General features: G+C 42.2%; 18 protein-coding genes across 24 annotated transcripts; 10 read left to right on the top strand and 8 right to left on the bottom strand.

Annotated features, from left to right (window-relative positions):
• Window positions 1-3690: 3690 nt before the first annotated feature.
• Window positions 3691-47470, bottom strand: LOC6612173. The gene is made up of 4 exons (XM_032722929.1): window positions 46245-47470; window positions 38857-38902; window positions 22592-22622; window positions 3691-9324 (listed from the first exon to the last, which is right to left on the bottom strand). Exon 4 carries the CDS (start codon window positions 8691-8693, stop codon window positions 6009-6011), a length of 2685 nt encoding a protein of 894 aa, XP_032578820.1. The 5' UTR covers window positions 8694-9324; window positions 22592-22622; window positions 38857-38902; window positions 46245-47470; the 3' UTR covers window positions 3691-6008.
• On the top strand, window positions 17330-18590 carry LOC6612172 (SUN domain-containing protein 1). Of its 2 annotated transcripts, XM_032722943.1 has the most exons (5): window positions 17330-17528; window positions 17587-17703; window positions 17776-18159; window positions 18213-18379; window positions 18435-18590. In XM_032722943.1, the coding sequence occupies exons 1-5, from the start codon at window positions 17376-17378 to the stop codon at window positions 18457-18459; spliced, it is 846 nt and encodes a 281-aa protein (XP_032578834.1). In that variant the 5' UTR covers window positions 17330-17375; the 3' UTR covers window positions 18460-18590. The 2 variants fall into 2 exon arrangements, with proteins under 2 accessions (XP_032578834.1, XP_032578830.1); XM_032722939.1 differs by having other exon boundaries at window positions 17587-18159.
• Window positions 37951-38303, top strand: LOC6612171 (accessory gland peptide Acp33A). The gene has a single exon (XM_002036652.2). It carries the CDS (start codon window positions 37973-37975, stop codon window positions 38114-38116), a length of 144 nt encoding a protein of 47 aa, XP_002036688.1. The 5' UTR covers window positions 37951-37972; the 3' UTR covers window positions 38117-38303.
• LOC6612169 lies at window positions 42559-43992 on the top strand. The gene is made up of 2 exons (XM_002036650.2): window positions 42559-42765; window positions 42825-43992. The coding sequence occupies exon 2, from the start codon at window positions 42850-42852 to the stop codon at window positions 43882-43884; it is 1035 nt and encodes a 344-aa protein (XP_002036686.1). The 5' UTR covers window positions 42559-42765; window positions 42825-42849; the 3' UTR covers window positions 43885-43992.
• Window positions 47471-79897: 32427 nt separating the features above from the next.
• LOC116800214 lies at window positions 79898-80085 on the bottom strand. The gene has a single exon (XM_032714033.1). The coding sequence runs from the start codon at window positions 80083-80085 to the stop codon at window positions 79918-79920; it is 168 nt and encodes a 55-aa protein (XP_032569924.1). The 3' UTR covers window positions 79898-79917.
• Window positions 80086-82905: 2820 nt separating this feature from the next.
• On the bottom strand, window positions 82906-84761 carry LOC6612168. Its single transcript, XM_032727547.1, has 5 exons — window positions 84735-84761; window positions 84463-84680; window positions 83792-84407; window positions 83202-83729; window positions 82906-83143 (listed from the first exon to the last, which is right to left on the bottom strand). The coding sequence occupies exons 1-5, from the start codon at window positions 84759-84761 to the stop codon at window positions 82925-82927; spliced, it is 1608 nt and encodes a 535-aa protein (XP_032583438.1). The 3' UTR covers window positions 82906-82924.
• Window positions 84762-85640: 879 nt separating this feature from the next.
• LOC6612167 lies at window positions 85641-87055 on the top strand. The gene is made up of 2 exons (XM_032719228.1): window positions 85641-86123; window positions 86385-87055. The coding sequence occupies exons 1-2, from the start codon at window positions 85703-85705 to the stop codon at window positions 87011-87013; spliced, it is 1050 nt and encodes a 349-aa protein (XP_032575119.1). The 5' UTR covers window positions 85641-85702; the 3' UTR covers window positions 87014-87055.
• A 1422-nt stretch (window positions 87056-88477) lies between these two features.
• LOC6612166 (sialidase) lies at window positions 88478-93260 on the top strand. The gene is made up of 3 exons (XM_002036647.2): window positions 88478-88564; window positions 90897-91996; window positions 92065-93260. The coding sequence occupies exons 2-3, from the start codon at window positions 90898-90900 to the stop codon at window positions 93012-93014; spliced, it is 2049 nt and encodes a 682-aa protein (XP_002036683.2). The 5' UTR covers window positions 88478-88564; window position 90897; the 3' UTR covers window positions 93015-93260.
• A 258-nt stretch (window positions 93261-93518) lies between these two features.
• Window positions 93519-94766, top strand: LOC6612165 (velvet complex subunit B). Its single transcript, XM_032719234.1, has 2 exons — window positions 93519-93624; window positions 93880-94766. Exon 2 carries the CDS (start codon window positions 93881-93883, stop codon window positions 94526-94528), a length of 648 nt encoding a protein of 215 aa, XP_032575125.1. The 5' UTR covers window positions 93519-93624; window position 93880; the 3' UTR covers window positions 94529-94766.
• Window positions 94767-95944: 1178 nt separating this feature from the next.
• LOC6612163 lies at window positions 95945-96926 on the top strand. The gene is made up of 2 exons (XM_002036644.2): window positions 95945-96150; window positions 96210-96926. The coding sequence occupies exons 1-2, from the start codon at window positions 96009-96011 to the stop codon at window positions 96818-96820; spliced, it is 753 nt and encodes a 250-aa protein (XP_002036680.1). The 5' UTR covers window positions 95945-96008; the 3' UTR covers window positions 96821-96926.
• LOC6612162 lies at window positions 96850-97442 on the bottom strand. The gene has a single exon (XM_002036643.2). It carries the CDS (start codon window positions 97338-97340, stop codon window positions 96945-96947), a length of 396 nt encoding a protein of 131 aa, XP_002036679.1. The 5' UTR covers window positions 97341-97442; the 3' UTR covers window positions 96850-96944.
• A 40-nt stretch (window positions 97443-97482) lies between these two features.
• On the bottom strand, window positions 97483-99892 carry LOC6612161. Of its 2 annotated transcripts, none has more exons than XM_032727247.1 (4): window positions 98344-99892; window positions 98183-98287; window positions 98029-98125; window positions 97483-97952 (listed from the first exon to the last, which is right to left on the bottom strand). In XM_032727247.1, the coding sequence occupies exons 1-4, from the start codon at window positions 99778-99780 to the stop codon at window positions 97543-97545; spliced, it is 2049 nt and encodes a 682-aa protein (XP_032583138.1). In that variant the 5' UTR covers window positions 99781-99892; the 3' UTR covers window positions 97483-97542. The 2 variants fall into 2 exon arrangements, with proteins under 2 accessions (XP_032583138.1, XP_032583134.1); XM_032727243.1 differs by having other exon boundaries at window positions 97817-97978; window positions 98344-99862.
• Window positions 99893-100049: 157 nt separating this feature from the next.
• Window positions 100050-109018, top strand: LOC6612160 (disks large homolog 5). Its single transcript, XM_032727233.1, has 10 exons — window positions 100050-100781; window positions 101552-101644; window positions 101697-105758; window positions 105832-106197; window positions 106543-106797; window positions 106866-107085; window positions 107144-107382; window positions 107442-107671; window positions 107723-107939; window positions 108004-109018. The coding sequence occupies exons 2-10, from the start codon at window positions 101590-101592 to the stop codon at window positions 108105-108107; spliced, it is 5748 nt and encodes a 1915-aa protein (XP_032583124.1). The 5' UTR covers window positions 100050-100781; window positions 101552-101589; the 3' UTR covers window positions 108108-109018.
• On the bottom strand, window positions 108755-115792 carry LOC6621256 (protein spaetzle 4). The gene is made up of 3 exons (XM_032727239.1): window positions 115380-115792; window positions 110030-111318; window positions 108755-109970 (listed from the first exon to the last, which is right to left on the bottom strand). Exons 1-3 carry the CDS (start codon window positions 115428-115430, stop codon window positions 109517-109519), a joined length of 1794 nt encoding a protein of 597 aa, XP_032583130.1. The 5' UTR covers window positions 115431-115792; the 3' UTR covers window positions 108755-109516.
• A 4770-nt stretch (window positions 115793-120562) lies between these two features.
• Window positions 120563-122668, top strand: LOC6612158 (conserved oligomeric Golgi complex subunit 8). The gene is made up of 5 exons (XM_002036639.2): window positions 120563-120699; window positions 120770-121242; window positions 121301-121514; window positions 121579-121760; window positions 121819-122668. The coding sequence occupies exons 1-5, from the start codon at window positions 120627-120629 to the stop codon at window positions 122587-122589; spliced, it is 1713 nt and encodes a 570-aa protein (XP_002036675.1). The 5' UTR covers window positions 120563-120626; the 3' UTR covers window positions 122590-122668.
• A 9985-nt stretch (window positions 122669-132653) lies between these two features.
• Window positions 132654-133340, bottom strand: LOC6612157 (protein spalt-accessory). Its single transcript, XM_002036638.2, has 2 exons — window positions 133257-133340; window positions 132654-133200 (listed from the first exon to the last, which is right to left on the bottom strand). Exons 1-2 carry the CDS (start codon window positions 133266-133268, stop codon window positions 132784-132786), a joined length of 429 nt encoding a protein of 142 aa, XP_002036674.1. The 5' UTR covers window positions 133269-133340; the 3' UTR covers window positions 132654-132783.
• A 413-nt stretch (window positions 133341-133753) lies between these two features.
• On the bottom strand, window positions 133754-134792 carry LOC116803573 (basic salivary proline-rich protein 4). Of its 4 annotated transcripts, none has more exons than XM_032727425.1 (2): window positions 134744-134792; window positions 133754-134310 (listed from the first exon to the last, which is right to left on the bottom strand). In XM_032727425.1, exon 2 carries the CDS (start codon window positions 134276-134278, stop codon window positions 133766-133768), a length of 513 nt encoding a protein of 170 aa, XP_032583316.1. In that variant the 5' UTR covers window positions 134279-134310; window positions 134744-134792; the 3' UTR covers window positions 133754-133765. The 4 variants fall into 4 exon arrangements, with proteins under 4 accessions (XP_032583316.1, XP_032583315.1, XP_032583313.1 ...); XM_032727424.1 differs by lacking the exon at window positions 134744-134792 and adding an exon at window positions 134656-134721; XM_032727422.1 differs by lacking the exon at window positions 134744-134792 and adding an exon at window positions 134545-134699 and having other exon boundaries at window positions 133754-134326.
• Window positions 134793-173995: 39203 nt separating this feature from the next.
• LOC6612153 (homeotic protein spalt-major) lies at window positions 173996-185149 on the top strand. 2 transcript variants are annotated; one of them, XM_002036634.2, is made up of 4 exons: window positions 173996-174574; window positions 179323-183152; window positions 183275-183355; window positions 183569-185149. In XM_002036634.2, the coding sequence occupies exons 1-4, from the start codon at window positions 174424-174426 to the stop codon at window positions 183596-183598; spliced, it is 4092 nt and encodes a 1363-aa protein (XP_002036670.2). In that variant the 5' UTR covers window positions 173996-174423; the 3' UTR covers window positions 183599-185149. The 2 variants fall into 2 exon arrangements, with proteins under 2 accessions (XP_002036670.2, XP_032577397.1); XM_032721506.1 differs by having other exon boundaries at window positions 183275-183351; window positions 183569-183661.
• The last annotated feature ends 60640 nt before the right edge of the window (window positions 185150-245789 follow it).

The raw sequence follows: 245789 nt of genomic DNA, 5'->3' as shown, positions 1-245789 counted from the left end.
CCGGTGATACTTTACTATTTACTTACCTTACTACATCTAAAATATGCATATGCAGTTTTATTTTAAATATTGTTTTAATATCGGGTATTTTACCTAAGGTACTTAGCATTCGTATCCATTTAATCAATCCTCTTAGCTATCCCATCCTATTTACTTCTCGAGTTCACAGTCCAAAGTGTGACCATTAAATATTTTGGCAAATATCCTGGTGTAATCACCAGCAGAATGGCCAAGGAGCAGCATATGAAGAGGAGGAGGAGCTGAGTTGTAGCAACAGCTGGCCAAATTATTCTAATTGCCAGTCAATGGACGTTGCCTGGCAAAACAAATTTAAAATTCCATCAATTTGGCAAAATAGTGAGATGGCCGAGAGATCCGAATCAAATTATCCTAAAGACGTTGACATTGCTCTTTGTGTGCCGGATCTGGCAAATAGAAAGTTTCGCAAGAAGTCCTTTGTTCGTTTCATCTGTTGCAGTCTCGCAAAATTGATTTGTCAAGCAGCCACATTAAAAATTGACAACTAGACAAATACCGAAAGAAGCCGGCCATGGAAATACGTGGAAGGTTTCCCAAGATGAATGGCCATCCCACATCATCTTTTGGGCCAGCTGGCAGGACAAAGTCAGTTTGTAGTCAATATTTTATGAGTTTGAATTAATTTGGAGACGTATTCGCAGCTGCTCGATTTCTATTCCAGCACGTTTCGGTCCTGTCCATTGTTAGTCAGTGGAGTTTTTCAGTTTGACAGTTATTTTGAGAGACCACTTGCCCGGGGACACTCAAAGTTTTTCAATATTTTCCGTTGGCACGACAATATTAGTGATGCAAATTAATGTGCATGCATGCGTGAATGTGAATATTTAATTCCGATTCTGCGAGGAGCCTACATATGACAAAAGAATGTAAATGGACATATTTAAGGTACAGCTCGAAGCGAGCCAGATAAATGAACCAAGTTTGCATAGGGTCATTTTATGCCTGGGATTGAAATTGGCTAAGTTTTCTGAATCTAAGGCAACGTGCCTTAAAATACTGGAAAACTTATGGCAAAAGTTTTGGGAACTGCTTGTCTTAATTCAGAGTCTTAATATTATATAAGGCAGACATCAATATTTAATTGGCATATTAAGCCAGCTCCACACCTAATCTCTTTCAACCTAATGACCAACAAAGTTCTCCATGAATCACCTGCCATTTTGAAATGGTTTACTTATGCATGACTCTGATTGCCTCTCTTGTGGCTGGAAACCACACTCTCAAGGATACTTACATACATAGATCGACTGCCCAAATCGTTTATTTTATGCACAAGCACTTCCGAACCACATCGCAAATTTTATAACAAACATTAATTTTGGTTAATAACTTTATAAGACAAACTAGCCAACTTGTTTAGATATCAAACTACCGCTCACAGCCGGATGTTCCGCCCTAATGCCACAAACTTTGAGTCAACATTTTTCACACAATGTTTGTGGGCCGAGGGGTCGAGTTGGGGGCATAAAATAGAATTGGAATAACCATACGATAAGCCCAATTTGTGCGCAGCTTTAGTAGGGCATTAGCCATACATAAAGCAAAGATAGACGCCTCCATATTCGTGCGTTGATGTGCGTCACTTCCGCTTGTAATTGTAGCTACAATGTCACAATCACTAGACCATATAAACGCAGGCAAGTCGTCGAAAGGACGATGGTGAAATGGGCGGATGGTGGGCGCAACGGCCATCTCTCGCACACATAAACAACCAGGATACCCACAAGCACACACACTTGCGTGCTGAGGGCTGGCTTTGTGTGCGCTTTTAAGTGGCTCTGTGTCTTGCCCATTCGGCCGCCATTCCACAAAAGTGAAACTTAGATCGTGCACTGTGGGCTGGAAAATATCTTTGTAGTGAATAGTAGTAACAATAATCTCTAAGTTTCATACTTTTCCATATTTACATCAATTAAATGCGAATGGTCCCAAAATGACGTTATGAAAAATAAGTAATAATGGGCCTTTTAATAATAGGGCAAATAAATAATGATTTCATTTAAACAAAGTTATTACCCAATTGGCAATTTCACAACTTACTCTGCCCCACCGTACATGAGACCTCAACAACGCGGTCCTTTCTCGTACTTGCCACATTGTAAGTAGCCGCACCGAAGGCACATGCCCACCCACATTCGCATCCCAAAGATACTCGGCATCCGGGAGAAGACATGGATGTGGGTTCTGGTGCTTACGGATACTGTGCATCGCCTTGGTAATATTTACAAGTCACTTGTTTTTATGCCTACATTAATTATGCGCGCCTCTGACTTTGGTTTTTTGGTCGGAGTCGGATGCTAGTCTTCTTTGATTTTGATTTTGATGCCGTTGCCATTGCCGCAATTCCAGCTTGGCTTTGGTTTTCCGGGCTCTCTGGCGCTGTCAACTATGAGGCTGATGCTTGAGAGGAAGCCCCAAGTTCTTCGCAACCCCGACCACTTCTGTGGCCATATTTTTGCTGGCTTTAGACGCCTTTCGGGTGTGCTGGCTTAGGGCTTTTGCCAATAAATTTCGACACTCGTGTGGAGCGGCTGCCGTTGGTGTGGAGCTGGTTTAAACCCTGCTCTTAATTGCTCCACACTGGAAATTGTCTTTCGCTCAGGGGCAGTCAGCTACAGCCATCTACAGCTGCTCATAAATGTCAGGTCGAGGTAACAACTGGGTGGCTGCATTAAGTGACCCAGTTGTGCTTCCCTTTTGGCGCTCGCAGCCTGCGTTCTCCGTTTGCGCCTTTTAATGACATTATTGCGCACTGAAACGTATAATGCGTCAGTGCCCGGGTCCGGGTTTTATCCTCCGTCCGGGCTTTCAGACCGGGCCCTGTGTGCTGCTGGCTTTGCTTTGAGTTGGGCTATGACCTTGCACGCGCCTTGACGTGCTTACTTTTGGGCAGACACTGCGTATGCGTGATGTGCGCATCTTGAGGCCTGCACATAACCTTGTGCTGCAATAGGTTTTGTTGCTGTGGAAATTTTGCGGCAGCAGGGCCGTCGTTACATATGCCAAAAGCGATTGCAAGTCTTTGGGATGTTGCGACTTACGATAATAATATTTCCCCTCACTGAATTTAATAATCTATGAATATTTAACATTGTTTAACTTTATTTATGCCTTCAGCATTTTTAATTAGGACATAATTCATTTTCTGTCACTATGGCTTTGAATATGTAAGCACTTTGTGTCGAAGCCAATGAGAAAATCCATCTTCCTCTTTTAAATATTAATATTTGATATGCTTCCATTTTCGACTTTGTCAAAAATTCAATCGATTTTTTTCCAATTACATAATCTTGCCAAATTATTTCAATTCTGCATTTAAAGGCTTAAAATAGCTTTTAATCAACAAAAAGCTATTTGTGTGCATTTTCCATCCGGTACATCATTCTTCTCTGATTTAATTTCTTTCCTATATTCCAACACATCTAGCTAAGCATTCCCTCCATTTTCAAATGGACGTTTTTGCGTTGCCTACTTAGCGGCGCATTTGCATTTCCCTCTCCATTCTTCGTTAGTCCCCGGCATTATCCTGGTGGAAAAAAGGGGAAAAGGATCCATCTCCATCTATTTAATATTCAATCGCTGAAATTGTTTGCGTCCCCTTTGTTGGCACTGCGGCACTCGTCCATTTGGCTTAAATAAAAAGCGACATAATTTAGTTTTTATTAAATTCTTCAGTTTAATGCGTTTTATTCGGTTTAATTTCTCTCTTATCCTTTTATACACTTTGCTTCTCTTATTATCTTTATGCATTTCGATTTTAATTTACCTTAGAGAATTTATTTATAACTAGATTGTGTGTCTTCCCAATGTTCTTCTGAATTTATCTCTCTGTTACCTTTTATGGCCCTTTTATTAGGTTTATGCGTGTATGCTTTGCCTAACCATTAACTTATGCTAAACATTCTCTTTATATTGTAGTGTATGCCATATAATATTTAAAATTATTCTGCCAGCTGGCAATTCCTTTGTTTAATATATGTACCTTGAGTGTGTCTGTGTTTGGGTTGAGTTTTAAACAGTTTGCTAGGCTAAAATGTGTTTTTGTTGTATTTTCGGTTTTTTAATTTAGATTCTGCTTCTATATTCCTTTTGGTGCATTTGCCAACTAACTCACTTGGTGAAAATAAAATTTAGTCATTCGCTACATACACAAATCATTCCGAGTACGAGTGTGTTTGCCTTGTTCTTACGTCTAATGATTTATTTATGCAATTTACAATATTCCATATTGTGCTTAAATGATTGCTTCTGCCCTCACTCCCTCATATGCATTTAGCTATTGCTAATTGTTTTTGTTTTTTTTTTTTTTTTGTCTCTTCAAAATACTTTTGCAAGCATTTCCGCTTTTCTCCATTTTTCTTCAATTTATGTTACAGTGGAAAAGTCTTGAACACTTTACATAACTTTTACGTTAAAAGGGAAAGCTAGGGCTCTGCTTAAACGATTTCTATGGCTACATTTACATACAAGTCTCAAACAGGGTTATCCTAAATTTAGTTAGTTCTGACAATGTTAGCCGATCTAATTTACGATATCTACTTTAACGATACCCGGAAACACTCGTGTTCATGTCTGTTTGATCCAATACAACAAACTTAAGGCGGGAAAATCAAATTCTTAAGTGAGTGGGGGGTGTAGGGTGAAGGACGAAGGACGAAGGTTTGTTTCAGACTCGAAGAAAGTTCTATGGAAAATAAATGCGATAAATTATTTAAATGCAACTCTGAAGCGGATGTGGCCCGAATTAAAATTTCATAAACTAGAGCACACTACACGGGGTAAGCCCTTGATGCCACTCGCGATTTTCGGCCGGAAATCTAGACTTAGTCCTTTCCCTTGAAAGGCTCAACAGTTCAACAGCCGGGTACTCGAGCTGGAGTCCTTTGTGCCACGGAGAGCAGGTGTCGCCATGGCGAAAACACATGCCACTTGGCTCTGAAGTGAGCCACCGACTCGGAACCTCGTGAAGTGGATGCACAGAAAGGGGTGGATGGGACTTCCTCGTCGATTGTCAACTAACAACGCCTGCGAGAATACAACAACTCAATCGGCACACATAGCCCACATAGGAATCCCCCCACATGTCTAGTAGTCTTGTAGGCCCGGGATTTCTTTGCGTCCCCTCGCTTTTTCTTTCCTCGCTTTCTTGCCATTGTGCTGCGGGGAAGCTGCTGAAAACTTTATATTAAATGAAAAAGTTTTTCAATTACATCAGCGGAAATAAAACGCTGCCAGCTTGCCACTCGAAGCACGCAGCAAACAGAAACAAACAACGACAAGAGGCTTTTGTTTAGCGGCGTCTTTGTTTTTCGGCTTTATTAGGTTAGGTCCGCCTATTGTTCTGCCAAATACTCTGAACGCAAAGAGTCCTGCGGAAAAGTCATGATATTTTGGGAGTCCTGACACGACTTCATGCAACTGTAACTAAAATAACAAATTGAAATGGTTTGAATATCAAAATATGACCTCTTAAATTGATTGATTATCCATAACACTTCATGATTTAAACTCAACTTTCAATCGGAAGCAATTTACAAAAAATATATTGTTCAGGTAAAACTTCCCACACCTGACGTGAACTTTTCCTTCATTCCCATTAACTAACTGAAACTTGATCCTTTTACACTGGGCATTTGAACATCGGCTTGCTGGAGAGTTCCGGTTCCTGCTCTCCCTCTATTATTTGGTTTTCTGGCCCTTCTACTTTTCGGACTCGCATTCGGAGCTCTCTCTTTCAGCCAATTATTAGGTTAAACTTGGGTCTGCCTTTGTTTGTTTTGCTTCCTTTTTTTTGGGGCGAGCCAGCAAACAGAAAAGGGAAAATGTAAGTGATGTAAAAAATCAGCGGGACGGAAACAAGTGAAGGGTGAACTTAGGCTATGAGTGGTTTTGGTGATCAGCCTGGCCATTTACAGAGCCACTGAATCGTCTAAGGCCGCTTCATCCCTGGCAGTTGGCTGCTGGCCGGGTCAAATGTCGCTGGTTTCCTGGCCATCGCCCACGTATCCCTCGTCGGGACTGTCGGCCAAGGGGCCATTAAGCTGTTTGAGTTTCGCGGTGTCCGAACTCTCCTCCTCACCGGCAGGTGGCGCTGCAGACCCGGCGGCTTCCTCGAGGCGCGGCGAACTCGCCTCGCTTTCATCCAGCTCCGGAATGGTGGATGTGGCCGTGGATTGTGTGCTTACTGCTGATGTGGGCGGTGGTGGTGTTGCCACCACTGCGGCTGGTGGTGGAGTTGCAACCGCTGGCAGGCTGGTGGGTGACTGGGCGAATCGGTAGCCGGGCAAACAGCTGGGCCACTGCTGAAACGGCGCCGGCATCACCGCCAAATCGCTTTTGTAGCCCTCTGGCGGCGAGGGGAACTGATGCTGCTGCTGCAGCTGCAACTGTTGCTGCTGCTGAAGTTGCTGCTGTTGCTGCTGCTGCTGCTGAGGATAACCCTCCGCTGTGAAGCGCACATTGGGCAGCTGGTACTTCTCGTAGCTCACCGTCGGACCCCTCTGGATGAACTCGGCCTCGAGGCTGTAGCGCAGTGTAGGATTGCCACACACACCGACATTTCCGCCTGCTGCCGCAGCCGCCTGAAATTGCTGCTGTTTGTGCAACCTGTTGTGTGGCAACGTGCGATAGAAGTTGTTGGCAGGCTGCACCTGTTGCTGCTGCTGCTGTTGCTGCGGTGGCTGCTGCACCATATGGGCACTGCTGTAGTCGTATGCGAAGGATCCATCTTGGCCCAGGAAGCACACCGGATTCAGGTGGACATCAACTTGATGGGGAGCCGGCTTCAGTTGCATGCCGCGCGGCAAGGTGGTCATCGCCTGGGCAAAGCGTCCCATTAGCGGATGTCCCGGATGTGGGTGCTGGTGTCCCTGATGCGGATGTGGAGCGGCCGCCAGCTGATAGCAGCCCTCGTACTGACCGCAGTCGCTCTGCGTCTCGTACTCCCCGGCTCCGTCCAGACTCACCGCCGTCTTGAGCTTATGCTTGACACTCTCCGCATCGTTGACCAAGTCCGGATTCTTCTCCTGGTAATTTCGCAGCGAGGCGGGAGGAGAGCAGTAAGCTGCCGCCAAGCCGTGGCCATTGCTCAGGAGCAACGGCGGTGATCCTGGTCCAGTGCCCATCAGATTGACATTCAGCTGCAGCTGCTGCTGGGCGGAATTCGGAGTGGCGTAGAGCAGTAGGTTCTGCTTCATCTGATTGCCCAGAATAATGCCCCCGCCAGCTGCTCCATTCGCCGCCTTGGTGGGTGTCAAGGTATCGCCCAGTAGGAGTCCTGCGTTTCCGTTTAGACTATCCCCGCCATCATTCAGTATCGAGGCGCACTTCATCATGCCCATGCCCGTATCCTGGGTGCTCCCCGTCGAGGAGTCAGTGCCACCGGCAATACTCGTCACCTGATCGCACTTTTTGCGCTGCTTGACCGGCTCCGAAGTCTTCTTACACTTGACCACAATGGTGCAGAGGAGTACCACGAAGATAATGCCGCCACCGGCACTGCTGGCCACAATATAGTTCATGTAGTCCCTGGGGAAGGAGACCTCATTCACCACCGGCGGCTCCTTGATTATGACTCTCAGGGTGTAGTTACTGAAGGTGGTGCCAGCTATGTTCTGGCCCACGCAGGAGAAGGTACCATTGTCCTCGGCACCAACGTTGTAGATGAAGATCTCGCTGCGTTTCTCCTCGGCGCCACTTACTCCGATCGTCTCGTCGATATAGTAGTACATGTGCAGGTTGTCCATCAGGCTGTCGTTGCTCATCACCTGGCCATTGAACAGCCAAAGGACCTTCGGCTCCGGGATGGCCCTGACCAGGCAGGTGATGGACATGTTCCTGCCTTCGCTCACCTCCGTATAACTCGACTGGGGACTGACCTCCGGCAGACAGGCCAGCTGCTCCCGCTGCAGGCTCTTGATCACCTGACCCTTCAGCCTCGCCGGTTCCATGCACTTGGGTTCCTCGGCCAGCGGGGTGTTGTAGTTGACCAGCCAGAAATGGATGTCCAGGAGGCGGCAGTCGCAGTTCCACCGATTGCTGTGCAGGCTAATGCCGTGCAGAGACTTCGGCAGGATGTGGGTGCCCTGGATGAACCCAATCCGATTGCCGTCCAGTCGCAGCCACTCCAGGTTGTCCATACCCACGAAGGCCTCGTTCTCGATCCGCTCCACCTGGCAGTTGGACAGCTCCAGTGTCGTGAGGAAGGACAGGTGCCGGAAGGCGGATGTCTTCAGCTCCCTGATAGGATTTCCACTTAACGAAAGACGCATCAGTGAGCTGTAGTCCTGAAACGTCTCGCTGGGCACATTCTGCAGCGCATTCTCGCTGAGATCCAGCTCGACCAGATTCGTCAGCCCCCTGAAGGCCTTCTCGTGTATCCGGATCAACTGATTCCGGGATAGATAAATCTTCTGCAGGTTGAGCAGATCCATACGTAGGAACCGCTCCGATTGCAGCACCTGCAGCGCATTGCCACTAAAGTTGAGGACCTGGGTGCCCGGATCCATGCCCTCCGGTAGATTGGAGAGCTGCTGGCCGCCGCACTCCACCGTCTGCTTGCCCCCCTTCCATTTGCACACACACACCTCCGGCGGACAGGCGGCAGTGATGCCCAGAAGTGCAAGGAGCGGTATCCAGATTGGCAGACCACTCATTGTCTCAAGTGCCTCCGGCTGGGCTTAGTCCTTTGTTCAGAGATCCTTCTATGTTTCGTACTTGCGTTTTCTTCGCTCTGCCTGTGCAGCACTTGGGTAAACAATTTTCGCCAGCTGGCTCACGTTGGCATGTCAAATTATGCAGCCGGGCTTTTTCCGCGGGTAAATATTATTAGCCGATCGGACGCTGTCACGTCTACTCGAGCAGTGTCGGGCCATAAAAGCAGCGCTTCTCCTTCCACTTTAATCGCTATCGGAGTGCGGCCCATCATTGTCCTGTCGCTGGCGCTTTTGTCATGGCTGCTACTTCCGCTTCCACTCGGCTCAGCCTCTACTCCTTCAGCGTCCTTTGTATTAATTTCATAAAAATGCCAGGCTCTTGATTCGCGCTTGACAGCGCTCAGAAGTAGGCAATGGGCTCGGGGGCTATTGTCGCCTTTTGCGGCTTTCCGACTTTCTCCGCACGCCTTTCCCCACCTCTGTTTTTTCTCCTCCAACCTCTCTTTTATCTCCCGGCTACGTTGTTTCACTGGCGGCAGAGAAAGGCTGATGTCCTTAATGAAATTATAATGTAATGCATTTGCCGCGTCTCCTTGTCGAACTTGTTTTGTGTCTCGTTTAACGCCGCTTGCTGCAAGAAAATTAAACAAAAAAATCAAAAAGAAATATTAGTCAATGGGCCTGAGAAAAGATATTATTATAATTAAGGCAATCATATTTTACCTAAATTAGATTTAATAATATAAATACATGGCTACGTTATTTATGAGTGTAAAAATATATTCCAGAGCTCATTTAGCAAAAAGCAATTTCCCTGTTTCGATTGCCCATTTATTATATTTATGTCAAAGTAAAAATAATTAAAATGCTGCGACTTGTCGATTTTCAAATTGCGAAATGCGATTAAAACTAACAAAAATGTAGCTTTCAAACATTTAACTCTAATCCCGAAACATTTCATGTATTCTGTGATTACAGACAAACTAATTTTTCCCTCGTGCGATTAACGCACAAAATAAATTGAAAATAATTTGGCTCATTATCTGCGTGACATAGAGCCATAAATAAAGCGCAGTCGAGGTAAATTATACCCGATAATAAGCTCACTGGCCATTTTTGTGTCTGCGCTGGCTGATTTATTTTTTAATAGTTTTCGCAGCAGGTCGCGTTTCAACGAGGCTTCTCAATTATTCAAGTGTTTGTTTTCTTGCATAATGAATAGGATCGGATCCGATTGGCTCGGAAGTGAATCGAGTGCCTCAACAAGCTTATTATGGCCAGAATTGATATTGCAGTTATGTAAATATATATCCCAGCCGGATAAAATGAAATGCAAATCCCCACTCGCACTCGCAGCATTGACACAGCGAAAGTACGAATTGTTCGACTTTAATTGGATGGAAATGGATTGGTCGTTTTGTTGATATAATCCAAATAATTTGCTGCCCCCATTAAGACGCATCATTGTGTTTTTCCACCTTGTTCCCGCACTTATTTGCTTATTATTCATATTTTTATGAGGTCAGTTCATTAAATTCACCCTGGGGGCATGGCAAGCTGACATTAATATTTGTCAAAATTAATCTAAGTGAAAAACAAAGAGCAGACCAAAGTAGAGCAGGAAACGAGAGCCATAAACAATTGAAAATGTCGGGCATAAATCATGCAACATATTGCACGATGGCTGCTGCCTTAGTTAAATAACAGATAAATTACAGGAAAATTAACTTAAATGCAGGTTTATTGTGCGCACCGAGAAATTGCGTTTACGTGGAAAATAACATAAAAACAAAGACCCAGATTTCGACCATCTTTCTGGGAAACCCAAGATGAGCCGGTTCGGTCACAAAGGCAAATCCCGAAAAGATTCCAGTTTCATTAGCCGCCCCACCGACCCACTCCAAGTGCCCAACTACAGATAGACTCGAATTTCAGTTGACTAAGAACGAACCGTCTGGCGCCAATGCAAATGCGTAATGGATACTCGGATTCCAGCAAATTGACTTGATTTGGCAGGCACCTGAAGTCTGTTCTTCGACCGACAGGACGACAGGACATTATTAATAACCGAACATTAATCATGGCCAGCGACTTTCTATGGCCTAATGTTGGCCCAGCTGCTTTTAGCTCTCACTCAAATGTGCGGTACTTAGTGCGAAACTGAAGCCGAGATTGTAATGATACACCTGAAAGGTGAGGTTACTCAAGGACCTGACTTCCACCCAATGGCAGTCTGTTAATTGGAAAACCGTATTCTGACCGATAGTAAACAAAGGCATTTTCCTGGCCGCACACTGAACACTGCGGGAAAAATTTGTAAAATTTATTATTTGGATTTCAACCGAGTCGACTGTAAATATTTGTATTGGTATTTGCCTAATTGACCAATTGAATAGTGCTTTCCAGCTGTTTTTGGTTAGTTTAAGCCGAATCGAAATTTTAATTAAATTTTCGGAAATGTCCCTCTCGCCAAATTGCGCACGGAGATAAATGGAAAATGTTCTTTCTCATTTGGTTGGCTTGTCAGCAAACATTTTTTGACATTTTCATTTGTCAGTTATGAAGCAGACACACAGACAAGAGATAGAAAATCCTGGCTCGCAACTGTATGTGTGTGTGGAGTGTGCACATTTGTTATATCCTTATCACAAAATGATTTGACAGTCGAGACCAAGAGGCAGTTGAACCTCTGTGAAGCACTTCCAACTGTCCTGGCCCGAAACTTTTTCTATCTTGTGGGATTTAATAAGATGACAAGAACGTAGCAGACTTGTAAAATTTGAGGGATTTGTTCAACTCCTGCCTGCTGCGGCTACTGCCGGAATAATTCGGGCTAGATAAATATTTATTTTATTTTCCACATGTCCCATGTTAACGCAGACCCAGACATTGACACGCCAGTTAAACTGCTGTCACTGGGAATAATTTCAATTTCATTCCGTTAGCTCGTTCGCAGGAAATCAATAGGCCTTTACAACAAATTGACCTTTCACTCAGGAGCAAATGAAAATTTCATAAGAAATTGATTGCGCAATCGGGTTGCTGTGGAATCTCTTTGAAATGTTGATAATTCTGATAATACTCGTTATCGGTGCCAATAATTTGTGTGGGAAATACGGCTTTGCCGAAGCTTACAAGATACTTTCTGTGCCTGTACAACAGGGCGTATGCGTTAAAATTAAACGTATAAGCTGAAAAGTTTAAACTGTAATCACATTTATTAGTTACTGATACATTTTTCCAATTACATTAATTAAATAATAACAGCTACTTAAACATAAATTCACTCTCCAAATTGTACATCATCTAGTTGATTTTATAAGGAAAAATCCAATTTGAACGTAAATTACATTCAATCATACCAGCTAAATATTTACCACTGAAACCGCACAGCTTTATGGCCCAGCCCACCTAATAAGCCTAAACCTAATTAAAAACTTATCAACAGCTGCGGCAAAATGGCAATTTTCCAAGCATTTGTGTTTGTTGCCGTTGGCAACCTTAAGCCAGACACCACCAAACGACTTCGGTTGACTTTTCTGGAACCCCCAGAAATTTCATAAGAGTTTTTGAGAACACTAATTTAACATAGACTCCTTGAATACTTAAAATTCCACAGGCCACTTAAAGCCGCACCTTGAATTAGACGAGCAACCGTGGCGGAACTTCAAAGGCGCGCTGCGAAACATGTCATAACATGTGGAAATTAAAATTTACATCACAACTTAAGCGACGTCCTGGCACAGGACCTCGTCCCGTCGAGATCCGTTTTTTCCCCGTGTTTTTTCGCCGCTCCTTTTTGGCAGGCATAGCACTTAATTTGGCACATTGCCGTGCATATTCTGGCACCGAGACGACGACAACAATCCGCCCAGGTGCAGCCACAGTGGCGACAACGGCATTTTGTTGTACAATACATACATTTTTTACAACCTGCCAAAGGAGACAGAACGAAGGCAAAAAAGTGTGATGCCATATATGGCTATGGAAAATCTTCTAATATATGTATAAATATATCGCATACTTTGCATATACAAGCGGACTTGCTTGAAAAGTTAATTACCATAAGAGCATTCATGAAAGTATTTAAATAGTTTAAGAAAAACTGCATCCCTTTAGCTTAAGGTTAAAATAAATAATTTAATATTTCAAGAATTACTTGAATTACTTGTATTACATTTTTGCCTTTCACTCAATATTCTTATACATTGCAATATTATATGCATTTAGCTATAAAAAGGCTATGTTGCCAGTACTCTCGGGACATCAGCTACAAAAATCGCAGCAATGGTCATAAAACTTATACCTTTGCTGCGAATTACGAGCCCGCAACTAGCCGCAGCAACAACACCGCAGTTGGGTGAAGTGGGCGCACGGGGCGTGGCATCAAATAAAATTACGCATGCAATGGCAAAATAAAATATGCATCAAAAATAAGCTGCAGCTGAATCCGCGAGGTGCAAAAAAGGTCGTAGCTTACGGCAAAACATATTTATATATAAAAGTAAATAGAAGAGCCAGGACTTTTGGGTTCGTTAAGCTCTGCGGGCTGCAATATGGGTGTGTGGCGGCGAGATAAAGAGTCCATGGACAGAGTTGGTAATTCCGCAGCATAAATTTAATAATTTATATATGCCATAGCGATCTTAGAAACAATCTCACTGCTTGTGTGCAATTAATTCCTGCATTTTTGCGAGGGCATCCCGGATTCGACACGGTATTAAGTATGCGCCCTGTGTTGCCGCTGTTTTATGTTAATTTCCACTTTACGCTTGCCGACACAAACACAAATAAAAATATGAATATGAATGTAATCCAAACAAGCGTTGTGAAAATTTTTACTTAAAAGATTTTTTCATTTTTATTTTCTCTTTACTGTAGATTTTTTTTTTTGAGGACTGAACAGCAGCTGGTGCTGCCCTAAAAGCTTTAAGAGCCTCGCGCCTTCCGCACGGCGGGTATAAAAAAAATCAACTAATTTTCATTTTATGCTGCAGCAGAAACAATTTTAATTCAAGTGCGCCGCCAGACGCACGAACACAGCGCCACTAACAGCCTCTAAAATTTTAATAGCTCACACATTATAAACGCAAATAAACGCCTCCGCCGGCATTCCTTTGAGCACTTTCGTCCTTTCGTCCTGCTGCCACTTCGCATTCCGATGTACATTTGCCTAGCAGCAGCTTAGGTTGTTTGTGGCATGTGCACTTAGGGATGGCAGCACAATTGAAAGGGTGGGGGCGGGGGATGGGAGACCTAGAAGGAAGGAAAGTTTTCCGACTTTCCCAGCGTCCAGCGCTCACTTTGGGGGACTTGCGTCCCGCCTGCAACTTAAAGGCACTAAAGTTGCACAGAATTAAGCATACTTCCAGGCACTCAGCGGCATATTATGTTTATCATTATGTTTATACTATGGCTGTATATATGGGACCTAATGTTGCCGCTTTCTTGGCCAACGCCAGCTGTTGCCCGGAAAAGTTCATCTCGGCCCTAAGGTGAGTGGCAAGCTGAAATCAAAGCACTGCACGAAACTTTTTAATTGCTTTTAAAGTTTCGCAAATATAGCAAAGCATTTTGGCTATCGAAAACAAACACCAGTGGGGACATTTTTTACTGTGAATAAAATATTAACAAAATATAATAAGAACAAAGCCCGCTTCATGGCAATTTGTGCAGTTTGTCTACCTTTCGTTAGCAGTTTATTAACTTTTACGTACCCTTACATATATGCAGCTTAATTGCTTTTTAATATACGAATAACTTTACTCGAAAACAACAGCTGGTAAGAGAAATTTTGCAGCACAACAAGGAATAAATTTGCTTAATTTTATATTTATAATGTTTGTATGCCATTGATAAAAACAATCAATACGAAAAACGAGTAATATTGGTGCAAGTTTTACGACTTAAAACGTGCATAAGCTTTCCATTTCTTTTGTATTTTAAAAGGGCGATTTTGAACCATTGCTAATCTTATCGTAAATACATATGCTATATATTTTTATTCGACCTTTCATCTCACCCATTCAAATGCCGCAAAATGCTCTTCTTTTTGTCTCATCTTTTATTGCCCGTGCGTAATGTTTAATTATACTCTTGCTGATGACGTCCTGATAGCTTTTCTGTTTTTCCGCATCCCCCGGATTTTTTTTTTTGTCGCATAAACATAACGCAGTTTATATTTTATTTATTTTTCCCTTTTCTGGTGCCTCTTTGCTCCTCATTTTCGGGCGGGAATGCCGCCTAAAAACCAATCATAAAAAACCCAGCCGTACGAAACGGTTTTATGACATTTTCCTGCCAGCGAAGCCCCACCAAAGCCACGCCCCAATGCCCCTCAGCCATCCACACATGCGACTGGGTAATTTGCCATAAAAATTTGGAGCACAGTCTCGTATTTGTGCAATTTCACAGAAATTGTCAATTTGCACTCCCCCCAAAGTCCACAAAAGTCTAAGCCAGAATGATGATGACGAGGAATGTCAGCGGCTGATGGGCTAAAAGGCAGAATGTGGCTTATCCGAGGGAAGGGTTTTGAGCTATATTTTTTTTTTGTGGGTTATAGCTGAAGACATGAAAGGAGCACGCAAATACGCGTTGATATTTTTATGTGTCTGCCTTGTGCATTGGAAAATCGACTGTTAACATTTAACGCTGCAAATTTAACCACATTTATGTATTCCTTTCAGTTCCGTCGGTTTTATTTGATTCTCATTTAATTTCGCACACCCAACGGGATGGCCCTTAAAAATTGGCATAACAATTACGCCGGAAATAGGCAATGACAGTGGAGTTTCTACCGTTACGGGGTGGCCTGGAAATGCTGGACTCTAAAGGGACTCCCTTCTCGGAATGCGACTATTTGCTATCTGCAGAGCACTAACAATGGTCTGCCTCAATGGCACGTAATTGCAGTGCACACAGTCGCAGCAGGCACAGTGGGACGAAATCGTTAAATTAGGGCTAGAAATAATGATTAACCAGCTAGAAACCAAAGAAACGGTTTGATTAACAGGTAATATAAAGTAAACACCTATTTTTCTGGATCCTGAATATCAAGTTTCTCTTTCATCCACTTTATCTTTGTGTTGTTATTACGTGTAGTTACGGATATAATTATATTCAGAATATGTCCGAACTGTTGTGCCAATTTTAAGTTACGTAGCAGTCCCACTGTAACCCCAACTATTGTACGGCACTGCAACATATCCTTGCAACTAACGCTTCCGCTTCCGTGCGTCAAGGAGACGGCTGCCGCCAACCCCCTGCTCCATCATCACCACCATTGCGTTTTCTCCTCGACTTGCCACCGATGTTGTTGCAGTCTTCTGCAGGATGCCTCTTCAGACCGCCTTTGTTGTCGCTTGCCGTGTGAATGAGTGCAATTAGCAGAGCCACTTGCTCTCGACGATGCCGTTTTTGTTTGTGTCCGGCTCTGTTGCTGATCTGTCGAGCGACTTGCATTAAAAATTAATTGTCCCCTGTCTCCTGTCTGTGTGTGCACTGTACAGTGTTCAATGTAGATGTCAATGTTTCGGGTCGTGATTGCGCAGCACAAATGTCGATTATGCGAGAAAATTGTTGAGCACTAAGCGGACACGGCGCCCGGAAAGTTATTGAAACATTTGTGAACGCCATTAGATGTTTGCGATTCTGTTTGTGCTCGAACATGACATAAATACATAAATATATGGAAATGAAATGCGTAAAAATATTCCACTTAAGTCCACTGTTTGCCTTTAAGAAGGATTAGCGGACCTTGTCGGTATTTCCTGCATTATGATTTCTTGGGACTGAACAATTTTTGATTAAAATTACATTCATTGCGGCCTTTGAAGTGTTGGGATTCGCCAACGCACGTCTGTAACCTAAATTTCTCGTCCGGTTTGGGTCAATATTTTGCCAGCTTAGGCAACGCACGTGAGCCGGACCAAAAAGGACTCTTGGATGGAAAATCCCCTGACCAAAATGTGGGGATGATCACGTTCACATTGCCGCCACGTCCTTCTCAGCGGGATTTCGTACCTTTTTGTGGACTCTGGACTCTGGACTCTTTGGGCCAGCATAATTTGCCAGCACTGGCCACGTTAAGGAGGTCCGGTTTGCGTCCTGATGGATTGTTTGACTAATTAATTTTGCTAGAGAATTTTACAAAATTGCATTGGGCCCGGACCGGAAGTTATTAAATTTTTAATGGATGCTTAAAGGCCCGAAGGCGCTTTATGTGTTTTTATTTCCCCTCGGTCGGGGCAACCAGCTGTTTAGCATTTAAAGTGATTTTCATTTGGATTTTTCCTTAATGCTATTACGTTTTGTTCGCTTTTCCCCTTCGCTATTCCTTTCGCTTCCTTTGCTCTCGGCTCTCAATTATTTAGCCATTGACAATTAGAGACTTTCGCAGATGCTGCCCCACCTAATGCGATTTCGCCTCATTATTCTCAACAATTGTTCATTTTCCAGCGATTTTCTCAGGGAATTATATTTGATTCATCGCATTCCTACGACCCAATTATCGAACACTTCTTTTTGTGGTCGAGTGTCGTCGTGAATAGGTTTAAAATAAAGCAGTAATTATATAAGATATTCTTTGCTAGAAATTGTGACATTTACAAACATCTAGTAGACTTTTCTTGACTTTTCGTAGAAACCTGTTTAGAGTGCATTAACAACTCAGCATCCAAAATGGATGGCTGTCGACGAGCTAGAAAGCGAGTCTATGTATCATATTTGCTCTCATTTGTTCTGCTCGCATGCTTTTTCTACTACCTCATGGTCCACAACAGTAGGAATAATTTGGGCATAATGAGACTTCGTGAGGATGTCGATGATATATCGGTAAGACTGTTGTTTAATCTCTTCTAGCAGACAACCCAGCCCAAAAAGTTTCCCCCAGCACATCCTGCGTCAGCAGCAGATAGACAGCAAAGTAGATCAGGGCTCGTGCAAGTTCAATTGCCTTGGAGGAGACCCGAAGGGATTAGGATCTTCTGGAAGATGCAGCAACCGGGATGTAAGTGCCTATGTGGACACTCTGTTCAAGCGCAAGATTGGACATTTGATGGACGACGTTTACAATCTAAAGAAGCAGGTGATGAGTTCCGGTTGCTCCTCCAAAACTGCTCAATCGACTCCGAAACACGAATCCGCGGCGCTGGCCAAGCCTCGCATAAACTACGCTTCCGAGGATCTGGGTGCCAGGATCATTAATGTGAAGGCAAAATCTCTTGATGGCACCAATATTATCAGAAGTGTTCTGGGTCTGGATTTTAGCAGTAATCCGCCGGTGAATATGATTCGAGCTGGGCTTTCTCCGGGCTCATGCTTCGGATTTAATGGAAGCCGGGCCACTGTGACTCTTCATCTGGCCAGGACCATCATCGTGGAGGCCATAACTTTGACCCACGTGGCCCGCGAAATGACGCCCGATTTGTGCGTGAAGAGTGCGCCCAAAAACTTCGATGTATATGTATGCACTCAGTTGTAATGGATCGCTACGTCTTCTATGTCTCTTTTTTGCAGGGATTGCGAATTGATAATTCTAAGAGGGAGCTGATGGGACAGTGGAGCTACGATAACGCGGCCAACAAGCGCACTCAGAGCTACAGTGTGCGCAGCGACTACTATTTTCGAAATCTGGATTTTTCGTTCAATTCAAACCACGGTGCGAATACCACCTGTATTTATCGGTAAGTGTTTCTCAAACCTCGTTACTTTTAATAGTTTTAAACAGCTTTTTTTCAGCGTTGAAGTATATGGAAGACTGTAATATATCAAATTTTTTTTAAATATTTATATTTTTTCGAGCGAGTCATTTTGCACAAATTTTTATATACTATTACGTAAACATTGAAAGTTATACCATAAAGTAGTCCATAATAAAGTACACGGAAAAGTTAACCTTGCTATTTTTAGCGTTCAGTTTGCAAAATGATTCCCTGCTAAACGGTGCAACTAATTTAAATTTCCCAGCACGAAGAGCTTTGGAAATTTCTCCGATCCCCAATGACTTGTCGCATCGCTTTGATCTTCCGCGAATGCTGTGTTTTCATTTAATTTCGCTCGACCTGAATGCTGAGGAGTAAACATGGCATAAAAAAAGCCGCCAGGGTCGAGTTGAGTACGCCAAATAAAAAAAGAAGAGGATGCAAAGTAACATGGGATCTGAGCGGCGGTACCAGAGCCAGCCGTTTGATCTGCTCCGCCGTGTCACATTGTCAGTGCCCCGAGACTAATTAGCGATTGTTGGAGGTACCATGCGTGAGGACCACGCCCCCTAGCGCCCCTTTGCACATGCGTTTATGTAATTAGGCGACAATATGCTCAGATGTCATCCGAGATTTACACGGCGTTCGATGGGGAATTTTGGCAGCCATTCCAGCCCAGGGAACAATCTGCCCAGAATTGTTTCGTTTGATTTCGTACGTTTCGTTTGATTTGATTTAATGCGATTCCATTTGTGACTTTCTCGGAATTCGTTTTCGTAATTTGCAATTGTGTGTGTTCCTTGCGAAGGACATGAGGACAAAAGTCTGATTGTCTAAATGTGAATGTCGGTGGATGAGTGTTAGATGTGCCTGATTTTGTTTGCGCAAAAATATATATACGTTGTTTCTCTATCTAAAGAGTAATGTGGAATTTATAATTCATTTGGATAAAGAATTTATATTCGATTCAAAAATAGAATTCTTCTGCACGAGAAAAATAAAGCCATCAAAAATCGCAATTATTTTATCTTTAAACTATAACAAGTTAAAACCACCAAACTACTTTATCATATTCTTATATATCCCTTTTTTTTAGTTAAGCTAGTGTATTAAGTGTTCGTTTTCCCAAGCTTAGTTTTCGCCATTTTCTTCTCTTCGGTGGCGCAATTGTGACTTGTTTACACGGCAGCCAGTGTTTCGTTTCATTCTGCGGTCTGCGCTCTAATTGCGCTCTGCAATATATCAGTGCCCCTACCACCGTGCCACGCCCACCTGACACTCATCTGCAAGCATCCACCCATACATACATATACGTATGTATGTACGTTCATGTATGTAGATAGCTCTTCACTTTGCGTTTTGCGCTTTTTGCGCTCTTTCTTAGCCAGCTGCTGCCGTTTTGCTATTTGCTTACGCGTTAAAGCTGACAGGTAAAATGGATTTGTTACGGCAATAGAACAGGTAGCTGGAGGGCCAGAGGAGCGGAAGATGGGGATTTCACGAGAGCTGGCTAGAAAATGCATGACAAGTGAGACGGAAACCCACGGGCTGGTGGCGGTGCAGCCGGAAAATATCCCTAAATATATGTCTGAATATTTTGGGAAGAGCTTTACTTGGAGGATATGCCTTGATTTGCAAGCTTTGCTGGAAATTCTACTGGAATGCGATATTTTGCTCAGTTTAAGTAACGCACTTATATTACAAAAAAGATCATTGGTAGAAAGTTTAAGTTTAATACGTTAAAATGGGTTCATTTTATAATAATAACTTGCATTTTCCAAATTCTCTGATCTTTTATTTGCTGAATGGTTGATAATGGAAATCTAATTAGATTTTAAAGCTTGTCATAAAAATATTTATGAAAGATGACAAAACTAATACCAATTATAATCATGATAGTAATACATTATCCGAAGTCTTTAATGAAATCATATTAATTGGTGTTATATGTAAGCAGCTGTATATTAATCATGTATTTTCCTTATCTGCTGTTGTTGTTTCCCTTTCAAGTAACTCTTCTTGTTAACCGAACTATGTTAGAAAGGACTTTTTGGCCAAATCGAAAAATACATTTGAATAATGAGAGCGTTGAGAGCTGCTGCAGATTGGCTGAGTGCTCTGTTGCATTGTTACGAGCAGGAAAGCCGGCAAACTGGTGTCCTGGCAGTTGGCAGGCAGCAGCTGCTCCTGTCTGACGTCCTGTCCCCTGACAGCCTTCCACTGTCTGCTCCTGTTGGCCACTGACATTTTGGGATTTCGGGCTCAAAATTTGAGTTGCCAGTCGCTTATGTATGCATCCTGGGTTGGCCAACAACCAGAGCAATAATAATTGAAAGCACACTGGCTGTCGGAGTCGAAAAGTTTTGAGTTTGTGCTAATTATGCCGCCAGGAGTTGGGCATTTGCAATGCTTGGAGCATTGAGCATGGAGCTTGGAGCTTGGAGCTTGGAGTTCGGAGTTCGCAGTTCTGAATACGGACTGGCAGCTAATTTTTGCCAGCTGTCAACGCTCTCCATATAAATCCCTCAAAGTCAGCAGCACTGCACCCACGTGACACATCAATTCGCATTCTTGTCTGTCGGTGGCACACGCACATGTTTGAATACACTCATATCCATCATATTGCAATCGTCGGTTGTGTCGCCGCATGCAACGTCGCTTATCGCTCAGCTCTGTAATGATGGCAGCAGACCCCGAAAAGACCCCGAAGAATCCCCAAAGTCCCCCCCATTTTTATCCCCTACCCATTCCCAGCTATCAATCCATCTCCTCGAACTGCTGTTGTACATTTTTCATAACGCAATTCATGTTATTCATGTGCCAGAGACAAGTCTTCGTGCCCTTTTGATATCAGACTTTCTAGTAAATGCACAGTGGTTAGGGATTGGCATTTGCGTGACAGCCGAATTGATTACTTTTCTGAAAAGGCGGCTTAACCCGTTTTTACTTGTATTTATACTTTATACATCTTGAGATTATAAAATATTCTAGGAACTAGCTTTTTAATTTTGACTTTTGAAACCCGATTTTTTACATTTTTGTTCTTTATATTTACTTTATGAGTAAACATAAATATTGTGGATCAAATGTCAAAGCAGTTTTATGGGCGATAAAAAATAGATGAAGATTTCAAAAATTCTTTACAAACAAAATTTTAATAAAAGCTCGAATTCATACCTACAAATTTAGTTTCTTGACGACAGCTTGAGGAAATATCTTTAAGTTTTAAAGGGCTTTCCCTTCACAATAGAGCAATAGTTAAGTAATCAGTTTAATATCTTTTCCCATTTCCACTTAATGTTTCGACATTTCGGATATTTATGTGGGCAGACTATTACATGCGCACGCCCACTGTGCGATGTCATAAAAATTGTCTCATTAATCATCACACGACATGCCCCAATGCTCCACGCCCTCCGCCCACCGCCCCCTGCCACCGAGTAAGCCCCATTTCTTGTGTTCTCGTTCGTGATGTTCCCCAACTCAAGGGGCTATTTTGGTGCTGTTTGCAGGAAGCACGGACTTAGTGTGAAAATCCAGCGAGCAATTAAATTGGCTCCCCCATTTTAATTTCCATTTCCACTCCCAGATACACGGATTCCGAACCAGAATCTGAATCCGAATCAGATGCAGCCCCTCGAACAAGTGCAGGCAGCATAAATCAAAGGAGTCGGCCCTTCGTGCCAAATGGAAGTGGTATTTTTTACTGTCGTGGCATTTTAAATTGTCTGCGCCATATTTAAAATAGCAACTAATTAATTTATTTTTTCACGCTGCTGCTGGGAAGTGCGCATTAATAAACAATTAAGTCGCTTTAATTGCAGTTAGCCCGGTGGATTATAAATTTCCAAGTGAAAATCCCCCAGCCCACGGAGCATCCATAATGAGAACCGTAGCTCCCGACCAAATTCGTTTATTATTGATCAGTTTGGGTCATAAGCTGCTTAACTTTGTCGGGCGCCAAGCCACCATCCATGGAGCTCATTTTTAATGGAGTCAAGTACGCTGCGAGGCATTTGGCCATTTCCTAGAAAATTCACTGCTCACTCTGCTAAGCCGAAAATCTACCCGACACTCACTGTAGCTCACATGAATCTCATAATTTAATTAGCAAGGGATTGCGTCCTAAGTTTGAGTATCTTAGCATATTTAAACAGAGTGCATATCAATATTAAAGTCACTTCATTTACATACCTTTCAAGTGGGTTCCTAACAGATGTCCAGCCTGAAAGTAGAAAACAAAAAGTTCCTTTTAATAAAATAATTAATTCAGGGAAACGTCTTCTTCAATCCACTCGCACTGACAAGCAGTTTTTTCCTTTTAGTATAAATGCCAGCTCCGGCGGAAAAACAACATTCGCTGGCATCTTGGCCAAGTTAATATGATGTGACACGTTAAGCAGGCTTGAATGATGTGTATCAAGGACGAAGAGAAAAACTACCAACTGTGTCAGCAGAAAGAAGAAACAACACCAACACAGCAGCCCAGTGCAATGTCTGGTTGGGAAAAATAAAGGGAAAAAAGGACAAGGACGAGCGGAAAACCAAATGGGAATGACGATAGACATTGAACACAAAAAGGGAAAATGGAGCGAAGACATTAGCCTGGAATGACAGCAACAAGATGCGAGATAGACACTCGGCTTGTATCAGGTTTGTGTCCTGTCCTGCGAAGGATGCTCCAAACCCCCTTCTGCCCCATGGCTGCTGCGAAAACGAAGGCAACTTGCAACCGAAAGGCGTCGAAAGTGCGTGCAACAAATTGAAGCCAACTCGGTGAACAACAAATTCCAATTGACAGACAGCTCTGCAAATGCTCTGAATGGAAATTCGGTAGAGCAGAAAATCGTTGATTTTTAAAACAGCTGTGAAAAATTCATTCCAGCAAAAGAAGACAAAAAAATGCATGATAAATACATCTATACAATTGATACATATCTATTAAACAGAATTATGACTACATCTACAATACAATATTTTAATAGATGAGATAAATATAAATATAAAAATATAAATTCTTTATTTTTTCAGTCACTTCTTTCATATTTATTTTCCTTTAAATTTTTTCAATTCAAAAAAACAATGTTTATTGGCGGAAATGTAAAGTTTTTCAGTTCTTGCTCACCAAATTTTCATCCCAGTTCAACATTTCACGCAATGCCGTTTTCTTGAGCAATCTGTAGCATGTTGCCCGTTTGAGTCTTCTATTGAAAATCGCTTTTCTGGCCCAAGGACAGTTGGCTTGGCCCAGATCCCAACACTCGCATTCAGAGCCACGCACACACAGGACTTATTCATCACTCACTCACTTAGGCAGCGTGGCGCCCAAGGATCGATGCCGAAGGAAGCTGGTGGAGGAGGATGCCGGCCGGGAGGAGGGCATTCGAAGACGTTGCTCCATCGTCGAGTTCCAATTCCTCTGGCCAGGAAAATACAACGCCGCCAGCTGGCATAGGGCTTTTATTTCCCATTTCTAGACGAGTCCTAAGTGCAGATAGGGAAATGCCTTTCGTGGCTCTGCTTTAGTTTAAATATTTATGTAAGCGCGGCATTTTATGAGAAATATTTCGAAATTGCTCTGCATGGCCGTACTCGAGTATTTTGCTTTTATTATTATTGCAATAGGCCCGAAATTGTGGAAAAACGAATTTATGCCAAGTATTTTTCTTTGTTACAAATGCACTTTGGCAATGATATTTGTGCTTGCCCCATAGCCTGAACATTTTTTATTTAGGGGATTTTTGAAATTTATGAAGCTTATTCGGATTACTGTGTTGCAAGACAAGCTTTTAAAGTTATGAACCTTGTATCTATCAAAGTATTTTATATCTTTAAGCACAAAATTCTGTAAAGCTTCTTTTAGGCCATTCGGAAGTTGAAAAAAACAGCTTTATTGATATCTCCAACCACTTGCTACGCCTTTCCGTTGCAAACAACATTCCACATACAAATTCAAATCTATTTATATCAATTTACTCACTTCACTGCCGACCTGACAGACAATATCCAGCAGAGACCCAGGGCTCAGATCTCGTGGTTGAGCAATTTTTCAACAGATAAAATCAAGTCCAAACAAATCAAATCAAATGCAGACAACAGCAAAAAAATGTAACACACAAAACACCGAGAAACACACACACACACACGTGCGGCGGTGGCAACTACAGAACAGTGGTAAAGAACAATAACAGGCAGCAACAAAAGTAAATTAATAGAAAACAATAACAATTCCCTTTATTATTATTACTGCAGTGAGTCGAGGGCAGATATCGAAGTGAGGTGAAGTTCCCTTGGAGAGAGATTCGAATTTGTTTCGCCAGCGTTTGTTGTTTGCCGTTAGCTGTTTGTTTGTTGTTTGTTTTTCGGTAAATGCCCAAGTTTCTGGGCTTCTGAAGTGTCTGTGTTTGTGTTTGCGCATGTGATTTACTCAACGGTATGTAAGTAAAATACAAATCATGTTCAACGCTCGGCCTTGCCCCGAAAAGTGAGCCACACTCTTTTGACACTGGCATACGGGGCGGATGCGTGACGGGGGAACAGCTGAGGTTTGTCCTGGCAAATGGTTGAGTTGTCCCACTCTCTCCGTCAATTTTTCTCTTTTATAAACCCAACAATAGAGACCAAGAAATCAGGCTGAGTGAAAAAGGAAATGGTGCAGGCCAATGCAAACTTTAAATACCCTACCTAAGCTTTATCCATGGGATATTTTCCATTTATTGTTAGTCTCGGGCTATAAAAACTTTAGAAATATGCACCAAAATTTTAGGAATATTTAAATTAAATTTTGTTGCACACAAAAAGTTCTGAGCTATCTTTAACTTTTGGGAACTGACACGCATTTAAAAAGTTTAATGATGATTAAAGGAAAAATTTATATGCATGTATATACTTTGGATACGTATTTCTGCTTTCGGGAGTGGCAAAGTTTTTTAGAAAAACTTATCACACTCGCAGCAAGAGTACAAACTGGGGAAAGAAAATATCACAACAAGCAAAGTGGGATAAAAGTCTCTCAAGGAAAACTTTTGCCAGGTGTTTGTTAGTTAGTATGTGTGTGTGTGTGCGCCAAAAAGTGTGCATGTGTTTCTGTGGCATTACGTGCATTGCATGTCGAATGTGTGTAACAAAGTCTAAAAAACATCAAGCACAAACACAAAGCAGTGGTAACTTTATCTAAAGTACAACATTCCCCAACCTCCGCTCAGACATTTCGTGTTGTTTTGCTGCCTGATTGGTGAGCTCCCTTCGACGGGTCGGTTGTTTTTGGCCAGATTTCACCTGCTTTTAAGCCGAAAACGAAACCCTTGTTGCTGCCACGCATGCTATTTTTTTATTTGTCGACTTTTTATTTATTTTTGCTTGGTCGGGGATCATGTCGTGCTTTGGCCACCTTGCAAATGGCTCGCCAATGATTTTTAATGCGATTTCCGAAGCAAAAGAAAGCATCAGACCTGCACTTACACCCAGGACACGAGCCCATTTGGGCGGCTTTGGCAACCTTTTTTAAGTGGCTGGCCAGTGAATGTGGTATGGGCACGGTTTCGGTGTTGGTTTCCGTTTCCTGTTCCGTTGCCGAGATTATGTACGTATGGGTGCGTGCAAGTGACTTTATTTAATGCCATTAACGCAAATTGAAAGTTTTACGCTTTCGCAACGGCCTTTGCATGCGCAATTGAGTTTTTCGGGTCCCTGCGTCTAAATGCCCCCATCATGACGTTTCATCGCATGGCAATGGCACTCCAAATTCACAATTTTCGGGCACGACCCGCCAGAAAATCCTTTTGCCCATTGAATGTCTTGTGTAATTCACTGCGCCTCTCATTATCCACATACGCATACTCGTTAGTGAAATCCCATCACGAGCCGTGCGTCATGGAAAAATGGAAAAAGTAGCCGGAGTCATTCATGGATTCTATGGCCACTCCATGGCTTAAAACCAAGGACAAGATCTGGCTTTATTGCCAACACTTTGTCGTGTCTGTGGAGAACCCATTACAACTACTTAGAGCATGTAAATAAAGCAGAAATAAGCCAAGGCGAGTGACGAACTGGCGACCAGCATAAGAACAAGCCCGAAGCAAGGTGTATTAACCAGCCACCCAAGCGGCCACCCACACATCCGCCCACTCACGCCTTCTTGCACCATCCTGCAGAGCATTAACATAATCGTTATGGTTATGCGCGACGTGTGCATAATGGCAGCGTGGGAGGATGATAAGCCGGCACCCAGAGATAGAGACAGAAATAAAGAAAAAGAAAGAGATAGCGGGTGATATGGCGGAGGAGAAAGAGATAGAGGCACGAAAAACGGCAGGGACACGAGGATAAACTATGTTAAGTGCGCTGACATTGTGATATATAGTTGGTTTCGCTACTCTCAAGTGGAGAGGAGACATAACTGCATCCTGTGTACAAGGTCTTTGATGAAATCATTATCTAATTTAAGCTTAACTGACATTCTTATTCGAGCATCTTTTCAGTTACACTTACTTAATATTTACTAGATGGCGAGGCACCATTATTAGAAAAATATCTCAATGCATTTTTATAAGAACAAGTATTTTACTTTCGGTATGCTTGTTTTGAAAATAGCATACACTTTTCGTTTTTCCATTTTGGCTAGTTACCTGCGTTGAGGGCATGCTGGGTTGATTTAAAGTTGCCAGCGAGCGTTTTGGGGCGTAGTTGCCAGGTGTGCATATCAAGTAGCCGCCACGTCTGCCGTGGGACAAATCCATGTGGCATACTTTTCGGGCACAGGCCATTAGCAAACAAGCAAAGTGCGAAGCACAAGAAGAACGAAAACAAGCACAGACACACGTATGAATATAATAAATTTCCCACACACACACCAACACGGAAGAATGAGAGCGGATAAGGAGGCGGAGAAAAAGGTACAGACGGGAAAAGAAACATGCTCTATAAGATATTTCAAATTCCACACGCATAACTTTTGAAATAAAAATTAAAATTCCAATTGCAAGCCCTAAAAATAAAACAGGCGTTTCCTCCTTCGCGTTTTTTTCAAGTAAAATAAACATGTATTTCAAGACATAGAAAATAGGTTTGTATATCAAATTTAAAAATATTTTTAGTTGATTATTAATTTTAATATAAATGTAGCCAATCAAGTAAGATGTTAATATGTAACTAAAGTATTTAAAAGTTGGTTTGTCTACTTAGATTGACTTGGCATACATACATAAGTACTTCTGAGTTTCTCAGAACTGAGAATTTTTAAAAATATGGCCCAAGAGGCATTTCTATGGGTTTTGGCCTAGAAGAGCTGACATTGTGTTTATATAAGGTGCTTTTTTAGTATAACATATTTTACTATATTATAGCACAATTTCTCCATAAAACATTTATGTAGAGTTTTTGTGGCCTTTTGATATTTTGATCAAAAAAGAAGGCCCACCATTTCTTTCAGGTCAGTACTTCCTTTTTCGCCAAGTGGCCGCCACATCTTGTAATTGGCATTCCGCACACTGACCGAAATGAAAATGCTACGTGGTTTCATTTCACGTTACGACTGTCGGAGAAGTCCGCACAACGCTCCATTGACCGCCGATGGAAAAGCGGGAAAGCGAACCCAAAAGCGAAGCCTATTTACCGTGGTTTTGGGGACGCCCCGGCTCGTTTTAATTTTCTACGTTGTGGGCATACAGAGAGAATGGCGAAGTTTTTGGCGATTCTTAAAGTCAATCACATTATGCTGGGACATCAGCCATCAAACAGCCGACAAAGGCACTCGAAACCCTTCCAGATGATGGCAAATATTTGTCTGGCCTGCATCCCCGAGCGAAAATCGATCGGCATGTCGGGCACCTTGTATACCCCCAACACCCATTTGCCCATCAAACTGTTTTACTTCCGTTTTATGTGCATATTCAATATACGCAAAAAAATTTCATTTAAATTTGGTTTTCCTTGGCAAGCCTGGCATTGACAGTCGGCAAATTTCGTTGTCAGCCTGACGCGTCTTTCGATAGCTTGTGCTTTTATTATATATATATATTTGGTTTCCGATGGGTATCCAAATGTTTGTTTTAGTTTTTTTCATCCACTCCAATTCACTTCACGATTGGCAATCCTTTTCGTTCTCTGCTTTAAATGCTTCCTGGAAAATATCCTCTGTGCTGGATTTCTTTCATGATTTATATCTTGCGTAATCCTTGCTCTGCGCTCTTTGGGTTTCCCTGCAACCGCAACCTTTCATCCACCCAATTTATAAGCACCCAAAATACTTGTAAATTTCAGCCGGATTGCCGGCATAAATATACACACACATAAATATATATGCGCTGCCACTCAGTTCTTAGCCATCAAATTTATGGCCACTCGTCACACTAACTCATAAAACGGGGGCATTTTAAAAAGGGGGGCGTGGTACAAGACTGCAAACACGAGACAACACTTTGCATGTGAACGGGCTTTATGCTGGATCATGGCCATTGGAGTGGGCGGTGGATGATGGTCCGCCGATGAGATTTATGTGCGCTAAGGCTTAGACCGAGTTCCGGCCTGTATTTTGTGGTAAACAGCGCGTCCTGCCGCCAAAACCTGCCACCAACTCTGCCACCAAGAGCGCAAAGAGAGAGGGAGCTGCAAAGCCGGCAGAGGACTTGTCGCTATTTAGTCTACTAAAAACGCAATAATATATCATCTACAGTTTATCATTGCTATGACGCCAGACTGAAATTATTATCCAGCGAATTTATTGCCTTACAATAAACGCAAAGTGCACGGCGGTATGTCTGTGCGTGGGCGAGGCTTTCTCCGAGTGTTTGTATGTGTGTGTAGCCTGGCATTTCTCCAGCGACATGAAATTGTGGAAAAACAACATTTAGAAAGTGAACTTTTATGACGAGGCTTCAAAGCCAGTGAAAATGTAACTAAAGAGAGAACTCAAAATCTGGAGGCAACTGTTAGTATACCCTTCATAAAGAAATGAGTTTGAGTTTGCAAAAAGCAGTAACATATTAAGAAAAGTAATGCCAAAGTTCCTTTCTTAGTCTGATTAAGTTAAATCTGTGAAATATCTAAAAACCACAAAACTTTTCTAGGCCTACCGAGTATGCGAGAGTATCGCAACATAAAGTCTTTTGCAATGAAATAGCTGGCTTGCTAGTTTGCCCTTCGTTTCTATTCTTTTTTTTTTGACTGGCTGCACATGGCCCCATGGATACATATACATATTTCTGCCCAAGCTTACAAATTCGTGGCAATCTCGAGAGCTGTCACACTGAAACTCCATCGCGCATATTTTTTACTATTAGCCAAAAGCAAGAGAAAAAATTTGTCAGTCAGGCCAGAGCCGAACTCAAATTGCTCGTGCTGTCAACTTTTTTGCGTAACCATTTTCTTTCTATGCTCGTTCCATACATATTTTTGTATTTATTCCATTTTTGTGCAGCGAGACAAATAGCACAAGTTTGCTAAATTGTTGGCCCCATTCCTCAGCTTGTATCCGTATTCTCCATTTTATATTTTCACCCTTTCTGCCTACATTTTTACGACAAACAGCACCCACAGCGTGTTCACTCGTCAGATACTCGCTCTAAACTACATAGTTCTGTTTTGGCAACTGTTTGCCCAAATTGCCACACATTTTGTGCATAAATGACAAATGCCTTTGATGGCATAAAATATGACTTTGGAAATTGTTTTGTAGCAAATAAAATGGGCGTTGCCATCGCTATGATAGGGTTTGTTTGTCAACTGAGTCGCAGGATATTCCATGAATCAAAGTCGTGGAATTGGGAGATTAGGTGTAAATAGTTTCGACTGAGGGTTCACTAATAGCAAGTGATTTTTTGTGGCTATGGTATAAAATAATCCGAGTGCTTCATATTGCAGATATTTGATAGGACCTAGATTTATATCAAATGTGTTTTATTTTGTATCTATCTATCGGATAAAACGAATAGAAACCCCATTTAAGCCTGTCAATGACCTTTTCTGAACCTTCTGTGCTATTAATTAATTGCCTTTTTGCCAAAAAGTTTAAACCAACTTAACTAATGTTGCCCTGCTCACAAAAGTTTCATTCACATGGCTCAAAGTGAAATTAATTCAGCTTGAGCTTAAAGTTTTTCACGAGGCCAACGACCTTCCGAACATATTGAAGACATTTCGTGGAATTAGAAAGACATATTTAAATACCTTAATTAATTAAGCTATAAGAAGTCATTGTTAATATTTTATAATTTTCTTGGAATTATTTCGGGTTTTGTTCGATTTTTAAAAATTGTCGTTGCCTTCCTGTGCTCTCAATAATTAATTAGTTTTCCATATCAATGCCAGTCACCACTTGACAACTTTGATTCGTTTCCTTGATTTCCGAGCTCTAATTCATACCATGCCTCATATGCGGCTCCAATTAGCTGACGATTGACTTGTCAAAACATCAATTATAACTGACACTCGTCGAATGTTTCACGCTGCCTTGGCAGCTCCGCCATTTCCACGTCGCCCGCGAGGCTTTTCCGGGGAAAAACCCATTTGCATTTACAAGTGGGGCAATAAGTCGAAATGTGAGTTTCTTGTTCGCGGTTCTCCCTTTGCATATCGAATGCGCGCATTAACATGGCAAATAAATGGAAGCATTAAATATTTAATTGGCATAATGCTAATCACTCGATGGCTGCCAAAATTCATTAGCGCTTCGCAAATATGTATATCCACCGATCACATCTGTCAGCACTCAGCCAAACCTCAAAGCCAGCCATCAAAGTCTGAAAATCAACCCATTTCGAGGTCTTTGGGGTGCAGAAAGCAAGGAAAAAAAAAACTAAAAACCCTCACCACAATCCGGCACGTGTTTTGCGAGCCCCTCAACCCACCGGCCCCCCTCCCTTCCTCCAACGGATCCCCCAAGAAGAGCCCCAAAACGCTATGGAACCCCAAACCATTCACCATTTCCTGCTGCCAGCTGATGCTGCCTGTGCTGGTGGCAAGCAAACATTACACAATTTTGATTGTATTTCCGTTTCGTATGCGCAGAAAGGCAGCAAACAGGCAGCGGCAGCAACAAAACCCGGTGACAGCAACAGGAAGTTTCGCTTATTTCCGTTTGTTTACCTTTGCGCTGTGCCTTGATTAAATGTCAGGTAACCCCCGGGTCGGAATTGGGTGGGTTGGGTAGAGGTGGGTTTTTTGGCTCCCTGGCTTTTGCGGTGGTGCAAACACAGCTTGCCAGCTGTGCTACCAACACACTTTTCAGCCATTTTCACCAGGCTTTCCCTTGGAATTTTCGTGCATACTTCAGCATAATCTTATTAACAAGGCAAGTATTCTAATGATGCCTGGGCACTAAATGTCTTTCGTGGCAATAAGAGAGCAAGCCGCAATATTTGTTAGGTTCAAAAGAGTGGGGTTGGCATCTGCGGATTAGTTGGATTACAGTTGGCTAAGTGGGAATTCCGACAAGACTCTTGATAATTCTGAGTAAACTTAAACTGCCATAAATATTCGCTTGTTTCTCCTTCCCCATTTCCACAACGTACTAATGTGCCTTAATCCGTATAATAACAATTGTGGATACGCTGAATTATTGGTATTATGCGAAGCTATTTAATTTGTGGACAGGTGACTTTCTGGTCCACGCTGCTCGACACCTGGCATTCTCAATGATGGCCTAAAGTGTCGCGCAGACCTTAAATTGCAGGGCGCACATTGCGAACCGACTGCAGCTAATTAATTGGCCGCAATTTGCGCGGACTTGCGCGGTAAAAGTTGGTCGGGAAAATGGAAATTCGCCCGCTTTGTAGGTCAACAACAATGATGTTTCGGCTCTGCCTCAGTTGCTGTTGCTGATGGTTTCGGTTGTCTGCCAATTGTTGTTGCCGGCTCATGCTTTGGCATAATTTATGTTGGCCGAAAAATGTTGGTGCACTTTTCCCGTATTTATTTATATTCTTATGTTTTAGCGTGTGTTTGCTGTTGCTGCTGTTTTTATTTGGCGGCATTAAAACCTGCCGCGAAAATGTTTTATTTACCGAAAAATGTATTAGCATGTCTGCCCGGGACATTTACATAATTGCTCAGCAAACCCGGGCATAGATACAGATACACACACGTGTGTGTGTGTGTGTATTGAAAGTGTGTGATATTTTGGGCTATGTCTGTGCACTTTTGGAATTAAGCCAAATTGAAAAATACCCAAAAACGTCGATAAAACGTTGTTTTACATGGACGCGCCAGGACTAAATTAAAATAAATTCTGCGACAGCTTAGTTGGTAATAAAAACTAAAATGCAAAATAGGAAATTAAAATTTGAAAAGAATATTTTCTTTTTCTGCTTACTTCAATTGGTGGATTCTTTAGCGATTGGAAGCAGTTGAATATTCCGATTGGGCAATGATGATGCTCACCACATCCGCCAGTGCAGCATTAAATTCCCGATAAAATCTATTAAATATTTAACTTATCGCCGCTCTAAATCAATAGCCAAATATATTAGCCCCATTATATACACTCTCAGACAATACATAGACAGGCACACGCACACCACTGCACATAAAAACCCATTCAAGCGTTTCATAATGATATGAGAAAAAAGAAAAAAGACATGCGAAAAATAGCAAACCCAACACATTGCCTCAACTCATTTTCGCATAAAAGGACGCCAATGTGTCGGGCCTGGCAAAAGGCCAAAAATGAACTAACACATTCAAAGGCTAACACACACACACAAGCACACAGATGCTGGGCTAACCCATACAAGGACACTCGCTTAGCTCCTCTATATAAAGCCATTGCTACATGGCAAACAATAAATGTACGCTGCCAGGACAAGAGACCAACTAAATTATCAGTAATATTGGAGCACCAGGATAACGCTCCGCATGGATGTCTGTGTGTGTGCGTGTGTGTTTCTGTGTGTATGTGCGAAGGGGGCGTTGCCGGAGGAAGGTCCTTCGGTAGGAGTGGCAAATAAACACATCAGGCAAAATGCTTTTTACTTAAATTAACAGAGCCCGGAGCAGCTTCCTTCGCTTTTCGACACCCAACTAACGTTTAGTCGTTAACTTTCAGTGTGTGAGTGCAGAGCACTTGGAACAACTATAAATGTTCCAGCGGAAAACTTCTTAAAAGGGTTATACATCTGCTAATAATAATATACCAACATTCCTTATATATTAAAAAGTATATTATTTTAGAGTATGTATACAAGCTTACTTAGTTTATAGATATTTATATATATATATATATCGTTTACTAAAGCCTATTTTATTATAGTGTACCTGATTGCATATTATTGGCGACAGCTCACGAAGACACATTGAAAATGTCAGGCAGAAAATCCATGAAACTACATCGAAAATGGATATTTGAGAAAGAAAAAACCCTTTTTGGCACTTGAAAACCGAGACGCTAGCACGCATATGATTTGCCAACGAGGCACATCAATAATTGAGTTTGCACCATTTTTCTAATGGCATATAAGATTCCATGTTCGCTCATAGAATTACGTAATGGTATCATAATACCCAACTCGCTGGGGTGCAGGAACAGCTGCTCATCAGCTCCTCCTCCAGCTCCAGCTCCACCTCCTCCTCCAGCTTCATCTCCACCTCCTCAGTCCAATTCCCTCATTTCCAGAGCTTTGGCAGCTCTTTCCTGATATGGCATACTTAAGCAATCGAGGCAAATGTTTTATCGTCACTTTGGCACACACACTCACACTACTGAAATAGGGATATATACATATATATATGTATGTATGTATTCGGTGCGTATATGTCTGTGTGCGGAATACAAAATGGCGCCAGTTTCCTTTGCCGTTGGGCTCTCTGCATCGTTTGGTTCGCCTCAATCTCAATCGTCAGAAAATTCTATCAACGCAGGGGCCCGAAGGCCAAAAAAGGCAGGGTGGCAAGGAATCCGGACTGAAAGGCGAAAAGACAAGCACAAACTGAACTTAAGCGCCGATTTTCGAAAGAAAATGTTTAATAACACGGCTTCACATCACTTTACTTGCTTCCTTCAGCCGAACCCTTGGCATCGAGTATACGACAAGTTGTACCATTGTAAATTTAATAAAGCCAGTGTTAAGTAGTTAGGCTGGAAAGCAAGAAGCCAGCAATTATTTGGTTACGCAATTACCACAGCCAGGCAACCGGCAGGTTCAATAGGCTTAAATAATTTGCCCAAATCCCCTTGGCGCAAAAACAAACAAATAAATTCAATGCAAAAGAGGCGAACAACTTTCCGGTCTCGAAAAACACAAACACAAATAGTGAAAGTTTACAGGGCATGATACTGGGGGGCTTTTTGGGACAAGTGGGCGTGCCTTGGCAACAGTGGAAAGTCAAAGCGACAAATGCCCGTTTCCCGAATTGCCGCACAATTTATTATTATTGTTCTATACAAACAGCAAATGCGCGAAAATAGAGCTGGCTCAAGAGTAGAAGTAATAACTAAACATTAACCAATTTTTCTTTATGTTACAACAATGGCATAGTTTTTGCCCTTCTTTAACTGAAAGTCAAAACATTATTTGCTTTGCGCGATTTCAAAGGCAACAATATCGAAATAGCTCAACCTCCACAAAAATGTTGCCGAAGTGGAGTTTCTCTGTAGTTTCCATTTCGCCCTAGTTTCTGTGATTTTCATTTGGAAACAACATCAAGCATTTGCTTTTTTATTTGATGCATTTTTTACGGCTTGCTTTGAATTTGAAATTGAAAGGGAAAGCAGAACAATTACAAGTTTGCAAATATTCCCAGTGCGCTGAACTCAATTCAAAACGAAAAATTTATAGAAAAATAGAATATAAAAATATAAATAGAATAGAATATAAAAAAGCAAAAGAGTGGAGATATTTCAAATATTTATTTGACTCACATCCTGTATTTCGATAAACAATTTTAACTTATTTATTGCCAGCCATTCATCAGCACAATGAATTACTTCGCTCGGAGGCATGTAGATTTCGCCTGCTGAGCTGCAACTCAATCATACACGGTTTAAAGAATTTATATTTATGACCATATGCAATCAACGGAACCAATGTGTCCGCCAATTGTCCATCAAAACGAGTGAACACCCATGCATTTCGCATTAAATCAATTCGCGTTGACTCGCTGGCCACAAAAAGTTGCACAAAGCTTCGCCCATCAATCAAACATAAGACACCAACAAAACCAGGACGAAATGACAAAACGATAAGCCGCGCCACACAGATATGTATGTATATGTATGCACATATACGAGCTGCACATGGGTTTATACATTTAATTAAAATGTGGAACACAGACACAATATTCGTCAAAGTGATTGGCCCCAAAGCGGCTTAGTGAACTTAAGTAAATTAAATGTTATGTTTTTTCGGGTAGGCGGAGTCAAGGGCTGATGGGGTATAGAGTTGGGGAAACCTCAATGAAAATTGTCCTTAAAACGGATTTCGGCGACGACAATGCGAATCGCAATAAATACTCCACCAAGTGGTGGGTGTGTCTGGGCTCAGAGGGTTGGTTGGTGCACAGAGCTCTGGGAAATTTGCATATTTTAAATTACTAGTGGGGCCGCTCGGCGACGATTGCTTTTGGGGTTGACAATGGCGCGCTGCCACGACAACTCCAATTTATTTGTAATTTGTTCGAAATTTATAAACGCCGCTCCCACCACACCCATATCCTGGCCCCAGAGAGTCTCTATTTCACACACGCACACCCTGCCACACATAATTGCACTCATAAAATGGCAAATACCCGGCTCCGCACGCTTCGATATTTATGCCGGAAAGTGATACCCATTGCCAAAGTGGATGTTATGGAATAATCGAATTTTATAAACGTATAAGTAAGGAATTGTGCTCATCTGCATGCAATATTTTATTATCGCTTTGAAATAGTGTTGTTTCCTTGGAATTCCCATTCAAGGAATTGGAATTTTCTACCTATTATCCCATTGGTATTATCGAATTATCTACTAGTTGGCATGACCAGGTCGACCACCTCTTTTCCAAGAAGTCCAATCCCACATGCAGACATATCTTAATGCTCGCAGACTTGGGGTAGCTGGGAAGCAAACAAACAAATTATGTGCTCATTTGAATACACATTCTAATGCGAATCACGTTGACAAAAATTCATTGAAGCGTGCAGGATACAGGATACGCACACAACCGCACCGGACTGGAAGGATACCTTGACTTTCGAACTCTGGTCTATCCAATCAGGCCTGCTGTCCGGGTCCTGGCGCAGATAAAGATAACGTGGGAGTGGCAAATGGTCCCCACCTCGGACGCTGACAAGGACATATTTATAAAGCGCTCATTTCGAGCAAAGCACATATGTACATGGCTGGAGTGGCATTCCAATATCCAGTTAATCTATCAGGACATGGTGCACTGTGTAGAAAATTAAATGTGCTAGCTGGAGTCTCAGACACTAAGAAAAAATGGATGGCACATTTAAGATTCTTCACTGATATTCAAATTGCTTACATGGAATCCCCTTACCACATAGTATTGCTTGAAAAATATCATAAAAAGCAAATTAACTGCTATGCAAAATATTTTTCTGCCAGTGCGTTTGTATGCCAATGTCCTTGTTGTCCTTGTGCCATGTAAATGCAAACTAAATATGTACAAACGCCACAGCCAGACACTAAGTCGATTGCTTCAAGGACTTTCTCGCGCTTAGCGTGGAAAGCCAGGGAAATTTGCAGAAAGGGGAGCAGAAAGATGGTGAAAGGAGGCGGAGTGGGAGTGGGAGTGGCTTGGATTCCTGGCGGCTTTGTCATTCACACCCAGTTGGATGTCTGCCTCCATCGGTCTATTCCGCATTGTCACTGCTAACAGCTCCTCCACATCTCGCTTTGGTGCCCCCTCGAGTGTAAATGAGTGGCTCCATTCTCTGCACCACCGCTCCACCATCCCCAAAACACCACCCACCTGGCTGGTACATGTGCCGAGAAGGCTTTTTAATAAGCAATTTATTTTTAGCTTAACAACGCTCATGTAATGAAAAACGCGAAGCCTCAGCGGCTTACAATTCACTTGCAATGATTTCTCCGCCCAGTTCGCGCCCACTTTTCCATCCTCTTTTTTCCGCGCTGAGCGTGTTTGCCAACGATAATTAATTTTTTTGGCCTACACCAAGCGCGAAGCTAAGACCATGAGTTCGTACCGCATTAAAAAGAAATTAAAATGTTGCCATACTCCTCCGCATTTTCCACCTCGCCAGTCTCAAGTACATCTAATGAGATAACTCGGAGACAACTGGCGAAAATTGAGTGTATGGTGTATAATAATGGACTGCGAGGAAAACTGGTTGAGTATTTGTTGAGTATTGAATTAAAATATTTAAAGGTCTCTTTAACAATCTCTTTAAGGAATTTTATAAAACTTAAGATCAATATCTAACAGTCTCGTTTGAATTATTATTTCAAATGGTACCCTATTCGTTAAAATTTCTAGCTGTTTCAAATCTGCAAAACGAACTGCATTATAAAACGTTACGTAAATGCTTGACATAATTAATGCATTTAAATGGAAATTATTTCTATTTAACAATATAGTTATTGTAAAAAGTGGATTCTCTCCATGTTTGTCATTCCACAAGATGCTACCTTCCAAGCAAGTTCCATTTTTGTTCACTATAATCCTGTTTCTGGCTGGACTGGGTCAGCACACAGCTGAAAGATTACTCCCAGACTGCGTTCTTTATCCAAGATGCCTGATCACAAAGGACCCGTGTTGCATGTAAAGCATGTATAAAAATCAACGAAGGATCTGGTATCTGGAACTGGAACTGTAGTTCCAAATATCAGCACTTCTCAAGGCTTTAACAAAAACTGCAATCTGTTTTTATATATACAAATATCCACAAATATGTGGCCTTAACATGGCAACATTTCAAGTCTTCCAATAAATCATTTTCGTTTTTATTGTGAGTGCCGTTTGTCTGTGTTACTTTTACAATACCAGTACCAGCGATTTTTCTGGCCATTTGTATGTCGTTCAGTTAATAAAGGCCCAGCCTCGAAAAGAAAAAGTAGCAAATTCAACAAGCAGGCAAAAACTCTCGGTTTTACTTTTGGCCCGCAAGCGTATAAATATTGTTTTTAAAACCCAATGAAATATTGCATGCGTTTTTGATGAATCGCCCATATGTACACATAGCATTTATAAATAAATAAATATAATCATAAATAAATATTGGACCAGCACATGACAGCTCGGTGCAAAAACGCACAAAGAAAAATGAATATTACACCAAATTGAAAACTTACTTCAAAGTCACAGCGTCGCTTTTGATTTACATATTTTATTTAATTCGACATAAAAAATGCAGTAAAAAATACAATTTTATGTAATGAATCAAAATTAGTGCATTGTAATTTTAGTATTTATAGGTCAAACAGGCTGTGGTAAATATACCTATTCAAGCCTTAAAGTGTCTCAAAAATAATATTTTAAAGCTGTCTGGAATTTTGTGGAACCCACCTTTTTATCGTTTTAATCATCCGCGGCTTAGTGCTGCAAAAGCAACCTGAAAAAAGAACGCAAAAGGGTTTCATATTAGAAATGTATAAAACTTTTCGTTCCACTTTGTTTTGTTGCTCCCGTTTTCTTAATATAAAATGGCTTTGGGTGAAAAATTTGGCAAGTGAAACGGGCAAGGAGAATATGTAAATATGTGTTGGATACTGGATGCTGGATGCCTTTGGAGCCTACGGAGCAGCATGCTCGGAATTTAAATTTGTAGCTAAGCCTCGAAAAATGCGAGCCGCTTCATTTTGCGAAAGCAACTGGACCCTTTTGTGGGTGTGTGCGATGTATCTTTGGTGACAAAGGACAATGCCATCAGGCTGTTGGGGGGCGACAATAAAATTAAATATTCTATTTAATGGCGCCGTAGTATGCCAGACGCGTCGCTCAACTTTTCTTGATGCATTCCTGCAGGAACAGAGGCTTGGGCCGGGACTTTTGACCTCATCGGCAAGTTCATAACTACAACTTGAACTTCTTGCAGCTAACCCTTTGCTTGCTGCAAATAACAAATAACAAACTCGCACTGCAATCCAATAAAAAAAAGCAGTAAACTTTCATTTTAATTCCGTTTCCTCTCCGCTCGAATTGCAGCCATTTTATTCGAATTCTGATTGTCCGTTTATTAGCCCGAGGCCCCTCTTGAGTAAGCAAAAAGAAAGCCACGTCCATGTCCTCGCCAGGGGCATGCAAATAAAACAGATTTTATTGGCGGTCCTTGGGTCCCTTTTCTTTATACCAATTTTCGCCCAGCACTTTGCCTTTTTTTCTGACCCAACAAGAGCGATGGAAGGGTTTTTGTTTTGCAATTTCGTGTGCCATATAAATTAAACAGATAATATAAATTAGATGGTATCGGGGCGGCTTGTGTGATCAGATACCGAAAACATATTTTTAAGGCTAGGCTCAGCCAAAATCGATGACACAAATAATGCCTCAATTAAGCTGCCACCGAAGTTGTTGAGCCGGCGATGAAAAACATAATGAAAAGCAAGCATAATATTTTCATCTCCTTTAGGTCGAGCCCCACAATTCCGCACTCCACAATCACTTTCAATAGATATTTAATACTCGGCAGCATTTTTTGTTTGCCCATCCATGCCCATCCCCATCGAACCTTCCCCCGCAGACCACGAGGGGTAACCACAGCAAACAGAGTCTAAACTTTTTATTCCGCGCTCCTTGCGCCGACAGACGTAATGAGTGGGCGGATGTTGGGGGTCAAAGGTCGGTACGTAGCGGGGGCGTAGGCAGACTCGGCATTTGTTTGAGAAATATTTTCGTGTATATTTTTCAGCTTTTCTGAACATTGCTGATGGTTATTTGTAGTACCCATGAGGTGATTTCTTCGGGTATGCGCATTTAAAGGTTTTAAACCGGCAACACTACTGTATATGCCACAATAAATGAAAGTACACTGTATACCCATTGAAATGTATTCAAACCGCTGTAATGAGCTAAAAATAAAGCGCATTATACCTTTTGTTAAACTAATAATATTTCTTTAAAAAAAAAATACTTCAATGCATATTATTTTGGTCAAAAACAAATATTTTAAATAACTCACAATAGGTATAAAGTAGTCGGTAATTTAGTGCCATCATCCCTTGACTCGGGGCAAAAGTTTTAAAGGCGTCACAACCTTAGAGAGCATTACAACTCACTTGTTCCGGCTGGCGAGGGAGGTTTCCAGAAATGGGTCTTAGCCCGGGTTCGGGGGTTGCCTGGTTCCTGTTCGAGTTGGCCAGGGTTGCCAGGTCCTTGCACACCCACTCACCCCCACTGACGGCGTATAATTGCGCCGCGTCTGAGGAAAATGAAAATATTTGAAGCTGCGAGCTTCTCAAGTGTAAAAAATTTAATTTCGAAATGTAGGTTTAACGAACGGAAATTGCTTTCGCCCTCCGCGGGAAAATGGAGTAAGCCCTTGCCGTTATTATTGTTGCCTGATTTTCCCTCAACTTTTCGCCATCCTTTTGTTCCTGTCGCTTTTCGGCTGTGGAAAAAGCAAAGTAAATGCAAAGCCAGAAACAAAGTCGATGGAAAGCATCGAGTCCCAGGCGAAAGCGTATCTCATTTGTGTTTTCGTTTGCAATTTGTTTGGCTAACTTTCTGATTGAGCTCGTGGCTCATTGCGGCGCATAACAGGCGCCGAATGGAATTATTTAATGCTTTACATTTGGCCCAAACAGCCGCCCCCCGGCAGCTCAACTTGGCCCCATTTCCCCGATGGCAGACTGCCGGGTAATTGCAATTGATTTGTCGAGCACTTTGCACGCCAATTTGTTTCTGGTCACGGTCAGTTTGGCTGGGAAATGTGGTCAAGGTTGTGGGGGGCCTGCAAATTGAGAATGTTATAATAATAATAAGTGGGCAAAACTTGAAGGCTCTCTTTGATCTTGCGATGTGAAAAACCAAATTAGCACCTTGCCAAAATGCTTTGACCCACATTGGAGCAGAGGGGAGCAATCAATTTCCCATCTCAAGGGTGCCAATCAGTTGAAGCATTTAACGGCCGATGATTTGCTGAGGAGAATTAATAACTTATGGCTATTGTTATGAAAAAAAAGACATTTTATAATCACTTAAAGAAATATGTTAGAAGAAAATTTTCAGCCAAGTGGATAGGTAGCGGCTTTACCTTTCGTACAATTTAACCATTTAATCCCTTCCATTTGAACTCTCAGCAAACCATGCGAGGTGAAAGTGCATTTCTGCAAAGTGTCATAAGGTGGAGGCCAGCTAACCTGGCTTCTACCAACAAGTTTCGACTGAAAAGGCTTACTGAAACCGGTGCCTGCAAGTGTGAAACAAAAAACAACTCTCATGGAAAATCCGCAAACACACGATGGCAAACTTTTTTTTAAAACCCTTACCCAAACTTTCGGCAAATATGTTGCCAAACCTTTTTTGGTCAGTGCTCTCAGGGTTCGATCAACTTCCAGGGCACTCTATAGGAAACATTAATAACATTATCCGCTCCCAACGCCCAAAACAAATGCAAAACAAACTAATCAAACTTTTTGCAGGATAGCCGAAACGACACAAAATGCGCCAAACAAATTACTTTATTTTCTAATTCAGCTAGAAAGCATTTTCCATACTTTGTTTCCGAGCAAAATCTACGAGCGAGTGGGGGAAAAATCGAAAATCAATTTCTGTTAATGTGCTGGGCCAAGAGTTTTTTGCCCAGAGACCTTGTCACCCATATATCCACCCAGCGAACCACACACCCAACCCATGAAAACCCAGCATGCGTTGGCCAGAGCATATTTTTGCATAAAGTTTATGCAAACATTTTTACTCGAAACCCGCATAAATTACGGATGCCGTCTCGGTGCCCTAATAAACCCTATCTGCTGGATGTCTGGGACTTAGTAAGTGGCCCGGCTGCTCCTGCTCCTGCTCATGGTTCCAATGGTTTCAATGGTTCCACTGATTCTGCTCCTGCTTATTTTGCATGTCATTTGCGTCTGAGCACTCTGCGGCCCAGATTTTGGCCCAGATCTGGAGTAGCTCTGCGGGTGCAGAATGGACCCAACCGGTTCTGTGCGCTTCTATTCGGTGTGCGGCAGATAAATCTTCAATATTTATAGCAGTAAACTTACCACAAAAATATGTATTTTCTTTCGGTTTAAAATTTGTAAAAAGCAGGCTGAGATCACAGTTGCTTCTGCGTTTACGTTTCTCCATTAGTTTATCAGTATAGAAAACAGCACACACTTTCTAGGCTCAAGTAAATAAGTATTTCCAAATTTTTTACTTTTTAAAAACAGCTGTTGCAAGGAAAAGAAAACACTTGGATAGCATAATTTACACAGGACCTAGTGAACTAAATGCATTCATAAGCACTTGCCCGCGAGAGTATGTACCCTTATTTGTCAACTTCTATCAGAAATTTGTTTCATTTCTTCAATCTATAGGGAGACACATTCAGGCAACCTCAAAATGCCGCCCGTTTCAAAACGCCGTTTACCGAAAAAATCCAATACAGATGTGAAAATAACGAGCACGCTTTCGAAAATTATAATGGAAGGAACTCAACAGTTGTTGAACTCGGAAAATAATCAAAATATTCAAGTTATTGAAAAACCTAGACTAGTGCGGTATTCAAATTCATCGCTTTACAGTGCGTTAGCCGAGGGACATAATAATAATACCAACGCACATGGCACGATAGAGCTTAATTCTGAAATTAGTGATATGTCCATGGCATCAGTGTCGGTGAGAAATAAGCCGTTTGTTAACTATCTCCAGGATTTCTCCATAACTAATGGTTCCGTACCCCGAGAAAGTGTTCAGCAGGCCATCGTTCGATGGAATGAACTTACAGCTGAGCAACAAGAAGAATATAATCCTGAAAACTACGTTCTGAAATTATGCGATCAAGTGCATAATCGTGACGAAATTTTAAACGCAGTTACCCTGCATCCGGTTTATGCAACTACAAAAAAAATGCAGAATGCATTTAATGAATCCAGTACGTCCATGAACTCTGCGAAGAAGATTTCCTCCCAAAGGATACGTAAGACAATTAAGCGTTTAACACGAAAACCACGAGCTGTGGTGAATCCCAGAAAATCAACCAAAAAGGCAGAGGGACGTCTAATTTATAGTGGTTCGGCTTACAACAACTTTCTGCGCAAAACCCGTCTAGCCAATCCCGGTCTGATGATTGTGGAAAAGGCCTCCTTATGGCGTAAAATGACTCCTGCCGAAAGGGATCTCTATCGAAGTGTAAGCAAACCAAGACGACAGAAAACCAAAGCATGCAAGCGCGAAAATAAGCGAAAAACCTCACGGTCCACCCAGATTCCAGAAAGTGATTTAAATTTTTCGAACAAGGATTTCAATTTTCAGCATAATTGCCAACTAGAAGTTTGGAATGAAAGTCAAAATTCTCTAGAGGATGCTAACCGCTCCTGGTTCAAATTCGGATACATTGCGAAAGCATTAGGAAAAGTCAAGAGTATATTTAATTAACTATTTCTTTTACAAATATTGTACAAAACATTTGCAATAACTATCACGGTAAGCGAGAAGGAAATTCGAAAGTTATTATTTCTACGAGATAATATAAGTGTTTACAAAACCGAAGATCTTAAAATCGCTTGAATTGATTTTAAAGGTCTTCTACAGCTTAGTTTTTTTCATTTTTTCTAAATGTATTTCTTAAGTCAGTCGGAGGGGGTTGAAGTTTTAATTCCCTATGCGGAATTATTCATCTGTTTGTGCAATTTGTGTGCTACTTGTAGCTCTGCCATCGCCATCTCCTCTCAACCCTGCACAATCATCGCGATTTGTGGTGGACTGGACACCGAGATGAGTCGTTGGGGCCTTTGTCTACACTCGACTTTCCTGCATTGGTTCCTGCTCCTGGGCTAATCAATTTCTCGCCATTGTTTACTCGGTTCAGAGTGCGTTCAGAGTCGTTCCAGCCCCCTGAACTCTCATAGCTGCTTCCGTTTCCGGCTTTGTTTTCGTTCCGTTTCGTTCGAAGGGCCCGGGGCAAGCTTTCCACATTTGGTGTTTATTTTATTGTACATTTGCTGCCGGCAACTCCGCTGAGCCGTGAACTGTTCGGCGTGTCATCATTCGCCTTGGCTTCAGTTGCTGAACATCATCATCATCATTATCATCAGACCCGGAATCACGAACATTATCATCACCGCCATATCCATGTATGAGATGTAAATTTCCACGGCGGCCCTAGACACAAGGACGTTTGGGTCGGAGTTGGACGGTGTTGATGTCTGTGCCTGTTGTTATGTTCTGGCTGCTGTTATTGTTGTCTTTCGGTTGCTTTTTAACGTGCGCCCTTCGTGTTATTTACTTAACAATTTACTGAATAATTTACACTCCCTCCCCGCCCAGCGGATGGTGAAAGCCATCGTGTTGGGCATATTGGGCCAGGAAATCAGCGTGCTGTGGAGTTTATAGATGTACGAAAACTTAGGCGCACAAATTAGTTAAGAATTTTTAAAATATTTTTACAGATTTACTACAAAATTTAATATAAAAACATTTTAAAGAATACCATTTTCCCTCAAACGCACAGCTTAATTTCATTTTACTGTTAGTCAAAAGTGCAATAGCTGGGTAGCATTTAGTCTAGCTGAAGCCGAGAAATTTTCCATAAGTTGCCTGTATTTTTTCGTTGCCGCTTCGCTTCCTGTTTGCTCCTTGCTGGCCACCCCCACCGCGCATCCCCCTCCGCTTTCCACTGATGGGCGTTGAATTATGAACCTGACTTTCCTTTTGGGTGTTTCGGTGGGGGGCTCAGTGGAAAGTAAAACTTTCACCTGTGCTGTGTGCCGTGAGCCTGTGTGTGTGTGTGTGGCTTGCTGTGGTTAATAGTTGTCCACAGAATCACACACACAGTGAAGTAACATTCGCTTGTGTTTACTTAGTCGAGTCTTTGACTGACATTTAATGCGGTTAGCATACGTGTGTGCGTGTTCGCTTCACTGTGTTGATAATGTGCATAATAAGCCCTAATTAATGTTAAATAATGAATTTTCTCATTTGCACGCCGTCAGCGTTGAAAAGGCAAGGCACTGCCTTCGGCATTTCCTCGATTCCATTTCATTTCGAGGCAAACACACGTCTTTCAGTGGGCTTCGAAATACGTGCAGTTTAACCCCCCGATTGCCCCAAAAAAGGTTCCAATTTCGAGCTGATGGGGAGGTGGTTACAAATGGGGGCATGGCGAGGTCCTTTGTTGTGGTTCGTGCACCTTTCCCTTTTTGAAATTTACCAAAGCCACAGCACAAACATTTTAAATATCAGCAAGTTTTTCTTCAGGGCACTTTGTGTGTTTGGCAATTAAATGACCTTATCAAAGGGGCTTTATCTGGTTCGCAAGCCATTTGACAGCCGTAATTTACACGAGCTTAATTGAATGTTGTACAAATTAATGACAAGAGCCGAAGGATAACAACCCAAAAGGGTTGTATCTGCAAACAAATACTGGCCATTTAATTACTTTCAGCTCCTGTCCAAAGTTGTAGGAACTCTTTTATAAGTCCAAACTCCTCGTGAACTTCATTGCCAATCCCCCAATGAAGCCAATCCTCACAATGCCCAACTTCACGTGGCCAACTCTTTTAAATCGAGCACTTTTATTTATTTACAAGCATTTAACCGAATTATACAAGCAACTTTGCGCATAACAAATATCGAATTTGGCTCCTTCGAACCCAAAATCGTAATGCGGGATAGGATGAGAAGGAGTTCGAGCATATAAAAAGTTCTAACTGTCAGAACTTTGACAGCAATATTGTTGAGTTTTATGTACAACAAGCGGAATAACTAAAACAGTGCAGAAATTAGAAACAACATACCGAAAATGTCCGAAAAACTTTGCCCTCGTCGAATCCTGCAACTTTTTCGACTTGATTCTTATTAAGGATGTTGCTTTTGTTGTTTAGCCGATGATGATGATGGTGGTGGTGCTGTTGTTGTCGCTGGAGAAAATCAATGTCGGCATATTTTATCCTTTTTTCATAGCCAGGCACAAATATACATGAAACATATATATACAAATAAAATACACCACTACACTGACACAGCAAGGGAGTAGGAAATCTAACCGAGAAGCCAGAAAAACAGTTGCCAAACTCAGCGTTTTTTTTTAAATAAATATATATGGCAGTTGATTAGACGCCTGATGCTGTGGATTTTTATTATTACTTTGTTTGATTTTTTGCCCAACTTGGTTTTTCCTTGTTCGGTTTTTATGGACCTTGATTTGATTGCATTTTGTTTGTGGAAAATATATGTATTTTTTGCTGTTTGCGCTGGCACTTTCGCTGACAGCCCTTGGGGCAATTATTTTTTAGACCCGAAATCGCTTACAACGTTTCAATATTTTGTTTGATTTTGTAGAGAATACATGTTGCTGCGAGTGCTCCTCAAGTTTATTGTTTGTTTTATTTTATCTCAGCCCCCCTCTGTTATTTTTCTTTTTTGTCACTTTTCGAGGTGGGTGGCATGCGCTGAGTGGCATGTCAATCAAAAATCAATCAAAATGTTCGCGTTTTCGCGCTCGTTAGCGTTTACACATGTTGTTGTCGCTGGTTTCTCAAATTGCGGCAAATGGATTTCAGGTTGTTTTCCGAATTTCCCGTCTCGCGTTACCCGGCGCACTCGGAAAATTCTTATGGCGACACGTACTGCTGCCCCCTCCCAACTCTTGCCTCTTTCCACTTGCCACTGTACACAGACACACACACACGCGCACAGAAACAGGAAAACCCAGGCACCAAGGAGTTAACTGCGGGTTAGTTAAGTTAACTACGGATTAGTTGACCGCCTGGTTAGGCCCTTTGGCTCTTGGCAGCTTTAATTCCGGCGGAGTGCTCCACGGGCGGGGTTACGGATCCGTCCGGTTCGGAGCGGAAAGAACGGAGCGGAACGGACTCGAACGGATCGACTGCGGCGTGTCTGTCGCTCACGGCGTACGCTTTTCAACTGCTGCGCCCGCAACGCTCGACGGATTTCCAGGCAGGCAGACGCCTCCGCCAAGTGGAAACCAGGCGGAGTTCGGCCTTCTCTCTCGGCAGCGTCCTCGTGCCTCGTTCTTCACTCGGCAAACAAACTGTTATACACGCTCTCTCCCGAGAGAGAGAGAGAGATTGTGTAGAAGAGAAAGAGCCGCAAGGGAAAGTCGCCCACCACTTTCACCGGTCTCTCAGCTACCTTATTTATATTTTCAATGTGATTTATACGCATATTAAAATCCAAATCAACGGGACTTGTCAATTGCATACTATTACCAATTATAAGACAATTAAAAAAAAAATAAATACTAAATACAACACGATAAAAATTCACCTACAATTGTGAATTCATATAAAAAAGATAAAACATATAAAATGGAAATATTCGTATTATACGGATGCCACCAGGATACAGTAGTTATAAAGAGATTGAAGAAAATACAATGATAAAATATATTTTAATAAAATTAAAAATAATATTTTAACCGATTAGAATACACTTTTTGCGAACAAATGTTTGTTAATTTTTTGATTATTTTATTTTATTAATTTCAATTAACTTTTTAAATTTTATTTTACGCCCATCATACATTTTTAAGTAATAAAACTTTATTATTGTTATTGTTTGTGATATTATTGCCCGCTTTCCTGGTGAACAATATCCCGTGCTATTTTATTTCTGGCTCTTCTCAGTATAAGAGCACCAACACAAGCTGTTCCCAGATAATTTCCCCCTATGGGAGGCTCTCCTAGTATCACAGTTGGTATAACAGAGCACTCGTTGAGGGAGTCGGCGCCACTCTGGAAATGCAAAGCCCACAGCCAGAAAAGCCAGCCTCAACACTAGCAGCTGACTGACCGAGCGGGTGGAAAAACTTCACCACGGACTCAGGCGTGAAAACTCCCAAGCTGAAGTCCTCAGCCGGCGGGATATGTGGCCGGAATCGGAGGCTTCAGTTGCCAGTGCATTTCCCCACCGCCCACTCACAGCCCCGCCCAAATACCCGTGACACCGAGCGAAGCGGGTCCCTGCGGAGGTGCCGAAAATCCATTTTGGCCAGAACCGAAGCCAAGAAGAAGTCTTGGTGGAAAAAAGAGGAGTGGGCGGTTGGCGAAAGCCAGCAGCGAAAAATATCGATTCGCTTCGATTGTTGTTGCCTGGCTGCCCGAATTGTATATTGCTTTATAAGCAGCTTCTGTCTTCGACAAAATATATATATATTTATATATATATATATATGTATGAAAAAGGAAAAAACAGAAGAAAATCAGCAGACCCTGCCCTGCGGTTGCTTATTTGGCTGCTTTAGTTTCGATGCCATCAAGCGAAGTCCTCTTCGCGATTTCAAAACTGGAAAAAAAAAGAAGAAAAACCAGAGATGGGAATTTTTCGTTTTACGCTGTTTTTCTTGTTTGATGCCTCTCCTTCTATCGAAATGAGTAAATAACCAATGAAGCAGATAGAAATGTTTATTGTTATTCTTCGGGGCTTTTTCTGCTTTGCGTGCTCCTCCTTGGTCATTCAAATCAATTCAGTAGGCAGCTTGTAGCTGAGTTTGTATCTCCGATTTCATCTGCATTTTTATTTAAATTTACATTGGCCCGGCATCAAGGATAAGATTGTCCTCTTGCCGAGTAAACGAGCCATTGCACATTATGAATGTTGGCTTACAATCTTTGTGCTCCTTCGCGAAAATGCTCCTTTGTCGGGAAGTACAATAATTAAGGCTGCGTTAAGTATACGCACCTTGGGCGCGGGGTGGTGCGGCTTGTTCGCCGTGTTCTCGGCTCCACTCGCGCATAGTTTGTGTCGCGTTAAAACTATTTAAGTTTTTAATGCCCTAACAGCGATGATCTTGTGCCTGGCATATAAATTACTCAGTCGCCCCCTGTGGCCCCCGCCGTCTTTGCATTAACAGGGCTTCAAAGGCCTCCGCCAAGCCGCCACCCACCATCGCCATCCACCCATCAGCCAGCTGAACGTCCTTGCCATCGAGCGTGGAAAGCGCGGAAGCAGCGAAGCTCCAAGATGTTGAGCACTTTGCCAAAGTTTTTACTTGGCTCGTTGGCAATTTTTACTTTGTTGCTTTATAGGGATTTATGTTTAATCGGCCAAAGGTTACTTCGACTCACACGCACACACACATTTGCTCGTTGGCAGGAGGACATGTTAAAAGCTCCTTTGTTTTACAGATAGAACGAAGGACGAAAGGATAGGGGTAGTGAAATGCGTTACTTGCACTGTCAACGCCCAGAGTGGCAGAAAGTTAGCCTTACATGAATCACCTCAATAAATCGAAGGATATTTTTTTAAGATTCATTTAAAAAAATCGTTTAAAAATCATTTAAAAACGGGGTAATCAAAACTTATTTATTTAAAATTATTTAAAATTTAAAAACAAGTTGTTCCCCGATATGTAAAAAAATCATCTTTCTCTATTTTTTCTCTATTTTTGTAAGCCATCTAACTTAAATGTACAGCTTTAAACAGCTTTAATTAAATGTTTCAAAGCTCTTTTGCCGGCAGCTTTTTAACAATATTATTCCATTAAATACCCGGCAAAGAGCAAATAAATAATCAAACTGCGAACTGAATTGCATTCACCCCTCGCTGTTGGCCGTTCATTAACCCGCTCTTAGCCGTTTATATACTTGGATAAACTGTTACAATTGTCCCCAGCTCAGGTTCGGTCAATAAACGAACTTTCCTTGGCTTAATTGAAGAAGTGGCAGCAGCTGCATGCAAAGCAATCTCTTCTAGAGTTTGCACTCCAACAAATGGATATAGTCGTTTGAGAAGTCATTTCCGATTAGCTTTACTTAGTTTGTAAGCACTACAGTAACCTGATACTTTTCATCGGCTAAACAAGTCCATTATTGAATATATGATTCTAGACTTAAATCTCAAAAACTATATTAGTGGACATAAAAACCCGTTAATAGAAGCCTCAAAGTTTGTCCATACAATTTTGAGGCAGTCCTAGGAGTTTTCTACAGTACTCACTCGGCGAAGGACGAACATTGATTGGTGTGCGAGACGTAGTTCTTTGATTTGTGTCTAGACCGATGAGCGCGTGCCTCAATGTTGGTGGAAAACGGAGGACTCGTGGAATCAAGAAGCCAACTTGGCTTACGAAAATTCATAGCCTGAGCGCGAAAGTTTATTAGATGCCCTTTGCTCTCTGCCTTTGTCTTTGCTTTTGTTGCCGTTGCCTTTGAAACGTAGACAGAATTTTAATTTCCGCCTAGAGCGTGTCGCACGTGGCCGCACTGTCAAGGAAGTTGACAAAGCCGACAGCTCCTTTGAGTTTCGGCCAAGTACCGGCGACCTTTGTGGGCGTTGTTGCCCATCAAGTTGGACGGCTGTCTGTAATTATGACCGCCTCTAATTAGGACTCCAAATAGTTGAACTTAAAGCCAATGAAAAGTGTTGGCACACCTTAAAATAGAGCGAGATAAATTGAAAAAATTATTTAAAAAAAAATGAACAGACAGGGAAACGGATATGGGAAATAGTTGGCGATTGTTTTCGACGCATTCGAGCGTTCGATGCACTCCAAATATTTGTTCAAATATTTGCCAACACGCTCCAGCTTTTCTGTTTCACTTCTGTTCGCCTTGTTAATGCTATTGTTGTACAACTTTTGTGCAAAATATTTTCCTGGAAATCTACATTTTTGCCCACTACTTTTTTTTTTGCATTTCGAATAGGGGGCCGTACTCGAACACATATACAGCTGAAACAGGCTGAGTACTGAGACAGACACACATTTATGAGAATGGCTATTGGCATCGATCCATGGCCCAAAGCCTCGTGATGCAGTTGGCTCGTTTTGTGCCTTTCCCAGTCGGTATTTGCAGCTTTTGTTTCGATTTCCCGGCACCAGTGGGCCAATTTCTATTACCGAAACTTTCTATGTACCCTACAGGCATATAAAAATGCTATCAATCGGTGGCCATATCAATTTCCCAGTTGAAGGGTTAGCACCTCCGTTGGGCAGGTGTTAAGGTTTACTTGGAATATTGCAACATAGGGTTTCCATATCTCTAACCATAACTCATCCCTTGGTAATCTCCAATCTTCACTTCATTCTATAAAAGGGAACTGAATATTACAGTCTTATCAGAAAATTAAAACAATAACTATACATTTTTTAAAGTATTTCAAGATTATTCTGTAATTTAAATATTTGTTAGATGGTTTATAATAACTATTAATATTTGGTAATTTATCAAACATTTTGTGTTAAAATGATATTGCGAATAGGTGCAGTTATCCGATTATATAGGTTTTTCAACAACATTAACATGAATTTCAATGACATCCCTTTTCGATTAGAGCATTCCGTAGTCGTTCGCTTCGGCTTATCGAAGATTTGCTCAAATTAATACTTAAAATGCGCTGCGTTGTCAGGCTGGGATTTGTCTGGCTGCTCTGCCTGCCAAATGGGAAAAATGTTCGCTCCGCCGGTTCTGTTTTGGCACGGATTGCATAACAAATGCACGAGTCCTGTATGGTAATGGAAATGTCAATGCAGCCCCCTGTTTTTGGGCCAAGTTTCTGGATGCGGGGGCTAGGTGGTGCTGCTATAACTCAATTTAATGTGAAAATTCGGGCAATTAAAGAGGCAGTCGCACTGCAAAGGCAATTGCAATTTGCCCACTTTTGAGCACCGTGCAGGTCATAAAGTGAATCATTTAGAAGAAGCCTCGAGATGAGCATGCATTTGGGACTTCAGCCAGCCAGACTTGAGCTAGTGCAGCAACTCGAAACGGAAGCTGAAGAGCGCAATTAGCAGTCCTCCAGCCGAAAAGAATAAATGTCGGGCTAAATAGCTTAGTTAAATGCAGGGAGCTCGAGCTAATTGCGGCCCATTGAGACTTTGAGTTGGTTAAAAACTTACAGCACCTGAAGTGGCCGAGCAACCTCAACGACTCACTGATGCGGATCCAAGTATTAGGCACACACACTCGTGCGGAGATATAATCTGAAGATGTTCACAAGTGTGCCACAACTGCCAAAAAGACAGCAAGGTTAATTGCCTTGCACTCTACAATGGTTTCTTGTATTTTGTATCTTGCATCTGCATAGGCACTTCAGTGTATGCAAAACAAATTGCATTTGTGCTGGTTGCCAAGAAAATTGAAAAATTCAGCAGTCATACAAAAACTGTAGTCCTGGGCATTCCCAACCAATACATACATACTAGGACCTCTTCCCTAAGGACTCACATAAATGTGTATGTGATAGGGGGAATCCCACTCCTGTGCATTCCCCCCTTTAGTTGCGTAATTTCAGTTGTCTTGGAAAACAATTTGTCACTAATTCGAAATTTATTTGCATCGTCTATGAGGGGAATCAAAACCCTTTGACAGAAAATATAATATTCGAAATATTTCGCTTACAAACAATTAAAACAAAACTACTGCTCGCATATGTGGGGGAAATATAAACAGAATTTAAATTACATTTTGTAGTGCTATTGCGAACTGCACTTTACGGCTTTGAGTAAGCTGAACTAATGTGTGATTATTAAGTTGAACTAAGCATGCATAAAAATTGTACTTTATGCTCCGGCAATTTCGCATTTCGGGTATATAAAATAACTGATGATAATAATCAATAATATACATAAAATAATAATATGTAAAATGCAATGTCAAATGTATGTTGCACTTATTAAAGTGCCAGTTATTTTGTTTGAAACCTCCTTTTCTTTTTTTTTAAGTAGTTATAGTGTAATAGGCGAATTAGATTTTTTAGAGCACGGAAATTAAATGTTGCCTATTTACAATTTATTATAGAAAATGGCCATTCACAGCGTATGTGATATAGTGGATAGGTGTACTTAAGTGTGCAGCTACTTTATGCCTTTTTGCACTGCTCCGCATCTCGAGGCTCTTAATCGATTCTTAAGGATCCCCGGAATTGTTTCGCTCGGCTACGTGTGCGCCATCGAAATGGATTGCATTGTTCTTTAAGCACCTACCATGCATTCCACATGCTGCACCATAATTCACACTTAACACTTGCATTTTTTCGCCGGGTCGAGGGTTGAGTTGTTAAGGGCCGGGGCCATTCTTTGGGGCAACTATTTCGCACTTTGCGGAAAAGTTTTTATGCCACTTTTATCTGGCAACACGTAAATATTCGTTAAAAGTTGAAATTTAATTTTATACCCCCGACGCATCTTGCAGATGCAGCAGCATCAGCAGCTTTCGCAGCAAGTGCAACTATTTTGCGCTGTTTCGTCAAGTGCGACGGAGGGAAAATCAGCCAAATAAATTTTACTTGCACCTTTGGCGGGCGTGGCGCGTCTGTTCTGGCTGCTTGTTAGCATTAAATTTATGTCTGCGCATAAATAAAGCTTTTCTAAACAGTTTGTGCTCTGCACAACGCTCAACCCTCAACGCTCCACGTGAACTCCGGAATACTTTCCGGGATTCTTTTCTCGGACTCGGATTAGTTCGTCCGGGCGGCGCATCTTTATTCGGTCTGCGGACACGCAATTGAATACCAGATTACGTCGTTTAGATAATTTCATTGAGATAAATCCCAAGCAGCTGTAATGGCATTTAATATTTATTATTATTATTATTATTAATTCGCATGCGCGGTCTCCTTTCGCCTTTGTTTGACTAGGAAGTTGCGTCGTCATCGGTTCAATGACTTCATCTCTGGCCTCTATTTGCGGCCAAATAGCCTTTATTATTGATGCGAATTCGCATAAGCAGAAATTTCATTAAGTTGGCAATTCGCTGGGCCAGCCAGCTTTGTATAATAATCCAGAGAAATCGATAATTTCGCATTTTTCCGCTGTGGAAGTGGGTGGAAAACCAACTTTTCCAATGTGCACACATATCGGTTTAATTTGACATTAAGTTCCCTTGGAGCAGGGCACTGCCACAGCTTGAGGATAATGATTGATTGAAAATTCATACCAATGCAGGACATGATGCTACAGCAACCTTAATATTGGTTTATAAACAAAATATTAAATGCTCTTCCTTAATAATTCTCTTTATGACTGCCAGGAAAAATCAAACGTAGCAAGACTTTATTTATAAATTATTTCTATACATCTGACAACTGGTTAATTTTTCACAATTTTCATAATTTAGAACACCATTTCAGTTAATTAGCAGTGACCTTGTGTTTATAAAATTAAGAAATTGTCATAAGGAGTCGTTCATGAACAATACCACAATACCATTCAATTTCCATTAAAATTTCCATTCCCATTACCATTTTCATATCCATTAGTAAATTTCATTTTTACTGCCATTTCAGATGTCAGAGAATCAGCAACATCAGTTTTCCTTTCGGCCAGGCTAATTAATATTGGAAAACAAGAAGAACGCGTTGTTTGCCAACTGTGTTGGCTGTCAAAACTTGCGCAATTTATATTAAATTACGATCGAGTGAAATTCAATTAGAAAACATTCCATAAAATCGGCTGCCCACAATTTCCTTTCATTCCCGCACTTTTCCTTTCCTTTCCCTTTCTTTTATATTCTTTTCGTTTTTATATTTATTTTATTGCTGAAAACTGAATGAATGGGCTGTCGGGGGAGCCATGTACTGAATTATTCTGAGCTGTTCGAGGTGCAAGGTAGTCGGTGCTCAATGAGCAACAACAGGAGCAACAATCCAGCAACAAAGAAGTGCAAAAATATTTTTATAATTTACAGTCGACAGCCAGGACACAAACAACAATGAGGGCGAATGTTTCGAAGAAGCTAGTAGCTGGAAGCTGTATGCCCCACGAAAAGCGGCCAGAATAAATAGTTGTGCAGGTGGTGTTAATTGAAAAACTTTCGCAACACTAATTAAAAGTTTCTAAACAAAATGCCACGGCAATGTCGAGCTCCGGGGATTATGTGAGGCTAAGGGACCCCCAATCTCCTTCCATGGATCCATTGGATCAGTTACCAATGCCAACCATCAATTGGCTACGAAATGCTCACAGTTTGCTTCTTTATCGGGGCGAATTGTGAATTGTCGGGTGTGACAGGCCAAATTGATTGTGGATTGCTCAGAGTGGGTTTGGGATAATTAAAAGAGCTGAGCAATACATAATTGATTAGGTGAGAGCAATTGACAAAGTGCAATTTTCCCCAGTCCCGCTAAGTAGGCTACAAATATTTTTTAATTACCACTCTGCAGAGATGGGGAAAATGGAGCGGGCATGATTAATATTGTATGCCACTGACTTAAGATGGGGATTAACAAGTTCTGTTTAATGTGTGAAACCTGAAAAGCCTTGATTTAAACTCCTTCCCTTTGATAAATATAAAATACAAATGACATGTATTTGTGAAATGCAATAAGAAACAATCCATAAAATACACCGCCCAAAAGTGCGATTTGGGATTATTATTAAAACATGGTAAGAGGTTTAAGTCACATTAATGCAAATAGTTGCTCTCATAACAATAAGTAATACAACAAATAATAGCTAACATACAGAATTTACATATGCAGACAAACGATACATTTCCTTTTACCCAATAAATATTTATAAATACTCAACACATTTCTTATTCTCACAGTTAAGTCCAACATTGAATAAATCAGCTTTTAAACTTTTTTTATAAGCCAGAAACCTCAAGAGGTTGTCGACAATGAGTTTAATTTCCTCAACTTCTTGCAGCATTCGCCTCAGTTCCTGCTCGGTTGCCCAAAAATCCATCTGGATGGGATTGCGTTGGTCACTTTCTGGCTGAGTTGTCATATTTTTTGGCCGAACCCGGCGGTCGTCAGTTGGGTAAGAGAAGGCACAAAATAATGTCAGTGAAAGCGCAAAATTGGAGTGAAAAAATGCTGAAAATATTTTATATCAAGTGACGGCATTGTCCGAAACGAGCCACGTTTCAAATTTAAAAAACCTTAAACGACTTGAAACAAGTGGCTTTGCTGCCATGCTGACAGGCGCTGTGTCACGCCGGAAGTCCGGGGCAATAATAGAAAACACACCCAATTTACGTGAAAAATAATTCACTGGGCGCAGCACGAGCTGCGGCATCCACAAAAGGACCTACAACCAGGAGCAGGTGGCTCCGCTTTCAGCCCGCTTCCTGCGAGTCCTGCGCGAATGTTACCTTTTGGCCTCGATGTCTCGCTGGTTTGTCAACTTTTGTTTTGGCGCGTGCAAGTCACAAAAAAAAAAGTGAGCGAAAAAAGCCAGGATATTTTTTTTATTTTTCATGTAGAAAGAAGTTGCAAAGGGATGTGGTTACGGGGAAACGTAAAACTTGACAAGAGCTTGACTGGCTAAAATCTTTTCCACAGTTTTTGTTATGCGAAAATCTGATATATATCGACGGAGCTATTCTCAAATTCTTGGCTGTGGGATAAATTCTTGTCTTATATTTTTGTAGAATATTTAAATTAGTAAAGCTTCTAAGATGGTCGAAAACAGGATATACACTGGTCGATATCCAATCCCAGCTCCAACTGTAATTTACTCTGGCCCAGTGCTTCAAAACCTGGCCACCTCAAACCGAGGTAAACAAACGGGAAAACGTGCCCCATGCGGAGTGGGAAAAAGAATTTCCATGACCGGCTCGAACTTGAGATGATAATCAAGGTTAGCCGGCCGTTTGGCCGGAAATGACTTAGTGTTTGCTGGGAAATTAAGCGACAGGAAAGAGCACCAGGCGGCGGAAGAAGGTGTAATGAATTTAATTGAAAAGTTCGTATATGAACGTCATGTTTGGGAAATGTCCTGCCATTCTGCGAGAGCTACTAAAGTGAATTATGGAAAATTGCGGGCACGCTCCACAAATCGACGTAGTGGGCCACAAATCGCTTTAAATGGACCGCTGGGAGAGATTTTTGGTTTTTGCGCCGGAAATGGCAAAACAAATAATACAGTTCAATAATAATTGCTAATACGGCTTGTCGGCCTAAACAAACATAACGTTTTAGCTGTTCCGTAATTAATTAGCCAGCAGAGCGATGACAGTTACATGTGCCGATCAAATAGCGAAAGAGTCATGGCCCTTTGGGCTGGTGTAGATACAGATACAGATAGAGATATGGCTGGTGTGTTAGATAAATGTCCTACTAGATAGTTCCCACGAGTGCCGTTTAGCATGTGCGATAAATGGGGACACTCGCCCGTTGACTGGGGCAAAATACATTTGTGTTAATAATAGACTTTGGCAGTGTCATTTTTCATACACCAAGGGAACCGAGTGCGGGGACAATTGCCGGGAAGGTAAACAAATTGCGGCACCAGGATAGCTGAAAAATTGCTACAAGCTAGCAGTTGGCTCTCCCTTGGATATGTATACGTATGTCTATGGTAAATTATGGTTAGATAAATTATGCTATGCGATTTATCGGCATCACAGCACTTGCCTCAATATTTATGCCGGCTAATCTAAGAAGTTGGAAAAATCATAACTCAGACGGCGGTGCTCCAGAGCCCACTTGTATATGGAAAATTGTGTGAATGCAGCCGGTTCGTATAGTCGTACAAAATACTCCTATACTGTAAGGGTAATTGAAACTCATCATCTTAAGTTGGCAGCATTGGAGAGGCACTGACTGCTCTGAAAAGAAGCCAGCTCACCGGGCCAAACATAAATTTAGCCATAAAAGAGCATTTAAGATAAGCTTGCAGTTATGGTCGTTAAAATTCAAAATGCAATTTAAGAGGAGCCAGAAAAAAGCAAAAAAGTAATAAAAGCTGAGTGGGAGGCGAAACAGCACGACATCCTGGGAATGTTGAAGCACTGCATAAAGCCAACTTGCAACGGATGCGGCAAGTAAAAAACGCGAGCCATTTACCTAATACGCTAAATATCCAAAATCACATTGGACCTGGGCACCGAGGATTCAGCTGCGGTTCGCTTATGGCGCAGACAACATTTTATGTCCTTTTTTTTTCTATTTGTTCGCACAACCTACAGAATCCTCGACTGCAGAAACTCGACTGCAAACACACATTGCCAAGCTTTATGCTGCCAGCGATAGCAGTTTAGTGTCGTTGATGTTAATTTTTGTAGCCAGCCAGGTGGGGATTGGCAGCTGCAAAATGCATCCCCTTCCTCCCCATCCGCATCGGCATCTCCAACTCTGGAAAGAGGAACCTCATCATCGAGAAGCATTGCATATCGGCGACTGCCTCGATTTCTGCTGACTTTCGCTCGGCATTACGCTCGATTGAGTGCACAATTTCATTAACCGTATGTGCCTCAAAAGGGGTCAGGTCTTGGTTCTGGTCCTGGTCCTGGTCCTGGTCCTGGTCCCCGGGAGATCGAGCTAGTGGTTGTAGAGCGGGGGTAAATGTAGTTACCAGAGTGCCAACAGCTGTGAGACGCGAATTGTCACCCGAGGACCTTCGGATGGTGCATTTTCCGGACTAGCATTCGCTCAAAAATAGGACTAAGAAATTTGCATGCTGTGGCGATAATGTCTATAGATATATAATAGTTTTCCAGCTATTTGGACGATTTAAGTAAGTCATCGAACATGGTATGATGAAAGTGCGCTGTTTTAACTATAGCTCATAAAGTCTAAGCATATTGACACAAGTCTTGTCTTTGCTGAACTTACATTGTCTTTTTTAGCAAATTATTTATTACATTTATGTAATACGGTCTTTCTAAATTGAAAGATTACTCATTATTTTTTTAGCAAATTCACTTAATTGTAGGAAATAAAACTTCAGCATATTATAGAAACCAGCTTTGGCAGCTTCAAGAGCAGGATTCATAAATTTTGTGACCAATTTCACAGAAGAAATGCAAATGCATAATGAAGCATGCCAAAGATTGATGTATTTTTTTGCGGGTTTTGCGGTGTGGTGCGGTTGCAGTACGGAATCGATTTGTAATTAGTTTGCTGGTCCGGGTTCGATGACCCGCCGACCTGTCACTCAGTCAGACGTACAAAAACTTCTGTCGCCGCCCGAGTTGATTTCCCACAAAAGTATGCCACACACACTGTGAATGCCTTTGAAGTGCTTCCCTGAATGAGTGTGAATGCGAGTGTGAATGTGGGTCTCGGTGCGAATGCGAATGCGATGTGAATCTGAGTGCTTTATTCATGATGGCAATGCCTTTGCTGTTTTGTGGCTTTTGGCATGCCACAGAAGTTATGCACTAACCGAGGCCCGGCACTTTGCAAATTTATGCTCTGTCTGGGCCAGTTCTTCTTTAAATGTATTTTTTGGCAGGCCAAAGTTGCCGGCAATTGAAAAGTTCACCAAGCCCTGGCCAATAACTTTTTAAATGCCTCCTTGGCTGGCTTGGCCAAAAGCTCGTGTGCCGAAAGTCTTCGGAGTACATGTGTCCAAAATAAATAATCCTGGTCCGGCTCAGTCGTCTCTGTCGCAGAATCTTCTGCCTCTGCTGCATCCGAGTGTCTGTGAATCAACACCATTTGTCGTCTGTCAAGTGACAATTGAATGCAATGACTTTTGCCAAATTGATTCTCGACAACGGAACGGAACGCAGCGGAGAGTGGCGGAGAGGAGCAACAATAAAGGCGACAATGAATTCGACTATCGAATGCAAGACACTTCTCCGTCTGCAGTTGCCAAAGATCCTTCAGATGCGAGTATTTATGTGTGTCGTCGTCGAGATGGTCGCATCTGTGTGAATGGGTTTCGTTTCATTTCATCTCAGTGGCTTTCGTTTCGTTCGCTTAGGCTTGAGTTTTTCGCCCAAAATAAATGGCATATTAAGTATACGCTCAGTGGCACCTGCGACTGGGTGCCAAACAAACACCGAATGCGCATCAGGGCCACGCTTCATAATATATGTATATAGATGCAAAATAGATAACCATATAAAAAAGAAATGGATGGCCACTTTAAAAATAGAAGCAACACAAGGTAGACAACGGAAATGTATTGAGAAATGTAACGTAATTTAATTTGTAGAGCTTTAATTTCCGTTTCCCCTTAAACATCAACTACTTTTCGGTTCAATCATAAACTTGAAACTTTTCAAAATGCAAACTTAAAGATCCTTTCAGCCAGCAGCACTCGGGAAGTTGCAATTGTCTGGCTTCGGGCGGCTCTTGAGAGTTAGTGTACCATAACCATTTCATTAGGGGCATATCATGCGGCCATTGAAGGTTGGACCGTACCTCGGTAAACAACCTCAAGATTTTGAATCCACACCGGCAGCTGAAATGGCAATCTGCAGCCCTAAGATGCCCAGAGTTGCGACCTTCAAGCAGCCACTTGGCAGTTGCCAACTCGTCATTACCGGTTGCATAAATATTTACAAGGCACATAAAACACACACACTCACACACCTGCACAGCCACACGCGGTAGGTAGTAGCTACTAAAGTAATGTTAGTGACGGCTGCAGGGGAGGGCGAAGGGAGTGTGGCAAGGACTTGGGCTCATAAATTGAGAAGCTGCAAGGCATTTAGGTCCAAACACAAATACGAGTGCAAACATGGCTTGACATCGACACTGACTGGATGACGCCTCCCACTCGAGGGAATTTTCCCCCAACGTCCCTTTGAGATTTCCCGTCATTCGCCGGAGATTTCCCCCAGCATCATGGCATCATGTTTAATCGCGTTAATTGCGAGCTCCTTGTTACCTTGGCCAACTAGGAAATTCAACTCTGTTTAATTGCCGCGCTGGCTGAGTGGAAAACTTCTTGCAGCTAACTGTCTGTTCTCGCCGGCGTCTTAAATCCTAATTGGAGGCTTAAATCCCATTGACTTTTTGACTTTATCGCGGTTTTTAATTGCACATGTGTTGCCCTCAAAAAGTCACTGGTTATTAATTAATTTGCGGTTTCGGGAAACGTGCAAGTGCACAGACTTAAGGTTTTACTTGTGTCAATTACTTAAGTCGCAATTATTCTGTTTTGCTTTATTCCACTTGGCCTTCAGCTTTCACTGAAAATTAAAATTAATAAATAATTCAGAAAGCAATCAATATTAATAACTATATAGTTTCCAAATCGATATGGCTATGTTCGTATGTTTCTATGGATTTAATCTGTGACTAGCCAATTTGGAATAATATCATTAAATCAAAGGAATTTTGAAATTGCTCCCACTATCTAAATAGCGGGTAAATAACAGTCGAGGAACTCGTCTCGCTCTTGCTTTAAACTTTAGTTGAAGTTTTAAGTTTGGACTCAAGTGGCCTCGACATTAACCAGAGTTGACAGGTTGCAGCTTTTGTGTGGTTTCCATCCCCAGCCCCTCATTAACATCTCCTGGCCCGGGGCATAAGCTAGTCCGCTCCCCAATCCTCATCCCCAACAACTCAAGCACTCCTCCTCAAACCAGGTCCACTTATTGTTAATCCTCAGCGGCCTAATGTACAAATGCTGGAAAATTGAGCCGACAGCCACGGCTGGCTGGGAAAAGTGAAAATAAAGCAGGGCATACAAAACACAGAGAACACGACAGGGAAAAGAACGCAACTTTTGAGTGATGCTTGCTGCACGATAAGCACCACACCAGCTAACCAGATTCAAAATCCGCTTCGGTGGTGCTGTCCTGGAAAAGGCTTCTTCACAAGAGACACTGTGCTGCAAAGCAGGGGATTTTAAACACAAAATTATATTTTTTCATTTTCTTAAGGTAAATATTGGCATTCAATATAAAATTAATAGTGGTTATCTTCAAATAAAGCATAAATAATATGTAAAAAAGGTAATTTATATTTCTCTTCCAATTACTTTATTTATTAACCTATTGAACCAAACAAAAACAGATTTGACCATGCTGTTTAGTGTTATTAGAGCACGTAAATGAGGTTTAGTCTTTTGGGTGAGATGCTGCTCGAGTGGGTGGTTGGCTATAAAAAGGCGGAGTTGGCGGGGTCAGCAGAGCTTTTAGCTCGGCTTTCGCCTTTGTCACTAGTCCAGGACAAGAGGGGCACAAAAGTTTGTTTGTTCATTTGATGGTAATTATTGTAAATGGCGGCAGCGACGCAGGTGGAAGTGGGACTCCGTCGGCTCTTTGATAAAAATGAGCCCGAGCTTGTGGCCCAGTGGGGGCACTGGAATTGATGGGGAATGGAGCGGGTACCAAGGGGAAAACATTGACGGCAAAATCGCTTTGGGCGCTGATTGAGCAACCAAATAAATGCGCCAAACTTTGACAATGGCTGATGCTGTTGATAATAGCATAAGGATGATGGCCCGGCCGGTACTCCTTCTTCCCACAGGCCGCTCACGATGGTAATGATGATGACGACTCCCGACTCCCGCTTGGTGTTTATGGCATTCCAGCGGCATCCTCGGCTGAATTGAGCTGAACTGAGGTGTCCTGTGGATGGATGCCCAGCAGCCAAAATGTGAAAAGTTGTCGCGCTACCAACTAGTTAATGGCATTTGTGTGTTGCCGGATTCCCAGCGGAGTCGGCAGCGGTTTGTTGTCCCTCTCTGGCACATCAGCTGTCTCACTCGCTGATCTAGCAGGTGTGAGTGGAGAACATTTAATATTGAAGTCGATACCAATTGCATAGGGAACCTTTATAAAAAAATGGTTGAATACAATAATATATTATTTTTCACATAGAAAAAAATTAAAACAAAAAAAAACTGGCTTGCTAAGTAAATGCTAAATATAATATATGACATAAATTTATTAATCTTAGTAAATATAATTGAAACGAAATAATTAAAAATAATGTTGCACATTACTATAAGCTACTTTTATACCTCTTAATTGCTCAAAGTTATGTAAGCTTTAATCTTTGAACATCAATTTGCATGGAAGAAACTCCCTTTTGATTAAGCAACACCATCCTTAAAACTTATTCAATGGCCTTAAGCAAGTTGTCCTGTTTAATTAGATTAGTTCACGTAAATTGAAAATACCAGGACAATGTCCTCGGTATGTGAAAGCAAACGTAATAAAAGGGCATAACTTAATAAGGAGGTAAATTAATAAATTAACCACACAAAACACACCCCGCCCATCCTCGTCGTTCTGGAATGGCCATTGATTGGTCCCAAGCCATCGATGAACTGAACCGGGAAAAAAGGAAATATTTTTCTAATTTTGTGAACATGCCGGCAGCCAAACACAAACAGACAACAAGCTAGTTGGCGATGGGGGAAATTGGTGGCTGCTACATATGCATAGTAAAAAGCTGGAAAATCATGTTAACATTTCACATTATGGCCATGCTGAAGATGAACGGAAAGCTCATTCAATTTTCGTTGCAAAATAAGAGAATAAAGAAATCTTCCATTGGACATTATAATTTTATAAGAAAAATGCAATGAATGTTGCTGGCCGTAAAGAAGATGGCAGAATATTGAGAGCCTTCGAGGCTGCAAAAAGGTGGGGGTGGAAAAAAAAATTGAAAATGGATACAGGAGCCAGGGAAAACTGCCGACGGAGCGAAATGGAAAATGGCTGAAAACTGGGCTGATTGAGTGCGCTGCTATATTGGCATATATGTAGGTGGTCTTGGTGTCAGTTTTATGGTTTTATACTTTCATTTCCGCTCATAAATACCATATACGACTTCTCAAAAATTTTTACCTAAATGCAAAGCGAACTTCAAGGTGAAATGAAAGTTTCGCCGACTGTGAAAGCGGTCATTGCATTGCAGTTGCCCAGCTTAGTTCGCCAAAAAGTCAGACACATCATTCTGGCTTAGCCCCAAATGGACCACCAAAGTCATGTCTTTTTTAGGGGTTTCTTGTCCCCAGCATTCATTGTCTGCATTTATTTTCCGAATCGTTTGGTTTTGTTAGCTCTTCGTTTCTTTTAGAAAATTCCCTTTTTTTGGGATTGACCCAAGTGCAAGGTGTTGACTGGATTTCGACATGCTCGATAATTTTAAGCCCCTGGAAACTAAAACACTCTACAAGTTTTTTTTTTTCTAAATACCCATTTGTAGGGTGAACGACATTCCGCAGCATCAATTTCTGATTATCGCAATGAAATGCACTTCAGTTGGTTTAATTTATTCGTTTGATTGGTCAATATCAGCCAACTGATTGGATCTCCCTTGATTAACCCCTGGAAAAAAAGGATGTGCAACTTATTTTTCATGAATGAGTGAAAATGTAAATTATTGGGAATTGATTGCGCGCAGATAAAACAGCCTAAATTGTTGACTAATTAGATGTCGCGCAATAAAAATTGTTAGTTTACTACTAGTTTGACATATTTGCACAAATTAATATTAACCAGAGAACCATTATTTGCCAATGCGTTTTTGTAATAACACAAATAACAGTAAACATATACCGGCTAGTGACTTAAATTAGACGTTTAACGGATTGTTGCATTTTATGACACGCAAAAAATGAACAGAAAATAATTAGTTGCAAAATGCACATAAATTGAATGCAAAATTTTAGAGTCAACAAAAAAACTAGCTGAAATCAAGTAGAATAATAAGTGAAATTATTGCAGCTATGGATAATTAAAAAATTATCTATGTTAATCCGTGTGAATTAAATAATACAAATTGCTTTAAATATGATTAAATTTTCTGCCACCTTTTTTTCAGCAAACTGCAGTCCACCGGTATGGGTATGGACATTCAACTCAGCGGCCAAGTGGAAAAGGGCAAGTTTTTAATCTGATAAACATGGACAACATCCAAATACGAAATTAAATTAAAAGTTTTCTTCTTCGGGCACAAACAAAAATCGAATCAGGTCCGTTAAAGCGAAGGGGATTTCGAATCTGGGTAGCAAATAAATGTATTAAATCAATACAAGTTGCCCAAATAGAGAGGAGCTCGGGATAAAGACTTTGTTGAACTCCCCGAATCAAAAGTGATAAATCTAAACCGGACGTGTGCGTGTACACTTATAGAAATTGAAAATGGAAGTGAAAAAAGAAAATGAAAGTGGAAAGGAGCGTGGGGCAGCCGATTGCATTTTCCCTATATTGGCGTGCGATTGCTCCTTTGAGCTGCCGAGACTATAAATTTTATTTTCGCTGAGGGCCTGCCAGTTTCAATGACACTTTAATTTAAATTCGCTCAAACGCAATTGCTAGCCAACGCACCCAGTGACAATCAAAGGGAGCCATCCCGAACTCCACATCCACATCCTTGAATCGAATGGTTCCATTGAGCAAGTTGTCAAATTGTTTGAATTTATTTATTGACTTGCTGGGGCGGCGGCATTTGCATCCCAGTCGACAGACTTTTGACTCAGTGGCTCGAATGAAGCCCCTTGCACTGCCATCGGCGGCGGATGTGTAAGTTGCCTGGCACTGACTTCCTTATCCTTCCACATTTCGCCATCCTTTTTCTGGAGTCTCGTGTAATGAAAGGAGAAGGAACACAACTCATCCTGCGGGGCAGGCAAACTCGACATTGTCTGGAGGGCACAGTGGTGACGGAGTTGGGACTTAAGCTAAGCTAAAACAGTTTTCAGTGTATTTGGAAATATTTTACTTCTACCTCTAAACTGTTTAATTATTCAAACGTGATGTCTGTTTCCAGCAGATTCCGTTGAATAAAAGCTTTAAAATTATTTCTAAGTCTATTCATATGAGTAATTGTTACAATTAAGAAACAAATTTACAACAAATTAAAGTACAATGTTCAATGGCCTACAATCGTAAAGTAACAAAGGAAGCTGAGATCTATTCTTAGACTTTCCTATCCGCTGATCACTGATTTCATTATCCTTCCGCATGCCCCACAATCAAATCATTTTATAGCACACTTTCGAGGGCATTGACGAGAAAATATCTCAAACTGATTTTCCACTGTGAGCAATTGAATGGGAAGCGGAAAAGCGCACACAGATACATATACAGATACAAAAAGGGTCACAGGATGCGGTGTCCTGGCCTCATGTGTAGCTATGTGCGTGGTCATGTGTGCGCCTGTGTGTGTGTGGAAGAACCTTTTAACTTTATCGCATGCAGCGAATTTGACCCACACATACGGAGAATAAGTTAAGTAAGACTTGCCGCTGGCATTTGTGTGTGTGTCACGCACGTCTCACTTGGCCACAGCCCTTTGTTGGTGTGAGTTTCAGTTGACTATTTAATAAATCCCAGTTTTGTGGTCAGCATACCAAATTAATGCGATTTACTTGGCCACAACGCACACACACGCACCGTCAGCGCGGCAAAAGTGTTACCAATATAGAACAAAAAAGAGAAAGAAAGAAAGAACGGAGAATTCATTTAATTTATTCTAAAGATTAGCTATTCATTTCACTGTTTTGCTACCACAATTCCCCATCTCCGGCGAAAGAGAATTGTTACACCCTCCGGAGTCCGGACGCGGTGGCCAGTATGGAATTTAAATTTGTCCGGTCCAGTTAGCAGGTGTGAGAGTGTCTTCGAGTGTGGCTGCGAATAAAACTTGAAAACTTCTTCCTGGCACGTGTTTGACTTATGCGCAGGACAAGTACCAAAGTTTAAACTTTGCCCAGCTGAACAAAGCCGGGCAACCGAAATTTCAATTTCGAATAAAGAGTATCCTAGACAAATTTAGATGCAATTTAAAAGAAATTTGTTAAACTATGTTTATATATATATATTTTTCGCAAGATTCAATGAATTGTTAGTTTTTTTTTTATGATGGTGTATATTACAACATTTTTCCAACCAATCTTTGGTGAAAACAAATTTTGTACAAATAGTGTTTAAATTTGAGCAAACTCATCATTTTGAATGCCTACAGGGTAGCACAGCAGTCTCGAATTCAAAATCACAATGGTTGAATGGAAAAAAGTTTGCGAGTACAATGCCAGCACCGGACACTAATGCCCGGCAGGAGCCCAAGATCAGGTCGGGTCAGGTCAGGGTGGTCAGGATGGTCAGGATGGCCTGGTAGGTCGGGAAGCTGCCGACAGTTGGCCAAAATCGTGGCCCATATGCCACCCGCTCCTGTTGGCAGGGACTCTCTGCGGACACTGGAAGCACTCCGAAATTATGCTAATTTCTTTGAATTCTTTACACATTTATATTATTTATTGTTTTCCTTTTTCTGGTGGGGTACTTCTATTCTATTCCCGGTGAGTTGAAAAGAAGTATTCAAAAGTATTTAGAGTCCTGACAGTTTTTTGTTTGTTTGCTTACGTGTTGTAGGGTGGGTGGATAGGATTTGAGAAGTTTTTGTGACTTTCATTTATACTCTGCAAAGGGGCAAAGAATGGCATGTTGATAAAAGCATTGCTAAGTTGAATTTATATGAAAAAAGGATGTGAATTTAGTGTAAATAACTCCTTTTTATCTCGAAGCCAAGTTAATTAATCCACCAGTGTGTCCTGTCCATCACTCATCAAATGATCATATTTCAACCAACTGTAGAAATCCCGTCTCATCAAGTAGCTGAAGCATTTCGCAATCAGGCTGCGGCTTGAAGCACTCAACTAAGCCATCCAAGGGCAGGATTTGGACCTGTCCAAGAACCGGAGACAAGGCCAACGGCAACAGCAAAACAAATCAATTAAAACAATACTGGCCCACACACACACACAGCCAATGAGCGAAGGCACGGGGCTTAGGCCAAAGTCCACTTCAGTCAAACTATTACATAATTAAATCACAGCGAAGCACGCACGCACACAGCCTCACCCACCGATTGTCAACACACACACACTCATAATAAATGGAGGATTATGTTAATCAAGCGGAAAAGCAGACACGCAAGCGTAGAGAAAACGGCCAAATAAATGAATGAATAAATGAAAGATTTTATTAATGGTTTATTTCTTTTGCCTCGCGCTGTCCTTCAAAGACACATAAAAAAAAGTTCAAAAAAGTCTAAAAAATAAGTATGCGAAGCCAAATGGAAAAGAACAAAAAGTTATAAGCATTTAGCTTTGTTTTCGTTTGCTTAAATAATTCATTAAATTAAGTGTGCCGAACAATCAATCAAGCCGCCTTTAGTTTTGTCAGCCAGCACAACGATAATGAAATCCACAGATTCCTTTTGACTTTGCCCTCATTATGAGGAAAACTTTTTCCTCGGAATCCCGTTTCTTCAAGCTAAATTTAAGCATATTTTTTAAGTCGGCAATAAATTTATTCTCAGTTATTCTCCCTCTGGCTGCCTTTGCGCCTGGGAAATTCTTTTCCAGTTCAAACATTGGCGAATAAACGATTTGCTGCAGGCAATTGCGGCAGGAAACTATTGCAACTTGAAAAGCATCTTTACTTTAAATACTAACCAGATTTATATAATGGGCTATACTTTCATTAAAAATATATATATTTTTTAATCGTAATATTTTATAGCCTTTATTATAAAAACTAAATTAAAAATGCGCATATAAATATTCATTTAGTTTGATTATAAAAGAGCACACTGTCGCAAAACACTGGCTTTGGTTTGATAAGCAAACTTTGTAAAAAAATATATAAAATATTATTTTTCTAGGTGTAGATCCTCGCATAGAACGAAAGCAGACCTCGGGCAGACTTAAATGCTCCTGCAGCTGAGCGCTTCGAGTGGCACAATAATGCGCATAAAAACTAGCATCTTTTTCGAGATATTTCGTGGACTAGTCCTCCCGCAGGAGCGCGCTGCCACGCCCCCCTCCCACCAATTGAGCGCCCACTAACTCATATGGCTGTCGCGTGGTTGTCGAGTCCGCCAGATCGTCTCATAAGCAGTTGCAAGTTATTGGCGCTAGATTTCCCCTGACATCGCATCCTGCGGAAAATTCAAGGCGAGTGCCGACGGCGGCAACATAGTTTAGTCCTTTTCCGTCACACATACACTGGTATACAAGGATACTAAGACACTCATCCACCGACGAGGGAGGGGAATGGCAACAAATATGCGAAACAAATGTTTGCCTTGTGCTTGCATTTTCAGCAACATATTTTTATAAAAATAATATGTAGCCAACAATTTTTGGGGCCGGCACGCCTTTGCACTCGCTTTACTTTCGTTAAGCATTGAGTTTAGTTTTAGTTTATAAACGTTAACAAATAGTTGCCCTTGGTCCATGCTCGGTGATTTTTGTAGCAAACTTATTTACTGCGAAAATAGTTGCACTCGTTATAAAGTTAGTTGCTCGAGTGCCAAATAAAATGCCATACCTTGCACTGCTTTCTCTTTTCCGGCATTTCTGGGGCTTGTTTGTTGGCCATTCCTTTCTTTTTGCTTTTCACTCTTACAATATTTTTGTGCATTCTGAGCTCTGTTAAATATTTTGCGACTTTGTGGCCAGTGCTGACTTTGAGTGGCAAAGAAGCTTGTGAGTAAACATATTTGCCAGAGCTTTGTTAAGCCTTGTTGTATGAAGCGACAGTAAATGGTTTTGGTATGAAAGTACACCTATGCCCCCCATTTTCAAAAAATAAGTGAAGCTATAAGCAGCATTCCCTGATATTCAGTTGAGCCGACATTAAGTTGAGCTCTGAACGCATTGTACTGACAAATATTAATTCCCAATGACACCATCTGAACTCGGCTCGTTTAAGACAATTTTCGCGCTCGCACGCAGTCGAGATGTCTTGTTATCTGTTCGCTTTTAAAACACGACTGTCGTGTATTTATATATTGGCCTGCAGGCTTTCAATTATTTAAGGTCTTTATAATCGAATAATTAAAAATGAAAAATTAACGCATGAAAAATGCATCCTCAACTCAAATTTACAGGGCGCGGATGGCCGAAAGGGGGTTTAATGCCAGCAGAAACTTTCCATATCTCCTTTATTTGCCTGGGCCATGCTATTTTTCGCCCACTTTTAATTCTTTTTTTTTTACTTTTTTGAACTTCTGCCGGCCAAACACTTTGAACTCACACATGGACAAACAAGCACGCGTACGCGCACGCACACATGCACATGCAATTCACGGGGAAAAATAATTGGAAGATATTTCGCATACTTTATGGTCGAAGGAAGGAGGAGAAGGAGTTCCGGGTGGTCAGTAAGGATGCCGGACCCAAACACATTTAATGAAAACTGGCTGAGTAATTAAATACATGATGACAACCGCGGGCATGCATCCGCACTTATATTTATAGTTTACTACTCTACGAAAAGGAAATAATACACTTTGAAGTAGTCGAATAATTCTTAAATAAATATGTTTTTAATTAAGCAAGCAACCTTTTAAATTAATATATACACATGAATTGTTGTTTTAATTTGTACACACTCATTAATAATTTAAATAGCAGAGTAGATTTTTTATCTTTTGTACCCATTGCTGTGATATAACTGTTACTCATAAATGTTTTGTTTAAAATGTTTTGTTTATACTGCTTTACTATATTTTCTTGCCAATGATTATCTAAAAGACAAAACAATTAAGAATAAAATAACTGACTAACGGGTATCTGATAGTCGACGAACTCGTCTGCGGCGTTCCCTCGTCTTTTTATTTAAAACCCGAACGAAATATGCGTATTATTTATGGCGAGCATTGGCCAGCGACAAGGAAAGGAGATATCCGGAAGCCAGATACCGATCCCAGGCCATGTTTCGAGCCGACTTGACCCGCCCAGTCGTCGTTTTCGCGCCCTTTCATGTCACATTATTGGTGGCCCATTGACAGAATATATTAAATTAAAGTCCGTTTGCCACCCTAATGCGTTAAAGAGCCGGGCTTAATGAGGACCCAGTGGAAGGACTCACTCCCACCCGAATGTCCAACTATTTACGGGTTACTTGTACTCCGGCGGAAAATTATTTGCCGAACTGAGGGACAGAGAAATGTAAAATGCGTTAAGCTCGCCAAGTATTAGTGTCCGGCACAAAAGCGTAACAAAAATTCCAAACAAAACTTAATTACTTTGTAGAAGGCAAAAAAGAAATGAGGAAGATGAGGAACAGAACAAATTGGCCAAATTTGCTTGACTTGCTAGCAAGTTTACATTCGTATTTGCCGCTCTTTGTTTATATTAACTGAGCACGGGTGACATTTTTTCGTGCTTTTCATTTGCCGGGTTTTTCCCTTTACTTCTCAGTTTCTTTAATGAGGGTTTAAGTATTATTTGCCCAAGGGTTGCCTTTGGCCTTTGTTTATACAGCCAGCTCCACCCCCCTTTTTTCCTATAGCCGAATACCTTGTCGCCGTAATTTGAGAAGGAAATGCGCGGCGACCAAAGTAAAAAAAAGGTTCGCGTGTAATAATTTTTAATTTTAATTTTTAGTTCGCCGCGGCCAGAAAAGTTTGGCTGGCCCCTTTACTTTTTGAGCCACTTAAGCGGACTTCGGGTCAAATGAAATGAAGAAGGTTGACCCCCAAATAAATGTGGCAACACAAAAAGTGCCTGTACTTGGCGGATTCGAGATAACCAAATGAGATGTCGCTGGCCGAGTAAATAACCGGCGAAACTTATGACAAAGGCTAAGTCCGAGTCTGATGTCATTTGCCAGATTACTTCTGGCAGTTGTGGGGCAATTTCAATACAAATTTACTTAATTGTTGGAGAAATGCTTGGCGGAAATGGCAACAGGAAATGTGCTGTTCTTTATACCACAGTAGAAAATGAAGTTCATTCCATTTGCAAGCAAATACGAATTTTTAAGAATTATAGCATCGCTTAATCGTTTGCTATTGTGGAATTAAAGCGAAGAAAGTATCTTAAACAAGACACAAGATCAATAAAACGATAATCAAACAGAGTTTGCAAGCCTCTTTGGTTTCCGCTCACTCGCTTCGTTTTCCCGCCTTTTTGTTCAAGTAAATAAACGCTCCTCCCCACAGGATGTTGACCAACAAAGGCTTCAATCAGTCGGCGCATTGAAAGCTACTTTGTTTCTCGCAGGACCTTCCTGTTTCGTTGCCGTTGCTGTAATTTGATTGACTGTTTTCGGTATAAATCACTCTCCGGCTATTGGCTCGGCATGGTCAATCGATTATTTCAACAATCTTGGCGAAAACATTTTCGCTCTCGACTCTGACACTCACTCCATGCAATTATCATTATGATGAGATGCGGAATAATTTGCCAACAAGTGCACGAAAGGACCAAGGATGGTTTGACATTGCCATTCGACGCTGGACCGGCAGAGGAGGAGGAAGTGAGGGCACGAGGAGCAGCGCTTTCGACGAGACATATAAAAGTAAATTCCATTTTTATTAATTGTCCGCCTTCTTGTTTGTCCTCGGATCGGAGTCCGTCGAGTTTTCATCTTTAAGCCAACACCCTTTCCACCTTTTTCTCCTCAATGGCACTCGACTCACGAGGCTGGTGTGGCCGCCGAGGGGGCGTGGCAGGGGCGGATTCGGTCAATGGAATGCCATTTCGAGTGGCATCCATTGAAACACTATAAAGTGTTGACGGCGGTCCTGCGGATTGCGAGGGTTGCTGTGGGCATCCAGTGCATCTGGTCTAGGGTCTTTCAATAATTATAATTTGTGTGCTTTAATGAGACGTGGAGTGGGGTTTTAAAAGGGATCAGCTGCCGCTCGTGTACATAAAAATAATTTTAAATCAGCTGCATATTTACCCAAAGCCTTATTTGATTTTAATTGATTTTTTCGCCAGCGATATTTGCTTTTAATTTGCCCGCCGAAGTCGCAGCTCCTCTGCAGACACGTATTTGCCCATAATTCGACTGTTTGATCTGTCGAAAAAATGTACGCGTACATTTCCACACTCTCACACACACACTCATTGCTGCGTATTTTAATTTTATTTGCTTTTTAAATGAAGCGTCATTGGCCCAAAGCGAACGCAATTGATTGTGTCTCCGCCGCGGGCGATTGACAATCAGCTGGTTGGGGCTGCCTGCAATCCGTCCACAGCGCCCACCCACCCACCCACTTAACCACCACCCGCTCCAATCAGATACCCTGCACAAAAATTAACCTCAATGCAAGTTATGCATGCGCCAGTAGCGAATAAATAAGAGCCAGCTTAAAAGAAATCCGGAGTGAAAACTTTATTTTTCCCAAGGCGAACACTGAATACTCTTTGTAAGTGTAAGTCCATTAGTTATACATACTAAAATGCAATCAATGCATATAAATGTATTAATTTCTCCTTAAGATTAGAATTAAGTAATAATAGATAATAATAAACACAATTCTTATTGTAAAATTCTTTTGTAAAATTAATATACACATTGTTTACAGCATATCTTGTAAATGATTTTATTTATGATTAAATCTATTTAATTATTACAATTTTTGGCAATGTAAGAGTACCAAATATAGAATTATACCAATACAACCCTTACTACATAGTCAATATGGCCACTAAAAGTATGGTTCAAGAAAAATAAGGGAACATTTTATTTACTTTGTTTCTTTGCGCGCCTGAAGCTACTTAAGTTCTTGCCTTTCCCCTGATTTCCCAGTCTCGTTGTTCTGGTTGTTGTATATCGTAAAATATTTGCGTTATTATGCTAGTAATTTTTCCTCTTTTTTGTTGTCTTACCCTAGCCCCTTCGTCTTGGCCAGGTTTTGTTATTGTTGGCTAGTTGGCGGTTGGGTTTGTGACGTTGTCGCAGCAGTTCGGTAGCTCATTTTTATTTCGCCAGCCCCGGGCAGGGATGACAAAATCAGGACTTGCATGTGAGTACCGGAGCCACGACGTACTACTTGTATTCTCGGCTGCTGCCTGAGCTTTTCCAGTATTTTCCAGCTCGTCATAAAATGCCAAGCATTTTTGCAGAAACACACAAAGAGTAGAGTAGCAGGAACAAGAGATGCTGCTATTAAAACTAAATCAAGCAAGCGTAGCTACTACCATCAGCAGTGGTTTCCGGTTTCCCAGAAATTTTCAACTTGTAGTTCAACTTTGTTTAAGCAAAAAGGTAGAAACAGAAAACACAATTATTTTGGCATGGCCAGAGCCAATTTCCAAAAGCGGGCCGGAATGCGCCCCTAAGCTCGTCAATCGGGTGAAGAACTATGTCAGGACACGGACCGGCATTTTAATGACCTTCAACTTTGACAACAAGGCATAAATGGCCAACAATTGGGGCGTTAACGGAAATTGGCTTAAAAAGCTATAAAATGTACCCAGTAGCTTGGATGGGAAGGAAGCGCATTTATTGGTAAATAAAGTTCCGCTCAAGGTATAAAAGTTAATAATAAATTGAAACAATGAGGCAAATTTTGTTGATCCACGCTAGAACAGGGCAAAATCTCAAGCTACAAAAGTCGCCTTTTATGGCTGGCAATAAAATTGGTAATTGGTTAAAGGGCATATGAAATAAGCTACCTAAAAAGGGAGTGGATTTAATTAAAGTCCAGAATGCAAGCTCTTGATTAGCAGTCCTTTTCATAGCTTTCTAAAGTAGATTGCAGCAAATACTTCTTTGTTATTTTGACAAATTAAAAATAACGGATTATCCAATCTAAATAGACATGTTTGATACATTTTCTTTATTTTTAATGTATTTCTTACTTAAGTATTTCCCTATTCCTTACGGCGGGATATGTCCCGGGAATATAAATTTATACGTATTACCAAAATATCAGACATAATTAAATATTAATAAGGCTTGCCAATTAAGAGGCCACGGTAAATTTTCAAGTGCGAAATTTTCACATCTATTCATGTCAGCAAATTATCGCATCAAATGAGAAAGGTAAAAATTCAACAGAAATTGGCCAAGGACATTGAATGGTGTGGCAGAGGCTAAGTGGCAGAGGGCATTTGCCCCTAATAGATGGCAATCTTGGGCGTGTGTATCGTGATTGTTTTGCTCCTCGTCTCGCTGATGAAGACGCAGTGCGCATGTGACATAATTGAGGGCGACACGGCCGCCTCGTATGAACGAACAGGTGAAGCAGGATACACCTGTCCGTCCGTCGGGCACGCATCCTCCGTCCAATAGAAGATTATAATGTACGCGTTGCTTAATTTGAATGGTGCGTGCTGGGCCGCCTTTGAAATGCTGTCAGAGACGCTAAATGAAATTAAAGACTGCTGCCCCCGCGACGTGCTTTCTCCTCCCACTTTCACCTCCTGCCTCACAGATAACAGGGCACTCATGTTTTAAAAATTAAGCGAAAATAACGAAATTAGCATAAATAAGCGCCGCTAATAGGATTTCCTTTGTAATTATCAAATTGCCAGGCTGGCACACAAGCTACGAAATAAAAAAAAACTGGAACAAGCAGTAAATAAAAATGTGAAATAAATTAAAGAATCAACCCGGCTTTAAGCATTCCTTTGTGGCATGGCATAAAAAAGTAAGTCCGCACATTTACACACATGTTGGCACCTGTTTTTTTGTTTGTTGATTTCTGTTTTGACGCCTGCTATTGTTCTGTGGGTAATTTATTGGCTTGCTCGCCAAAATCGATTTCGCATTATTCGCGTATATCAATGCACTGGCTAATTTGCTTAAAAGCATAATTAACACGGCTCACACAGACACACACACACAGACAATTTTATGGGTGCACGTGAGTCGTACAAAATCGACAAACACGCGAGGTGCAAAAGACACGCCAAAAACATGATGCGAAATACAAAACAAAAATAAAAATAAAAATAAAAAACGGCTGTAAATCAGCGCACCGAGCAGACAATGCCAATAACAAAGGCCTGCAGCACACGTCGTATACGTAATGAATATTTGCGGCTTTCGCGGCACTTTTTAGCGCTGATAAAAAACTATCACTTGCATTGAGGTTATCCAAGAGTATGAATAAACAAAAGTGGCATATATATTACCATTTTAAATTCATTTAGTTTTTTATCCTAAAAATCACAACTTTCAATTCATTAAAAGATAAATAACTGGTCTGGGATAAAAATTAGCAGGAAATATGCATTTATTTAAATATAGTTAAGTAAAAGGAGGGTTTTCAGAATCAGTCCTTACTATATTGGGGTTAAAATCTAAAGGATAAGACCATTAAGGAAAGCCAATTAAAAAACTTGTGAATTTTGATGAATCTTAGCTTAGTAACAATATGTATTTAAGTACCTCTCACATTAATTGGCATTAATTCAAAAACTTAAATCTTGTCATTTTCGCTGTTCATTTTGCAGCTTTTCTGGGTCATAAATTCATCGGTGGCTTCTTAACAAAACTTCTCAAATTTCAAACACCGGATATTACTTTCAATAGCTTTCTTTTTGACTTGTTGGCTCCCTTTTTCATGGCCAATTAAAAGTGATTAGTTTCGTATTGCGCGCCGTTTATAATATTCATACTGCTCAATGCGAGTTTTGTGTTTTCAAATGGTTGAAAGTAGGGAAACCTTTTTGAATTCCGTGGTAATTAATTAGTCGGCCCTTTCAAATTGCCCAGCGGGCGCAGGCATTTGTTTTTCACGGAACTGGAAAAGCTTTTTGGGCAATGCACGTAAGCGTTTACCTATAACTTTATGACTTTACGAGCGGAAAGCGGGAAAATGGCGGGAAAAGGCGGGAGTCGGCGGGAAATGGCGGGCGGGCCTGGTGTTGGCTGTAAACAAAGTTTTTGTTGGGGCCAAAAACTTTTCTAATTATAATCTACATAACTTAAATTTGCAAATGAGACGCGAGGGCAAAGGCACAAAAGTTTAACGCTGCAAGGGCAGCATGTGAAATTAAATTATGTCGGTGTCTACGCCATGTGTGTTTGTGCAAAACAGAAACCAGCTGTTTGTTTGAAAGAAATGTAAATACGCAGACCTACATTTAAATTCGAGAGTCAGAAGCAAAGGACCCAAATTGAAAACATTCACAGTTCAAATGGAATTCTGTAGGCATTTTATTGATTGCTTCATTTAAATAAACATATCCGTGCTGAGAAAAGTGTGCGAAGTACCCAGCATCCTTGGCTACGAAAAGTGCCTACCAACTTGCTGCCTTTATCTTGAAAAATCATCTAATCTTAGCTAGACTTCATATTTTTTGCACCGCTAAGCTGCCTGCCATCTAAATGTGTATTGCTTTTGTGCGCTGTTCTGAGCTACGAAATCTCATATAATTCTTTATTCAAATACTCAATGTTATATAAATAATAAAAAAGTTATGCAAAATAAATACTTTTAGTTTACAAAAATTCAATAAAATATCGTTTAGTTTACTTAAATTGCTACAAGAAATTTAAAGGTAAGCTATTTTAACTAAATGAACTCAATCTATCTTAAAACCTAAAAAAGTGATGTTTAGACTCACCAACAACCTATAGTTCTCATTTAATATGAATATTCCTTGTATCTTATGATTACGTTACCATTTGCCAAAGCTTTGTGGATTTTTTGTAAAGAAATTGGTTTTTAAAACACAATTACCGAGCCGCACGAACTGTGTGTGGTGGCAAGCTCTTGGCTTTCTTTTTCTTCAAACACCCTTGGGCATATTTTAGAGGCTCATGTGACAAATTGCGGCAGCACGTGTATCGCATGCTCATTTCGGGAATATGCCAGGTCCTTTTCTTGCTGATACGAGTATCTTTAAGTTGTGCACACGCTGACAAATCCAATTCATTCTTGCCGCCTTACGTGGCGTATATGTAATGGGCCAGCAACTAAAGGTAATGTGATGGGTGCTACCTGCCATAGTCTGCCACTCTGATTCCATGTTTATGCATGTACACTCCTCAAATTGGCTACCACTTCAGTCATTTCCAGCTGCCTCGTTATTTTTTGCATTTCCATTTTAGTTTTTCATTTTCCGATTTCACTCGGCGGTCCATCAAGTGGAAGGCAATCGAAAATGTGCGCTTCGCAACAAAATGCTCAATGTTCAGCAAGAAATGGCAAGACTTCACTTGGCCGGAATGATATTTTTGCATCGCTGCCGTGGCATGGGCATCTGCATCGGCATCGGCAACGGCATCGGCATGGACATCATCCAGCATCCAACAACTGGCAACAATTACGCGCGCCTTAATTGCCCCACATATACACGGGCACATACACATACACATGGACACACTCGTTAACAGAAGGATTCTGGAAAAGCGGCAACAATAACAACAAACAGGGGCGGATTGGGCTGGGCATCGGACCTGAAATCAAAATCATTGGTGTGAAAATAAACTAATTGAAGAAAAATTTCATTTGCAACACCGACTGAAACAAGAACAGCGACAGCAGCAACCGTTACAGCACCACTCGAGGTACCGCATCTTGTTGCATTTGACCCGGGGTCAAGTTGCAGCCAGGCCACGGCACACACACACACACACACAAACTTACATGCGGGGCCACATTCTCGCGCCAGAACAGGAGACACCGGAGAAGCGGGACGGGCGCGGAGACGGATGCGGATACGGATACGGGGACAGGAGCAGGGACACCAGGGAGGACGAACCGACGTGTGCTTATTTATCAGATGAACCAATCCCCTGCAGCCGTACACTGGCCACAGCTATTATGTGGCAAGCGAATTTCGCTGGAACATTTCAATTCCCTTTGAGCGGAGCTTGGTCTTCTTCTCATTGGAATATTTACACAAATTCAGTTAATTCAATTAAAGTCATGTCTGCGTTATATTTCTATATAACTCACATATTTGGCCAAATTAAACATAATTTTAATTGGTTCACACAGTAAATGTACTTACAGAAGCATTAACTAACATAATAATTAAATCTTTCGAATCTTTGTATGATCAATTTTCAAAATATGTTTACTAATTTAATTAACTGTATTTTTAACATTTCTCCTTCGAAATCCTACTTCTCCACTGTGCGGACTGAAAAGTCCTTAATGCCTGGCTCACTTCGGCGGACTGTCCATGTCGGGGCAATATTTTCAGGGAGTTGCCAGCCGCCCGGCTAACTATCGAAATGAATGCATGAAAAAGTACGAAACGGTAATGTGCAGTTGCCATGCAGCAGTGGGGCAACAGGAGCAGCAGCAGCAGCAGCGGCAGCAGCAGTACAGCAGCAGCAGATGTTGCTGATGGAGCCGCCCTGAGTTGTATGCTACACTTTTTGCACAGCCTGTGCGTGTGAGTGGGCGTGGCACATATCCTTGAATGTTTATTTGCCGCTAGCCACTAGCTGCTGGCGGCTTACGCGTTTCCAATGCTGTTGCAAATGCCAATGTTGCCGCTGTTGCCGATGTTGCTGTTGCTGCCACACAGTTGCCAGCAGCAACAGTTGCGCGTAGATGGATGGACAGGCGACTGGCTGACCGTAGATATTGCCGCTTGTTTGCGCGCGCAAAAAGGCAACAAAAGCGGCAAAGAGAAAAAAAATCATATATATGAAACACAGTCGACTCTTACCGTATGCGCTTTCAAATTTTTCCCCTAATTGGCAGCCAGCCGATTGTTTTTCAAGTGCGAATTCATCGCTTGTATTACGTTGATTATTGAAACGAATCAATGGTCTATATTGGCTTCATTTTTAATGAGTGCATTCGAGGACCTGGCCGCAATCATTGCAATCATTGAAAACCAACGTTACGTAGACTATGGTCCTTTGAACTTGCTAAAGCGCAACATATAAAAATGAAACGAATAAAAATATAGTTATCTTATATTTTATTTAACCAGAGCGGGGCACAAATTCCTACCTTTTTTCTTAATTATTCCAAATAATTTGGCTACTTTACATTTAGCTTTTAGCCAATACTTAGCATACTTTCATTAAAAACTGGTTTCTTAGTACTGAAATACCACTTCTTTCTAGCCAGATGGCTTTTAAATTAAATATGCTTCTAGACTTTAGCAGGCAGCTTTGCCATTTTTTGTAGCCTAGTCACAAATCAAATCTTTGATTCCCACGCTCGATAAGCAGGAGGAGCCAGTCCCTGGGCTGAACTAATTTCTCCAACGCTGCGGTCTGAGTTATGGGGCTTAAATTGGGCAGCCCCCAAAAGCCCGGGACCACAAAATTTGCATCTCTCCCTGGATCCGCCGTCGCCTCCGCCCATCTAGTCTATATCTTTTCGCTTCTGGAAGTGTGGAGGCATCTACATAAATGTGGCTTTTCATTAAAATCTAAAAGCATAAATCTAAAAAGTGAAACCAACAATGCCAGAGCAGACACACAGGCGGACATCTGCGGTGTGGAGCAGCCCAGCTGCCTGCCTCGATTTCACAGGATCTGTGGACTGACTGTTTTATGCCTTTGTTCCTTCCTGTCTGTGTGTGTGTGTGTGGGTTTGGGGTTGCGTGGCGAAAACTAATTGAATTTTGAAATTCAAGTCGAAATTAAAAAATTACAAACAGCCGGCCGCATTCAGCAATCGCCAGCCGAAATAAACTGTAAAACGGAAATGTATTCGGCAGGTGGAAATTGAAACTGATTGAATTGTAAAGTGAAGCATAAAATGCTCTTGGCTCCGTTGTTTTTGCTTACAGCTGCTGGCACACCACCCAACCGCCCACAAAGCCAAGGATTTTCCACAGTTGTTTTTATTTTTGTATAATTTATGGTTTTCGATTTTAATTTGCGCACTTAGCCGCTTATTTTATGGGAGTTTTCTTGTTTCTTTTTTTTTTTTGCATATTTCGACGCGCCTTCTGTGTTTTGTCACAGCAAAACGAGGGAATGATTTAGAGCGAGAGTTGATTTAGGAATTTAACAGGTGTGTCTCGATTTTCTTTTACATTCGCTACCTTTTGCTTAGTTTAATTTTTAGCTTAGTTAGTTATTATCTTACATTTAGGCAAACTCATACAAGTCTAAAGCCGAAACATTTATGAGTTAAAGCCTTGATTCAAAAACAAGATATGATTTAGTGCTGTAAAACATAAGATCATACAGTCAAGCATCATTTAGTTTATTATTTATATACTTGCTAAATGTATATCATCTGCCCTCGGTATACGACCCAAGACATATGCATTATGATTAGCGAGCGTAATTGAAGTTTAACTGCGCGTGTAATAAAAGCGATTTTTGGCCATTTGCAACGCATTAAAACCATAAATAATACCAGCCGAAAGTGTGAAAATAAAGACACGCGATATGTTGTATTCCCTCGAAGGGCCTCGCCCATTTCTCCCAGCAAATCCGAAATCATTTCTCAAAACACGAAGAAATACGGCACAATTTTTGATGAGTTGAGGATTTGGGGCACGCGAAATGGGCGCGAGAAAATGTACGAAATGCGATACAGTGGCATAGCATTAAGGACGTGCTGGCATTACCAAACCTAGACCGACTTATATGGGCTTGCACCGATGTGTCGGGAAATGTGGCTGTGCTGTAGACCGCAAACAAACGACGGCGACTTATTCATTGCGCTTGCCATTAAGGTGGCTCTCGTTGCCATTTGGCCATGCCCACTGGCCCGCCCACTCCCATGGCCACCGCCCTTTTCTCACCAGGGTGATATATAACACGCTCATAATTGGTCATAAATCTGACAAACGTAATTTGTCATCACTCAAGCAGCTAGCGAAGCGGGAACAGCGTCACCCCCAATCTTTCCCAGCATAGAAATGTGAAAAACTGAGCCAACTACCACGTACCTGGTGTTTCATGTAAGTACTTAGAAAATAAAACTTGCCATACATTTTGTAATAGAAAATTCAAAAAACTTAATGGCTGTACAGTGATATATCAAAAATTAATTTAAATCATTAATCTTTTTCTCTTTATTTATAGATTAAACATGCCGAATTTAAATAGCATTCAAGTGCTAAAGCTATTGGCCCCAAGATTAGATCACTTTTTGAAACCAAAACTTCTTTTAATATTTATTATTGTTCGGTATTGATTGCACCCACATGAAAAACCATATATACTTCAAGTTTTCAGGTATCGAAGTCGCCATGGTTTCTCCGGCTTATTCCCACTTCCTTCATGGCTTCAGCTCAGTTGTGGGGCGACTTGGTCATGCGACAAGTATACTGAAGTGGCAAAATGAAAAAGGGAGCTTGACACAAAATGTCAGCTGGATATTTTTTATTACACAATCACAACATACACACACACACACACATCCCTCGCATTCTAGCACCTTCGAATATGCCCAGAAGCAGACTATGCTTTTGTTTTAGTTTCCGCTCGACACCCACACATACACCCACACACACCCACACACACACACACAGACAAACAATATTTTTTGGGCACTCCACACATAAGCCACAAAGTAGTTACTTTTTATGATCCTCGCCCGCACACATACATACTCATAATCGGGCTTGGGCCCAAACTCTGATTGTTTTCCCCCAAAACGTCTCCGAAGCTCGTAAATATTTTACCAGCTTGGCCCGCTTCCGACTCTGGGAACTAATTTCAGCTCTTATGGATGACATACGACGCACTTTTCGGTGCTCCTTGGGTGCGAGAGCGATTCAACATCTACATTTCGTTATAAATGACTTTCAAAGGGCCTAAACGTTGTAAATGGTCTAAGTGCGTGTTTCTGGCCAAGGCATCGTCATCAGCATTGAGTTTAAACGGACGGCGGCAATCAATAGGCCATGATAATTTATGGCGATTATGCTGGCCAAAAGCGGAGAAAGTTGTCCAAGAATATGACTTAATATTAAACTTTGATTTTGATAAAATATTTGCAATACTTATTGGGAAAATTAAGTTCATTTATTTTTATGTCTTCATGAAAGAAATATCCATTTAGAGGTAAATATTTATGGGTGATAAAGTTAAGTATAATAATTAAATGCGAAAAGTATAGTAACTCACATTTGGGTACAAAAGGCTGTGCTTAACCCAACTAATCCGTTTATAAAAGCTAAGTGGTAGTATTTTTGTTTTATAACCAATCAATTGACACCGATTAGTACCATTATCAACTAATCATTGTTTTTTGATTTATGAAGAGTGGCGAAGGAAAGTATCCAATCGTAGTGAGTCATCCACTGGAGTGTTAAATAGAAAACAGTCAACACCAAGAGATAGAAGAATAAGGATATACGAAACTCATAGCCACTCAAGGAAACGTGAAGCAGACAAGTGGACAGGACTAAAAATATGAAATGAATGGTTGTTTCCGTGGAAGATGTTACAATTATCTGAAGTGGGAAATTCGTGACAGTTTCCACAACGACAATGAATTAACAATCTACTCACGCTGCATTTGTTGTTGTAGCATCCCTGGTAGAAAAGTAGTGGAAATGCCAGGAAGATCGCATAAGTGACCAAGCTCATCACAACTCCAAAGGTGGCATCCCACATCTTCCTCTGCTGCAGGCACCTCACAACAATAGATTCACTTAACATCTCACCCAATCCAAAGTATATCAGTGCCGTCACATCAGGCATGACATCAAACTGCATACTTATGTACTGATATATAATATTCTCTATCTCTCGACTTAGCAAGTTAATGAACACCGAGCTGACGATCAATCCCAGCAGTGCAAAAATCCATATATTATCGGGTCTCCTCAAGGAATGAGTGGAGATGAAGGTCAGGATGCTGAGAGTCCAACAGGTCAGGCACACAATTAACCAGCTAACAGCTTTGAAGCCATGTGGCAGGCATATGATTGGCAGGATAAGCAAACCCAGGCAGCTTGTGCACTTGTTCCAGCCAATCAGAGCGCGATCATTGGATATAACCGGGATAAAGGTGGCCAATACAAAGTAGGATGGTATCTGTAGATAGAAATGATTACCTTTTCATGGTCATGTATCATTGAATACATATATATATTCACCATTGCAATTCTATATATCACGTTTGAATCAGCCATGTTCCTATACCCATTTATCAATTTCAGCCATATTTCGCGCCTGGAAAAAGCCCTTTGCTTCTGGTATTTGCCCAGAATCTCATCACCGCTATCCATTTCCAAATAGTTTTCCTGAGTTTGCTTACTTTTCACCTTACTTCGTTGAAAGTTAGCATACGACACAACAAAGATCACCAGTAAAACCATCAAAAAAGTGTACAAAATCACAGTTACCCGAAACTTTATCGAGTGTAAGTCCGCAACTATAAGGTGCACATTGTATGATTTCTTGATTACGACATACAAGTAGACCATTCCAGTCAAAATAAAGGACATGCAGGACCAAAAAGTAACTCCGTCAACTCGATATCCCTGCATACAAATAACCATAACTCCTATCAAAATATAGCGCAGTATGTCTCCCATCATTTTTGCAAACTGCAAAGGACTCAGGCATATGGACTCAGGTTCATGAGGATTACATATTTCCCAGAAACTGTTGTAATAGGACACGAAAAATGTGGGCCCAAACAATAGAAAACTAGATCCAAACATGGTCATGGGTGCAAACTCAATAAGCGTCGCTAAATTTGGCACAAAACTGAAAGTGGCTCAAACTAAATTAGGAAGGGAACGCGATTATCTATTTTACCCACAAGTATTTAGTCAGCATGAAGGTCAGGCTTAAGTGCACCAGCAATAAGAAAGCACTTATCAGTCCATAAATTGATATCGTTGGTAGCTTAAATACGCAGAAGAATATATCTAAGTAGTTGATAAGGTAAACCAACGAGCCACAACTCAGTGTACTCCTGGCAAGACCACAAGTCTGATTGGCATTTCTGAAAGATTCCTTTGGCAGGGAACAGCGATTCTGAAGTGAAATCCCATTGAATAATGATCAAGTTTCCACCCATTAGATACTTGCCACGGTTGAGAGGTCGACAAACGCCATAACTGCTATAACTACCTAATAGTTGAAGTAGTATTTTTTGAACACGCTGCATTAGCTTGCTTTGTTAGTGCAACATGTAAAATACTTTTTAATTTCTTCTAATAAAATGAATTTGTAGTTCAATGTATTATAAATTGTGCTAAACATTTCCAGCATAATGATGGATTCCAATGGCCTCTGGTCTTCAAGGTGCAGATGCAAATGCATTGCCTTCGAAATGGGTCAACATAAGGTTCATGAGCGATCGTCGTCATCGTCGTCAACGTGACGAGCCCCAAGTACGCCACATATCTCTGTATCTTTGTATCTTTTGTGATCGCCCAGTCCGCAACAAGATTTGACTAAAAATTCCAATTCCTGCCGTAATGGAACTTGATGCGACACATTTGGCAAATTGCCGTTGCCTCAGCAGCATGCATCAACATCGGCCGAGAACATGATATTTTGCTTTTTGGGCTCCAAAGGAAAATCCGAGAACTTTGCGAGCTCGTCTCAATTAGCGACAATTGAATTATTACACGACGACACTCATTCAATTTTCAGTGATAGGGGCTCATCCCCACGGGCAAGTGTTGTCACAATTCTGATACACGAATGCGACGTGAGCATGGATTCGACTGGATATAGGAAATATAGGAACACCCTTCTATACTACATTGACTTACGAATAATGATATATATATACTAATATATCATATATACTAATATATCAGAACACGGCTAAACATCTAAAACCAAACGAAGAAAGTGTTAAATTGTTACATATAATTTGAGTTGACATGCTTACTAGTGAAATAAATATACCCCTGCTGCTGAGTGTAGCGCATCGTTCACGCATTTGCCACTTTCCTCGGCTAAACGGTTCGCAGTTAAGCCGCCTGCCTCCAGTTCATCCGCAAAACTCGATCAGTTGAGATCATTGCAAAACTATCGCAGCCAAGATGAAATCCTGGTACCTGGCACTCAGCCTGCTGCTCCTCGCCGCATCCACATTTCAGCCCACCGACGCCCGCGGCGGAAGGGGGCGTGGCGGCGGCTCATTTGGCGGACTGTTCGGCGGTTGGCGCAAGTACAAGAAGCCCTCGTCGTCGGGCGGTGGGCGGCGGGTGGTGAGCGGTTCGCCAGTTCACACGGCCATGACGGTGCCGAAACCACCACCGCCGCCGCCGGCACCACCAAAGATGCCCATGATGCCGCCCAAGCAGCAGATCCCCAGCTATCCGCGCCAGCAGATGCCACCTGGCTATGGCTTCGGATCGTATCCGGGCCAAGGCAGCGGAACGTACTATGCCAATGCCCAGGCCCTGCCAGCGGGAGCGGTGTACTATGCCCAACCACCCGTCGGAATGAATCGAGGAATCGGTGAGTACCTTGCTAAGACCATTAAGCATATATAATCGATATAAGACTTATCAGCTTGCTAAATAAAAGACTACATTTATATATCATATAGTTCAATAGTTATATTAGATAACTTGGATTACCTTTTTGTAAATTCATAGCTTTAACAATGCAGCTTTATTAATGCAATTAATTGCTTTCACATTGTCTAGTTTCTAATCTACTTTGCAAACCAGTCCACTTAAAAATTGTACTTTTTCTCTAATTTTTTACGCCGTACAGGTACGGGAGATTTCCTCACCGGAATGCTGGCGGGTCACATGATGAACAACGTTTTGTTTGGCCATCGACACCATACGTACCATAGAAATCCGGAGGAGGGCCAGTCGTCGCCCCAGGGAAATGGTCGACAGATCATCATCGTCAACAATGGTCAGCAGGAGGGAGTTTTGCACAATGAGACCACTATTTCGGGAGAATCCTCCGCAGTGGTCCCCCCGGAAAATCCCCTCACGGAGGAGGAGGATGTGGAGGGGCAGGGCGAAGGTGACGGAGGAAGTGAAGCTGTTTCCAGTGAGGAATCCACGGAATCGGAGGCAACTCCTCAGCCCTATCCAGATGGTGGCATCATTTGCTTTCCCATCATGCTAAACGAAACAGATCCCGAAAACTCGGAGGTGATGCGAGAAGTGGAACGGGTCGTTTGCTTTCCAGCTCCACCCCACAATCCGGATAATTTCCAACCCACCATAACCACTGAGCCACCCATCGTTGCCGGCGATATTGTTGGCGGTGCAGATGATGGTACAGAAGTTGGTGGTGGTGATGAGGTCAGCCATGCAGGTACTCCCGTGGATGTGGCCAACTTTGTAGCTGCAAGAGATGATGAAGTCGAAACGGATTCTATTTAACTACTAAAAACTAAGTGAAATAAAGCTAACTAAAGATTTAAACTTGTTCGGTATGTGGATTTGGCATATAAGTGGTTGTAGGCTGTTAGCAAACGGAAAAAATCATCAGGGAACTGTTTCTGGCAAGATATTTATTAAATAACTATAAAGCTTAATTTTTATCCCACACTAAGGTTTTGTACAATTCAAACAGTTTGACGCAAGTCAGTAGACACCAAAATAGAACACGCACGTCAGAGACTCCTTGCGCTACATCGGAATGTTCACATTTGTCAAAGGGCTTGTCCCGCTATAAAAAAAAAAAAGGTAAAAACACACTGGGAATAAAAATTAAACTTTAATAGGATTTTTAGGGATCTGGTAACTGCAATAGTTGTTCACCTTAAATGAGGTTGTAACAGCACGAGCATATAAGCTTATAATTTATAATCCGATCAAAGAGGAAATAATTTTGAAACTTGTACTTTTCCTATGATAGTTTATGTACAGCATACATAAAACATAAATGATTTTTTTATCAAGCAAATCCAACAAATAATTCTGTTGCCTCTTAAAAACAAAATACCCCATTCAACTACAAGTAATGTGTATTATCCAAACAAAAACCAAAGCGACACGAGTTCAAAACACACCCACAAACAAAAACCTTTTGTAACGGTGAGCGTGCGATGATCCAACAAGAGCAATGAAGCTCACTTGGCGCTCATTAGACGCAACAACACCTACAACAAAAGTCTCCACTGAGCTACAGTGGTAAAAGGGTAGTGAATATGGCGAGAGGTTTTGTCATTTACATACATTACAAGCTGACTTTCAGTGATCATTTTAGGAAACAAATAGTTAGGAACAATTTGGTTAAAATGCGCAAAAAGCACATTTTTTTCGAGTTCTAAAGAATTTTCTATTGCGGATGGTGTCAGAAGTCACTGAATCACAACAAGCACCAGCGGAAATTGTTTTCCAACTCAGATACGCATAATGGGTGATATCAAAAATTCACTTGGGGCACTAAATATGCTGAATTTAAGAAAATTGAATACCAATGAAACACTAACAACGTCAAATAACTCAAAATTCTATAGATATATAATTGGTGCAGAGCAGTGGGTGACTGCACAAAAAGAAACGGTCATGAGACTATATAAAAACCTATAGCATTTTATATTCTTAAAGTTGAGTAACGCTTTGTAAAGACCTCTTATAGGGTTTTAGCTTAATTAAAATTAATGTTTAAAGCAAAATGTAACAGTTTTTACTAATATTAATAATATTATACTGGCATTGCCTTTTTAGTTACACATGGTGTTGAGGCTTGTTAAGGCTTACGTTAAAGTTTGAATGATTTTTTCAAACTGCCCACCAAGTTTCGCACAGTGTACTGACCACCGAACGAGTCGCTCTCGCGGTCGCCGCTCTGTCCGACGCAAATCGCTTCCGAGAAAAACGCGAAACACGAGCGCTTGGTTCGCTGGCACAGCTCAGTTGTTCGAGAAACTTTGCACGACAGAAAGCGAATATCGCACGCGGCAAAACAGCAAACGGAATAAACAGGTAGCCAGAGTAAATATTAAAATTAATTTAAGTTTATCTCACATTATAAGCTGTGGGTATTGTCAGTGCTATATGTCACAAAATATGATTCTCAAAAATGTACTAGAGCTCCATTTGTTAGAAGTGCAATTCCCTTGGTTTAAACACTAATTGCGGTGGTTGCTTTTGTTTATATCTTTTTTTGCAAACATTGCCCGACTTGAAGGTCACTCAAAAGCAAAAGGAAAACAGTTTGTTTGTGAAATTGCGTTCAAATATAAAAGAAGCCATACATATCAAATAGCTTTTTTCAATCAAAATCAATAGACGCGTTTTTGAATGCCCCCTTCTAATTAATTTTAATTATTTCGAATAGTAACATGCAGAAGTATGTAATTAATCTGCTCAACAGGTTGATTTGTAATTGTAAAGGCAGGCACCGTGGGTTAGAATACCTCGAAATGGAAAAAATAACTTATGATGTAGAACAAATGTATGTTTTATGCATATATGTATATAACAATTTTATATCCAGCCTTCAAACATAATGAAAAATATATAAAATTTAAAATAATAATTACGTGACAAGGGTTAGATCATTAGATCATTACTGTAGAAACAGCTGCCCCACCTCATTAGTTAGCCAAATAAAATTTTATATTAACCCATTTAGTTTTGAGACCAGCTGACCAAATGGCAAATAAAACCGATTCGTGCCAAAATGCTTTCCACCCACTCAAAAACACACGTAACTAACCGTCTTTCGAGCATGTTGATTTCTTTTTGAAATGAGTCTTTGAATTATTTCCATATATGATATTAGTCTTCTCTAAAAATAAACTCTTTCGAAGGCCCAGTAAATAAGTGATTCACTTATTATTGAACAACTCATTTGCATTAAAACGTTGTACTTGAAATACGCAATAATCTCAAAAAGCTTTGACATCTGTCACGAAATCTGCGATTAGCAAGCGATTTCTAGACCGAGTCTAGTAATTAGTTATTTTAATTATATACATACGTATGTACAGCACATATTATTTAAAGTCCCAACAATGATGGTAATTAGATTTTCCCAAAATTATTGAAAATTTGGGTTGAAACAACTCTGTCATCGAACCCACGCTTATCTCTTAGGGTTTTGCCATTTGACACTAGCGATTAGCTTAGTATTTCAAGAACGAATAAGCGAGAATGGTTATTAAGATGCAATTCTTAGAAATCGAGCGACAGTGGGCAAACAAACACGAGATAAGCGATTTCGTGTTGAGCCGCTACAATTTCCCCACTGACGTCATAGCTGCGCATGCGTTGCAGTTCAGTGGTTCGATGAGTCATCAAACCAGTCTATCATGTTTTTAGCATCACTCGCACGTTACAGCAGATGCATGTGTCAGTTCCGAACAAAAGTTTACCTACATATAATTGCATGTAAATAAAGCACGGAAATCTATTGTTTATAAATACGGAATTCAAGCGAAAAAGTCTATGGAATCGAGGTGTTTAATACAGTAGTAAATATGTTGCATTTTTATGTCTCTTAGTCATTGATTATAGAAGTCCTTAATCGCCATTTGCGCCTTACTTTCCCCCGTGTCACCTTGTGTCCGTTGGCCTCTCAAGTCGAAGACCTGACCTTTAAATTCCCGTGCTTATACTATAGTTCTGGAACCCAGCGTGGGTGTGTTTGAGAACTCAAGGCGAAACTCAATGGGGTGTAGCCACGCGACAAGCCGGCCAAATCAGCAAGTTAATTATCATTAAGAGGACCGCCCAAGACACGCATAACGCGCTTCTAATTTGGTCAAATAAAGTGGGCGCAGACTGTTGGCCACCTCCTGGAAATTTGGCAAGCAGGGCGTGACACTCGCTGATTGTTTAATATTTTAAGTGGAACAGCAAAGTTCCAGAACTGCGGAAAACTTTAATCACGTATATTTAAATGGCAGCTACCTAGAAAAGTTAACGCGAAACCAAGTGTCATTAGACCAACCATAATTTGTGTTTATTATTAACGTAAATTGAATCAATTGTTTTTTACACAAACATAAAGATAAAACCATACTGGCTAATGATGAGTGACATTGGGGTGCAGGAGGAAGCAAACAAATAGGCTCCATCTGCAGTAGTCGAGGGTTAAATACCCTATACAGGTATTGCATGTTAAAGCATATTAGCAAAAGTATATAAAATGTAACATGATCATCATACAAAAATAATATTATTATTGTTTTGTTTGCGAAGGTAAAGAATTTATTAAATGTGTTCATAAATATGTGGCAGGCATGTTGTTTTACTCAAAATCCCAAACACTAGAAATACTGTAACTAATTGAGTGTTGGATCCATTCCAGAATGACCCCTTACACGACGCGGCTCAGTGGCAGGCTGCTGGTGGCGGTGCTGCTAATATTGGCACTAACCACCGAGGATGCGCATGCCAAATGGAAGTCCAGTGGCAGCAGAAGTCGCAGCAGTTCCAGTTCTAGCAGAAGGACCAGCTCACACAGCTACTCTGCGCCATCGCATTCAGTCCCATCGCACCACGCAGCTCCTGCTCCACACCATGATAATGTCAGGCTGAGCTACGGAGGTGGATCCCACTCGCAGCCGGTGAGCAAGGTGAGCAGCTCCCATACGCACAGTGCGGCTCCTTCGGCACCCGCTTCACCAATTGGCTGGAATGTCCCAGCGAAGCCCCAAGGACCTCCGCCGGCGTACTCACCCTCGAATCCAGTGGGCGGAGCTCACACCAACATACATGAGCGGCCGCCAGCCTACAACCCGGCATACAAGCCAGCTCCACCCAGTTATTCGGCTGCCACCCAAACGCACAGCAACACGAATCTCCAGAGCCCATATCGTCCAGTAGGAGCAGCCAGTCCCGGTGCCAGTTCCAGTTCAAGTGGTTCCCACTACTATGGCGGAGCACACAACACAGCCTACAGAGGCCGCAATAACTCCACTGGTGGATTTGGTTCCTCCGGTGGATATCAGCCGATAACGGCCACCAATGCCCATAATGTGCAATCTAGCTATCCTCGCCAACAGTTGCCAGCAGGTGCCACCTACCATCCGGCAGGTCAACTTCCAGCCGGAGCCACCTACCACCCAGCCGGGCAAATTCCAGCCGGAGCCTCATACCATCCGGCAGGTCATTTGCCGGCTGGAGCTTCATACCATCCAGCGGGTCAAGTGCCCCACGGAGCGACCTACTACCCCACGGGTCAGGTTCCAGCCGGTGCCAGCTACCATCCGTCGGGTGGATATCCAGCAGGAGCATCTTACCATCCAGTCGGACAAGTGCCCCATGGAGCCACTTACTATCCTCAAGGGCCAGTCGGCGGAGGTCTGCCCGCAGGAGCCACCTTCCTGCCCGCTGGAGGAGCTTTGCCTGCAGGAGCTGTTTACTATCCACAGGCGCCGCAGAAGTCCTCATCAGGCTTGGGATTGGGTGAGTCCAAAATGGAGTTATCCGCATTATGCAGAGTAGTAACTAGTTTGTATTTCTTTGTTTAACAGGCACTGGTCTTATTGCTGGAGCATTGGGTGGTGCCATTCTGGGTCACGCACTGACACCCACCCACACCCGTGTGGTGGAGAGTTCCAATTCCTATTCCGGCGGCGGTGGCGGTGGAGGCAGCCATGGTGGTGACGACAAAATCATCATTATCAATAACGGACCACCTGGATCGGTGACCACCACAGATGTGGGATCGGGTACTACGGTGATAAATGCTGGAGGAAACCAAGCAGCCGCTTCTCCAGCAGTCCCAGTGCCACCTGTTTATGCCGCTCCACCTGCTACTGGCTCTCAAGCTCTACCCGTTCCGCCAGCACCAGTTGCAGGATCAGTTCCACTGGCGCCGCTAGGTCCATCGCCACCTGCTCCCGCTGATCCAGCGGCACCTGTATCTGCTTCTGGAGCTCCTGTTGCACCCGGATCTCCTGTGGCTCCTGGACCCGCAGTTGCACCCAATCCGGCGGATCCGAATGCGCCAGTCCCTCCTGCACCTGCAGCCCCTGCTGATCCCAATGCACCACCTGGTGGTGGCATCATCTGTGTGCCCGTTAAGGTGCCCGGTCCGGATCCCAAAGATCCTACTAAGACTATTGAGTTGGATCAGATCGCGTGCTATCCAGCACCGCCACCGGAGACTGCTACTCCAGCCAATGGAACGGCACCAGCAGTGGACAGTGCAGTACCCCCTCCCGCTTCCGCTCCCGGATCCGTTCAACTGGCTCCCATTCAGCCGACCACTCCTGTGGCCATTCCCGAGGGATCTGTGCCATTGGCACCCATAATTCCCGGTGGTCAGCCGGATATTATGAAGATGCCGGGTCTGACACAGGCTCGACTTTCGGCGGAATCTATCGTCAAGGATGCGCACAGTATGGCAGAGCGAACGTTTGGACACTTCAGCCTTATCTCCACGGTGGTAACCCTAATCGTGGCCTACTGTCTCCACTAACGGCCCATTGCCTCCACACAACCCTTAAGTGACTCAAGGACACAGTCTCATTGGCAACCGTAATTTATTGCCATTTTATGTTACTCAAGATTCTTATGGATATGCATATATGTCTAGCGCCGGTCAAACGGTTTTCCTTATATATATATATTGTAAAAAATAAAAAACAATCGAATTTTTGATATATACTCGTAGTTCTGTTAGACCTGAAAGTAAGCCACCAATAAATGTACCAAACAATTATAATATGCTTATGTACTTAAAATGGGGGAACAGAAAGGGGAAAGTGGCTTACATATACTGTATAAAAGATTTGCAACACTTTATTGTTTACTGATGAAATTTCACAGTTTTAACATTTCCTCAAATTCATTAAAATTGTTATCAACATTGTTTTGACTCGTAGTCGAACTCTGATCTCTAAAGCGGTCCACAAAAAAACATAAATACCGACCGAAATATTTTCGGAAGCTTAGTTCTATGGTTTCGTTTCTCTGAGTAAAACCAATATTCGCGGCACCAAAACATTTTAAATTAGCATTAAAACCTTAAAAATTAAATTTGGACCACTACATTTCTTGTGTGCCAGAATCCTAGTCAAATTTTGCAGGTAAACTAATCCTCAATGGCTTTCAAATATTCAAATACTATTTTTTTTTCCTAAATGTTGAATATCGTCATTTTCTGGTACTTAATTAAATAAAAACATCTGATGTTCTTTACCGATTATGTACATTTTTATAATGAAATTTGTATGTTACCTTATCAAATTTCACAAGAAAACAAATATTATTTTAATTGGCATCCGTTCCAATAATTTGGTAATTTGCCTCGAATGTCAATGAATGTTATATGTAAATTTCAGAATGTCTCGTTTTCCGAGGGGACTGAAGATCATCCTGGTGTTGGTGACGATCCTCCAGGCTCTAAATATGACAACGGGAAACCCCCGAGGCGGAAGCAGAAGTAGCAGCTCCAGTTCTGGATCCAGTTCTAGATCCAGTTACGGATCCGGTTATGGATCCAGTTCTAGATCTAGTTACGGATCCGGTTATAGATCCAGCTATGGATCCGGTTATAGATCAAATTGTGGGCCTACTTACGGTTCTGTTTCAAGACACTCCTACTCTCCTCCATCCTATTCATCTTTGTCGAATTTACGTTTTTCGTTTCCTACGATCGACTTGGGACACAATTTGCCCAAAGGTCCTCCGCCGGCGTACTCAGCGCATGATACCGTGGGTGGAGCACCCACAAACATTCGCGAGAGGCCGCCGGCATACAATACCCGCGACCAGCCACACAGAAAACCAAATTCCGGATCTCTGTATCGCAACCAATACCAAAGATGGACCACCTCCAGCTCGAATTCCAACCGCAATTACCAGGACACTTATAACTCCACCAATCATTATATGTACAGTGGCGCCACCAGCTTACACTATCCCACAAATGGATATACGTATCTTATTCTTATCTCGACTTTTCTATATGTATGCTGGACCTTATTGTAAAAAACTATGTTTAAATTGTGGCGCCCAGACTAAAGCCCGGTCTGGCATCACGGCGAAAACAGGTACTAACGCCAAGACCTTACCTGGAGGACGATATCTTCTGATATCGTCAGACTGGGCACACTGGAACTTCAGCTCCGCGCGCAACAAGCTTACGGCATAAAATAACAATATATTGTATATAGTAATTAAATAAAGCGGTAACTACATAAGCTACCATAAAATCACCCAAACTTAATTTGATTGAAAATTAAAATTGCGTTAAAAATATTTCAAGCATTTAAGAATACTTGTACTCAAAACACTGTTCGCTCAAATAAGAAACGTGGAGTAAACATTTTAATAAAATAGAACTAGTAGAAATAAAATTTATATAAAATAAAATATATATGCAAATTTTAACGGTTGCATTTAAATTTGAATAGTCGCATTTTAAAGATTCTGTGACGAAAAAGTTCCTATGCTTGAGCTTTTTAAAGACGCCAAATGGCAAAAAAAAAAGCTCTCTTGCTTGGAGGAGATCCATCTGATAAATCTGCAAAACAAAACGTGCTTGTGAAATAGTCTCTTAATTGTCCTCTATATTCTAAACTTCTCGTGGAGTGGATACAAATTAGAATGATCCTCTATCGGATGCGTCAAAGAGGTGGCCTAATGGCGGTGCTCCTTGTAGTGGCTCTTATCACCGTGAATGTAAATGCGAAGTTCAGGTTCAAACGAGGAATTTTTGATTGCCCAAATAGGCGTGCTTTTAGTTCATCAGCTTTTCATATCTGGGTTTTGAAAAAAATGAAGTGCGCCCATATCTACGCGAGAGGAGGCGGATATATCCGACTAAACGCACCGATTTCTCCACCGGCGGATACCTATTCTAATATAGATGAGCGTCCTAACAACACCAACCCGAAGAGCCAATTCCGCTCAGGAAAAGGGCTTGGATTCAATGACCACCAGGATGACTCTGGATCACACGGAGCTATTGCCACTATTGATACAGGATCCCGCACTTCGGTGGTTAGTACTGAAGAGCCCCAAGTCAAGACTTACTCGGAGACCAGTTTCGTCGAGGTGGAGGAGCAGCGCAACTTGACAGTCTACGCACCCAATATGGCACAGCAGATCCTTGGAAACTTAGGACTCATTTCCGGGATGGTGATCCTTGTTGAGTTCTTTCTCGAACATTGTGCATTTTGCAAGTAATTATTATTAAGTTTAGAATTCTAATCCATTTACTGTAAATGGAAAAATAATATCTTCTAAGATTGGTATATTTAAAAAAATATATGTATATATTTATATATAATATAAATAAATATATTAATGGAGCATAATTAAAAGATTACCGCATTACCGATAAAAATGATGACAATTTGTAGAGTTGCTGCGCACTAGCCTGCAAACCCTAGGTAAATTTGTTCATCGACAAGTTGTCAGTTGCAAACTGGGAAAATTCTGCCTATAAATCAATTGAATTTGTAAAATGAACAAAAAAACAGAATACAAGCTAAGCGAGCGCGACTTAGACATCCGCTCTGATCTGGAGTTTGTAGATAGTGTGCTGAAGGACCTGCAATTGGAGGTGGAGCCGCAGGCTCGTGGTGTCATCTTGGATCTGGCTTACAGTGAGTTGATATCGGAGTGTAGATATATGGAAACATTTAATGTGAATGTCTTGGCATAGCTTTGGCAAGGGACAAGCTCGTCGAGGCTCAACGTTTCGCAAAGTTGGCCAACCGCACCAAGGTGAGTGTCGAGGACTTGGAGATAGCCAACCTGGAGCGGACAGAGGATCTGAGCAAGAGAGCGATCCATCAGCCGGTGAAGTCCCTGGTTCCCAGCCAGGCATCTCTGCCCTCGCCGACTGTGAGCCGTGGACTGATGCTGCCCACCTGGCGGCAGTGTCAGGTGGGTACAATGGCCGAGTTGAAGGAAAAGGTCGCTGAGACTCAGCAACCGAATCCCATGCCCGTGCCGCCCCTAAATCCGTTAACAGCTACTACTACTGGTCCTGGCTTAAACTCTGGCTCCAATTCGATGCTGGCTATGGGTTCTTCAAGCCCGGTTCCTAAGAGATCACATTCCCATGCTCCTCCCATTGTCGCCAAGGTGAATCATTTCGACAAGTTTGCCTTGCCAACGATTTTACCCGAAAAGTTTCGCAAGGATGTCCGTGGTAGCGCAATAAGATGTCATTCCACTTCTGCAATTTACGTCACTAGACCCTATTACTCGGCTGCTGAAGCTGCAGGAGGAATTCCCTCGGCCACTAAGAAACCACGCAAGCAACTATGAAATAATCGAAATCTTTAAAAATACAATACCTAAAGATTTTATTACATTGGCAACTTTCAATTTATCGAGGAGTTTGTGAATATATGTAATGTAAATTACCAAATTATTTTGAGGTGTGACTTGGTTATTTACTCTTTTTGGGGTTTTGGGGTTTCTTTGCATTGGTATCAATTTCCTCCTTGTCGTTGACCAAGTCGTCGATGCCCTGCTGGAAGTCTTCCGAGAATCGTTTGTAGTAGAAGGGAACCTGGACACCGAGGGCGTTGAATGTCTTCTTCATCGTCTCGTTCCAGGCATCCACCATGGATTCCTGCCAGGGCTTCACCTTTACATCCTCGTTGCACTTGTCGCACCGCCAGCAGCAGAATCGGTTCATCAGGTCCTCTGCGTAGGGACTCACCTCCCGTTTGGCGCCCTCGAAGAGCACCTTTGTGTGGTCGGAACTTTCCCATATTCCCAGCTCTTGGGTTCCATACACCGCACCGGCCACCAGGGCCAAGCGGATGAGGAAGAAAGCCATCGATTTGATAAGGTTTTCAATAAAATTTTGAAATGCCGCCAATAAATTATTGTTCAATTTTGACACGTCTGATTTGACTTATCTGGGTTATTTCTTCGCTTATTTGTTACCTAACAAATTTAAAGCGTACATAAATATAATATTTGTTGAAGATTTGTTTGATTTATTTTTTGGCCAAGACCCCTGCATCTTACATACAAACTTAATCCGACCTTGACATGATTTCACTCTTATTAGACTCCAGAATCTTTAGTTCGATCTTGTCGATTCTCCTCAGCAAATTGTCATATTGGGTCTTCAGTTCCTCAATACTCTCCTGTTTGATGGCAATAAACTTCTCGGTCCGATCAAAATCGGCCAACAACTTGGGATAGCACATAATGCCACCCTCACGACGGACTTCTTTGATCTGGTCAAGAAGTTTATTGTGTGTCAGATTACAATTATATACTTCATCGCGCAATGCTATTTGCCTTTTCCGCCTTTCTCGTAACTCATCTTTGGCCTCCCTGAATCTGCGATTCAGCAGTTTCCGTCGACATCGCAGATGGGAAATGGTATGGATTTTGGTTTTCACCAGCGTACACATTCGTTCCAGCTCAGCGTTTTTATCTGCAAATAATTAAGATAGATAGATACTTTTTACTTCTTTTTTTATATTAGTTTCCAAATTTTATCATCTACTTACGGTTTAGAGTGGTTACCATCTGCTGAACGTCGTTATCCGCGGACAGATAGGTTTCCAATTTGACCTCTCCAGAAATCGCCTCAATCTCATCGACTTTCTGTGGATAAACACTGTTAGTAAGCCAATGTATTTCTTTTTAATGTTTAATTTCGACCTTTTTAATGTAGGAATTGTCATGCTGCTTTATGATCAAAATCAGTCGTGTGGCAGACAACGCATCGCGTTTTGCTCTCATATGTTTAAGAGCGGTTTCCGTTACCTAATTAAACAATGAAAATGTTTTTGTTTAATTTTTATCAGATTTTCAAGACTCACAAGGCGAAGGCGTTCAGACGGTTGGGTGCCCCGAAGTATGGTGCTTCTGAAGATCTCCTCCAGCCTCTCGACCTTCTCGTTGTCCTCCAGTTGCATCCGCTCCAATTCCGCCAGCAGTCGTTCCCTTTCAGCCAGGTGCATCTGTTCAGCCTGTCGTGTCCTGTGAAGCCAATGATCCAATTCGTTTAGGGCACCCATGTATCGCCTCAGATGGGATTCGTTGATGTGGGATCTGCTGCTCGGCGTTACGAGGGAGTACTTAAATCGACGCAGGTGGTGTTCGGCCAGGCGTTTGGTCAGCAAATTGTTGTCGTGGCTCTCCCAGTGGTGATCGTCGACTTCCTTGAGCAGGCGATTCATTAGCTTACTTTTGTCCAGATTTTTCTTCCGCAAATATTCTGAATTAACGAATATGTCCACAACTTTCTCAATAAGCCCATCCAGATAGCTTTGGACCAGTTGACCGATGGAAAGAGTCGTACGGATGGAATTGAGGCTAGCTATGGAGGACCGGGACACAGATGTAATGTCCTTAAAAGTGGCCACATGACTCGATTTGAATTGCATTCCCAGCCGTCTCCAATCGCTTTCGTCATCAGACTCTAATCCTGAGGGCGATGGTATCTCCGGACCTTGCACATCGTCATCGTTTTGCGAGGAAGGTGCTTCATAATTGGTCTCGCTGGGAATGAGGCTTTCCGCCGACGAGGACAACGACCTGCGGGCCAGTGGAATCTGTAACTGTTCTAGTTCCGAGCCCGGCACCTGCTGCATTTCCACACTCTTATCGATGCCCTGATTCTGATCCGAAGTCCCGATATCACTAAGTTCGTCCCAATCGGGAATATTCCTGAGGGTTTGGAGGATATCAAAGCGCATCCTTATGTTCGAGTCGGAGGATACACTCATCTGGCCTTCGTGATCCGAGGTATTTCCCATTTCCGAGTCCATTTTATCGCCATCACTCTGATTGCTCGCTTCCTCCACGCTGTCCGTAGAACTAGTTAAGTGCGGATGTGAATGAACTATTTTAAGCTGAGTTTCCGCGCTGGCTTCCAGCTTCCTAAGCTTATATAAATGAAACGGCTCTTCGTCAATATAAGATAATTTTCTTTTGACTGCGCTACTTGACTTTTTCGATGGTAACGTACTTATGGAGACCACCGATCTGCGAACATTCTGTTTGGGCATTCTTCGTTGGGAAGAAGGAGGAATGGGTACTGAAGTGCTCCAGACACTTGGGGCGGTGGATGCGATATGCTCGTCGGAATCCGTACTATGACTCAGGTTGCTCACTGTACTAGTTATGTGGCTTTCGCCGGAAGTCACAACCTTGACAACCTTTTTTCGATCTCTTTTGCTCTGCAAATTGACTAACTTCTTGGGAATCACTTTACTTTTAACGAATGAAAATTTTGCTCGCCCTGGCTTGGCCATTTTCCAAAAGGTTGTTAGTGCGTGCAACTTGCGCAAAGTGCAGCAGTTGCAAAAAGTATTAAAAATTACAAAGAACAAAAAAACAACAACGGTTTGAACTAAATATTGTGTAATGATATCATATTTGATTAAAATCTCCTAATTTTTCTAATTGGTTGGGAACATTGCTAAGCGAAGACACTTCCAGCACGATTGCGCGCCAACTTAGCGTGTACACACACCCACATAGTATGTACAGCGCTGCCACCCCACCCTTTCGTAAAGAGGAGAGGCAGTTCCGATATTGGGGGTATGTATTTAAGTATTTGAGATGTTTAAAGAAATTTCTTATACATTCAGGATTTATTTGTTTTTTTTTTTTTAACAAAGCTTGCCCAATAAATCGATATTTAATAATACCATCGATTTAATAAAGTTCGTGAGGGTATTATTTATCGGTCACTCCGCGGTCACACTGGTGACGTTTTAGTGAAGAAGTTGTGTTGTTTTTTTTTTTATTTCATTTCGTTCAATTTTCGTTGGCCATTCGTCATCGTTTTCGTCGCAGTGTTCTTCCAAGAGGGTTCGTACACCGTGGAGTTTGACCTTTCGCCCAACGATCCACGAAACTCAACTTCCGGAATCCGGATGCGCGAGCGAAAACGGTAAAAGTCGTCGGTTGTCCCGTTCAACGTCCGCCTGTTGCATCTCTCCCTCTCTTTCCCGCTGGGCTGGAATTGGGGTGGAGCTCGTCCCCTCTCTTTCGCGCGCCCATTCAGCTGTTGCGTTCGCGTGCGTGTGTGTGAGTGTGCGTAATAAGATTTTCGATGTAAAGGAAAATACGCTATATTTTCCTATTTTTCGGCCAAATAAGCGTGCGGCTTGGCCAAGATAAACTCAAATCTAAGGAAAAAAGAGTTTATATAACTCGCAGTGCTTTCCACCTTTGTGTGTTCGCCAGCCTTTCTTCTCTTTCATTCGGCCAACTTGTTTTGCCCGCCTGTGAGTGTGTTGGTGTTTCGGTAAGTGTGTGTGTGTGCATACATGTTGCTATTAATTTACGCTTTCTGCTCGGCTGCTTCAATTAATTCTTTAGCTTAGTCTCGATGCTTTAACTCGACGGCTTAATTGCCACACATTTCGTTTTCGCAAGCAATAACCGCTTGTAAGAGTTACCAAAAACTGCGTAACTTCCCCTTTCCCTACTCTTCTCCACCTATCCCCATTCTCCCTACTGCCTACCCACGCCCACTCCCGCCCATTTTCCATTCTCCATTGCAGTTGTATTTAAATTCGATTCGTTCGATTGTGAAAATCGCGGTTTCACAAAAATTGTGAAAGTTTCGTTTTTCCAATGCCTTGCTTTTCATACTTAGTTGCACACTTAAAAAAATACAGCTATGGTCAAAATAATATTACTAGTAAAGTTAACAAACAGTTACAGTATAATTTTAGTTTTAGTGCATTGAAAGATTGAATCCTCACATTTGGAAAAACAATATAAACAAAAAATAAATTAGTTATAGTTATCATTGAAGAATGGTGAAAAATTCTGAATTGCACGAAATAAGCTGCTAGAGACTTTATATTGAGGTTTAAAATAAATAAATGAACTGATCAGATGAACCAAACCCTAAGTTAAACAAATTAGTTGATCGGCCTAATAAGCGTTATTCGTAGAGTGAAAGGGTATACTCAGCATGTAAAGAGCACTTGACCCTCGCTTAACACAGACTTTAGCACAAGCTTAATTGAATCGAAGTCAATAATCTGTTGTACTTTTACTCCTCAGCGTTACCTTCATGTTAAGTATTACCTAAAGATGCTGTGATGGCGAAGATGGCATCTGGAGATCTATCGCTGACTAGCACGAGTAGCCAGGAAGGTAAGTCGCCGAATTCATTTAAAGTACCTACCCATAGCATCTTCAATTTTAGAAGAGAGCTCGGAGTATGTGGGCTATGATAATACCCTACGACCGCCGTCCAACTCCAGCGGCAGCACCACAGCTGCCAACATGTCGAACAACAACGGGCCCTCGAAGGGTGTCAGTAGCGGTGTGGGCGTGTTGGGCATTTCTGGTGGAAACGGCGCTAATTACGATATACTGCAGGCGCAGTACAAGTCCGCACTTTTGGAGCTAAATACCCTACGCCACCAGCATGCGAACACGAAGAGACGATGCGATGAGTTAACCACCGAACTAACTCTGTACCAGGAGCACTACGTGGCCGATCGCAACAAGTTCACCGATATGGTGGAGGAGAGCGCCCGTTTTAAGCGTCTGCTGCTGGAGACCCAAAACCAACAGAGCCAGCAGGCCCAGAATGGCAATAGCCAAGTGCCGCCAGTCGGCAGTGGGAATCCTTATTATTTTGGCAAGACACAGGGATGCGATGGGAGCTGCAGTGAGAAGCTGGCCGAACTGAAGAAAGAGCGAAATATGGTGGCCGTGGAGAGGGAGAAGTACAAGAAGTCCTACATCGAGCTTGAAAAGGATCGCAACTACTACCGGGAGCGAGGCGATGAAAACCAGAAGCTGAAGGTTCTTCTCTCCCAGGAGAGTAAGAATGTGCTCTCTCTTACCGAGGAGCTTAATCAACTGCTGTCCGAGAAGGACAACGTGCTGCAGGAGCACCAGAAGATGTCCGACGATCTGGTTCTGGCCAACAAAGAAATTGAGAGGCTCAAAAAAGACGAACAGTTGGCCAGGGCCGAAATCAAGGTTCTGCAGCTGGCCAACGCGGACCTTAAAAAGCGCGATCTTTTAAAGTCTCGCGATAGCTCGTGGTCCAAAGAATTTCCGAGTGGAAAGGAGCTGGAGAACAGCAAGGAACTGGAAAAGCTGCGCAAGAGTCTAGAAAAGGCCCTCTCGGAGGTGGAGCGTTCAAGCCAGGATGCCGAGGAAGCGAAGCGGGTAAGGGATTGGGCCATATCGCAACGTGAGAAGATCGTGCAGGAGCGGGATTCGGTAAAGACGCTCTGTGACAAAATGCGCCACGAGAGAGATAAAGCCATCTCCGACTCCCTGATGGCCATCCGCGATAGCGAGAAGATTAAAAAACAGAAGGACGAAGCGCAGAAAAAGATCGACTTGTTGAAAGAACAAATGGAGCAGCAAGAGCGCCAAAATCTTGACAGTAATGCCTCCGGATCCCGACGCAGTTTCCGCCCAAGCAGTTACGAGGGTGAGGATCTCCTGGAAGTAGAGCTGTCCGGCTACGAGCACACGTCCGACCTCGGCATCATCCTGGATGACAGCAACAAGCGAAAATTGGTGTGTGGCGTTACCAGCAGCTCTCCCGCCTGCGGGAAGCTCAAGATCAACGATGTGATCTGCAAGGTAAACAACTTGGACTGCCAGTCTTTGTCGAAGCGGATGGTTCTTGATGAGATCCGCGCCTGTGCTCCTCGTTCCCTCCTGCTCGTTTCCCGAACTCGTCACAGCAAGCGGCACGCCTATTCTGTTCAGCTAAAGACTAGGGATAGGGATTGCCCGCATGGCCTGCAACTGGACATGGGAGTGTTCATTGCAAAGATCGAGCAGAATTCGCTAGCCTTCTACGAACCAGAGCTGGACGTTGGCGACCGAGTGTTAAGCATTAACAACAAGTCGATGGACTCGGTGCAATCAATCGAGGAAGTGATGCAGTTGCTGAATGATCCCCGCAGCGATGGACTCAATCTGTTTGCCCTTAAATACGTGCAGGATCAGTTACCCCCGGGAATGACCACCTCGTCAGCGCAGACAGATTCCATTGACTCCATGCAGCATGTCTCAAGTGCCGGGGGGGGTGGAGGAAGTGGGCCCAGTAGCGCCACCAAACATCCGTCCAGGTTCGCGGAATTTTTCTTCCGTAAGCTTAAGTTCAGCAAGCCGGGCACACCAGAGGATAACTTTGAGCAGGAGCACGACGACGCCATCGCTGCTTTGGATTCTGTGCTCAGTGAAAACAGCTCTGAGAAGAGCAAGGAGAATCTGTTCAACCGCAAGAAGCGGACCAAGAAGGAGAAAGAGGCCTCCAAGAGCATGGGTACCTGGCCGCGGACCAACATCTCGCATGAAAACCCAACGGGCACCATGCGCGGCAATGAGAAGAAGCGTGCTCTGATGTCGCTTTTTACGGCCGGTCCCATAAATGTGGACAAGGATGACGAGCTGATGGGTGAGGTTGGAGTGCCGGAAAAGCAGCCAGCAGCGTTGATCCAGGATCAGTTGCCTCCACCGCTGCCCCCGCAAATGTCTAAGCCACTGGCTCACATTCGGGGATCGAACGGTGGAGCTATAAAGACACATCCAAACCGCAATTCTAATCCGGTGAGCTCGGGAGTCTCAGCACTGTTTCCCCCCGGACCACCCAATGGAATGCCCAACGCTAGTTATACCACACATCCGAGGCATTCGCTATACGGTGTGACTAACGAGGAGATTTACCAAAAGCCGATCCAGCGAGCGCCTCTGATGGGCGCCAATGCCAGGGTTAAAATGCCTTCACAAGAGCGCTACGGAACCAGGCCGCATAGTAACCATCGGCTGTCGTTAAATATCACCCCCAGCGGGGATTTTTATCAGCCCAAGACCAGTGGCCAGCAGGCCCAGCAGCAAGTGATGAACGCCTCATCGGCATCGGCGGGCTTTGGAGTAGGATCGGGATCAATGGGCGGTGGAACGGGTCCGGCGGCCGGAGAGTTTCCAGTGCGCAAGCAGCAGGTCTATGACGTCTTCCATCCGCCTCCCCTGCCCAAAAACAGCTCAGGATCCAATCCCAATGCTGTGTTCATGCCGCTCAATCCACCCAGAGGCAGTCACCCGCTGCCCGTTGGCCAACCGCCGGACGTAGTGTCCCTGAAATCGCAGAATTCTATAGAGTCAATACTGTCTGCCAAGAGTCCCGCTATCAGCGAATACGGGATGTACGCCAAGCGCCATGTGCCGCAGGCAGTAAGGCATGTGCCGAAGTACCCGAGTGATAGCGAGAGTATTGGTTCCGGTGTTCACGGAGGATATGGTGGGTTTCTTCAGTCCACCCATATGCCGGGAAATAGACACACGCAGCTCTTCCCCACTTTTGGACCCGGTGGTCGGGGTAACCGGAGATCCAGTCCATTGACCCTGCCTTCACCACCGCCTCAGCAGCAGTTGCAACAGCTACCTGCGGCGACGGCACCGCACGACAGCGTTGGAATACCCACTGATCTGGAGTACCATCCGCACCACCACACGCAGACCAACCCGATGCCGCATCCACATCCCCATATGCATGCTCCTTACTTCGATTACGGACACGGTCCCTATCCCTATATGGGTGGTGGAGTCTCGGGAGTTGGCGGAGCTATCTATGAAGGCGGAACATTTCCCCGCAAGAAAGACAATCAGCGATTAAGGATTCCATCTAATCCCAGTGTGGCCAGCAAAAGCAGCAGTATGGTGAAGAATAGCTCTGGCAGCATCGACCATCATTATGTGACGAGCACGGGGCCAGTGTCCGGAGGATCCATGTCAGCCTCGTCCTCGGATCGCGCACCTATGTCACTGATGAGTTCTACTATTCACAACAGTTACGGTGCAAATATTGCAGGAGGAAATGGAACTGGATCGGGCGTAGGAGTTGGAGGAGGCGGTGGAGGAGGAAGTGGCCGCGGTTCGCCCATGCCGCAGGTCCATGTAGAAGTCCTCAGCCATGGAGGCGGCGGAAGTGGCAAGCGCAACTCCAATGTGCCTATGGATTTTCTCTGCCCCGGAGACCTTAGAAGAGTCACCATCGACAAGCGCGACAAGTCGCTCGGTATCACCATTCAGTGCAACAACAACGGCGGCGGAATATTTGTGTCAACCGTCGCTGACAAAAGCACGGCGATGCGTGCCGGTCTCCAGGTGGGCGATCAACTCTTGGAAGTATGCGGCATTAACATGCGGGCGGCCACGCAGGAGATTGCTGCCAATGTGCTGCGGCAGTGCGGCGACTCCTTTACAATGCTCGTTCAGTACAATCCGGAGAGTAAGTATACCGGTCAGTCCGTAACCGAGATTATCCCATTCTAATTGTGCTGTTTATTTTTTTTTTTTTGCAGAGTTCCCTTCAATTGAGTACGAGGGAGCGCACAATTTGGAACCAGAATCTCCCATCAATCATTCGGGCTCCCCGACTCCGCGCAACTCTCCCCGTCCTCCTGCCCGCAACTCGCTCTTCCCGTTGCCGATGCAGCCGCAGGCTCCTTCAACGAGACCCGGATCGAGGGCTCCGCTGTCGCATCAGTCGATTAAGGACCAGAGCTTCACCGATAGCCTTGAGAACCAGTCGGATATCAGCAGCAGCCAGGACATGCCTTCTTCGGCGGCCACCACCACAACAACGACTGCCTCGGCCACGTCGACGGTGTATGATGAGGAACCCAAGCCATCCTTGCCGCCGCCACCTGCATCCGTTCCAGCAGAGAGTACGTAGCCACCACTCTACACCCACTACTAACCACACTCCCGGGGTAGTAGCATGTCCCCATAGTTCATGCCTTCGACGGAGAAGGTAACCATGCAGCAGGAAGAGTTTCCGACTGTATAAGGTACATATTCTCAGGGTCGCAAAGAAAAAGGATTTTAGATAAAATGGTTAGAAATATTTTAACTCCCAATATCTGTAATATGTATATAGAATCCAATTCTAAAACGGAAGTGTATGAGCGTTAGTTTCACAAACACATTGTGTATCGCAGCTTCTTCCCTACTAACAAAGCCGTCAATCTTTCGTATTTTGCACATGACATGACTTGGACTTTCTATTCCAGCCCTAAGGTATGTGACTCTGCACATGGACAAGTCAAAGAACCTGGGAATCAAGCTATTTGGGGGCAATAAAGTTGGCATATATGTGCACGACGTCGCGGCGGGATCGCCTTCTGATCATGCTGGAATTCGCAAGGGGGACCAAATACTGGAGTACAATGGTGTGGATCTGAGCGGAGTCACCGCTGAGCAGGCGGCCAATGAGATTTCCAAGCTTACGGATACGGTCACCATGTTGGTGCAGAATAAGTTACACAGTAAGTAGTGAATTCTTTCGTCAATTCTATAGTATTGTATTCATTATGATATAATGTATTTCCTGCAGCCCTAAAGCAAATTAAAGACGAGCCTGGCGACTCCTTTTATATTCGCGTGGGGTTTGACCGGACTGGTGATTTGAACGAGGACGATTTGCGCTTTGTTAAGGACGAGGTGCTCTACGTGGACAATACGGTTTTTAATGGCACTTTTGGCTTGTGGCGAGCCTGGAAGCTGGATGCGATGGGCCATCGGAAGGAGTGCGGCATAATACCCAGTCAAATGAAGTAAGTTGGCAAATTACTTAAATTTGAATTATGTGCACATATTTATATATCTTTGCAGGGTGGAAGAGGAACTGCGTTCGGGTGAGGTGGTCGACTGTGATACGGGAACGGCCAGACGCGGCAGCACTTCGGCCAGAAGATCATTTTTTCGTCGTAAGAAAAACCAGCGCAGCTCGTCCCGCGACTCCACGGAGATTGCTAGTTTCAGCAACACACAGCTTAGCTTCTTTCCAGACTTAGGTCTGCTCAACGATGATGGTGGAGCACTTAGCTACCAGCGTGTAGAGCTTTTAGATTGTACGTCAATTTTTTATTAAAACTAAAAGAAGTATGGTAATGTAACCACAATCTTCTAGCGCCCATTCGCCGACCCGTGCTGATCATCGGACCGTTGTCCGAGTGTCTGATGGTACGCCTTACAATTGACTTCTCCAACCTCTTCAAACTGTGCGAGGTGACGGCCATGGACTGCTCGCAGGAGGCCATGGAGGAGGGTCTGAAAGAAAACATCTTTGTGGACTATCGGCGAAGGGGCAACAAGTTTGAATGCACCACCGTTGAGTCCATTAGCAATGCCTGTAAAAATGTAGGTAAACTCCAGAAATTACCAGACATCTTCATCAAATATCCCTTACAGGATCGACGCCACTGCATCCTTGACGTTTCCATCTCCGCCGTGGAGCGTCTGCAGCGCCTACAAATCTATCCAATTGTCCTCCTGCTGCGCTTTAAGTCTGCAAAACAAATCCGCGATATTCGCGACTTTGGCACCGACAAAATCTCAGCCAAGGCGGCCAAGGAGATGTACGAGCGGGCAATGAAGCTCGAGACCGACTACAAGCAGTACATATCAGGTAACACTTTCTTTTAATCAATCAACAATTCAATGTGAATAATTGCTTTCTCATTTTCTTGCAGCCGTAATCCCCGGCGTCAGTATCAAGCACATGTGCACCCAAATCAAAGATGCCGTCGACAAGGAGCAGGACAAGCTGCTTTGGGTGCCCGTATCGAGTGGCTGATCCGATCGGATTGCCTTCTGGACGGACAGTTTGGACATTGCAGCATCCTAGTTATAGTTATTAGCACACAACGCGACACTCACGATTAGTATTTTCAATGCGCATCAATAGTATCAAGTTTGTATTTGTTTTGTTCAACGCAGAGTATTCAATTGGCGTCAACTTGCAACTTAGAAGTTAGGGCGCGGTATTTCTACCTGTTTCTTGTCTCCGTCACCTAATTAATGTCTATAGACTTACTCTTTATTTGCGGTTAGTCCGACCCCTCTGACGGCAAAATATGGTCAGCTTTAATCACAAACATGGAAAATGCTTCCACAATTTATATATCTAATTTATATATACCGTTTGGAACTAGATTTCCTTCTCTGGCGACATTCTACGCCAAAAGTCTGTTTGTATGCAATTTATTATTATGTAATTGTAAGTGAAGGTATCTGACATTTTTTATCATTTACCCAAACGATTCGATAAATTCGGTGGCAATAGAGCGTGGCTTTAAAACCTTTAACTGTTCAACTGTGTATATTAAATAGTTTCGACTATCCAATTTCCTTTGAGAACCGCTTCAAAATCAAGCTTTACTTAAAACTTATCTTATTCTGGGAACTTTCTTTGCCCGACTGCGAAATTAAAAACGCGACTAGTTAAGCAACACTAGAAGTTTTATTTAAATGTGTGATAGACAAAAAGCTATCACTAGCCTTAAGTGGTAAATGGTTAAACTGAAATGAAGTGCCTTAAATGCCTTCAAATTGCTAAACAAAAAAATAGAAAACCTTTTCTACAAAATAAATACAATTTATAAATCTAATTTATCATCGTACCCTTGTGTACATAAAGAGTAAACAACAGTAATATATCAACGTATTAAATACAATAAAATCTATTTTATACATAAGCATTCTAAATATACAGACTACATTTTTGCAATAAATATTTTTCCAGAACGCCTATGGTTTCGTTTAGGTTCCATCAAAAGATTTGGGGTTTATGTTATGGCCACGTTTATGGTTATCCTTATAGCTATCATTTGAATAAATAAATACATAACTCTAGTAAATACCATCGTACGCAGCTCAATGGCCGCAATGCGTTCGTAAGTATTTCAAGGTACATTCGCTCTGCAGTTTTTCCCTAAATCGGGCATTATGTTGGACTATATTTACATTAACATAACGCCGCTCTTATGACTTAATTTATAATTATTGATTACTTATAGGTTTAAGTGAGATTGAAGGTCTGTTTGAAATATAATCGAAGAAGAACGTTGGGGAACATTATGATCGGCTTAAGTTTCTTAAATGAGTATGGTAAGGACTAATTGGAAATCCTAAAGAAAATTATAGCTCAATTCTATGAAACATAAAACTACTGTACAATTGTTCGCAGGAGGAAATCCATTGGCGTTAGTCCTCGAAGAAGTCGAACTCATCGCGTGGGCGATACCACTCTTCCGTGGCATGTTCGTAAATGGCCCGTTGGACCTCCGCCTCCGCAGCCTCGATGGGATTGGATTTTGGAGCATCGAAGCGACTATCGGACCGTGGACTACGTGATGTTGCGCGGAACTCCATCGGTATATTGTAGCACTTGCATATGCAGCTGGACGGGAATCGGAACCAGTCGGAGAATATACCGCGGCACTCGTTATGCGGATCGTAGGCCAACAATCTGTGGAGGCGGTACTGCTGTTCACATCTGCATCCATCGCGGCAGAACATCTGCTTGAACTCGTGGGTGCACTTCTCCCAGTGGACGTACTGCTCGAAGGGATAGAGGTTAAGGAGGGCTAAGACCTCGCCGCGGGTATTGTTTGCCCAAAAGGGAGCCACCACTTCATCCTTCACGGGACAGGCATTCCTGAAGAGAGATCATTATCGTATTATATAATTTGATAAGCAAATGGATCATATTCTTACACTCCACGCAAGTTGCTGGCCACAGCCACGGGCTCTTGCTTCATGGCATCCTGGAACAGCTGACCCTCCCTTAGCAGTCCAGACTTGCTGGCGCTTCCGGTCGAGCTGCTGGCTGGAGCTCCTCCCGCCGGAGGGGATGGAGCTGGAGCACTTGTACTGCTCGTCGTGGTCAAGGGTCTGCGCAGCTTCTCCGGACTAAAAAGCCCGCTGGAGGTGCCGGAGAAGAGCGAGGCGAAGCTGACGGGCGTGGTCACGGATGCGGGTGAGTACTTGGTTACATTGCGACGTATCAGCAAGGTTGCAGTTGTTGTGGTTGGTGTCGACATGGTGCTCGAGACTTTCGGACTGGCTGCAGTGGTGGTCGTCTCTGCCGGTTTCCTTTTCCTAATGGGCAGAGTTGTCGAGCTCTTGGGCACAGATGTGGACTTCCCAGTTGTGGCTGTGGGTGGTTCTTGTGATGGACTAGCCTCTGCACTTAGATTACGAAGCCCCAACTGTGGTGAGTCAATGATCTGTATATTTTCACCAGCTGCGGACGAAGGTTTGGCGGTGGACCTGGTTGATGGAACTGAAGGGGACACCACCTCGTAGACGCTGTTCGACTCTGGACTGGGCTGGATCTCCACAATGTCTGTTTCTAATTCGGGTTTTTCGTGTAAAGGTGGCACAGTTCCTTGAGTGGTAGTTATCGTACTATTGGTATTTCCAGGCGTTGTGTCGGTAACCTCATTTGGTGTTCGGTCCGTAGTGCTACTAACTATTTCGGGAGCAGTGGTTGTAGTCGTCTTAGCCTTAGTCGTACTTGTGTTAATCGTGGAGACTGGTCGAAAGTGCGGCTCCATTAGCACATCGTTGCTCTTGAAGCTTCCGAAATTTTCCCGCTCACGATCGCGATCTCTACTATTCATGAGATACTTGGCACTCCGCCGTCCGCCATCCTTGCTGTATCGCTCCGCCGTCTCCTCAATGTCGTCCGCGTCCACCTCGTTGTTCTGGATCTCGTCCCGCAGAATGGAAATGTGCCTCACATCGCCGTACATGCGCTTCATCAGACCCTGGTTCTCGTGCACGAATCGTCGTACAGCGTGCCATGGATAAGCGGATCCTGGCAGATGGCAGAAGGCCTGCTGACCCAGGTCACAGGGAATTGCGGCCAGCATCTGGGCCCGACCACGTCGCGATATCTTCCCATTGGGACTGCACGAGTTGGCCGAGTCGAAGCCAAATCCGGCGGAAGCTAGTGGTAGAGCAATCGCCAATAGGATCGGCAAACTCACGATAACCTTAGTCTGCAAGCAAAGATATGGGAAATATAGTCAATTGGCTTATTGTTCCATTTTAAACTTTCCATAATAAAATATTTTATTCAACTAATCTTTTACTTCGAATAAAGACTAAAGTGTAAACATGATATAGTACCCATATATATCTAAAAATGCATGTAGATTTCACTTCTTGTATATATACTGTTTCTTACTTTACACATTTCCTGCTTTTCGAAAGGCTTTTCTTCCCATCTGGATTGGCTGGCCAAATGACCCATCCAGCTAATGGAAGTACTCAGCAGCTCCAGCTGAGCAGAGGAAATCTTAATTGAAACCACAATCGCTGGCTGATAAGCAAATGGCGTGACGCTAAAACTTCAGTTTATGTAGCAGCATATACATATGTATTTTGGAGCCAAGTGGGCTCAATGCAGCTGGGCCAGAGGACTGACTGAATTGCCCAGGCGGCTCTCACTCGGCCAAAACGAATGGCCAGAGCCGGTAGAAAATCAAATTTTACTTTCACGCAAAGCCAACTGGACAATCACAAGTCATAAAGATGATCGATGTGCATTTGCATCCCACCTTCAAAGTGCAACGCCAAAGAGAATGGCCGCAATTTCAGCAATCATTGCACAGAGACAAAGTCTTAACACTTTCTTTTTAAATTTAATTATATTTTGTAAAATTATATAATACCTTAAAACTATATATACTTGTGAATAAAAGATAAGCTATAATAGTATAATTTAAAGACAAGACTCCTTTTTCGTATATCAATATCTGATAGCAACAAGTTTTTCTCACTGCATGGATAACACCACGCCAGACTAACCGCCGTCGGAGCCACATCACCCTGCCACGCCCCGCACCCCCCTGCACCCACCGCACCACTCGAATGGCTGACCAACAACCGGCAGCTGGCGGCGGACAACTTGCAACTGGACAACACCGGCCACTGGCAGCCGGCGAAGTGAAATGCAAAGAGCAATCAAAAGCGAAATGGGTTACCCAAGTAAAAGTAAATTGCGCCGCGCGCGCTGGAAAAGTCATCGCATTTCCCGCCCCACCTCCCGCGCCCTGGAGCCCTTTCAACTTTCCTTTTCGGTTGCACAATTGCCGCCCAAAAGCCGGGTATATTGGTCTGCAAGTCGGTCCTAACAGGGTCTCTCGGACTCGGAATCTTGGCTCTTTCTTTGACAACCGAACCGGTTGGCCAAAAATCATATGCACTCCGTTTATATATACATATATATTTATCATATATGGCGAGCACATATCGATCGCGGGTGAATCACGAAAAGAAAAGAAAGTGATCGGCTCCCTTGGCGGATGTGTGTCCAAAATGTGAGCTCAACACGATTTGCCATGCGGTTAGGTAATACTGATTATTGATCTGGGTTTCGTTTCGGGAAAATTCCAGCATCATTAGCATACGTAAGCAAGGTCAATGCTTAAGATATTTCGTAATATTTTCCAGTCAATTTTCGGGAACTTTTTCTAAAGTTTGCAGATGCAAATCACTCAGCTTAAATCGAATATACTTTGGTTAATGAAAACAAATGTTTAAGAAATAATATTTTAAAAAATTTTATAAGAAATCCACATTCCATTCTGATTTTAATTTAATGTAGTTAATACTTTTGAATTAAAATATGTGTCCATTAAAGGGAAGATATGAAAACAATCATTTCCAGCACCAAATAACTAAGAAATGTAGCTAGAAAAAAGTTGAAAGTCTTTTCAGTTTCTTTGAAGACACTCAAACAAATTATAATTATTCTCACACATCATGTACCCAAATGAAATTTAAATATCAATGACAAGGTGGAATCCCTGCTAGCGCTAACACCCTTTTCTCCAATTGGGAAAAGTACTACAATCAAGTGCTCCACGGCACCCAGACCATGGCAATTACGAGAAGAAAGTGATCTGAGGTCTGAATCGAAAACCCGAGGATGAGACCGCATCTTGGGTGCGAAACAAATGGCTCTCCGCGAACTAATTTGTGTTGAAAATCAAATCAGGTCAGACCGCGCAAGAGACGAAGACGCCTGAAATGGAAAGCAGAATTACTTTCGCTTTGTTCGGCTAAAAGTAAATAAGGCAGCCAGCCAGGCATTAGTGCCGATTTTCATGTGCATCGGGACAATTAAGCCGAATCTCGTTCATTAACATTGTCATAATTCTTGGAAGCGCAGAAGCCACGGCGAAACTGGAGCAAATGCGGCTGTCAGTGTCCCCAAGTCGGCGAAACAAATCAATATGTCCAATCAGCCGTGAGAGCTTGCAACTGCGCCAGTCTGTGCTGGCAGAATGGCTTGAATCTAGCTGATCTCATTCGATTTCGCACAGCTCGAAAACATAATTCAAGTAAATAAATTAACAGAAACAATTAATTTTTTTAGTTTAGCCCATTTTTAATGAGCTCTCTATAGTTTTCTGTGCTCAAGAAAACATTATTTAAGATTCTGCTTTGGAACTACTACTACTACTGGTAGCCTTCTGTGTTGGCTGGCTACTTTTAGTTGCTTTTTGTGGCAGAACTGAATGCGGCGACGCAGTGCCGATGCTGCGGTGCAGTGCAAATGGGCATTAAGTCAACTCGCATCGAGGAAGACATTTGTCAATCTTAGACGATGCCGAAGCTGTCGTCAGAGAAACGTATTGCAACACTTTAATGTGTCAGCGACTTTCTACGAAAACCCAGTCCGCACGGTGGCCAGGAAGGCGGGCGGAGGGGGGTTGGCCGCGAGGAGGAGACGTTCCAGTCTATGTCTTCATTTCCCAAATACAAATACAATGTTGCCCGCCAGCAGTCTGTCCGACCGACTCTCTTGGCGAGTGGCTAGAATGAATTATTTATAAATTCAATTGGCTCTGGAAATGAAGTTGATGTTACACTTAACCAAATTTGGCCTGACCGCTGCTGTTTCTGCTAATTGCCAGGCGAGCAGCTGGCAGCTGGCGAGTGGTGAAATTTTCCCCATCAAAACAAAAGACTCAGGCGACAAACTCGCCGAGGTTGCAGGCCAGTCGAAACAAAAGACTCAGGCAACAAACTTGACTTTGATGTGCTGCAAGCTCCTCACTTCCCTTCCCCTTTCGCGAATAGTGCATATTCATGGCGAAATGTAAAATGAAGCGCAAAAATTTCACTGATTGGACACCGCCGGAAAAGGCCGCGAACTTCGTTTCCCAATTTTGGCAAGTCGATATTTTTTTTGGACAACCGATTCGCTTTCGGTTTGAGTTTTGGTCTCGGCTTTTGGCTTGGGCCAAATCCAACTGGTCGATCCCAAGTTAGCCGCATTGCTCTCGAAGAAAGTGAAACTTTTTATTTTATTCCGCTTCTCTCTCTCTCTCTCTCTGTCTCTCTTTTTCCCTCCTGTGCTTGGGACCGGCAATGCCAGCCAGTAGAGCAAACACAGCGGAAACTTTGAGCATTTTCGTTGTTGGTTATGCTTTTATGATTGCGTAGTCATGCGTTAAAAGAAAACAAAACCCACTCGCGGACAAGGGGCAGAAGTTGTTAATATGCATAAAACGCTTAGCCCAAACGTTTATCGATTTCAACACATTTTGGGAAAAAATGACGGGGACGCGTGACCATCTTTTAATTGCGATTTCATTTTCATCAATGGCTTGTTGCCCCAGGGGACATCAATAACGAAATATGCCCAGTCGATTGATTGATTGATTTTTGGTCAATTAAAAGAAGATTGTATTGGTTTAGATATGAATATTTTGGCTATTTCAGTCAAAGAAATTAATACCTTGGTTTAAATATATAAGAGAAAAACATGCACCACAATACACAATAGTCACTGTTTTTTGTGAATAATAAGAACTAGTAACATTTATATTTTTAAACATTCAAAGCTAATAGATTTGTCAAAAAAATCACTTCAAGGCAAACTAAATATTTGAATGTTTTGCTTGTATAATATCAATATGTATACATTGTGACCTGTATTTACCATCTCGAGTTTCGCTGGCAGATTTACATTTGTTTTGCTGTTGCAATTATTTAATTTTTGACACTTTCTTATGCAAGACGAGCGCCTGGGGCGATCCCCACTTACCGTTATTAGTCTAGTGATCGGCGATCGCCTATCCATTTGGGTGCGCACCATTGTTTACTTTCACTCGATTGACACTCGCGTCGATGGCAAATGGCAAATGGCAGATGCCGAATGCAAAATAGGTGCAAATAGAAATCTGTCGAAGGATTTGGCAATGTTTCATGCAGATTTCACACTCGCACGCTTACACACACTCGCAGGGCAATGAAAATTAGTGGCAAAGTCCATATTTCCCTACAATCGCAAATCGTCTGCAGTTTCCGCGACCTCAGGGGTCCCGCTTCTGTTTTTTTTCCGTTTTTGTTTTTTTTTTTATTGTTTTCTTTGAACCGGGAGGCGCTTTTCCCACTGCGCCGAAATCGAGGAGAGCCGCCGAAAAGCCTGAAATCACGTTCACACGCCTCGAACTCACGTTTGCAACTGCGACGCCACCAGCGGCTGATCAAGCCCAAGTCCCACGGCAAACCGTCGGCCTCTCTCTTTCTCTTTCACCGCGCACCCAGCTCCAATGCACTGCAAGAAATTTGTGGTGCTTCTGGGGACGTAAATCGCACCATACGCAAAGCATTCAATATCTTGAACTAAATCTAGAGTTGCAAGGGTGTGAACTTTGTCCATCTCTGGTTACTATTTGAATTTGTACAACTTTTACAACTAAAAACTATTATAAAAATACTGTTTTTTAGTTTTCATATTTAACATTAATCAACATATGTAGATTAAGATACTTTTTGGAAAATAAAAAGAACATAGAGAACTTAACTAAAGGAAACTAAAGTTATCTTAACTAATTAATAATATGTTTCTACCACTAAGAGTATAGATATTACTTTTTTTATTAGCTATTACTAACAACTTTGGCTGTTACTACCATTTTTCTTCCGAGTGGAGAGAAAATCGAGTGACGAAGTGAGAGAGCAACGTTGCGATTGAGCAGCGAAAACGCTTTTTATTTTTACTGTGCGGCTTGCTTTTGTTTTTGCCTTTTGGTTTGCTTTTGCAGAAAAACTTTTTCTTATTTATTATTCGTCGACAAACGCTGAAAAACGACCCAGCGCAAAAAAAAACAAAAAATAAAAATAAAAACACGGGAGTACATCGACAAGAAAAAGCGCCACACGCAACGAGGAGTCTTCGGAAGACAGTCTTCGGTTCTCGTGGTGCTGCCTCCACTGCTCCACCGCTTCAATGCTCCACCGTTCCAATGTTCCGAAGCGGAGAGTGCGTCTTAGTAGGTCAGTGGTGGACCCGAGCATTTGTTGTTGCCTAGGCTTTGTTTTGATTCATTTGCGGCCGCTGGTGTTGCAAGTGTTGTTGCTGCTGCATGTGTTGTTGCTGCTGCATGTGTTGTTGCTGCTGCTGTTGCTGGCGAGGATTAGACGCCTCGTCGAGAACAGAGAGCTTGTTTTGGCGCGCATCTTCGGGACTTGATTGCGGGAACTGCACTTAGCGAGGGCTTACTGTGCCGTTTAAGCTTCAGCTGGTCTAAATGTAATAAATAAATATAAATAAATACCATAAGCCATGCGAAACCATATGTTATATTTTCTTACGTTAATGTTTTATTCATTTTATTTATTTTTTATTTATTTTTTTTTTATCATATTATAGTGATATACATATATTCTATAGTGTTAGGATTAGCATACATATTTACTAGTTACTGTACATTGAAGTGTCATTATCATAAAACATTTCCCATAATGATTACAATCTTTGAAACTTATACTTTTCAAGTAAACAAATGTATTTAATAACTAATTATTATTATATAGTAGTATTTATTAGGCAGTGCATAACAACGTTCGATACTGTTTAAGCCACCCCCGCTGCCAGCAAAAAAAACTGTTGAAAGCGGTCTGCTGTCCAGTCTAACCGCGGTTTAATTATCGTTGTGTGTTTATTATGTCCTCGCCCGCCCCCCGAGTCTGCCCACCGCCCACTGTCCACCGCCCACTGTCCACCGCCCACTATCCACCTCTCTCTCCCGCCTGTCAGCTCCGCCCACAAGACGCCGCACGAACAATATTGTAACCGCTCCTCATCGTCCGTTTTTTATTGGCCACGAAAACTCCCATTGAGTAAGAGTTGCGCCACCAGGTGGTGCGGTGGGTGGTGGGGTGAGTCTATTGCTTGGCGGATGTAGCTAAGGTCCAGCAGTGGAGTGGGTGGTCGCTGATGGATTTTCCTGCCTTTTTTCGCTCCCTTTCCTGGCCGCAAAAAAAAACAGGTTTTCCCCCAACAATTGCCAAATAATTGCTATTGCGAAATGTTGTGCAATAGCGGCTGTCTGCACAGCATTCATAAGAAAAGTGCCTAAGTTTGTAATAATGTTGTATCCTACGGTTAAGTTAAAATAATATTTATATATTCCATGCTAAATCATATTATTTTGTGTGAGTGGCACCCGAAGAAGGAATCGTATCAGCTCACTGCCATCGATATTTGGGTCAGAGCAAGTGAAAGTGCAAAAATAATAACTGTGGCTGCGGTTGCGCCTGAGAAGCAGGTTCACTTCACTCCAGTTGATCGGAGGTCTGGGCCAGGAAATTAAAGTGCGTATCGAAAATAAAAGACCATGAATGATTCAAATGTTATAATAAAATCCATAAATATCGCTATTTCAAACTTATTAATAGGGAAAAAGTAATTGTCCTTACTAGCAACCTTTCCTCGTTCATGAAATTATACTAAATTGTACCCTAACAATTAACTTTCATGTAATGGCATTGTATTTTAAGGGACTGCTTCTTAAACAACAGGTAATAAAATTGTGCTTTGTGTAGCACTCAGTTTTAAAGATAGATATAGATTAAATATAAATATATTTATTTGCATCCAACAATTAAAATATATTTTAAAACAAAAATCATACATAAAGGCCAGCTTCTGTCACACTTCGTTATTGAATTTTCAACACTACTTTTCTCATTGTCATTACCATAACCAAAGACACTAGATGCGTAACGGCATGGTTTGGCCAAAGACACTAGAATAACAAGATGCGTAACGGCCATACAAATTTTTGGGACGCGATTTTTTGGCCGTGGCTCTAGAGGTGGCTCCAGGCTCTCTTGAGTTTTTGTTCGAGAGAGAAAGAGCGGAGAGAGCTACAGCAAACAGCTCTTTTCTACGCATACAGTGATAGCAGACAACTGTATGTGTGCATACGTGTGCTCATGCATTGTAAATTTTACAAAATATGCCCTTCACCTTAGAAGTTCGTTGACTTTAAATCTATATTATTTTTTATCAATTGGCACCATGCGAAAAATTCTTGTTTTGCATTGTCTTAACGTTATTAATATTTAAATAAAGCTTAGAAATAGTAATAGCCGAATCTGTGTACATCACAGAATGAATTTCGAAAATGACTTTATATTAGAATACTTGTCATTAGGGTATTCAGCTTGCGGTGTTATTCTAGTGTCTTTGGTTTGGCACTATGCAGCCACTTTTTTGGTGAAGGCCAAATTTGCTCTCTTTGACGCTGAGAGCGTAAGAAATCTAAAAATAGAATTTACTTGCTTGTGTAATTTTAAAGTTTTTTGAATTCGTTTGTTAAAATCGCCGCTCGAATTAGCTACCGTTTACATATTTATATTTATGTATTTTTATTTTGTTTATATTATGTTATGTTAATTAATTATGTGTAATTTATGTAATAATCGGTACCCATGGAACACCACGGGGAGGCCATGACAATTGTAATAGGGTCCTATATTTATTAAACCTTTTTCTTCCCACCCAAAAGTGCGCCCTTTTTAAAAATATCAAATTCGATAGACCAAAAAAATATATATATGTACAACTGTATAAAACTGAAAAACAACTGAATATAATGCGCATTTTAAATAATAAAAATGGTTCATTTACATCTATCATATTAGGTCATATGACTTAATAAATATACTAAATAATTAAAGCAAATACAAAGGAAATTAAACATAAATTTTCCAAAAAAAAAGCATTACATTGAGAAATAAATATTTCATAAAAATAATACGTAGTAGAAAATGTATTTATTTATTTATTTATTTATTTATTATGATAGATAGAATATTTTACAAAACTGGACTAACTTAGATAGTATAGCATTAGCTGCGGGGCTTACAGCTATATTTATTTACAATGTTATTATATCTTAATTTAGTTAATATCTAATTTGGTAACTAATTGCTGGCTTGTTATGTACAATTGCCTGTTTTGTTTTTAGATTTTGTGGTATAATTTGGTTTTTTTGAGGAAAAGTTTGAGTTTTTGTATGTTATCTGGATTGGGTTTGCTAAGAAGGTCTAGAGGGTTGGTGTTGTTAAATATATCTTGTTTGGCTTGTAGGAGGGATGGGCATGAGTTTAATATGTGGCTTATAGAAATATCACCTTGGCAAAACGGACAAGTTGGTATTGAATTGGGATTTAGGTAGTTTCTCGCTTCGGCAAAACATATACTAAAATTGGAACGTAGTAGAAAATAAAAATTTATAACATAAATAAAATTAGGAAAACTGCTTATTGCAAAAGACATATCTGGAGGCACGAAGTGCGGACACAAGCACTCGACAATCATTGCCTTAAAAATTTTTCACACGTCGCACGCTGAATACTCTAATAACAAATATTCTACTATAAAGTCATTTTTAAAATTTATTTTGTGATATTATGATTCGGCTATAAATATTTCTAAGCTTTATTTAAATAATAATAACGTTAAGGCAATGCAAAACAAGAGTTTTTCGCATTGTGCCAATTTATAAAAAATAATATAGATTTAAAGTCAACGAACTTCTAAGGAGAAGGGCAGATTTTGTCAAATTTACAATGCATGAGCATACGTGTGCACACATACAGTTGTCTGCTATCACTGTATGCGTAGAAAAGAGCTGTTTTTAGCGCTCTCCGCTCTTTCTCTCTCGAATAAAAACTCGAGAGAACCTGGAGCCACCTCTAGAGCGACGGCCAAAAAATCGCGTGCCAAAAAATAGTGTTTAGTGTCTTTGCCATAACCATTCCAAAGTCAGATTAAATTTTAAAATTCGTTCTATAAATAGCTTTTCAGTCTTGTATCGACTTTAGAATCCTAAAAGCTGTTTAAAATAAATTTAAATGGCAATAAAATCAAATATTCGGGGCAATCTGGCAGTACTGGCAGTACACCGTCGATCTGGTAGCACTGCGAACCGCTTCAATCAGCTGTTTTTCACAGGCGTCAACAACTTGGTTATTTTTTGATTTTTAATTGAAAACAATGGACTTTCCGGACAAAATGGACTTGGAGAACGAGAGGGTGCTGAAGCTGATATTCCCCGACGGTGTGCCAGGTGAGTGCATCATTTATAGCCCCCGGAATGGTCAGAGAACTTATGTTTCGTGTGCAAAACGCATCATTAGACAATCTGCGTGGCAATCCGGAGCTGGATAACTACCTGGCCAAACTGGGCACCTGCAAGGTGGAGCAGCTGAAGAAGGAGCAGACGCGACTGGCGGAAGAGGCACGCACCATTCTGGAGCAGACACAGGACCTGGCCATCTCCAACTACAGAACCTTCATCACCACCGCGGAGAACTCGCGTTCGATTTTCAGCGAGTTCCTGCGGTCAGAACAGCAGCTGGACACACTGGTGTCCAAGCTTCCCGACCTCAGTGTCCAGTGCGAACGCTTTCTGCAGGACTCCGCCGAGCTAAATGAGCAACGGCGTCTGAATTCCATTACTTTGCAAAAGAACGCCCAGTTGCTGGAAGTCCTCGAACTGCCGCAACTCATGGAGCGCTGCATCCGCGAGGGCCGCTACGAAGAGGCTCTGGAACTGGCCGCCTACGCCACCCGTTTGGGCCAGCATCAGGGGCACATTCCCGTGGTCACAGTGCGTTGTCCTTGAGCTTAATTTTCTTCATTCTCCTTTAATAAGCGAATCCTTTCAGAGCATTGTGCGCTCGGTGGAAGCCCTGTGGCACACCATGCTGGTGCAGCTGGTTGCACAGCTGCGGACGGATCTCCAGCTGCCCAAGTGCTTGCAAATCGTGGGCTACCTTCGCCGGATGCAGGCATTCGGAGACAACGAGCTGCGACTGAAGTTTCTGCAGGCAAGGGACGCGTGGTTAACATCTTGCCTGGAGGCCATAACCACTGCAGATGGTTAGTGCAATTCCTGTTAATACATTTAAGACTATACTAACAATTTTCATCTTGCTCTTCACAGCCCAGCAGCACCTATCGAAAACCATCGAGATTACTCGTATAAATCTGTTCAATATAATCACCCAGTATCGTGCAATTTTCCCGGAAGACGAAGGCACTCTGAAGACGCAGAGTTCTTTAAGACCGCTGCAGGGCGTCAGCTGCAACGGAGACAGACTTTTCCAGGCCTGGCTGCACAATAAGGTTGCTACGACATGACTAGTTTATTTGAATGCACACTACTTTCTGTCTGTTTCCTCAGATCAACGACTTTCTGCAGACTCTGGAACGCGATCTACAACTAGGAGTTGGCTCCGTGGAAACAGTGCTTGGTCAGTGCATGTACTTTGGCCTGTCGTTTAGCCGCGTGGGCGCTGATTTTCGTGCTCTTATGGCTCCAATTTTCGTGGGCGTGATCCGCCGTCGCTTTGAGAGCAGCGTGGAGCAGGTCGACGAGCAGTTTGAGCGGGAACTGGAGAGATTCACCTTAATCAACAAGGTGGCACTGCACTCTCACGCCCGCAAGCAGGTTGATCCCGAGCAGGAGTCTTACGCGCCGCCCGAAACTCTATTGGATTTCTATCCCCTGGCCGCTTTGTGCAATGGCTATCTGAGCGCCTTGAACGAGCTGCGTCTGTGTGCTCCATTGGCCTTGGCCACCGATGTTACCCGCTGTCTGCAGCACTCCCTGCAACATGCTGCTCAGCGTGTGCTTGCCTTCTATCGGCAGGAGCAGCAGGCCTTCGCCGGCAGCGAACGAGAGGCATTTGTACGGCTCTGCTCTTGTCTGGCCTACGACCTGGTACCCTATATTCAGAGGTGCATCCATGGAGTCTTTCCCCCGCAGTCGCTAACTGTTCACTTGGGCATTAGCTTGCTCCAGCTAGAGCAACAGCAGCTCACCTACTTGCAGCAGACTCGCATTCTTGAGCCCTTGAAGCACTTACTGCCGACCAAGGCGCTGGTGCAGCCCCAGGAAAAAGTGTTGGAGGCTAAGCCAAGCACTGCGGTGCCTGTCACTGCCGAGGGATAAAGCAGTCCAACGCAATATTAGTTGTTATATATATTCCAATATTTATAAATATACCTACCCTTAAAGGCATAAAGTTTAATTACTATAAACTTTTGAAAAACTCAAGGAACTTCATTTTATATGTTTCAATTCATAATCTTAATTAGAATCGAACTAAATTTATGCTTTACCATACTTCAGCTCACCTGCATAGTAACCAATCCCCAACCATTTATTCATAGACCTAAACAGCCTATTTAGCAAAAGGATTCGCGGTTCTTCCACTAAATCGTTTTGTTAATTTTACAACTTTTCCGGCGAATAAATTCGCGAATGGTTTTCGAGTGGCGGTGTCCTTTGTTCCGCATGTGCGCTGACCCACTGGGGAGCCCCATTTTACTGCGGGTCGCGAGAGTGTAATAATATTTTTACTTGTGCTACGCCCTACGATCAAAAAGCGGCGCGTTGCGGTTGTCCACCGCCAAAGCCAAAGAGTTGCAATCAGCTCCACGGACTCCCTTCCATCCGAATTTTCCCTCACTGAGAAGCGTCGACATGGTAGGTCGGATTGGGCAGTCCGGAAAATTGGGCAAAACGACGGGGTGGTGGTGGTGGCGGTAGTGCCGCGTCTATAAGCAATTTCGCGAACAATGACTAAATTTCGGGAAAAGCGAGCGACTTTTGTTGCTGTTGTTGTTCCACTGCTGTTGCATCTGAACGAATCTGAATGCAACGCAGTGCGCCGAAAATTGGAAAACATGGCAGCTGAATGGACAACTGGTGGAGATGGGGCATTCCACATGCGGATGCACTGAGAAAATCAAGGAAATTTGGATTTATTTTTAATAAATATTTTTTAAACTTAATTCAATAAGTGCCATACTTTTGGAGACCTCTAATAGTGGTATCCGAATTTTCTTGTGGCAAGAACTCACTTTTTCTGCGAGTGATTGAGAATGGGAATAGGACATGGAAATAGGCATATACTGCTAGGCATTCGGCGGCGACTCATCGTTCAACGTCAGCGCCGGATGCGTTTGTGGCCACGGCCTTTGTGGGAGTTCCGCTTTTCGAATGGGGGATAGTTCCAAGGGAGTGGCTCAATGGGGGGTATAGGTGCTGCAGTTGGGGACTTTGGATTGCGGGCCTCTGTATTTTTAAGTCCACCACTAAATACAAACGAAAGCACTCAAGCACAAGTTGGCCACGATTTCCCAATCGCAGTCTCTCCCAATCTCCGGCCTACTCTGCTCCACTACACACACACACACACACACAAATACGCACAAATAGTCCCGTTCGTACGGGCGTAGTTGAAAGTCCGTAGTCCGGACTCTGGACTCGTCATAGTACAAATGGAATTTGGGATTTTGATTGCGAATCGAAATAGATTTTGTGGTATTTGGCAAGCAGTGCGAAACAAGCGGCTAACAACCTGAGTTGGTGTGCGTGTGTGTTTGCGCTGCATGTGCGTGTGTGTGTGTGTTGTGTGTTCGTTTGTTACTTTGGCATGGACAACACTGCGTATACGCGCTTTATACCGTCCGTTGATTGATTGAGTTTTCGAGGCCTTTTACACGCTCGCTGCCTTCGTTTTTGCCAGCCCCCCGTTTATTTTGCATTTTTCCAAAGCTCCACCCGCCACATTTTCACTACCTCACCCCCTCGACCACCAACCCAACCTTGCCTGTTTGCATTTGTGCCTGTTTTTGCTGGCCGCTTGCTTTTCGGTTCGTTTTAATTCGTTACCAAGTTGATTTTGTTAACCTGAAAAGTCGATTTTCCACACCTGAAAAGTGTTGCCAACAAAAAATTGCCGGCGAGGCAAAAAAATATATATAGTTTCGTGCAGCTTTAGCGGCGGTGGTCTTAAATATAAGACCAATATAATTCAAATAAGTAAACCGAAGTGTAAGCGGTATTATTTTAATTGAAAAATAATATTGAAATAATTTGGAAGCGACTTCTTTTTAAACAACTGTTATGATATTGATATGAGAGATTGTTTTATATATATTAATTTATGAAAACTATATAGAGAGATAGTTTTTGGTTATTGGTGTAAAATTATGCCCTATTCAATAGATTATGTAGATTAGATACTAACCTACATATGGGTATAGTCCATTTAAAAACCGCATAAAATCGCATGGGCAATTTAGATGGCCAAATTCAGGGACTCGAGCTACCTCATGTACCAACCCTTGTTCACTTTCCGAAAATAAAGCAGGAAGTTGAGGTCCTGTGTGGGTGGTTGGAGGGCGACGCGACGCTGCTGTGCCATTGTCCGGCTGCTAATTTATCGGGATAATTGCCAAATGACCAAATGGGGAGTTTTATTACAGTTGCCAGAGGAGTGGCGAGGGAGCAGGATCAGGACTGACGAGCGAAGCACAAAAATGGCCAGACAACGATGACCGAGGGTAAGCACCCCCCAAAAAGGACGGACACATGTGTTTGCCCAGTGCCCATGGCGCATTTTTAATTGTAATTCATAAATTACATTATTTACCGACTTCGGGGCAGGTTAGTTAATGATGCTGCCATTTGGGGATTGCTTTCTGCCCTTCGATCCACCCAAAAAAAAAAAAAACAGAGAGAAATCGATAAGCTCCACTTACAGAAAAACCGCCACAAAAATGGCGTCTCATAAATGTCAACTGAGAGTCGTAAACTGCCAGCGAAATTGAATTCGCCACTTAACACCATAGCGCCACCTAGGGGGGCGTATTCCATTCTGCACTGATTCAATTTGGATACTTTTACTTATTCAACTTATTCGATATGCAAAATTATTGCCACCGCGTATTGAGTAGCCCAAAAATGCAAAGAATGAAAAGAAAGCGTGGAGCTGTTCAACCAGTTGGAAAATACCCTGGGAGTTCTGGGCTATGGAGTGGCTTTATATATATGTAAATTCGCAAACAAATCACTCGAGCTTGCGAAATACCCTTAGGGGAATCCTTTAGTTATCCTTTAGCGATTTTTCAAATAAACATGCAACACATTTTTTTAGAAATACCCTCTCCGCCCCTTCACTGAGCCAGCGGCTGTCAAAGTTTGACGCGTTTTTCGGGCCAGCATCAGATTTTCCCCTTTTTCCCAGCCAGTGCTGCCGTGGTTAAAGGCTGAATAAAGCTTAAATAGCCAGAATTAGTTTTAAAAAAAAGTGCATAGCTTTTATTTTTTATGAGATTTGCCCAAGGAGTAAATCTGTTAGTTAACTTCAATGTATAAATTTATATAAATACATGTTCTATTGGTATAATTCAACTTAGTAAACTATATTTAAAGCAATTAAGATTTATGTCAGACTCAGGCTGCACAAATACATATTTTATTCGGGTGTTGTTAGTTTTGAATAAATATAAACGTTTGATTATAGGAAATAATACCCCCATTTGGCTCAAAAATATCCAAAATTTCAGCACAGTTACTTTCGTGTGATGATGCTGATACTCCTGTGGATACCGATACCGATAGCGACAACCGACAACGGGCGGAGTGCGCCTCGAGGACTTTTTTGGCTGACATGTGTGGGCGCTTTTATAGGCTAATGGCCTGAGATGCATGCCGCGGGCCAAACGCCAGTGACTTTGACGGATTTTCTGAGCAAATTCGCTTAGGCTTGCCTGATTAGCTTCTGGGGAATTTGCACAGGCATCTTCAGGGGAGCGGGAAATTTAATTTTGATGAAAAGTTGATTTGTCAAACTATGCATAGATATGTAATACAAATTATATATACATGAGGCATGTAATAATTTGAAATTGTATAGGTATTTGTATCTTTCTAACTGTTTGAAACTGTTTTTGTTACTTAAGTACAGTTTTGAGAAGGGAGCGATGCTTTAATAAAATATCCCACCAATCACTTAAACTATATAATATAAATACAAATAGACCTCTGTGAATAAATAGCCACCTGAAAATCTCAAAGTATGTAAATGATTCTAAATCTTTAAAGTCTTTTGTGGCATAGGACTTTCTTTCAGTGTTGTTTGTCGCAGAACAGGACAGCCCATGACTTAATTAGTGAATGGCGGGCTGGCAGCAGAGGGTCCTCCAATCCATAGCCAAGTGCACAGGAATGCGCGTCATTATGACAATAGCGGCCACCCACTTCGGAACACCACCCAGAACCCACCACACCCCACCAACGAACTTAAGCTCGAGGGCAAACAAAAAAAAAATGTCGCGTTGCAACAAAGTTGAGCTCGTCTCGGCCCTCGCATTTCCAATAGTTTTCTATGGCTGCTCCTCAGTTTTTTCCTCAGCTTTTCCGCTTTTTCCTTTCATTTCACAATTTTTATTTCACATATCCAGAGGTCTGTGTGGGTGTGTGTGTATATTATATTTCTGCAACGCGAACCAATAACCATCGAGCGGGCAGCTGGAGACGCTGACGCTATAGAATGCCATTGGCTCCGGATCTCATCCTCGCTCCGCATTCCCAGAGCACCCGATGACCTGATTCACCTGTCCGCACCCGGGTATCTTACGGATACCAACGGCGGATGGCTCCTTCTCTCTCTATATATATTTTTTTATTTTTTTGTTTGCCCACCCGATTTCTTTGTATTGTGGTTATGATAGCGAACCTGACGGTGGGTGGCCACATCCCTCCACGACCGAGCATCCTTTACCTCTGACCCCGGCCGCCTCCTCTAGTTTCCTTTCTGTGGTCCAGAAGCAATATAATTTATTGAAGTTCTGGCATTTTTCAAAATGAAATTCTTTTTAACGATGATTGAACTACGTACGTGTGTGTGAATCCACGGGCTTGAGCCGGTTCTCCTTTTGTTTGGGTGGAGAGGGGCTCCTTGGTTGGGTCTAGCACGTTTGGCCTGTCCATTGAACGCCATATTATTGGTCGATTGAAAAGTAAAACATTTTTTATTATCCGCACGTGTGCCAGCTCCCATTCGATCCCCCTCCTTGCACCCTGTTTTTATGACTACAAAAAAGGAGAAGAATATGTAAGATGGTGGAAGTTGGGCGGTGGGCAGTGGGCGGTCGCTGAGTGGGCGTGCTCTGACCACCTGTCGTGGCAACGGGCATCCATAAAACTTTCGACCCAACTACCCCAGGTGAGCTCATGGTTTTTATGATACCAACGCCCAGCCACCGCACCACCGCACCACCCAGAAACCTCGACCCACTTTCGGTTCCTTCATATTTGATAAGCACGTTGGCGTTCCTTCTTTTTTTTCCATGGGTTCCTTTTACTGTTGCGCCCCATCAATATCCCTCAGCTGCCCATCTCTTTCACTCCCTGCTGGGCATCTCCTTCGCTCTCTTTTTCTCACTATATTTTTTCCCTCTATTTCCTGCTGTTTGCTGTGCACATGTATATGTGTGTGTGTGTGTGGTTATAAAAATATTTCATTCAATTTTTTATTTCTGTTGGCGCTCGCTGCCTCTCTCTCTCGCTTTCTTCTTGGTCAGCTAGTCGTTGCCCTCTCTATCGCACTTCGGCTCCAGCAAGTCCTTCTTCTGGCCCTTCCTCCATCTCGCTCGCACTCGCTCGTTTTCGTGTCCAGCGATTTATTTTGCCGAGCAAGTGGACCACACGGTTTCTCATTTTTTTCGCAGTGCCTGTGTGTGCGTCGTCTTTCCTTTTGTTATTTCGTTGTCCTTTGCTCAGGTCGGCGGTGTCCTGTACACTTGGCCACCCGCTGAAACACCCACAGTGCCACCCACTGAACCACACCCCCTTTTCCAACCCAACCTACGTCTTCAGCTTCATAATTTCCCGACCTGCTGGCTCGCTCTTCCTTTAAGACTTTCTCGCTCGCACAGTGATGGGGAACAACTTTGTTTGGATTTCGGTATAAAGTTCGGTACCAATATTTTAAAACTAGAAATTAGGTGTTGGGAAAAATTTGAAAGCACCTCCCTTTTTTTCCTAACCACCTATTTTGATAATTGATTTTAAGATTTTAAAAATTAAATATTGTTAGCTAGACACTTTTAAATGTTCCCACTTGCACAGTCTTTACGACTGCAACATATTTCTTTACTGAAAACTATTACATCTCATCACCAAGCTGGTACCTTAAATGAAGTACCTTTCGCACCACTAAGTGGGTGGTGCTGGCGAAGGAATTGCGCGTTTTCTCCTCAAATATTTCTGCGGCCACTGCTCCTGATTGCCAGCTCCTCGATTTGGTCAATGTGTGGACTCGTTTCACTTCGCCGCCGCTCAGCTAAGCTGAGCTCTCTTTGGTTTCGCCTCGATTGGGTGGTATTTTCGCCTACAGCCGCCCATTCCGGCCATGTTTGTTTGCACTTTTATAACAATGTTGGTCAGTCCGGGTTTAGGCCATGTCGTGTGGTTTTCCTTTAGGGTAGACCGACGAGATGAGTTGGGAAGAGATGGTTGATGGATCCTAAAATATGATGTCATACATCAAAAAGATTGGGTGTTGCCCCGAGATAAAAATATTTATATATGAATAGAATTTAGATACTATTATTTACTACAAATATTCTTGGTAATTTTATTTAAATCAGATCCATCATTCTCTTACCATCAAAATTTTGACCAATTTGCTACATTTTCTTAGAGAACTTCCATGAAAGCCAGAACTCCCCATTTCGCCATTGGGTTACCAATTGGATAATCCTCCCCAAAGATGACTTTATTCTGTTAGCTTGAATACCAGATGAACAGCGACCTAAAAACTAATTAAGCTTAGGGCTAAATTAAGTCGTGCAAATAGAGCTAGTCATATATATAAATATGTTTTCTTGGACGTGTAGTATATTGTGGCAATGTGTTTATGGCAGACAAAGAAATACAAGAACTTTTCCATCTACCCACGAGTGTGCTCTACATTCAGTCCGTTCTGTTCTGTTCTCTGGGCTAGTTCTGGCCAATTTATTTGAGCCATTAAAATTGTATGATAAAGCGAGTCCATTAATTGTGTTGCTTAATTTTCGTTTTAACGCATTTTATCAAGCCAAACAACGAACGTCGTATCCTTGGCTCTGCCGTGGCCATCTTTCGAACCCCACTGCCATCCCTCTCCATAAATGAGGTTCTTAGCTGGTCTAATGTTTTTTTATTTGCCGCTAAGGGAAATCGATGGAGTCCAGTCTAGGAGGCGCTGACATGCCATATGCCACATGGAAGTAGCCACGGACAGGATAAGATGCTTAGTGATACATGTGGGAGATGTTAGGGGTAGACACTTCGACTAAAAAGTATCTTCAAGGTACTAAGACTATACTAAGCACCAAGATAATAAATAATCCTTTAAATAGGAGAAGCATTTGTTTTTGTTAGTATTTAAATATTACATATTTTAATTGCATTTCTAATGTAAGTAAATGAATTCATGGTGATAAAAACGAATAGGAACATGTTTTTATCTTTGGAAATGTTTCTATTATTCTGTGTCTGTAACAGAAGATTATATACGCAAGGATATATAAAAGGCGTTGACCATTGATAGTCGATCTCCGAGAAAAATAAACATTAAAGGGGGCGGTGGGGCAGTTTCGCTCTGTATTCCTTGTGCACGCTCATATCTTAACGGTTTTCGTTTATTTTCATATAAACGCACATATATACAGCAGAATGGTGTGGGTCAGAAAGTGTGTGAGGTGGTGGTGCTATATGTGGGTGGTGTGGTCTTGGCCGGGCTATGAGTATATATGATTTTTATTGTTATTGTTTTGTCCTTTTATGATGTTGCACGTATCGCAGTAACTTTGCCCGAATGCTCATGTGTACGTGTATCTTGCGAGTCCCTGGCTATATCCCACATAAATACAAACACACTCGCTGGCACGTATATAAATAGAAGAAAAATCGAAGGAAAACGAGAAAAATGAAACAATAACAAAGCGTGCAGTCTCGAATAAGCCACCCACCCATTCCACCCACCCAGTAACTCCGTATTCCCCATTCGGTTATAATTGGGTGGCATTGAGGGTGCTGCCGCCGGACTCGGAATTTCACCCCCAAAAAATCGCTTTCTTTCCGCTGGTTCCCCCTCTTTTGTTGACTTAAGCGAAATGTGCTAGTGTGCGTGCATGTGGGTGAGTTCTAAGGGCTGTTTACCCCCGCGATCGACCCCATTTCCGTTGTGTTTGTGGTTGTAATTTGAAGCCAGCGACAACCGAGCCTTGTTGGGTTTTTTCCTTCGAAAAGGAGGGTGTATGGCACGTTATGGATTTATGATATATATACACATAACTTTATGCAATAAGCGCAGGTTCAAAAAGCCCTTCCTGTGGTTGGCTGAAATTGTTGCTTGCACTTCCGATTGGCTGGGAATATCAAGCAAATTCATAATTCCAGCGGTCACTTCATAATTCCCCACACCAAATGGCATCGTCGCACATTGCGTATGCGCAATATTAACCAAGGCTTGGAAAAACGGAAACTTTGGCTGGACTCTAGGTGAGGTCATCCCATTTCCACTTTCATCTAGTTATCTGATCCAAAAGAGGGGACATAATATTTCCCATCCTATTTCCTAGTACTACTATTTTATTTTTATTGCTTCACTTCGCCTCGGCTTGATATGTTTCCTTTTCCCTCCTGCGGACTGTCCTGCAGCCCCATTGCTGTTATTGGTTTCCACTTTTTTATTCCCTTTGAACTGGACACGGCTATATTCTGCCCTTTCCCTTCAAATGTGAACGACTTTTTGTATTAAATTCCCTCCTTTTTGCCATCTTTTTTATTTGACGAGGCTTCAGTGAGTTTTTCAGTGTGCTTCTGAAAAAAATTAGATTTATTATAGATATTTTATAGTACGGACTGAGTTGTTCCGAGATGAAGAAAGCGAACAAGAAAGAATATTGTGGCTACGTGAAAGTTTCGGCACTGAACTTTTGGTTTGGCTTCTTATGTAAGGCATACATCTTCAATCTAAAATAGAAGTTTACAGTTCTTACTACTAACTATAAAAACTAAAATACAAAATATGATATTTCCTATTGAATATTAAGCAAAATTTATGCAAAGCTCCCTTTAAATATATTTATAAGATTTTTAAAACATTTAAATTTCTATTATCTTCATCCTTATCTATGACCGTGTATTGGGTACCCAATTCGCACCTCTCAGGTGAGTGGAATATTTTTATGCCATTTTTATTTGTCGGACAATTTCTTCTTGCTTCTCATGGCATTTTTATTCCGCTCTTATTTTGTTGCAAATTTTTTTTTTCACATTTTTATGGCGCAAATTGTCAGAAGAAAAAGAAGCAGCAAGAAAAGTGAGCGACGCAAAAACAAATTCCCGCAAACTAAATGTGTTTGTGGTGTTTGATAGCGTCAGCAATGTTGCCGCTTGGGTGGGTCACCCTTTGGCCACCACCCACTTTGAGCCGCCCCGCTTTTCCGGGCCACTTTTTCGCTCTCCTTCGAGGAAAAGCGCGAGCGAGTGGGAGAAAGCAGGAGCAGTAGCAGCAGCAGGTGAAGTACATGGCAATAAAGGAGAAAAATTAATTTTATCCTTTCCATTTCCGTTGTTGCGTGCATCAGTGTGTGTGTGATTTTCCTTCTCGCTCTTTCCTTGGCCGTGTGGGTGGCAGTTTTTCCCGCACATTTTTTTTTTAGTTTTCTTCAGCTTTTGCATTATTTTAACGTGTGCTCTTTTTTCCCACCCTCACCTCGACTCTATTTTTTTCCTTCGTTATAAATCTTGAGGTTGAGCACTCGACTGGACGCCATTTTTTATTTTTCACCCACACGAACCCCACCCACACGAACCCCACCCTCCACCATCCCCGGCCCCAACCCCTTTTAGTCGGACGTCGCTTATTTTTCAATTCTGTCAGCTGCTTTGGTCAGAAAATGTCGCTGGGGAGCGGTCGACGGCATCCTTTTCTCCGATTGCAAAAGTTGAGATGGGATGTGTGGGGTATATACTTGTATGCTATCTGCAAAATAATTTATAGATGCCTCAACCAAAATGGACAGAGTAAAGGGTTCCGTTTCCTTATTTACTTTTTTATTGAGACTCCGTTTTTTTCATTTTAGATACTGAAATTCAAGAAGGCACGTTGTATGTTGGATCTCAAGGGGGTTTTAGATAAACAATCACTTTTACAAATCAAATCTGGACATTAGATACAATATAGACCTCAGGCTTTTTGAAGAAACAAGCAGGGGATTCTTAAGAATTCACGGTGGAGAAATATAGCATTACATTCTTTTTTTATCATGGGAATTCTTATACAAAATAATATTTGTGCTAATGTCTATGATGTCCATGATGCTCGTGGTGTCCATGGTGCTCATGATGTTCACGGTGATGCTCGCCATGATGTTCCGGATATTCATGAGGATTTCCATGAAAATGACCGGACTCAACTGGATTACCTCCATGGAAATGGCCAGATCCCACAGGATTTCCATAACCAGGCTGATATTGGTTTGGAGAACCTTGTCCAGCGAATCCTCCTTGACCCGGGTGGACTCCTCCCTGACCAACTCCAACCTGGCCGCCAACTCCACCCTGTCCATTGAATCCTATTTGTCCACCAAATCCTGCTTGCCCGCCGAGTCCTCCGAATCCTCCAAATCCTCCTTGTCCTCCAAGTCCTCCTTGTCCAACTTGGCCAAATCCATTCTGAGCGATAGCAGCAGTTACCAGCGCAAACAGAGCAATCTATAGTTATAAAATTATTATTATTAAAATAAGGATTTCTAAGTTAGAAGACGCACCAGTAGTTTCATCGTGGCAGAAGTTTCAGTACTGAGGCGACTTTACAAATTTTTTGATTTTTATACCACGACTTGGTAATTTAAAGTAGGTAGCTGAAAGGTATTCTACCTGACTGAGGGACTTAAGTGTGAGTCTCTACCTGTAGAAGGAAATCACAGAAAAGTATTGCTCTCAACATCTGGTTAGGATGGAAAATAAAATAAACCAGTTCATTGGAAGAGGGGAAATGGAAATACAGAAAAAATCCGAAAAAGAATCCCAATTTTCAATACCATGTTAAAATGACGGGAATATGAGTTTGAAATTAAACTGTGTTTAATGTTTTTATATTTAAAGCTTATTATCTTTAAAAAGTTTTTATCAACACAATATTACTCGATTTTTTCGATCCGGGAAAATCCGGTTGATATAAAATCATTAATAAGTCATTTCTCAGATACAACATATAACATAGTGAGTTTACAAAATCTAATGTTGATGTTAAAACATTTTCTACTTTGTTTTTTGTCTAAAGATCAATGATTTCGTATTTATTTTTTCCAGGTATTTCATCAGTAGGGACTTCGTCACCGGGAATTGGAGATTGGGAGCTGCCATGCTGATCGTCGTTTGAGGATTCGTTGTGAGGTCTTTCGGTACCGGGAGATCCACTTTGAGGTGGACCGCCTCCTGGGCAACCACAATGCGGACACCCTCCTGCTGGAGATCCAGATGGTGGGGGGTGGTGTGATGAAGGAGGCGGAGGTGGCGGAGGAGGATATCCCTGCCAATAGTGGCCACCATACGGATATCCCCCCGGTGGTGGATAATGGGGCGGTGGTGGAGGTGGACCGTATCCCTCCCAAAAGTGGCTTCCATGTCCATGGGGACGATGAGGGGGTGGTGGAAAAGGCTGGTGCTGGGGTCCGTGTCCACAGTGTCTACCACCACCATGTCTGCCACGATGGTGGTGATGGTGACGAGGGGGTGGCGGACCTCCGTGTGGGTGATGTCCTCCTCCAGAAAATCGGCGACAGCCCATCTGATCGAAACTCAGATAAATTTAGCAACGATCTGAAATGATGTATGACTAATATTTTTGAGAATAAGATGCATTTGAATCTTTTTATATGCAAAAATATATATGTATATATTTATACGTCCGCTGTACATACATATATTAAGCTGATAAGAATATTTTTTAAGTACATATTCTTAATTAACTTAAATTTTTCATTTATGTATCTAAATGGAAACAATATACAGTTAAATATATGTTTGTTTTGCAACTGGTTTATTTTAGCGTACTTATGACGTATTTTATTTGTTGCTTTATTAGCTAAAACAAGTTCGAATTCGATTTGTTGACGCAGTGGCCGAATTCATTGATGTATATAAGTATATTATACAAGCACATACAATGTCTGGATATTTTTTTCTCTACCAATAAATATTTTAAAGAGTAATTCCTAAAACAAGTAAAGGTAAAAAAAAAAAATTAGCGCACAATTAATTGCTTTGTCTTTTGTTGTTTTGTACACAAGAATTGTATCAGCTGCTTAAATGTTATTCACAATATAGAGTGGCATTGTATTCGGTTGCCAAAAAATAATCTATAGGTTTATTTTTGGAAGAGTTGTTTGTTGATAACATATCGCCGCCAAAAATACTACAAATTCAAAAATAAATATTAGCAACATTGTTAATTTTAAAAACTCACAGAAAACTCAGAAAAGTTTTCAGTCCTTTTCAATCGATCTCTTTATTTGTGGAGCATAGTGAAACCAAATAATTAAAGAACTAAATCGTCTTAATTTCGAGAAGCTGCTTAGCTATTATTAAGCCTTCGCTTGCCTTAAGTATTTATCCTTGAGTGAGGAAATCCTTTTCGGCGGAAAGAAAATCCAGCAGCATAAAGTTATGTGCCTAGGGCGAAAATTTTAATTCCAAATTTAATTTTCCTCATTTTCCCCGGATGAATTTGTCAGAGCGTGTCGCATTCGGAAACCACTTTCCCGGGGAGTGAAGTGGAGACAAAGACATCTCGGGAAAAGGAAACATTTTTTGGCTTATGCCAAAATTACATCAAAAAGCGCTGCGGGTATGTAGGTATGTAGGCAGACGTGGCAATTCCCATCTTACGATTGAGTAAAGTGGCAAGAGGACGAGGGCCAGGATGGAGCTGAAGGATGGTTTGGCCTTGGGAGTGGGAGGGAGTGAATGCCGTGAAGATATGCGGACCCTTGGTGAAAAGTTGAGCGGATCGAGGAACGGGGTTGGTGATTGCTATCTTCATAATGACTTTGAAGTGTCAAACAATTTTGGGAAATTATCAACGCCCGCCTCGTCTTTCGCAAAGGTGAAAATGAAAATTGTACTTTTTGTTTGACTGAAACTTGATGGGGCCAAACTGAAGATATAATTATAATTTAATTGAAATGAAATTGTCGCTTAAGTCGAGTGAAAAAGGAATGGTAATGCGGCATTGGTAGATTCCAGGGGATAAGCTCTCAACTTAATATTTTGCTGGCTAAAAATTTGGGCAGATGCGAAATACTCTTGGCTGAGTTGTAAAAGTGAGTCAATAAAATACACAACTATTTGCACACCAATTTAATATGCCACATAGGCGAGTTGAAGGAGTTCGCCCAGCTCAAGTTTTCCGAGGGATGCGACAAAACCCATAGGGTTGACAAAAGCCCATGAAGGGCCAAAAAGAAAAGCACACCGAGTTTCTGAACAGGTCCGAACAATGTCCGAGGAAAATCAATTTAATTTTTACTCATGTTCATGGCGTGACCCCTCGATAATCCATGGAAAAGGGAACGAGGTCGTCCTGCTGCTGAGCCGCCTGAGGTGGAAATTTCACTTAAGTCACTTTCAACTTTCGCAAGATGCCATCAAAGTTGCCTCCAAAGTTACTGGTCAGTTGATTTTTCCACCTCCTGGGGTGGCGGCCATTACCACCGATATTTACATTTTACCCAACCCACGGGGAAACCTTTTCTCGAACACGATCTCCCCCAGCGCTCTCCAAACTTATGAAAAGTTTCGATGAATTTGCAATAATGCTTTTTTTTGGCAGGTGTGTATACATTTACCTTCAGCGCACGTGTGTCAGCTTTTCATTAGATACTCTCCGCAATTTTCAAACCGTGAATTGGTTTTTTCATAAGACCAGAAGAAATGAGTAAGTTTTTGTAAATTATTTTATATACATTTTTTTATCCCCCAAGTGGCGTAAAATTGTATGTTGTGCTGTAGAGCTTCAAGTTCTATTACAATGCCCAAAAATGTAACGTATGTTTAAAGCATATATTTATGGTGTTAGCCTATGTACAACAATGTATGTGTATATGAAAAGGTTTTGTGAAAAACAATTTTGGTGCCCACTGTGTGCCGCAAAGGGAAAACAAAATGGCATACTTGTACTGTATGGAAGATGAAGATGAAATTGGAAAATCTGACCGAGCCAGGATACAGAAAGGGGTGTGAACGTCGGGTGGCTGGCACTTACATGACATGACAATAACTTTGACTTGACCATTCGACCGTTGCTCATATCTGAGCATCCTTCCCAGCTGCCCACCACTCCAGATCCAGATCCTTCTGCTTGTTTGTTTGTGCTGGTGCTGGGTTGATGGCGAGGGGGGTTTTGCAGACAGCAGGGATGGGATGTGGGATGAGTGCAGACAGGCAAGGATGTGTGGTGCACAGGTACACACACTCACTCGCACACTCACGTAATGCTCTTTTTTGGCTCCAATGCGATGGCTGAACAAAGAGAAATATTTATGCGTTGACCAACTTGACCAACTCGGACTCCATTGCCATTTCCAATTCAACCTCCGGTGGTCCTTGAAAGCCAAAAATTCCGAATTCAAATCCAATTCGAAATCAAAGCCCGGCCAAGGAAGAAATTCCCAGAAGGGGTTGAGTCCCCCAACTGCAAGCGTAGTCATTGCTGTTTATGATGAAAAATGTCCAAAATTACTTTGCCAGCACTGAAAAAAAATTCGTATTTTTTAAATATATTCTTGACTAGACTTCTGGCCAAAATACAATTTTCGATCAACTTACATATAATAAGGAAATGTTAGAGAAATGAGGAAATAATATTTTGTTTTGTGTACGTTTTAGTATCCATGCGATGTAAGTGTGTTTGCAGACACATGATGACCTTTTGGGCACGGCATCGAAAGGGTCAGTCCGAGACAACTCCACTCGAGTTTTACGTTAATATTTAATATTGCGAATAGTTGATTGAAACATTTAGAATTTTCCATGACGGGCGCCAGCAGCTTCGGAACAACAAATTGCTCATCTCTGCATATTCCAGTACGAGTGCTCGATGTCCCATTTCTTTAGTTGGCTGCCTGTGATTTTATTTGGCCATTGCAAATTGAATTGGGAATAATTTAGTAGCTGAATATCACATGGGAAATGCACACAAAACTATTTTTGTGATTTTCGATTGTTAAATGGATATCGCTAGTCCAACTTGGGAAAGTAAAAATAGGAACTTTCTCTAAGGGCAATCATACCGCTTACACTTACAAATTGATTACCATTTTTCAGGGGAGCTAAGCATACTTTATTGAACGAAATTAAAATCCCCATGTTACCTTTATTAAGAGACGGGCGGACAAACAGCGGGAAGTCCTGGTATTGCAGTCGCCCATCAGAAGGACATAACGATAATTAATAGAATTTGTTCGGGGAATACGTAATGAGACATCGACTGGGGGACTTGATGTCCTGCAGACAGGAGAGCTATTCGATTTTTATTATTTTTCGATTTGCAACGCATTCATTCAGATTTTGTTGTTTTATTATTAACATTTTCATCTGGACTCCGCCATTGGTATTTTCCCGCCAAGCTTTTTTTGTTTTCTTCGTTTTTTTCCCAATTCGTTTAGACAAACAAACTTGAATGTAAATGAAATGGGGGATCGGTTCGTGGGGCAGGAGCGATACAGTAAGTGTAATAAAAATTAACATTAATTCAGGAACAAGAAAATGGGGAAAATTCATATGACACGAAGGACCCAGTTGGCTGGGGAATGTTGAAGAATTTTAACAAGAAAAATATGTAAATTGTCCCGTAATAAAAACGTCCGTTTTCCCTGCGACCCGAAAGCACACTTATCTGCAAATATAAATTTTATGAAACATTCTCCGAAAGAAAAAATAGCTGCGAAGGAATTAAAATGGCAGAAAAGTATAAGGATACAAAAGAATAAAAAATCAAGTGAGAAAAAATAAAAGCAGCAAAGCAAACGAAATGAGGCCCAAGGCTTGAGGGGTGGGCACAAGTTATATCCCTGCAGGACATTATTTTAAATACTAATCCGCATCAGTTTTCATTTGAGTTTTCTTCCAGACCCTGTTCCCCTCTCCCTCCATCTACGGCCGGGCCCCGGGAAAACGTCGCTGTCCCTCCCGCTTTTCCTCTCCGCTTTTCACGTTCCGCCTGTCTGGCTGCCATCTTTGTTTGTGCTGTGTCGTTACATAAATTCAGATGTTATCCCAAATGCGCAGCATGCACGTTATTAAAATAGCGGCAGGGCAGGCGAAAGTCGGAGGCAGATGGAAAATGTGGCAAGTGTGATGATGTAGCCAAAGTGCCCCGCCCTGCCATACGTTTGCTATTAATAAAGTAGTTTGGCTAACCATCGTATAGATATATCCTAGTGTTACGACATACATAGATAAACTTTCATTAGGCAGCTTAGATATTTTTGAAAAAAAATATTTTTAAGCTGTTTATTCTGAAACTTTTTTCGCAATTTTAATAATCTGAATATAGTATCTGAATCTGAATAGTATTGCATGCGTCAAAAATATATTTTTTATTTATAGTTTACCATTCATTGCATTTCCATCCAATTCTAGTGTTATATATCTCAGATATCTTATATATCTTATCATTATATCTTAGAATAGCCAAAAAATCAGGTGAACATGGAAAACGATAGTTCATTTATTCCATTGTTCAACTGCTGCGAGCATTTAATCCAAATTTGTGGTCAGTAGGGGAGGTTGGGGCTTTTATTCGAATTAACAGGCGATAATTGCTTGACCATATTTAGCTGAGAGCGGGTTTTTGGAGTTGGTTAGTGCTGGGAGTCAGAAAAAACGCAAAATGTTGGTTAAGGATAAAGCCTGTCTGAATATGTTATCTAAAACGCTAAATCAAAATGTTTTGACTATAAGATACCCGATGCTTTGGATTTGCTTTTGGTTTACTTTGCGCTTCCTTTGGATTTACATTTTGCTTGTTTTGGGTTCCCTTATGTTTTGCTTAGGATTTCATTTGAGTTTACTTTCAGATTTCAATAAGCTTGCTTTACATTTGCGCATCTTCTTAAACTCTAACGTTCTACAGTTTCCTTCTAAATATTTTTAAATAACTGCCGAATACCAAGCTCTATTACCATGTAGCCCTATTTCTTGTTTGTTTTAATTCCAGTTGGCTTTCTTTGAGAAATTGGAAAACGTAACGAAACCTAGACCTAGAACCCAACCCAAAGTCAGGCCAACGAAGGGAAAACCCAAATGAAAATGCAATTTTATTTATTGTTATGTACAAATACTTGCTTGGCTTTTTTCTTCTTTGCACATGCCGAGCTTATGTAAATTTATTTATTTTGCGTAATTTTTCTTGTTTTTACAGAAGAATAAATTCGCCTTGTTGGCCCGCCAAAAACCCAGTCCGTTTCCACCTCCCGTTGGTAGAAAAAATTTAATTAGAATAAAAAGACCGAGGCAGCGGAACCAAAGGAAAAGTGAGAGAGCAAGGCACAAAATTAAAACAAAACAAAAAAATGTTCGGCTAACCGATGCTTAAATACCCTTGAAGTAGTAAAAAAAACGGACTATTGCTACTGTAAAATAATATATTTTATACTTAATACTTTATACCTTATAGCCGCAAATATCTATATTCACTGCGTTTCAAACATCTGGCTATTAGCAATATACCCTTTGTAAGGGTATAATGAGGAAACTGGTGAAAAAAATGTTACCAAGCCGAATGCCAAGCAAGAGGAAGGATTTCGTGGGTCTGGCTGGTCCTGTCCGTAATAAGGCAAACGTTGTGCAATTTTCATGTGTAGCTGACAGCCGACGCCAACATTTTGTAATGAGCTGCCGGCCATCCTCCCAATCTGTGGGGTCACAGGGGGGGTCTAACGGGGGGTCAACGGAGGGTCAGTTCTGTCAGTGGACAAAGGTTGCCACTTGGCCGCCATGTCGTGTCCGCGACTTTGACTTGAGGGAATTTTCCCCACACTGGCTGTCCGTAAATTATAAGCAATAAAGTGTTAAAAATAAGCCCAACTGGAAAAAAACGAAAAGGGGCACAGGAAGTGGTAAGGTCCTGTCACTCGAGCAGCTTAATTGCGCACTTGGTTTATGACTTCATAAGACAAAAAATGCTGTAATAACATGGCAATAAAAAGAATCCAACAATATAAATATTTAAGAACTGTTTTGTATATTTACGATTACGATTACGATACGATAAAAACTCTTTTATAAAACCTCTGAGCTATATTTGTTCAATATTAGATACCATATAACTTATTTGTACTCTAATTGTGTTTAAACGCTACGAAACTGTTTAGAATATTTAATTTTCACAGTGTTTTACAGCTGCCAGGCACTCATATGATGACGCTCAATTATGGGGTGGTTTACGTGCTTTAGTTTGACTCAAATTTAATTGCATTGTATTATGGAATTTATATGACATCCAACCGCTCACAACATATTCACTTTGACTGGGATCCTCGCCGGTACTTTAGTTCTGGTCGCTGGCATGGGATTAATTATGATGCGCCCTAAGTTGCTTGCTCGGTTTAAATGAAATGTAATAATTTTCGTTGAAGGATTTTAATTTGGAATTTGAACATTGTACACAACATAAATATTCAGCCATGTGGATCCCACAGTGAAAGGAATGTTTATGTACGCCTGCCTAACCAGGACATCATAAACTCGGCTTTTCCAGCACTACGTTTCCAACCAAAGTTGCCAGGCAGGTGCGGCTGGGATATTTGATAGCATGGATTATGTAACATATGTATGTATGCATTCTTCATTCTAGATGGATTTCATAGCGTAAAGGTGTGCTGAAGCTCGAAGAGGTGTTCTTAGATTTAGCCCTTAGTGAAGTTTCCATTGAACCCGTAAGAAAAATGATCAATTATGTTAGTACTAAATTATTGAATATCCTTCTTATTTCAGAATTGCACTTATGCGTCGTAATACTAAGTCGTAAGCTCCGAGTTTTGTTAATGAACATGGCGCAAAAATAAAAACTTTGGCACATTTCTAGCAAACTCAGCAATAAATGGCATAATGAAGGAATTAATGAATGGACGAGAGGGCCAGGACAAACCGAGTGGAGAAAAACTGGAGAATCAGCAGCGGGGACGAACTTATGCAAATGCAAATGAAAATTAATTTAATCCGCAGTACGAGTAAATTTTCCATTTTAATTTAATTACATGGACACTGCCTACGTGAGCGACAGCTAACCAAAGGCAAAAAAGGCAAGAAAATCAAATAAAAAACGGAGACTTTCAAGCAACCATTTTTCCCCCCATCTGAATTTTCCTTTTTTTTAAAGGGTGGGTGGCTTGGGCGGTGTCGCAACTATGAAATGCTCGTGTGTCCACTTAAAGCCAATTGGGTAATTATTTTAAGCCGCAACGGTCATTTGGCCTAAGTGCGGAAATTATGAAGGTTCCTCCAGCTTGTGGGCTGGGCACTTAATTGGGGCGATTTTCCAAAGTCCTTGCTTATGAAATTAAAATGCAATTTTCATTAAGTCACAGCGCATTGCCTCAACTCTGCCTACAAGGGCTCCTCGCTAATAGCGAAATAAGCTCGAATCGGAGAGGCAAAAAGAAATGAGGCAGTCAGACGACAGTCGGAAAAAAGAAGGGACATTGCCAATGGGCAGATGAGGAGCAAGTCAAAATAACAAATTAATTAGCAAAAAAGCAATTATTCCTTCTGCGTTCTGTGCGCTTTCGAATCCATTTGCAATGAGCACAATTGAATGAGAAATTACATTCGTATTAAGTCGAAACAGAGACAACCATTTCAGCTGTCATTGCCTAAAAAAATCACATATTATAATATATATATAATATATATTTTATATAGCTTCTTATGCTGTTGTTACTTACTTCTTACTTCTTATCCAATCGCCAAAGGAAATGGCAATTAAGGTGAACCGTTGACCACCCCTTTTTGTCAGCCAAGGGTTAATGTACTAACAGCAACATAAGCATAAACAGATTAGAGGACACACAACATTTTCTACTTTTTATGGTCTTATATATACATAGAAGCCCATTTCATTCGTTATCCTTCCTCACAACACGGCATTCCAACTGGACATTGGGGATGGGCTCGGAACATTGCAAAGTGGTGGCGACATTATGTAAGAAAAATGCTAAATAAGCGCTTAATGCATAATCTGCACCGAGGCATTACACACACAAAAAACAGGGATAACTGCTGGGCGGCACACGAGCCCCATTCCGACCACCCGACCCCCACTGACCATCTACCCAATCCTCTGACAACGGCTTGGTCTGCCTCCGGACTGGCCCGACCGACCAGATATGGCCATAATGTATGACTGCCATTTTATATGCGCCTTTGAAAAATGTGCTGACACTTTGAGCCGAAGCAGGAACTCTACACTGCAACACACGTTTGTATGACAACTAAGACTATTTAATATATTTCAACTATATTAACTAAAACAAATGTTATAAGGTTACCTTTAGTTTGTTCTGCCGAAAGAAAGTTAGCTGGTTTTTTTTCCACATAGAAAGTTAGCTCGTTTTTGTTTAAGTGTCTTTCAAGCCAAAGATGGGGGATGAACTGGAGATGGAGGTGGGCAGAAGGCTGGACAGCAGAATGATGGCGCTGATGCGAAAGGGTTGACCCCAACGCAATTGACCACGTGTGCGTGTCCATTTGGGGGCGGTCAGCCTTTGCCTCGGTGTTGTGTGTGTATTTTTTGTTTTTGGGGGGCGGGGAGGGCGGCGAAATCCTTTTATCATTTAAATGGCATATGGCAAAAGGCAGTTTTTATTTTTATAATCCCGGCGAGCAACCAGCCAAGGAGCGGGCTCCAAAACCCCGACAAGACATCACGGAAGTGGCGATGTCGGGAACAAATCACACGAAATTTGTAAATGTCCATTGTCAAGCGGTTGCCGTCGTCTCACCTCGTAGCCAACAGTTTTTTATCTCCACCCACGCCGATTTCTTCCTGCTCAGTCCATTTATTAATTTGCCTTGAATAACTCGGCAGCCCCCTGCGAGGTGAACGTAATCCCTTCTCAGGACTCACCCCGTGGATTTTGCGTTTTTCAATAAGGCGAAAGGAACAATTTGCCGCACAGCAGGTGGAAATTGCCAACAGACCGGATTGCGGGTGGGAGTGGGCTGGAGTGGGTGGGTGGTCGAGGATGTGGGAGGACTCGCCACCCGTGGCGAAGATTTTGTGTCACTTTCTGGCGTAATTTTAGACCGACTTTGATAGGCGACCATTAAAAATTTCGCTAGTGTCCCGCCAGTCATGTGATTGATGGCCCGAACGTGATCTATACCCAATGGCCAACTAAAGTTTTATGAATTTTAATGAAAAGTTACGGCCAGCTGGCATATGAGGTAGTGGACATTATTCAACTAAGGATTACGGAGTGACGATGGTCTTTATTTTTCCACGTCAATTTAAAATGAAAGAATTGCTAAAATAAGTTTGATAAACATTTATTAGATAAGTTTAGACAAGTAGTATTAGTGTCAGCGATAAAGATTTTTTTTGTCATATTTTGTGGTTGGGCGAAAAGTATGCTATACAAATCTCAGCATGGTGAGTTCTTAGTGTTTACCATCTACATGAACATATTTTTGGGCTAAGCAAAGTCTTCTATCTTTGCATACCGTGCAGGGTGTATAAATTTATTTTAAAAAAACATATCCAATTAGTTTCGATTACTCATCCGAACGGGAGTTTAACTTTAGCTAATATCAGGCATTAAGCTCGCCAATCGTAAATCAAAATCTGTGCCCTTTGCCGCCCACTTTTGTAACCCAAACATTGTCAATGGTCTGTATGATGTACTATGGCTATGGCTAACCCTTCCACCCCACACTGGTTCCCCCCATACGCCAAAAATAAAAAAATCAAGGCACAATTTTGACTTTAAATTTATCATTACTTTCTTATAATTGGTCTAGGTATTCAAATTTATTATATTAAATTTATTTATATCAATACAAAACCTTATAAATCGACATATCTCTGCAATGGAAGACATTAATATAATAAATAATGGTATTTAGTATATTTACGTTCTGTGTTCACGTTCTGTGAAAAATTTGCATCCAATATTGTTTGCAACAAAATGATTTTTCAAACAAAGTCTTACAATTTTAGCTAAGCTCGCCCTGGATGTGTATAGTATACATATATACATATACATTGTATCCTAATTTCTTATGTAGAATTCCAAGTTTCCATACTAACACTTAATTTCAAACTGATCGTTCATATGTGATATAGTGGTACGATCCCGCTGATTTTATCATATATATATATATATATATATATATTTTGCTACAAAAATAAGACAATTTTATGCTAAGTTTAAAGTGTCTACCTCAACTAGAAGTATTTTTGGCCGCTTTCCCCAAACAATGGGAATCACTGTGCACCCCTTCAAAATTACCACACTAAAATATCAAAACAGATGCGGCAACGGACTGGAATCCTTGTCATGTTCATGTTGGAGTCCTTCCACCTTCCTCGACATCGCCCTGACTAATGATGTGCCAACAAATTTAACGCAACCGGTTACCCGCTCACAGATAACACCCATAACTGACTTGACTCGACTCGACTTGACTCAATAAAAAAGATGACAAAGCGCCCAATTCACTTAACAAATTTGACAATGGAAATCATATGTCATCATTATTAACAGTGAGATGATTCCATTTTCCGGCACAACGGCCGCACATATGGCCCGCTTCCACTCCGTGAAACTAAGCGGATAATTTCGAAATAATATCATAATCATAAGCGCAGGGGTTGAAATCCGAGAAATTTCAAAATCCAAAACCACCACCGCGGACTTTGATGGGTGGTGCGAAAGTCAACCTGCTGGCTGCGTTCAAAGCTGCGCACTTCCACTGCCACACCTTCCGGAATGGGCTCTAAAATCTCCACAATGAAAAGGGAAATTATGGTAAGCGAGAAATGAAAATGAAAATATGTCAAAAGGACAGCTTGAACGAACGCTCCCCCTTTTGCATATTAAATTAAAATAATGAAATTTTGAAACGCTTTCGAGATCTCTTGTGGCGATGCTGTTGTTTACATTGTACGGCAATAAAGGAGCGGACTCCGGGTCCGGAATGAAAGGGCACAGCCGTACGGAAGAAGGACACCCCATAAGTCGCACATAAAACAAAGCAATTGGAAAATTATGCACTTGTCCTTTAGCCACCGCCTCATCATCTCGTCGCCGCCCAGAAGTATGCTTTTAATAATCAGCAAAGTGTTCCGGATAACTGAGGGTTGTTGGCCAAGCTTCCACTATTTGGATGGGGGAGGTGCGCTGGGTGTGGGCGTGGTTGGTCTGGACCCGGGGGCAGTTTGCCATTTGGGCTGGCACATTTGCATAAAATGGGAAAATATGTGAGTGCGCATAAAAATGTACAAAAAGTGAGCAAAGTTCCGGATTAAGTGCGGTGTGGAAGGGGGAAAGGCTTTCGATGCCAGAGATTAGATAAGAAGTGAGAAGATGACTTTTGGGTCTGACTATCAGTTTCCTATCAGTAAACTAACCGATAGCTTGGTAATTTTATTACCAAGACTTTATATACATTTTAAAATTCAGTAGAATTACTAAGTTAATCGATGTACGGAAGGCAGAAGAAATGTGTCTCAGATAATTAAGTTTCTATAATGCTCGTCATTAGAAACAATTTTTAACGACATCTGGGATATGAACAGTATTTTCGAACCTCACGGATCGACCAATCATTTGATTAACTTAAGGTCTGAAATTATTCCATTAGGGCTAGAGGGCGGTGCCCAGCCTGCGGCCAAAACATAACGAACGGGAATGGAAACCGCCCCAAATCTACACTTGCTGGAATTCCCAAATGTCTACTTTTCAATGCGCTTAGCATTTTTAAGCTGCTTTTAATAAATTCGACACAAAATTGAATTTTCATAACGGCCTGTCCTCACTGGCACTTGTCCTTTTGACACCATCCCTTATGCTTGGAAGGGGAATCCTAAAATTGGTAAAGGGAACGGGCAACGTGTGCGACACTCACTTAAAAAGTGATTCATGGACACAGTCACCCCGATAAGTGTGTTAACAACAAGGACCTGGGGCACTTTTAACATTTGTGTGTGTTTTTTTTTCGGAACTGTTTCAGAAATTTTTGAAAAACTTGCATGCATGGAAAGAGCGAAAAAGTTTGTGCCATTTTTATTTTTAAGTTCTAATGTTATTAAAACAATTAGGTTGTTTGGTTTTCAAATGAAAATAATTGCTAAAGAAATGTTGCAATTACTTTGCCTATCTCTCTGACATAAAATACCCAATTAAAAGTAATGTACATACATATATCGTCGTTGCTTTATCAACCCAGAAAGGCGGCCTTTGAAACCGTACTTAAACTTTATGCTTTTAAAGCCAACTTCATTTGCCTATCTTGTCCAAACCGCAACGCAATTTTTGCGATGAGTGCGCATTGAATATGATATGCCAGCATATATTATTCATGTGAATAATAAATATGTAAGCGCTCCGATTTCCACCTTGCCTTGTGGTTTTATCACAGTTCAACCGCTTTTTGGGGTTTCGCTTCTGAGTGGGCGGGGTCAAGGGGCGGTTCTAAATTTATGCATTCAAGTCATAAACAGGGGGCAACATTTTATTGTTATTTCTCATAATCAAGTGCCGACAGAAACGTGCGCCCGGGAAATGCGTGAGTGCGGCATTTACAGGAAAAACGATAAAATTATGAAAATTTTATGTCGCACAGCGACAGCGTGAATGGAGTTGGAGCTGGAGTGGAGGCCCTGGCATATATGGAGCGAACTCAATGAACATGTCATAAGCGGAGCTCGATCCCATTCCCACTCCATACCCGTTCCCGTACCCAATCCCATTTCCATTCCCACCTCGCAACTGAACACGTTCGACGACAGTTGGACTTGTTGTTCCAGGAATCACAGCTCGACACACGCGTGTCACAAATTGTGGCCGAGATGGTAAATACACTGCGAATAAGTCAGTATAACATTGATAATTTGTAGTGGTAGTGTTCAACTTCTATTAACAGATTTTTTTCCTCTTTAATTGACCTTACAATGCATTTTCTCAGTGCATAAGGTGTGCTGCAAAAGGGCTCATTTGTCTCGTAAAAGAAAATATGATGGCGACTATCGTTACCCGTAAATCACACGAAGGCGATGGGGGAGCATTAAAATGGCATTGCCGTACAAAAAATTAAAATGAAATAACATAAACCAAAGAAAGTCACTCAGAAACAAATAAAAACCTTAGCCCAATAATTAGAATTCAGAGACCAAAGCACGGCGAGTTGGGCCCCCAACAACACCTAGCGAAAAATTCCTTAATCGAATTTGCATTAAGCGATGAGCAGCTAATAATCTGTAAACCGAATTAAAAACAGCTCCAGGGGCGTCCAAGAGAAAAACGCAAAGCAGAACCGCCGACCCCAAGGGTCGAGTCAGGGGTAAAAAAAAATGAAAGAAATGCCAAGATTAGCCCGGCAGTGGGGCAAATGCTCCAGAGTGGGCTGGAAAATATTTCCGGCAAATTAAAGCTAATGAAAGTGCCCTCCACTCCAAGTCCTCCAAGTCCGCCACCTTAAGAAAAACTGACAGCCATAATTCATGACCCGCAGTCGATGGGTGGTGGTAACGCCCACTTCTCCGCCCCCCTTGGAGTACGCTGAAAAATTCACGACCCCCCCAACGATGGGCTAATGATAATGATAACAAACATGCCTCAAGTTCTCGAGTCAGAAACTTTTTGACAAGCCGCCCTCCACGACCTTGGCAGGATATATTTCCATATAATTCATTCGAGGCCCGGGCCCATCCATCCATTTTGAAAATGTGAATTCTTGCGCATCATCATTGTTTGATGGCTCGAGCTTTATATTTACGTATACACACGCCGGCGAAAACTTTATTTTTCATTTCGTTTAGCATTTTGGGGCGCAACATCTCGGGGGTTGCCTGTCGACTTTTCACTTTCCCGCTGGAAAATCGCTTGATAAATTTGGGTCGAAAGCGTTATAAGCGTTGTGCTCCATCGCAGGCCCATTAATTTTTCGCCTCCTGCCTTCGAAAGGTACAAGTACAATGCAATAATGTACAAGTGTTTGTACATCTCAAGTTTCAACTTAATAAATCTAGCCAATGAGAAATGAAACCAAATTGATGATGCCCCAAAGTTTATTCACGTTGTGTTCTAGGATATGAAAGTAATCCGTTTAAATAAGGCAGATCATAAATATTTCATGGAAATTCGGATGACAACTATTATTTATAAATGTACATATTATATTTTACGTTGGTATACGCTTAAAGAATTTTTTACGTTCTACTTCCGCTGACTTATCCGGCATGGACATAAAGCAACCGAATCGATTTTTAATTGATTCCTTTTGGGATTCATTTCGCAATCGAATCCGTATTACATAAATCGACTGCCAATCAAGCCAAAATAAATTATTAATTAATAAGTGAGTGTACAAATCGAGCGAGCGACTCAAAGTACGAAACGCGACCAAACGAGCCGACTTTGTGCTGCATCGCATAAGGCATGAAAAAAAAGCCTAATTAAAAATTAGTGCAGTTTTTAATTAAGAGAAATACGAAAATGAGACTTCATAACCAGTTGCCAAATGCGGTGCAATAAAGCAAAAACATAGATTAAATAAATAAGCAGAAAGAGTGCAAAAAAAGGAAAACCACACGAAATAAAAAAGCAACGAAAAAATGGTCAAAAAATTGAACTGAATACCGAGGCGACACATAAAGGCATAAGCGGCGAAATCAGTAAAAAATAAAAAAAACAGCAACAACCAGCCAGAACATAACGCGTTGACAAAACGCTGTCCGCTGCCATTTATGAAACCCATGTTGACATGCGCCGGGCACAGGCGGCTGTAGCTGCAACTGCAACGCACAGTGGGGCAAATCGCTAAAATGCATTCCATGTACTAATTTCGGAATATTTCATCTGCCACTAAATCAATCATCTGGCGATAATGGGTATTCATTTTATATGTGAAATTTTGTTTCATATTTAAATTAAATTTTTTTTTAAATATTTATTAATATCTTTAACGATCAGGACTGATTCTTAAAATAATGTTGATATGACACAAGTTGACCTTTGTATCTATCCTATTCCATTCTACTATCTTTTCTATTTTTTTTTGTTTAAGCGCAGGGTTATGTATAATTTATATATATTCTTAATCACTGTGCAACGCCAGTGAGTGCAATAATTTCTGAGCGACTCTGTCCGCCGTTTTGGTCATCAGCGGCATTCTTGCCGCTTGCCGCGAACCGCCGCCGCTTTATGGTCATGCGCTGCGCCGGCCCGCTCCAAATTCTCTGCAGCGGCAGCGGGCGGCGGAACGTGCCATAAATTGGCCAAATCAAATGCCGCTGCCGACGGAACGGGCGATTTGAGTATTGCCAACTCCCCTGCTCAATGGAAAGGAGGGGTAGGGTATGGATGGCCGCTCTTACAGCCGCCCAGTTGAGATGGTGCTTCTGTGTGGTCGGCGGCATCAAATCGCGTTGCATTTAACTGGTCAGCAAAGGCAAATCAGCTGATTGAAATGCATTGGAAAAAAGGGTTGCATTGTTAAATGTTTAAAATTTAGAATAGCATCTTTAAAACGTACATTTATGATGGACTTGAACCGACAAGCCTCGAAATCACTTTATTACATGCTCATTAGTAATCTGGTAGTTCTTACTTTATTGTTCTAAGTGTACCATTAGTGTCCTCGTAAAGGCAGCCTAGCTTTTTCGCACTAATCAAGCTCTGATCAAAGGCAACTGAAAGTGTGATAGGCACATACTCCTTTTGATTTGACTAGTGTTCCATTGCCATCCCCTTTAATCAGAAGTTCACCGAATGTCAAAGATATGACTTCACATTACCTATGTTAACTGCCTATTTAAAATATCAACAGCACGCAAAAAATATTACAAATTAAGCAAAATTACTCTGTTCAAATTTGAAAATGAGCCGTCATTTGTTTAATGACAGGTCACAACAAAAAAAAGAAGGATAGGATAGAAAAAATCAAACAGCAGCTAACAAATTGATTGACGGCTGTCGGTCAGAAATGGAAATGCCACTGCAACTGGCTGAGTTCAGTGGGGTGCGGATGGCGTGACAATATTGACATAGTTGCGATCACAATGGCATCTTGTGAGCTGTCCACTGGGATATATCATATATAGGTATATATAGGTATATGTATATACATATACATACACGACACATCGCACTGATGCAAAGTCGCTGGCGTATTGCACTGATTTGACTTTATTGAATTAGGCAACGGCAGCGAGCGCAGCTTGGCTATAAATCAAAAACGAGTTCAAAATTTGTGTCACCTCTGCGTCCAAAACAGCATCGTGGCATCGATTGTCTCGTACGTGATCATTTTATTGAGCACATTTGACTATTATTAGGGAAATTTAACACATGACGCACTAAATACAGATCGCCGATTGGCGACATGGACATGTGTACGGCGGCTTTTCTGTATTTATGGCAACATGATTTATATCGCGCGAAATCCAAACAAGCGTATTGCGCATACGCAGCGTTGCCGCAATACGACAAATTTGGTTAAATTACGCGAGTGCACCCGCAGAACGTGCTGCTGCAAAGAGTCGTGATTGCATATCTGTCAGATATAGATACACTTATGTACGATTCAAATATCTGCCACTTCGTTAGCAACTCCAACTGACAACGACGCGCCCACAACTCAAAATGCGATTGCGGCCAACGGAAGTTGGCATCTTTATGGCCTAATGCTCGTTTAGACAGCATTTTGGCAGCGGCTAATCGGGCGCATAAAACAAGCCATATCTCTCCCGGCGTGCATACCATTAAAACCGGGCTCAGAGGTCTGGCCAAATCACAAATCGAAATACTGACCGATGAAGACTCGACTGGTGTTCGTTTTGTCATTCAAATCGCCTTCTATGGGCCATTTGTATTTTGTTCGCTGAGGTGTTCCTCTGTTTCATTTGGCTTTTCGACTTTTTATGAGTGTTATAAAAATTTGCGTGATGGATACACAAAAGCGATTAGCTTATTTTTAATGTTTCAATTTTTGTATTGCCTTTTGGGAATTTATCTGATCGTTCTCGCATTTAATGCATGCCATTTCTGGTCATAATATTTCTTTGTTTTCCGAATACGAATGAATTAAATTGCCTGTTATTTTGGTCTTTTAATTTTGCTTTTCAGTTTTGCCTGCCACAAAAATGTTTATTAATTTAATTCATGGATATTGAAGATGTTTAATTGTTGCCTAACTCAATGATGAGTTGCCAAACATATATTTGTTATAGTATTTATTTAAAAGTTAATGAAAGGCATATGCCTGAAGGTTAAACTTCTTGGAATATCCATTAAGACAGATAGCTAAATATGTATTTTAATAGCTGTTAGAAAAATTAAACTTTACAATTTTGAATTCTTCCATTTTTACAATCAAGTTTCTTGTATACTATTTTAGTATATTGAATCAACCACGCATTTTAACTACTTTTCCGAGACCATATCTTGGATTAAAGAAACTTAAAGAAAATTTGTCAGGTGATCACTGGAGCGCGACCACCCACCGTCGTTCCTGGGATTGGGCCCATTGGAATCAAGATAAATCCGTCAGGCGAGAAACTGTGTATCGTCCCCAAGTTATCCTTTCTGGCTTTTGCGCCAGACAATGGCGTCTGCGAGGAAATTAATTTTAATTGCCGGAGGTGCGTGCGCAGAGCGCATTGCAATAATTGGCAAAGGCCAGGTCCTGGCGCAGGACACCAGACAAAGAAAGATGACACTTGAGACGCCCAGACTCGGACTCCAATTCGGAGTTGGACATAATTTACGGCTGCAGTGAACGATTGCTGAATGGAGGTTGCTAAATAATTTAAAAACTTTTCTGCATTCGCTGCATAATTGAATTAGCGGCGTCGGCGGCGGCGGCGGGGCTCAAAACAAGTGTCAAAGCGGAAACGGAAGTGGAGCAGAGGAGCTGACGGGCCAAAAAGATTTCTGTAAGAATTTGATTTGCCTTGGCCATGGCCAAAGGAAAAGCAACCACTTTGGGGGGCGTGGCCGGGCGCAATCGGGGCTAACCACAAGGTTTTTCAAACTTTACTCATTTTCAAAATTACAATGTTGCCGCAAGCGTGCCGCTCACCGCAGCAGCTGGAAAATAGCTAGAAAAATCTAAACGTAAGCAAAGTCAATGGGCGAAGTTGGCAACGCGGCGCCAGCTTCTTTGATGATGACAAAGCGGCAGGAGATAACGGCCCAGGCTAAAGGATGCCGATCCACTTCCTCAGCCTCCCACCCCTTACTCTGCACTTACAGAAATATATATATATTTACTGACTATCACTATTTACTATTTACACAATCAATTCCATTTCCTCTAATATAGAATATGATATTAATTTATTTCTTTTCTTTAAAAGATACAATACAGAATGTTAAGTATACTTTTAATTTAAAGGACTCTAATTGACTATATACATAAATATGTTTTAAAAGCACCTTACTTTTAAGAATGTAAAAATACATTAATAGTCGATATTAGTTTTGGCGAGTGTTCTCATTTCTTAGCAAGTTCACGCTGCTGTTCGTCCTTAGCAGACATTTTTCTGCTGGCAAAAGTTTTGTTGGCTCAACCACTTGACGCTCGGTTACCTCAGCTTCCTTCCCGTTGGAAAACTGCCTTTGAACAGAAAAATATTGGACGCATTTTCCCGGAAGGCAACGTGGCTGTGGAAAAGGACGAGATGGAGTCTGCGACGAAGATGGGGACGGGAACGGGGACACGGAGGAAGGATTCCTTCTTGGTGCTGCGGATGCTGTGGTAAATCAATTTCTGCAAATGAGATTTTCCAATTATAAATCAATTTTCGATTAAAATTACTTTTACGCATCTTCCTTTCAAGTTACGCAGCCCATTCTTTCTCAGCGCGTCTCGCTTTTGCTTTTCCCGGCTATGTTGTTGTGCGGTGAAAAGTTTCTGACATCTTCGGGGATCTCATCCGGAATCAAGAAGGGAAATTATATTGAAAATATAATGTCCTCGTACATGTGCTTTGTGGTACCATGAATCAAGAGTCATAACGTGAGCGAGCTCAAAATATAACAAGCCACCCACAGCTGACAGTTTCCAATAATTAGGAAAGTTTTTTTTGTAAATATGTAAATTTAAGATGAAAAATTCTAAAATATTTTATTGGATTGTGACCGAATGCTCTATATTGCAACAATTTTATTCAGCTTGACATCAATATAGATTTTTGAATCTATTATCTGCCACGAATAACTTGGATTTTTAAACAATTTTTGCTTCCTGCCCACAATTAATAGTAAAATTCCAATAAAATGCGAAGGAACCTTAAATTGAGACCGAGACACTTGCAAACCGCTGCGAGCTGCGACATTTGATACGACCTGGGATTTTGATGTGCAGAGCCAGGACGATAAACTGGGGCCAAGAATGCAGCTCGCTTTATTTGCGGCTCTTAATTAAATTGTGAATTATGGCCTTCGATTTGCCAATCGCCATAAAGGCCACAAAAATATGAGTCGCGATGCGATGCGATGTGATGTGATGGGCGATGAGTCGTTGCGGCGATGAGGAAAAGCCGTTTCTGGCCAGAAACTTTTTGCCGGCCATAAACGTGGCAATGGGGCTGGCATAAAATTTTACGATGGCCAGTGCAGCTCCAGTGCAATACGGGCAATCCAAGATACAGCGACCATCCCATCCATCCATCCATCAGAGTGACTCGACACCGATCGATATTAAATTATAAATGAATGAATGAAGTTTTATGGCACTGCCCAGTGGGGGCTGAGACTCGACTTGTCGCCAAGGCTGCAGGCTTGATGGATCGCGATTGGATCCAGATCCCTTTCTACCCGACTCTCTACTGAGTTATGAGCATTGGGCGAAAGATAATGATGCCGTTCGATTTTCAATTTTGATCGCAACCGCGAGCAAAGCACAAACAGGGCCAATAAATCGCCGCATGTGGCACAAGCCGGACTCTTGCGTTCGACATTCGTCATAAAGTGGCTGAAAGTCACTGTTTATGGTCGCCAACAATTAATAAATTTCTTACTGGTCGAGCATAATTTGGCAAACAGCTCGAGTATTTTATTGCAGTGCAATCAGGAGCTAAGGAGCTTGTAGAGGAAAAATCACCCAATGAATACGAGTTGAAATCACAATTCATGTTCACAGAAAATTACATACATACCACATTTTTTAAAAATTGTTTCAGATTATAAAGTTGATCGATCAGAATGAGAAGCGTACCCCAGTTCACTATACGCATTTTTAAATTTATGAGTGCCAAAAGTCCATGTAATGATTGATTTGAGTCAATAAGAATAAAGTTCCATAATGGTAGACCGCATTTTGAAAGGGTTATTGAAAAGGCACACGTGCCAAAGGTCAAACGTAATAGCCACTCCCCATTTCCATCCCAAAAATCGAATGAGTAACACACTTGCCTGCCGATCAATCACAATTCCTGTCTCTATTTCAGTTTCTGATTTCTTTTTTTAAGTTATCCGTTTTTTTCCGCTCCCATTTACCTTTTTTGATAAATGTCACACGCCGCGTGTCAAATGCGTTTTCCAGCATCTCCCACTCTCCTCGAGGGGGAAACTGTCGCATTTTCTTGGAATTCTGTGGTGCAGCATTCTCCCAAGGATATGCCCTTACAGGCGGCTGGCGGGGAAAGTCCTGGCAGCCGCTTTTGGGGCCTGTCATTGTCCCAGAGCGATTTTTTGTTGCTCGCCTGTGTTTGTGTCGCGCAATGCCAGCACGTGGTTGTGGAGGGGATTCCCCCGAACTGGTGCAGATTTTATTTTCCTTTTTTTTACCGTCAAGCAATCCTTTAATTTATGCAGCCCTGGGGAGGTTTTGATTTTCAGACGATTCGTAGATGGAGCCGCGCTCAACAATTGCCTCTAATTGTGGAATGGGGCTGTTGAGAAAATTCGAAGGGGGGATACGAAACTGTAATCGAGATCAGTGAGAGTAAAACTTAAGCAGATACCTAGGGTGTCATAAAAAAGTCCCAGGAATCGGCTGGACATTCAATTACGTAAGTTACGTTACAAGTATGGTAATTTTTTACAAATAAAACAAACTGTTAAGTATCTACTTAAAACCAACAAATATAGAAAAACTAACAAGTACCTAGTGTATTTAATAACAATGGCTATAAGCAAGAAATTAGTGTATATGATTGTATATTTTAGATCAAAGGCCAAAATCCCTGGATTTTTATATGCAACATGCTTACCAAAAAAAGATGAAGTTTCTGTACATATCCTTAAAGTTATTCATCCACCTCGTATAGAAAACCTATTACATGACGGTCCACAAAACCACTCACCGTTTCACATCAATAAAAAATGCAAAAAAAGAATACATTGCCGTCTGTCACATTAGCACATCATTCATAAGGACATGTGCCAATGGTTTTCAAATATGTTTTCCACCAGTGGCAGGAAAAACAACAAGAACAAAAACGATGACGATGTCGACCTCCGATGGAAATTCGCAGGCTCGGCCAGATTTGCGTTTGCCAAAATGTCAATAAACACCCGATGGACAAACAGCAATGATATTGACATTTATTTTTATATATTTTATTTCTCGCACCCAATGGGTCCAACTTCACTTTCTTATTTGCTTTCATTTCACATGTCACACGCGCGCTGGCAAAATTTTATGCGAATTGGTTTCACATTTTGAAATAGTTTCATAAAAAGCAAACGCCAGGGGCTGGCCACCCACCTCACACCACCCACCGCCCATCAGCCAGGCATCCCACCCAATCCCATTTCATTTCCCGGGGTGCCTGCCAATGCGAGTGATTTCCATTTGACATTGATGATGTTTATTTACTTCGGTGAAAATGGAAAATATACAAAATATACGTGTATCTACAATATGTGCACTGGCCAAAATGTAAGCAATAACAATTTAATAATATTCATCATATCATAATAAAAATAATATATATTTAGCTCTATGTGAGATAAATTAATACATTTTTCTACGTAGAGCATTGACACATATATACATAATATAAACGTTTGGATTTATATATTAATAATTAGTTTGCCCTTCAATATGCTGATTTTTTACAGTGTCGCCCTTGTTTGCGAGTATATTTTGAAATCGGTCAGGTGATGTCAGTTTGTCGGGTATCCTAAATGCCGCCGAATCCAGGACTTTGGTTTCGATTTCATTTTTTTGCGCCCTGGGCACATGACAAGTTTGACTCCAGAAACGGGATGCCCGAGATTGATTGCCCCGAAAGAAGTTGGCCAGATCCAACGGAATTGTGAGTGGTTTTGCATGTTTTGGCACAGTAACTTTTGCGCCCAGGCCTGGGGAAAATATTTTCGGCATTTTTCCCTCAATGCCCTTTGTGCGGACTTGTGAAAATATTTAAACACGAAATTGCAACCAATCAAACAATTTTCCAATCAAAAGCTTCTATTTCGGCAATTGTGAGACGGACTTGTGCCAAATTTTAAGTTGCATAATTCAACAAAGGGAGCTTTTTGGCAATTTTCAAACCGAACAGGCTTTGCGTCCGCCACCTGCCCCCCTTTTACCTGTGCTCTCTTCACAAACAGACAGGACATCATCGAGCAGTCGACTACGCAATTACCATGAACAACAACGGTGGGTTGGGTGGCTGGGTGGTTGGGTTCCAGCGTACTGGACTCTGGGCACAGGACTCTAGGATGGAGCATGCAGATGGTGTAGTTGGGTCTGCGCTGGCAAGTCGTAAATATTCCAAATGTCATTTTGAAATCCTAATTTACGCTTCGACGATCTAAAATGCACATTTGCAACCGGCGCAGCCAACGCACAAAAGTCCAGCGTCCAGGACGCACTGCATTTTGGGGCCCCAGGACCCCCTCGCAATCCGCCTGCGAAAGCCCAACCACTGGGTAATCGTGGCCCCAGAGAAAGGGTGCCCACGTCCTCCGCCTCGTCAGGATTGGCATGCCTCATCATCAGTTCGAGTTCGTTTTTGCAGCGCCATTTTGTATCGAAACATGCAATCAAAATTTTCAAATTTTCCCTCTCTGTCTGTGTGTGTGTGTGTGGGAGTTAAGGGGGGTACTGCCTGCCTGTGTACACTGGCCAAACACACACTCACACACACTCGGAATGAATTACAATCAGCACACAATTCAACGAAAAATGCCGTCCAATTTCTAAAATGTGCGCCCACTTTCGCCACCCACCGCCCACGCCAACCCCCCTTTTCTGCAGCCTCATGGGGCGCGTTAGGAAAATTAGTGCATTTTCAGGGGGCGGTAGGGGTAACGGAGGGATAGCGGCAATGGTCTATACCGTTGGTGGGGCCCAAAAACAATATGTTTTCCAAACGGCATTTCCATTTATGTTGCATGTTGTGCACACATTTCCGCAAATGCATTCGCCCACCCACCCACTACATCCCACACCACGCCGCACCTTTTGCACATATTTGCGCTCCTTTCGTAACTGCAACTGAGTTGGGGTTTCGGGTTTTTCAGGACGGAGGACTACGTATCCGGTGCATTGTCTATTCCCTTTTTGTGGGGCCCAGATTGGAACGTTTGCCGTATCGACGAGCGAAACCAGAGCTCTGGAGCTGCAACTTATCGGGTTGCCCAATTGATGCAGACAATCGAATGGTTAATCGGAAGTTGTTTGCCATTTGGACTGAATTTACTGTTCCATTCAGATGAGATCGGTCACGATTAGGAATTGGAATTCGGAACAAACGGATAATTACTATATTACAATAAATATAACCAATAAAATTAAGTATTCTATCTAATTAAGAGTTGTAGTAGTTCATCTCAAGTGTTTTGTAAAATGCCTATGCATTCATAAAAATATAATACTCTCAAGGGACTCAAATTTTATTCATCCAATCTATTTATTTTGTTAAAAAACTCTACTATCACATTAAAGATAGATCATTTAAATTTCTAGTAATTGTTAATCCGCCATCTCAGAAATGAAAGGCTCGGCCGTATAATTCCAAATGTTTATTCAAGAGATTTCCCCAAAAACGCAAAACCAAAACCCATCGAAGTGCCGAGGAGTCGTTGAACCTCACCCAAAGTTCTTCGCAGTCCATAAAAAGGAAAAGCTTACGAGGTGTTTGCCATGTGTCATATTCCAATGGTCCCCAACACCCGGTGGAGTCCGTATCTCGATTGGGGGATCTATTCCATTTGGGTGATGAATTTTACGGCCTCGAACTGAGGCTGGGGCAATAACGTGAATTCCTTTTCATCAGATCGGTCAATAATAATCAACAGCAGTAAAATTAAAAATACATTTACCAAATATTGAATTTCAATGTAAATAAATTAAAATTAAACAAAACACACACACAATCGACGGGTGAGCGAGCAGCACAAAGGGAAAAAAGAAACGAACAACATTTCGCCCGAAATCGTATAAAAACGAACAAATTTTTGATGACTGGGAAGATTGACTGACTCCCAGTGTAACGAAGTCGAATCGGGGACGAGGGAAATCTCGAATAATGATGAATTAATTGAGGATAATGTGTATTTGGCCGGTGGAGGGAACTGAACGACAGTTAAAATAAATAAAAACCGGCAATATCATAAAAATTATACAGTAACCAACTCTCTCACCGAAACAACTTCCATCTCCATCTCCATTCGGTTGTAAACGCTGCGATTGTTTGAGAAAAGTCGCGGCCGCAGTTTCCTAGAATGGCCATAAGAACTGATTTATGCTAATGAAGCCTCGGGGTCGCCGCACTAAATCATGCTAATGGTATGTCTCGATCGAAATCCCCCCTCCCACCTCATCCCTTTGCTAGTCCATCCAGTGGGCTGCTGGTTAAATTGATTAATTTAATCTAGAGAAAGAGCCGGCAAAAATCGAGCGGGGTTCGCTAGCCGAGAACATATTTTCGCTTAATTTCATTTCCGCTTTTGCCGGGCCTCAACATCGCCCCATACACTTAAAACTAAATAGCTGAAGAGCATATAAAATATTATTAAAAATATAGTAGAACCTTACTGAAGTTCCTTAAATGGTATATGTATAGTTATTCTAAGATGGCTTAAATAAATCAATAATATCCATCCCTACCAATGTGAAGTTCACTTTTAAGAATATTTTCATTTAACAATTTTGCATCATTACCAATCAACATTTCTCCCAGTGCAGTGTGTCCAGCACTTGTTCGTTCCGCCTGCCCCAGAGTGGCGCAATTTTTTATGCCACTCCGCGAAAGGGTTGCAAAAATGCCGGCGTCTTTTTTAATGCGTGTGTGTCACCAAATTTCATTTGGGGGTTGACTCTCGAACATTTAACAGGGAGAACTCGCTTTGAGTTATTGATCTGAATGAGGCATTGTCAATCTTGTTTGACGCATCGTCGCGTTCAAGGGGCCCGAGATTAATAAATATTACCCCATATTCGACTTGGCAAAGGGTTTCCCTGGGCTTGCAAAAAGCGAATTTCCGTGTCGTCTGTCAGCGGATTTGATGCGCCCTCTCAGCGATTCGCGAATCCTGCGATTTGAGTCGCCTGTCGCCTGAGGAATACATATTCCCTTCATGGAGGCACTTGGCTTACCTTGGATTAGCTTTCCATCATCCACAGGCAGCTGTCATTTGGCAGGTAACTTGTCGAGCATTATGACACATTGCAAAAGAGTGCAAGAAACTTTTTGATATAATAATAAAATACATATATTTAAATAAAATTTATACATGGCGAACTTGGGTTAAAGGACATATGTATGTAGTTACCAAAACAGAAATATTAGAAATACTCCCTAAAATATTTGAAAAGGGTTTCCGATTTAATAAACAATGTATACATACAAATATCGACAACTGTTTGTTGTTTCACAAGATGTACGATGTATATTTTGCCATCCACTCATAACTTCTGCACATTTATCTGTCAGCTATTTGTGTGTTCAAGTAATTCAGTTCAATTGAAGGCCTGTGGAGCCTTCGTCTTTCAGAAAATGCATAAATCGCTGTGCAGCCATTTGAGGACTTCGTTTGCCGCGATCCATTCCTTTCTCTCATTAGTTTCCAGTTGTTTGGACTCAGCACATTTGTAACAATATTTGGGAACTAATTTTAGACACCATCTCACTGCGAATTGACAGCCCGAAATATTTTAGGACAGATTTTTGACGTGCGCCCGTGATTTGTCATTGACATCATTATATGGATTCGATGGATCTCGAACTTCCCCTAGGAAAAGCGGCAGACAAACGGGCTGCACCACTTCAGCGGTGCAGGGCACTTCATTTGTGCCGCTTGGATAAACAAACGGGAAACCCAAATCGGGAGCGAGGAAAAGCTGGAGGAGGGCGTCGGAAAATCGGAAAATCGCCGATTCGGTGGCAGTTGGTTCGTCATGCGCCATGCGTCGCCACATTTTCTAATTGATTTTAAAATGTTTCAGCTCGGATAAATAATTGCGTTTTTGACATTCCCCACACCGATATTCGCCGCCGAATATTCCATATTTCGGGACTCCAAGGCAAACCAAACCCCAAATCTAGAGGGGAACACCGGCCCATTGAGACTTATCTTAATTGCGCCTTAGACGCTGCATCGGTCGCATCGGGAAGCTTATGGGGCTGCTCTCTCGGTATATTACTATAATTTAATTTATGTTTGCTATTTATTATTTTCTAAATTGTTTTGGAACGTGCCGCCGCCGTTCCTCTCCCGCCTCCAATAAATTTCGGAGTTCTAATGATGGATCCTATTTTTGGAGGAAGCTTTGCCTTGGCCGCACTGCGTGATCCGTGTTAATGTCCCGATTCTCATTCCCCTAGAAAATATTAGCCGACTAATCCTTTCTCTCCATTCGATGGATTTTACGTGCCGGTTAATGCGTTGGCGGGTTAAATTGGAGCATTCTAAATTAGCGGTATGAGGGGTTATAGAAAATTAAGATGACTAATTACTTTGGAGACAGTGGAGTTCCTATATTTCTTGATTTTTAGAACTTTACGCCTACTTTTTCACTAATTATCTTGAAAAGATAGATGTTGTTAGAAGTAACCTAACCAAAAATTTCAAGTCAAGAGAATACATTATTGGGGATGTTTTAAGACTAACCAGAAGTTGCCTTGGGGATGGAAATCGGAAAGCTGAAATCGAGCAGTTTGTTGACCCAGGCGCGAAATTCCGGGGTGAAGACTCAATTGCCACCAGCGACACTTTACACCAGGCTTCCCTGTTTACACGCCAGTCTCGATTTGTTGCAGCCTGCAGCCGGAGAAAGAGAAAGGGAAAGTGGAGAAAGTGACTCCACTTGAAATGGATTCGAAATGGAAATGAAGGGCCAACAGATGTGCAATCTTGGGGGGGAAGATATTTTCATAACAATTTTATCTTGCTTTAGTAGTAAATGTATCTTTAATGTACCTTAAGGATATTTTTACATGATATATACTATGCTATATTTACTATGATAACTAAATATCAGTTGTATTTACTTTTAGTGGATTTTTATTGTACAAGATAGTGGTTATAAGGGCATGAACCGAAGTCGACATGGAATGAAGTGCGAGTTTTATATTGCTTCCGTTCCGGAGGACATTCCCTTCATAATTTCACATTTATGTGCAAATCTGCGTGGGCAAATCCCTTTCCCTGCGCTGTGCAAATATTTACACTGCAAGCAAATCATTTCATAACATCGGCGGATGGGGAAATGTAAACATAACGCCTTCCTGCCACGTGCCGAAAAAAAACTAGAGTCGTGGGCCTATTAACCCTCGGCCAACATTGGCTAACATATTAATAAACGAAATCGCTCATAAAATTATAGCAACACCAAGCGCAAGCAACCCCCTTTTATGTTGTTCACACATTGTCAAGGACACAGAGGGGTGACAGGCGAAAAACGCCCAGCAACCCCACGAATTATGAAATTATTTTCCATAATGAGGGTTTTTCCTTGTTCGGCCCGCTGACAAGAAGTCGTCGTTTTGTCCCGATTTCTATCAAATCATAATCATACTCGCCGGCCGGAAAATGTTGGTCGCGTGCCGCTATTTAGCGTCGATTATCCTGCAAGGATATAGCATATGCCCCATGTCTCGTTGTCTGTCTGCGATTTCAGACTCGACTGTGTCCTGTTATGCGCTGTCAGCGCCGCGTGTCCTGCCCCAAAGATGATTTCTCGCTCCCGGAAGGCGACATGAATACGCCAAAAACGGAAGCATTTCGATCTTTTCGGGCAGATTGGGTGTCAGTTTGGAGGCGGAAATGTTGCGCATATTCACTGGTAACTTTGGCAGACCCTATTCTTCCCATTCTGGCAAGTGAATAATGCGATTAGCAAGTGAATCGAAACGAATCGAAATATGCGACCATTATGATGAGTCAGGAATAGGAATGATAAAGAAATAAGAATGAAAAGGCGTATTTCTGCATTAAATATTTTGTACAGATTATACTTGATTTATGTTGTTAAATATGAAAGGGATTTAACAATATTGGTAATATTATATCTATTACTATTATCCAGCGCAAACTATTTTAAAACACTAAACGCATTCTAAAATTTCCATCATTGTTACATCCTTTCCTTTCTTTCAATCGAGAAAAGGTTGATATGCAAAATATATATGAACTTCAATTCGCCATGCTCAGCAGACAGTCGACTTCGGAAACGCCCAAGAAAAACAGCTTGCGATGACCTCAGAAATGGATGGAATGGCAATTCATCAATTTTCATTATACAAAACAGCCTTGAGCAGAATTTCACCCATTTCTAGGGCACTCCTTTGCTTAACCGATCCCACGCAAAAGGATGGCACAATTTCACGCTTAAATATTGAAAAATGATGGGTGTCAATATTTGCATATCACTTTCCAGGGCCAAAACAGTACAGCGATCGGTGCGTGACGGATGCGAGTTCCCGGAAGGAGCGAGGATCGATCTTCGATAAGACGAAGGAAAATGCAACGCCCACGGACAAATCCTTTGGCCAACAAAAGGGTAATGGCTGCAAATCCGACGCGCCATATGCAAATCCGCCCACGATTCCGGTGCTCTTGAGCCATGCTTAATTAGTACGCAAAATATTTGCCTTAATTGTCCCAAAGCAAGCGGGAAACGAGAAGGATATGCAGGGCTGCTGCCTGGCTGGAATTATAATCCCTTCGATCGGATTTTCCGGTCAGCTCCTTGCTCCGTGCTACCTGCTGCGTCCAAGTTTGCACTAATTTTCGCGCATGATTCTGCGGATCAGGGAGCGATTCCGGTGATTGATCCTGTTTGACCCGATGTGCGGTGACCCAAAAGAAAGGACGCATTTCTTCTGGCCATTGTGCCAACTCCTTTCAGGACCGCCAGGACTTGCATCTCCAGCTGAGCGGCTTACAAGGAGCGGGCACAATCGTCGGGGCGTTGCTATTGAGACAGTTTACAGGACTCTTAGCTCGGCTTAGTCGCTCCGCACTGCGCCTTCCGCAGGATCGCTATTCGAAATTGATTTGTCAGCCAAGGTATTCCATTGACCACCTACCTAAGACCTCAAAGGGTCCTCAAAGTCGGCAACGAACTACCGCAGAGCGATTGGCATCTCCCTGACAACTCCCCACGTATAAATCAATCAATTAAACTTTTATAATGCTCCGCATGGAAAATATTTGCCGTGCCAGCAGAAAAAACGAAAATGATTTTGCGGGCAGTCGAGTGGCGTCAGCAGGACCAGTCTCAGATTCACACTTAAAAACATAGCTCTTAGCTGAGATTTTTTTTTAAATTATCAATTCATATTATTTAAACAAAGATAAAACCCAAAGTTGAAAAACTTTAACGTTCTTTGTGAATATTTGCCCTTTAGTATATTTATATTTATTCGTTTGACATTTGTTATTGTTTCAAATTTTTCTCAGTGTTTGTGCGGTTCAAGTCGCAGTTGGTAATTAAAATTTCAGCTAATATATTGGAGTTGGACATGGGTTTTTTTTTGGGCCAGCGTGCGACAAGCATATGACAGTTTGACAAACGGCAGACAGCCGCTGACGAAACATCCATCCATCCATCCAACGAACCAGTTCCCTTCCTTTCCCGCAATTTCCAATTCGAACTGGCAACTTGAAAAGATGCTTTCTGGAATCCCGCGAATGTCCATTGGATGGGGACAAAAATCATATTAAGACGGGCACATTATAAAAGACATCGAGCATGCCTAACCAAACCATCAGTTCGCATAACTTATTAAAAAGCAGTAGCATCGGACAGCACAAAAATAAGGAAAACGCCAGAAATTGCTGCCAAGAAATGACCGAAAATTGGCTGAACGAAGGAACTGCCTAAGCGCCACTTGGAAAACGGGTTTTGAGGAATCTGTCGAGGGCTCCGGAGGGTGGCCCAAATGAAGAACCTCTTTCTGCGGTGGGCGCCATTCATCGGTTGGCAGTTTGCTTGGAAGTTCCGCGAATTCTTTGCCATTGAACTTTCGGCAAATTCCTCCTTAAGTAGATCACATTTTAAGCGGTGGAATTATGAAGTGCATCTCCGAATGGTTTCCTGTCTACGCACCATCACAATAAACGTAAGATCAGGAATTCTGTGTACCAGAAAGTAAACTTCTTTGAAGATCTTATTAAAAAAACAAGTATTAAAGCCGAAGTTGGGTATATAAAACCCTAATGATTAGGAATCTGCCCATATATGCCCATATGCCCAGTTTTTGGTTCTCATTATAAGGAATCCGAATTCCGACTAACACAATTAATAAAGTTTTCACAGGTCCATGGAGGATTTCCCACTGTGAGCTATAACTATGGGGAGATCAGTTCCCGTTCCCGATTGAAGTCGTAAAACCCACTGGTGGAGCCAGTGTCTTCCCACAAATGCCATAAATCGAACAGATGATGATGAGGATGACTATGATCAGCCGGATGAGACAGAGGTGGATGCCGATGACAGGCACGTTCTGTGGTCCCATGGTTCAGAAACGCAGGGCGCAGGCCATAAAAATTTTCAAAAATATCATAATTTTTGATTTCCAGCGAAGAACGGAGCCGGAGCCGGAGACTGGCCATTAAAGGGTTAAAATGAAACCGTAAAATGCAACAATAAATTATGGAAAAACTAACATCAATTAAAAGTCGTAAACCCCAGAAGCTGCCGCCCCCCGAAGGCGTTGATAGGGAAATGAAAGTGCGGTAGCCGAAAAGGGGGGACAGGGAGGATAATGAACCGCAATCGGGTGATAGATAATAAAAGGGAAAATTATAATGTTGTGAGAGCTGGAAATAGACAAATAGATCGAACCGTTCGCTGCCGGATCACAAAAACACTCGTTAATATCGAACACACACAGAGAAATTGAATGAAATAACGCTCGAGAGCGATGTGCCATTGTTTCAATAGAAAACCCATAAAACTCGGGAAAAATTGAAGCAATATTGTGCTGAAGGAAAACAAATGCACCGGCCATAAAATCATGAAGAAATGAAAACGCAACTAGCAACGCGTTTATGGATCAACTATATGCCAAAGGCCGTATAAACAGCTCGTTCGGGTCGCGACCCCTCTGCCAAGCCCTACACTGCGCCAAAAAGTTGGTAACCAATTTTATAAATTAGCATACAAAAAGAAGAGGTTTTAAGTGATTGTATTTATTATATTCAAAAAACCTATATTTTATAGGTTAAAATACATATATCTATTAATCTTCTAAGATCTCTCTGTTCTCTTGGGAAATTTAGCGAGTTTTTTCTCCGTGTAGTCATAGGGTTGCACTCGGAGGATTTTATGGCTTTTCAAATGTTTCCGCAAGCGCTCGTTGGGCGATCATAAAATTTTGATTTTTCCTCCGCGGCTCATCCTTGGCCTTGGACTCGAGCTGGGCGGATCGGGCAGAATCGAGGAGAATGCGGAGGATGGTCTAGGGCTGTGTTTACCAACAATAAAAGATAAATCGTCTGGTTTATATGTAGAGCAGACAGCACAGGGCACAATGAGCGCGATCAGCGATCGACAATGGGCGACGGGGCGAGGTCGTAAACAGAAACATTGTTGCGTTTCCGAGGGTTGAGTTTATGGCTCCTTTATCCTTTCGTCGAACTATACCGATCTTGAGATCGGTATGATCTACCTGTAAATGTATATAGTATTGATCTGAACGATCCGGGACTGCTTTCTCCCAAAGTCCGCCTCTGACACGCGCTCGTAAAACCCACTCTCTTGGTGGATCGATCTGATATCGTTTGTTTATTTCCCGGAGAGTTGTGCAATTAAACCCAATTATGTCTTCGCCTTCTGCTTTTTTGGCAGCCTTATCGCCACGAAGAGCTCACCAAATTTGTCTCTAATTGCGCCTAATTTTCGAGATCTAATTTGGATTTCTTTCTATAGCTTTCTATGGTTTTTATAGCTCTCACATGGGCTACTGTGGAGCTATTGAGGGAAAGGTTTGAACTATGATTTCCGTGTGTTCTGGGAATACTGTCTGACATCATGTGTCTCCTAATTGCAGGACACCAGATTGATAAGCTGCCATTAAGGGTGAGGATCTATTTTAACTGGGGCGGCACCCTTTAAATGAAACCCATTGTTGTTACTCATTCCCAAACACTTAAATTTTTACAGCTATGTAATTGCTACATCTTTCGCACAATTTGATTTTCTCTAGGTTTCAAAACCCATTTCGGATCTTTGTTAGATTAGCAACGGAAAGTACCTTTCAACAAAAAGGGCACCAATCTGTTGGATTGCTTGATGCAAAATAAATATTCCACATAATTCTAAGTAGCTAATAACATGTTTCGAAGCAAAAAGCACTTATATTGTTATGGTTAAATAAGCATAATATCGAATAGTTTTTTTTAAGTAGAGCTTAACCCCAAACAACCCTGATAACTTTAAATGTAACATTTTAAATTTCGCCGTTTTTCTAGCACTTTGTTAACGAAAAGCCCTTAACTTTCCTGACAACTTAATTGACAGCATAATTCGATACATTTTTGCCACATATTTGCACTGCGAGAATTGCACACGCGAGTGCAAAAATACAAAAGATTGACACTTTTCCCCCGCACCAATTCCACTCGACAAATTTTTGAAGTGATTTGTGCGGCTGGCCACAAGGAGCAATCGCAATCAAAACGAACGACTGTCGAGTGGGCTGGGCAAATATAATTTTCGCAGCATTCAGCACATAAATAAATAAATGCAACAAATGTGTAACGAGGAGGGGCTTCAGAAATCGCGTTAAGTGAGTGCAATTGACAAAGGAAGCCAACAATGAAATCTCGACTCTCAAATGGCGAGGAGAAGTGGAGGAGAGATGGAGTCGATGGGCTGAAGGATCTCTTCAGAAATTATACGTGCGTGAGTAGCGATTGGCGACACACTGCGCAAAAATAGGACAAAGCTCTTCAAATTTCCGAAAAAAAACGAATTAAATGTTAGTAATACGAAATGGTAAAATTGTAGGGCTCCACTTACTAAAACTTATTATTTATCTTAAACAAAAACACATAGATATGTTTATATGGTACATTTTTCTCAGTGTATCTTTAAATGCCTTTCGAGATGTTTTTCCGCTGCCTTGGAAACACTTGGTTTCCTCCCATCTGCAGTTGTCGGCACTCAAATCAAATTATGTCAAATATTTGATGAGTTTTGATTTGATTCGATTTGCGCAGAGACGTTATAAAAAACGACAAGGCAAAGAATAACAATTGCGGCAGGGACACCTGCAGGCTGCTGGCTGGACGACAGGACATCCGCAAGGACACCGGCGCCAGGATGGGCACCCAAGCCTTATCGGACCCAGTCGCATGAGAGTTATGAGTGGGCCCAGACTATCAACGGCGCCTCACGATCATCGAGTCGATTTTGTACCTGTTTGAGTTCATAATTTTGTTTTTGTCAACTCGATCGATAGTTTTGTCGCCAATTGTCTGCATTTCATTGACTAAAAACCGAAACGAACTTGAAAATCAGGGCAGGTAAAAAAGGTTCCTTGGTTTTCAATGTTTTTTTTTAATTATTATTGCTCGACGTTTATGTACTGCTTGAGCTAAGACAAAGGGAAATCCTTTTTTAATATTGCCTAACAGGGAGAGAGGAATGAGTTTTTCGGTTTGGAAACAGTGTGGGGAAGGGCAAATTTATGGCCAAGCCTCAGAGTTGTTGACATTTTCCTTATCTCTCCCGTATTTTCCTTTCGCTTTTCCTTTGCCCGCCGTGTCCTCTCGGGTCTATCAATGAAATATTGATCGACTTCGAGGCCCATACCTATGAAGATATCATTATGCATCTACCTTTTCTCGGCGCATTGATTTATATGCAATTATGTATACCTGGTTTGATGTCCGGGAATATTTAAATGTCGCTCTATAAAAATCTTTATCGCGTTGCAGAGTTGTAAAATTTTCGACGAACTGACGATCCCGAGTCTCAGTTTATTAAAGGACTCCATAAATGCATTCTTTCTGATTTTTTATTAGCTCCCCCATACGAAAGTAACCATGCAGACTGTCAAGATTTACGACTCCCTTCAACTTCCCGAATTGCTTTGTCTCCAAATCAGCAATTCGACTACCGATTAACTTCATCCAAGTGATTGACATGAGACCTAATGATCAGTGATAATATGTGATTGAAGCAGAGAGATTATAAACATACTTTAGGATTTAATTTCTTGAGTAGGGATTTTTGTATAAGCAAGAATAATTCAAAATAAGGATAAATATAAAACTAAGTATATAAATGAATTTTTCCTTAGAATGTTGCACAAAGAATTCTTACTCCAATTAAGTATGCTCAACCCATGGATCGACTAATCCTAACTCCAATCTCCGAAATTTAATTTCAATCTCAGAACTTGCATATACCGACAATAATACCATTTATAACCTGAGCAAAGAAAGAGATTTGATGGAGAAATGAGTTTGGGAACGAGGCTCATAAACCAAACATCAAACGTTTTCGAGGCGATTTAAATGAGTTCGCATTTTGATAGAAAATTTCTCAGCCGAATGCGATTTGAATTTGTAATTAGATAAAGTGAAGGAGGCAAAGTGAACCACAAAGGCGGCAAAAATGCTCAACATTAAAATCAAATAAAACTCGCTTGAAATTGTTAAAATTCCAAAACGGTAGCTCGATCCAGGCCATAAAACGCACCCTAAGCCAACACTTCCCCGATTCCAACTCCCCCCTCGGATCACGTAATCCCCACCTTCGAACTCTCCACGAAAGTGGGCACGTCTCCAAAATGGAGTCACGCATGCGCAGAGCACGGCGATGTATCATACAGATGTCCTCGTGATAAAAATGTACCTTCTATTGTATGAATAATTGCAAATTACATCAACTTACACAAGTCCAAAATTAATTAAACAATTTTTTATTGTAATTTTACAACTACCAGAAACTATAATTTACTAATTAGTTTAGTTTGCATTCTTTAAAGCCTTCTTGAAAATCCATCGCCATTTTGTAAAACTCTTGCGTAACCGCTAACGAACTTTGCTCACCTCTAAACCTTAAAACTTCGCATGTCCATATATCGCTGGCCGGAGTGTACGTTGAAAATTTAAATTAGGGCCTGGACTCCCATAATTTTTATGAGCGGCAATGAGACAAGTGTGAATAGCGGGAGCGGCCAGAACAAACGGACTAATCCTTTTGCCAGGACACGCAATCGGCAATTAAAATAGGGGGAAGAGGGAAACGAACGTGCCTGAGGCTCGGAAAAACTCACTTCTGGCTCCGCGAGTGGCCAATAATTATGCCGAAGATCGCTGGGCACTTGGAATGCTGGTCGCATTTAATTTTCCCATTCACTTTCGAGTCGATTTACCTTGGCCTCCGGATTTTCCTAGCCTCTTTTCCTCGGGGACTTTGAGGCAACCGCCGGCAGGATCCTCTGAGTGCCTTGCCCCATAAATCTGCCGGGGAAACCGATCCGAAACCGAACGGAAGTAATTCCGTTTTTTATTTTATTTCAGTTGCGTTTAATTTCTGTTTTCTTTTTACTTTCGGATATTGCTGTTGTTTTCGTTGTGGATTTTAAATTAGGGCAACAAAGAGACCGCAAAGCGATATTGAAATTCGGACTACAGATTAACGAGCAATGGGTATGAGGGGTTCGGGAAGAAGGGGTTTCAGAATTGGGGTGACAAAACCGGAGCTTAACGATTGCATTTTCGATTATTGTTTCTAATGGAATGGTGAAATAAATAGAAGGCTATGAATAATTGATAGCGAGTTCCGAATTGTAAATTTTTAACTTAATTTTAAGCCAGGAAACGGGGGAAGCAGATCATGAAGTATTGTACTGCTATGGTTTTTTTAGATAGAGTTTTTTGTTGTTATTTATCAGACCTATTCACCATTGTACATTAACACTTAACTCGAATTTGTAATATTTCTAAATGCCCAATTTTATGACAAGTCTCTTTCAAAGAACAGAAAGGTTTATAAAATCATTCCGCACTCTAAGTTAATTAATCAATTCTATGTCAAACTCTCAAAAGTCTAGACAAATAAACATTTAAAGAATTCATTTCGCGGTTTATGGTTATGAAGCTAATGGGGTTCCAAGATTGTTTATTCATGTTATTCATATCTAGCATTACATCGTGCCCATCGGAAACGTTTAACAAAATCTCCACTCTAAAAATTATTAAATAAATAAAAATGTACATTCATATATTGCACTTATATTTTTGCCGTATAATATACATTCTCTATTTATTAATTATTAATTAATAATTAATATGTTCTACTATTTTTAATAAAATAAATACTTACCTTGAGAAACTTCACAGGGTTTTTTTATTCGTGACGTTCAAGAAGCAGAGAATTGACTTAATAACAGCACTTTTACATAGCATGCCCCTTTCGAAAAACTTAACATTTTCGAAGTTAGCTATGATATGGTCGTATAAGACTTTTAGCCATAACAGTGGAGAGGAACAGCGCTGTTGGTGAGTGAGAGTGCGACAGAAATAGCTGGTCTGGCATTTCGAAAATGAGCGCAGAGCGCGCATTTGTGCCATGGTTTTTGTTGAAGGGAGAGGGAGAGAGAAGGCAACCTGTAGGCAGCCGAAGAGCGAGACGCAGCGATGCGCTGTTGTTGTTTTCGTTATGATTATGAGAGTCTATCAAAAACTTGTCTGCGCTGTCGCTATGTGTGCGTGAGTGGGGTTGGGGGAGTCTTAGTGTAAGAGCGATGCCTGTGTGTGTTTCGACAATGCCGTAGTATGGGTGTGAATATGATGGCAGATATGAAAAGGGCAGATCCGCTTTTTCGTTGGTCGAAGCTGCTGCAAAATGAGCGAATATGAGCGTTATGAATTATGTATTTGCCCTGTACATAAACAAACCCTCTCTCGCACACACACACTGCGTCATGCTCTCTGCTTGTGCTGGTGGCTTTTTCTTACTGGTGCGCAAGGTGGCTCTCCCCTCCCCATCGGCACGGAACCGAACCCATCACCCCCTTTTCCACATCCTTTCCTCATTTTTTTCTACTTGCCGTCTTTCTTTCGCCTCTTAATACGTATTATTTTTCCTACTCCTCCCGGTTTCTGGATTTTATTGGCGCTCTCATCTGATTTCGCTCGCTCCCCAAAATTTATGACAGTCCATGTCCCACCCCCCTTGTCACATCCTCCCACTTGGTAGCAGCGACGCCGACGAAAGCAGCATTATTAATGCCTCCTTTTATTTCAGCTTATTGTTGTTTTTCCCGAGGACCTTCGTGCCCTCTCTTTCTCAGATGTTTCCATCGCATTCCTGGTGTTTCGGTAATAAAGTCAATTTCTGGGTGTAAATACATAGAACTAGATGGTAGATCCTAGGCTAGAGTTTCTTAAGTTACAAAAGTTAAGCTACATTAACCAGACATTAGGTACTCCGCACTGATGTTTTAACCTTCTTATTTCCGTTTTCTCAATCCAGACTTTTAATTAAAAAAATTATCACTCATAAGAGTTTAAAAGAATGTTCGATTATTCAACCAGAGTCTATTTGAATCACATCGTTAAAATGATTCTTAAACAGAGCAAAACCTTTAAAAATTATCCAATTCCTTAATTGATTTTTTTTATAAAAATCAGCAGTGCCTGAAGCTAGCTCACAATCGAATCAAGAAACGTTTAAAAGCTTAACATTAAACGCTCAATGTATCATAACTCATTTGCCAAGTGTTTCTTATTGTGCAGCTAAAAAATGGAACCAAAAAGTTGGTATCGCCAGGTGTTTCAGGCAGACAAAAGAACATTTGCAATTAAAATGGGATCTGGTACGAAAGTTTTTAATGCCTAGACTTGAAATGCTAAAAATTCCTCATTTGCAGAGAGGCAACGAAAAATAATTAAAGAAGTGGGAGTAGCCCAAAAGTCAGAAGGCCAAAAAAAAGAAATTTTGATGAATGGTTCATAATATTCACACACACACGGGAGCACCATACACACGCCGAGAAACTGACGAATAAGCGAAGTCACCCAAGTCAGAATTCCCCGATAAAAAGGGGGGTTTTATACGAACAATAGCGAAGAACACAAAATCTTATAAACCGAAATTAAAAAAGGCAACAACAACGCTCATAACTGCGCTGCTGAGCGAAATGGCGAATGGTGAGTGAGAGAGAGGGAGTGAGTGAGTAAGCGAAAGAGGGCGCAACAAATAGCAGGCTCTTGAAGCGAGAGCAAGTGAGATGGCAGGCTGCCAAGGGCTCGTCGGCGGGGTTGCCCCCTCCCATAAATTATGATAAATTATTAATCGAGAGAGCGAGCGAGATGGGGCATTACAACAACAAGGGCGCAAAGGTGAGCCGCAAAAGGCGGAAGGAAGTCTCGCTGCTTCTTCTTTTTATGCTCTCATTCACGAGGCGGCCCGAGAGAAAGAGAGAGAGGGAGTAAAGAAGAGCAGCTCATAATTCGCCGAACAAGTTTCATAAACGTCTCTCAGGTAAAAACAGCGACTGCGACTGAGCATCCCGAGGCAAAAGGCAAAAGTAGAAGGAAAAAAAGCACCAGGGAGTGAGCGGGCCGGCAAGAGTAACAGTAACAGCAATTTAATAAAAATTATGATGAGAGCGAGCGAGAGGCGCATATGAAAAATAATATGAAATGCGAGCGGGAGAGCGTGCGTGCGTGTGTGAGTGAGCACAAGGTGGGTTGGCTGAGTGATAGTGATTGTCAGGATGTAATAACACACACACACACTCACACACGCACACAAACCGGTTGCTCACGAAGGCAGCCGAACAAAGCCGAGTGCCCGACGACTTCTGGCGGCTGTTATTCGTGGCGGCTGTTATTGTTTGTGTCACTCTTGTTTGGACGCGCGTTGCTGAACGTTCGCAGCGAGCACTCGATTTCTCTCAGTGCCGCACTCGTAACACGTTGCGTATGCGTAACGCGCACTCAGTTCTGTTTTTGGCGAGTTTTCCATCGATTTACACAAGATATTTCCCTCAAGTGCCGCGAAAATTACCACTTACGATGACAATCAACGGGCAGCTATAGTTTTTGGCCAACAGCTAGATACGATAAATTAGCTAAACACGCGCAAAGGCCAGCGGTACTACGCGTTTCCCACTGCCGACGGCAAAACACAAAAGTGCTACAAGTAACTAAAATTTAGTTATTTTTCCACCACAAAAATAAACCAAAAAAAAAAAAAACACAGTGCAATGATCAAGCTGAGTTAATGAAAATCTTTACCAAAAACACACTCACACAAAAGTGCTAGCTAAAAGTTCTCTTGATGAAAAATCACCTGTCCAACGTTCTGTGTGCGATGCGTAGTGACTTCAAGGATAATCACCAGGAGACCATCAATAAAATGATACAATTTGGTACAGTGAAATATGGCATTGTCAAACAGCTGAAGGATCGCGCTCGCAGCGCCGACAAAGGTGAGCTGAAAATTTATTTGCCGAGAAAACTGGGAAATTCACTGGGATATAGAAAAACTTGTTGAAAGGAATGTCTTAATGTTTTTTGACATAATTGAAATTTCTAATAGACAAAAATTTGATATTTCGAAAACGTGTCGAGTCAAAAATTTTTAACCAACAGCTTGGCGGCTGCCTTTTATATTTTGTTATCCTATTTGTCATTTCTCTAGAAAAAACAAAAAACCGCAAATTAGAAAGTATTTTCCCATCAGCGGAACTTGAAAACGACATTTTCCAAACGAAACCCATTTGTATGCATAACTGAACCATTTAAGATTAGCTGACCAATTTGTCATTATTGTTTTCTGGAGTTTTCTTAACAACCGTTTTCCATTTGACTGATAAGACTCCGAAGTGGAAACCAACATTTTCTGAAAAACATTAATAATTTTGGCATCAGAGGCAGAAATCGTAGGTAGGCAATTTAATACAAATTCAAAAAAAACTTATGGCTTATCATGTCTACAAAAAAAATGGTATATTCAAATTGAGAAATGCACCAGTTTTCCCCCCGATTATATGGACATATGTATACGTTTAAACCATATTTATTCGGTTTTGCATTTCCAGTTTCTGATTTGATTTAATTCAAACGTTAACAGCTTCTATTGGTTAATTTCCCCGCGCCCCTTTTGCGATCTTGTTTTTTATGATAAATCAAAAATCGATTTCGTTTTAATGGAGCAACTTAAAAACGATATGATTTAAATATGGCTTCGGCTCATTTTATATGGAAGAAATACATAACTTTGGGAAAGGCACTGAAATAAGTTGGACGCGGTGTTATGTTTAATTTTTGGAGGCCTCTCGGCAGGCGTGTTTCTTTAATTGGTTTTGAAAGCTTCGATATTCGGACATTTGCATGCCAGCAAACTTAATTATATTTATTGAAATTTGTAAGGCTGTTGAATCAAGTGAATTTTACGACTAGGGGAAGTGATGCCAGATAGGTTATATCATTTCAAAAGATGAAGCCAAATGTAACTCATTTTCCTACTCTACTCTGCCTAAATAAAATAAAGTTGATTTTCAATTTAATTCCGAAATCCCACAGTATTTATTTATAATACTATAATAATCTATAATAATGTAACTATAATTACAAGGGTTTAAACATTGCTTTAAAAAAATCATAAACATTTTTTCCTGTGTGCGTAAAGATTGGGATATTTTTTTATAATTTCGTTTGGCGCGATTTTTATTTATACACCGCATATGACGGCACATAGGTATATAAGCTGTTTATTCACATGTGTTGTTGCTGCATCGAGCATTAATAAATGTTAACTCATTAGTGCGCGATAATAAATTAAATTAATATCGCAAAAATGAAAATCGAAGCAGACTCGCTGTGAGCTGGCGCTTATTTCCATATGATTTATATGGACTATATACCTTAACATGCAATGTGGTCAGTGCAAAGCCAATTCTGTGAATATGGAAATGCTCATCAATTTGTGTCGTTTTGCTTTGTAATCGAAGTCGCGCTCGCATAACTTAATGGCATTAATTATTTAATTATTTTTATTTATGCGATTTTGCCGTTCTTTTTTCCCTGTTCCTATTAAAAATGTATGAAAAACCTAAAACTCAATTGCTGCGCTCTTCCCCTTTGTGACCTATGGCAGCCAAATCCGATCAGACCGGACTTGGATATATTATTCAATTATGCCACACACTCGCTGTTTTTTCTGTTTTAGCTTACTTTGTGTATACCTTATGTAGTTTATTCGCATGTCTTTCTTTTTTTTCTGCTTTTGATTTTACATTTTCCAATTGGCTGAACATTTGTTTCACCTCAGCCCAGCGGGCTCACGGTTGGTTCGCAGCGATTTGCATATTGAATATGATGATGGAATAATTGAAAGTCAGCCCAGAACTAAAGTCGAGGCGTATGCAAAAGTCAGTGCTAGAGGAATGAACTGAAAAATGTCGAGGTAAAGGTACGGACCCAAGGGAACTGCGAGTTCAGCACACAGAAAGAAAAAAATGTCATTGGCACAGATGAACGTAAATATTTTATATCTACATTAAAGTTGTGATTGCTGAACTGTTTGTAGATGAAATTTTATGGGAAGGTAACCTAAAAAGGGAAAGCAAACTTGGGATACATTCCAATCATCAATAACCGCCAATTTGTGCATACTTTAAATTAATATTGACAAAATCTGATCTAATTCCGAGTATTCCGATGTTTCCCAACTGAAACTCTTGCATTCGAATCACAAGAACACCCCTTTTTTTTGGTATAAATACAGAAAATTTAATTTCCTTTAAAGATGTATCACGAATTCTGGAAATAAATTTAAATGGTTTATGCTTCGTTGGCCAATACTTTCATATTCCTAAAAATAAATGTACTTCAATAAATTTACTTTACCAGTTCTTACCATTCGAAGTTCGGGTAAAAAATGTATGTGCTGAAAGCAGATATAAACCAAAGCACAATTTATTTGCAGCCAAATATTGTTGAAAATATTTGAACACACAAAGTGCCAAAAAGTTGACATTGGTTAATGAGTTGATGGACAGGCTGGGTTAGCAATTATGAGTATTTAAGGGCGGGGGAGGCACGGCCCCACCCCCCCAACAAAAACTCTTCAATCGTTCCTGAACGAGGGATTTATCGATTTAGTTGCGCACGAGAAGCGGGAATAATTCATTCGAATTTAGCCAACAGACATGGCGCGAATTTATGGCTTGACTTAATCCACCTTTAAACTTGCACGATTGAATTTATATAGGATAGGAGCGGTTTGTGTGCCTCAACAATGGGAAATATATAATTTCGTCTCGTTTCACAATTTCATATTTATTTATCTGGCAGATACAAATACAGAAAGCACGGGCGGAATGAACCTGGCCAGTTGTCAGTGGAACAAAATACGCTCGTTTCTGGTAGACAAAAAATAAATCTTTAAATGGCTCACACACACACTCGGTGGCAGATCGGCGGTACAATCGGTGTATATATAGACTTAGTTAAATGTTTGGATATTTTGTTTGGGCGCCCACGCTTCCGATCCGAGGAACTAAAACACGGCAAACTAAAGACCAAAATCCAAATCCAAATCCACATCCAAATCGAATTCGAATCGGGGGCTAAGGCAATGGCCTCAGACGAGGAGCAATATCTCCCTGTCTTTACAGGGCAACACCAACACAATAAACAAGCTGCGTTAATTGTTATTGTAAATTTAACAATTTTATTACCAATTGCAAAATGACTTAACCATGTTCGAGACAATTTTATGTTCGTCATAATTGGAAGTGGTTTTGTTTTTCGGCTTGCGTGTTGCCGCCGCTTGAAAGGTTTATGGCAACATTATAATTAATTTCAATTAATTAAAATACACTTCACTTATCAGCAATCATAATCATAACTCCTCCAGCCGAGCGGTTTCGTTTTTGAACTGCAATTGCAGGCCGGCCAAATGGCGTTTTTAATTGAACGTTAGGCGGCTAAAAAAGATCTTTAAAATGTATTCTGTTCCGAAAAGTAATCATACAAATAATATAAATGCGATCGATATGCAAATGGCGCTGATAGTGACCAGGCGCGCTCTATCTGCATATCTTTTTTCGTACTCGCCATCCGTGTATCTGAATCTGAATCGGAATCTGAAGCTGTAGCTGTAGCTCTGTTTGTAGCTGTGTATCTTTTGTGGACGAAAACAGAAACACACAACAGAAAACTCGCCCAACTCGTTTGATTTGTGCAGAAATATGTTTTATTATATATATCGAACGAGTGTGGCCCCAGTTCGTTGGCTCTGACTTATCATAAATTATATTTTATGTGCGTGTGCGGCAAAAGTTGCTGCTATTTCTAATGCTGTTGCTGTTGCTTTTGGTGTTGCTGATGTCGCTGGTGGACCAATCTTTGACTTGGTTTGCTTTTTAGGCCCGCCGCGATTAATTAGTCAGAGGCACTGGACCAGGCCAAACGGCTGTCAACTGCTTTCTCCCCTTTGGACAGCTCACCTGGCAACAAGTGAGCATCAGTCGGCCAGCAGCAGCAGCAACAGCAGCAGCAACAGCAGCAGCAGCAGCAGCAGCAACACGAGCAACAGCAACAATTGCAACTGCCAGCGATCGACTTGGAGACTAATTGTGGGCAGAAAGCAAAAAAACAGCTGCGACTGAGGGAAAAGGAGAGAGAACACATGCTTCAACAAGAAGTGTAATTGCATTCAGTTGGCAGCGGCAACAGCAACAGCAGCAGCAGCAACTAGCTGCAACTTTAACGCATTGCAATGAACAATTGCCGGCGATTAAGTCATATGCAACGGGGCTAAGGGGGTAAAGAGCGGGCGGCAGGGGGCAGTTAACAGGTAGTTGAGTTATCGGGAAATGGGCAGCAATCTCAACCAGCTTCTGACTATTTTGGTTGCAACTGCATCCGATGAGCATCTTTGGTATGCGAAGAAAAACATGAAAATGTATTTCACATGAACAACTTGGCGATTGGAGTTACAAATTTATATTAAAATGGTTAGGTGGAATTTTTACATTAATCATTTACTTTTAGACATTTAATTCAATCATGTGCAGTTAGAAAAAAAAATCTTAATCATAAATCTTATAAACTTTTTAGTTGAGTGTCAAAAATACAGCTCAATATTAATAAATTAGTTAGGCTGTGAATTGCATTTACTTAACTCGTATCGTAAATAATTTGAGAATGTTGTTTTCTGTGTTTGCAGACATCGGTAGCGATCAGGAGGAGAACGGTGGCTGCTCGCCACTGACCACGGCCACCACTACGGCCAGTCCCAGCCGGAGTCCCGAGCCGGAGGAGGAGCAGCCCGAGGAGCAGAACACTCCCGAGCAAAGCATACCAGAGCAAAGCACAACAGACCACCAACTCGAGAACGATATCAAATCCGAGGCGAAATCAGAGATAGAGCCCGTTGAGGATAACAACAACAGAGTGGCGATGACAAAGCCCAGTTCCGAGGAGCGGGAACCGAATGCCAGTGGCTCCATGCCGAGTTCCCCAGTGGCGGAGGCCAGTGCCGAGGAGGCGGCCACCGAGAGGGCGCCGGAGAAGGAGAAGGACGTGGAGGTGGATGTGGAGATGCCCGATGAGGCACCCAGCAGTGCGGTGCCCTCGACGGAGGTAACTCTGCCGGGCGGAGCAGGAGCACCGGTCACCCTGGAGGCCATCCAGAATATGCAAATGGCCATTGCCCAGTTTGCGGCCAAGACCATTGCGAATGGTTCCAATGGAGCCGACAATGAGGCTGCCATGAAGCAGCTGGCCTTTCTCCAGCAAACCCTCTTCAATCTGCAGCAACAGCAGCTCTTCCAGATCCAGTTGATCCAGCAGCTCCAGTCGCAGCTGGCGCTCAATCAGGCCAAACAGGAAGAGGATATCGAGGAGGATGCGGATCAGGAGCAGGATCAGGAACAGGAAACAGATACCTATGAGGAGGAGGAGCGCATTGCCGATATGGAACTGCGCCAGAAGGCGGAGGCCAGAATGGCGGAGGCTAAGGCGCGTCAGCATCTGATAAATGCGGGTGTACCTCTGCGAGAGTCCTCCGGTTCTCCAGCTGAATCTCTGAAGCGAAGACGTGAGCATGATCACGAATCCCAGCCAAATCGTAGACCGAGTTTGGATAACACACACAAAGCAGATGCGGCGCAGGATGCTCTGGCCAAGTTAAAGGAAATGGAGAACACACCACTGCCCTTCGGTTCCGATCTGGCCTCCAGCATTATTACCAACCATGATGATCTGCCCGAGCCGAATTCCTTGGATCTGCTCCAGAAACGTGCCCAGGAGGTGCTGGACTCCGCGTCGCAGGGAATCCTGGCCAACAGCATGGCTGACGACTTTGCCTTCGGTGAGAAATCGGGTGAGGGAAAGGGTCGCAATGAGCCGTTCTTCAAGCACCGCTGCAGGTACTGCGGGAAAGTCTTTGGCTCGGACTCCGCGCTCCAGATCCACATAAGATCGCATACTGGCGAACGGCCCTTCAAGTGCAATGTGTGCGGCAGTCGGTTCACCACCAAGGGAAACCTCAAGGTTCACTTTCAACGACATGCCCAAAAGTTCCCCCATGTGCCCATGAATGCCACGCCCATTCCGGAGCACATGGACAAGTTTCATCCGCCGCTGCTGGATCAAATGTCGCCCACGGATAGCTCTCCCAATCATTCCCCCGCCCCGCCCCCATTGGGCTCTGCTCCAGCATCCTTTCCGCCCGCCTTCCCTGGCCTCCAGAATCTCTATCGCCCGCCCATGGAAATCCTTAAAAGCCTTGGAGCCGCTGCGCCGCACCAATACTTCCCTCAGGAGTTGCCCACGGATCTGAGAAAGCCCTCGCCTCAGTTGGATGAGGATGAGCCGCAGGTTAAGAACGAACCTGTCGAAGAGAAGGACCAGCGGGATGAACATGAACAGGAAATGGCAGAGTGCTCAGAGCCCGAGCCGGAACCACTGCCCCTGGAGGTGCGCATCAAGGAGGAGCGTGTGGAGGAGCAGGAGCAAGTTAAGCAGGAGGATCATCGCATAGAGCCACGAAAAGCACCCTCTCCTTCATCAGAGCACCGCTCCCCGCACCACCACCGTCACAGCCATATGGGCTATCCACCAGTGGTGCAGCCCATCCAACCGGCCGCACTAATGCATCCGCAATCTTCGCCAGGCTCCCAATCCCACCTGGATCACCTGCCCACGCCTGGGCAATTGCCACCCCGCGAGGATTTCTTCGCTGAGCGTTTCCCCCTCAACTTTACCACCGCCAAGATGCTATCCCCCGAACACCACTCTCCAGTAAGATCACCGGCGGGTGGAGCACTTCCGCCGGGTGTTCCACCACCACCGCACCACCACCCGCACCACATGGCCAGATCGCCGTTCTTTAATCCCATCAAGCACGAGATGGCCGCAATACTGCCCCGCCCACACAGCAACGATAACTCGTGGGAGAACTTCATCGAGGTTTCAAACACCTGTGAAACCATGAAGCTCAAGGAGCTAATGAAGAACAAGAAGATCAGCGATCCCAATCAGTGTGTAGTCTGTGATCGGGTGTTATCCTGCAAGAGTGCCCTCCAGATGCACTACCGAACCCACACCGGTGAGCGCCCATTTAAGTGCAGGATCTGCGGCAGGGCATTCACCACCAAGGGCAACCTAAAGACCCACATGGCAGTGCACAAGATTCGTCCGCCGATGAGGAACTTCCACCAGTGCCCCGTTTGCCACAAGAAGTACTCGAATGCTCTGGTCCTGCAGCAGCACATCCGATTGCATACAGGGGAGCCCACTGATCTGACGCCGGAGCAAATCCAGGCGGCGGAGATCAGGGACCCACCACCTTCGATGATGCCCAGTCACTTTATGAATCCCTTCGCAGCGGCTGCCTTCCATTTCGGTGCTCTTCCCGGCGGTCCAGGTGGTCCTCCGGGTCCGAATCATGGTGCCCACAATGGCGCCTTGGGATCGGAGTCGTCGCAGGGTGATATGGATGATAATATGGACTGCGGCGAGGACTACGACGATGATGTGTCGTCGGAGCACCTCTCGAATAGTAATCTTGAGCAGGAGGGCGACAGATCGCGCTCTGGTGATGACTTCAAGTCCCTGTTGTTCGAGCAAAAGCTGAGAATTGATGCCAACGGTGTGGTCAACACGAACCCCGTAAGACCGCGTTCCTCCGCCTCGAGTCATGGCCATTCTGTGGGCTCCACCTCTGCGCCAACCTCGCCCAGCGTACATGCATCATCCCAGGCTATCAAGCGCAGCTCTTCGCCCGCTCGTTCGGAGGCTTCTCAGGGAGCCCTGGACTTGACGCCCCGTGCTGCTCCCACCTCGAGTTCCAGTTCGCGTTCGCCCCTGCCAAAGGAGAAGCCAGTCAGCCCGCCCAGCTTGCCCAGGAGCCCCAGTGGCTCTGGCCACGCCTCCGCCAACCTACTGACCTCACCCCTGCCGCCCACCGTGGGCATTGACTGCTTGCCCCCCGGACTGCAACACCATCTGCAGCAGCAGCATCAGCACTTGATGCAGCAACAGGCGGCAGTGGCAGCGGCAGCAGCTGCGCAGCACCACCATCACCAGCAAATGGCTGCACTGCATCAGCACCAGGAGCAACTGCGTCGCGAGGCAGCTGAGGCGCAGCAAAAGGCCGCAGCAGCTGCTGCAGCAGCGGCCGCAGCAGCCGCGGCCCAGCGGCAAACCCCGCCGCAAGCGCGCGATCAGCGGCAGGAAGGCGGACCGGGAGCGGGACCGCCGCCCAATCCGCTGATGGGCGCCCGCCCGCCCTTCGGCATGTTCCCAAACCTGCCGCTCTTTCCCCCCGCCACCACCCAAAACATGTGCAATGCCATGAACCAGATCGCCCAGTCCGTAATGCCGGCGGCTCCATTCAACCCACTGGCCCTCAGCGGGGTGCGCGGCAGCACCACCTGCGGCATCTGCTACAAGACATTCCCCTGCCACTCGGCGCTGGAGATCCACTACAGGAGCCACACCAAGGAGCGGCCATTCAAGTGCAGCATCTGTGATCGCGGCTTTACGACCAAGGTGAGCTACAGATACTTCTATTCTGAATTTATTGGGGGGTTATCTAACGGTGCCTACGCTTAAAACGAAATTTAAACCAGAAAACTGATGGGAAATTTCCTTTTTTTTCGTTTATTTTCCAGGGCAACCTGAAGCAACACATGCTAACTCATAAAATCCGCGATATGGAGCAAGAAACCTTCAGAAATCGTGCCGTAAAGTATGTAAGTCTTCCAATATTACCCATCCCATCCCGTCCTATCCTTTCCAATCCTATTCATTTCATCATGTTACAAGTTGTATTATCAGTAGTTTAAGGATTTTGAAGACACTATAGATACTTCCCTATAAATGTCCCTAATTACCACCTATGTAAATACTTTAATCATTTCACTTTTACTAAACAATCCATATATTTTTGCTCTTTCCCTTTGCAGATGAGTGAGTGGAACGAAGATCGCGAATAAGTAAACACTACACTACCACGATTACGATCCAGATGGCTTAATCCGCTATCAAGATCACTTGACTCCCGGAAAAAAGTTTGGCGATCGCAGTCCAGACCCAGTCAAGGTGCAATCGATTCTCGCAACCAAATGATCTCAAGATTTAGAGCGAAATGAGGGGGAGAAAGAAGGAGCCGGCGACGAGTCCGGTGAAGATCGGTCGTGTACACAAATCTTTATATTTATAAATTGTTGCCCAGAAAAATATTACTTGATTGTTGTTCCAAGCGAAAAGTGCAAAAGTTTCCAACTGCAAAATGGGCTGATCGATGATCGATTATGTTCCCGGGCTCGGGCCTTTCATAAACAATTTTTTATGATCTAGCCGGGGAATTAACGGGGGAATGCCGAGCACACGTACACCCATACTAAGGCGGGATCATGAAACGTATCCAAAGATGCATCAAAAGCGATTTGTGTTCCAGCTAAACAAATCGAAAGATCTGCTGATCTGGAACCAAAGGCTGCTTGGTATGGAGAGACTGATGGCGTTTCATGTTCCACAAAACTGAGAACGGAATCTAAACTAAATCCAAAATCCGTATCCGAATTCGTATTCGTATCCGTATCCGAATACGAGTCCGAATCCGAATCCGAGCAGCTGAAGCAGACAGTGAAGGCGTAGTAAAATCAAAATTCGAATTTAAAGCAAATCTTAAGGTATATGCTAATATATATAAAAAAAATAATAGGTACCTAAGCGAGACATGTGTACATACGTATATATAAATATATATGATATATTATAACCAAATCCCACACAGACACACGCATACGCATACACGTTAATAATCTATTTGGAATGTGCAATAATATGACATGCTATAAATTTAGATGCGATCGCCGAGCGCAGGCTTTTGTTTCCTACTACTCGTAAATTAGATTTATTTCCACTTTCTGTACATACTACGTATATAAGCAAACCACACTCACACACACTTATTATCATTAAAAACAAACACATTTCGAAATCCAAAACGCTTTGCTTTCGAGTATATGGGTTAGGAGCTAAAAACGGAATAAAAATCTAAAAAAATATATATGAGAAATTGTGATATTAAATGTAAAAACGAAATACAAATTACGATTGCGGTGGCCGGGGGGAATCGAAGCCCCCTATCGAAGCCCCAGCAAAATGCTTTCCATATCACAGATGAAGAACCACAAAAGATATCTAACATTCATAGTTAATTTAGTTGTTAGCCGAGAGGGGACAATCCCCGACCCACAAAACCCAAAAAACCCAAAAAACCCACAAAACACACACACACCCCCACACTCTAATTTCACTTCATTGGAAGGAAGGATTAACCCCTAGCGATAAGTAAGTCTATGAGCGATCGTACATGTATTGATTACCATAATTAAATTATACACGGATGCCAATGTATCCCACACTCTGTTCGTAAGCATTAAGCATAGTCTCATAATTTATTACGCAAGCCCAAGCGAAAACAAAACCGAAAAACAGAAACTAAAAAAATGCAAATAAAAGTGAAAAAATTAATAAGCCATCTCGGAGTTTTCTTCCGGATCTACGGATCGTCGGATTTTTGTATCTCTGCATCTCGTTTGGGGTTCTGGGAAAAAACCGAAAACGATTTCCGAGATTTTTCGTGGTAACAGATGGATGGGGCTGGCTGTAATAAAAATGATTAGTCAAGTTTATTATCGTCATAATCTTTTAATTCGAAATCGAAACTGAGTATCGATGCGGCCAGGCCAGCAGAGCCTGATCTGATCCACAGCAATGAAATATTTTTATTGCCTTTTAAATTGATATTTTACCTTCAACAAATTTTTGCTGCCTGGTTTCGACTTTGGTTTTGATCGTTAGCTTTTTTTCTGGTTAACTTATTTCGGTTTCTGTTGGTTTTTGTCTCCATTTCGATTCCACTCAACGCGTCTTGATCGCACTGCCCGATCGCTTGGCTCTCTGGCATTTTAGTCGTTAATCAAAAAATTTCCTGTTGACATCGCTTTGTCATCTTTTTAATGACGGACACCCGCTGAGTTCTGAGTGTGTCTTTGGTTATTATTATTGTTTTTGGTATTGTTTGTCCGCCAGTTTGTTTGTGGGTCCGTGGCCCATTTGCTTTTTGTGCGACTGGGCTGTGATGGATGTTTGAACTGGTTTCGATTTAGAAATGTCATTTACATCTTTAAACAATGGAATTTGGATTTGAAATTCGATTAGCGAAAAATATCTGTGTGTGAGTAGAAAGACTCATACAGAGACTTTGAGATTTTGCCGAAATCTTACCCGTTATAAGTAAACTGAACTGCTCAAAAAAATGCCTGATTGGTGTTACATGTTTATTAAATTGTATACCTTACAAATTACCTATCCATAATGAATTACAAGAAATTTATAAGCCGAGCTCAACAATTCCCTTGCTCTTTCTTCTCTCAGTTTTTAGGAGCCGCATCTGCTGCACTTTCGTATCTGGCGGATACATGACAGAGTTATGCCGTCGTTGAGTAATTAGCACGGTTAATATGCCAACTTGCTGATTGTCAACTGACAAACTGTCATCACAGGAATGAGGGAATAACTTGGGATCGCGGCATGGGTCTGCATATCATCCCGCCCATTCCATCACTCTGTCAGCGGGAATATTCACCGAGGATCTGCTGTAGGCAGTCCTGTATCTGTCAGCGGCATTTCCCGGCACCTTGAAGATACATTCGTTATGACGAAGGCACCTCGAGATATGGGCAACCCTTGCAGACGGAGGGTTGCAGTTGCAGTTCGAACTGAGTTATTGTTCCACGAGGATGTTAATTCGGGGCATGTAATTGCCGCTCCCATTCCAACAGTTTATTTACAACAGTTTTGTCACAACCATTTCTCGCTCCCTTCCTTACTTTAGTTTAGTTTAATTTGGGGCAATTTAATGGATTTACCGCACGAGGGGGCAAACGTCTCCATTGCCGCAACCCGTTAAATGGCATCAAATTTAACTGGCGAATAAAGTGGCCGATCCACGCACTAACTGCAGTAAAACTAAAACAACAATCGCCTGATAACTATTAAGATAACTACTGCAGCCATATTCGGATATACGGATTGCGATTGGCGTTGGTGTTGGGTTTGGGTCTCTGTTTGGGCTGGGAAATCCTTGAAAGCGCTGGCAATAAATGCAAAAATCCTTACAAATAATATGAGAATGGTTATGGGCAGTGTGCGGGCTTATCGCAGGCATAAAAACCAAACACAGCCCGGCGACAACGCAAACACCGAAAACAATCTAAACAAGAAAAATTGCACAAATTGCCGGGCTTCAGTTTGGTTCTCAGCTCATGGGTCCATCGTCTCAGCCTCTGATATCGCAGCTTCCAAACGTCATCATCATCATCATCGCCACAGTGGGCTGGATTCGACTTTGGGCGCTCATAAATAAGCTCCAGTTGAAATGATATTAGCGGGTGCGGGAATTCTGGAACTAATTGAACGACGCTTCCTGAATTTTTTGTACCGTCGATATGTGATATATGATTACATGAATTCATTAAGCTGTTTCCGTTTGCTTTGTTTATGCCGATCGATATCTAAAAATGTATTGCCATTTATTAGCAATTTAAAGCGGACAGGTAGCTTTCAGAATTAAAAATAAATAAATTGATTGTAAGCAATTTCAAGCTTTACAATATACACTGATAAATAAATTTTTGTATTTACGAAATCTGCTCCATTTCATAAATAACTCTTTAAAAATGGTATGCTTTGCACAGTTTTTTCTTTATAATAAAAATATTTCTTTGGCGTGTTGTTTCCAATGCCCCCCAATTGCTCCACTGTGCCCCTAAACAACATGCCCAACGACACCAGCAACACCGACACGGGCAACAAAAGGCAATAACACCAGCAACAACAACGCCAACCACTCGACACACTCACACACACACAAAAAGGAATAGTTGTTGCTGGGGAGGGGGGTGAAAACACTTCAATAGGAAAATCTAACGATTTGTTTGCATTTTTATTATTTCCTGCTGTTGCTGCTGAAATTGTCACAAAATAAAATAAAACCAACAATCATTCCGGCAAATATCAACAGGAATATGGCAAGCCCCTTCCATCTACCCCTCCCTCCCATATGCTTATTGCAAATGCCACCTCCCCCCTCCAGAATGCAACACCCGCCTTAATGGTGTTTGAGTAGCCGTATCTGTGTATCGCCAAGTGTCAGTTTGGCACATCATTTGGCTTTGGCCCCAACTCAGCACAATGGCGGCCTCCGTTTGAGTTCGAGTTTGAGCCGCCGCTGAAAAAGAGTTGGTTCCAGCATTTTGACGTCGGCAGATGTGGAGAGAAGTCTGCCAGAGATCGGCAGCTTGAGCAGAAGCTTCTCCTGGAGAACTGAATGCTGCACAGCGAAAAAGCGGAAAACTCGCAATCGTAGGATTTTCGTTATCTTAAACTGATAAAATAGAAGTACGAAAACTATAATAACTATAACTTATTATTTTTGCGATTTCAAAGCCATACCTAGGATAGACTTTCCAAGTGCATTATTCTGTAAATGGTCATAATTAAACCTACATTTTTTTCAGCACTACGATAATATCCATCTACAGACCTGGTCTATTCGCAGCCCGAGTTTGACACGCGCTCGCATTTAGGCAACATTATGCAGGGGATTACTTGACAGCCTGCTTCTGGCGGAGCTGTGTACATCCTCTCGAGAAAGCTAGATCCCTGGTCACGTGTCAGTGGCTCGTGGCTGTCTGTTTGGGTAATCGACACCATCATAATATTGCACTGCCAGATTAATTGGCCTTATGATGTTCATGCCAGCTTATGGGTGGCCCATGTCTCTATGATATTCGTATGATATTTTTGCGGCTTATTTGATTTACTTTTGCGGTTGCCTCAAGTCGTTCAGTAAACGCCCCAGCACACGTTTGTGTAGACAGAACAAAAAGCTAGGATTAAATGGAAAATTTAGTTTGGCTAGCAGAAACCAACTTCTAAGTTGGGTAGGTAATAGAAGATATACGGTAAAGCAAATCAAATAATTTTGGAATAGATCTTTAGAGCACTTTATTTACATAAATCAAACTTAATGTTCTTCTTTTAAAAGATATTTTTCTAATAAAATCTGAATAATAAAATAATAAAATCTGAATAAAAAGCACCGTGGCTTATAAATATAGCTGCATCTGGTCATCCAATATGATCCAAGTGCAGCAAATGAATGGAGCTGTCCTGCCAACAGGAGACGCAGGAGGCGGAATCCACTTTTCGCTGGCACTTATCCTGGAAGCCATTAGGCCAAATGAGACTCGGGACTGGGCCGCACAAAACATCGTTCGACGGAGACAATCGAAGGCGATTGACTTGGCTGGCACGCCTCGTCGAAGTCGGATAATTTGTGACGCTTTCCCGCTTTCCCATTTTCCCGTTCCCATTTTCCAGCTGCAAATGATGAGGCATTAATCGGACCGATCGGACCTGCCCCCTGGGCGTGGAGCAGAACAAAACGGAACGGAATGGAGATTCTGCGAGAGACAAAGCCCGGTTTGGGAATTCTAAGCGGGATGCTGATGCCGGACATTTGCAGCAGTCAGCGCGATTTACTGCTTGGTTGCTTACCCCTTCGATGGGAGGTGGGTGGTGGCATGGTTTGGGTGGCATGTGGCAGTGGGTGGATGCTGTGGGGAATGGGGAATGGCCATGTGATTACATGAAAAACACTGAAAAGCAAGTCAACTTTCAAACCAATTTTTGCCAGGCGGCAGCGCAGCGCAAAGCGGAGAGCCAAGTAGAAAATTACTACAGTTTATACTCCCGATACAGAGGAGGTGGTTCAAGGGAGGGCTCACAAACAACAATCCCGCAATCCCAGCAGCAATTTTCAAAATTTCAATCCCAATGCTTCTCGTTATACTCTCGAAAGGGGTTAACACAATTTGGGAAAGCCAATATTTAACTTATTGGAAGAAAATATATATTAAGTTCAGAATGATTATATAATGCAAATATAACATTGTTTAATTTGTTGGCATATGTGAGTGGAAAGCTCTGAAAATTATAAAAAAGAATAGCTTTTCTTTGATCAGTGGGATATACATTTAAAGTTAAGATTATATAAGTTACCCATGTGATCGTAATTAGTATCATAAGTATAATGATTTATTTGGCGATCGGTTTGTTGTTTATTCTTCTTAGTTATTAATAATTCTGAGAGCATTCTGGTCTCCATATATTCAGTTTTCTATTTCTCCAGCAATCTTTCTTCTTCGTAAGCCAAGCCAGTGATTTGTTTGTCGCTGTTGGCAATGCTGTGCGGTGTGTTTGGGGCTGGCCAACGTTGCCAACGCCGTTGATGATGAGTTAGACAGCGACTCGATCTAATTTCTCATGCTGGAATCATCGATTCATCGTTTTGTGTAGCGCTGTAAATCAATGGGACAAAGACCCAATCCGACCCGACCCGGATATGGGGCTCCGCCCCCAGCCCCAATCAATCCTCCAATCCAGTCAACTCCTGCCACCCACTGTCCAAATCTAAGCGCTTCAAATATATTTCCCCCGATTTGGGAGCAGAAACGCGGCATAATTGCCGTTTTGTTCGAGAGATACGATGGATGGAAAATCGGGGGAAATGGGTTGGGGTCGGGGTTTGGGGGCAGCAAATACAAATTGCACGTTTCAACCCGAGTTGCATGTGAGGTAGTGTGTGTGTGTGTTGGCCCCAGTTGCTTTTTTTCAAAAGCGAGTGTTTGGGTCAAATCAAAAAATCACAACAAAATTACTTGCCTGTCATGAAATTTGCCTCGATTTTGTTTCTTCTCCGTTGCTGCTATTTTCATTTTTTTTTTGTTTTTTTCCTGTTTGCTGCTATTGCGGATGCAAAACGTTTTGCTATTTTATTTCGTCTTCCTCGCCCCTCAAAAGCAGAAGAAGAAGAGTGCAAAGTGTTCCTGTGCTCTTGAGGTTGTTTTTTCAAACTTTTTTGGCTTTTTGTGAGTATATATAATTTGAATTTACAGTCGGTGGGACGCCTTCCGCTACATCAAATCATTTGCAGGACACTGGACCCATTTATTAGCCACAGATAGAATAGAATAAAAATACTATTTAAAAAAAAGGGCATTTCAAATATAATTAACAAGTTAAAACCACAATATCGGTCTGTAAAAAGTAAATGTTAAGTGATTAGACAAATAAATATTTAGTTTCAACCGGAACAGTAGCTGTTTGTTTTATCCCACAGAAATTGAAATCTTTCCCCTAGTATATGTAATCCCTTTCGATTCCAGCGATCTGGTTCCACTGTGCCGCATTTCCAATCAACGTGACGTATGAGTGTTCGGTTGTTTGTCAGCTCCGAGTTGCCAGTGTGTCCAAGTTGGGCCTGCGATTGGGATTGCGGCTGAGTTGGGGAACTGGGAAATGGGGGCTGCAAACGTTGGCTCAATCGGTTGTCTGGTTGGTTGGCTGGTCCCGGGTGGAATATGCAATTATGTATTTTTAAGTTCATGTTTTTACATTGGCCTTTGCTCCGTCTCGCTCGCTCTCTGGCTCCCCCCGTTCGCATTTGCGCCCAATTGCTGTAAATATAAAATTGCAGCAATTTTCTATGACTCGCCTCGATTGGAGTCGACGATGCGAACTCCACTTTGTGGTGGGGGACTCGGAAGGGAGGCTTGGCAACTCTGGTGGCTTAGGCCTGATTGAACCCCACTCCCCCTGCGGTCTGACAACCACCCTGTGGGTGGTAGCGGGCCCAGTTATTATGAATTGCTGCTCAAATTGCCAGCAAGCAACTAGCAACATTTTGTGCATAAGGGGGATCCCCGACCGATTATCGGCAATCGTGCGGTATTATGGAAGATGTCTGTCTGGCCGCGGGGAAATGATTTGTGGTGGGATGAGGGGGCACTGAGGGGCGGGGCAAGTCCCTAGCATGAGCAAAATGCCTGCAGCTTAATTGACTCGGCCCGTGCAGCGCACCTCTTAATTGATGCGAGCCGAGGCTGCAAAATAACCGCAGCATCAACAGTTAGCCGAAAATGCATTGAATTGGCCCGAACTGCGCGAAACATTTCTCTGCCATGGCAGAGATACATTGAAGCATATGCCTGTCTCCTCGCGGAAGTGCACTGCTCAAAAATATGATGAACAGTTTAAGAATTTAACCGCAATTAAAAATCAATGCTTATAACATTCTTGATGTCATGGAAAGAGAAAACTAAGTACTTGTGAAAAAATATCTTTAAAATGTATGTATTATATATATAGTCACGCATTTCTCGCAGTACAATTGCCAGTGGATAGTGGAGCCTAGCCCATCTGGCAATCGACTGGCGACCGTCGCCGGCTGCACAGGTGCAAATCTCTATGGGCGAACCAGGTGTGGGAGAGGGGCGCTGGGGAGGGGCGGTCTTTTGGCGCTTTTCGGGTGTCAAATACAAAATAACAACAAAATGTTTCGCGCTCTTATGAGTCTTGTTTCGGTTGCTTTGAGGAGCGTGATTGGAGTTGTTTGTTTTTCCTGTACAGGTCGCCCATTGTGGCTAAGGCACTCGGGGGATTTCGGTAATATACAACATATTGCTCAATGGGTAATGGGTTTTATTGGGACAGTTACATTTAATTGGAATGAAATTTAATAAATAAATATGCATCATTCAGTTTCATTATGAAAATCTTTCTGAATGATGCCTACATTCTGCCTGCCTGCCATTCATTTTGTGTGGCTGCATTTTTAGATTCGTAGAGTCCATTGATAATCTACTGAAATCGAGACAAGTGTCTTTGCTGGACTCTCGAAATGTTGAAATGAGATGCATTAGGCAGCCCGAAAAGTTGTCAATCAATTCTCGGAAAATGGCATCGCATTTGCATTAGAATTCCTCAAGCGGACACAAGTGGACTCTGGTTCTCATGCAAATTAACTGCCCGAAAAGAATTTAATTCAGAAATTTTCCACTTGACTTTTCATTCACAAATTGCAAAATCGCTGGCCTCCCAGCTGTGCGAATTTTTTCCAGCTAATTCTATATCCAAATATATATAGATACATATAAATATATGTACATATAGCCCCCTAAACTAATGCCACGTTTTGCGAACTCTGTGCGTGGATGTCAAACCGAATCTGAATCCGAAAACGAATCTAAATCGCTGTCAAAATCCTCCGGCCCAAGGTGCATTCCATATTAACCTATTTCGAAAAAGCTCCCATGGGCCCACAAAACCCAACCCAACCAAATATACAATTTAAATTGCACTCTGTCGTTCTGCAGAATGTATCCCATATATGTATATGTAAGAGTGCAGATACATTGTGATCGGTGCACTGGATTTTATTGCCCTGCGCGAATTCTTGTTTGTTTTCATTATCGCCGCTACAGCAATTTTCGCTTTTCATCGAAATCGCTTCATTATCGTTGGAAATAGTTTTCAATTACCATTAAACGAATCGGTAAATATTATGGGTGCAAACATTGTCCGGAATCGTGTACATAATTAGGCACAATTTTGTGGGCATTGCCCTTAATAATCGAACATTCATGCCCGGTTTCTCCATGTGAATGTACAAATAAAATATAACTTAAGAATATCTCAAACTCCCTATATGTCAAATCTATCATATTACATTAACAACGAGTTTAAAAATACGATCTTAGAAGTTCAAACATGGTAGCAAATCGAAAACAGACAGATTCCAATAGTACAAGACCTAAAAAATATGCAGATCGAGTTGACCACATTTAATTGGATAGCTAATCATAAGTTAAATCAGAAATAATGTAGTAATTGGTAATTCAAAGCATTTGACAAAAATGCATTGTAAAAATTATATATATATTTAAGGTATAAATAACCATTTGAATATCAAATCTTTTGTATTCATAAGCTAGTCCACCTTTTCTGCTTCATATCTTGAACTTTAATCGCAGCTAAAATTTGTTTGCCATTTAATCTGGCCAGCCAACTTAGTCAGTTGGCCAATACTTCAGTATCCACAACTGAGTGCAGACTGGGCAAACCAAAATCGGTTGAATATGGAAATCAGTGCATATCGATGGCGCTCAACTGCAGAAGCAAAACGCCAACACCAACTGGTACTCCTGGTGGTACTCCCACTTCGATTTCTGGTCCAAGTCATGTCCTCCAATGCGATGCCCACTGTCCGCTGGCTTTTCCCAATGTTTTCTTTTTTTTTTTGTGTGTGTTTCTATTTTTTGTTGGGCTTTTGTGAACTTTTGTCTATTTGTATTTGGCCAAATGAATTGCACTTTGTCCACCTTCTGCTCAGCGCTTTCCTGTTGAATTAAGTCAGTTTGAGTTCATTGGAGAACCCCCATGTGTACCATCACTTCTCTGAATCTCTTGTTTCTATTTTTTTCAGTGGGAAAAATATGAAGCAACATTCTAATGGTATGTCAACTAAGTTATTATATATATTGTACAATTAGCCATGAAAGTTTATAGTTCCTAGATTTATATAAAAATGGTACCATTTACTACGTGGAGTATGAGACTTATACTAAAAGCAATGTACATTAATTTTAAATATTTTTCTGGCAGTGTACAGTGTTGCATATTGACTTTGATACAGCGATAGTGAAGCGGGGGCAACTGAGACGGTTGACGCCAGGGCCGATAACAAATCGCAGATACATAATTAAATTACAGCGTTTTAATTTCTGTAATTAGTCACGACTTCCACCCGAAACAGGGCTCTCGGGCAGCGAAATCGGCGCCAGGAGGCCACTGGGAAGAGCTGTCGGCGGGGAGTCCCCGTTTCCGGGGTCCGTGCTCCAACTGCAATTGGGTGGGTCCTCCTCGAACCCCTTCGATGCGCCGATCCTCCGATCCGCAGTTCAGTTAGATCATCAAAATGATCTAGTTTACGGCGAGCATGGGCCATAAATACTGGGCCATTGGAAAGCGAATAAAATGTATGCAAAATATTTGGACATTGCGTGTTGCCACGAGGGAGGTGAGGAGACATAGACTTTGCGCGTGCGCATTCACATATAAATTAAACAAACGTCGCGCATTTCACACACACGCTACTTGATTCATGAAATATGCGCGCCAAGAAGCAGCAACAAGTAACATAGGCAGCACAAATAGCATAAATAAATGGAAATAAATAAATAAATGAAAAAGTAAAATGCGAAAACAGTTGGCCACGTCGTGTAGACTCATTTAGACTCATTTGAATACCAAAATGCGGACACGAAGCGCCGTCCGCAACTTCAAGTCCAACTGCAGTTCGCAGACAGCGCCGACGACATTTTCTAGGCTTATTTATTTACGACTTTATTCCCAGCCCGGCTTGAAGTGCATCCATCGCAGCCGGCCCAGAGCTGGCACTTTTTCTTTTTATGATCTCGGTTGGTGCGCTGCGGTTCCCGGAGCAGCTCCTCCAGCTGCCAGTTGGCCACCAAGGCGCTTGCGGACCCCAGATGCACTTCGCAGATCCGGCTGCAGGTGGTCGGTCGTCGCTGATGCATTTGCATAGGCCCCTAATTTGGGATCCATTTTGCAGCGAATGTTCTTCAATTAGGGCTTGGGCGAAGGATTGCAGATCCGACTGGGAAGTACATAAGTGCAGTGAGGCAGTCCGGCAATCAAACAATCCAGCTGGCTAAAATATAATTTTCAAATCGTGAAGTGTAATCTGGCTTAATAACCTATAACACACTTATAAAGATTATGTTGTCAGTCTGCATAATTAAAATTTATTCATCATGTTGTTGCAACTATTTAAAGCAAGACTTTTAATACTATTTAAAAAGCTTATACATATTCAGAAAAAACATTCTGTTAATAGCATACTCATTTACAAGTGACCCAAGCACTTAAATAAATTATTATTTAATTAACATTTAACATTTACTTTAAAATATTATTGACGTTAAATAAGCTACAAAATATCCGGTTTCTTTTCTTTTTCAGTCTTGTCAAGATGCACAGCGTTGATAAATAGTAGAAAGTAGTAGCTCCAGCTCGAACAGTGCTGTGGAGAAGTATGCTCACACACAACCACTTTCGTCCTTCCTTCGCAAATAGCAAGTACACTTACATACAACTAAGTATATTTGTGTATGAGTTCTTAAAGTTTTTTAAAATAACGCATTTGAGACTCGGCACAAACTAGCGTCAGGATATGAAGAAAGTGCAGTTTATATATAGTTCTATATACACACAAGTATTTCCACATATGTTGTTGGCTTGTTTGATTTTGAAAATACAGTGCGTTTTGTGAGTATAAGTCTCATAATCACTTTCGACAAATTAAGATCTGTAAAAGAACGAAAATATATTCAGTAATTTTGAAAATGCTTTTATTTCTTTGATGTCACATCTTATAAGCAACATTGTTGATCAATAATCTTTAATTATATATCTATACGACTGAAACGCACTGCATTTACATGGCACATGTACGTGTGTGAAAGTATATGGTCTTTTGATGGCATACACTCGTAAAGGTCAAAAGTTTTCGTTTGCAGTTGAAACTTTTTGTACAGCTCCTTCTCTATCAAGGGTGTTGCACATACACACACACTCAGACACTGGGGAAAAGTTGCACAAGGAGCAGTCGACTATGAGGTCCTGGTTGCCTAAGTGCGCCATATCCTTTGGCTCCCCGATTTCGCTGCCACGTCCGCCCATTCGAAAAGGTAGTTTTCATATTTTTCGGCGATAAGCAGCCGCATCTGTGTGTGTGTGACTGTGGCATAGCGTGCACTTAGCAGGACGACCGAAGGACCAACGCCCACATAGCCAACCACCTCCGCCAGCCGTCCGTTAGCCATTAGAGCCAGTGGCCTAGGTGAAGCCACCTCGGGAAAATTCGTTGGGCAGGGAGGGCATTTTCCGCCGCAAATGGCAAAGCATAAATTTATGTAAAAAGATCTGTGATTTATCACCGAAGCGAGGTTAAAAGCAAAACTTTTATTTCCACCCCCATACCTTTTATCCAGTAGCCAGGTTTAATTTATGGAATTTTAGTTTTAACGCCAACTTTTGGCTCGCCATCCTTGTTCGTCTTTTGTTGATTCCATTGTTCGTGCGCCGTGCGTGTACACTTAAAGATAATATTAATTCCGCTTCTATATTAACAATTTGTATAAATTCAGCAAATGTTTTGAAATTTTTCATTTTATTTTCTGTGATACAATTGCGAATATATATATATATCTATGAATACATATATATAACAAGGGGTCACCTCTATCGAAACGAAATCGTTGCAAAGTTGAAAGTTTGCAACGCACATAAATCAGATGCACTTTCGGCATTTCCGCGCACACACAGAAAAAACTGAACAGAAAACACTGGCAGGAAAAGAAAAGCGTCCCTGAAGCTTTTCCCCCCAAGGACTCGTGGCTGCAGGAAATTAGCTGACCGCCCCCTCCTCTAGGCTCCCTTGCCCATCGATTGCAGTTATTGCAGTCATTTGTGGATGAATGTATCTGTCTGGGCGTCTGACAAATTCGAATCATTTGCGTTAAGTATCCTTTTTTACATGCCGCCAGGACTAATGATGAACGGTCCAACGTCAAAATTCAATTACTTCGGTGGAAGCTGACATCGTCTGGGGTTTTCGTGGCCCCAGCCCACACGAAAACCGGAGCTCATAAATGGTGATGAACTGGGGCGGCATGAAATATAAGGCAATCCCCCTAATTGCCATTAGGTACGTGTATATCCCCTGGCCAAAAATTGCCGTGCTCCGTTTCCTGAAGCTAATTGAGGCCCGAACTCATTAGATTACCTTTGCACGCAGAGCAGAAGACTTACCAATTGAAGGGGGATTAAACAAAGAAATTGGAGATATTAATTTAGCTTGACTTAAAGCTGAAAGAGTGGATATATATTTCATAGTCAGAGTGAAAGTTTACATACTTATCAAGGATTTCTAAACCAAAAAAATAGCTGGCTTAAAGTACGCGTGGTATAAAAACCTTTCTAATAAGTTACCTAACAAGAAATGCTATAAATGCTTTAAGAAATATATTTTTCCTGCCCGTTCAATACAATAAATTATCGAAATAAGCCACGGAGCAGAAATCAGAGCTATCTCCGGCATCGTATCTCATAGATACTTTTACTCATATTTCGTGCAGCTAAGTCCGAAATTCGGACGATGGCAGGTCGATAGCCGGGAAGCAATTTCCAAAACATCGAACCGACCAAATCCGCTTTGATCCCCCATATGGATGTCATAAAAAATTAAGTGAATACCGGCCAAAAGCTATCTGGGAACAGGACCCAGGAGCTGCGTGGTGCCGCATCTGGTCAAATATTTGCACTGACAAAGGGACGCGGCCTGGAATCCACTTGTGTGCGCTTCGTCAATTTGCCATAATTTCAACGCCTATCTATTCAGTTGGGCATCCCATCCCCTTTTGCTACTTAAGTGTGCATTTAATTTTGATCAAGTATATTTAAAAAGAAATATCTAAAAAAGAATGTACTCGAGAGCACTTGCTGACAGCTCTTTGTTTGCTTTGTTTCTCGACACGCGACAAGTGAGTGCCGCCCCAGGATGCTAACTCCTACCACAAAAAAATGGAAAAAAAAACGGGGTGGCTTATGCTGTTCCAAATCAGAGTGACAAGATAATAAATAAATATCAAAATATGTCATAAGGAGATTTGCAACAGCTGAGAATGGAGTTTTGAATGGTATTTGGGGTGGAACTTGTCGCTCTTTTTAAAAAGGACTCTTACTGGTGCTCAGCTGGTGTTGAAATGTGGCAGTTGAACAGGTTCTGAAGTGGAAGAGATGCAAAATTGTATTTAAATTTCTAATATCGGTGGGAAACACAAAAAAAAAAAACTAAAAAACAATCAACCAATTTTTTATGTATTTTGCTTTCATCAAGTTAAATCAGTTTACATGCATATGTAGTGAAATTTTTAATGAATTTTTATGTTTTATGTTTTTATTTTATGTTTTATGTTTGCTTATTATATAGAAGTTTTAAGATATTGTTTTGGTGTATATATATGGATCATAAAACCTTATGTAAATCCCTTTCCAAAAATCTTCAGCTAAGATAATATACACCTCAAAACCTGTTATGGATTTTTGGTATGTGGGGCCCATAAAGAAATCGTCGCGATGACAGATTTGAAGTGCGAAACGAGCTCAGATGCCACTCAGCTCACTGCTAGGATGCGATGGACTTAAAAGGGGTTAAACGGCGAGGCCAACTCTGGGTGGGCAAACCCAGCATGGATGAGGAGGAACTACCCCAAGGACTACACATCGGCGTCAAATTGGAAATGCTTGTCATATCCCTGATTTATCCGTCTTGATACATGGATTTTTCATTTTTATGCTCGTCACCCACACACATGTAAGCAGTTTCATAAATTATTTGTCACAATTAATTGAATTGTGTCTCTGTGGGTGTGGGTCATCCCTGCCCCGCCCCACTGTTCTTTCACCTCCCACTGCATCTGCGGGCTTTTTCGGAAAAATCCTGGGCACTGAACCCTCGTGAAACTTTTAGTCGGCAACTCTTGCACATTTGCAGGAGTTTTTGAAAAAAAACTTTGTCACCACTAAATGAGCCACGGGGGCGGATACCGGGGGACAAAAGGATGCGCCTCGCATCCTGCTGTGTCCTGGCAAATAATTTGATGAGATACGACATATGTGCAAACAACTTTTGTGCGGTGCTTCATATAATTGAAAATCATATACACGCACCATGGAGCCAAGGAAAAGAAATGGAAACTCTGGCCGGCAATATTTCCTGACTTCCCCCTTTGCGTGTTTCCACTTTGGCAATCGAAAAGCGTTATGTTTTGCGGGGCAATTTAGAGGCCAATATCCTGCTGTGAAATATGCGGTGATTTCGCTGAGTCCTTTTGTTCCTTGCTGGTTCCTGCGTTGCATTAGACACTGGATTTAGCGCTCAGAAATGATTTATGATTATGACAAATTGTTTGGCAGCAGTAAGTGAAATACGCGATGATAGGGTGTGGCTTTAGTACGGGGTGGCTAAATGTGAGTGGAGATACCACAAGAGACTACAACGTAAGACAGTTTTTTCGATGGTTTTCAATTATTCTTAGCAATATTCATATAAGTAAGAATACACTTTCAGAGTTAATTAAAGCACCTCGAGTAACCCATTAATATGTCTTAGGCAGTAAAGAAAGGATTATACATGTACCGAAAACTGTGCCTGTCAATCTCATCAACTGGCTCATCATCAACCTAGGTGATGGCTCTTTTACGAGTCTTGGCCCCGATTTCCATGTAAAAGCCATATATCAAAGGGAAAGGGAGAGAAATCAATGCAACCATCTAGGCGGGCATTTAAATATACTTATATATTTTATACGTTAGCTCGAAATGCAAAGTGGAGGAATGGAAATAAATCAGAATGCTTCCATTGGACCGCGCCGAACTAATGAGAAACTCAACTCCGTGCAATTAATGCTGATAATAATCAAATAATTAACTTTCTTAATTGAAAACAATGAAAAGAGTTTTATGCGCCCAGAAATGTTTTGGTAACATTAACACTTGGCCAAGGCGACGACAAGGGGCCAAAATCGTTGCCATTAGGCCGCTGACGACATTTGTCTCTAACATCGACGGCTATCTACCAGCTCCATCTAACTGCTGTGAGCCCGAGTCTATTAAATTTGAGGTTCTTTAAAAATGCATTAAAACAATGCCACAGCCAAGCTCGACTAATCATAAAATGGGTAAATATTTATTTTATCCGGGGAAAAATAATAAAAATCGATGCCATAAGGCGACTCTTGGCCATGACCATAAAAATGTGACAAAACATAAAGCAAATGTCCAGAAAGGTAGTGTGTATACACACACATGCACTTGCTGTACCAAAAGGATGGAGTTTTCTGAGCCCGTTCCAAAGGACTGGCTATAAGGAAGCAGCGAGCCGAAATACAATAAATTACTTGACGGAAAATTTTGATAAGAGCGACCCGGCTGATCCCAAATCCAACCGTGTTGCTTTTTTATAGCCACAGCCAGTCGTCTCGACATTGTCGCCAAAGATGACGCATGTTGCACTCGCCCAGGACACCATACACACCAACTGGCGGCAACAGACCCAAATGAAATGAGTTAAACGGGGCAGGTAAGCCGGACTACGCAGCCTGATAAGAGCCCTGATAGACCGACTACTCATTTCAAATGCGTTCGTGTTATACATATTGAAATTTGTCAAAGTCCGATGGGAAAAATTCAGTCGGTTATACAGAGCAAATTGCTTGTTTGCCGTGACATACAGATTCTTTAAATATATAAGTTACCTAACAAATATTAATAGTTACAGCTCTACATTTATGAGAATACAAACTGGCAAGGCGGCTTGACTTAAGATTCGTTGAATATGGATATTGGCAAATCATATAGCTGTCGTGGTAAACTTGTTTCCAGCGATCACTGATAAGATTCGCCAGCGATGGGAATCAAACAACAAAGGGCATGCGGAATTATACGGATTACGCAGAATTCCTCGTAGGTCGGCATAAAAATTCATGTCGCTGCCGGAGATTCGTGGCGATAAAACAAATTAGCACCTCAATCGATTCGGCCTGGGAACAAGCAAATGTCCAGCGACACGACGACAGTTTGAACGAGTTGTAATAAACTAATAATTTATAAATTTCGTTTGATATTCAGCTGGCATAAAGCTGCAGAAATAATTCCCATGACCGGGCCGAAGCACAAATCACCGGGGAATCGTCGAGCTCCGTCCGGATTTTAGGCCGATTCGTATGTCGAATCGAACATGCAAATAAACCGACAATTTCCCAGCACGTTCGCGCAGAAGCAAGCCCATTAATTAACTCCCTATCCCCTACGAGCCATACAAATTTTGCTTTATGGGTTGCGAGTTAACCGGCGCAATTAGGCGGCGTTATGGAGCCAAAAAAACTTCGGCTGCGATTGGCGACAGCGTCAAATTAAAATTACAGCCGCAGCCAGCAGTCGATGGACATCCGATAGATACGCAGGCAGATTGAAAGATGGACGGACCGATAGATAGATAGAAAGACAGATAGATAAATAAAGGTTCAATTTTCCGTCATAAAAATCATTAGAAACGTGATTGAAATCTGTGAGAACAGTGTTACCAGCGCCAGGCGACATATCACACCACGAGCATGTCGAAAACGTCTGCGCATGCGCAACTCGAGTTGAGGTTCTTACACTGAGAAAAACTATACATATTTAGGATGTACTTTGACAGCAATATGATTCTTAGTGTTATATATTATATTATTGGACTACATACTAAACTATTTATTTCTTTATACATAAGCCTATAGATAATTAAATCTAAATTAAAAAATTATATTATAAAAGTTGTTCCTTTGAAATTGGAAAAGTCAATGCAAATTATTTAAAAGGTCATATGCCTTCATTCCCTCTTTCACATAAACACTTTGTTCAGTGTATTTGCGGCAGGTCGTATCTCACGGATATCTTCGACTTGCCGATGTTTGTAGCCGCTTGTCCCTGACACTTGAGCAATAATAATTGTCAAAGCTTTGACTCAAGTTGACTTATCGTATATATGGTATATCTTCGGTGCTTAGGTGCCTCTTCATACGCTGAACTCGATGAAATTGTCAGAAGACGCCGCTGGCGCCGTCGGCCCCGTGATTAGACCCCAATACCAATTAGTGGCACCCGGGGACATGGACATATTTAAATTGCCGCTAGTACAATATACATGCATTCACCCACTCATAAGTGCCTCACCCAACAGAAGCCGATACATCGGGTCTTGTATCCATAAAAAGTGATCGCCACGAATTTAACACGCGTAACAAATTGACGACTAGCTTTCTCAGCGAGGCACTAAAATATTTATGGGTTCCTGCTTATGGCCAGGAATTTTCAATTACAATATGGGAATGTGCTTTTACAGGCCACTCAAGCTTATACTTTCTGTGTAAGCATATAAAAGGTCATAAGAATGCGGATCTTATTTATATGACATTAAAAAAAGTATTTGCTTGAATTTTATATTTGATTTTAATAACTTACGAAATTTAAATTAATGACATGATTTTGTTTATAACGATCTAATATCCAGCATTGACTATATCATAAGATATTAACACAATTGGGCGCATCCATAATTTCTCTGATTTAATGGCTCTCGAAATTTGGGTATTTACGATATTTACCTCGTGCTTAAAGGCAATTGCAGAACAAATTTAATAACGTAAACAGATTGTGCAGCACCGAGTATGAGCAAGTATCCACAAGATAGATGGCGGAGTGCTGATGCTGCAGATGCATCTGCAGCTCAGACTCGAATATTGTTAAAAATTATTGTTTACAAATAAAAAACGAAAGCCCAACGAGGCGAAGACACATAAAAAAGTAAAAGAAACGTGTGCTGTCAGTCGGAATCGTATCGAGGAGAACGGAACTCCACTGAAGCTGAAGCTGGGCAGCACCAGATCCACAATTTGTTTTCATCCATCGGGAGATGGCATGGGCTTGGGTATGGGTATGGGTATGGTATCCCAACCTGTCCGAGGATGGGCATGAAATGGGGTGGGACTGGGCTGCCATGTGATGGGGCGCAAATGAATTGTATTGGCAGCTGGCAGACGGCGCGACGTCCTCCACAGCAGCTCCTCGTAGTAGTTGTGAAAATAAAATGCACAAATAAATGCATTGATTATTAATTTACGCGAGTGCTCGGGAAAATCGTCGCTAATTAATTGAACTTTTCATAAAACTTTATCCGACAGATTGTCGTACTCGTATCTATACTCGTATGCGCATTTGTATCTGACACTACCGAGATACTTTCTCCCCCCGGATTTTCTCCAGCCCATGTATGCTTGTATCTGAAGCGAGCCAATGTCTCACTCGGTCAGTGCCGATGCTGGATGCTTGATTACTAATTGCAAACGCTGCAGTACTTTTTTATGCAGCGAGGGTTGATCGAAGAAATTGTTGAGCAAAATATGTGTACTTAATACCTTGGCATATTTATAGAATTAAAAATTAAATAAATAATATAATATGCATATTCTTCTGTGGCTTTATATATCTATGGAATGTAATTACTAATATCTTCGTTTTGATTTAATGAAAACATATTCTAGGTGAAAATATTCTCCTTATTTTATTTACTAACCAGAAGGATTTCTTGAGATTTCTGTTCAACCCATCAAAAGAGAAGTACGATAAGAGCCCGAAAACTTTTCATTTCAACCTCGTGGCAGCTCCTCCTCCTGACTTTCCGCCCATCGCCGGTCGCACATGATTACCGCGACACAAGCTGGACCTCCATGGATACTCGGAGCCACCGAACCAAGCCAGTTTCCACTCCCAATCTCCGGCGGGATGCGATGGCGGGGCAACAAGAAAATTCAATGTAACAACAAGTAGATTTACAATTTGTGATACTTCCCGTACTTCAACAACTAAATAAATATTCATCTATCGATGTGGATGCCTCTCTCGCTCTAAGAGCAGTAGAAAAAATCATGTCAGGCGTCAATTTGAAAATGTTTAAGTGATTTGTTTACACGCGGCAGCGTCTATTAACGAATTTATGGTAAACAAAGGGAAGTCGTTTGTTCAGAGACCCTGTACCATCTCCAGATACCCGCAACCCCAACCATCCACCCACCGAACACCACCCAACGGAATCGAGTGGCTCGCTTTTCCCCAACTCAATGCGGACAAAGCCAGATACAATACACTTCATAAAATATTAATCTGCTGATTTATGATTCTATTTTCCTTTTTTATTGAACTGTACTGGAGTGGAGCATCGTGGATTCGGATTGGAAATGGAAACGGGAGTAGAAGTGGGCTGTTGTGGAGTAGTTTCTCATCTGCAGGTTGGCCTTTGTTTACGCGAGTGTCGATGCATCCCAAACAAGAGTAAACATATTGAAACATTGCGATGGTCTGACTATTTTCTGGGGAGTTTGTTCTGCACTCCAGATATATTTTACAGTCTTATCCCAAATCAGTAGCACGTGTTTGACACAGATGCAAAAGAACAATGATATATGCAGGACCTTAAAGAGGAGGAATATTTATGTATATTTAAACTAAAATGAGACTCTAAAAAATTGTTAAGTACACATATTAATTTTCCGGGATTCAGTTTATTAAACCTGCAATGCCCCACTAAATAAAATTCCAACCGGAGCAAGCACCTCCTCCATATTTGATTGGTGTCATGCTGCGATTGGCGATACATCTTCATTAGATTCATCCGAGGTGATCGTCCTACTGGTGCGGATCAAACGCTAGCCGATGTCTAAATATACTCAAGTTCACTTTGAACTTTTCAAGAGGAATCCGTGCGATTTATGGGGCCTCCCAGCTTCTGGCCATCCTAAATCTGAACCGATTTGACGGAAGACCGCCCGTGGCTCGATCTCTGGATGAAATATGAAATGATGACATGGCAGAGTTCACAGATCAGAGGGTGAACTCTAGGCTACATACATGTATAAATTCTGATATGCAAATAGTCGCACATAAATCGAGGCATTTAGGACTACAGTGACAGGCATGAATAACGTGGCAAGAGATATTTCATCTGCCAAATTGCCAACGTATTACAAATTAATTTAGAGGCTCAAGGCGGCAGGCATGAAATTGGGCATTTTGTACGCGAGATTCGGGCGAAATTGAATATTCAAAATGCAGCCAACAAAATAATAAATATCGCGGAACCAATTGAACTGCCTTCAGCCTTGGACTGAGCAAATATTTGCATAAATTAGCGCCGCTTCGTGGGCCTCACGTGCACAGTCGTCGAACCGTCAAATGCAGACAATGACAATAAGTTCCTCAGCTCCCTTTCATCCTTCCATCCTGCCAAATGCATCCCCTGTCGAAGGACTCCGGCCGGAACTTGTTTGTTGGCTTAAGCCCTGGGTGTCCTTGTATCCCTTTTTCGGGATGTACGGGTGTAATTCTGCGGCAGCGTGACCAATTAATTTGATTGTAAAATGTGAAATTCGTATTAAAATCAAATACAACAAAAATGACAACGCGTATGATGGGAATATTAAAAAGGATACAAGCCACCACCACCCAAAAGAAGGCAAGGCAAATCGACAGGAGCCACCCCAAGGATGCTGTTGCTGACTTTAAAGTCACGCACGGAGTTTGCGCGATTTTTATGATAATTTCACACAGCGATTGGGTCTCGTCCGCCATCGCTGTGGATCCCATACCGTTTCTCCTAACCATTCCATTTCCATTTCCCAGGAAGCCAGTCAGGCAGAGATGCCGGGGATAAGGATATTTTCCGCTTGACTTTATTCTATTTTCTTTCATTTTTTAATAACAATTCAAATGCGCAGGTTCGTCTTTCGATCAAATCGCTGAGATGTGAAAAAGGTTTGACCCTCCGACTCAGTTTTTTCTTCCGGCATTCTGCGTTTTATGTCTCGTCATCGTCGTTATTGGCGAAAAAGTTTTCAGTTGAATTACCTATTTGCATATTTTGTGAAATTAACGATTGGAAAAATTAGCATAGCTTCGAATGCATTCAAGGGTTGTTGACTTGGGGGAGTAAGGATAACTCACCTCGTTGCTATTTTAGTGATATTAAAAAACAACCTACATCAAAGGGAAAGGATCTGTTAGTTGGTGTACGCAATTATATAAGTTCTCCGATGTTCATTTTGTAATATATTGAAACATAAGATATAAAATTATTTATTCAATAACTATGGTTTCCAAATAAGACCTAATAATGACTTGGATTACGCATTACTTGTGTATCACCACAAAAGTCAAAGCTGGAATCTTTAAGGGTTATCTATTATTAGGATCAAAAGAACTCCAGACCTACCCATAAGTTTTAGTATCCAATGTCATGTAAGATGCACATAAACAAGTGAACTACTTTGAAGAAGACCAAAACGAGCACTGCAGTCGTTACCCATTTGCAACGTCAACAGTTCTGCTGAAAATGCCTGTGTTTCCCGGTCATTCCATTACTTCAGAAGTGGATTGCGTTTTCTCTATATAAAACCCCTCAGCAAAACAAAAAAATAAACAAAACCAAACTCGAGGAGCGCGGACGTGTGCATTATCCTGGCAGAAAGTTATGAGTTTCTCCTGCATGGAAGGCGGAATAAAATTCACTTTATATGCAGACCAATAATATTTCCATTTGGCGAATTGCCCCGGCTGTCCCCTGCCACACCCCCAGGACCTTGCGAAGGTCCTGCTAGAAGTGGCGCAGAGGTAGTAAAGAACACGACGGTTTGATTGTGATATCTCCCAAAGGAGACCGAGGTTCCTGGACTTGCATTTCCTGGCGAAACGGGAACAGAATTTTCATGGCATATGACTTTATGAATGTGAGGAGCGAAACAAAGACATTTGGTGTGAAGAAATCCGTTTTGGCACTTTCCCGGAAAATTGGCCGACAATTGTTATGTGCACTCCGTGACTTCCGAGCCCGGAAAAATAGCCAGAGGCTTTAAGTTGGCCAGTGCTTTAAGGTTGCTCAACCCCTTTTCTTTTTTTGGATATCGAACCCTTCTCGGCGGACCTGCAATTATGCCTCGGCATGGTCATTAAATCATTCATTCCGGGCCATTTAATAATTTTTGCAACAAAGCTCACTCCGAACCAGAAATTATAGAAGGGCGTGCGCTTCTGGGCATAATAATTCATTAGTCCTTCGAGGAGAACGCAACCTGGTCCTTCTCATAAATGACGGGCAGCGAAACAATAACTTAAATGGAGCCACCATTCCGCCCACTCAGCAGCCACAAAAGGACCAAATCGGAAGGGTCCAAAGTGGGCAGAAGGTCAAAAATGATAAACGGATATGAGGAAAGGATATTTTTGTTCGTTTCCTCTTCCGATTGTCGTTGAATAATTGCAAGTCGCAGGCAGAAGGTCTTCGCCTTCCACTCGGCACACTGCACAACAATTGCAGGATCTGCAAAAAAAATTTAAGCTGTCAATATTTTGACTTTTCCTGCCTGCCCTTGTGAAGTGGGCGTATAATTAATGGATCTGCCCAACCGACTGTGGAGTCCCATCAATGGCGAAATATTGTGAATTGTGAATGGGAATGTGAATGCGAATGCGAATGAAAATTGCAAGCGTTTTGGGGGACGGCAAAAGGGTTCGACTCTATTGCTTTATTTATGGCAAAATAAATTGAAATGTCAACCGGGTGGGTGGAATATCATATTTGGCCTCAAACTATGCGACTTTCGTCGCATTGTGTCAGCCGGCAATTTCATACTCCATATGGGTCGAGTCCAGCACACTCCCTTTATGTTTATTGCGGGTCCGCAGAACTACCAAAATGCCGAGCAACTGAACAACTGAACTGCCGAAAATGCCTTGGTCGGTCAATGGGGTTCAATTACACTTTTGAAGAGGCCGCCATAAAAGTCCTGGCACAATGAGCCAAGCCTTTGTCCTGCCGCCTCAAGTGTCCTGACTTTCGTTAAAGATATGGGGCGTACACAGGCTATAACCCAGTTCTTACCCGTTAACGATGTGCCAAAGGGTTAGGGCTACCCGCTTGCCCCGATCTAATTCATTATCGAAGTTGTCTACGGTCGATACACTGGCAGTTTTCCTTTGTCCGTTTGATAGTAGCTATCTATTCATATTTTGCTGTACTGTGATTTATTTGATTGCAAGTTTACCAAAATACAGATGGAAAGTGAATGCATTCACTCGAAAAAGAAGCAAACCCAACAACACCTTCTTATATATTTTCTAAAATCTTCCATTATAACCTGAGCTATTTCTACTGCCACTTGAAATGCATGACATGTGGCAGTATGTATCGCACAATATATCAAATTGTTATGATTTCTAGCCCAGGCCCAGTTCCAATCTAAAATCCCGAGCTGGGAGCGGTGGCACAAGCCTGCTTTGAATTTGGTAGTTAGAGCCATGAATTTATGATACTAATGCGTGATTATTATGATCCTCAAACCGCTACCGACTGCACAGGTGAGGTGGGTGGGGCAGTTGAGCGACGTGAGGCGAAACTTTGATTCCTATCGGCAATATGAAATATGAAATTTGATTTTATGGCTTGTGTCGTGTTATGAAGTACGCGAAAACAAGACACGCGGTGGTACCTGTGGGGCATGTAATGGGCATGTAATTTATGAAGGCATAAATTAATGTTATTGCCACCGAAACATGGACTTCCAATCGATGTGGGCTTGGATCGCGTACTCGAAAAAATGTTAGTACCTTTCCCTTTATTCAATTATAAATTTTGATTTCATTGCTAATTGGGCTTGACATATTTACATTAGTTTCTTAAGCAAGACACATCTAGGGCTAACACACGTTTAAGTCGCACCAAAATAAATACGATTGAAAATGAAAAGACCCTTTGGGACACCAGATTATTATAGTTATAAATTTTCATCTATTTTACCCAACGTATAATAGTGCCCGCATATCGATACCAATTTTAGAACGAAATTCATCAACGTCATCTGCAAATAACCATAAATATTTCTCTCCTGAGTAAAGATAGCCCCTTGCATACTTTTCACACAGAACCTCGATTGATTTGCGACCCCATTTGAACCCGTTTTATGGTCACGTTACCCACGTGAAAAGCCGGCAACTGCCGCGTGTGGGTGACTTATAGATTCCGCTTTGCGATAAGAGTTTTGCATTCATTTCGGCGTAATTCATTTTCAATTCGGATTCGCCTGTGCGCATCGTACGTGCCGCAAAATGTGGCAAGCTGCAGGAAAAAAAAGAGAGAGTTTCGCCGGCCAGTCCGCGAATTATGAGGAATTGTGTCTAGGCTAGGCACTCGGCCAAAATGCAAATGCAAACCGGGCATTGGCAGCCGCACAGTTAGCGGTCGGGCTCCCTGATGCGTGCCTATAGCCCCACACTATATAGCCAGATATTGCCATGTATTCCAACCTATTTGCCACACATACATGCAGACAAACACATGGCAGATGTGGGACTCACGGCTCATAAATATGCATTTCAGATGCGGCAAACTGGCTCCATTGTGCCGCCGTGTTGGCCGCATATTAGTGGCAAATATTGCTGGTCGCCATAAAAGCCGCATTGTGAAAATGAAATTTTCATTTATGCGTTCACTTCGTCCACTTAATCAAAGGCCAGTTGCAGTTGCACAATAATAATCTGCAACACTTGTCCGCTCAGCCGAGCGTTATTATAATGCAAAACAGATGACAATTATCGCGGCATCAAAAGAGGAGTTTTTGTTTGTGTCATTGCGGATGGAAAATATGCAGAATGCTACATGTTAGGTGGAGTATAATAAATAGGAATTTTTTTAGATTTAAATTGATATATAAAACCTCTTATAAATAATAATAATATATAATATTGTTTCTTAGGTACTAAAATTTCCATGTGGTATTACACCTCTATAACTGGGACGTTCTACCAATTCTAAAAGTTACAAAGGTGACTTTAGTGCTCTTAAAAAGTTTTTGTTTTTTATCGAGCCCACCGCTCAGGAATCATTCAAACAGCAATCAGTCTTGAGATGGGTATAAAACTTTTTGAATTGTGCAGTGTCGCTCGCAATAGTTCTATCTCTATCACCTATTCCCATCTCACCTTGCAACTAGCTCGTTCTACACTTTTGCGAGTTGCAGCAATGAGCAAATAAATTCACCGCATACAAAAATTTATAACGCCAACTTTTCTCATTAAATTTTATAAAAGGCGGCATATTTTAAACTTTTTCGACAATAACGGCATTATCTCACCTGGCCAAAAAGGGGGCTGTTGGCAAAAAGGTGGGGACTCGAGCCCTGAGGCATTGCAGTAGTTGGGTGAGCACTCAAGCGGCAACGAAACTTAATTTCTATTCATTTGCCAAAAATTCATTCGGCGGGAGAAAGACAAAAGGCTGGGGGAGGAGAAATGGAGCAAATGCGGTAGGTACACTTGGAGAAAAGGAGTACTTGACAATGCTTTAGATGCATGTAGAAAACCAAATAATATCAAGCAATCTGTAAAAAGAATTTAGATACAACTTTTCATTCTACATCCTCACGAATGGCATTCAAATTTGTTCAAATTATGTATAAATATATTTTTTTGAGTGCATAAATAAGCATGTGTGTGTGCGAGGGGATAGCTGGTTTATCAGTGGGGAGCGGGATTGGCAGGCAGTCATATTGGCAGCGGAAATGGAAGCGAAACTTTTGTCTTCACACTCGTGAATATAATGCCACGACAGAATGGATGAAATTAAGAAAACTAAAGGTAAGCAGATTAAGGAAGCAAGAACAACGGGTTGTGGTGGCGGGGGCTGGGAAATGGGCGGAAAGGGGCGGTGCCGGGGTTGACGGGCAAAAAATAGTTTTCCAATTAAACTTTATCCTTTTGCTTTAATTTACCGGTTTCATGCCTTGTCGCCTCTTTCGACCGCAGAGTTGAGAGGAGAAAAGCGAGCTGCAAGCCGAAATCCCATTTTAAAGTTTTCCATTTTCCATTTCCAGTTGCCTTCTACGATTCGGCCGAAAAAAAACTGAGTGGCAACAGCGATTTCTTCTTTGAGTGCCACTGATTCTGCATTTGTTTCAGCGTTTTGAAAGTTTTTCGAGTCTCTGATTTGGACCCAAAAACTGAAAATGGATAAGCAATGTGCAGGCTTCTCATAAGAACTTAAATTGTGATCAGCCGAAAACAAAAACCCAAGACCCGAAAGAAGACCGAATCGAAAGGAGAAGAAGCCAAAAATGTGAACATTTTTCTCCCAGAATTGTTTCATGTATTCCCAATATTAATTTGGTCAATTTATATTTTATTTGGAATTTTTAAATTGGTAACGTTTTTCGGCCACATATCGCACTGACCCATCAGGCCGAAGGATCACTCCAGCGGATATCTTTCTGTCTCCCATTCTTTCATTCCTGTCCCTGGCTTATTTCCTTGTCTGTTTGTGTGTGTGTGTGCGTGTTAAGTGGCTTAAATGGATCCAGCCAAGATTGTCATATGAGAGGGCTGCTGTGGGGATGCTCCCACACACATATGGAAAAATATGGTACCCCATATTCTTCGAGATTCCCCGAAGATTTGCACGACTAACATTTTTGCCAAACCCCCTCCCAAGATTTTATTCTCGTTAAGTCCACTGAAATTATAACTTTCTTATTAAGAAATAAAGACTGGATTTAAAACAATGGTTAATAATAATATTAATAATATATTTTGTTGTTGCTGGTTTCTAAGCTTTGAATAATTTATATAAATATCTGCTTATAAATAAATAAATCATTGCCTTCGTGCCTTCCGATTTTTCGGCTTTGCACTCCCTTTTTCTCTGAGTGTGTTCATTGTTATGGTTATGATATTGTTGCCGCCTTTGCCGCTTCTGTTCCTGTTCCTGTCGCAGCCCCTCAGCATTCGCATATGAATCCATCCATCCAAAACAGCAGTTACCGCTGGACGAGCCGCGCCGTTTATCCTCATCCTCGGGCAGCAAAGTGGTGGCGAAGTCAGAAGGTCCGGTCTCCGGTCTCCGGCCTCATCTGTGCTGTGCCCAGTAGCATGCCAGATAAATCAATGTGTCAACACCTCTTTTTGTGCTGTCAGTTTTTTATGGTTTTCGATGATATTTCGCCTATTGTCAGGCCGACGACGCACGCGGCCCGCTCTTGACCAGTTTGCCTGTTTGCCTGTTTGCCAGTTTGCCAGCAGCCGATGTCCATATGCCCATTTGGTTAAATCGGCCGGACATTGCGCCTTTGGAGTTCGCGTTTGGCTTGGATCGGATCGGAGTCAGTAGCTGCTGACATGGCCATCGCTCAGTGCTTTTTGTCTGGCCTTTAGTGCAAGAATTATAGGTGCCCGTGGCCCCACTCCGCGGCTCCTGCCATCCGAGCCCTTCTGCTGGCCAATGATGGAAACATTTCCAGCGATGCGAGGCATCCGCGGACCACTGCAACTGGATCAATTTCAGTGGTGAAACGTTTAACGTGGCCACTGTCGTTTTCCGTCAACCTGTCCTTTCGACCCCCCTCCTTTGGCAGCCACCGCCCCTGCCGACCATTCTGCTCCTTTCGAACGAACGGAGCTTGCGAAATTTGAATTGTCTGCTTTTTAGCAAAGATTTATGGCAGTCTCGTTAAATTTTAATATAAAATAAAAGTTTTTAGAAAATCATGCGAACGGCGAGTCCGGTTGGGACAGCTTAAATTGCCTGCTCGTACAGTTCGTACAGTTCGATTGACATGCAAAGCGAATTAGGTGGCCATAAATCGAAGCCAGCCCAAGTGGAGTTAAAATATCTGCAATTATTACAAATTTACAAGCGGCCAACTCTGTCCAGTCGTAAAAGTACAACTTCAACGCAGGAAAACTTAAGGCTGTGAGAACTGAGCGATCCTCGGTAGCTGTTGGGGCTTCCAAAACCCTCATAAACTTGGCCTAAAGACTCAGAATCCATTCAGCATTAGAGCTTCATTTCAGTGAAGAAAATAGTAAAAGTGAGGGTCTTCGAAAGACAAACCAAGTTATTGATGGTGGTTGGGTTGTAGAAGAAATCCGTGTCGGAAAGAGGAAGTTATGGTCACTTAAAAGGAAATTCTTCAAGCAAATTGATCAAAAGGTTGCTCAAAAATCAAGTAAAACAAGATCATTTGTTGAATAATATTGTTTCTGTTTTCGCCTTGAGGCAATGTCCTTTCAACAGTAATCGATTACCTGCGACTTGCAACCACATCGATTACACATCCTCACCCGTTTTTACTTATTTTTTTTACCACCGGGGACCTCATACCAATTAGCTGACAAATAAAAAATAATTAGGCATTTAGCACGAAATCCGGGAAAAAGTCAATCGCTAACAAAGAGCCGCAGATTGCCGGCCATCGACCAGAGGAATCTCGAAAAAGTTCAAATAACTTGAGAATTGTAACAAATCATTGCTCCCTAGCTGCTGCCGATGTGCTGTTGTCATTGCCGTTGTCATTCGCCATAAATGCGAGCGTTTATGAAACATAATTTGATCGGAGCAAATGCCTCGGTGTCGTCATTGACGTTGACACCGAGCCGACAAGATGTCCAGATAACAGGGCGGTGGAAGTTGGGGGCATGGGATTGGGGATTGGGGAATGGGGCTTGAAGTGCGTGCGGTGGCTTTGAAAGACCGCCCCGAAAAAGTGCGGAATCAAAACTCCAAGGCGGCTTTCTTCAGGCAGCCCCAAAAAATTGTGCTGCTCTTGGAGGCTTCGAGCTCGTTTAGCGCTCATTTGCGGCCAATATGGGGCACAGTGAAGCGTGCCTGTAGGGAACATATTTTAGGGAAACAGCATGCTTGTTAATATCAGTGTCTTTTCACTCAAGGGGGCAACATCCAATAGCATACACTTAAGTTATTCATACATATTTAAAGGTAATGTGTATTTACTAGAAGTACAATGTCTTCTTAAACTAAGAATAATGTGTTTCCATACTACAAAACCTACCTGTGTTTAACAAGTATTGGTTTCACTGTAGTAGTTGTAGTTGATTCTTGCGATGATGATGGTGTTACTGCTGTTGCCTGATGTTGCTGCTGCTGCTGCTGTTGCTGCTGCTGTTGCTGCCGCTGCTGCTGTCGTGTCGGCTCGTGTTGACGACGTCGACGACACATAAATTGCGATTAAAATGATTAATGCTCAACGCACGGCGCAATGTTAATTGCCACCGCTCCGAACTCGGCTTAAAGTCCCGATCTCTGGCTATATGTATATGGTCACTCTTTTCGAATTGTTTTTGCTGCTGCCACAGCGGCGACTGCTGCTATTTGCATAAATTTGTTTTGACGCTTGTAATGAGCTGTTTGTGGCATTTTCACTGGCACTATCGAAAAACTTTTATCGGCCTCAAGTGGAGAGACCGACAATAATTTCCATGTTCGTTTTTTAATGTTTTCTCGCTTCTTTTATTTTAATTTTTGCAACCCAGCCGCAGCATATTTGAAATTATTATAAAGCATCTTTAGGCGGCGGGTCCGCTAATCGCTAGTTAGCCATCGCTTTCGAACGGAAATTGCCGGTTTTGGGCAAAACAATTTTGGGATCGGATCCACTGAGGCTGCGGATGAATGAAATTCATAAGCGCCAAGTGCTACTTATAAGAAATTTGGTGGTCTTTAGCGATCGCACGATCAGATAGACAATCCATGTTTATGCGGAATCTGTTTTGCGAATGAGGTTGCCAGAAGTTAAAGGTATGAGTGTACCAAGAAAACCTTCGAAATTTCTAATAAATATATATTCAAAAGTGTTTTTAACAAAATGATATATAAAATTGATTGCTTCTAATGAAAGGAGTCGCGATTCCCTTGAAAAGTGGGCGTGTCACTGATGCTCTTTGCTGTTATGAGGGGCTTACATTTATCAAATGGATTCACAATTTGTCAAACATTTAGCCATTCAGTCGGAACAAGATAGAGGCCTATTCCAATGCGATCGCTTCATTGATATGTAAATCGCATGTGCCCATATTGTTTATGGCCCCAGATGCCATGGCAAAAGTTGTTCAATATCACTCCTCTATGCGCCCGCCTCTGCGAACATCTATCCATTTGGAATCTATCTGGGATTTGGGTGTGTTCCGGTCGGGGGTCGAGTGGAAATCCATTCTCATTGCTCACTAAATTGGTGGGCGAGGGAAGCCAGACAATTGCAACAATGTAAATCAATCAGCTAGCTGGCTATTGGTAATTTTTATATTTAATTTAGTATTTCCGTTATTAAAATCAAAATAAAACCATTTAAAACTCACCTGCACAATAATTTACTGGCTGCACCCCAAATTGCTGCCATTGTCGTGCTGTTGTTGCTGTTTACACAAGCAGCACATTCGAAATTTATAATCACAATAACAGCAAAATGAACAATAATATTTGTTAACGCTCGAATAGAGTCGCGCCCAATAATTTTATTGAATCCGCAATACACACACACACACAGAGATCCACAATTTAATTTGAAAAACAAAACAAAAGTGGAAGCTCACGGATAGAAAGATACAAAGATACACTTGCGGCATACAGTAGCAGCAGGCGCAGAGTTTTGGATTCGGAACGATACGATTCGTTTCGATTCGCGTGAATTTCGATTTTCATAAAATTAATGAATATTTAAATTGTGTTCCATGCAAAACGTCGCCGGAAACGCGCTTTGCTGGAGCCACCTGTAGTCGTATCTGTATCTATATCTGTGTGTGTATCGCCATCGGTATCTGTATCTGCGTTTGTTTATCATCGGACTGGCTTGGCCGGATGCCCACCCACACAAAAGTATCTCTAGACACAACGTATCGATTGGGAGACAACTGCAAGTCGTATTCTGATTTGGCGCACAAAAATCACTTTTCTTCCCGGGCTCCATTCAAAATTCCTCGCCAGCTCTGTCTCTTTCTTGACTTTTGGTTGGGTCCGCCGTTGATTTGAACAAATCCCTTGGCTGCCGCCACTTGGATAAGCCCATGAATGAGCTTCGATCACAATAAACAAACAGTTTCACAGTTAATAATTTGAAATTGTACAGATACGCACTCGCTAATAGGTCTCCTGGCTGAATATACCCCAAAATCCCTCTGCTCACCGATTCATCTGTTCTATAAACAGAATTTTTCATTCATTCCTATTCAACCGGACGGACATATAGCCGCCCACGCCTGTTCGAGATTTGAGATCTCAGATCCGGAGTCCCGATCGCCGATTCCCGTCCCCATTTTCCCGGTATTCGCTGATTTGAGACGCCAGAGCACTGTGATGTATTAACTTTTAAATTCATATTTATAGATAAATCTCATGGTAATTATATTTAATTGAATATCCAATTTTATAACTTTAAGTTTCTATTAAAAATTATTTTAAATTAATTTATATGTGAATTTAAATTAAATCTTTAACTTTATACCACTGTGCACGGGCACTAGGAACGCTCCACTATTGGGTGGTGCTTTCTATTTTTTCTGAGGGTAGAACTTGGGGCACGGTATAGATCAATTATTTGTCAGTCGGCCGTTCGATTTGTTTGTTTATTTATGGCCGATCTCTTTATGAATGAATGAATAATTGCCGTCGTGGCAGTTGCTTTCCACCCATTTGATGGATTAATGCCCCTGGTTCTCCGGCCATACGGATTCCCAGTACTAAATGCTGGCCCCCATTTCGGTATGAGTTATGCAAACTTAGGATTCCCCGGCCAGATGGGCTTGCAACACTAGATCGCTCGATCCGAACCATTCACCTGGTCATTACGGAAAATTTGTTATATTCTGTTTATGCCCCGGACTCACTCTAAGTTCCCAGATGCCTTGTTGACTATAATGAATGGGGCTGGCTCTTTTGTTTTGCCCTGTCCGTTGATCATTTGTTTGTTCAAACAGTTTTTAGCGATGACAGCGTAGTTATTTGCCCCTTTGATGTTGCTGACTGGAATTTCGCTCATATCGGAGCAATATTAATTGCCATTATTCGATGATGAAAAGTTCAGGGTAACGTTCCTTTGAACTGATTGTTTAGTTGACTAGACAAAGTGTTTATGTTTATTCATTGCACCTTAGTCGAAAAATCTAGGAAGTAATTATACTGGCTTACCTCCTTCAAAAATTCACCCATTCCAATATAATCCCACGCCAGTCCAGTTCACCTGACGAAAGAGTCGGTGACATTGAAATGAAAATTGCTGCGTAAACTCGTACAAGTTGCAACATCTTGGCGGCGACTCCGATCCGTGGATGTAGTGACAATAATTGCCGCTAAGCTGAGCGATGCAGTTGGCATGATTAAAGACGGTTCCAAGGTGGCCCAATGCTCGATGACCCAGCCGACTCCAGTTGGCGACTTTTTCTGCTTCCTCTGTTCTTCTGCTCGTCTACTCTGCTGGCGAGGAATGGCAATAGAACCCGGCGAAAGAAGTGCTGGATGGGCCCAAATTGTGGCTATTGTTCGTTGCTCCCCGTGTCGCCAATGTCGCCGGAGTTGCCTTTGCCATCGCCATCGCCTTCGCCTTCGATTGTCTTGTAGACGATGTTGTTCGAATGAAATTCACGGCTTGTATTTTGTTACGATTCGTTTGCCACTGGCGACTTTTTGCCATTGCAACTCGGCAACTGCTGCTGCTTTTGCAGTTGTGCACATAAAGAAAAGGCAAATGATATAAAAATAATGCAACAAATAGAATCAAATGACTAGTAGATATGTACTTTAAATCATCATTTTTCTCATCGCTATAATTCATAGTATAACGGTAAGCTTGGTATGATTTCTAATGAAAAATGAGTTTATGAATATTGGCGAGACTTTTTTAATGATTTAATCAAGTGCAGTATGGTTTTGTTGACATATTACTTTCCAATTTTTTCTGTGTGTCTATTGTTCTTTGGGTTCGCTGGGAAAGCCGGCTACAAAAGTCGCCTGCTAATGACAATCTCATAGACGTTTCCGCAGTTTGTCCAAGCTGTTTGTACTCTGTCCAAACGAACATGATTTGAAACACAATTTTTTTGGTTTATCCCACAGCCGAGTGCCTAGACGGAGGATGAGACGATGGCGCTGTAATAGGAGCCTTTCGACTGGCGACTTTCGGTGGCGCTTGGGGCAACACGCACCACCGACAATGACAATCGATTAGGGAACGGCTGGTCATGTCCTTTGGAACACCACTCGGCTCCTGCGATTCCCACTGCAGCAGGAACATGCCCGGGATGTTAGGAATTTCTGCGAGTTGTGTAGCGCTGACAACAGCAGTTGCAGTTGCAGTTGCAACTGCAGCACGGCCGCACGGCAGAAACTGCATTGGCAACCTGTTGACCCGCAGCAACACTAGCTGCAGAACTCCACTTGGCCGACTTCAAAGTGTCCCGAATAGTGATTCCAGATTACAGATGCCACATTCCCGGCCCTTGCCCACGGGGATCAAATCGATTGCCCCACAGTAGCTACAGCAGCCGAGGATGTTGCAGTTGTCGTTGTCGCATGCTCAACTTTGATTTGTGCCTATTTAAAAATGTCTTTTTCTCAAATTTTCCCTGCGCTGGTCAGCTACCGTGTTGGCCAATATCGGTGTCTGGGCCGAAACTGGCCATTGCCACTTCATCATCAAGAAGTCGGCACAAATATTCCAGTGGCAACTTGTGGTGCTGCTGCAGCCGATGTTGCAGTTGCTCGCTGCAGGAACAGCAACAACTTTCAGACAATGTTATTTGTTGTTGTCCGTGTTGCTGCTGTGTGTGGCACGTTGTTGTTGCAGCTGCAACCTTGGTTATCGCCTTTGTAAGAAGCGATCCGCAACAAGTGCCGAAGACGCACGATACATAAAAGTTATTTAAATCAAGAAGAGCAATAAATGCCTGGACAATTATTGACCAATAGCTATTAGAGATGACTAGTTTGAAAGTATTTGTTGTGTTTTTTGGGAAGCCATTAGATTATCTATTCCAGTATCGACATAATTTATTAGGTAAACTCTGAAATATATGGGAGTAATCAAAAAATAGTTATATTTATATTGTAGTAGATCTGTACTGAAAAAGGGTATTATATATATGATTTTATAATAATTAAAATCAACTAATCACTATCTTCTATATATTTTTTTTTAATAAAAGGGACTTATAAAATACATTTTATAGCAATAGGCCAAGGGAAGATTTTAATTATAAATTTATTTTGGGGATAAGTTTCTTTATCTGTGTGGTTGCTTTTCCACCATTTCTGTTCTCGACGCATACCAATCGGCGATTAGATGACGAAGCCGAGGAGACATCAAACCATGTGAGAATCGCATGTACTTTAATCTCCAGCTCGAGTGGAACGCTCATTACTTCTGGATGCCAACCGACTGGCCGTTCATCCGTGTCCCTCTGACCATATGCCCTCCTGGAGGAGCCTCCTCCTCTGGGCCAACTCCATCTCACGTCCGTCTTGGCCAGTTTATGGCAGCCATACTACACCGCGTCCGATGGCCGCTGCCCGATGGCCGATGTAGAATTTCAACCATATTTAAATTATGGAAAACATAAGCGAACATTTCTGAAGCGACGAACTGAACAAAATCAAAAATTCCAACAAGTTACAAAAATAACTTGCAGCAGAGCCCACTTAAAGCCCGCTTAAGGCGACCTGCATCTTTAACTACAGAATGCCCCAGTCCAACAACAACAGCGGTTGCCAGTGGGCAAGGGGGAGGGGGAGCGGTCTGCTTGTGGCTGAGGAGGTTGGTGGGGTGGCTAAGGGGGGGGGGGGGGGGGGGGGGGGGGGGGGGGTGTAAGCTACAGGCAGACAGGGACGCAGAAGAATTCGCATTCGCGCTCATTGCAACAAAGACAGAACAGGAGATTCAAGCGGAGGCAGTACAACTCTCCTGAATCCTTTAACCAGGGGCGCACTTTATGGGGCCTAAAAAGGGGCGCCGAAATTTAAGTTAAGTGTGCGGCAGTATTCTTAAGAAGCACATATTTGTATTGAATGCATTTAGTACTGAAAGCTTTATATTTAGTTTAAGGGATTTTGTTGTAGATAACGAAATGTGCTTTACAACAGTGCGTAATAATTCATTATGCACCAAATTCATTTCTTTGGAGTGACTAGATAAAAGGAAGTATGATTTATTTATAGTTACTATTAGGCTTATTTCATATTTTTTAAAGCCACTTTAACTATACCCGTATTCACCTTATTCCGCTCCTGTTGGCAATTTAAAGCCCGACCGAGCTTACACTCGCGGCAACAAATGAAGCTAACAACTCGGACGGCGTCTGGCAGTCGTCGATGTCGCTTAGTCGTCGTATTCCTCGATCTTCGCCACTGGCCTGGCTGGATCTCTGTGCTCCTCGGCGGCAATGCGATTGGCTTTGGCTCTGGGCCTTGGCAGTGCCTTTTGGCCATAGCTCTGGGGCAACAACTATTGCGAATAGCAACCGCCGCGGAGACAGGAACAAAACAACAACATTCATGGCTGCGACTCGGGCTGAGGAGCTTACAACGACAATTATAAAATGATGACAATAACAACAACAGCCGATGATGGTATAGCCTGCTCAGTGAGCCTGCCTGCGCACTAAACTCTCACGATCTGGACGATTGGCATTGGGAGTTGGTAGTTGGTGGATGGTAGTTGTTGGTAGTGTGCAGTGTGGAGCTGCCGGGGAGGTGGTTGCCATTTTCCGGGGGAAATGCCGGGAATTCGCCGAAACAGCCCACGAACTGATCGTCGTCGCTGTTTCGCCAGCGACAAATGTGTTTTCGATTGGTTGGCGGCCCTTTCCTTTACCATCCCACCTCCCCAAGTTCGCGATCCTCGATCCTGGGTTCCTGATCGCGGGATTGTAACTGGGCTCGGCATTTAAGTCGGCGCCACAGGCGGCAATAATGTGCAACACACAGCACTAGACGATTCCCCCGATCCGAACCCCTTTCCCTACTAGAGCCAGAGTCAAAAATCGAAAATGAAAATTTTTATCTCTGATACTCAGTAGTTCAAGAGGTATGCAAAGGAAGCTAACCTTTGTATTATATTTAAGTTGCAACAATCACAAAAACCTTTTCAGTGATATCATTTATTAGTTATTAAATATATTAAATATATAAATTCATTATTAACATTTTCTAAAACTTAGCTTATTTTGGTTGGTATCCCCAATTCTGACCCCTTTTAACTCAGCTTGGCTTAGGCGACTCTGGCGACGCCTGGGGCATGGATGGATCCTCCCTCCGAATCCCCTCCGTTCTGGACCGGCACTTGTTGCGATTAATCGCTAGATCGACGCTTTAGTTAATCCCTGCCAACCGCAGTCAGCAGGCGCCGAGTGTGTGGGTGGCGAACTGGAAGTGGATGTGGATATGGATGTGGATGCGGATGCTCCGCGCTGATCTCGTTTCTGTTAATTGCCACAACTTTTATGAGTCGCAATTGGGCCCATGTGGTGCAGGCGGTGGTCAGAATGGTGGCTTGGATGCAGCCAGGCCAACGCGGTGGCGCTTGCCCCATTTGCATATGTCGTCGATGCGATCGGCAGGGAGTTGTCCATTTTATAATAGGATAGTTTGTCACCGCGTTGGAGTATCTGCAAGTGACGCCAGACGTAGGCGGGCATTTGGTTAAAGCTCAGTGGTCAGTGGTTAGTGGCTGCGTCTCGAGATGGTCAACTTAATATGCATATTAGCCATGGAAGGCAACCGGTTTTTAGCCAAAAAGGAAAAACTAAAAGAAACAGCTGCACAGCAAAGGATATTATATTAATTTTAAATCTGAACCATAAATCTTGAACGCTGTTTTGTGCTCTAAATTGAATTAAAATAAATAAATAAGTTAAAGGATCAATGAAATGGTCAGACTTAATTTTTTTAAAAGGTTTATCATCTTGAGAAATGGTTTGGTGACCAAAATCCAGACAGTTTAAAAACAAGCTCTGGTTTAAATCATTTATATCCCTTGGACTGCATATTTCTTTTCGTTGATTTTCTGTGAGATAAAGGTCCTTTTTGGAGTGTGTAGATAGTCGACCCTCTTTGCAGCGATTACTTTATCGACATCTTTTGGCAACCACATAAAATTCATTCATGTTTAGTCCGCCCTGGGAAGTGGACAATTAAAAAGATGCTGGGCATTGAACTGTCACAATCGTTAAAAGAATGCTTATAACATAATATGCCAGCGATCGTTGTCGGGAATACAGATACAAACCAAAAGTTCATTTAGTAAATAAGCTAAATACGACGCAATCGAAGGTCTCTGCCCACTTTGTTTTCGTATAATAATTTAATTTTATTTTTTATCCAGACTGTAAAAAAAATTCGGAGAAGAATCTGGAGAGGATGGGGAATGTATGTAAGTAGGGAGAGTCGAAGTCGAAGACTATCTCAACATACGGCAATGTCCAATGTTATGTTGTCACGATATCAAAGCATTTTAATTGGCCGATTTATAGATTTAATTACGTATTCATGCGAAACATCGAATCCGTGATTCGTAAAAACACACACCGCGGCCCCCAATCCGCAATGAACCCGGCGGAGCAGAGATAAAGATACAGATACAGAAAGAGACGGATACGCTGGCGGAGACAGAGACAGAGACAGGGCGACCAGGAGGGTTTCAGCGCGAGATCTGAGCCTGATTTCTGGTACCCGCAACGCAGCAGATCTTTACGATTTTGAATCTCCTTGCGGGAAACGAGGAGGATTTTGAGTGGGAGGGGAGCTGCTACAAGATCTTATGCCTCCAAGATCCCTTCTACTTTATAAAATGTACTTAAACAACTATCACTGAGAAGTAAAAGAGAATTGTTGTATATAAATTAGATGCAAATAAAAAAAAAAAAAAATAAAAACAGGAACAAATATAGCTTTTCTAAATCATTTAATATAATGCTAATTTTCTCATTTCTGGTAAGAATTTGAATAATTTTAATTTAAACCTTTACTCAAATCATTTGCTACATAAAATGAAAATGTGACTTTTAAACATAACATTTTGTATTGAATAATGTACCGTTTTTGTTTAAGTGGCATGCACGAGATGCAATCTCCAGCTGAACTGAGCGCCACACGCTGCCGTCTTAAAATGCATCAGCAGTCGAAACTGGCCGAAATGGAAAGGGCCAAAATGAATGCGACTGTGAATGTGAATGCGTATGCTCTTACATATTCATTTGTGGCGAGGGCATAAAAACCATCATAACAAATTTGTATTCGTGGCATATGCGGGGAAAGCCCCATCTCCATTCCCATCCCCCCGCCTCTGCCCCCTCCCACTGCCGCCCCTTTTCGCGGAGGCGTGCGCAGTGCCATTTATGAAACCATTTCGGGGGCACATTTCATGCGCCGTTTTAATATCTTTATTGGTCATCATCATCGTCGTTGTCATTAAAAATGAGAATAATAAAATCATAAAGCCCCATCGCAGACGGCCGACCGATTCCGGCTACGGAACACTCGAAATTGGCCAGGTCGAAAGATCGGGCAATCGTCAATCGACAGCACTTTCTGTATCTGTATCTGTGTTGATGATGTTGTGCAAAAAGCGAAATTATTAAATTTTGTGAATGCCTCGCATTTTAAATGCGTGTCCACGCATTTTAATTTCCCCGCTTGGCCAACTCACGTATCTGGCCCCAACTGGGCCTCTTCGCTGCTCCTCCTCAGCACTAAATACACAAAAAGAAAATTAATGAATTGGATTAAGTTACCGCAAGATGTACAAACAAACTATTTTAATGCAATACTCGGATATAATATGATATTTTTTTCTTGATTAAAAATAAAAACTATTTACTTACTTTTCATAACTTCACAACTACTAAACTGAGATCACATTTCACTGATTTCTGAGTGTAGCTTGTGGCCCCTCTGGACTTGGATTGGCATCGAAATGGAGTCGGGGTCTGAGGTCTGGGCCACTTAATTAGAATGAGTTCACTCGCTGCAAAAAGTTGGCTATAATGTGGCCATAAATTATGCATAGCAAGTGCGGCGATCCCCCAATTTCCCCGCCATTTACACCATAAACCCGGCGCATAAAGCCACCGAAATTATTCAATATGACAGTCGGACATGACAGTTGATTTAAGAAATTTGATCATAAACGTCAAAACCGAATTGTTTGGCTCGTAGATCTTATCCTCATTTTCTTTGGCTTATACGATGGTGGAAGGGGCTTAAAGAGCTGTTGGGGGCGGAATAAGTCCACACGATTTCGCGGTATCTGGGACATCAGTCGCTATTTCTTGGCAGTCGTGCCAAAATGATAATTCGCTCGGATTTTATACAGTTATATATACGTATTTATATACAAAAAGTGTCGGCATTGCTATACTCGTCATAATTTGCGAATTTTACTGTGTGAATAACTGTGTGTGATTCCATAAAGCCAATCAGGCCAATCGTGAATCGTTGCAGGTGGCTATATACAAGAGATATTGCTAAATAGACAAGTGCAAAATGTGATCTACGGAATAGATAGATATATGAAATCAAGTCACTGATAGATAATAATTTTAAGATAATGTAATAACAGGTTGCTAACTCTCTCATAGATTTCGTATTTAGTCATGATTTTGCGATTTGTTGGGTCTGTCTTGTACCACTTCCATTGGAAAAGATTGAATATCACCAGCAGGAGTGCGAACATGAAAGCAAATCGAATCAGCCGTAATTGTATTGACTGAAACCCTTTGGTTGAGTGAAACCAAAACGCGATACTTCCCGTTTCGAAGTCCGATAAAATCTTCTTCCATCGAAGCTCTTGCGTGTCCATCCGTATCAAATGTCAAAAGGGGAACAACTTTCTGCGTTTTGATAACCACAACGCTGAGAATTTCGACAAATTGTGGCTTCGTGTGTTAGCCGGCGTTTAAGCAAATTGACCACATATCAATTATGAAATTGAAATGTGTGAAAATGCAGTCGAAGTAAAGTGAAGCCTCCGTCGACAGCAACAGCTCATTATGCGATAATTGAAGGGGTAGCTGCTGTGTTTTTGGGGTTGGGGCAAGGTGACGGATCGATTCTCGCCACGGCGATCGATTTCATGTCCATCCGGTCCAAAGGGGAGGCGGGCCACGCCCTGCCCTGGTCAGCGGTCAGTTATATTTACCATATGCGAGTGTTCTTTGCCGTTTCGCTGAGGATATGAATGCAATTGTTAACCCCTTTTGGCCTTTTGTTGACGCTGACTCGGCTGCGTGTCTGAGTCGTTTGAGTATTTGTAATGCTGCACTGGAAAAAATGAAGTTAAGCAAATGACATATAGATAACTGAAATATATAATATATCGTGTAAGGTCTCAATATTCTCATCCTTATCGGCAAGTTACTACTTATGAGTTAAATAGAAACACTTTTATCAGCCTTACTAAAGCTAATATGTATCTAGTTTAATACAAGAAAAATTCGATATTCAATGACTAATTTTGATAATTATTTTCGCGGTGTAGCCAACTGTTTGGCGTTGTTATTGTGAATTAACATATCATACCCAGCGGGAAGACCTTTGGGTGCGGTCGATGTAAATCAGAGCGCACATTAATTTCACAACTCGGTGCAAGTTCGAGTACGAGTACGAGCTTGAGTTGCCTGAGTATCTGAGTTGGATTCGAGTGCGGCAGGAAGTCGCACGATGAAAGCCCTGTAATTGAATATGACGAGTGCAGTGGAGGGTCAAAAGGAAGCAGAAGCTCCAGTCCAGTGGTCACTATCGGAATCGGAGGTCAACTGGCAATTGTGCGGAGCGAATGGGTTAAGTTTGGAGCGAAGCGACGATTCCCAACGGAAATCAACATCTTTGATTTCAGCATATCAGTTTCGGCGGGGGGCGTTGCTTAGGGTTGGCTAGCCCCCACTCCTTATGTCTGTTTAATCAACGTCGACTGTAAACAACGGTCAACATCTAAAGTTTCCAGCACACGGGGGGCAGGAAAGGTGGCGGCAGTCTGGTATTTGCACTTGGCCTACAACTCTTGGATCTTGGGAAGTGGGTGGTGGTGGTGGTGGTGTTGGCCACCATCTATACGGATGTTCCACTCATTGCCAGGGCATCAAACATCTTGGCTTCTTGCAGTCCTGTGCTGCACAAATATTTGCTCTCAAACACAATTCACAATGCTCAAACAAACACATACGACTATTGAAGGTATATTTACGAACATCACATCTCCACACACACATACATAATAATAATATAATATTTTGTCTTGGCTGAAAGTGGGCAGGTTTAAAAGTAACTAAGCCATTTGACTATTTAAGAAATGTACTATAAAAAATTTAATCGAAGTAGAAGTAGCTCAACACGTACCAAATAGATTTGAATTTTTGCAAAATAAGTAATATGAGTATTTAGATGAAAACTTTGTAGCTCAGCAAACTCATCGAGTTGCCCAAAATATAGTTAAAGAAAAGGAAAATGTCTCGAGTTTGGACTTTGATATTTTTATTGCATGCAAACACAAATCGAGAGTAAATATGCATATCTATATTGTATTTGTTCCATCTGCACACATGCAATTGGGGGCGGAATTACTCATAAATGGGAGTAAGTTTCGCACTTGCAACTGCAATTTCAATGGACTCAATTGTTTGGGCTGTTGCTGCTGATTGCTTCATTGTGGTCTCTGTGATCAGACATACAATAATAATGTGCCACGCCCACCATACAGGCATACCAGGGGGGCGGTAATATTATTGGACAGCTATAACCAGGCGATAAGGTGGGAAACTGAGTACGACGAGGCCTGGCCAAACATGCATTTAATGATAAACATCACAAAGGACGAGCTCATAGGATGGCCATCTTCTTACCCACTGGACCACCACCACCCATCCAACTGATCCAATTCGGGGATAATTTGGTGACATTTGCATTCGGAGTGAGATGCAGCTAGTTTGCGGCTGGCTATATGCAAATTTAGATATTGATGCATTGATATTACAATCAATATTTAAATTGCCTCCCTCGAATGCCTCTCCACGTCGATTTGACTTTACTGTGTGTAATTCAGCCCGGCACTAATGTGTGTCCATCAGGACACAATCCTGATTACAGACTACAGCTGAAAACTTACAATTAGGCAGTTATCATTAATGTCAAGTGAATGGAGGAGCAGATAAATTTATACTGCAGATGTTAAAGATTGACCTTTAAAGATTGATAATCTCTACCTATTTCTTTTAAATGTAATCCGTCGAATGTCAATAACTTGATCCCCAATTATGACTGTAAAGCTTTGTTCATTCACCCAAAGAAACTCCGATTCCAGTAGCCACTTGGCATCAGTCGAATCGCTTGACAGACCTGTCAGAGTCATCGGAATGAACCCCGATGGATATCGATATGCTTAGTCTGAAAACTGGTGACAGGCGGCCAGCGAAACGGCTTAAAGCCGGGCCAAGTGGCAACTGCCAGTGGCAAGTAACAAAGTAATTATGAGACTTTTGTCTAATAGGCTTAAAAACGGCGGAAAGCCAAGTGGAGCAGGGCATTCGGCGTGAAGAGGGTCATGCTCGAGCAACAGTCGTGGCCAAAAGGGAGCCAGATATAGAAACGGAAACTGAGCCGGTCGAGAAATTCCCTAGGCAAGTGGAAAACAAGTCGAAGCCGCCTCCAAGGTGAGGCGAAAAGAACATTAATACAGAAGGGTTAATTAGAAGGATAATTAGTGCGTAATCCGATATGTCAACATCGGCGGGGAGTTTGAGGGACGGTCGAGTGCGTAATGAAATTTGGCGACGAAGTGGAAACTTATTACAACAAAAGGAAGAGCGGGAGAAGCAAAGGAAATCCAGCCGAAAGGAGGGAAACCCGGTGTTCAAGACAACGTTCAAATGCCCAGAAAATTATGACGTTAAGTTGCCTTGGCATTTTTCCCTCAACTTTCTTCGTTTTTACGCCAAACGGAGCTTAAATTCCGCATGCTCTTTTCTTATGGGTATTTTCACGGGGTATATTTACTTTTTAACCAAGTTTGCTAACTAATGTTTATAATTATGTTTAAAATATATTTAAAAATTAATATCGATAATAAATATTACAATGGGATTCTAAATGCTTGATAAATTTAGATATAAGTATATAGAGATTTTGGGTTCTGCATGTTTTTCGCCTGTCTGACGAAATCCTGATGGCTTTTGTGATGTTTGTTTTAGTGTTGCTTTAAATTATGCAGCAAAAACTTATGAATAAGCATTCTCTGCAGGTGGAGAGGTGCCGGCGGCCAGTGGAACCCATCGCATCGCATCGTGCATCAAGCCAAACCAACCCAACCCAGCCCAAGTGATCCCGGGGCGAATCGAACCCGATCCCCTCGTGCTGCTTTATGGCATTGGGCGCCACCCAATTAAAAGGCACTCGTCGGCCATTAAAAGCCGGTCCGTGCGGGAGAATCTGGAGAATCGGAGGAACTGGGACAGGCATCGTGAGCTGGGACCAGTGCAACATTTCGCCGTATTTTTTGCAATTAGAGAATTATTAAAGTGTCGTTAAACGGCCGGGGAGCCTGGCATATGAATCATGCCCACTTTTATGACGACTGTCAGGGCTCGTGAGTATTTATGACCTCGCACAATGGCCATAAAACCGAGGGAGAAAGGAGGTGGAAGGCGTAGGGGAATGTTACTGCATCCCAGCAGCGGGTGTTTTGAGTATATCGAATATTCAGAACTGTTAGTCAAGTGTGCTGGGATCTGGGTAATCAAAGGGGATTACAGGAAGAAGAACTAATTTGTCTTATATTTATTAAATAATAACTATAGTTATTATACATTTATAAAGTTATTATTATATTATATAGAAAGAAAAGACTTATATTAAATAGCAAAATTACATTCAACGTTAGATAGCCATAACCATAGACTACCAAAGACACAAAAAAAACGCTTCCAACTTATCTGAAACTCGCTTCCTCTATTTTATTTTCTTATTTATATCTCTTCTTACTTTGCAGCGGAAAAATCGCTGTGAAATCAAGCCAACAGACACAAAAGTCTTTGGACAAATCGTGATTTACGTTGGAGCCAAAAGAAAGTTGCACAAATATTGAAATATTATATCCATATTTATTGGAGCTGTCTGTGCTCCGAAGACCAAAAAAAAAAAAAAATAAGAAACTCGTAATGCCAGCGAGGAAATTGAATCAATGAATTTAGTGCGACCATCAGCAGAAATTACTTTTATGATAAAAAAGATACTAAAGTCCGGACCCAAAATCCATCCATCCAAATCCAACCACCCCCGAAGTCCAGGATGGCCAGGAAGTGCGGACCGGACAAAGAAGCTGACTATCTCATATCATAATAAGCTCTCATCAATTTCCATTAAATTTAATATGTCACTTGACCAAAGGACAATGCCCGGAACAGGACACTGTCCTTTTCCGCTCGTCATCATCGTAAAAAGCGACCGGACCATAAAAAAGCTTTTTCATAATTTCCCTCGAAGTGCGCGTGAGCGGAAATAAAATATGATATGAGCTTGTAATAGATTTTTATCACTATTCGAGTGTGGATAGGAGGAGGGCGGTGCGGTTCATTGAAACAAATGAGCGTGCTAAGTGAAAGTTTTGATTTATGCCCATATAATATACGCCAGGGACTGACCAGACAATCCGCACGATGGATAAGCATTAGCCGCAATAAAGCCAAAATGCGAAATCACGAGGAAAACTGCACAAAAATTTGAGAAAGACATGCAAACCCATGGAAAGCTGCTGTCCTATGGGGAAAAGCCGAAAGGAATGGGTGGTGGGGGGGCCTTGACAGGTCATCGAATGGCAAATGTGTTGCAGGAATGACAATTGGCCATAACTCAATCCGATTCGAGGGGCAACCAAAAGCGAGCTGACTTTTTGGCCTGCAAGTGCAGGGCTTGGTGGGTACACTGAGAGAAAAGCAATTGGTGATAAAAATATTACTGTGATACCCGTGACTCAGACTCCACATAGATGCTGACCTTCTGGGTGGCTGTCCACCTGGCGGATCAATATTAATTAGCTGCACTCAAAAGCAAAGCGGCGACATTTTATCAGCGTTTCCAGCTGCGTTCGCCTTTTGTTTCCCTCGCCGATTTTGCATTTTTCATACTTCAATAATTGGGAAATATGCAGGTGGGGAACTGGGGAGCATATATCCCATCGGGAGCGGGAGCCAATAAAACTTTAACGAGCATTACACACGGGATGGCTGGTTGGCACATAAAAACTCAGCCCGTTTCCAAGGAACGCACTCGGCGTCATCGATATGGACGTTGGCTGGATGTGGATGCAAGGACTGGCTGTGTTTTCCATAATTGATGAATTAATTAATTTTGAGGCCATTGCGAAACGATGTCTATAATTCTCGAACTCTGTCCAAACAGAGCCATTTGCATCGAGTTTTATGCGAAATGACGAGATATAAAGATTACGGAAAGACACAACCGTTTTTTTTCACTTTTAGATATTGATCAGTTTTTTATTGATAAAGAACAACAAGTTCATAGCAACAAATTGGAATTTCATTACGTAAAATTGTAAACATATTTTTTACTATTTTAATATTATTTTTCCCAACCTAATGAATATCTATTTCTATTACAGTTGACAAGCTGCAATGTTTGCGATTAAAAATTCCTATCCGAACCTGTCGAATAGCTGGCATATCTTTTCCGACCGCTGATTAAGATAATATCCATATAGTTTGATAGTGGAATTCCAATCCTCTATTATCGTCATGCCTTTTTCAAAGTTAACCAACTGAGATTCCTTCAGCCGAAATAATTGCCCAGCGAATTCATCCATCAATATGTGAGTGCTGCAAATATGGATATGCAAATATCTTGGGTAGAAGTACCCGGTCTTCAAGAGGAGATCGCACATAACTAACTGGATTTCTCGAAAAGGAAATGCAGCTCGGTTCTATGGCCGAGTGTGGGACAAAGATGAATCCGCGAGTGCAGAAATTGTGGCACTTGATATCCATAAATACGTCACAATGTGAAAGTCTAGCGGCTGCATGCAAACGAGTCTCAAGTTTGTTTCTATTTATGCACGTAGCATGTTGCATTGAGGAGGAAGTTGCCACTGTTGCTGCTGTCGATGTTGCAGCTACTGCTGTTGCTAGTTGCAAGTGTTCGCCAGCAGATGCGACTGTCAGCGGCACGGCATTCACTCTCTTATGAAATGGTTTTTGTCATTTATTTATCGCTTTTCGCCGCTAAAATGAAAACTGATTGAAATGTGTCTGCCCGTGCGGAGAACTTCATGGCGAGCTTTGGGGAATGTTCCTGGAACGGGTCTGCCTAATTTGGGCCCCAAGGCAACGGCAAAAGAAGCAGCAGCATCAATTTGGCCAATTATATTGACACTTTCGCTTGACCAGCAATCGAGCTTCAATCGAGGCGACTCCGATCGCCGCCACATGCAACATTCGGCATTCTGCATTCGGCATCCAAGATCCAGCACTCAACACTCAACACTCATAGCCAGAACAATGTCCGACAAGCTGTGAGCTGCCAGGATCCGACTGAGAAATTGGCATATCTCCGCTTGACAATCAAATCTTGGCCTTAAATAGACGCAGTCCGACCCCCAACTCAACTCCAGCAACACTTCCATGCAGATGGGCTCTCTTCCTCGGGCAGAATCTGCACTGGACGAAATCTATAGGATAGGTTTTGGGATATAAATTTATAAATGATTGATAATTAGTGAATATTAAGCTAGTACATACTAGAAAACGGCAATGGCGAGTGGATTGAAGTTTGAAGTTTATTTTTTTTAAATTTGTCTAGGATTATCGCACAATTTCTGCTAGTGCAGCTAGGAACCGGGACTCTGGGGCGTTCATCAATTCTCTGGCTGGGCGCGATGATGTCGCGATGACCAGCCCAAAAAGTGCCGCGCAATCTCTGTGAGATCAGCCGCGGCCAAGATGCAACAATGGATGTGTGGCTATGGCAGAGACTGAAAAGTGATCGTGACACAAGTGTGAGGCTGGCAGGGTGTAAAAAGGGGGGTTTGGGCACCAGAGGTGCCTGCAATTTTTCAACACCCTGCCGCACGAGGCAGTACACCAAAAGAACTGATTGCTATGAATTATTAACTGATTTAATATTTTAATGCAACACATACTTGCCCAGCAGTTATAAAAGGATTAATCCTTATTTCTGTAGTTTCATAAAATCGTTTTTTGATATCTGGCATTAAGTTTTACGGAATTTATCTCTGTGCAGCAGCTAGCATATTGCGGTTGGTCTAAAAAATTTCTAACTGGAGCAATTTCATGGAAAATGTTTTGCTCGCGATTCGCCAGGTGGGTTACAAATTTGTTGGCAGTGACATTTACTCTGCCGGTGCCCCATTGCGGAAGCCTCTTCATTTAGCCGCCAAATGGCGCACTCCAATTCCGAGTCCAAGATAATGATCGTGAGAGAATTCATGGGCGCTGATTGTTCCGACTGGAATTTTAATGCCGTCGCCAAGTGCTAATTTGTGTTTGCTGTTAACTATTATTACTAGACATTGGAGTTTGGGTGTTTATGTGTTTTAATTCAGAAAGTAAGTAGACCAATGTCGAAGTGGGTAAAAATTGTAATGCAAAATGCAATATTTTTGAATATCTACACAAGTTGAAGGACTCCATTCTATTTCCTACTACATATACTCCTATATATACGCTATCTTTTCACAGAGGACCTGTTACAAAGTGTGCATAATAATAATTCGAAGTCGCGCTAAATTGGGTGATAAAGTTGATACGGACACGATAAGCCAATTATAAATGCATTTAATGGCTAAATATTAAATGTATATTCGTGCTGTGCGACGCGATCTTGTCGTATCTTCGCCCCAAGTCGTCGTGCTTCGTTGATCTTTGCAACTTGCCTGCAGCTCTACACTAAGAGAAAATTGGTATATCTCTTAAACTAAAATAAACAAATTCAAAACATAAATATAGATGAAGTGTCTCACTCAATATATGTATAACTAATGCTACTGCCAGCTACAAATATAACTAATATTCAAGGTATTGGTTCTGCTGGTTGGTTCATGGTTCTGCTATATCATTTTAAGAAAATTTATATTTTTCTCTGCCATTTTAATCGCTGTGTAGAGGCCGTGGTCTTGCTCTTGCACTTGGTGGTGTCAGATGACGGGCAGCGATCTCTGGGCCTGAATTTATGAAGTTGTTTGCGCTTATTAAATTTTAAGCTGAGCATGCAACGCAACACTTGCCACCAGGAGGCACTTACCAACTAACCAGGCAGCCAACCACTCGCCACCACTTGCAAGTTGAATGTTGGCAGTTGGCAGTTGGCGACAACCTGGCGTTGCCGCGAGATGCACAGATAAGATTCGGTGACTGCGAATCGCGACTTGTGACTGGTTCCCAAACACGCCCTGTCTTTCCACCGCGGCAATTAGCGCAGGCGCTTGAAATGTGTTGAAAGATATTTGATGAATGGCTACTTAGCGTGTCGGACTGTTTAAGTAGTGCCAGGGGATTGTGAAGCCAGGTTCTGGTTACGATATAATACAAATTGGGGTACATCCGCAGCACTAAGCGATCAATAAGTCATATATTCAATTCAAATACATATGTTTAATATATATCTAAATATCGAAATGCAATCTTTTTAAAAGCCTTAGAGTTCAGTTTCAGGCTTTTAACAAAACCCCTGTTTTTCTTATGTGGCTGCCCATTTTCCTTTGCATTTAACTCATACCCTGGCCACTAAAGATGTTGCCAATTTATTTACATAGAATGCACACACGCTTGGCAATATTTCACGCCTTCGACCGACTCTATTAGATGCCTTCTGCGACATTCAAATAAAGATGTCGCGGCCAATGAATTATGAATTATATCACGCGGCCAAGACCAAATTTGGCCAAGCTGGGAATAAGGCCCGGAATAAGCCAGTACACGATGCAAAAGAGTACACGAGTCGAGACAATGCCCAAGGAATCGCCGTAGGAATAACAAATCCGCTGCCGATGGCGATGGCCAAAAGACAATGACAATGGCCGCAAGTACAAGAAATGTGCGCTGACTACAACCACAATGGGCGGTTGTGGGGGTGGTGGTGGTACTGGTGGTGCACTGTGGACCAAGTGGCGACGATATGCCAACGGCAACTGCCGCATTGTGTCGCTGTTTTGGATATCTTCATATGGCCCTGGCCAGCTCCCCATCGACCCCCATTGCATCCCTTTCCCAACCGCATCCAAGCGACCTGAGCCGCGCTGAGCATTTAGTTGCATTTATTTGTTGCTATTAACTGGCGCGCTGACGCTTATCAGCCGACTCCAGATCCAGGTCCAGGTCGAAGCCAAGACCAAGTCCAGCTTCGAATCCCACCATGGCCACAAGTCCAAGTCCAATGCTAGACACGGAAAAGGAAAAGCGCACGCGGCGAGAACAATTGCCAGAGCAAACGAGGCCGGATCGCCTTGCGGATCGCCCCCGCCATCCAGAAATGCAGGGAGTGGGACTAGCCATCTCCAGTTGCACAGTGGTTGGAAATCACTTCGTTGTGAACCATTATAATATTAGGTTTCAATATTTTTGTTGCTACAGGGAATGAATATTAATATTTTTGTAATTAAAAACTTTTTTGATTTATTGTAAATAACATTGAACCTATATAGGTTATGACCACTGTCCACTGATTTTGGCAGCCACAGCGGTCGTGGCGCATGTATTGTTATCGCCTCCGCGAGATGCGCGCCCGCTCAACAGGAAGCCGAAGCCCTGGACCGAGGAGCCAGTACCCCGCATCCAGTATCCAATATCCAGTGCCCTGTGCATTCTTATGGTATATTCCGCATCCGATTTGCCCTGCTCGCCGGTCGGCGGCCGTCGGTCTTTTCATATGGCTCTCAAAAAACGCCATGTTCATATCTCAGAATTGGTCTGCGGTTCTGCCCCTGGCTACCGTTGCCCAAGCCCCAGTCCATGTCCATGTCCATGCCCATTGTGACCTCGGGCGGGGGTGTTGGGGATCGCAAGGGGGCTGTGTTGGGGGATCCGCTGTTGGACCTTTTAATGTGCCTGGTAATGCTCATCGTAATTTTTCCACATTGACGCTGGCAGCTTTTTGCTGCTGCTGCTGCTGCTTTTGCTGCATCTGGCTTCTTTAATCTGCATATCTTCATTTGACTCTGCCGCTTTTAAATGCCCCATGAGAAGTGGGCTGGGATTGGGGACTTAGGATGGGAGAATGGGGGATCGGTGGGAGTCAGCGTTTGTCGTTTGGCGTTTTTAGCGAAATAATGAGAATCATGATTTGTACTCTTAGCGGTTTGCCTCGCTTGCGGCGGTGCAACGAGATTTTCAGTTTTTACGCCATTTTATTTGGGCTTTTTTATTTTTCTGTTCTGGGTGTACAAATTGATATGCAAATTTTTGAGGAGCTGAGAAAGAGCCGAGTCTGGTTCCTGTGCCTTTCCAGGGCTCTTGCACTCGAACTTATTGTAGTCTTAAAAAAAGTAAAGGAAATGCTACGGGCTAACCAAGGTTAATTAGTAGCCAAGTGTTGGCGACTGCAGCTGAAAGGTGTGATGTCATCGAAACCAGTAGCAGGAGCCTATAATAGTCTGCATTTAATGAGCTACATAAGTTGGGCATAGATAGGTAAACATCTACCCCAAAAAAGATATTATAAAGTGAAAAATATTACTATATATTATATAAGTTAGAAGTGTTTAATCTGAAGTATTTTTGTAACAAAACAGTAATAGTATAAAAACGGGTAATAAACCTACTATGCATACCAATATCTGTCATCAAATGAGTTACATCAGTTAAGTTTAGCTGACAACTTTTTTACGGCATATGTCAGTTTTGAATTTTTTGCAATAATTTCAATTAAACAGATTGTAAGTACATATATTTATTTGCACCGGATTGCGTGTTTCGAGCGCCTTTAACCAAGTCAATATCTATCAACTTGTCAAAGAATTTCCTAGACATTATAAGCCATAAGCTTTGGAGCTCTCTGTACTTAAATATAATTCAAACCAGTTCCAACTGTAAAGACGCATATTCAGCTAGTTACTATATTAAGGCTGTACAAATATAATGTCACATCGATGGATAGATATGTGATGACTATCCTTAAAGACTTACATATTCCCAGACAGGCACACATACTCACCCGGACACCCACTCACACATAATGCCATTAAGGATTTGCCAAAATCATTCCAGACCATCCTCAACTTGCGGCATCATCTCCATTTTGATAAGTCCACTTTACATATTGCCCCAAGCTGCCTGTTCGGTTCTGCAACATGGCCACAATAATCTTGGCCCGGTCTCCAACCCCTCCTCTGCCCCCTTAGCCATCCGGTGGCTGTGGCAAACAAGTTTCTGCACTCGCATAATCTGCATGAACCATAATTTTATTGAGAGCACGCCTGCCAATAAATAACTCTGTCCCGATTCCCGATCCCCGCTCCTGAAATGGGATGTTGCAACGGCAGCCGTGGCCATTTATTAATATGGAAATCTACAGAGGAGCCGCAGTGGTAGAGCTTCTGTTCCCGACCCCTCCATCTTCTCAACCGCATCCTCCGACCCTTGCCCGTCGCCTCTGTCGCACCGCTAAACACATTACACGATAGCAGCAAATGGGAGCCAACGTCATCTCTGGATACCCATACCCATTCCCATATGGCCATTCCCACACCCCGTCGCAGCCTCATCCGCATCCGCATCTCCATCCCCATCTCCATCCCCATCCCAGAACACATCGTCATCCTCATTGTTATCGGAATGCTGGGCCATAAGCAACGACCCGGCCACTGGCGAGTTAACTGGCCGCCATCGTCATCCGAGTTGCGTCGAGTTGAGTCGAGTCGCAGGCAATTTCAATTTCATGTTATCCGCAAAATATTCATTTTAATATCTCTTCAATCCGCACACGAACGGGGTTCTCTAGACTGTACAGAGGGAGAAAAGTGAAACTCTTTAAAATATGAAATTTTAGCTTAAAATCAGGGACCAAGTGGTCCCTTAAGTTTTTAACTATATTATTGTTCTAAGTGTACACTAAGTGAACAGTGGGGTTGCAGACTGAGAACGATATGCTTCGGCTTCTCGTTTTGATTTCGGTTTTGGGGTTTGGTGCCTCCTGCGCCAGACAGGCGCAAATATGATGTCCATAAATCTCGCTAATAACCAATCCTGGCCAGGGTTCCAAATGCAAATTGCTCATGCCCGGATGGCGGCCCCATATGTCTGGTGGTGGTTGGCCATGTTGGTGGTTGGCTTTGGGTGGACAATTCTCTCGAACGGTCACCACCCAGCTTTGCATATGAAATTATTTAGGATACTCTACCTCGCCAGGACATAATCCCCATTTCACAGGAGTTCGGATTCCATGTGGCACACTCGGGAATATTCATAATGCATTCAAAGCGCCCAAAAACGAGTCACTCGCTGCCGTTGCAGCAACTTTGTGTCCATTCGACTGGCAACTGGCGTGGAAAGTTACCGCTGCGGTGTTGGCGGTTTTCCATTTTATTTGAACCAAGTGGGAAAGGACGATTTTGCGTGCCGTGACCATGAACTTGCATCCTTTAGAAGGATTTACTTTAAGCGTCTCTCTCTCTCTCTATATATATATATATATATATATATATATAAGCTAGAAAGTACTGTACAGAGAAGTAAATGAATTTATTGAAAGTAATTAATTGTAAAATATAATTTAAATATAAGAGATTTTGAGTTTCTTCTTAACTTAACTGCTTTAGTGTATTTTCCTCAATCTTTTGGCTTCGTTTTCTGTTGCTTCACTTTAAATTGCTTTAATGGCATTGCAACTATTTTCCTACAACAGAATTCTAACTTTAGTCGGGGCAATTACTCTTGTTTCTTCCACTCTGACCCTTGTCTAAAATCGGTATCGTAAGTACTAAAAGTAGCTGTAATTGGCACAACCTCGATGGCCCTTGGATTAATGCAACTAACGCTGGGCAGCTAACAATTTTAATAAATTACCGTTTGCTTTGTCAAATTAGAATATTATTTATTTAGAATGTAAATATGAACAGTTGACCACCAGAGGCACAGACACAGGTATTTTGGCTGGCATTTTATCCTAACTTTGCCGCAGAGCCAACAATTTCCCGACCGTCTGAGTTTTCATTTGTGCGGGAAAATGTGTGTGTGTGTGTGGGTTTGGGAAATGCAAACATTTATCGACACGCACATTTGCAGAGACCCCCCATTTTCACGGCTAATGGGGATGGTGGAAATCGCCCCTTCCATTTGCTAGCCCCGATTCTCTTCGTCGTCATTAATATTTATTCCATTCGAGGGGGCAATGGGCGCACTTTTTCGCAAACACAAATTGCAGTTACATTAGAAATGTAATTATTATTTTAATTGGACTGCGATGCTCATTTGTTTAGTGGCCGATCCATTCGCTGTTTGTCCGCGCGACGGCCACAAATAATAAATGGACGAAACACTCCGCTCTGCTATTCGGTTTGTCGGTTAACCGAGACACTGTAAATATGAATAATTTCGGACGAACTTATTTCTCTCATCAAATTAGTACGCTTAGAAACGATTTTAAATGAAGGCGTGCAATAAAAATTCATTTATCAGAGTGCGGAAAATGGCATGCCACTTAACCCTTAGCTGGGCGCTGTGTGCCAGTTTGACCCTTGAATTGCTTTTCAACATGCTTTTACTTGGTATTTCAGTTAAAATAAGAAATAAATTTAAACCAGCATCGTTAAAATCGTTCATCTTCTTAAGAACCTTGAATATTTTTATTATTTTAAAAGATATTCCGAGACAATCTCTAGTATCTCCTCAAGGATTAAAAATATTCTTCTTATTTTCCTACTACCACATTGCTCCGCCCCTGCGCGGAGCTTTTATAATTCCATGGCAGTCGCAGCCCGGTTCCTTTCAGAATTCTTCCAATCAACGCAAAGTGCAAAACGCGTTCCGCCCCAGCACCCATGCCCCGCTGGCGCAGCTCCCCCACAGCCCTAGCAAATTGCATCGCATCAGTGGAGATGGCTCAAGATGCGAATGGCAGCTGCCGGATTCAAATTCAATAATTTTTTGCTGCGCTCACGTCGCCGTCGCTGAAATAATGATGATGTTCGCTTCATTTTTCCTGTTTTCGACTCCATTTCCATTTTTGTTTCGATTTTGCTCTGTATGTAAGTCTCGGATCTCGAATCATTTGGCCATGGAAAGCTGAAATCCCGGGACTACGAATGGCAAAGATGACTGCAAAATGACGACACGAACTTGGTTGATAGTTCTCAGGCATGACTTTGAGTAAAACATAATGACTTCATTGTGATAGTGAAATTACACACAGCTGAATTGAAAGATAAATCCAATTTGTAGAATGCAGCTCTAACAAAAAAGTCTTTTTATATATAAATAGCTAAAATGTGTAACTAAATTAAATTCAAAAAAAGATTTGCCAATTAAAAAAGTACTTGAAAATAATCTTCTATGCTATATCCTTTAAAGTTTAAGTAGTATATATAATAGTAAAACAATTAAGTCAATATAACGAAACTACACAAAAGTTTCTGCGAGTGACTGTTGCATGAAAATCGAATGTCCATGCATATAGCCATACTCATATCTGAACAATGCATCCTTTCAGCGGTTAATCAACCATTCAGTTGCCGGCCAACTTTCCCGATCTGATCCCCCCTGGAAGCCGTAGCTCCTCCTCCTGGCCATCGACTTTGCAAAATACTGCCTACAAGGCCGCCAACAAAATGATTTGTTTGGAGTTTGATAAGCGGATGGGACTGTCGACGGCGTCATCGAGGCATCGCAGTAGATGTATCTGTATCTGAGCCTGGGCACTGGCTGGGATATCGGAGCATATATCGCTGGCATCTGAGCTTCGGCAGCGGCAACAATAACTAAATGACTTTTGTTTCATGCGGAGGATGTATGATTGCAGACGGCGCTGCTGCATGCTGCATGTTGGATGTTGCTGCTGTTGCCATCGCAGGACTTGGATGACAATCCATGTTGCTGTCGACGACTGTCGGCGACATCGACGACGAGTGATCCACATCCACTTGCAATCGCCGCAATCAATACTTTGTTAGTTTTGAGCAACATGTTGCTGCTGAGGTGCAGCAACTGCCGCTGCCGCTGCTGCTGCTGAAGCTGCGATGTTTGGTATGCAAAAAGGCAACTTTTGTTATCTTCATGACAATCATTGAACCGGCTCATCCGTGTGCCACAATTGCTCGTTCGCTTTTTGCGCTTGATTGTCTTCTGTCTGATGTCTCTTCCCCCCTATGTTGCTGATGCGCTGCTGCTGCTGCTGCGGCGGATGATGATGATGATGGGGAAAGAAATGGCGGCTGATATGGCCGCTCCAGCGATTCGCAATCCGATTCCGATGCCGATGATGATTATTGTAGTTCAATATTTGCCTTATGGCCATTTCTCAACCGGCTTCTCCGTTTTTGTCGTTCGTCGCTCGTTTTTTTTCTGCTGATGCTACTGCCGCTGCTGCCAGTTGTCAGTTGCATTCACATCAAATTAAATTGTATTTTGCAAAATAAATGAAATTAAAAGGAATGACAACGGCAGCAGCGACAAGTGGAGCGCAGCCGGAAAAGGCGAAGGAGCTGGGAGAAGCCAAGAAACATGGAGCAGGAGTCGCAAAATGAGATGGAGTGCAGCCAACTGCGACTTGGCTGCAGGTTCATATGCAATTTATGTTCCTTTCATTGTTTACTTTTTTTTGTTTGCTTTTTTCCTGCCATCCGCCCGTCCGCTCATCCATCTGCAGCGTCCCTTTTCCACAGTGTGGCGTTCTCCTTTTGCGGCGGGAAAAGTTCTCGTGCTGACCATGTCCATCTCCTTGGCTTTTCCTCAGCTAAGCGGCCTCGATTGAGTTGTTGTTTCGGACGCGAAGTAGTCATTTGCTGGATTTTCCTTCCTCAGTTTTTTCCGTTTCTATATGTGCTGGTTGTTGGCGCGCCAGTTCTCAAATAACTAAAGTCAACCTTACCAGCAAAATTTTTATCAAATTTGTATTGAATTTAAAGCTAACATATCACACTAAATTGTGTTGGTAAATAATATTTTAGCCCGTGAACTTATTATTTGCAAAATGTATTAAGTATCTGATCTGGTAAAAACAAAGCATTTACATAGATATACACACGTCCGTACATCCGTACCCCCATCGATAGCAGTGTTTTCCTGCCGGTCGCCAAGGCCACGCAAGTATCGATAACGCGACTGCTTCGATCGGACAACATGCGAATATGTTGCGCTTATTGCACGCTGTACGTGACCGTGCCGCCTGTCCACCCCTCACTTCCCCCCTTAAAGCACAGAACAAGTTGCAGTTGCAACTAGCAAATGCATTTTGTTGCACTCGCCGGCAGTTGGCTTTAAGCGGAAGCGATAACGTCTAACAAATTAAGCCATGTCCCGCAAAGCAGAAGCCTCGGCACGAGAGGACTTTATTAGTTGAACTCGCCAGGATGTGGGATGGGCGGGGCAGCGGGCAGTGGGCGGAGGGTGGAGGACTATGAGATGCGTCCCGCGGGAGTTGAGAGGTCGAAATTCGACTTGTAAATAAATAAAAGCTGAGCCGCCATAAAACCCGATTTCGATATCATATTCCAATCAGCCGGGAACATTAAGGTAAGTGGCGATGGCTGGGGAAGGACTGGATTTGCACTAACAAAATAATATTGAATTATAAATATAAACAAATATACATAAAATAAGACCTTTTCCTTATTAAAGTCCAAAAAAGTTCAGATACAAAGTTCACATTTTATAACTTAATAGTATCTTTTACTTTATACTAGTTTTGCTAAAATAAAATAATTTTAGAACTTTTTAATTAAATTCCAGACCTAATTAATAATTCTCTAGCCTAGAAAATAAGATAGCTAATTGGAGTAGTATAAAAACCAATTAATCAGCGCTATCTAGAAAGACTTTTCTCCAAGTGTCTCGGCTATTTCCACCGAATCGATACCCGCTGACCAGCAAATAATTTTGGCAAATATTACAACAATATTTCGGTCGGCTGTCCATGAGGGAATTACCTTTTGGGGAAGGTAAAATGTTCGGTTTCTGATCAACCAGGCGCAGGGTGGGATGCGGGCGATTTTATGAGATTGCCTGACAAGTTTATGCCACCAATGTTGCATATGCAACCACCCAGCTGGGTCGTAAAGCCAACTGGCAAGGCCAGCCAAAAAGGGCGGCATTCGCTTAATGGCAATAATAAAGTGGCACTGGCATTCAACACTTTGTCAGCGGCTTTTGCGCTGTCTGGCCGCATTTATCATGCCACTCGAGCTCCAGACTATTTTGACAAGTTATCAAAATGAAATGCAGCCAACAAGTTGCCTGTGCCACAAGACACAAGTCAGATGCGAGAAGACAGCCAGACAGACAGACTCTTCTCTATCGGGCCTGTCATAATCCTCTGGGTGAGCGGATGGGGATGGGGAAGGTGGAAAGAAAGAGCCCTCGACAGACGACAAGTGTATTTATGTTATGATTTGAATACCGCTAATGACAGCCAGACTTGGCAGCATCTTTCGAGTGCCACCGTAGACATATAGACAGATGGATGTGGGGGGAATCCCCATACAGAGTTCCTGCATCCACATTTTCAGCGCCCCCATCAATTCCCCAAGCTGCCCCAGGCTGTAGGTATTTTCACACCTTAACGCCTCCAAATTAGAATCGATCTGGGAATGCCTTTCGCCGTGAGCTGCAATTGAGCATCATCATTATGATGCCCATAACGCTTCTTATGAAGATACTTCTCATGGAAGATACCACTCCGTTCTGTACGTGTGGCATCGTTTCCTTCAAATGCAAATGATGCCACAGCCCCATCCGCTCTATCTGGAACTCCAACTCGAACTCCATTTGCGGGGTGAGGAGAGTGAGTTACGATTACGATGCCGCGATAATATCAGGCTTTATAAATTTATTAGGACCAGCTATGTGGATGCGGCGAAGAGCCAGATATATTTAGCCAGATGGGTAAATAAACCGTGTGCGTCTGCTAATAGAACATGGGTGAATAGAAAAAACATTAGAAAGAAGTGATATTACATTTAGATTTATCTAGAATTAGAAATGCCAAAAAATTATATCTCATATTTCACATGTGCAAGTAACTCTCAGCAGACCCCTCACTGAAACCTTTCACAATCAGTGACTCCATCTTGAGGAAAACCCAACCAGTCAGCGATCTTCAATCCCGAACAACAGCAGAAACCTCAGAGTCAATGACAACGGCGAAACAGGGAGACCGTGACACAAGAGCAACTTGCAACTTGCAGCAGCAACAACTGCAGCAGCAACCCTGGCAAAAGCCGCCGAATGCCTCGCAAGGACAACATGAATAATCCATTTTTCGAAACACTTGTTCAGCACACAGCATCCTCCGCCTCTTGCCACACCGCCTCCCTTCGTGGATGATCATAGATATGGAGAGGGAACGCTATCCCTCCTCCATCCATGTCCATCGTAGGTGTTGTCTAGATCTTGGCCACGCATGTGAGCGGCAGCAGGAGCCAAGGCAAGTCAAGGAGTCAAGGCTGGCAGCGACACCAGCGCCGAGATTAAAGATTCCTCCATAAACAAACAAGCGAAATAATTGAGGCAAAATTGAAGCAAACTACTCGAGGGCGGAGGATGCAGTGCGCCGAAGGTTGTGGCTTGCAAAACCAGTTCGGAGATTCGCGGTGCAACAATTAGCACGGAATTTGTGGGTGCCATAAAACGCGCTACACGATGGCCGCTTGTTCTCTGGAGACGAGCGACCATTCCCATTTTCATATCAATAAAACTGCAGTGTCGATTGCAGTGGCTTTTCTTACCCCGGGGACTAACGGTGGTTCCACCGCCCGCCCAACTATCAACTTTCCTTTCCAAGGCGCCCAATTAGACACACTTATATTTATAGGCGCACCGCAAGTATGCACAACTCTAAGTAGATTGGTATAAATGTTTATAAAATAAATAAAGGTAATTAGAATGAATTTTATAATTAAAATATCAAGTCTAACTTTTCTGAGCAAAGTTTTAGAAATAGTTTAATCACAATTAATTCCATATTTTACCAACAAGTGGAAACTGGGACTCGTTTAACTGGCGCCCAATTAGACACACTTCAAAGTTCGCTACGGTATGGGAGCGAGCTCTCTCCATCTTGGTGGCCATCAAACGAAGAATCATAATTCCCCGGGATCCGCGAAATAATATTCATCCAACGAAGTTGGGGCTGGCTGGGTTATTATTCATAGACCGTTTTCGGACGACGCGTTGCATGCAGACAGAGTTAATTACGCGCACAGATCAAACAAATTGCACGCAGAATAAATATAATGCAGCCCGAAGATAGAATCTAGGAGCAGATCTAGAAACGAAATGAGGTTATTAAGATCCCCGACGGCTGCCAACCGGCGGGCGAATTATGATCATGAAAATTTTGTCTGCGCCCTTTTGGGGTGATCTTGAAATTTAGCCAGAGATCCCGGCCAGACATGGCACAATTTCTCATCGCCCATTTCGTTGCAGGAGGTGGGATTCCTTCACCGTTAGCAGCACCACCACCGCCTTCCCCTTGTCAGACCAAAGTTAATGGCTCCAGCCGTGGGGCTGTTAATAGTCCCAGATCTACAACCCCCACTTTTTGCCATTCAAGACACTTTATGGCCGCATATGAAATATGTGCGCCCATGAAATGAGCTAAAATTCTCGGGAAAAGTGCAACATTGTGGAAAATGGAATTGCCAACAAAGCAACATTCGTGCAAAACAGAGGGTTGCAATCTTTGGAGGTGTTTATATGCAAGTTGTTGGCTGGAACTCGCAGTGTTTGTCTAAAGAAAATAGTAATGTTTCATTTTGAGAGACTTTAATCAAAAAATGCGGAGACTCGCACTTATTAATTATACTCTATCATTTACCTAAATGAGTCGCATTTAAAGTCAAATAAATCTGAACTTACATTTTCCTATTAAATCTTTTAGGAAGAGATAATTAGTATTTGTCTTCTACAAAGTTGTGGGTACGAAGTAATTAATATTAATTCAAAAATTAAATTATCTTAATAAGGAAGCAGTATTGCGTGCTATTGTCATCAATCTTTTGTTCCTTCTATTAGTTCGTATTATTTCATGGGGTATTTATTTTCACCCTGTGCCCCACATGTGCCACTCGCCCGGGAATCCGATTTGGTTGCATCGGATCGAGTCTATATAGCCTATAGTCTATTGTTTTGGCAGACAACGGCTGTCATATTTGGCGAACATTTATAATTCGCGGCGACATCAAGTTGTTGCGGTCTAGAAATTATTATTTGTTGCATTGTCGTCGCGGGAAGAGGAGGCACTGCCAAAATGACAAGACAATAATTAAAAGTTTTGCGACAACGCAAAGTATCTGTGCGAGGCACTTTGACCAAACACCCATTTCTGGGCAAATGAATCAAAAAGAAAACATCTGTTGGATGGCGATGGGGGATGCCTCGTGGCGAGGGCGTCTTCCCGAAGGGAATGGGATGATGAATGGGATGCGCGTGGCATGTGGCACGATCGAAGGAGGCGCACTTACCAAAGCTGCCAATTTGCATGAATTTATTGAATCCATCGTAAATGCGATACCCAATTCCATTTGGTATGCTGCCCACTTCCCG

Source organism: Drosophila sechellia, chromosome 2L (genome assembly GCF_004382195.2).
Source record: "Drosophila sechellia strain sech25 chromosome 2L, ASM438219v1, whole genome shotgun sequence".
NCBI lineage: Eukaryota > Metazoa > Arthropoda > Insecta > Diptera > Drosophilidae > Drosophila > Drosophila sechellia.
This window is presented reverse-complemented; position numbering and strand designations above follow the sequence as displayed.

What these genes read in the sequence shown, in the direction of transcription:
- LOC6612168 (XM_032727547.1), bottom strand. Translation starts at nt 84,761, where the DNA reads ATGGCGTTTGTCGACCTCTCAACCGTG. An exon ending in TTCATGCTGACTAAATACTT is followed by an intron (nt 84,408 to 84,462) that starts GTGGGTAAAATA and finishes AGCCACTTTCAG; the next exon opens with TTTTGTGCCAAATTTAGCGA. An exon ending in GCTACAACAACAAATGCAGC is followed by an intron (nt 83,144 to 83,201) that starts GTGAGTAGATTG and finishes TTCCCACTTCAG; the next exon opens with ATAATTGTAACATCTTCCAC.
- LOC6621256 (XM_032727239.1), bottom strand. Translation starts at nt 115,430, where the DNA reads ATGGTGCGCACCCAAATGGATAGGCGATCGCCGATCACTAGACTAATA. An exon ending in CGATCACTAGACTAATAACG is followed by an intron (nt 111,319 to 115,379) that starts GTAAGTGGGGAT and finishes CTTTGCTTGCAG; the next exon opens with ACTAAGGTTATCGTGAGTTT. An exon ending in GCCAGCAACTTGCGTGGAGT is followed by an intron (nt 109,971 to 110,029) that starts GTAAGAATATGA and finishes ATCTCTCTTCAG; the next exon opens with GAATGCCTGTCCCGTGAAGG.
- LOC6612173 (XM_032722929.1), bottom strand. Translation starts at nt 8,693, where the DNA reads ATGAGTGGTCTGCCAATCTGGATACCGCTCCTTGCACTTCTGGGCATC.
- LOC6612172 (XM_032722939.1), top strand. Translation starts at nt 17,376, where the DNA reads ATGGATGGCTGTCGACGAGCTAGAAAGCGAGTCTATGTATCATATTTG. An exon ending in CCAAAAACTTCGATGTATAT is followed by an intron (nt 18,160 to 18,212) that starts GTATGCACTCAG and finishes TCTTTTTTGCAG; the next exon opens with GGATTGCGAATTGATAATTC. An exon ending in AATACCACCTGTATTTATCG is followed by an intron (nt 18,380 to 18,434) that starts GTAAGTGTTTCT and finishes GCTTTTTTTCAG; the next exon opens with CGTTGAAGTATATGGAAGAC.
- LOC6612169 (XM_002036650.2), top strand. Translation starts at nt 42,850, where the DNA reads ATGCCGCCCGTTTCAAAACGCCGTTTACCGAAAAAATCCAATACAGAT.
- LOC6612163 (XM_002036644.2), top strand. Translation starts at nt 96,009, where the DNA reads ATGAACAAAAAAACAGAATACAAGCTAAGCGAGCGCGACTTAGACATC. An exon ending in CATCTTGGATCTGGCTTACA is followed by an intron (nt 96,151 to 96,209) that starts GTGAGTTGATAT and finishes GTCTTGGCATAG; the next exon opens with CTTTGGCAAGGGACAAGCTC.
- LOC116803573 (XM_032727425.1), bottom strand. Translation starts at nt 134,278, where the DNA reads ATGGGCTGTCGCCGATTTTCTGGAGGAGGACATCACCCACACGGAGGT.
- LOC6612167 (XM_032719228.1), top strand. Translation starts at nt 85,703, where the DNA reads ATGAAATCCTGGTACCTGGCACTCAGCCTGCTGCTCCTCGCCGCATCC. An exon ending in CGGAATGAATCGAGGAATCG is followed by an intron (nt 86,124 to 86,384) that starts GTGAGTACCTTG and finishes TACGCCGTACAG; the next exon opens with GTACGGGAGATTTCCTCACC.
- LOC6612171 (XM_002036652.2), top strand. Translation starts at nt 37,973, where the DNA reads ATGCTACCTTCCAAGCAAGTTCCATTTTTGTTCACTATAATCCTGTTT.
- LOC6612161 (XM_032727247.1), bottom strand. Translation starts at nt 99,780, where the DNA reads ATGGCCAAGCCAGGGCGAGCAAAATTTTCATTCGTTAAAAGTAAAGTG. An exon ending in CGTCTGAACGCCTTCGCCTT is followed by an intron (nt 98,288 to 98,343) that starts GTGAGTCTTGAA and finishes TTGTTTAATTAG; the next exon opens with GTAACGGAAACCGCTCTTAA. An exon ending in GATGGTAACCACTCTAAACC is followed by an intron (nt 97,953 to 98,028) that starts GTAAGTAGATGA and finishes AATTATTTGCAG; the next exon opens with ATAAAAACGCTGAGCTGGAA.
- LOC6612158 (XM_002036639.2), top strand. Translation starts at nt 120,627, where the DNA reads ATGGACTTTCCGGACAAAATGGACTTGGAGAACGAGAGGGTGCTGAAG. An exon ending in ATTCCCCGACGGTGTGCCAG is followed by an intron (nt 120,700 to 120,769) that starts GTGAGTGCATCA and finishes ACGCATCATTAG; the next exon opens with ACAATCTGCGTGGCAATCCG. An exon ending in AGGCCTGGCTGCACAATAAG is followed by an intron (nt 121,761 to 121,818) that starts GTTGCTACGACA and finishes CTGTTTCCTCAG; the next exon opens with ATCAACGACTTTCTGCAGAC.
- LOC6612165 (XM_032719234.1), top strand. Translation starts at nt 93,881, where the DNA reads ATGTCTCGTTTTCCGAGGGGACTGAAGATCATCCTGGTGTTGGTGACG.
- LOC6612153 (XM_002036634.2), top strand. Translation starts at nt 174,424, where the DNA reads ATGAAAAATCACCTGTCCAACGTTCTGTGTGCGATGCGTAGTGACTTC. An exon ending in CGCTCGCAGCGCCGACAAAG is followed by an intron (nt 174,575 to 179,322) that starts GTGAGCTGAAAA and finishes CTGTGTTTGCAG; the next exon opens with ACATCGGTAGCGATCAGGAG. An exon ending in GAAATCGTGCCGTAAAGTAT is followed by an intron (nt 183,356 to 183,568) that starts GTAAGTCTTCCA and finishes TTCCCTTTGCAG; the next exon opens with ATGAGTGAGTGGAACGAAGA.
- LOC6612160 (XM_032727233.1), top strand. Translation starts at nt 101,590, where the DNA reads ATGGCGAAGATGGCATCTGGAGATCTATCGCTGACTAGCACGAGTAGC. An exon ending in CGTTCAGTACAATCCGGAGA is followed by an intron (nt 105,759 to 105,831) that starts GTAAGTATACCG and finishes TTTTTTTTGCAG; the next exon opens with AGTTCCCTTCAATTGAGTAC. An exon ending in TGCATCCGTTCCAGCAGAGA is followed by an intron (nt 106,198 to 106,542) that starts GTACGTAGCCAC and finishes TTTCTATTCCAG; the next exon opens with CCCTAAGGTATGTGACTCTG.
- LOC116800214 (XM_032714033.1), bottom strand. Translation starts at nt 80,085, where the DNA reads ATGGGCGGAGGCGACGGCGGATCCAGGGAGAGATGCAAATTTTGTGGT.
- LOC6612166 (XM_002036647.2), top strand. Translation starts at nt 90,898, where the DNA reads ATGACCCCTTACACGACGCGGCTCAGTGGCAGGCTGCTGGTGGCGGTG. An exon ending in CTCATCAGGCTTGGGATTGG is followed by an intron (nt 91,997 to 92,064) that starts GTGAGTCCAAAA and finishes TTTGTTTAACAG; the next exon opens with GCACTGGTCTTATTGCTGGA.
- LOC6612162 (XM_002036643.2), bottom strand. Translation starts at nt 97,340, where the DNA reads ATGGCTTTCTTCCTCATCCGCTTGGCCCTGGTGGCCGGTGCGGTGTAT.